The sequence below is a fragment of the Neodiprion lecontei genome, chromosome 4, assembly GCF_021901455.1.
Source record: "Neodiprion lecontei isolate iyNeoLeco1 chromosome 4, iyNeoLeco1.1, whole genome shotgun sequence".
NCBI classification, from domain to species: Eukaryota; Metazoa; Arthropoda; class Insecta; order Hymenoptera; family Diprionidae; genus Neodiprion; species Neodiprion lecontei.
The window spans coordinates 8,362,147-8,650,504 of record NC_060263.1 but is presented as its reverse complement, the minus strand read 5'-3'; the positions used below and the strand labels follow the sequence as shown (position 1 = coordinate 8,650,504).

The following is a 288,358-nucleotide window of genomic DNA, read 5'->3' as shown; positions in this document are numbered from 1 at the left end:
CATGGAGGATCGAGCACGTTTAAACACGGCGTTAGTCAACGGAATGGAAAGTGCGAAACTTGGAGAAAAGCGAATTTTTATGGGTATTAAATTCGTCTTTGTCCTTTCTCTGATCTCTGAACAATTGGCACATATGCTCTTGGCTACGCAGCAGAGATTCAAATCTATTACTATATATATCATTCAAACCTCTCATTGTCAGACCCTGCCACTGCACAACCATTTCAATATGAACAGAAATAAGTGATCAGAACAACGTGTAGCAGATTGCCCTTGTTTTACTACAATTCTGAAAAAAAAACAACTTTTACCTGATTATTTAAAAGAATGAAAAACAAGAAATACAAATTTTCCACACTTGCTAAATCAAATTGATCAAACAGAAAAATTTGATTGCTTATGTTACTTTTTTTTTTTTTTTTAATAATAATTTTCGTCATGTTCTAATCGAAACTTCTGTGTAATAACTTTTTTCTGATACATTTCATATTCGTTAGTTGAGAATTAAACAATACGTTGATCCATTCGTATCTGCATTCATTCGGAGAATAACACGCGTAAAATATTTCTTTTAAAATAATCGGTATTCTCTTATTTGACTCCCCATCTATAGCCTCAACAATTTCCGACATCCTTTCTAAAGGTTTTATATTTTACCGGACTGGGCATTTGAAAAATATCGTATCTTGTGATATGATGACCAAGCAGGTTTCGCAAATAGAATAGAGCTGCGTTGATCCTATAACGGTTGTTGATAACGTGATCTCGTATTTGGGGTGTCCGTGAAAGTGGAAAAGGAAAAGACTTACCTCCGATACAATAATGAGGTAAATGGTTTTTGATACTAATCTGTTTTTCAATGATGGTTAAATTATCACTAATAGTTTCAACGTGACTTGATAGAAGATGCAGAGAATTCTATGAATAATGTTGCCGTTGTTCGTGCAGAAAAGCATATTGATCATCGATTCACCCTGTGAATCATAGTGCTAAGTATTCTTACCACCTATTTTATATCCAATCTTTGTAGACAGAGAGAACCTTTCAACATATTTCTACGCAGGTTTTCGCTATTTCTGACATCATTCGGACAGGTTTTCAATACTCGAGAGTAATTATTTCGATATAACGTAAATTACTATTGTCACAAGCAAATTGATTGAAAAAAGTCGTGAAAATTGACGGAATAATTCAATTACGGGAAAATTATCGCTCTACACGGTATATACATATTATACATATATTACAAGTTTTTGGGGTTGCTGATTACGAATCTGAAATCGGATTTCAAAAATTCGAAATGGCGGATCCAATATGACGGACGAAAATTTGACGTTTGATCGAATCAGGAGAAAAAACTTTATCCACGGATTTTTGGGATGCTGATTTTGAATCTGAAATCAGATTTCGAAAATTCAGCACGATGAATCTAATCAGCGACCCCGAAAACTCGTGTATAGAATTTTTTGTCCGTATTCGATCAAATTTGAGATTTTCTTCAACCATATTAGACTCGCCATCTTGAATTTTTTAAATCTGATTTCAACTTCGTAATCATCAGCCCTGAAGACCACTGTATTGAGTTTTTCAACCGGAATCGATAATATTTGAAATCTTTATCCGCCATATTGGATTCACCCCCTTGGATTTTTAAAATTCAATTCCAGACTTGTAATCAAGGATCCCGAAAACTATTGCATAGAGTTTTTTAACCGGATTTGATTGAATTTGATATATTTGTTCAGCATATTGGATCCGCCATTCTGAATTTTTCAAATCTGATTTAAGATTCGTAATCAAGGACCTCAAAAATCACAAACTATTATCATGTTATAAAAGTTAACTCGGCACAATAATGCGTGACTCAAAAGATTAACGAGTTTCGTTGCAATGAAGACTTGAATCCTTAAAATTCGGTCAACGTCAATTAAAGAAACTGTAAAAAATTTGCAAATTCGAAAAATGGAAAATAGTAAGCCGATAAGAAAAGAAAACGATGAGCGAAGAATGGAGTTCGTCCTGAATGATCCTCGACTACGAACGAATTGCAGTTATATTTGTAATTTCAGGGGTTTCATGCGGATTGACGTTCCTATTTTAAATCCTGCTTCCGGTGTCCTGGAGCGAAAAATCAGACACGATGGGAAAGTATATGAATAAAAATTCACCTCAAGCACGTTTTTTGGTCAATCTCGAAAAATTTTCCGGGAAAACAACCGCCGTCAAAATATATCTCTGACTTCGCGCTCTGGTGAAGCATTTGTTTGGAAATAACCGTAACGTCGGAGATATTCGCGACGCAAAACGAACGGAAAAGCAGTAGAAAAATAGATAAACTTTAAGACTGCGAGAATCTCGAGGAGTTGCTCAGTTTCAAAGACTTCGTATGACCGGATCTGAATTTTTACGATTCACTTCGTACCGCGAATTCACGTCACATCAACGTCAAGTGTTTCGATCATAAATTCAGGTGCGTTCAAGTTTTAAATAATTTCAAGCTATCCAATCTGACTTTGAATAACCTCGAGCTTAATAACTGCACTTGAATAAGACTTTTTACTTCTTCAAGAAATTTAAATTGCACACCCATTTTATCGGAATTTTTTTTCAACGTGTCGTAGTGGAAATACAAAAATTTAATAAACACTTTCTTTCAGATTGCAGAATGATCTTGTAAATGAAATATTATAATTCCTTATAAATAGAAAATCTGAATTTCGTTTTGATAAATCTAATAAAGTAATATTTGCTTCGTGACATTTCTAACTTCTACATTTCTATCGTCTTTTGTAGATTGCATTAAATCGCACCGTGCTGCAGCAGTTTACCATACCAAATCGGTAGATAAAGTGTAATCAAATTTACCAGATCGATAATACGTTAGATTTTGAATCTCTAAAATATCTCGTTCAAGCAGCAAAACATTCTTGCCAACTCTACGAAAATCCGTTTTCGCAAAAAGTAAGAAAGATGTATTTTATTCTGATCTAATCTTGATAAAATGATGTTATTGTTCAATCTCGATTTTGCAATCGCAACAGATTTTTTTAGTTTCTGATAAAAAAAATCCTTTGCTAAAAAGCATTCAAACATTTTCTATATACCGTTAAAAAAACCAGTTTGATCAATATTTTCGATTTGTCCGTCATAAAATTCGTTAAATTGCAAATCAATCCTAAGATTACTCGCAGTGAAACAATTTTTATCATCAAAATTAAAAATTTTTCCGCGTATCCCTGCGAGTCCCAATAAATCGAAACGATATCAAAGAACATCAACGTTTCGTAATGTCACGATACAGGTTCTCGATATACCTTTTACATATCCAAAGGTTTGTGAACGTTCAAATAAATGGCTACCTAATTCAAGCGAAGTGGTTTTTTGGTCGACAAGCACCGTGACGCGTATAACATCGGAGAGAAAAGGTTATCTCGTCTGGGTGAGCTCGGGAAAATGCGCTTCCTGAATTCGACCTGCAGTTCAATGGTTCAAAGGTCTAAGGAAGCCAGAGGGTTCAAAGTGGGCGGACGAATTGATCGTCGATCACCGCGCGGCTTTCATCGGAAACACACACACACGTGCACACGTACGTGTCACATATGTATAATATGCATAGCGTGATACATGGCACGTATAGTATAATACAGATGCAGTTGGGATAGAATCGAATGGTGGAAGTGTTAGAGTCGCGCGCGCGATGCAAGGAAATCTCTTTGACTTCCTCGACCAACGATCCAGCTCGGGTCCACGATTCAACCTTATTCAAGCTCTGGTTGGCTTGATTTATGCCGCTAGTTCCGTGCGACGCGGACGCTTCGTATGTACGGTCCGGTATGCCTTGTGGCAAAAAAGACCATTGTGCCTCGACTCCCGTGTTCTTCCTGGCCGGATCCCAAGCGAAGCCTAGTCGACGACGGGGTTGAAGAATGGAAAAGAGGAGGTGAAAAGAAAAAAGAAAAAAAAAAAAAATGGAAAAAAATAACAAGGAAAATGGAAAGTAAAATAAACTGATGACCAACGTACTTATTCCCTGGCACCGAGGAAGAACGGTGAAGAAAAATGGAACGGGATAACAGGAATACTGTGAAAAGGAATTGCTGGCGAATTACTTGCCGCATGCAACGCAATTTGAAGAATGTGAGGAGAGATTCGAAATTTTTAAGAAAAGTACTAATCACCCGCGTCTGAAACGATATGTCCGATTAGTTCTGCTTGGTCAGGAATTTATTGAGGGACGCAAAGTTTTGTCTAGAATACGGTAGAACAGAAACGTGATAAACAGAGATTCGAAAAGTGCTACTAAAGCAAATCAGTTTGAATAGGATTAAAAAACATCGGGAATCTAAATATAGATAATTTTAAAAACATGTGAAAATACTGAATTTAAAGTGCGAATATCTTGTTAGTGAAAATGGCAGAGGAATATAATTATTTCGTTAAATATTTTTCTCGTACCACAAATTTGTTCAGTCTGCTTGATTATAATTTAAAAAAAAAAAAATGGATCATTTTATTCGTAAATGAATACTCAACGGATTATCCAAGATTAATTATTTCTTAAACTTATTGGCAGTTTCTAATAAAAATCCGAAATGTACAATCGTCCCAATTGATGAATGACAAATTTATGGTTCAGTGAGAATGTTTACATCCAAAGCCTAAATGCGAATAAAATGAGCTAACTTTTGTTAGAATCGATATATCTTTGAATAAATGTTAAAATGATTCAATGCAACATGTGACGTTGTTAATGTAACGAGGTGTTTGAAGGTGAAATTCACTGGTTAGAAAGTTTTGCTTTTATCGTGGGAACTTTTTTAGTTAGACGTAACTAGATTATCTTTAATGACACTTTTTAAAGCTCTGTGTTACGAAGCTTCTGCTTCCACACTTTCGTGACACGTCTTTGAATGTGATACACATCTTTGAACCTTGCGTAAAATGTAACAATCTGATCCGACTCAAAGTGGTTCTTTAGTCAGTCAAAAGAACTTAACTATTACTAATAATAACAAAATCAAGATAACATGATACATTTTTCATTGAAAGAAATCTATCGGTAACTGAGATGTATAAAAATAATGAAACTGTTCATTCGCTCTTAATTGTATCGGATGACATCGGGAGTCAAAAAAAAAAGAAGAAAATTATCGACAGAACTATCGTACAAACTGTTTCTGAAATTCCAGAACTTTATTTTCATCCATCATTCCAACAATTTGAATTGGAGTCATACACTTCTCCAAAAGTATGTTCTATTGACTCCGTAGTCACTAAAGAACCATTTTAAACTGGATAACGCATTGTAAGTATCTTAATCAATGAATTGATTCCTATTCAACCGTACGACAAATATATTATGCAATAAAGTCTGTCGACGATAAGTGAATTTTTTTTTTTTTATGGAAATGGGAATATTTTCGGAATATGTGAAAAAACGTAAAAGAAATAGATACGAAATCTTGACAGGTGTACGAGAATATGAATTGGATTTCTTTCGAAAATTCTTGGAAATAAATGAGTCGACATTTTCGTAATTATGCACGGTTACATTATTTTACCAAATTCATAATTTCGAATTATTTCAAAAAAGTGTACAGACAAATTCTCTCAACTCGCAAAAACGATTCGTTATTAATGCATAAATTATTTCAGAACAATTTTATTATTCCACAAAGACCCTCCGATCGTTAGATTCTCAAAACGTATGAAACTTTTAACGAAAACTGTAGAATCCCGCATAACTTTGATCCAAAACTTTCTTGCCGGTGACGCTCAATCATTGTAAAACTTGACGGAACTCGACGTAACGATCAGCGATCAGTCTTTGTGCGATATTCATAATAACACAGTGAATTACACACGTGCGAGACGAAATCCTGGGGCGATAATGAACACGATACCGATACAAAGCAGGCGTAACAATTGGTTGTACAAGCAACGGCATTCAGCCACCAGCCTGTGAATTGCCGGGACGATATTAGGTGCGGCGTACCTATGTTAAAGTTCTAATTGTAACGTGATATCAAAGGTGATCGTTAATAAACGGTAAAGTTACACGTTTATCGAGCCCGCAGGGCGGCCCGGGAAAATGTCGGATGGCCGGAGGCTGCGAGCTTAACTCTTGCAGAGCGACTAATCGCCGGGAATTCACGTCGTTCCTGGGTGTACGAAAATTAGACGTTTTACGGTCTGACGTTCCACGGCCTGATTATGTCATAATTTCACACGGTTCGCTGATTAATTAAGCTCCTAATTAATTTAAGCTTTGTGGTGGTGTAATTTAGATTGGCTCGTTTTGGCGCCCCGCTGCCGCCGCCACTGCAGCTTTACACAACCTTTCGAGGACAACTTGGTGCGGGCGACACCTTTCGCCGGGTTGGTATACAGGTATTATACCTTCGCCACACTTCGGATGTCACGTTTTACCGAGGCACGTGGCATCGCGCCGCCTCTTCTTCATTAGAGACTAACGATGCTTCGTTGAAGACGCGACAAACTCACCTCTTTTCACGAATTCGTAAGATCATGGTTTCGAGGTTCGCATTGAGCGATGAAATTCTCATCCTGTACACCGTGGGAGAGGATTATTTGAGTCAAGTGATGTTCGTTTTATTCTACTAAATGCTACACTGACAATGAGAGAAATTTTTACCTACGGTTACCGCTCAGTCCTTAACTAGTTTCATTTTTTACCACATTCGAAAAATTTAGTTCTAGGTGCAAAATGAAAATTAGTTTTCCAACTGTTACCGGAAAGTCTAGTATCCGTTACTGTTCTTTCTCATTACGATCACTGTTACTATATTTTCTTGTAACTGTTGCGAAAATTTAATGCTTGTGCAACGATAAATTGACGTTAAAGCCTTGTTTAACTAAAAAAGTAGAGTGAACCGAATAAACTGATTTTGCGTTGCAATTACCAAAAAAGGATCGAAAATAGTGCAAAATAGTTACGTGAACCTCGTTTTTCGTAATTCCAACAATATTCGAACAGTTTCTTTTTAACGATACCTGTTTTACTGAATTTTTCTACTCGCTATAACAAATGAAATTTCGCTGAGTGTATAGACAAATGCGGTAAACACGATACTTACTTAATTTAAAATACTTTATTTCCGACGAAATACTTGGGTGATAACTTAATACAGAATTGGATCAAGCCTTCGAATGATCGTGCGGGCTATCAATTTATTCCAGACAACACGACGCGAATTCCTTGCGATAATGTGAATTTTGTATGAAGAAAATATGTGATTGAAATGACTGAAAATTTGATTCAACGCACCTCAATCGTTTTGTTTTAAAAATGTGATATTGTTGTATCGAAACAAATTCAGCTCGTTTCAATTCATGCTTCGTTGAGTCAAAATTTCAATGGTTGAAGCAGGTAATGAATTATTTTGTTAGAAAAATCTTCTGCATTAACTGAACATTAGAGTTATTCAAGCGCACAAAACGGATTTTTCGGATATCATTTATAATTCTGTTGACTCGAAATTTTGTGGGTTTTACCCGATATTTAACGGGTAAGACTTGCAAACTTATTGTTGCATATGTAGAAGTATAAATTGAACATGTGTCAATAGTTTTCGTTTATTTGACGTCTCAATCAATTTCGATGACTCGAAATTTGGTATTATGCTCTCTTCGTTTCTAATTGGTCTTGTGACAAAATTGTCTTACTTTAGCGGTGTCTGACTTCCTAGCCGACTACCCGGTTTTACAACTATCTCCATTTATTAGATGTTAGATTGAAGTGAATGAACTCCATCAAAATCTATTTTCTTCGTTCAAGAATTTTTTTTCCTCCGCTCAGAAGAAAAGAGAAAAAAATATGCGGATATTAACAGAAAAAGAAGATTCGTATAATTGGCTCCACAATTAAAAGTCAACATTTCTTTGCTTCCGGTTCGTTAGAGCAATTACAATTTTATACACAGAGTTAAAACACCCGGAGTTTAACTTTACGTGAATTTTTTTTTTTTTACCCACAACCTTTCTCGAGTAAGGATCAGATTTTGTTATCTAAACTGTGTCTTACGATATTTATTTACATCCGAAGGAACCGATTCTGATTCCAACATATTGACTCATCGGTCATCACACAATTACTCGAACGGATATTCATATTCTGATAGAAAGATTGAGCTCAGTTGATGCAGTGAACAAAACATGGCATCGGATTTTGATTTTAAACAGACGGAAATGACACCTCAAATACTCCACTAATGCAAAGAAAAAAATAATTCAAGAAAGATATTAAAGAATGCAACTTTTTCTCCACTTTATGAGAACATTTTTTCAAATAATTGTAAAAGAATGAACTTGAACAATTCATTTCGTTTATTTGTATAAATAAAATTATACTCAGCAGATTTGAGAAAAAATTTTAAATCTCTGTGAATTCATGCGACAAATTTTGCACCAAAGTTAAGAATTCATTCGAGTTTTTACGAAAATTGAAATATGCCCCGAAATTTTTGTGAATTTTGTTTCTGATGGTTAACTCACTGGTTAAACTGTTCAATATTTTCCCACGTTCTTCTATCATGAAGTCTTCGAATTCTAACAACAATCTTTTCTCGATTTTCAAATCTTCTCAACTGTTCCAGTCTCCTTGGGAACTAAGAAATTTGACAGTATTTCCAATGCTGATAGATTAATTTCGCTGAAAATAAGAATATGCGAACTGAGTTACCGTCAGCAACGTACGGAATACATGATTAATACCAAGATCTGTGAAATTCGAGTACCAAGAAATGTTTTTGAAATCGTCCGGACCGATCATTTTTCACTGAAGAGCGTATCTGGTTCTAAGGTATATGGGTAGGTATACTTGCGGGAAGAAACGGCTCCGTCTTGATAGGCAACTGCGTCTAACAAATCGTCGGGTTCGCATCATCCGAAGAAAACGACGAGCCTGAAAACGGAAGAGCAGGCGAATCAGAAGGCGACAAAAACACGGTTCACGAACCAGAGAATTCACCAAATCGAGCGATAGCCAAGACGTTTGTTTGATTGGCTGATAACATTGTCCGGCTCCCCTGAGGCAACTGCCTACAGAGCAAAAATACAATACACCCTGATAATATAACGAGGATTCGTTGTGTTCTGTGTAGATACACTTTCGTTTTTCTCTAGCGGTATTTTTTTTTTTTTTTTGTTTCTTTCAATTGTCCCCCATTTCTTCTCGTCGCAAAGCATTGCTTTCTTTTTTTTTTTTTTTTTTTTGCCAAAAGAAATCTCAAATTGTATGGAAATATAGGTCACAAACAGCGTGAATTCATTTCTGTTCCCCGTTTTTCATAGATCATTTTCATGTTCTTTCATTTGCCGTCTTAGATATGGATATGTCGTGCACTGAGAGAAATTTTTAGTTCCGGTTAACGCTCAGTCCTTAACTATTTTTATTTTTTTACCACAATCGAAAAAATATAGTTCTAGTTAGAAAATGAAAATTAGTTTTCTAGCTGTTACCGGAAAGTCTAGTATCCGTTACTATTCTTTGTCATTACGATCACTGTTACTATACATATTTTCTTGCAACTGTTGTGAAAATTTAATGCTTGTGCAACGACAAATTGATGTTAGAGCCTTGTTTAGCTAAAAAAGTAGAGTAAACCTCACAAACTGATTTTGCGTTGCAATTACCGAAAAAAGGATCGACGATAGCGCAAAATGGTTACGCGTAGCTCGTTTTTCGTAATTCCAACAATGTTCAAACAGTTTTTTCTAACGATACCTGTTTTACTGAATTTTTCTATTTATTATGACAAATGAAATTTTTCTCAGTGTGGAATATTGCGAGGAATTGCAACTGCTAATTGTAATTGGAGAAAGCTAAGAAAATGCTCAAAGGGTTTGCCACACTTGAAATTTGGCGTACACTAATCTTTAGGAGCTATTGGCGTTTTCTGTGAAACTTTTCAAAGCTTCGTAAAAAGATCTCTACTTCGTGAACTGTGTGAAGTGACAAGAAACAGTTCATATCACGTAATTTACCATCCATTGTTGTAAATAGCAGAATTCAGCCGAAAACTTTGAAAATTATTCAAAACCACGTCTGTCAAAATTTTTGATTATTAACTTCTAAAAAACTTCATTGTTTAATTTTTGTAACAGATACGTGTAAATATTTTGCAAGCTAGGATAAAATCTTTCAGAATACTTTTAGTCCAGCACCTTTAAAATCATTCGAAACCATGACGTGGAATTTTCAGAAATATCAAAAATCCTGGGAAATCTTCACGATTCTCTGGAAATAATCTCAATTCTATTTAAATATGACGAGGCACGAATTCAACGATTGAAGACCACCTTTTGCTCGCCTCATTCGAATGGCGCAGCTCTTGTTTATGTGTGTATTTAAGCTTCTGTGTAGGTACGTTGCTATAAACGCTGGCGCATATTCAGGAGGGAAGCATTGTACTCGCGGCTAAAAAAAAAAAGAAAAAAAAACCGCACACCCGAACGCGGAAGCAGTAAAAAGCCTTCGATCAATATTCAATGCTTGAAAAAATCAAAGCCGCAAGCTTTCATGGGGTGTTTATTGAAATTTTTTTTAATCAATCCTCCTACCATCAGACTCTCGACCGCGAAGTCTAGTTCGAATTAATAAATTGATGAGAGTTGGCATGGGAAGTTCCTGAACTCCATGAAAATTTAATTATTTGAAGAAAAATTGATATCACAGTAAGAATTTCGGGTTCTAACATGGTTTTAAATTTCTTTTTCCATTTTCGCTACTCCGCTTTTTTCATCGCGGTGGAAATAATTTTCCCCTGATAGAGAATAACCTTGTACGGTGTGGATGGTCTGGCGCATAGTAAACCGGCAAGGCGAATGGCGTTCAAAGGGAGATCGCTTTGAGCAAAATAACGTAAGTATAATGCCCCGATCTCTGTAAAAGAAGAGCAAATAAAAATGAGCCGAAAGCAGAAGACGCGAAAAAAGGACGAAGTGGAGGAAAATGAAAGAAAATGAGATTGATCTTCTTTGTAGCCGGGTACACTTCTCTGCTATCGGCGTACAGGCATACGGACAAAGTTAGCTGTCAAAGGGTTTGCTCGTTCATTTTTCGTCTCATTTTTCTCCTCATTATTTCATGTTCACTCAGCCGACTTTGAACACTCTGCTTCACCTAAGGATGGCAATTTTTACATGCGAGAATATTGTCAGTAAATCACTTTTCAGAAAAACTTGTCCTACAATCCTTGAGTGGAACGGTCACGTAGTAAAAGAAATTGCGTTCGAAACGTGCGACTACATTTCAAACGTAAACTTAGTTCCAGTTCCTGACACTGATACTTAACGCAGCCGATACAAGCCTTCTGGAGAATGTATACCCGTGCAATATCTACAGGGACATAATTTTCTTTAAGCTTCCTGGCGCAACGAAGGATATTCCAAAGGACTAAAGAATCTTTATAATCAAAAAAGGAAATGCAACGATGGAATAAAAAATTTTCGAGTCTCGAAAGGAATTCTTTGACCATTCCGTGACTTTGAGTCATAAACTCTCATCGTGATTTCGATATAAAAAAAACTACTCTCAAATTATCTTAAACTGCAATGAATTGTCGAATACTAGAAAATTGAAGTGCAACTTCACTCGAATTTACGTATAACTGAAAATACCTTCGGGGATGACGTTGAATCACTTTAAATCACTTTACAATGATGATTTTTGATTAGATCAGTTTGAATTTTTCAGCACTTATTAGTAATTAAATTTACAAAGCAGGTATTTTCCTGACTTGGTTGATTATATTCAATACGTTTCTTCTGCAATACATTCGCTAAAGTAACGTTAGAAATTGGTACTTTTCGACCAACTCCTCGTGTCATAGTTTTTTTACGAAAATTTTACACGATTTCACAGCTTTCTTGTTAGAATAAATAACAGAATATTCTATAGAATTTGCAGGCTGGTGATTGACTATTAAGCTATGCGGCTTATTTGAAATGGACAATATTCAAATAACACATGTTTAATTGGAAAAAATTTGACTCAGAGAAATTTTATTTCAGAAATCATTTTAATCTCAAATTTCATCATATATTTATGTTGTTTCACGTTTATTTCGCTTCTTTTTGCACGTAAATAGCATGATTTTGTAGTCAATAATCAGATAGCAACTCTAGTTTTTCATGCGACAGGACTAGCTGTGACTTTATTTAGAATTTCTAAGGAAGAAAGCGCGACGCAAGGAGGTTTTTAAAGGACACCAAAGTTCTAAGTTTTACGAACTATAGTATACTAGCGAAAATATTAAAAGCAGTTTTTTTCTGAGAAGCAAAAAAATAAATCTTTCATAAAATCTCATCGAAAGCCCAGAGATTCACTGCCTTGTTCCCCGAAGCAAATATTTTCCATCGAATGAGAAAATTGAGAAATTTACTTCTCTAATTTTTTTCAACCCTACGACACCGACGTTTGAGATGAAATCCTCGACACGACAGGTGCGAGGTGAAAATAAAAAATCACAATCTCGCTGAAGCTGGTGCCAGAAATGTTTAAAGATTCCAAGTCTGGTGGAGAATTGTCAATTTGTCAACCGCTCATTACGCTGCATCAAGAGTTTAATGAAGCTATTGATAATTGGTATTGAAGAGTTAAGCCGAGTTGATGGAATCGTACACTTGTACAGATTGCCTGCATATACACGCCGAGATCTGATAATGTGCGAAATTATCGTGCGCGCACTTCGCAAAAGCAATACTTGAGACATAATTGCTTTTCTTTGTACGCCCGTCGCGTCGCGAGGACCGAATAGGTGCCAAGTAAAGGTAAATGGCTCCGCATGGAACGGCGGACTTATTGCCGCGAATAAAACGCGTTCTACACGTTGAGCAAACTGCTGTGGAGGGAGAAGAAAACACTGACGTTGAGGCCACGAACCCAAATGAAACAAAAGTATGTTCCGGACAGAAACCCTGCATTGCACTGCATCTGAGCTCAGCGGTCTGACGGGTATACGTTATATACAGGGTGTTTCCGAGTAAGCGATGCGGTATTTTGGGTTGCCTTCCATTGAGGGGCACAAATACGATTATCTAGGGGGGAGTAAAGCTTTGTTTTTTATTAAGAAAATGAAAACACTTGGAGCAATTTCAGTTTGAGTGTTTCGTTATTTACAATTTCAAGAACATTTTAGAATTTTTTCACGGAAACTGATAACAAAATGGCGGAATGGGGCATACAAGTAGCGAACGATCACGTTTTCAATACGGTGGCGCAGATTTCTCGGTCAATTTTTATACAATTGATTTGAAATTTTTACGCAATCTGTGAAACTTGTTTATCGATTCGAGCTAAACTTTATAAAAAAAATTTTCAACGATTTTTCGTTTATAATCGTATATATCACTGACATATTTCTTTTGTTTTCAAGATTTGGGCTACGATTTCAGATCCGAAAAGGTGTTTTAACTGAAAAAATTGTTTCTATTTGTTATCAGTTGGACAGTGATGTCAGGAGATATGGCAGTGCGAAAGCTCTCGACTTCGAACTCGAGAGCTACTGACATGCGCAATGCCGCCGTTTTGTTGGAAACAAAATTTTGAATCTTATTTCTGAAAAGTACAGTGAATTTCCATTGAAAACCACCGTGTCTAATATTTTATTGCAAATTTGTTTAGTTGAAAGAACTACTTCCGAAAAATCCACATTTCGATTACGTCGATTCTTTAGAAGTCCATAACTTGACAACGGAACGTTAAAAGAAATCGGTGTTCATATTCATACCTTCTAGAATTACAATTGAGCCAAATATGAACGAATTGCAGAAGCTCATAAATATTTTCATCGTCTGCTTCGCGTGAAATACCCCAGTTGTCATAGGCGAAATTAAAATATTTTTTTTCGTGACTAAAATGCATTTTTCAATCTAAAACAGAGCGCGATTTCCTGGTATACTTATTGAGCTCGATAAATAATTTTTTTTTCGTCAAGATATATTTAAAAATTGCCGAGGTACAACAATTCTCTGGAAAAGTTTTTTTTTTTTTTTTTTTGTGGTGACCACGATAACTTCAGAACGCTTTGTCTGGATCACAAGAAAAAAATAATACTGTTAGAAGACGTAAACATCTGCCGATTTTTCGAAATTCCGTTTCTTATAAAAATGACAATGATTTCACAAAAACATCCCTTTTTTCGTCTTACGACAATATTGCTTTTCCTTTTATTAAAACAGCAGGTTTCCATAGAACAGAAAATCCATTCGTTGAGTGCATCTCACTCAAGAGGATTCTAAACGCTCTACCTACCGAGTTACTTGCCGACAACTCAGTAGATCTGTCTTACCGATATTTGTGCTCCTTAGTGGTAGGCAAACCAACATATTACAGCGTTTACTCGGAAACACGCTGTATATACGCCCTCTGTGTAACTGTTTTTACGAGTTTCGTCCAATGTCTAGCAAAATATGAGTTTCAGCACAATTCGAAATACCTGGAGCTTATGAACAAGCTGCGCGAAGCCAGGAAAGTTATCCAAGCTTTTACGGCGCTTGGTCAAGGAAAGCTGCACTGGCTGGTACGGATTTAGAGCTCGGAAATTAGAAGTCTTCTTTGTACATCGAGTACCTTCAACGTCGTTTTTAAACTAGTCGTTACTCGACAATTTTAATCCTTATCGATACTTTGCCATATGACGTCATAATTGATTAAATTTTGAGTGAAATCGTCTGACAATGAACTATTTCTAGGTTATTTTTGAAAATGTGTATTTTTTTTTTTTTTTGGCTGTTAAATAAATTGAAAACGGATCGACCGATTTCGATGTAATTTATAGTCCATTGATTTCGTTTCACTTAACTTGGAACTGGTTAGATTTTGGATAGATCAACCTGGCCATCGTTGAGTTACTTGCAAGAATAAAAAACTGCGCGTCAAAAATTCTTATTCACGGTGGTAAGCCGAAGGTGGGAAATTCTGGAACTTGTTCTTTTCGACTGCTTGAAATCATTTTCCTCAGCACTTTATCCAAGCTTTTTACCGAACAGTTCCGATACTTGTCAGTGATTCCCGGCAAGGTTTATCGCCGCCGTCTGTTCGTCTTTATCGGTAAATATATACGAGCATGGTAAACGGTAGTGAAACAGTGAAATAAAAGAAACGATCGACGGCTTACAAGGCGTAAAAACATCCCGACTGTCTAGACCGTTACGACGAACGGTTTGTCGAGACCGAATATATTATTGTGTTACAACCAAAACCGAATCTCCATATGCGAACAGGGCTGCAGATCCTTTCGTAAAATAACGTCAACCAGCCGCGGATAGTGAAGCGTGAAATTCAAGAATTGATATTCTGGATTTGAGAGTATTTTTCCAAGGTATTGCACTTCGTCGAACACGTAACGTGAATCTCATCGAGTTTTTCCACACCCTCGCTCCGACTTGTTAAGAATATTCTTTTTGATCAATTCGTCAAAGTTGAGGCGATCACAGAATTTGATCTAGCGATTTCTTTCAGCTTCCATCAACTTACGAGCAACTCGGAGACGTCAATTTTCCAACTCGCAGCCGTCGTCTACGATATGCGTATATTCTTATTTGTCGTTAAATTCTGAACCCGTAGTTCTCGTTCACTTTTTCTCAATTCGTATACCTAGTGTCAACTTGCATTTTATGGAATCACTGATTTTCAATTTTTTGGAAGTTCAGGCCTGACGGAAACGAGCATTTTTTCAAATACAAATTTGACCTCAAAATTCTGTCTATTATCAGGGCTTCGAGAATTCTTTAGAAGAGAAGTCTGTCATTTTAGACAATTTTGAAAATTATCAATGTGACCACATTTTTCAACCAGAATTGTAACTCCTTTCTCACGTTACACGCTATTATCCCAAACAGTTTGTGGCCGTAAAAATCGAAGTCGGACGATCTTTTCAACCTGAGACATTACGAAGACCGAATCATTCCACTGAATGGTTGTGATCTGTTTATGCGTATGTAATCAACTCAAATTCTCTGTTGAACTGATTCGAGACTGACGGGCTGAAGACTCTCGATATTTTAGGTCACAGAGTAGCTGGATAATACTTGTTGCTTTAATGCGGTCAAAGAAGTAATATATCAGTTTTGGAAAATGAATTTTCCCACAGCATTTCGTTTACACGTTAAACGCAACAGAAGCTGAAGATGTAATCGCAAATCAGAAACCAAATTATCGCAAGTTGATGATTGAAGAATAAGGATTCTGCAACGTAACATTTTGCTTTTTTGAGAAAATGAATTTGTATACGCATTGTGTAAAACATTTCCTCGTGTGGACGCAATATTTTGTTGTAAATACCAAAACTAATAAAATAATTGTTTCACATTCGTAAAAACAATTGAATTGAATAAAATATAATTATGAATACGATATCTCGATTTTAATTCAGTCAATTTAACGAAACAATACTTTTTTCATAGTATAATCAAAATATTGAATAATCTCCGGTAGATTCAACTAAATCGCTTCATACAGTCCACTAAATCAACTGTCTGTGTATAAAGATTAGTCGAATTTACGAAATCACAAGAGCTATTAATTCATCACCGCTGTTAAATAAGATTTCACGTCGTAAGTTTACAAAATTTTTTATTCAAGTGGCTAAATTTTTTCTGTGACGCGTCAGAAATCCTTTCTCGCAAGAGAAGTAAGACGAGCAGTTATTGAGAATGGCTTCAGGCATCAGTCCAGTATAATCATCGGAATTAAATCATTCGAGGTCTAATACCATTGTATTAGCATGTCAATTCTCAATGGCATATTTCTTTGTCGTTGTATGGACGTGGCACTTAAGTCATACAGCACAAATTACAATAGTCAAACAATCACTTGACAATCTTGACAAAATTATGTCAATATTTTTCAATTACAAGAGAATCCATTGTATTGTGATGTCAAACCTTTTCTCAGACATTTTGTTTTCTGTTTGCGTAAAAACAATATTTAGTCGAATGTATATCAAGCCTGAAATATCGTTTTCCAGGACCAAATTTTGGTCAATGCGACGAAACTTTTTAGCCGGATGTTCACATTCAAATGACGAATCTTGAAAATCCCGAAACACACTAAAAAGTGAACATGTAGCAACGTATAAAATCGACAAGTAGGACAAGCACGGTATAGTGGAAGAATAACACCTATAACGCTCGAGGTAAACTAAAAGCCTAGAAGAAACCCGTGGATAAAATTTGTTCGAGAGGATGTCATATTCTCCGGCAGCGTGCCGTCCCTCACAGAGTAGCGGATGTCAGAAGGTTTAGAGTTGAAAAGCCGGGTGAGAATGAGGTTTGAAGAGGTTGGAAGAGGTTGGAACCATACAAACCACGCGATGGAAGAAAGACGTGAGGAAAATGGTGCCAGGCTCGACATCCTTCTTGTTGGACGGACGCGGCCACGTAAGAAGTCGTGGAACCAGCGCTTTCTACTCCCACCTTCACGCCCTTTAACCTTCCGCGTACCCTGTTCCCGTGCTTGTACGGCGACTGGACTGCCCGCCGCATTCCCGAGGGATTATCACCGCAATATCCGTTAACGCCGGGGATGCTCAGATAGACCGTGTTGAAGGACCCCGATTCTCCCTCGCCGTTGAGCTTGCAAGCTTTTGCGTCGGGACTGTCGATGTGTTATTACGTGTGAGTAGAGTCGTTGCATAGGTATACGGTTTTATATCGCTGCTGAATTTTCGCGATTCTTCTCTCGGCATTTTCACCTTCTCGCAGCGTCCGTGATCAAGTAGCCTTGTCGTCGTTTGCCACCGCTGCTGCTGCTGCGGCTATATGCCATCTCCCAGAGGAATATGTAACCTTGCGACTGTAACGGCGAGCTCTGACTAGACGAAAATAGGAAAAACATCACGCCAGTTTCTATCACTTGCGTTTTTATTATACCACATTAACCTGGTGTGTTACTTCACGATTGCACTGAGAGAAATTTTTAGTTCCGGTTACCACTCAGTCCTATTTCTATTTCAATTTTTTACCACTATCGAAAAATATAGTTCCAGGTAGAAAATGAAAATTAGTTTTCTAGCTGGTAGCGGAAAGTCTAGTATCCGTTACTACTCTTTCTCATTGCGATCACTGTTACTATATTTTCTTGCAACCGTTGCGAAAATTTAATGCTTGTGCAACGATAAATTGATGTTAGAGCCTTGTTTAACTAATAAAGTAGAGTAAACCGAATAAACTGATTTTGCGTTGCGATTACCAAAAAAGGATCGACAATAGCGCAAAATAGTTGCGTGAACCTCGTTTTTCGTAATTTCAACAATATTCAAATAGTTTTTTTTAACGATACCTGTTTTACTGAATTTTTCTACTTACTATACCAAATGCAATTTTTCTCAGTGTGCTGTTATTTATTTCATACTTCATAGATTCTACTTTAACTGTTTCTAGTGTATAGTGGTTGAGTTTGCTCTAATGATGTTTTCTAGATGAGAGCAGTAGAAAAATTATCATTTTCTTTGATAGAACCTTGCTCTATCCTGACTTGAATTTTCGGAATCTTGCATTTTGGAACTTCGGCCCGTCGGGTTTTCGACCATTTAAGGTAGTCCCGTCGGTACATAGCTGGTATAGTTAATTCTGGCTCTCATTTGCGTCGGTTGGTATTTAGATGTGGCAACGTCGCATGATGTTTTCACTACATTCAACCAGCACGCAAAGCACAAACGGTTACTCGCTTCCCAAAATGCCGAAGGTAACGTCCACAAACAGTGACGATACACAAAAATTATTCTTTCCGAAACGCCGGAGAGCGAATGAAAAAGTGTTCAGAAAAAGACAGCAGCAGGTCCTAACCTACATTACGCATTACGGCGTTGTCACATACGATACATCATTGTCAGCTATTCGCAGTTTTCAATTAGCAGCGGCCTATCTTTCTTATCACACACTCCTAAACTGTAATTTCAGGCATCCAAAATGTTCAGCAGACATTGAACTATGATTCCGTACAAATCCATTGGAATCTGATACGGTAGCGATCACGTGATCCAAGTTTGAAACTGCGAAACCCGTGATTCTCAAAATCATCCAATACTTTGATGTTTCGGCAAAGTTTGATTTCTTTACTTCAACCTTCGCCACGAAAAAATTTGGAATTCGGCGCTTTCGGAACTTTTCAAATTCGGAATTTCAACCCCGCCAAGACAGTTTGATCCGACAATGAGCACAAGTTCCAGCAATAGGAGGTCCTCAAGGAGCGCGGCACTTTGCAAAAGCACATCCGAGCCCCGGGACAGCCAGCCCAAATCGCTGATCGTAATCGCCTCAATTTTTGATTTTCCACTCGATCGGGTCGGCGCTTCGCCCAGTTCGCGGCCAATTCCTCTGCAGATCGGCCAATTCGGAGAAGCTAACGTCCTCTTGTATTATACGAAAGTACGCAAAAGAGCGAGGAAGGTATGGAAGGTATAGGCACGAACCAGGAAGAGGAAATTTTGTCGATACCGCGAAAAACCCGATAAGGTATCTGCCGTCGTTTCCGCAAAGGGGATCGCGGCCAGACCCTCTTAGATTTGTATAAGATTCTTACGCAAAACCCACGCCAAAATCGGCATTTCGTGGTTCATTTTATGGTTTGTGGTTTTCCAATAAACTTCATGTGCCTCTTTAAGGTATACACACAGGTTAAAAAAATTGTTGAAACAAAAACGTTATGGAACTAAGCTTGAACAGTGTTACTGTAGCTAATCTACACGGATGGAAAAAATATTGTAGATTTTACATATCCTGTGGTGAATGTATGGACAGCACTTTTTTGGAGTTAAATCTACGTCAATTGTGACAAGATTTGCAAATCGGATGGTAAGAATTACAATATGCTCAGGTGGATCTACGACAATTGATGAAAATTTCATTCCAAAAAGTACTTGTTCGTACGTTCACCACAACAGATGTAAGTTCTACATTACATTTTTTTCCGAGTAGAAACATTCAAGTATAAAAGTTCCCACGATGGAGGAAAAAATGTCAAAACACCAAAATTCAACTGTGAATACCTCATCATTTTAAGTACATCATAGATATTAACACATTATTGCATTATTTTTAACTGAAAAATCCATACTGTCTGATTCTAATGAGCATTATTTGACTTCGTTCGTAAATAAATTCTCCACAGATTGTCCAAGTCAAATTTTGACTGGTAATAACGTATCTTTACTTGAATCATAAATTTATCATCTGTAAGCTGTTACGATTGTAAATATTGGATTTTTTTTGTCAATTGACGATACTTGAAAAAAATCTATCTCAATCAATTTGTTGAAAATTCTTTGAAGAATGGAATGAGCTAATTTTCAATGAAATTAAATAAACTAGACAGTTTTTTCGGTACAGAAAAAAATAATATTAATAATAATAGTGAAATAATCTGATTTTACCGAAGTCGTCGAAACCAAGTGTTTACAATTTGAATTCATCGATGAAACAGTTTATCTAGACGAAAAAGCTTTTTTAAATCAGGTGCAACTTAACTAGCTTCAGTTGCCCTGTTTAACTTTCGTTTTGTTTTGATTCGACACATTTCTGATCTGTTTATATATCCTGAAGCCACGAGTCTGATAAGGAAATCGTAAAATTTGAAACAGCGATCACTGTTGAAAACAATTGAAAAAAAAAAATAAAATAATAATCAAACCCACAATTAGTGAAAATTGATTTTCTATGATTTCTGAATTGTGGCATATATGTTAAAGCAGATCGAAATTTTCAACAAAAATCAAACTTTCTTTCATCAGCTGCATGTATCATCAGCAGTCGTTATAAATCTACAACAAGGAACCAAAATCCACATAATTTTCACTTCATATTTTCCCCTGTATATTCTTGCTGTATAATTCATCATTTTCAATCTCATTTTTTCACTGTCATTCAATTTTTAGGCAGTTTCACAGTTTTATTTTAACACGTCCCTGATCTGCATATTACACCAGTGATATCGAAATTCCATACCTCAAAAATAGATGCATAATAATCGTCTATTCAAAATCCCCATTAAAACGGTTTCATAATTTTTTATATGCTCACCTTCCAGCCCCTTTTCTCCACGCGTGTTGACAGGTGAAGTTTATCCTACAGTCAAAACCCAAATGGAGAACAAAAATGACAAACGAAATAAGAACTGGAATTAACCCTTTCAATCACAGAAGCCACTACAGTGACACCCTCTTTGATTCTTTTTTTATTTTCTCATTTTCTTAATATTCCATGCAAAATCCGGAATTTTTTTCTTGACTGCTGTACCAAAAAAAAAAAAGAAAACCGAAACGCGTAACCGGAAGACTTAAAACGAAAATCTCGCGTTCTGTGACCACGTAATGTCTTCCATTTATTCGAATCGTTTCTTCCAAACAACCCGAAATAACACACATTCAAAGTTTTGTGAAATTCGAGTTGGCGCTGATGCTTCATTCGAAAGTTTCTCCGAGGCTCATTCCGATAATCAAGTTTGAAAAAAAGCGGCCTCTCTTTTACTTCGACTCGCTTTTCCTCCTCGCTCGCGGTTCGGGTTTGGGGAAGGACTCGATGTCGCACCGAGCACCGGTTGCCCACCTTACTCTGTTACCTTTACGTTCCCATTAAGCCGTAACTTCGCCCGTTTTAAAGTTGGATCTACTCCGGGAATGAAATGGACTCCTGACGCGACTTGCTTCTCATTATTGTAACACGGTTTCCTCCCCAAACTCCCTCGCCAAACTTCATCCCCATGCTCCTCGATCTTTTCCGATTTTTGTTCATTGTTCACTTCTTTTTATCATCTCTGAGAGACGCGGCGCCTCGTTTTTTCATGTCATTTTTAACCTCGTTGCGGTTGGAACTTGGTCAATATAATATGTGTGACAAGGGGAAATTTTTTTAACTAGAATTCCCAGCAAAGTACCCTCGACATTGAAAATATAAGGAAAGTAAGTAAGATTTTTGGACAGTCGGAAGCATTTTGATCTTGTTGTAAACTTCATGTACACTGAGAAAAATTTCACTTGTTACAGTATCTAGAAAAAATTCAGTAATACAGGTATCGTTAAAAAACACTGTTTGAATATCGTTGGAATTACGAAAAACGAGGTACGCGTAACTATTTTACGCTATTGTCGATCATTTTTTGGCAATTACAAATTTTTTCGGTTTACTCTACTTTTTTAGCTAAACAAGGCTTTAACGTCAATTTATTGTTGCACAAGCATTACATTTTCGCAACAGTTACGAGAAAATATAGTAACAGTGATCGTAATGAGAAAGAATAGTGACGGATACTAGACTTTCTGGTGAAAGCTGCAGAACTAATTTCCATTTTGTACCTAGAACTATAGTTTTCGATTATGGTAAAAAATGAAAATAGTTAAGGACTGAGCGGTAATTGGAACGAAAAATTTCTTACAGTGTAGGTATAATCGCGAGGCGAAGGTTTCTTATATTTATTCCCAACTTTCGTTAACGTAGAGTGAAAGAAGCCGCTCAGCAAAGAAGCAATCAAGACAAATTCATTACCGAATGTTTTTATGGGTACACAGCAGAACTGTATAGATTGGACCGGTTAACATGAATTTTGAGTCAGGGTTCTGGATGTCAAATTTTGATTTTCTCCACGTAACTAATGAAAGAAAAAATAGTTTTATTAGATAAAGTTAGTTAACGATACTTCGGATTTTAAGGAAAATTGCCCATTTTCTCAAACATTTATTGTAGATAAGAATTAAACCAACTTTAGTTCCGCAAACGAATTTTTAAGTAGAAATGATTTAAACGCGAAAACGAAATTAGCAATTGTTATTTACAATATGTATTTGAGAAAATAGGTAATTTTTCTTAAAATCAAAAATATCGTTCTGCTTTCTACAAAAGCAAACTTTATCTATTTAACCCATTTTTTCTTTCATTAGTTACGCGAGAGAAATCAAAATTTGATATCTAGAACCCATACTCAAAATTCGTGTTGACTGATGATTATTTATCAATGTAAAAACGACAAAATCAAACTTGATAAGTAATAAACGAAGATTTTTTTTATCATTCGATGTTTAGAATCGAAGTTATTTATTTAAATACATTAACTTGAAACAAAAAAAAAAAATTTTTCTTGCCAAGTTTGAAATTTGATATTTTAACAATGTTGCGACTACTAATCACTTGCAAGATTGTGCAATCTCACCAATGTCTTGGGAAACATGTGAAAATGTATGAAACAATTTATTGCCAATAGACTGCATGCTGCTGCCTCGTATCGAAAGTTGAAAGTTATCGTCCTGAATCGCTATTATACCCATTATACAAAGAATAAGTATTGAAATTTATACTCTGCTATAATACTCGACACCACCCGTTGCCTTAAAGTTTCACAAAATATATTCCCTCCCGCCATCTGTTCTTTGGATAGAATTATCATCCGATACTGTAAAAAAAAGTGGGAAAATAAAAGGTGAACAAAAAATCAAAGGCGCTGAAGTAGTCAACCCTTTCTACCGATAACACTTCGCATTATCATCTTACTCGCGCCTTTCTACCACATATTTATTTTATTTTCCTTCCTCCGCTTCTTGTTCTTATTCTTCTTGTACTCAATCTTGCAGCAGTTAAAACTAACTCGCAAATCTCGACGAAGCTCTCCCAAGATCGCGAAATAAAAAAAGAAAAATGTAAAAAAAAAAGAAAAAATTTATCAAAGATAACACCGTCCTTTTTCCATTCCAAATCCTTTCCTTTTTCCGGAATAAATTCCTCCGGGTTTTACAAAAACGGACAGATGGACGGGCAGACGGATCGCTGAGGAGGGTGGATGGAAAAATATGGATCAGGAGAACGCGAACAGGTTGGGATTTGATGCATTTATTCAGACTTGTATTTACGGGACGTCGATCGATTCCGGTGTAGGTGATAACCCGTATATAGAATAGAATTTCGACGGCCGGGTAGATCCTTTATAGCGTTTAAATTCTACCCGAATAAATTTTACAAATATACTGAATATTTATTACGTCACTCGAAGCGGATTTTCCGCCTATTTTTCATCTTCATCTTTTATTTATTCATTGATTTCGCTTTCTCTCATCTCTTCTTGTATATTTATATATATATATATATATGTATATGTATATAACCGTATCAATTTCTGCGCCACCCCTTTGTCGTTCCAGTTTGTAAATTTAAATCAGCGTTCTGTATTTTTCATTTTTCTTTCTCAACCGTAGAAAATATCGTTAACGTTGTTGGTACGAATGAAAATATGGTTTATCGAACTCTAACGACGTTGATACCGTTACGTAGTTGGGAAATGGGCTGAGATACGACTGTTTCGTGAAATCTATCAATCGGTGGTCAAAGGTGTTCCACTGAGGCCACAAATTCTCAGGGGTACTTCTGGAGGCTATTCGAGAGGAATGGAACCCTTGGTATTCCCGGTACTAACGTATTACATTAGGACAATTTGAAATACCATGTTACAGCAATTTCGTAGCGACCAGAATCGGTGAAGGTAATTACGAAATTTGTTGAGGGATTGACTCGTAGTATAATTAACCGTGTCATGTGACCCTATTAAGCGGAAGTCATTGGTCAAGATTGAGAGATTATTGGACTCAGAATCTGAATCTCGCTGTATAAAAAGTTAAAACTAGCAAATCTGTTTCCTTTTCTCCACTGCATGTCAATCTGAAAGTGGAAGAAAAAATATTCCCTTTTTAGAACGACTGTTATTCATCAAAGTTTGAACGTTGTTGTGGAAACTTTAGTTTGTGTCATGTTTGAAAACTAGGGATAAAATTACTGAAAGAATATTTGATCAAAGTAGAATGAAAACTAAACAAGTATTAACTTACCGAAGGAAGAGTGACGAAGCTCGAGACTTTCATATTTTAATGTCAAGTGTATGATACGAACAGTTACTGACCAAAAATATGAAATTTTCCACAGCGAGGCGCAGATTCTGTCAGAATTACTAACGGCTTCATAGTTTTTTATTATAATTGCAAGGGTAATAATAGCTGTTATTGGTGAATTCTGTAATTTAAAATTTTGAATACCTGTTTCCATCAGTCTTGTTTCTATCTGAAAGCTTAAATATGAATAGCTTATTTGAATCGTTCAGATTCAATTGCGTATTTTTTTTTTTACTCTTCAATTTCTCGTTTCCGTGGTTTCAAATTTGAGGAAAAGTAATTATAATTAGGAGAAAAATTCAGAGGTGAGTTATTAGGTTAAATTCTGGTGATTTATATTAAATTCCTTTAGAATTAGAGAGTTTCATGAAAAATTATCCTAATAAAAAATTCATCCAACTATAACATCTGAATATTAAAAAAATATATCTTATAGGTGACAAAAAAAAAAAATGTGTAATTCAGAATTGCAGTGTAATTTTCTAGCATTACAACGATGATATTGTTACGTCATATTGCGATCAAAGATATGCACAAAATTTCATCAATATTATAAACATGATGCAAGATTTTAATATCTGTTCAATATTGCGGCAATATAAAATGCTGTGCGGGTTATTAAAAACGATTTGAATCGGTATTTCAGATGTTAAATCTTTTCAATTGTTATTGACACCAGTGATAAATAGATCCTGACGTCCATCATATTTTGTTACTTATCCCTATGTATCAAACATGCCGGTTAAGAGGTAGTTTGTAACTATATTTCAAAGATTTCAATCGATAACGTTAAACCAACGAGCTAGTTAAATTTTTCGCACTTACATTGGAATCCGTTTCAAATCAGTATCGAGCGTAAATAAATTTGAGAAATAAAATGTAGAAAATTTTGTCACATAAATAAACATCGAACAAGACATTTGATATTCCATCTTCACGTCATTGGGCATCAGTGAATATAATAAGACCTGTTGTTGGATATTTGGCTTTTCCAAAGCTCTTGGTTATCAGATATTGGAAACTCTTCAGTCTCCGTGTCTGTCAGAGTAACTCGCTCGGTGGAAATGGCTGAAGAAGAATGTCTGATGCGTTTTTGATTATCCGACGACGTACGGGATACCGTGGTGATCGAGGATTCTGACGATAATACGCAAATCAAGATGGCTGCGGTGATCGAGACTTGTCGACACTAGAAACGAGGTACACCTTAGCAAAATACGATACATTCAAAATATTCTTCATTCTTTGATCCAGGCGAGACAGTTTTGATATTCATTCCAAATGTCGCGTCGAGAACAACTTATGCAATATGTTAGGACGTGAAAATTGGGCCCCAGAAGTTGTACCTAACATTAGGGTGGGTCTTAATAGCGCTATTTTTGAATTTTTATGACCCCATTGGCTTAAATGCTTTTAAATCGATGAAAAAAATCCCCTGAGAATCTGAGCCCACTATGTCAACTTTGAGATAGTTCGCTTCGTGATCCAAGTATTTTATGTGAAAACGTGGGAAAAACTTTTTTTGCTCTTTAAAATCTTATAAGTCGTTGCCAAATATACCAAATAATGACGGAGAATACATATTTTTGTGGAGAATTGTGACCGGCTCACGACATCAACCGGGAGTAAGATTTTGAAAAAATTTTTCAGAGTCACCTACATCGATCTATGCTGGTCGAAAATAATTTTTACCATTATATAATGAGGTTTTAGAATAATGTAATTACACCATTCTGTCTTATATTTAGTAACCTGAAAGAAATATGCTATGTATTTTATAATGCGATTGTTCATTTTGTAGCTATACTTGAGAAAATGATGATTTTGTATAAATTAAACTTTGAACGTTAGTTAACATATGAAAGCTTTCATTTACGAATTTTATGCATCGAAGCTTTTTTGCAAAGCGTTCAATTTTCTACAAAAATATCTATCTTCCATTATTTTCGGTACATTCGTCAACGATTCGCAAAATTTCAGAAAACAAAAAAACTTTTAGAGGTGTCACATTTTCACGAAATTTTTTTTATCCAATAATTCGAAAGCGCTTAATCCCCTGGGATCATAAAAGTTCAAAAACAACCCTATTAAAAAACACCGTCACCCAACACATACATTAATTGCTTTTTGTAACATTGAAACCGGGATTCTTGCAGCCCGCTGCAGCGAATAAAAAGAGTGCGTACGGGCAGAACCTCGTTTAATGCCTATAAAAAGTGTGACTTCTGCGGTGATTCATATCGCTGAAGTTTTAAAACATACAACGCTTCTGGGATACATCCCATAAATAACACCGACAGACGCTAAACTAACATCATTCGGGGGAATTTTAATACCCACTGGCTCTTGGTTGAAACGGCTTTAAAACTGCATCGCACGTATGCAGGTGTGCGTAGGTGTCCACCAGGTAGATGCACCGTTGTGAACTCTTATCCCAGCTCGGACATTATAAACTTGAAAATACTGCGATTATGAAAATAATTCACCATTAACACGGTTGAGTTCACCCGCAAATTTCCGCTACGTTCTACGATTCGTACGTTTTCTCACCAAATTCTCACCACTAATCGGTGAGAAAAATTCACAGGAACTCGAACGATGGGATGAAAAAGAAAATTGAGCGCTTGAGATCATTTTTCACGCGGAATTATTATTATTATGATATGACACAATTTTTTTATATTTTTTCAAGATACGTTATCGTGGCGGAAAATTGAATTCTTTTCATTACAATTAGTCTAATTGTTCGTATGGAATTATTTTGTCACAAGTTATACGTCTCAAGATGTATGCAACACGAGGCAGAAAACGTGAAATATTTATCAATTTGATTTTATATGGATAATACAAAGGAAAAAAATTATTTTTACGGGTAGCGAATTATTTGACGGGTGGAAAATTGACTTTGTTACTTTTAATCACGTGCGTCATGTCGTCGTCAAATGGTTTTCAGAAACAATCATTCTGCTTGCGCAAAAAATTCTTAGTCTTCTTTACAATGAATTTTACAATAAATAATAAGGTATCTGATGTTGGACCACCTGATAAAATGAATTGGGCCGCTGTCTGCTTTGTGGACTGAATATTAATAATATTCGTAGTGAAGTGAAGGAAAATGAAGATGAAAATATGTATCGATGTATTGAATTTTTTTTTTTTTTTGTGACTGAATTAACAACCTTCGACTGAAGTATCAATTTTATATCTGCAGCGATTGGATAATAATTATCAGGCGATGATAATGACTGAATAAATTAGATTGCTTCAATAAATTCAATTTTGCTGTATGTTTTGCGTAAAAAATTAAAATATAATTGATTTACAAAGTAGGTTTAAAGCTGATTTGTCAAAAATGGACGAAAATTGAACCATCATGAAAAGTCGGAGTGAAAAAAATAACTCGGTGAAATACTTGAAGAATTATCATTATCATTTGTTTTTTTTCAATATCTTATCTTCATTGAACAAGTTGAAAGTCACAAGAACATTTCAATGTTTTAACCCTCACACTGCAAATCGGGGTCAAAATGACCCACAGTATCATTACCGTAAATTCCATATAAAAAACGACTAAAATAATCTGATTTGATCCAAGATAAATATTGAAATATCTTAAAAATCGTTAATTTATTCTTTTGCCAAAAATTCGACTTCACTCACTCAAATAAATACTTTTATTCATCGCGCAATATCTTCATACGTTTTTTCTTCAACATCTGTGTTTCGAGAGTTACTCATTAATTTTTCATCTCAAAATATAGAAAATTTATTGAGTTATCGTTTTTTGAGTAAAATCATCCATTTTTCGGTATTTTTTATTTATTTTTTTTTCTCATATTCAAACTTTTATCTTGCTAAGGATAACTAATTTGCTTTGGAATATAATATTCAAAAGGTGTCCCAGAATTTTGTCAAGTTATTCGAACCGATATCGCCGTTTCTACGCCGTGATTTTAAAAAAAACGATGTATAGAAAATTAGATTTATGAGCAGGCATCGGACGCTAACCTTACCAATAAGTTTTCAGAGTTGCAGCAGAGGAATGGTGATGTAGGTAGGTCAGCGTAAACATCAGGTGGATTTTGTTCTGCATAATTCCCCAACGCTCGTGTCGTTCGTCTTGTCCGAGAGTGAAGTAATAAAAGGGAGGAGAGGCAGGATTCGCAGGCGCGAGAGAAACCCGCGGAGACTCTCGAGTGGTTTTAAATTTATTCAGGGTGAGCATAGAATCGAACGCGGCGGGATTAACGTTCAACCGTTTCACTTCTACTCAGCCATGCACGCGGTTAAATGAGTTTCTTTCTAGTTTAGGCCTTCGGAATTTATTGCATGTAAGAGCCCAGGGATCATGCTGCGAGGGACGAGAGGTGAAAAAAGGAATTACGGGAATTAAAAAACGGACACATCACCGAGTCGTAAATCGGTAAATCTACTTCAATTTATTCGGAAATCGTTCGCTTAAGCAATTGCTGCTACATGACGAAAGAGGTATTTAGAGAGGGTTGGTTTATCGAATTTAGGTATTGGAATTCTGGTAATGTCAGATACAACGGAATTTAATCTCGAATCGCAAGCGTATCCTCTCGATTCGCTTCCAATCAGCGCATATTTCGAAATAAGTGGCCGTAACGAAGGCCCGCTGAGTAAAAATTTTTTTAATAATAAACAAAATTTCGTCCTGGCAATAAAATTTCAGGCTTGATATACATCCGATCAAACATTATTTTCACACACCAAAAATGTTTAGTAAATTTTATAACGCATAAGAATTTATTTACGGTTGCTAAATCAGATCTGGACAGTGGATTAATTTTGTTAGGATTAAAATATTATTGTTCAATTGTTGTAACTGAAAAGACTACCGTTCGTTTGTGATTTATGCTAGGTGAAACAAAGAGTCACATCAAACAATGGCAAAGAAATGTGCCACTGAGAATTGACAGGCTGATTCAATGGTATTAGACCACGAATGATTTAGTTCTGATGATTACACTAGACAGATAGATTTAGTGAATTGTATGAAGCGATTTAGTTGAATCTACCGGAGAGTATTATTAGTAATATATAGATAATACTATGAAGAAAGTAATGTTTTGTCAAATTGACTGAATTAAAATCAAGATTTCGTATTTAAAAATACGTTTTATTCAACAAAATTTTCTTGCGATGTTGAAACAATTGTTTCATTAATTTCGGTATTTACAGCAAAATATTCTTCTTACACCATAAAATGTTTTACAAAATACGTCCGTATACTAATTTTTACAAAAAAAAAAAGTTTTTTCTAAATTCAGAAGCTTGCAAACTGATTCGTAAATAGCTGGAGAAAATTTTTATTGCGAATGAAGTAATAAAATCGGAACAGGTAGACAGTACAACATGACCGACGAAGAAATGATTTATCGTACCTTCGGTCAAAGGAATTTTTATGTGAAACAATTTACATGCGAATTGATAAATACAATATGCAATGGATTTTCATTAGCTGTGATTTCATGCCATTACAAATTAGCGGAGTGATAAATTCCACGTTTGGCATGAAATTAACAGCTAATGGAAATCCTTTGTAGAACGTAATCTTCAATAATATAATCAACGAGTTTTCAGTTCAATTTTTATTCATTTCGTTAGGAGAAATACGCATTCTACGTCTGTGTTCGCTTATTTATCGACCTGAGAGGTTAGTAAAGAAAATGTTTCCGTTGAGGTTGAAAATGTGCGTTGAAATGAACAGACTCTGAACGTGATACGAATGGCACGCCTTTTCTCGAACCTTGAAGGGACGTTACGATCGCATTTCACACTATGGCTACTCACTCTTAATCAAGGATGGAGACTGGACCAGGGTTATAATGCCAATCTTTTACGTGAGCATATATATATTGTTCCATTTGGTCCTCCGCAGTTTCAAATCAAGGAAAAATAGTAACCAGTGAATAATTTGATAATACGAAACACGCCACGACTCAAGAATTGGAGTATCGGGGTGGGGTTGAAATGCCGAATTTGAAAAGTTCCGATAGCGCGAAATTCTATATTTTTTTCTGATGAAACTTGAAGTAAAGAAATCAAGCTTCTACGAACTATTAAAGTTTAGAATGGTCCGAAACGCGAAGTTCAAGGATCCGAAAGGTCGTAAATTCGTTGAAGTTGAAGTTTCGAAAGTGCAGAAATGAGAAAATTAAAAAATCTGAAACATCGAGATTCTGCATGATCCATCATTGTCAGTTCTGTGAATTCCTGGCTTGAAGAAATTTCGCCACTTTGACCTTTCTTTGTTTCAGATTTTCGATATTTTTAGGTTCGGAATCTCGATCATTCTGATTTTCGGTTTATCTAAATTTTACACCCGCTGGTTGGGAAATGAGTTAGAAAAATGTGACAGACGAAAAAGTCTACGGGCCGAAATCCGGAAAATCAAATAATCGACAATCGAAAACGTAAAAAAACTATAAACACGAAGAAAAGTTGTCTTGTGGAAAAATAAAAATTGATAATGCAAAATGTATGAATAAATTTATACCGAAATTTTTTATTTTCGATAAGGGCAAGATTACGAAGCGCGATATATTGAATTTCGAAAATACCGAAGAGTCCAAAAGTTGACTTTTCAAATGTCAGACCGATGCCGTTTTCGAAAACTTACAAATTTGAATTTGTCAACAACGACCGACCAAAGACTCGACAGGTCAGAATTCCAAATCCCGAATTATATGTTATTAAAAGTATGTTGTCCATTCTTTTGCGTCCTTTTTATCTTTGATGACACAGACGATTGTTTAGTGCAACGAGATAATCTCTATAAAACTAGCATCAAGTCAACGAATTTCACAAATTCCGAATCGTCAGGAGATTCGATACTTCTGGTCCTTCGAAGTAATCGTTCGAAATTTGGCTCCTTCTGAACTTTGATTTTAGACAAATACGTTTTTTGTTTCTTGACTATTCGAATTATTAGCCGCTCTCAATTTTTAATCTCGGAACTTTAATTTTTCTACATCTTCACATTCGGCGCTTTGTTCATTCGGAATGCAGACTATTCTGAAAATACTTTTTCTAATAAAAAAGCATTTGGCTGAATGAAATTTCGAAAAACAGTTACTCTATTGGATGATACACTGATCATTCATTCGTTATTTCGACATTCGTATCTCGAAAATTTCGACTTTTCGACCAGTCGACTTTTTGGTCTTTCGGGTTATCGACCCCCACCATTTCACGTTCTGGCGCATAAGCATCACCAATGAAGACTAGTGGGGTAATTCTTAATCAACTAAACAGGCAAGTTTCCCTCGAGTCAGTGCAGCGTGCAACAACGATTTGCTTGCACTTACTCCGGCAGGCTGTTTATGCACCTCTGCTTCGCGAGTTTCTCGGCAAAGTGGAATCTCCTTGTTATTCAAAGCCTGCTGGAAGTTTAGCCCTACTTCTCCGCTACTATACAGCAATAATTGCAATCATATATGGCACGCATCCGAACTGGAACTACAAGCGGAACTCAAGTGGGGAATGGAACTGTAGTCATCACCAGTGTCGAACTAGCGAGCTGTTAAATCGGTTAACTTCATATAATCCAGTCGCCACCGACCATTTCATTCAAAAGCTCCAACTTCTCCTTTCAAATACCGTTTGTAATTTGATTTTCACGTTCGCATACGAGGCGTTCACGACCAACTCAGCCACTTTTTTTTTTATATTCTCTCGAATCCGTTTCATAATTGGTTATATAGTAGTACTACTTAAAGATACTAGCTGTGAATTTCTTCAGATTTTTTAATTTACTCGTTTCGGAAATGTTTTTTTTTTTTCTTAATCCGTATATCATGGATGATTGAAGTCAGACAAGAAAAAATTTGAACGTAAAAAAGTTATGTTTTTCCATGAACTATTCAATGCAATTTTAAATGTAACATATATCGTATTAAATAGTTCATGGAAAAACACGACTTTTTTATGTTAAAATTTGTTTTGCCCGATTTAAATCTTTCATAATATACGGCGCTTAAAACAAAAACATTTCCGTAGTATCAAGTAATCTAAAAAATCTGAAAAAATTCACAGAAAGTACCTTTAAGTACCAATACAATACGCAAGATTAGAAAATTCTGATTATTTTTAAACACACCTCGTATATTTTTTATCGCAATTATGTAACTATTGAAGTCAATTTTTATCTATATTTGTGGCTTGCTGACCTTATCCACAATTTTTCCATCAACATTAAAAATTTACCGCGTATCTATAATTTTTCATCGCTTTCTCACCACAATAAAATAACGTACGAAGCTGGAACATGGCACTTCTCTATTCCCATGGTACATTTTTAGGAGGCATTTTAGAATGATGGGGTGTTGAAACTTTAGTGGAACGGTCGCGATTGAAATACGACGCCCTTTCGAAACTCTACATTACCCAAAACGGTGACAAGCATACACGATGAGGTTATTTTGAATCTTCATGGTACACGGTGATTTTTACAGATTGAGTGTCGACAAATTTTCAATCTCTCGATGACAAGTATCTGACCCTGAAAGGATTATTTCCAATTTTGTCTGGAATAATAAAATGCCAAAGTTATGTAGTGCAAATTTCATAAATGGAATGATCATTCGTTGTCAGTGAAATTCGGTGCGATGCAATTACTTGTGACTTGACAAGCAAAAAGCTTTTTGATTTTAAAGTGCGCTGAAAACAAAATGTTGGAGCAATATGTCCAAGACTAACGATGTTGAACCATCCATATTATTAGCTTGACAAGCGCGCCATGCAACATAATTAATCACAAATATACCAATAAACACCCCTGAAAGTATGAGCCGGTTATATCGTATTTATTTGTACCATTGTTGTAAAGAATCAATCACGCAAAGTTCCAAAACCTCTAACCTCTACAGTCCCCTTAACAGTGTTCACTTAGCCATCGTTATAGCTCAATAAATCCGGCGTTAATTTGCACCATTGCGTCCAAACGCATCAGGCGTTGCCCTTTAATCGAAGTTTGAAAAATCGTGTAAATATGTGCAACCGATTAGTCCGATGATGTCACATACACGTGATATTCTGCATCAGCTCATGGGATATCTTGCATGGGGAGAAAAACTTGCTCATAAAATCGAGTGACGAGACGAATTCCCGGCTTCTGAAAATACCGAGTTTACTTTGCACTGACTGCACGCATTACGAAGCGAGATCGCTGATGCAGCAGGAATTGCGTCAAGTTTTTAATCCTGATTTTTCGTCCAATTCAGAGTATACTCGTCCATCTCCTGTATCCATACGCAGTTTCCCATCGGCATGTAAAGTACATAAAAACATGGATATACCCACCATGGCGTGAAATGTTTTTTTGAAAAGTTTGGCATCCTCGTTATCACAGAAATTTTACTTTTATAATTCTTGGGAGAAGGTTTATGCGAACCATGTAAACCATATCGCGGACTATCGGGCAAAAGACAGCGTGGGTATCGCGGGTGTCCATGATTGCTACGTCGATGCTGAGCCCAACGGAGTTTCGAATAAGGCTTAACTTTCCCGTCAACGTGGGGGGGCTGCTCAACCCTTTTGAAGAACACTGATCAGAACGGAAAAGTTTCCCTACGCCTAACGATTAAAACCCGCTGTTGCAAATTAAAACCGGGTACACCACCCGACCCCTCTTTCACAGTACCGAGTACAGCAGGAAAATGCGAAGCCAGGGCTTACTGCTGGGAAGAAACTAATTACCCACAACGCTTTGGTCTTTCGACGAGGTATCGAACGCCGCGTTAATTATTTCCGATCGTTACAAGCTTGCATTGCAAGTTGTGTCACAACTACGATGTACCAATCGGGACTGCTAGTTACGACTTCCATGGTATTCATTCCTAGTTGGTCACTAATTGAATATGCAAAATGAATGGTCTAGGTTTCGACAAGGTTAGAGCTTCAGGTTGTCGTCAAGCTTTTTACGTGACATGACAACCTCCCCATGATAGAGGTATTTGTTAGTATAATTTTACTAACATTACGTGACAAAAATTTCATCTTACCGTACTGTCCGTACTTCAGAAAGGTACCGCGGTCTTCTTAAAACTGCATCTGTAGGTTTGCAGTCCAGTCCAAACAATATCAATAACGTTTCGAAGTGAAGACTGCAGACCAAGTGTAACTGATTTAATTTATCAAATTGAGTTACGTCAAAGCGAGTTCTTCACGATATGGAAGAGCATGACAAAGTTATGAACGAATTCGTAGGCACCGTACTATTCTGTATTTATCGGATAAAAAACCATGTCGTGTACCCAATTTCACTAAATCGCATCTCACACTATTTGACATGGAATTATCTAATCTGCAGCGATGACATCGTCACAGGACAATTAAGAGTAACTCAAATAACAAGCACCTTCGATGTAGTAGTGAATCTGAGGAACGCCTCGGTTCGACGTCAAGGTATATGTGCCTTGAACGCGAGTGACGGAAATGCCAAAGGCAGTCACGGACCCGCAGACTCTCCATTCTAAGCTGCAAATTGTCGGCCCCGCAATGTCCTCCTGGCCTTTGGGGCTTTGAGTGGCCGCAGCTGAGTCTTGAATGGTCCTGTACGTCGCGTGGGTGTGCTTTTTGCGGGCCATGACGGTGTTTGTGCACGTTTGCCCGCGGGGCTAAGCGTCTTAAGCGAAATGAAGTTTCTGTTACTGACAGAAACCTATTTCTGGTCTTCACTTTCGACGCGAGCAGCTGTGTATTCCGGTGTATGGGTGTTTCGCAACGCCGCAACGCAAACGGCAGCTGGATGTTTGACAGCGGAAAGCGTTTCAGAGACCCAGGAATAATTTACGACAAGCTTATCACTTTTCCTTTCAATGATATATAGGTTCAGTTTTACCTCCGAATGGGGCGCCTCTCTGAGTAGAGCCGCTTCTCCGAATCCTTGCTCGAGAGCTTCCCACGCAACATTCTGTTTACGGGTGCTTGGCCAATTACCTCTGTAAAGTGCCGCTGTTGGAAAACGCTTCGAATCACTTATCGATAGTCAATCGTGTCATTTTTTACACATTTTGCAAAATATTCTCGTACTCATGTTTATTTATTAGGAATGACATTAACTAACTTAAATTATTTCATTGGCAAATAACAATTGTGAAAACCCTGAGGTCGAATCTTGCACGCCAAGGAATGCAAGTAATTTAATATATTTTTCATTCAATACTTCATTCTTTGCCATTCGTGAATACACGGAAATAAAAGTAACATCGAATTGAATTAATACTTCTCATGAGTTCAATAAAAATAATATCATCTTTTATTTGGATTCATTGGAACTCTGACATTACATGAAAAGCATGAGCTCGATCATATTTTCTACTTTCCAACAATCATTCTTACTGCAAACTAGGCAGCTGTTATCCTGAATTAGAACGTCATCGAAAGTTGTTCAACAGATCACAAGTGTCGAAGTCGATGTTTCGTTATTGGGATTTCAGCGATAAAGAAAAAGATGCTGTCTGCTAATCCTAGATGAGCACACCTTGGACGTGTCAGTCTTTCTGCGAACTATTCCGTAATAACTTTCTGCCCAGGGCATGAGTCGGAGATTTCTGTGAGTCAAGCAGAAAAATTTTATAGAGATATTTTCAACAGGTTAGGTATAAGACGTCCTGCCGTCTTGAGAGAAGGGGAAAGTTCCTTTAAAAGAAGACGGGAGTTACTCAGTCGGTATAGTCAAGTCGATCAAGCTGGCGTTGCGGGCGAACTTGGGTGACCCGTTAGCATCCATTTCCAAAGGCCGCCACTCTGCTTTATCGGGTGAGAGACCATAGATTCGGCGTGCTCTGGACGCAGCGAGAGTCGTCCAACTGCATTAGCTGAGACGGAGTTTAGTTATCAACTAAAGTTGGCGGATTCTGTTGAACACATTGGCAGGGCGCGAGGATACTGACACTCAGCACTGAGCTAACCACAATCTGAATCCCTTTGCCCAGCTGAAATCTGCACTCGCCGGATTAACCCTTTGACGCATACATTTTTACTTGTGGTAAAATACTTGAAATTGGTCTTTTGAGGGTTCTCGATGTCACTGATTTGAAAAATGGAGTCAGAACCGAGAAATTCTCAAACTCCAAAATGGTGAATCTAATACGAGCGGACAGAATCAATTTTTATATTTTTAGTCCACCATGTTGGATCCGCCATCCGGAATTTCGAAATTCTGACGTTGGATTCGTTTTCAGCGACCCCGGAAACCCCTGAATAACAAATTTCAAGAAAATCGGATCAAGTTTCATATTTTCAGTCGACCATATCGGATCCGCTATTTTTGATTACAAAATTTTCACGTCTGATTCGTTTTTAGCGGTCCAAAAAAAAAAAAAAAAATAAAACAAAATAACAAGGACATCTCAAAAATTGAATATGAGTCTTTACCGATTATGATTCATAAAAAGTGTCTCATTTGTATGAAACACTGTTGCTAACAATAAGTCCAGAATTTTTCAACAAAACTACACGCGTATCAAACTACATATTTTCGGGCCTAAAAAACGACGAACAACTATCTCAAAACTGAAATTGTTTTGGTCTTCCATAGATTTCAGATTGCTCGCTCTTATTTCTTTTCGGCAAGATACCAGGCTTTCACATTTTTTTTTCTATAATTCTTAGCATCGATATGAAAAATGTCTAGAATTGCTATTAGTCTTTTCTGTTCTCGAATCTGGAAGAAAAAATCAGAACCTACATAATTTGCTCTTTTTCTTGCGATGCTTGAGGTACCCCCATCAAGCCAAGTATTCGTAATTTCATCCGATTTTTCATTGAGCATCGATGAATTTGTTCCGGATTTTACTTCTTGGGAAAAAAATTTGTAACGATTACTGTCAGACAGTTTTAAAGATATTGCGATACATATTCTTCCAAGTTTATAAATTATCGAAATTCGCGTTGCATCGCTACTGATTGGTGCATATTATCAACAAATATGTGTAAATTTTTTAGGGTTGCCAACCGTCAAAAATCTGAGTTTTATACACATGACAAATCGCCGCAATGCATGTATTCCCATATACCTTGACAGCTTGACTCAACTCGACTGTTTATCATTCGTCGTTACTAAATATTCTTAATAATCAATAATCACGATTAACAAACAGTATGAATCTACAGTCCAAGCCGAATTGTCAGAATATTTGCTTGATTCTAATCCACTAATTTCGTACTAAATTGCTTTCCAAGTCGCAAATAATTAAGAAAATAAACACTTACAGAACCCAATATGAGGACGTTTCGATGCTCCAAAAATAGAAATAATTCGATCTAGGAACATTGGGGAAAAAAAACTATTTCAAGTATCGTACCGGTCCTCAAATTCAACGGCTTTAACGGCATTGTGGAGATTTATTTTGGATTATTATCGAATCCTCCTATTCAAATGTCCGGATGATCAATTAGAGTTATTGTGAGAGACGGTCGCCAAAGTTTTCCAACTCGCATCTCTCGAAAGGGACGAACCGAGCAGAATACTACCAACAGCGAGTTCAGTTTTCGGTTTGGTTTTGGGTTCGGAGGGTGACGACTTCACTTTGATGCCTGCCGCCCGGCGAACACTCAAAGTCCTTCCACCATCGTCGAGTAGGCCTCGTTCGAGCTGGAGGATCGAGATAATTGAATAACTTCATTTTACTCCTCAGATGTTAGTTGTCAGTCCAAGAGTCCGTCCCTACCCACTTTCAGCACTGAGCCGAGCTAGATCGCTGCTTTAAGGATTATTCTCCTTTTATTTCATCCCTTCATCATTCCCCCTCTCGGCCCGAGCTCGGTCCGCTTTTTCGCTCGTCACTTCCGTCTTCTCTCCCTCTTGAATTTTCCATCTTTTTTTTTTTTCTCTCGTTTCTTTTTTACCTCCGCTTCTTCTTCTTTTTTAGTCTTGGTCCAATCCCTTTCTCTGTCCCGCTCTCACTCTCTCGCACGAAATCTCTGCCTTTCTCTCTCGCTCTCTCTCTCTCTCTCTCTCTTTCTTCCTCAACTCCGCGTTATCCTCGATTTACCTTCGTATTTTCTCTTCAAGCAAACCAAACCGGCACGCAATGGCGATCATTTGTCTCCGTCCAGCGAACGGCATCTGCAGGATAATTTCGCCCGGTTTAATCCTTTGAAATTTTCCTCCTCACCTTCCGTTCTACTACTACGACGGACGGATTACAGTGAAACTCTTGTTCCGACCAGCTCCGACGATATTAATTGGATTTCTTTCAAATTAAACAACTTAATTCTTCCTCGACGATATTGCCGTTCACTATTTCTAAATACTCGGTACTCTCTTGGAAGGAAACTGCGTTCGAATGTATAAAAAACTGGTAAAGACAAGTTACATTTCACACGCAACACACGAACAACATCTTTCCAGGAATTTCATTAACTCACGGTTATGAACTAATTTTCATCGATATCCGATAGTTATGAATTCAACGAAAAAAATGCTGTTCCTCACGATCTTCATTATCATTATAAATTTTTTTTCCTCGTCAAAATAAATATACATATATGTATATATATATAACCATGGCTATAATATCCTACGGCACGTGGACGCTGACGTAAAGTTATCCTCGCTTCGTAATTTCATGTTAGATTCATTCAGCAAGAGCATCCGTAAGGTGGAGACCAGAAATATATCAAATGCAAATCCTCTCTTGTCTCACAGCTTTTCTACAATGCTATCGCAAATGTCTGTCCCTTGAAGAAGCGTCGACATTTTGTCTCGCCCTGAAGAACAATGTCGCAATTAGATGATGCCTCGAGAATATCGCACAAAGTTTCGTTAGTAACGTTTCAGAATAAAACGACCCCCTCGCGTCCCCCCCCTTTGGCTTCGCTTATCCTTAGACCTGCCCCCACCCTCCTCCCCCCCTGCACCCAACCCCGTAAAATTCTAGAGAAATAATGATTTACGCGAAGTAAGGATCTCGCGAAAGCTGCAGGGGCTTTTTAACAAAATAATAAGAGGTGAAATAAATCTGAGAAAGAAGTCAAGGAAAATAAAGCAGATGAATTGTGAGCCTAATGAGATAGCTTTTCCCGCGAGACAGAGAGCGATAAAGGAACGAACGGCGGGGATGAAAGAGGGGAAAAAAGGAAGATAAAGAAGGGGATAAGGAACGGTTAGCGGCCAAGGATAGAGGGAGGGGGGGGGGGGGGGGGTAAGTTTCCAAAGCCACAAAATAAATCTCAAAAATGTTAGCTGTTTTACTTTGTGTTGGGGTTTATGTGCGGATTAACGATCGTCGCATTAACTCTCTTATTCAGAAACCCATAAACTATACGCACGCACCGCACCGCCACCCACAAACTCCAACAGAAATAGATTTTGTCTATTCCGATCCACGGCATTAGCGTTCATCTTTGGATATTTTTGATCTTGGAACATTCTTGTGCGGATTCCAATGCCTCGCATCCGGAGCCGGAAATATCGGTTGCTCAACTCACTGCCGTTCGTATCAATTTTTAACCGATACTATTTGATCAACGAATTTCCGGGACAAATAAATTAGGAATGCACAGTAGAAAAAGGTAAAGCATTTCGATGAGGCTGAATTTGATGAAAAACAATATCCAACTGGAACGAAAGATGAATGTTCGAAACTATAAAGATCAAATTGTGAAAGCTTATTGGTACTGACAAATGTACGAGAATTAGTGATTTTCGTTGTTTTTCAAAGCTTTTTAACGTATGCTCTGCTTTCGTGACAGCTTATAACTCTCGTTACTTTTACTGTAAATTTTGAAAAAATTTCTGTTGAGCTTTTTGGTTATCTACCCAGTGATTCTACGTTGAACTATTTCGGTTTTGAATCAAAATTTCATTGGGTGAGAATGTGTGAAACTGTGTAGAAGAATCTGATCTCGACACAATTGTTGAAACAGTGATTTTTCGGCCCGGTGTGAATGGTAACAAAAAATTTATACTCCATTCGTGCGACATTGCGATTCTCGTAATTGGCTTGAAAATAGTTCGAGTCTTTGAGGCTTGTGGGTTGAGTTTTCACGATCCTTTCACTCCGTTGGATATTCGCACGATCTATAAATATTCGAGAAAGTGGTAAGATTAAATTGAAATATGACTATGGAATTAAATTTGTCAACAGATAAATTCTGTGCGACTAATATAATTCGATTTGACTGATCGTGAAAGATATGCGTGTTAAAATGTGTAAGCGACGACTTTACATAGATCCTTGTGAAATAAATTACCTCTTTCTTCCTCTCAGCTAGGAACGAAAATTCCGTCTGCATACGTCTGCAGACTCTTCTACTCGGTTATTTATTACGAAACTTATTCTCTCCTTCGCTATTACCTCATGAATACGTCTCCCGCATGTGGAGAGAGTGAACGTTAAATTACATTCCGCACCATATACTCGAACTACAAAATTGTATTCTTAAACTGCCCCTCCAGCTGGCCTGATTAACTAACGGAGCCTACTTTCCTGATATTTCTTTCGTAGAAGGATGAACTGGAAGGCAATTCTTCCTTTGAAAAAACACAGAGCTGTGCGAGAATTATAACGTACAATTCTTGCAATCGGCATTATTAATTGCTATTGATTAAATGCTGGTTGCTTTTTTTTTGATAGAGGTCTATAATCGGCTTGAATGCAATTGACCACATTTTGGACAAATTTTTTTCTTTCGATTCTAAATATTTTTAAGGATTTTACACACGACCCAATGTTTGCTTCGAAACTTTTTTGCATTTTTATTTCTAATCTTCTCATCTCTGAATTGTTTGGAAAGTTCTAATCATCAAACCCGTTTTGAACTTGCTGATATTTTGGCTCGTGTTATTCGAATTTGATCGAATTCATTTCTATTAGATTATTGCAGGAATGTTATTTCAATCGAGTTCACCATTATAGGCATAAACTAATCACTCTAGGCTTCAGACGGTTTTTTTTGTGACCTTTTAATCCAGTCGGTAGAGTCGGTTCGTCCTCATTAGTCTTGAAAAGCATTTTAAATTGCGAATAACTTGAGTTTTTAATTTTTTTATCGAAAATCCGTAAACCACGGCTGAGTCCATGCGAATGTGGAGAAAATTTCATCTTAAGAACCGTCGGAGTAGAAAAAAAAATTCCGTACTAGGTAATTTTGTTGGTTCAAAACCCTGGACGACAATTCCCCGAATAAGAATAAGAAATCTTCGAATTCATGCTCGTCCGAATATTACGAGCGCCAGTTTTTTCCCTCGCGAGAGAATTGGTCTTGTAGGGTCGGTCAGTGTTCGCGTATAAATTACAGCTCGCATTATTATTCAAACACGGTGACACAGGTGCGAGGGTGGTGAATTCCCTCCGAGGTAGACGGTGCGATTCGAAAAAAGATATGGAAAAAAATGAAAAAACCCGCATGAGAAAGGGCGGGTGGCTGGTGGTCGTACCCTAGAATTCGCGGGGTGAAAGGTGGAGGAGAGTGGCTGAATGCTGGATGTCTGGATGCCCGCCAATTCCATCAGGTATTAGCATGGAAATAGAGTATGATTTGCGGCACGAGGGGCTTGCGAATACACAGTGCATACTTTTGTGCGGACACACACCGGCGATTGTAATATAACGAAGTTAGAGGGGAGTTTCAACGGATTCCAACCGTCGCTGCATCCCATCGACAAGAGCTCGGGGATTTGTTAGGTAGAAATTTACTGCCTCCCTCTGGCAGTGCCTCGATTACAACGATTATGCGTCGTGTTAAAAGCCCTGAAATACACTGTAACACCGTCGAGTCGTCGGGTCACTGCCTCAATCTAGAGATGTTGCGAGGAATAGGGCGGCACTATCTTCTTTGCAGAATTCCTCTCACGTTTTTCCCGAAGTCAGACAATTCACGGGTTACCGCTATGCCTGAAGTATAGTATGAGCTGAAGGCGTGACCGTGTTTTTGCCATGTGGAACTGGCGAGCCAGAGATTTCTTTTTCACATTTGATCAACCCATCATTGCTCCCCGGATCGCTTGGTACTTCGCTTATGGGTCAAGTTGAGTAGACGACTTTTGAAATCATGTATATCAGTATATGTTACAGGACTACAAATATTACGTGCAAACGTTGATTACAATAATTTCAATTCAGGGAATTTCAGTTTGGAAGAATTTACATTATCGCTCAGCGCACAATAAGTAGGGAATAAAAGTACCTAACGATATTATAGGTCATTTACTGGAAATTTAATTACTGATTTAGTACTTACTTTTACGAAGTAGTAAATGAATAACAGCTGATATATACGTCATTCAAGTCATGTGAAGTAATGAAGAGCTGTTGCGATCCATATAAAGCCACTTATAATCGTATGACCATTAATCGAAGTCAAACCAAATCACGGAAATTTCTTCGACGTCATCGATGCGTCATTTTAGTTCTCTGGATCACTTGCATAGGTATTAAAAATTTCTTAGCGTGATAAGAAATTGTTTTCAGTAATTTACTTAGTTATGAATTTAGCTTTTTGAAGCTCATTTAACAATGGAAACACTCAAGATTCCGTGAGGTAATTTGATATCATTTGGAGTTACTCATTCCATTCAAAGTGACGAGAAAGCATTCAAACTTGGTTATAATAGGTTCTAAAGTGAGGTTAGGTCTTTTTAGGTCAAACAACTCAGTTGAAGTGACGTAATGTTGATCTCGAGTTACCTGAACTTCTTTGAAGTGACATTTATTTTCAGTTACCTGAACTTACTTGAAGTCAGGTAACGTAAGTGACGTTGATTTTGAGTTATCTGAACTTCGATGAAGTGACCTAAAGTCAGTGACGTTTATCTTGAGTTGGCTGAAGTTTTTTGAAGTTGGATGAATTCAGTGACGTTCATCTCCATTTATCTGAACTTCTTTGAAGTGACAAGTTAGTGACGTTAATTTGTGTTATCTGAACTCATTTGAGGTCAGGTGACGTAAGTGACGTTGATCGCGAGTTATTTCAACTTATTTGAAGTGACTCGAAGTAAATAACGTTCATCTTGAGTTATCTGCTTATTTGAAGTTGCTTAAGATTACATCAGTCATGTAAAGACACTCCAAGCATTGATGTTAAATGACACTTACGGTCTTCTGAACTTCTGAAATATCAGTCTAATGAAACTTTTTGAAACTTTTTGAAGTAACGTAGGATAATTCAAAGACACAAGAATTCGCTAAAAATGACTAGTAGACAATTGAAACCCCCTAAAGTCATGTGTATAAATTCTAAGTCGCATGTTGACCGGTGAAAATTTCTTAAACCATTATCCAACGCGCATTTACATTATCCACAAACCAGACTCCCAAAGTGCCAATTGAAGAAGGCGTGCAAAACATACGCGCGCTCAAATTCAAATATCTATTGAATTTTCCCACGTTGTTTAGACTAATTCGTCGATAAATATCGTGCTTTTTCCCGAGTGAAAAGATCTACGTCGTGAAATTTCATAACTACAATAACGATTTGAATTCAGGATTCCTCTGCGTAAAATTGAACCGGTGTAAACAATTGTCGGAATTCCCGAGAACCTGCACGAAGTGAAAATAGTGGTACAAAATGAAATACGAAGGGGATGGAAAAAATTCGAGCACAGTTAAACCAACCTTATACACGGATCCGGCCGACTTACCGCACTGCGGTCCATTTTGGCACGACGTGAACCCGCATTAAAATGCACGCAACTATTTCTTACAAATCGCGTATGGGTGGGTAGATGTAGCTTGTTATCCGGCGTGTCTCAACGCCCCTTGACGATGTGAAGACGTTTCCAGACGGGCTGATGGCGTCTGTGTATATATATATATATGTATACCATACACACATTTGTGAAACAAACCACGTACCGGAGTCTGCCAGCTGAATGAAGTGGCTTTTTCAAGTGGCTCTAGCGATTTGGAAAATTCTAGACACCGGCTTATGCCGTGTCGTAGGTGCCACCGTCTGCTGCCACGATTGATCCAAGGCTGTGTACCAGCTTGCCTTACAGATTTTTGGCTTTTTCTTTTTCGGACATTTTGCTTTTTTACAAACTTGTGTAATCTCGCTCAGGATTGTTTTACTTCTTGAATAAATCAAATAACTTTCACCACGGCAGTTTTAATCACGGATTTTTCCTCTGTCTCTGATTATTCAGAAGGCGTTATTCTAATCGGAGAATATGAGAAAAATTTCGCAAAACCTGTGCACACAGGTGATTCCTTGAACTTCGCAAACTACTCGAATGCTTTATTTCTTCGAACAGTCAGAATTGATGCGTTGATTCGCGTTCGTTCGTCGAAAGAAAAATGCACGTCGTCTCTTGAATGATTACAAGTAAGATCATCAAGGAACGAAACAATATTCCGCAGCCCTGATGTTTCAAAAAATCAAGCATATTCAACCAAAATACCAATCGTACAGTCGCAACGTATCTCGATGCATAATTAATCCTTCGCGTAAACATTCGTTTTTCACACCTTTTGTTTGTAAACCTTTTCAAAACGTTCTGGTCTTTCAAGAAATAAGAAAATAATTCATGGTTTCCTTCTCAAAGTGTTGACTATATCATTCATAAGTCGGCAGACTCGAAAATTTTTAAGTATCGTTCATTAAATTGATATTCATGTTTGAGAAATATTTTCAGAAAGACGGACAAGTTCCAAACAGTGTCAACAAGTTTGGTGAAAAATTAAAACAAACGTCGGATCAAAATTTTGAACTTGTTGAGACTGTTCCAATGGCAAATACTCCGTGGAAATCTTTGGCGTCAGCCACTGCTAGGTGATGCATAGCTGCACTGTAACGTGGTGCAAAGTGCAATAATGAACTCGCGACTTCGCAGCGGGACCTGCCAATGGATAGGTGTACTACAAATTGCAAAGGTACTGTAGGACACCCTGCGGTGCGAATATTGTAGACATTCCAGGTGTGACAGCTGGTGACAAAGCACGAAACTGCGGGAAGAAGAATTGCGAAATTTATCAATAGGAAGTGCAGTCGGAAAAGATAAGAATTGCCGAAGAAACATTATGTCCGAATCTAATGTAGTGTTTTCTGTTTTTCTGTCAAACGAATTTATTGCAGAACAGAAGCGCTTTAGATTTATTTTTAGTTGTACGTGAGAAATGAGAGTCTTTTATGTCCTGTTGACGATTTTGTATGTCTACCATTTTTTGTTAAAGGAACCGAAGAAGTTGTGACATCTCACTCAAATCTGACAGCTGCATAATTTGCATGCGGCTGCGAGAATGGGACGTGATAAATCGATGTTTATGGATAGTGAAAATATGTACTGCACTTGTATGTACCAATCGAGAAAACTTTGATGCAATGCATCAATTCGAAAAATATGGTGTAAGTTGCTATTTTGTCGACATCTTAAATTATGTACGCAAATCTACATGAAACTTGCATTATCTCGTCGAATAATCAGATGAAAATAAAGCTCATTTACAACCTGTTTTACAGAACATTGGATATATTGACTTGATACGTTCTCTTGGATTGCATAGATAAGTAATGTTAAAAATTTTACATGAAATCTCTGAGGTCACGAATCGCTACATTTAATCGGGCAGCTCTGATTGATCACACGCAATGGAAATCACTTCAAAAAGTTCAAAGAGAGTGCTTTTTGAAGTCGACGCACGCGATGAAAATGCTTTCACAGTTCCAATATCTAGAATATTCTATAAATAGAATAATTATTTGGACAGAATTATAAAACGTGCAGATTGCGAAACGAATTGTACGGCTTTTTCTGTTAATTTTTTTAATTCATTAGCAGAATTCAAAACGTAGGCATTGAAAGTATAGATTGAGTCTATCAGCTATTTTTTTAGATAGTGATTATTCGAAGTCACAATCGTGCTTTTAACTAATCCTTCAAAGCTGCCACGCCCATTTTATATGATCAACTGAAATCGTTTTTTAAATATATCGGTTATTACGTTAAATCCGATATATTCGTAATAATGAATCAGTACATCAATGCACACGCATGACGATGCATTTATTTTAAATGATACACATGTGCCCAAATCTCCTAGAATTCTATCACCGTGCGCTGCACAATTGTTAATCCGATTGAAAAATAGTTAGTATAATAATCATACCCCGATTCACCAGCGCGTCCAACCGTAAATTAAATCACCACACGCTCAAAAAGCCAGAAGATTAAATAATATTCTCTCCGTTGTACGTACAAGCCAATCCAAAATACTCAAAGAGTTTGAGAACAAAATCAGCGCCAACTGTTAAAGCGCAGTTTTTACACACCTCCCACATGTAACGAAATATCGTTACAATGTAAATAATAATTTCACCCGGCACGGATTTATTTATTGACAGAAGGGTCGCTATTCGCGGTTGAATCGAGGAGTTCGTTAGACGCACACATATACTGACGATTCGACTTTAATTTTAAATCAATACCGCTTAAACAATTTACACCGATAAAGCCAGCTTGGCCCGGCGGTAAAGGGATTGAAAGAGATTAATCGAACGGTTCGTTAAACATGTACGCCTTATACCCATGTCAACTTATTTATTAACTTTCGTTTTGCTCTCATTCGGATGTTCATCCTTGACCCGGAAATTAAAGGAATAATTAGTGCGATTGTGGGGTAATTTGACGCGAGTTTTCCAAACTCAATCCACTCTTGTTGTACCGAACGTACATGGAGGGAGAGGATTTCTTGAAGCAACAAAATAGATTCCGTTGGAGTCCGTTCACTTCAATCTAATATCCCATATTTATTTCAAAACACGATGACTTCAATTCAAGAATTTCGATTCAGTTAGTTTATCAAAATGATTTAGTCTAGTGAATTCCTTGATTCAACGAAAGCTTTTCCTGTCGCGATCCAGTGAAGTATTGATTTGATTGAACTCTTTGACGCGATTCCGAAATTGAGTCACCTAAATATCATTTCATTTCTAGTTTATGTGTTGTTCCTTGAAGTCGCATGTTTGTTGACAGAAACAATTGGGCACTTCAATTAGAATAAGTACGTGAATCCAGCCATCAAAATATCAACTTCGATTGAATGCCATACTTTGATGATTTATCCGGAGCTTGTTTGGCGTAACTGATTAAAGCAGTTGAACTCATTTGTTTACGAGGTGAAAGAAACACCGCATGCCTTGAAACAAGTGGATGATATATTCATCGTGAATATCAGTATACTAGTACTCTAAACGGCCACTAGGCGGTGAAAATTCTCGCTACGGAAGTCGCTTCAGGGATGGTTATAAAACCGAGTAGTCGGCTAGGAAGTCAGACACCGAAAACGAAAGATATCTTTGTCATTAGACCAACTAGAAACAAAGAAAGCATAATACCAAGTTTCGAAGCATCGAAATTAATATTGACGACAAATAAACAAAAACTATTGACACATGTTCAATTTATACTTCTGCATATGCAACAATAAGTTATCGAGTCTTACCCGTTAAATATCGGGCAAAACCCACAAAATTTTGAGTCAACAGAATTATAAATGACATCATCCGAAGAATTCGTTTTGTGCGCTGGAATAACTCTAATGTTCAGATAATGCAAAAAATTTTTGTAACAAGAAAATTTATTACCTGTTTCAACCATTGAAATTTTGACTCAACAAAACCATGAATTAAAACCAGCTGAATTTGTTTCGATACAGCAATATCGCAGTTTTAAAACAAAACGATTGAGGTACGTTCAATCAAATTTTCAATCATTTTAATCACACATTTTCTTGCCACGAAATTCACATTATCGCAAAGAACTCGCGTCGTGTTGTCGGGAATAAATTGATAGTCAGCATGATCATTCAAAGGCTTGATTCAATTCTATATATTAAGTTGTCACAAGTATTTTGTTGAATTAAGTAAGTATTATGTTCGTTGAATCAAACAAATATTACTTGACTCAAATAATCCTTTCCCTCCGTGTAGTGACACAGTTGCTATCTACTCTCAGATTTACAAACATATATGTAACAAATAAAGCTTACATCAACTTGTTCGCAGAACTCACGCTTCCCGCGAATCGTTCTTTGTTCAACGAATGCCGTTGGGTATAATACCAGCAACAGAATTGTCGTCGCGGAAATAATCAGTCCCGGAGTTTGATCTTCGATATTAGCACCAATCGCGTAGCGCTCGAAGAGCTGGAGGTGGTTAGCTGAACAAACACAAGAGCAACCCTCACGGCTGTCGGTACGTATTACACGTACATAGGATGGTGAGGCAATTTGTACAATATACCGTGGATAAGGTGAAATTCAAATGAAAATGCAAAGTGCGTAGGACACGTTTGATGTCACGCTGGGCCTGGTGGTCCACCACCTTGATTGGCCACCACTCGCATCTCTGATGTTCGCAAAAACCGAGCGGCGGAAATTACTCGACTTTCGTAACGCGACATTTCCATGCATAACTGCAGGTCACATCCATTACATCCAAATTTTAATTACTCGTGTCGTATATTGTAAGCATTGACGTCCGGCATTTGAGGACGTGAACCATCTACGATATTTTACAGGAAAAAATGTCGGCTTGCTTATACTTGATAGAAATGAATCTGATTGTGAGCAAAGTCGAATAACACAGGCAAGGTATCCATAATTTGAAACCAAGAACATGATCATCGTGTGAAAAACACGGAAGTTTGATCATCTTCATCGTTCTAATGATAAAAACTTTTCGCAACTTACTGATAGTGCAACTTTTGTTGTTTGAATTTCCTCGAGTTCGTTTCTATTGCGTAGTAGGCTTAGTGTTCTATTCCCGTTCAATATCATTAGCCCAAAAAACATTACTGAGTATTTTTTAAACATTTTTTATTCCTTTCCGAACTCTTTAATCAGACGATGGAACCCATTTTCCCCTAATTAGAAGTCTTGCATATAATGTTCGAAAATACAATCATCGTTCCATTGATTTAATGACCTAATCCAAATTAAATCGTAACCGAAAGCAATAGTACTTTTTTAACGACATCGATAACATAGATTTTTTCGTTTTTGAAATGACTAAATAAAATGTTCAGAAAAATTCCTTCCAGCGAAATTTATATTGTGGTAGTGTTTGTGTCCTGACGAGAAAATGTCAATCTTCTGCGATGAAATTTTTGATGAAATTAAAAATGCCCCCTCAATAATCAGACCCCAGCAAAATCACGCAAATGTGTAATTCTTCGCTTTGACTCCAGCGAAGCTAAGCCACGCTTTTCACTCATTACCCACGCCAAGCCAGTCTCAACACTCGACTCTTCGTACTCTTTGCTTTTCATTCCTTACCACTTTTCACTCTTCGCTCTTCACTCTCGACTCGCGTGCTCAGCCTCGACCCTCGTGCTCTTTACCTTTCGCATTTAACGCTCACGACATGCTGGTCGTTTTTTTTTCATCTTCTTTATTTTTGGTACCCGGGGTCGCTGCTCGCAGTCTCTTTGACGCGAGGTCTGTTAGTCTACCTCTGATTCGCTTTTCACCCTCGGTCAAATTGTTCCTGCAAATTCAGCTGTGTTACCGTGTAGAGTAAACTCTGCAATAAACCTGAAAAAATCCGGTTCATTCATCCTTCTCGTTCCGCACGTTCGGAAAAAAAAATTTCTCCCTTTCCAAACACGGTAAAAATTCCTCTTACAGTTCAAAAATCACGAGATTGGAATGAAAGTAAGTGATTGCTGTCATTGCTCGAACGCGTATCACGGAAAACTGTCCGAGTATAGGAAATTATTCATTTACTTTAAGTCATCGACGCTTTATTGTGTCTTGCTCAAGCTGTGCGAACAAGAAAAGGACCGGAACACCGACTTTATTCTCTTGCTGCAAGAATGCCGCGTTCGACCTAAAAATAACAACTCTACAAATGGCAAGGGATGCTTTTTTTGCGAAATGGGAAAAATATTTTTCCCGGCCACGCACAACTGGTCCAAAATTTACTATTGATATTTCGTAGAAACAGTGCCATTTCTTTATTTTTGCATGAAATAAAAGTTTAGTGGAATGTTTTTGTTCGTAATTGTGTATTTAATGAGGCTGTTAAGCCCTTTTTAGTGTTTGAGATACGTGGACTTTGATATTCGAAGATGAAATCGACGAGGGCAACCCCTTAAGTTAGGATACGAAAGACTTGTTTATAGTTTTCGCATTGTTGAAATAAGGAATTAAATCGAAATTGATTAATAATGAGAACTTGAATGTTTATTTAAAAAAATGTGATTTCTGCGAAACTAATGCATCGTTAACCATATTCCAAGACGATGATGATGATGATGATGGTGTAAGAGTACAAACTTCCAAACAACGAAGGTATCGCTTAATTCAGAGGATGAAATGCATATACGTTCAAAATCAGCTGTGCTTTGATTACAGAACAATGATTGAACGAAAGATCTTCCAAACTCACCGTGAACATTGGTTAGAACGATAAAAAGTCAATTTGTGATAAAAAGAGATGGAGCGAAAAAAATTCATCGAGTCCGATTTCGTCTCCGGGCGTCTTTCCCACCACTCGAATAAACAACCCATCCGTTCGTAGCCGTCTCGCGGAGCCAAGTTAATATTCATATTCAGCCGGCTTTCGAACAATAACCTGCTCCCCTAAACCGTCTTTCAAGCGAGGCGTTGCGTTCGTTCCTCGGGTGACTCTTACGAGGCAAGTTCTTCCCAAATATCGAAAGGACAATTCATGCTGGAGTAATTCTGTTGTTTATATTACGACTCAATCCCCTTGCAGAATTGGGCCGTAAAAAGTTCAGCAATATCTCTAAACTTGAAGGGGAAATATGCTTATCCCCGCAAAATACTGATTGAAAAATGCCTCCACCCTTTTTCCATCCCCCGTTCCAACCTCCGCCATTACGCTTTCTCGACTCCCTTCACATTGGGGGGGGGGAGGGAGGAGGAGGATGTCTTTGCCTGACCCGTCCGCCAATTCGCATGATCCTCGTCCACGGTACGTGGGTATATCTATTTCGACGAGCACGTCTCTCTAGCTTTCAACATCACCCGGAAAGATTATCGTAAACTTCAACCTCCCGATCAATTTGCTCACCCGTCAAAATATTGCCACCGTTACGCCTGACGGCGCGACGATCTTTTCCAGGATATATATATTCTTCGTTGTTTAATTTTTATTTTACTTCAATTTTTTAAATTGAACAAATACACGTTTCGTGTAAAAACACTTGGACACAAAAAAAAAAATAAAACAAACAAACTCAAATAATATCTTGATTTGGTTTGAAAAATATTGTTCGCCCAAAAATCGATACTATTCGTTAATTTTATTACGATATTTACGTTGAGCTTTCAGTACTTGTCAAATTAGTAATTCTCGGACTACGTGTTACACGAAGATCTTTTCGAAAATGGGAAAATAGAATATAATGTATTTATCAACGATATCGATTCTACATTTGGAATCACTTTGAAATGATCGAAATCCTAGTAGATTCGCTCAATTTCACTTTACGATGGATCGTTTTACTCAGAAGACTAATTTCTACAAATTCACTGTACAAATTCAACATTTATTTTTTTTTATCATATGTAATCACAAGCATCGATACATATTCAATTTTGAAACATTTTACCAATATTGATACTGACAATGATGTAATATAACAACTTTGACGAGATTTTTATCTCTTCATTTATAACTCTGGTATTTCATATTTTCGTAATTTTCAAAAGATTTTTGTACCTCGCAAATAAAATTTTGATCAATAAATACTCAACGCACGGCTATCCCGTGATAACGTCGATAAAAAGTATACATTTTTTGTCCAACCTGCACCCGCCTTAATCATAAATCCTAAGTTCTTCATTCGCATGACAAAAATTACAATGACTATGGGAAAGTCTTCGAAAATCGCTTTGCCATCATGTCGGATAGATCCGATCATGTTGGTTTTCACGCGTCGTCGAACGTCATCGTTTCTTATCGCAAAATTCAGCGATTGCTTTTACAAGCCTGTGCATTCTTGCGAAAACTTTTTCTTATTCGAACGCACCCCACACGATGGGTTACAGCAATCCTCCCCTGAGGTCATTGAGTAATCGAGGGTTAGATATAAGTTTCCGAGAGGATTTTTGACCCTCCCGATCTGAAGCACTGCTGCAGTTTTGCCTCAAACTCCGGTAGTATTCGTATCCGTACGCATGTGTTTATTTGAGTGTTAAGAAAGAAAAAAACAAGATCAATCTACCATTTTTCAAAGTGTCGCCGCCTAAAAAGTTTTTTTTACGTTGAAAGAAAAAATCCTGACAAAGTTTTACCTGCTTACTTAAATTTTGATTAAAGTATTTTTGGTTTTGGAATGATTTTTAGAGTGGAAGCAACAATACAAAAAATCGTCGATCAAATCCAAGAGGATGAGTGTCAGACCCTAGTCGTTTTTAATTTACGTGGAATGCCCCGTATGCACGATTCAATTATAGTCGGGTAGGTAAGGTGAGTAGATGAACGCAAAAATCTGAAACTTGCTTAATGTATTTGGAACAAGGCGTATCCAATTTCCTAGACACGAAGATTGTTTCAAAAGAGCCAAAGCACGGATGTAAAGCAAAACATCGCGTGTATGATCGAATGTTGCGTCACGGTCTTGATTAGAGAAAAATCCACTGTGGTTAGTCGGTCCATTTGCCGAGGAGATAGCACAGAGGAAGGTCGAAGACAATTCCGATTTACGAAATATGCCAGGAATCCTCGGGGCATATTTCAATAACTACGCGGGCTCTTGGTTATTGGTTACAGACCATAGCAGTGGAGGAACGTAAAATATCGAAGTCGAGGAGGCCAACAATCAATAGTCAGAATACTGCAGACAGCCCATTATTACCGGATATCATTAAATTCAGCGCTGAAGTTCGTTATTCTCCGGATTCGAGATCCTATACAGTCGGTAAATATCGGAAAAGTTTTTTTTTTTTTTTTTTCAAATAGAGTATCTTCTATCAATACGTGAATAACAAGTTCAATTTCCCTCATTTAGAATATATTATAAGTGTTGGGCTGAAATCATTACGGTTGAAAATATTTCGATCATGTATATCACCGATTACTTTTTACTTATTTTTTTTTTTTTTTTATCTCCAAGGAGTTTGAATAATTTTTCGCCACTCCAAAAGCTTTGTTATGAAATATTTTTGAAAAATCGTTATTACTTTATGCATTTTTACTGGCCTTCTACGGGAACGTGAGATTTTCTGGTGTTTTTTTGCGATTTGCACCAAAGATGAATTTCGGAGTCAAAATCTCTTTCACATTCTACGCATTTCTTCGAACATTTCTGGACATGTATAGCTGCAAAGTTTCTGAAGCATCAGAGATCAAAGATAACGTTACTGTCGAAGTGTTGCTCATTGAACCTGTCGAATGAAAAGTGTAGAATTCGTTTTTATCATTCAGTGTACGAGGCATATTCAAAAAATAACAGGAATTTTGTGATTTTGCGCGTTGTATTAGTCTGATTCACGCGATTTTTTCGTTGTTGCGTTGGTAAACTTGACTCAAAAGTTGCTGTACTGTGTTAGCCATACAGGGTATTTAGTTTATTGTCAGCCGTAAAAAGGGTTAAATATCTTTTGTTAAGATCATCGATTTTGAAAAATGGATCAAAGAATTCGTACTAAATTTTGCTACGAGAATTTCATTGCTTGTTCTGAATTTTTTGGCCAAAAAAAAACAGTGAACAGTGACAGATTCCCCAGCCTCCATGTATTCGCCAGATATGGTTCCGTGTGACTTTGTTCTGTTCCCAAAAATAAAGAGAACCTTAAACAGCCGTCGTTTTGCAGGCATATTTGAAATGTAAAACCCATTGCTAAGAGAGCTAAAAGCTATCCCAAAAACGACTTCCACAAGTGTTTCAAGGATCGGACAAAGCGCTGGCACAAGTGTGTAATATCTAATGGGGAATATTTTGAAGGGGATGACATCGTTGTAGACAAATGAATAAAAATTCTTTCCAAAAAACGAAAATTCCCGTTATTTTTCTAACACACCTCGTACAAAGCCGATGGACTTTTCCCTGCCGTACGTGCTGAATTTTTCGATTAAAAAAAAAAAAATGGGTGCGTGTACTTATGTACGCGCGTGAGAAGTTATACTTCTTTGCCATCATTAAAAAACAATAAAACAAATAACGAATGTCTTACATTATATTTAAATAATCTATTAAATTTTTGTCACGAACTTTTTATTAAATGTTCTATTAAATTTATTTCTCTATTTTGTAAATATTAAAAAACCAATAATAAATATTCAACATTGATAATTTAATAATATTTAGTATTAATTATATTAAATAATGATATTTTAATTTATATCAATAAATAATACATACGGATAACTAACCTCAATTATATTGGAGCACTTGAAAAAGTATTTTAGCACAATTTTTTCACTAATATTCACAAATTTTTCGAGACTTAATGAATTCGGTTGAGTGGGCAACTTCATCCTGTTAATTTTGTGTTACAGTGATGCGCGCGCATCTTGTTTCGAGACTTAATGAATTCGGTTGAGTGGGCAACTTCATCCTGTTAATTTTGTGTTACAATTTTGTGTTACAGTGATGCGCGCGCATCTTGAAATTTCACTCTCATCAGTTTTTCATAACGCGCCTAAAGAAGTGTAACTTCAAAAATTCACCGCAAAATCACACCGAGCACCTTACACGGTTCGGGTAAACGGATCTCACAGGTAATATCACAGCACCCGGTTACCCTCATAATCTTCTATAGATGATACGGGCCAATATTGCCTCGGCGTCGCTCCCTCACGTTAATACATACATACAACGGTACTCTGCCAGCGGCTGAACCGTTCACTGTTTCTGAGTACACAACGCTGATTAATGTCTCAGTTACTGATTGGAACTATTGTATCCACAGTATTATACATGCCTTGAGCTCGGCGGTATAAGCGAAGGCAAAATGCGCTTGCTGAGAGGAAAATCGGTACGGATAAGTACAGTAGAACCTCGACTATCCGAACCGTGACTTGATTTATCCGAACATCTGTTCAAAAAACACATTTTTTAGTCTATCAGAAGAATTGTAACATCTAAGCAGGCATCGGCATATCTGCAGGAGCGTACACTGTAAAAAATTACGGCTTGGACTTGTATGGAATATCTTTTGGTGTCAATCCAACACTGGTTTGCAAATTCCGAATCGGGCACGAAAATTTTTCTGTAATAATCCACACCGGCCACTTTTGGTGAATTTCAACACCGTGAGTTTTCTTACCGTGTAAATGCAATGAATTATATTAGGCCTGTCAGGAGTTAAATTAGCGTTTGGCAGTTCAATAATTGGGTAATTACGAACCGTGATAACGTTGCTGATTGTGAGTAGGAACCGCATGAATAATCGAGGGGATATTGAACTCCCCTTGTTTATCGAACTTTGTTGAATTCCCAGCTGCCTTACGAGGTGTCGGCTGATTGTGAGCGAGCGAGAGCGAGAGAATGAGAAAGGAATAGGAAGGGAAGAGGCTTCACAGCTCGCACGGAGCGCAATAATCGTTTCGTAGGATGATTCAACTCCCCCCAGAGTTTACGTTTCACTAACTCTGGCGACGAAAAACGTGACGAAAGTCAAGGAAACGGCGGAGGAAACGTGATAAATAAAATCGACAATCACTCCAATTTATCCGCGTTTTAAACACCGCCCAACGCCTCTCCCGCCTTCAGGGGTATAATAATCACGAGGATCACGGAAGATTTAAATATACTTTTCCATTAGGGTGTCCTTTTGTTTCCTTCTCTTTAGAATGGGGAAATTTTCACTCAAGTTTCGTTGGAAAACATCCGAAATTTATTACTTTTCTTAGTGAATTTACGAGATGAAAAAAGCTGGACTTTCCTGCAGTACACGTGATTATTTTGACAAAGTATCCTTTTTATAAGTCAAAGAGCGATGTGTTGTATTTACGTTTTTTCTTTTATTTTTTTCTCATTATCTTCCAAACGATTTCTGAACCAACATACATATGCGTCAACTTGAAGTTATCGAAGTTCCAAACACTGCAGTTCATGAAATATAATTATTAAGCACAGAAGCTCTTGCATTATATTCAACGAAGGATCGTTAAAAACTGTAAGAGTTAACCGTGTATCTGAGATTTTAATGACCAATTATTAGTAACCGGAAGTTACAAAATGTACCTCGCGTGTCTGATGGCAAAAGTCGTAAGCGCCATATTACGACCTTTTGTTTTTGAAAAAGGGAAACGGGCGTGTATTTTCTTTTATCGTATTTAGGCTTAAAACATGAAAATATTGTCGGAAATGTTGAAATTGACTAATAATTCAGTGTAGAACAAAAGGTCGTGTGTACTGGTAAATACGACCTTCTGCTACTGATTCAACCATAAAAACCTATTTCGATTAATTCTATAAGGTCGTATCTGCCTATAAATATTTTTTTCTTTTTTTGTTGCTTTTTTGAGTTTGAGTATAAATTCATCAACTGAAAGCAAAACATCGCATGTGATGGTAGATACGACCTTTCGGTCCTGATGCTAATTAACCAAAATTATCAACCACGGTAATTGCGTAAGCGCGTGGAAAATCCGCGTCATTGTAGAACTTTGTTAGTTTCAATTGTTTATACGTTTCTGTAGTCTCTAGAGCGTATGCAAAATAAAAATTGGTGGTTACGCTCTCTCTTCTGTCTTTAAAAATTTTTAACCACAATTTATTTATGCGGTCAACGGTTTCTAAAAGGTTTGCAGAAGCAAAATGGTTGTTACAACCTTCTGTTTTGATCTTTTTGTTCACATACTTATGTAATAATGAACAACGGTCGTACCTGCCTAACAAACGATCTTTCGCCTATATACTTTCAAACGCTTGATTTCGATTGGATTATACATTTTTATCATTTTCAGAGCGCATAGTAAAGAAAAAAACAGGAATAAAAAGTTCTTGGCCATTTTATCACTAAAACCGTAGTTTTGGCGGTTACGACCTTACGCCATTGGACACGTGAAATGTTAAAAGAAAAACATTTTTCTGATGAGAGGTAAATATCATCCTTTGAAATGTAAAACGCGAGTAAATAAAAAAAAAAAAAATATAGTGAAAAGAAAATCACGATACTTCGAAGCTGAAAAAGCTTCATTCTGTCGCCGGCTTGCACGAATTCGACAGCATGTGCATGATATGAAGTTGAATATTTCAGTATTGCACTCCGAAAACAGAGTACCAACACGGTGAGAAGTGTGAATATTTGTAAAAAGAAAGAAAAAAAAAAAAAATGTATCGCTCTTGCACGTTTCCTGTACACGCCCCGATTCCAATACTGCAGTGCACCATGGGCTCAACATGCGTTCGCATTCCGTTTGTGTCAAATGCAAGCTGCCTGTGTAGGCCAGTTTTGCAATGCTTTAAACCCGCAGTGGCGAAAGCTCTAAATTCGGTGAAAAAAGTACCGAACGTTATTACAGTGGGACGACTATTGTTATACAGCTGCGGTATCTATTGCGAAATTTCAACTGGCGTGGCGTTGCAGACTGAACAAATACAGCAGCCTGCAGCAACCGGGAGAGAGAAGGGTGATTATTTCGACAAACAATTCTAGCGTGCAATTTCACCTCAATTACGTTACCTCGGAGCGTTTCAGGTAACGCACCTCTGCAGACTCTACGCAGTTTAATACGGATAAATATCGGGCTGAATTGAAAGCGACGTAAACTGCTGCGGAAATTCTCTTGACCAGGCTTGTTTCTCGATTTATTAACAGTACAACCAACTTCACAGACTTCGTATCCCATATCTGAAACAATATCGTGGTGTCTGAGGAAAATCATTTGCCAGAAAATTTGATTCGAAGTGAAAATATCGCGAACCAGCTTTGATTGGGCAGATTTGATTTCACGAGATGTTGGGAGTCGAAGTGATAAACATACGGTGATCTTTTGACGATGAAAAACAACTATTCATGTATTTTATACGTATTCAAGGTACCTGACAGAAGGTTTTCCTTTGTGAATGTTGTTTCGTTATTTTTTGTTTTGTTCATTTCGTAGCCATTAGAGGCTGTGGCAACTTTAATATATCCAATAGTGTCACAAAAAAGTATATTATCAATTGTTTTAGATCAGACATCTGCTGGAATTTATCTGTGTACATACGGGTTTTAGAATGTTTCATTGAGAACCCAAGTTATACTAGCGATATTTGACACTTACCTGCGCTAAAGTCATCATAGTATTGAAGGCTACATTGTTAAGTCAATTCTCTGTGTCATAGAATTCTTTCATGATGAGAGATCAAAGCCTTTATCGCGAAAGAAATGTTTTCCGGTTTACGAAAGCTCGACCCAAAGCGGATTCTATAACTGAAAAGGTTAGACTTTTCTTCGTTGAAAACATATTTATTCATGGAATTCACGGATTCGTGGAAAATTTGAAAGTGAAAATACATCTATACAAAGTTTAAAAAAAAAAAAAAAATGATCATTCCGTTTCTTTGGAACGTTCAGAGTTAATGGTTTGAAATTATCAATATCTTTGCACCTCAGTACTTACTACAGGGTTCCAAAACTACAGAAAAATCAATATGTCGACCCTAAATCGTTTGCAGATAATTCTTAGATCAATGTTCATCCACTGTGGGAGTCACCCGAGTCAACCTTAATTGGTAAATATGACTTTTTAATTTTGTTAATCATAACATAGTTTAGACAAGGCATGTAACCACATTTTTCTCGGTTTCCAAATTTTAATACAATAAATCTGAAGGTCAGTTAATTTACGCAATTGTTCAAAAGGTAGCATATCTTTCCGTTTCTCCCTCAGTCTTGATACTCTCCATGAATTGGATGCAACGAATGTGCCAGTCGATGTGCGAAATCCTGCACCAAACGCGTACCACACCACGTGTCGCACATTAATGTTCCGATAATTTATGAGATAGGTTAGACGTGAAATATGCATGCAAACTTGCTTCACACCTGATACTCCGATCACGTGTTCATTTCCACGGGGTGAACCGTGGCGAAATCGATCTTACATTCGTAAGGGCCGTGACCCCGGGGGTCTGGACTACCCGAAGTGAGCCGAAAGAAACCGAGTATATCTCTGCCCCGTACCACTTCCAATTCGGCTAACTCGTTTGTCCCATTTTTTCCACCCAAATAGAAGAACTAAAGGAACACGATTACGTCGTATGATGGGAAGATTGGCTAATGGCGTTGTTGTGACAGAGTTTGGACAAATTCGAGGTTTGTTTTTTCAACTCCAACCAACCAGACTCTTGGGTTTAATTGTTGTTTTCGCAGGCTCCTTCCACTTCGTTCTTCTTGCTCAGTGGAGGTTCTCAACATTCGATGCAGAATGTTTCACATTACCTACTTCCCTGTCATACTTGTAATACTTGTGAAAAGTTACCGGTGATGATTTTCATCACGACCTTCATGATTTCCCGAATTAAGCCTTTTTTGAATCCTGGAACATCTAGTCTGAATCCAAAATCACGATGAAACAAAAAATGTGACGCTTTATTCCATGAAACCGAATGATTTCCATCGAATCAAGATAATCGCCTCCGGCAGCACAAAAAATGCAAACCATACAATTCACGAAGTCTGACGAACTCCGTTTTGGATGCCTAGAATATGTGTAAGCAATGTGAGCAATGATTTCAACACTGAATCATATTCCTTTTTTAAATAACTGGCAGTTCCTCTCACAAAAGCTTCATCCTCTTAAACTCGAATATTTTCTTGACATTGGATGACTAAGTTCCATCTGGTGACGAGTAACAACATAAGGTTTTCGAATTATACTTGACGTAAACAACATTCGTCACATATTGCTCAGAGTAAATTCATATAAACTTTACACAACCTCAGTATTAGCACAACTACTTCAATGTTCATTTAAGTGAGACGGAGAAGGCTGGATTTTTTTGGTGTTCATAATCACCTAATTTTCCTGCACTATAGATACCCGAATTTTCAATTCTCAGCAAATCCAAACCATATTGTGATTCAGAGTTTAATCAAATAGCATTCAAGCTCCGGCTCTATGCTCCTACCGATTGTATTCATGTCCAAATTCGTTTATAGTTACGAAATTAAAAGCGATCAATTTTCCATCAGGATCGTCAGCTAGGGGTGAATAGCAGATGAGACAGGCGCCTTTCAAGCCGGGCTGCACCTGCGCCAGACCGGTGAACACATCAATTCACACTGTCACCTGTCCGATTCAATGACCGTTCAATTATATCGAGTCCGGTCACCCCTCCCGGCCATCGCGACCCATACACCCATCGCCCTTCACCCTTCCCGCGTGCACCCGTGTTTCGGATCACGTCAAGTTCCATCGGGATCGACGGGAGGGATTAATGATGGGGAAAGTCACTTCAGTGAACCACATGATTTCTGACACACGCCGGTTTCACGGGTCGCTCCGTAATCCAAACGAGACCGACCTCAATAAATCGAACCCTGCGATCCACCTCAAAGCCACGATCGCGATCCGACGCTGATCAGTGTCAGGATGGAGAAATATCTTGTCACGACGTTTGTCGCAAGTTTCGGTGCATAATTCCAGGTAGAAATTTTCATCAGTCTCAGATAAGGTCATTATCAGGCTACCTTACCGCCTGATCAGATTCACATCAGGCTACCTGACCAGAAATGTAACGTGACGTTACGGCATGTCCTGATCAGGCTGAGCTTAGGTACGATGGTCAGACCCTGATCAAGCGTTGATCAGAACTGGATCAGAGCCTTATCAAGCATTTATCAGGGCAGGTAGGGGCAGTACCTGATCAGACTCCGATAACGATCTTCCAGATTTGATGATTTTTTAAATAAAGTAACAATCTACTCAATTTTATATAGATGCAAAGGAGAGGCTACCAACAGTGAGTAACTGATATCTATCCGTAGATAAGTATGTTACGATAATAATAAATTACGAAATGATATTTCGTACCATTTTACAGGTGGATGGCCACACTTTATTACAAGTCATCTGATACGTTGATTATGAGAACGCCAGGGACTTCCATGACGTCTGGCGGCTACTCACGGTACTTTCAATGTGTCAGGTATAGTCACGGTCAGATCAGGTGCACCCTAATGGACTTTGCCTGACCTGAGCCAGATCAGGCATGCCCTACCTAGATATGCCTGATATTAACCTGATCAGGGCCACATCACGCGCGTGTCAGTAAGGGATGTCTGATGACAACCTGACCAGGAGCCCAACAGGTACGCCTTGGCAAGGATTACCTGCGGCCTACCTGACCAGGGCCACGGCAGAAGTATCTTAACTTTCGAAATATTCTCATAAGTATAATAAAATTCACTTTGTTTAATCTTTGACCTTCATATCCAAGAATTATCCTCCGATCATCATCCTGAGGTCAAGAATCACCACTTAATATACTCATAAGTTTTCGATAATTGAGTATATTCCCGTAGCTCAAATGCCTCTTCAGAAATATATAGTCATTGAAAAAAATACCTAAAAAAACAAATTATTGTCAATGAAAAAAAGAAATTTCGTTAAAAAGTTTTTATCTTTCAAATTTCTCATATTTTGGGTAGAAACGTAAAAAAATTTGGGTAAAATCGTGGTAAAGTCGAAACTTGATGACAGGGTCTGACAAGCTTTGTGTTTTCTTCAAAGGTTAACAAGGCACATCTAATTTCAACCTGATCAGGGCCTGCTGAGGTATTTTTAATCCGAATTTTCCCCTCCCTCGGACCATGCGATCCAAGTAACTAAAAGCGCATTCAGCTGCGATCGTACGTTTCGTCGATAAGGGAATGCCGACGGCCGTTAGTCTTCGGCATGCGGAACGGGTCGCCATGCCGGGGTGCGATATCGCTTGGCGGAGAGATCGAATCGCCGATTCAATCGCAAAACAAAGGAGTATCTTTTGTCGGCACTTGCAAACCGCGACGGAACCCGCAGCCGCGTCGCCACGGCGAATTGGCATTCCATCTGTGTAACGGGAGCCCCTCTGCAGCCAACATGCATGCACTTTTGTTTCTTCGCTCCGCACCGTCTCCGCGAGCTTTTCTGAATGCGCATTCTATCTACCCAGTGGCCACCGGGTTGTTCGGATAGCCCGAAATTGCACCACATAAAGCTCACTGCGTTTTCCTTTGCGGGATATACCGACGCCCTTCGGATTGAAGAGGCCAACCGTGATATTACACGAACCGTTCGTCTCTCAGAAATGGTGCAGGTATAGTCGTGGCGGTACCGAGTCAATACCAAGTCTGGATTTTTCATTTGAATTTAGAAGTAATTCGAACAACTTTACCGAGTCGAGTGTTTGCTCGGAAAGATTTCCAATTCCTTGACTGATATAACATTCCGGTAGTAAATTGATCCCGGCGTTTCTTCATGGTCCAGCGGCTTTGCGCCATCAGCAAGTCAAACACCAATTGAGCACTACAATTTTCCTTATACATATACGTACGTGATTTTCGTTTCCGGGTACGTATAAGAAATTCAGGATGTCACCTGGTGTAGGAACGACTTCGTGCTTGTCTAACCACCACCTTTCCACACCCGCATGTTATATTCACGTTCGATGGTTCCATCGGCTCTCGGAAGTTTCGCCATCATACATCGTGGCATGTCTTCAAACTACGGCAAATATTCGATCTTCCCTGAGAGGGTGAACTCGATCTCGCTTCGGGAATTTTCCAACAAGATTAATCACTGTCATTCGCGCGAGGCAAATTGTTGCTAGTCTTCTTAACCGAGCACCGTGGGATCGAGCTATGCTTGTAATTTGAACACCGCGTAGCTGCCAAAGAGTGCAGCTAGTGTTCGGATATACGAGAACACTGCATTCCCTTCACGAACGGCGCATAAAGCAGAGCCGGCTATCTCTCATACTGTCGAATGGTCCCAGCGGCCGTCCATATCGACGGCCACATCCACATCTCCACATTCACCTCCGGCTTCGTCGCTTCTTTTCGTTGACTTTTGTCGGTGAACAGTGTGTGTGTGTGTGTGTGTGTGTGTATCTCGTACGGTAGGAACTCCGGCGCCTCAAACTCCGCGGATCGTAGCCGAGGGATCGCATCTCCGATGCGGTAAAGGAAAAACGAAATTTATTTAAATGAGCAGCCATGCGAATGATCGATTTCCGAGTCGACTCCGTTGACCGCTACAAAGGTGGAGGGCCGTCAAGGCGACGCTTCCGCTGGCGCAAGAGAATACAACGTCACGCTGCTTTCTCAAAAGACGAAAAAAGAAAAAGAAAAAGAAAACAAACGAGAGAATGAAAGGAGGCATTTTTTGCAATCTTCAAAAGGAACGCTTGTTCTTTGTCGAACAGATATTCGGTCATCGGTCAAAGCGATCTGAAGAAATTTCATTCCGTACCTGCAACAACAAATCCTCTACTTGCGATGTCACAGATGACACACCTTTCGACCGTCGTCCAGTAAGTCCGTCCAACGTCTTAAATATCCGGGTTCAAAACGGCTAAGGTTCAAAATTTCGATAATTCGTAACTACCACATTCTCCAAAAGTTCTTTGAACCTTGGAATACAAATTTCTGCTCTTTGAATACCATTTCAGTGTTTTTCATACATATTTTTCAATCATATCATAAGATACGCACCAGTTTTTTTAGACAAAATTCTAGCTGAGACATTGATCCAATTATTTGGATATAAATTCAAAGCCATATACTGCTCTCGTCCTTCCAATAAGCTTTCCAGCCCATTCCCATCTCTAATTATGGAACGATGAATGAATGGATCATTCAGTGTCATACAGTATCGATCCTAAATTTCTTCGTAGGTAGAATGACAGACAGATCGCTGAATCCACTTTGTTAAAATTCGTCTGGAAAGTAAATTACGCATAAGTGCAGAGCGCTTTAACTTTCAGAAAAGTGGTTTCATGGCACTTCCAAGGCTTCTGCGGCATATAACTTCTGAGCTCTTCCCACTGTGTAGCTCTCGTCATGGTGCACCGTTCACTCCGTGATTTCAGCAACTGAGTATCGGGGAGTTCAGAAACCCGTGCAAAGAGGTCCCATCCCAGCACGATCTACCCTGCAAAACTATAGCGGGACATAAACCAACAAACTAGAGTCTACGTGTACCAGGCTTATCCCATCTCACGCGGGTAGACGAACTATGTACCTACCCAAATATCTGTAACACACCACAGAAACAAGGGTGAACCCATTATTCCAGTGACCCTACTCCAGTAACCACAATCCTGCACAAGACGCCCGAAACAAATCCAAACGCACTTCGTCAGCTTTGTTATATTGTTCTTAAATTAGACCCAGTATACAATTTATGTCTCAAATTTGCTTCAAGACTTCTCTTCTTAAACGGTGCTCTCAGGTACACTTACTCGGTGCAGAGAATTCGCATGATCATTTCATCTCCGGCCGTTTTCAGCGATGACTCGTGATCGTTCGATCACTCGTGATATTTTGCGACCTCAATATACGGTTTGCCACGTTGAACAGTGACCATCGCAATAGGATGAAAAAGAAGTCGAGTAGGTGAGCCCGAGTTATTTTATCGTACGACCCCATTAGAATGCCTTTACTGTCGATTGCTTTTCGAATTCCCGAGTCCGGAGGAGGGTGGCAAGGAACCGAGGACGAGCCGGAGATAAAGAGAATAAGAAAGATGAAGAAGCGAGGAGCGAAACCAGATCTCGGGACTGGGGATCTATTCCGAAATTGCCGCTCGAAGTACTCTCTTCAAGTCTTCATTTTCATCTAACCTCTCTGATTAAGTGTTTCTTTATTTCCTCTTTTCCATTTCCCTAGCTCAGGGAACCCGCAAATGTTTCGTTTAACGTGAAATCGATACCCATATACCCCGTCACTCTTCTCGCTGTGCCCTTGTCACAGTTCGACAACGCGACGCAACCCAGGTCAGTACTTGGTTTGTATCTACTTCACAGCTAACCTCAGTCCATGCAATGTTAAAGCTTCGCTGTAACTACACGATGCCAATTGAATTGATTACGGGATGAACAAGGAATTGACTGGCGTGTCAAGATATTTGCAATCAGAGAAAATATTGAATTCTGTGACGAGAAGTTATAGTTCAAATAAAGCGGGTAAGTAAGACTAATTGTAAGACTAATTGGACTAGTAAGTGTACGCAGCCAAAGGTAGAATACAATTAGCGGAAACGATGACTTGAATACTCTTGAGAAGACGAGCATGAAGATAAAATTCGTCTAGATTATTCTACATTAAACACTTTAACCTAACCAAATTATATGCAATCTGTTGAAAAACCTGTGATATAACTTAACTGTTGTGAATTTCAAACCAAATTAACTTCAGTTGATCTGCACGCGACAGCAGATATTTAAACCTGTTCAAATTCTAAATTTCGAGAAAACAGTCCAAACCGAACGAAGTATTTATATCAACTCTTAAAAATTCCATCGTAACATCTGGTCCAGTTCAACAATAATAAACAATTAACTACGAAAATGAAATTGAAGAAGCTCGTTGACGTTTGATACTACACAGAAGATGTAAGACCAACGTTTAATTGACGAGCGTCAGTCACCACGAGGAAGGCATCGACAACCATCTTTGATCATCGTGAATAATTTTCATGTAACTTCGCATCGAATCAACAATATTAGATAGAAGTTAAATTGATCGCCTATTCTGTTCTCATATTTCTTTCATCATAACGAAAGCAAGAATAATCAAAACGTCACATTACACGGGCTCCAAGCATCTGTCTAGTATAATCAGCAGAACTATATCATTCGTGGTCTAATACCATTAAATCAACACGCCAAATTACGATGGCAAATTTCTTTGTCGTTGTTTAATCTGCCACCTAATTTATGTAGCATTGATTACAATAAAACAATGATTTTTTCAGTTACAACAACTAAACAATCATTTTTCAATATTTACAAAATGATTTTATTGTACAGATCTGATTTCGCAATCGCAACAGAATCTATGGAATTGTGGTGCCAGACCTTTTCTCAGACACTACTGAAACATTTTTTTTTATGCGCACTATAAAATTAACTAAACTTTGTATTTTTGTTAAAATAATGTTTGGTTGGATGTATATTAGCCCTGGAATTTCGTTGCCAGGATGAAATTTCGGTCATTGCGACGAAATTTGTTTCTGAGCGTAAGACGAAATGAAATCCCTCGTCGCAGGTGGTTTCCCTGCAGGCTTCTCTAATATTTCACATAAACTGACATGATGAACGCAAACCTAGATGAACAAATGTTTGTCAGCTGTGAATATTCTTTCTTTATTCAGAGCTGAATTAAAATGAGAATCAGCTGATAGAAAATAGAGGTAATTAAAATATTTACGCGGTTTTTCCGCGGCCAGCCGACTATCAGAAACGGCGATTGCTTTCGCGCTTTTACTTTATATTCTCCCTGAGTCATTTTTTCCTTATTATTCGTTTCGATGAATTATGATGCTAATCGATTATCGCTAACATATAAAGATATCTGATTCAAACTTCCTCTTTATAACCAGTCCATGCCGTAATTACACTTTCTTATCTAGTCTGCGTTGCATGCTGTATATTTATGATGTAAGGTATCGATCCAATATGAAATATGAAAAAGTACGAGCGTGTGTTTTTCCACTCTGTCTTCTATCAACGAAATTAATTCGCATCGATTAGAGAAAGAGGTATAAATGCAATTCTTACAAAACTTTCTACGAACTTTTTTTTTCTGCTTACATTTTTTATTCGATTTTCTACATCAGAAATTGATACGGGTACAGTCATGTTAATTAATGAGTTCTCAATGGCTCACTATTTTTTCGAAATCAAAACTAGAACGAGTTTCCTTTCTTAGTAAATTTTATGTGTCAATGACTAGAGTCGCAAGTGACAGGAGAAAGAAGCCATGCATTGATCACAGTCACATAAAATTTCCGTAGAAATAAGGCTTGTTTGAGATTCGATACCAAAAAAATAGTGATCCACTGGGAACCTATTAAATTTTATGTGTCAATGACTAGATTCGCAAGTGACAGGAGAAAGAAGCCATACATTGATCACAGCCACATAAAATTTCTGTAGAAATAAGGCTTGTTTCAGATTTGATGCCAAAAAAATAGTGATCCACTGGGAACCTATTAAAGAACATTGAACAACAATGTATGATAAAGCAGTCAGGAGTGGTTGATTTGATTCTCTGTAACAACAGATCGGAAAATTGATTCCGTCAACAATTCTGACACAAATCGGATTGAAATGCAATCATGCACCCAACCCATCAGACATTCCGGATAAAGTAGCCATCCGCTGTTGAAATTCTTGAGCCAATAGAGACCCTTTCGAAGGCAATACCAAGGTATGGGAATCTGCAGCCACATTCTCATCACGATCACCACTCGCCGTATTTCGGTTCATATTTTCGCAGGGGTGAGAAATGGGAGAACTTGGAACATCGACTGTGCATGAAGAACGTCAGCTTTTAAGATAGTTTCCAGTTACTTGATATCAGAGTTCAAAATGTAAGGAAGAGACGAGTTATGAAATGGATAGTAGATTGCCTCCGAAGTACGGATGCAGGAGGAACACGAGCGCAATGGTGGCCTGCTATCTTTGATCTCACCTTCCCAAGTCCCAACGGTCTAGCCCTGGCGGTATAAAAGTTCTTAAAAGCTTGGAAAGAAGCCGGGGGGTGCGGCTGAGCCCATCGTTGGTAATAGGGGCTCCGGGTTAGCCTGGCCAACGTGAGAAGGATGCGAGTCTGGTAATCCGAACGTCGAAGCTCGACGTTCCGTCACGTCGCGGCTCAATCCGTCACCGAATTGTATATTGATATACGCGTGTGACAGGGGGAGGAAACACGCCAACTTTTCCATATGCGATAGGCGCCGGTGGACACTTGAGCAACGTGATATGTGACACGCCCCCGGTTTTAGCTCACCTTTTTCATATGCCATCAACCCTCTCCTCGCACTTTATGCCCTTGTGCCGATACCCGCGAGCTGTTTAATATTTCAATAACATTCAAAGCCTCGAAAAGTTCAAGGTTTCAAAAAGTTTTCATCCACCATTTTCATCCGGAATCACCCCCTCAAGACGAGGCACGGCTCTCTCGAATCTCACGGCTAACTATTGATCCTATTGACCGACGCCTTCGTGCCCTTTCAACCGGGAAGTACAGTGCAGGCCCTCTATGTCGTTATATCGGTAGGTTTGGTGGGGGAAATTCAAGGCAATGATTCTTGTGACTCGAGTTGATTCAACGAAATGGTGAATGCTCGGAATATTTCTCTGGTTGAATGGTGCAGGTAATTGCTTTGACACCGACATCTCTTTTGAAAACACACTTTATGATTTACATGTAATTGGATGACCTGAAAATTCAATTTGCGTATATCGTCGAAAAAGTTCGTCTCATCGAATTTCACTCGCAACAATTGAACGAAAACCATGCTCCGCAATTTTACAACTCGTTATTATTTTTCTCTTCGTACGCAAAATATATTGGCTCACTGTGACGGAATCGAACGCAAATTAAAAGTATTACAGACAAAATGGAAATATTTTCTTACAAAAATTAAGCAATATAATTTTCAATGTTAGAAACTGACTGTTTCTTATGACCAGGCTAGTTGTTTCTTTGAGTAACTCGGCTGTAGCGACAACGAAAGACTGAAAATTGTAGTAATAATCTTCAGTAAAGATTCGATTCAAGCATTTACTTTTCTCATTTCTCAATCACCAATTTATGCGTGTGAAAAATCGAGCAGTCCAATTTCGAATCGGTATATTTATTCATTTCCATACGTTTCTCACGTATGCCGGCATTTCCCATTCCAATTAACTGAGCTTTTCAGCATGTACTTTTCAATTTGATCATCCAACGGTACGAAATTGGCACTTCAGGTTTCAAGAAGCCATTCTCGCAATATGAGAAAAATTTACTACAGCGTAAGAAATACTTGTTGCTCCTTGATGAAAAATTCATCGCAACTTAACGGCCGGTTACGTATTTATGAGATCTTGCCACGGAGAATCTTCAGCTGAAGTATTCAACATGTTTATTAGGCACGTTACAACCGAGGATCGATTCTGTAAATTCACTTTTCACACTTTTCCACCGTTCAAGCATTCTGATTGGTTTGCAAAGTTTAGTTAACTAATCAAAATGCTTGGATGGTGGAAATTGTGAAAAGTGAAAGTACAGAATCGATCCCCACATTCCATAAGTTTTTATTTGGTTTTCATATCATAAAATGGTTTTATATTACTTTCGAAATCGCGAGTATCAATACTTATACTCAGGTACTGACAGTGGCTTATTATTAGAGTAACTAAAGTCGTACCAAAGCTTATAAATTATCAACAGACACTTGTTCACTTCGTTGATGACCTAGAACATCAAGTACTCTTCACTGCTTTACAGGGAACGTCCATAACTGACGTCATTGAATTTTGACGGTTTTTAACCCCTTCCCCCTTTTGTCATTTTCTGTCAGGTTTACAGACAACCTCTTAAAACTGGCGACATAATTTATGGATGCTCCCTATAAAGGTAAGAATAATATGACGATCATCTTCGAGCATCTTTGATTCTATCATTGCGATTTATAATGCCTTGCGTTAGATCATACATGATTCTAGTCACTGAAGCAGTTTTTCTGTATGTACAGTATATGAAGAGTGACGGAAGAATTGGGTATGTGTGGATCTCTTGGTAGCGTTTCGTTCAACGCTTCCGGATAATGAGGTTAGAGGGTCATTATACTCGAACATGTCCTACACCGCCTCTGTGGGCCAGCCTTGTCTTGTAAACCCCGGATCCCACACTCGGCTGCTTTTCAGAGGCGCAAAAAGTACGCTACGTTGACGGAAAAAACTCAGAGTGTGATGTAGAAACTCCCGGATATGGAACCATAACCCACACAGCTTTCAGTAAGCACCTCGGAACACACGTGTGTGTGCACTTGACTGCGTGCGGTTCATTTGATCGTGGAGAGAAGAACGTGAAATGGATCCCAAAACGTTACCATATTTTTAAAAACCTTCCAACTTCGGGTAAGAGTGATCGTGGACTTTATGTTGAATATTATTAACCGTAATTTAAAAATACATTTTCGCATAAAAGAAACTTTGATGGTGAATCTGATTCTCTTTTTTCGCGGCTTCATTCTGGAAAGCGTTGTTAAAGTGGAAAAATGATTTGAGAAAAAAATGTATCGTATAAAATACGGAAATGTATAAATAATTTAGTCCAAGTACTGCAAGCGCTGCTGTCGGTGTTTTCAATTACTAAATTAAATGATTAAGAGTTTGAATCACTTTTTTTTTGTTTCAAGTTTGTAGAATTCTGTTTTGCCGAGTTACAATTTTCAACTGACGGATTTGGAGCTTATCTACTATCATTGCTCAATTTGTGATCTGAATTTTCCTAAGCTACCTTCGAATTGAATTTGATCCGAGTTATTACGTAATCTAACTCCAATCTGGATCAACGTCAATCATAGAGGATTATCAAGAGGAATACTTCCAAATTTCAACTTCAATCCTACTTGCCCAGCACTGTCAACAAATTTTCCGAATCACTTGAAATACTCGTCGACATTGTTAATTTTCTTCTAATTTTGCACGATCACACCTAGACATCGTACTTCTGCTTGTTTCTGACCAGGGAAACGGATAAACTAGAAATTGAAATGAAGGTTCGGAAAATTGTTTGTTGACCTGCAACTTTGCACAGTACAAATACACGTTACGTCTTTCATGAACTAATTTTTCAACGAAAAAGCGTGGCAATTAAGTTTAAATTGCATAAAATAAAAATATAGATCGCTATCCGGAGTTGAGCGGAAAAATTTCATTACCTGATGGCCTAAGTGAATACGGGGTACGATGTACACGAGCTCACAACTTGGCTCGATATAACTACATGCGCTGCGTAGCGTTAATTATATGAGGGAGCAACAATGTACAGGATGGTATTATATTCAGCCTCGAATTTCAAACTGAGCCGCTTCCAGCCCCAGGCATTAAAAAATTCATCCGTTCGGTTGAGGGGTTAAAAATGCTGGGATCCCGGCCGATATAAACACGCCGGAATTTCCGGAAACGTGTAACCCATGAGGCAGTAGCTAAAATATAACGGCGTCGAGCTGTACAGGTAACGCGATATTGCGGTACAGCTGGAGGACGCCATTAGTTGAAAAAAGAAACTATATCTGTCGGGTATGCTCGCTCACCAAAACATGCTTGATTAATACCTGCCTGCACATTGCGCTATACTCCGAATGACTCGCTGATTGATGAGGAATGGCACATTCCAATTTCTCTCTCGAAAATGTCGGACTAACGGCTACACGGAGGGGAAGGAATTCTCGAAGGAGGAAGACAGATTTTGTTGAAGTCGATTCACTTAGATCTAGTATCCCTTGTTTGTTCCAAATACGATGACTTCGATTGAAAAATTTCGATTAAGTGAGTTTTTCAAAACGGTTTGGTCAAGCGAATTTCTTGACTCAGCAAAAGTATGAAGAATGAAGTATTGATTCGAGTGAACCTTGTGATGTGTTTCCGAAATTGAGTTAACCAAATATCATTTCATTTGAAGTTTACGTATCGTTCCTCCAAGTTGCATGTTTTTCGAAAGAAACAATCGGGTACTTTAAATAAGATGTATCTAGCCAACAAAAAAATAACATCGATCGAATGCCATACTTCGTTGATCTAATCGGAGTTTGTTTGGTGTAACTGGTTGAAGCAATCGTACCAATTTGTTGACGAGATAAAAGAAACACCTCCTGTTTTAAAAGAAGTAGAAAATATATTCATCGTGAACATCGGTATACTAGTACTACAAACGGCCACTAGGTGGGGAACTTTCTCGCTATGAAAGTAGCTTCAAAGATAGTTATAAAGCCGGGCAGTCGGCTAGATATTGAAATACGGATACCGCGAGCTAAATTTGTCGTTTAGATCTCTAACAAACGTAGATACTACAATATCAAGTATCGAGTTGTCAAAATTGATATTGACTACAAATAAATAATAAGTATTGACACATTTCAATTTATACTGCTACACTTACAACAATAAGTTATCGCGTTATACACGGTAGATATCTGGTCGAATTGCGCAAATTATCAGTCAACAGAATTATAAATGAAATATCATTCGAAGAATACGTTTTGTGCGCCTGAATAACTCTAATGTTCAGTTAATGCAAACGATTCTTATAACAACAAAATTCATTACCTGTTTCAACGATTGAAGTTTTCACTCAACTAAACATGAATTGAAACAAGCTGGAATTTGTTTCAATACAACATCATCACATTTGTAAAACAAAACGATTGAGGTGCGTTCAATCAAATTTACAGTCATTTTAATCACGTATTTTCTTGATGCAAAATTCACATTATCGCAAGGAATTCGCATCGTGTTGTCTGGAATAAATTGATAGTCAGCATAATCGTACAAAGGCTCGATTTAATTCTATATTAAGCTGTCACAAGTATTTCATCCGACAAAAGTATTTTGTTAAAATAAGTAAGTATTATGTTCGTTGAATCAAACAATTATTACTTGACTAAAATAGTCCATTCCCTCCGTATAAATAACGTAATAGCGCATTTCAGCAAGTTGCAACATGTTGCTGTAAATTTAATCCTGGCCTTTCTCCAGTTGCTGAAAATTTTCAATCATTGTATGACACGAAGATTATTTCGGTAGATTAGATGCATATAAAAAACTCGCAGTCAACCAACCAGGACAAAAATAAATAATAATATTTACGACATTCGATTGGCAATATTAGGCGTTTTAAGACTAGTTATGTACCAGGCTTTTAATCCGTGTTCATTTTGCGTGACAACTTCTTGTTTAACTTTATTTCTACAGAAGTATTCAGCATAACATTTTCTTGGGGAATTTAGTGACGGATTAGGATTAGAATTTTCTGTAGGGATTCAGTGATGTTTTAGGATTATTTTACGCAGTTTTTCACGTGAATTTTCATATGATACTTCTATGCTTTACAAATACGAATCAGTTTTAAGTATTCGTCATGGAAAAAATCTAGTGTATAAGCACTGGTCACCGGTAAAATAATAGTGAAAAGTCACTGAATCGTCGGTTTATTATACGCACTGGTTTGTTCCAGAAGTATCCAGGTTGTAATTGCGAATCAGTGAATGTTCACTAATTTAAATTTATAGCGTGGAGTATCCACGGGGTTTTGGTAACTTCAATGAAAATTCAGCGGAGTTTTGGTATTTGTTTAGGATTCCATGTCTTTTCGTACCGGATATCTCTACGGGACATGCATGGTTTTTTTTTTTGACTTCTACGAAATTCCAAGAATGACTAGCCAGATTTTCCTTCGAGTTTAGTTATTTCCATTGGATTAAAAAAAAAATCCTGTAAATTTCCACGAAGCTCTATCAAATTTCTTCGGAATCGTTGGTGTTTTGGGTTTTCCCCACGGTTTCCATAACGACCCCTGAATTCTTTCACGCAGCGACGGTAACAGCGCCGATATATCTTTCTTACAGTAGTATTGTTCCATCATCCTGCTTCCCGCGTAATCCACGCAAGCGGAGCCGAACGTTGAAAACAAATCCGTGCAGCAAGGACAGGCCTTGAATCATTTGGATTGAAATGACCAGCTGGCAGGGGAACGGAGGGTCACGGGAGTCCAGCGAAAAGATTGATGGGTACGAAAGGGGTGATTCGGTGTAAATACGGTGTTTTTAGCGCACCCGTGCTTCTAGTAAATTATATTCTATTTACGGAGTGTTTGCATGCCGCTCCCCGCCCCTATGTCAATCCGTTTGTGCTCCCCCCAGTTCGAAGTCTCGTAACTACCCACGCCGGGACTTCCTGCATTAATTTGAATCGAAATTTTTGCCCTGCTCACCACGGTTACCAGCGCAAGCTCAGGCACAAATCACATTTCAAACAATCGGAGAGAAAGGGACACGCTAAATCAAGACTTTTTATTAAAAATTTATAATCCTGTGACATTCTATTATCTATTCTGTTATACCGATTATTTATTGCTTTTGTTTGCCAATGTGGAAAAGGGTAGTTTTAAATAACTTCCGCGGTATTCATTTGTATAAGAAAATTTTTCAATGATAATTTATTTTCAACTATCGTGAATTGTCAGTTATTGGACATGTTCATAGATATGAAAAATGTATAACATTAATTTTTTGTCAGTTTTGTACAATATTGGTGTTTTTTGTCTTTTTATATTAGATTACCTAAATATTCATTCGTACATTCACTCGTACAGATTAAAATCGATGCATCTTGGGAACCATCAAACGTTTCATTCACAAATTATGGTAATACTAGAACGTGAATCTTTGATTAATCTTGCTTTCGTGGTGAATAAATCAAATTAACTTTTATTTAATACCGTAGATTCAATACAGGGTAAAATGACGATGATACATGATGATCGAAGATGGTCCTCGATGTATCCCTCGTGGCGACTGATGTTTGTCGATTAAATTTGGTCATGAGATTGTCAGCGTAGAATCAAACATTAACGAATGTCTTCAATTTCGTCAAAATTTAAAATATACACAGGTTAATTGTCCATTGTTTGCATGGAAATTAATCGAAGTTAAGTCAACTTAAAATTCACAGCAGTCAAGTTATATTACTTTTTTTCAAGAAATTTTACATAATTCAGTCAAGTTAAACTGTTTATTGCAGAAGAGTAGATACACATGTTTTCTCCATGATCGTCTTTCCGAGAGTGATCGAGTCACCGTTTCTGCTATGTGTACTCTACTTTTGACCGAGTAGATTCACTAGTCAAATTAGTCTCTCATACCTTTGGAGTCAAAAGCTTACTTACGCACCTAAGTTGAACTATGAGCTTGCGTCACAATGCGTAACGTCAATATCGCGGATGCTGATTATAGTTTGGTACAAAAAGGCAGAGTCCACGTGCAGAAGAATTTCACTCTTGTTGGTTGTCCCTTACGGGAAAAAAACTCATATTGGGGGAGAATTCGTACCCCTAACTTATAGATAATCCTAAATTCCCATGAGAAAAAAAGTTGAGGGTACGAATTCACCCCCAAGTTGAGGGCTTTGAGGATTTTTTTCCGTAAGGGATGCGGTACACTTTAAAGAAACAGACGATGTGAGGCATGTCCGTTTTACAAATCACACTAAATTTGATCTCTTTGTCAAAGATCCGTACTTGAAAAAAAGTAATTAAGTTTTAAAAAATATATACTTCTTGGGCTTGTTCTCCTTTCGAGAACTATAATGCATGCAGTGTTTAAGTTGAATGCAGCTCCATAATTGAAAATTTCCTTGTCAAAAGCTCATTGCTGATATCAACGAAGAGAATATTTCTCGGAAAAATAATGAAACGAGTGAATGATGAAACAGAAACATGCAAATCATGAACATCATTTTAATGAGTCGAGAGAAACACGAATGAAGGGAAAGGTAGCTTACAGGTTCAAAGATAACCGGAAATTTATTTATTTATTCATTCAATTTCAGTATAAAAGGAAGCATTACGTCTGTATAATTTTACCAAATTTAAAGATCTCAAAAGTTGCCCGAATATCTCAGGGATGCTAATGTTTATTGAAAAAATTCAACACGAGTACAAAATATTTCGAAAAGTTTCATTTGATTTTATACAATTTTTATTTAACTCAACTGGGGTTCAAGAAAAAATTTTCTACGAGTTGTAGGATGGTTCAAAAAATTTGTAGATACTTTGTAATTTCTGGAAACCGTGGCGAATTTGAAAATGCTTTTACGAGTTTCCGAACATCCGAGCGTGCAATTATTTTGCGAGATATTTGATTGAAGTCTAAGCCTGTAAGGCAAGCCTTTAAATGCTTCGGTTTTCTCTTTCATCCGTATGATTTCAGAGACCTCAAAATATTTCAGTGTACGCGTTCAATAGCCTTCGAGATTAATTCAATTCGTCAAAACAAACCCGTAAGTCTCATCCAATCGCGCCTACTTTCAATCTCCGAAGAGAGTGTAAAACAATATTGAATTGGACGAAAACACTGGACTTGATTCACTGGAATTTTTTGTTCCTCAGAAGCCGCTGTTGACTCTTGAGCAGTTAAACCCGGGCGCAATTCCATGGCCAAAAGAGGTTCTTGGCACTTACGAATAGAGCGACGTATGCCTGGCTTAAACTAAATTTCAACCGGCCAAACTTTTTGCTTATCGGTTCAACACATGGGCTGCTATAGCTGCGTGAAGACAACACCAACAGCGCCTTGGCTCGCCATTCTTCGGAGTGGTTTCTTATCAATGCTCGTCGTCGCGTCTTCGAGATGGCACGCCAGATGTGTTGGTAAACATTTTTACACCTTGGCTTGCAACGTAAGTTATAAATTGTTTCTCCAGACTTGGATTCGGTTGATTATAAGTTCTGCTTCTTCTCCATGCGTTCAACTAGAAATGGAACGATTACTTAGCAGTGATGTCTTTCTGAGGCTATTTTTCAAGCGGTGATTGGTCGGATCACCAGTTTGGTCAGAAAAATTTGTAGGAATATAAACCGAGTAAATTGTCAAGTGATGAAATACAATTGAATCTCGAATCAACAAGTGAAATTGATAAAATATTGCCCTGCAAGCGGATAAATAAAAGCGAGACGAAATGATCTATGATTAACAATGATTGTAAAATTATTAAAATTTTTTGATTATTGTGAATCCTGGATTGACCTTCGTAGGTGACAAATTTTCCTCGTTATCAAACAAAGAGATTTAGTTTTGATTACATGAATTTAACTTCATTGATCTTGGCATCTGTCTTGACACCATTTTGCTTAGAAGGCACGTTAGAAATATCTTCAACTAGATGAAAACTAATAACTATCGATGTAATAGTTTTGACGGAGACTCATCAACCAAGTTAAGAGTACAAATTATAGCGAAATTAATTCCGGTGTGCTGATGACCTAATATTCTCTCGTTTATTTGTTCAAACGTATATACGTAGTATGAATTGCTAACGATAGAATGGTACGTCCTCTGTTATAGTTTAATGCGCATGCGCTAAAATCCGAGAACAGTTGTTTGCCAAGGTGACCAACCGTCATGAACGTAACCTCCAAGATTTTGACAGTCGTCGCTGGGATTTGTGATCAACACCGACAGCTGTCAAAACTTTTGAGGTTAGATACATCGCGCTTAACTGTCCCCTAAATTTATGACGGTTGGTCACCCTGCCGAACTACTGATTTCGGGTCGTAGCGCATGCGCATTAAACTATCGCAAACTACAGACTACTATGTCGTTAGCAATTCACACTGTATATATATACTGTATTATAGAAAAAATTTACTCGTTAAAGTCCTGGGCGTATTAAGCGGCGATTTCCTTCTACTTCTTTGATCTTGATGATTATTCAACGTGTGAATTTGTTAGTCAAGTAAAACTGCCTGAAACGGTTTTGTGAAAACCGAACTCCTTCAACTTTCGTAAGAAAATTGTTTATAAGAACGATCGATCCGTACATCGGAAAATATATTAATTTGCCAAAAGAATCAGAACAAAAGAAAAAAAAAAAAACCGAACAAGTGCGAGTAGAACTCGCGCCCTGAGGGTACTGTACAAATATTTTTTTTCTATATGATGTAATCACTAATGAACTATTTTCAAACCTTGTATCGGTCAATGGAAAGTACCCTATATAGGTTTTAACGAGTGAGTTTGCGATTACCGAAGTACGTGTCATAAATAGCCGTATCTTTTGATTGCGTTGACTTGGAAACTTCATTTCTTCACATCTCCAAGGGACCGTAGACCTTAATATTTGGTACTAATTTCAGCTCGATACCCGAGAAAAAGGGTCTCGACAGACGGACAGACAGACGAACAACGATGTGATCCTATAAGGGTTCAGTTTTTTCCTTTCAAGGTACGGAACCCTAAAAAGGAATTTAACTCGCCGTGTCACGAATTGCATTAATCGAAGGCAGGGAATTCTTATGGGCCCGATGTGAGGCAGAGAAGATTTAATGGTATAAGAAACCCCGGTAAGTATACCCATTCCAAGACTCGTACCCATTCCTGCACCAGCCAGTAAAGTGAAGTCTCCTGTGGGCAGATTTACGGTAGGGGCAGCAGCAAGAGCAGCACCAAGAGCAGCAGCAGCGTGAGGGTAGCTAGTACTTATGAAATTTACGGCATATCTATACCAGCGGGTAAGGATCTGGTGGAAAGTTTTGTATAGGCGAGTAAGGAACGACTACTTTTCACTTAACCGTTACTCGTTTTGCAGGCGCTAACTTTGCCTCTGCAGTATCGGGCAACTTGCAACCGTCGAGAAGAGATTTTCAAACATCGACAAAACACCTTATATTATTGACGTATAAGATATTCTCCACCTCGCTATCGGCGATAACTTTTCAATAAATTTATTGCCCATCGCAATATCGTATACATCCAAGATACATGAAAGGAACAACGAGTCTGTTTGTCTCAGCAACGCGAATTCATTGATCACATCAGAGGAGTCTCCTAGTTTCAGGATTTTTTTTTTTTTTTTTTCTTTTTAATCATGGAAAAAGATAAAGGGTGATTGAAATCATTACTGAAATCTCAATAACGGTGCAGTGGCTATTATACCTTGTCACGTGTTAGAAAATTATAGAAATTCGTTACTACAGCTTGGCTGTGTGAGATTGATTGTGAAAAAATTGTGAAACCTGAAATGAATTCCATGGAAAAAGCAGGAAGCTTGAAACAGGAAAGAAATTTTAACATCAGGATAGCAAAGGGCGGTTGCGTTACTTTACGAGGGTTGGATGTTCAGGTCTGTAGACATATATTATGATGCATATAACAACGCGAATATAGCATCCCGCAACCGAGCGAGTGTAGATGCGTATAAGGTGCAGTAAATTTTTATGTAGATTTACTAAGGTTCTCTTGAAACGCGGTTTGAAGTAACTCTTCAGAGCGCACTTAAACGCGGCATGTATACCCCTGTATAATGCTGTATAACATCGTGTGTGCCCATGCATAATACAGTACTGTGAATGATTCCTTTAATGGTTACAAGAGGCTTTTTACCTATGCATATAGACTGTGAATTCATCACGTTACAGAGGTTTTTTTCCTACCCTCTGAAACCTTTCTAGACTTTCGTCCGCGATTAGATATCACTGGTCTTGATATAACCCAAACATCACGTTCGATGATTGCGATATTACACTCTTTACATAAAAAAAAAAAAAGTACAAACAATGACCGAGACGCTAAATTGTTTGTACGACGAATAGCGCAAACATTTTTTTATCGAGTTTCTATTGAGATGTGTTGAATTTAAAAAAAAAATAATTGTAATAATGGAGAAAAATATTGAATTTCGATTCCATAGATCGAATAATAACCAAAAACTTTATTTATCACTCGTAAAATTTGTTTTTGTCTTTTTCAAAATACAACACGTGCGAAAAATATTGATTTTTTAACTTTGTTTATCAATTCTTTTACATTTAGTAGCTTATAATTAATTATTATTCTCTAATAAAAGCAATTTAAATGCAAAACTGAAGTTTGATTAGTTGTTATTTACAATTAATGTTTGAAAAAATGGACAATTTCCTTTAAATTCCGGAATATCGTTGTAGTTTGTATAAAAACAAACCATCTCTTAAAATTATTTCATTATTCAATAGTCACGTAGAAGAAATCAAAAATTTCAAATCTCGCGTTCACCGAAAGTATCGTTGATCATTGTCAACTGCAGTTTGAACAATATTTCTCGCAACTAATCAATGCATCGTGACGATATATTCTCGGTCCAGGTTCATTAAAAACTCATTGTGATCTTCCTGAAAAAAGAATGCGGAAAGATGTGTGTCGAGCTTAAAAAGCCGCGAATTACTTCAATTTTATTACGAACAAACGTCGGCTGGTCTTAAGAATAAGATAACGTAACTCGTGAATTACTCTCCGTAATGCTGAAGAATGGAGTTTGAATTAACAACCTCGAGCAGATGGTATGATTATGGTCGGACATTCCTCACGTGCTATCTATCCTGACGAAACTTACTGTACATTGCGTCTAGTTTCGGTTGCACTGCACGGTAATTCCCGTCTAGAATTTCCCCGCCATGAGGGCGAATTCCACGTTGTTCACTAATTGGTTGGATGCGGATAATTCTACTTGTTTACGAGCCACAAAAAGTTGTACATATAAAAACGAATTCTAACGGTCTGTGAGATTTGCGAAAGAAGATAAGCAAAATTTTAACCCAAGTTTTAACCACCGCGGTTACACGCCGAGTGATAAAATTCGCCAACCGTCAACTCTTTAATATGTATACTTTTTTTCGTTATCTTAAATTTATTTCAATTTTCTTTACTTCGGCTCACTTCCAGACAAGAACAACGGTTGAAACGGCACAATTATGCCGGAGGGTCACGCGTTTCGTTGAATGAAATTCTGAAAAAAAAAACGACAGGTGATTTAACACTCGCTCAACCATTACGGCGACTGTTTATTTTTTCTTTCTTTTTTCTCTTTTTTTCATTCGAAAATGCCATCATAAATTTTCAACACCCGAGAAACTGTAACTGGTCCGAATACTTCTTGCCCTGCAGTAATCAATGTCAAAGGGAAAGCAGTTATTACTTATAGAATATCGTGAACGTTTACTTCGTTCTTGGTTCTATTTCCCTTTCCCTCTTGCTATTTTTTAATGCAATCGTGTCAATAGTGGGTTGATTTTTTTAATTGTTTTGAAGAATTGCTTTCCGAAATACAATCCGATGTATCTGTATTCAGTACTCGATTATTCTTTTCAGTCACGCAAATGGGTGGTTTTATTTTTTTTTTTGTAGTTTTTTTCAACATGGATTTGCAATTATACGTTTCCTATCTATTTTTTCCCATGTTAAAAAAATTTAATAAAATTAAAGACAATCCCTAAACGAGGTGAAAACAGGGTGAATTACCAACATTGTTTTAGACACAGTCTTGAATGAGATTTGTAGGAGGATTTATTTCGAGACAGTACGATTTTATTTAGACCGAGAATACGTGCAACCTCCAATGCACCCCAAAGGTGGGTAAAAACTACCCTTAATATTAGATTTTGTAAATCAAATTGACATTCTGAGATCTCTATTCGTCAACCAATAAATTCCAAGCGTTTTTAATATTACTTTTATTATCAAATTTCTCGGCTGACGAATCACATTCACGAAAATACATTTTTTTTTATTTATTTATTTATTTTTTTTTTCCATACCTATATTTATAATTATTATAAACAATTACGGATTCACAAAAAATCCTAATCATTCCAAAGTTTGAGTATTTTTTACCTGTAAATGCAAGAAAAATTCAGGATCTCGCATGAAATGTATAAAAAAAAAAAAGAAAAGAAAGACATAAAGAAAAAAAGAGTGCTACTGCAGTGGCTTCTTCTCCGTTTGTATTTTAATCGTAAGAAAAGGAGAAAAAGCAGAACGAGCGATGCTTGGCTGAGAAGTGGCGGTGATTTCGAATAGCAGATAGATTACGAACCACCGTTGCTTTCTCATAACGAACCTAAGTGATTGTAATTCATATCCCTTCGTTATGCGAGCTCACGCGAGAAGCTGTGGAAACGGTGGCTGAGAGGATACGTAAGTAGCGCGTATAAAATATCCTGTCGGAGTACTCAACAGTTTTGTGGTAGAATCGTCCGAAGTATGATTCTCTCAATCTACGCTTTGCCCACTCCGACTCAGCGGCTGAGTGCTCCAATCTGAAAATATATTCCTGCTGAGCGGTTAAGCAGTAAACAATCGTGATTACCGCGTAAGAATCGTTCGGTATTTCAGTCGTTGACAGTATCAGGGATTTACACCAATTAGGCAATTACGCCCAGCCAACACCCGCTGAACGGGGCGTGTTTGGGCTCAGATTTGTTTAACAGTTTGCCAATTCCGTTAATTAGACACGGTGCCTGGCTCACGAGCAGCTACGTGATCAACGACCATCCAATTCAGTGCTCAAGCAAATAAGTCGTGGCTGATCCTGTCGTTCGGATCATTGCGTTGCAAAATAATCACTATTTCCTTGGATGAAATGGGAATTTGAAATATTTAGCTCTGCTTTTACTATAAATTCTTATTACGTTATTGATTTCGGATGAAAATGCATTTTTTTTTTGTTTATTGTCGGAGATGTAATTTTTTCAGTATTTTTCCTAGCCACGGATTGATTCTAACAAATAAACCAGATCAATCCATTTTCTAATTAAATATGTATATATACGTATATTATGTATCAAATGAAAAGTAGGAAGCTTATGAAAGACATCGAGAAAATGAAGAGCTCTTTAGAAGGGTGCATGGCACAATCGTAAATCACAAGAGTTATGGAAATTTCAAAATCGGAAGTAATAATAGAGGTTTGAAAATTTTATGATACTTTTGATTAATCCAATACATTATTTGATTCATTTTTGGACATCAAACCAAATCAGATTAAAGATTTTATCGTATCAAAATACTGCAGATGACAAATATTACACTTCGAATGGAAGAAAATTGAAAACAAAAAGCTGTGTACCAGATTTTATTGAAAATAACGTTGTTTGCAATAACAATGTTTAAACTAATACCATCCCGCTGGGAACGAAAAACGATATATCGTGTGACAAATACGGTATTTAATATTGCCTGCCAAATATTCTATGTTCAGCATAATTCATCACGTCAATAGATTTTTTTTATATTTATTCCCAAACAGCCAAGCTGGCTGATGGAAAATTTTTCGTACTGCAAGGGAAAGCAAACTTAATTATTTAGTTCTGCCATAAGGTCGCATATTGTCAGCGTTCGTAAAATAAGCGTACTTATGAAAAGTAGTGAAAAATAAAAAAGAACGGGTGTGGAAAGTAGAATATTTCGAATGTGCGCATGCGTCATCTATTCATTTCCACACTCATAAAAAAAATATGTCTGAATCACACGTAATGTGACTGACTCACGGCAACTTTTGGGTTCAAAGTAAACCTGGAATATGGAACTACTATCACTCAAAAACTTACAGTTGGATTAGAAATGAAATAAATCCATTTTGCGGACAAACCCTGTATTTTTTCATGAATCATCAGGATTTGTTCATAAAAATTATACAGTTAGGTATAACCAGATTTTCGCTTTTTCATTTCCCTTCATTTTCGAATTCCTGTGCGTATAACATAACTCGTCGAGCTAAATAAAAATCCGATCAAAACTCAGGTGCAATATTTTGGTACGTGAATTATCGTATCAAATAATTTTTTGTGATTCCATCATGCACGCTACGATTGTAAAAACATTTCTACCGTTGACCTTCGGTATTTTTGAAAAAAGGATATAGCTTGCGCCCGAAATTTGTGAATACCTTATTTTCATGTAAAGGAATACCAGACTCGAAACGGAAGTGAAATTACAGCAAAATCAGGCGAAATATGTCTAATTCATGAATCTTAGGCTTCAGGCATAAAAATGGCCCGACTTTAACAATACTTTTTATTCCCGACTCAGCGATAATGTTTGCTTTTTTGACCTGAAAAGCGGGAGAGAAGTAGCGTATGATTTCCAATTATATGATATATAATTTTTCCCTGATCTGCTAATACGTCTTTCAGTTTTTATAGTCTTCTCTCTTGTTTTTCGATTTTGGACTACTTCTCTCTCTCTGTTAGTATAAACTTTTTAATCGCTTATTTGAAATATTTGATGCCTTATACATAACGTTTAATATCTAATTTGTATGTAAAATAATTATAATTAGATTTGTAGCAAGTCTTTGTACTCGAATAATGATGACGTGAACGAATATAATTTAAACTCTTTGAAGTACTCAACAAATTCATAAAATTTTGATGAATGAAGTTTCAAAACAAAGTTTTCAATTTCAAATTTATTAGATTCTCTAAACTTGGATTGAACAAGAACTTACTCATAAAAAGGGATGAAGATGTCACACGAATACGTGCAATATTCATTGACACATTTTCTTTCACCACTCTTCATTTCCAAACACTACTTGTATGCATATCTTGCATTTTCTCTTATTTTTGTTCCGAGTCAATAATGTGACTAAAGTTGAGTCGGAAACAAAGTCCTATATGCAACACAGAAATAATCTTCAATTTTATTCCCTTGTAAAGTTTACTATTACCGCATCACATGCGGAAAATAGATACTTTACGCAAGCTCTACGGGCTCAAAAAATCAAAATCCCCAAGTAAGAGGTGCAACATAGTATATTATGTTACTAGTGCGAAAAGCAGTCCATTTCCGATAACTGTGAAGCATACGTTGTGAACCGAAGACAAATGCACCAATCGCACGAGTAGGATATTGTTTATCTGCACCTATAACACAAGCTATTTCTTCCAATAACTAACTGCAGGGGAAAGTTTTATTTCATAACCAGACGAATGGAACAACACGGTTTGTTGGAAGTCAAAGGCCTAATCGCGTTTAGTAACGTCAATGGCAATGTGGAAGGTTATCTGAAAAAACTCTTTAGCGCAGAAAGTTGTCCGAAAGGCTAATGTTCAAAACTGTTCGGAAATGGCGCACTTTACGCATCTTCGCCAGGATTAAAAAATCAATCCTTCGAAGCAGGTGTTGCAAACTATTTTTTTCGAATGCCTCTTCTTGTAATTTTCGAGGGCACGAAAGCTTACCTTTTTTACTCTAGCCTTGTAGTACAGCACTTTGACCTTTCACAACAAATTTTCGACCTGGAATCTCTGAATTGCTCCGAATGAATTGTGTGCCGCACGTGTAGCTGGAGGTTCAAAGATGGAAATCCCAAAGAGAGCTGGTGCGTTTCTGACATTATTCAGTTTCCTTTCAAGTTTCGGAATATTCCCTTTAAACCCTGAATTTTTTGTTTTGCCTCTCTGCCTGTTTTCTTTCGCCATCCTCACCGACGAGACGCTCCCGATACGCGTCCGGATTTCGGAATTCCTTTATGCCAAAGACAGGGCTGGTTCTTCACTTTCAAAATCGAAATACCAGAGTTAAGTAACGATATTCGTAAGGAGAAAAGGAATTACTCCATTCATTAGAAACTTCCTCTCGAAAATTGCCAAAGCAAGTATTTTGACTCCAATCCTATGACCCCCATCTAACCCAAGAACTTTATCGACGTGGCTGTACTCGTTTCGCCTGTTACTGACGGTAAATTATGAATGCTGCATAAACCAAAAAATGTATCAGGATAAAACTCAAAATCGTTACGAATTGTTCTTTGTAAATGGCCGGAATTAGCGCAATAGGTACTAATGTTCACTAATAAAAACTTATATTTACCGTGCTTTCCTGATAGTTAGAATTATCAGTGGATAATGAAAAAATGGCCTCCAAAACAAATCAAAATATTAACTACAAATTTTCACAGTATCACTAGTGAATTTACAGTCACTTCATCAGGATTGGAAATGAACTTCTAAAATATATGTTTCTTTGTAGAGAAAATCCATAGGTTGGGGTTTTACAAAAATTTTGTTTATCGCTCCGTAAAAAATCACTAAGTTATATGAAGTAATTGTAGAATGATAATGAAATAAGAGAAACCAATTAAGGTGTGGTGGATCATTTATTCAATTCAGCCCTTAAAAGTGTAACAAAGATAAACAAGGAAGGTGAATATTTTCAAATAATTGTTGAAAAAGACATCGTTGTTTTTATGACAGTTTAGCGGATTATTTGTGTACGCATTAATGAAAATCAAGCTATAATCTGTCTGTGCTGTATCCTTTCATAATCAAGTAAACCGTTCCACTTTCAAATTAAGCCGTCGATATAATAATATTACCTTCACAATCTCCTTCAATTTAGTCTATATTCTCATTACACTAAGCGTTATATTGAGATTTTAATAAAATACTTGAAGCAGCATTGATGACGAAGACAAAGTTATCTAAGTTCAAGAACGCCGGTATAAATACGCAAAAAATAGATTAAAAGTGAACGTTTGATATAATTTTGTTGGAATATTTCTATTTTCGAAATTGTATACTTTGCATCGATTCTTGCACCTCCGGTCAGAGGCTTGAATTTTGTCCAGAAATTGAAAAAGTAATCATCGTATCATCGCTCCTCTTGAAGTAAGCACTTCCCGCAGTCATGTCAGATGTATGGATCGTTGGTGAAAATAAACGATCAGTTAGTTTCCGAGGAGTTTCCTATTCCTGGTAGAGAAGAGGAAATCCCGGCCTTGACTTCTTGTTGGGTCTCCGCGACGATGAGCACGTCCCGGTGATGAAAGCATCTGGTGGACATCAAGCTGGACCATTCTGATCGACAATGACCAGCACCATGTGGTATGCAGCTGCAGGGCAGTACTTAACCCGGGAACCTCCGCAGGTCGGAGAAATTCGGGGTTGGTACCCGAGGCGAAGGGACGCAAAACTTTCCTCTAAAGTTCGAACGGTGATTGGAAAAGGAGTTAGTGAGAAAAAGTAATTCTTGGACACTCTAACGATGACCAGAGTAGCTCAGCATAATTCAATCAAAAAACAATGCTGAAATATGTACTCGACGAACTTGATACGATGACGGCAAAGAAGAAGAGTAACAAAGTAGTATGAAGATCGTAATCGTAACCCAAAATTATTATTAATTCCTTGAGGATGAGACGAGTTTTTCTAAATCACCCAAACGTAATTATAGTTTTATAGAGGAGGCATGAAACCACAACTACACAAACATCATCCTGTACTGAGTTTTAGAATTTTGGACTATGGGTTTGATTTTCACTGCTCCCAAAAACACGAGAACCCAGTCTTCGAATGAATAGCCCCAATAGAAGAAAAAGAAAATGTTGAGACCGGGATGAAAATGAATAAGCTGTTGGTTTAAAATCTGCAAGCGAAATAAGTATTAAAAAATTGAGATGAATCGCATTGAACAAAAATTTGAAGTATAATAATTTATATGTCATCCATTTTTCAATTACTTGCATCGCCTGTAGCTTCTTAACCAAAAGCTTGCCCACTTCCATCTTGGTCTCAACGTTTTCTTTTTCTCACAAGCAGAATTCATGAGACAAATATGAAGCTAATCGATCGGGTCTGTACATTCATTCGAGAATTGGGTTTTCTTGTTTTTGGAAACAATAAAAATCAAACCCGTGCTCGAAAGAGCCATAAACACAGTGAAAAAGGATTTTTTTTATACATCTACACCATACTTGAAAATAAATAAAATCGTCGATGGTGAAGTTCAAACGCAGGTCGGTTTCGAGTGGAATGCCTCCCAGACATCGCACCATGTCGTCACCAATGGTAATGGTTTAAAAAAGCAGTACAGAATGTATCCCGAATCAGGTGCACAATGCTTTGTCCACTCGATAGAGCCACGCAGCCTTGAGGTTTTGGCGAAAAGGACACCATCGACGTACATACTTAGGTACGTCTTAATTGCCGGAGAAGAGAGCTGCTCACGAAGCTGCAGTTTGCGAACCTGACTCAGACAGTAGGTAGTAGCCAGTAACAAGTGACGCTCTCAGAATAACGATGCATGAGGGTGTGAGTCAGCGGGTCCTGAGGGCACGTAAAATCTTAACACGTTTTCCCGTAATTATTTCCGTGTTATTTCTCGGGTCTTGGCAGAGCATAAGTCAGTTAGCGCTTAAGAAGAGGCCGGCACGTAGTTCCAACGGGCCGATGGCCGCGTGTGCGGATATCCTCGTCGCATGTGTGAGTCGGCTGCTCTTTACTCCCAGCTTCCGGCTCCTCTCTCGCACCCGGTTCCCCCCATCCTTTTCCATCCCTCCGTCGGTCCCGGGTATCTCTCAGTTCGGTGGAAGTGCAGCACTTTATGAAGCATTCGCCGACGTGATCGGCATACGGCATCCTTGACTCGACCCTAATTGTTGCTTGCTGTGGAATCACGATGAGACGAAGGCAAGTCTGATCGGCTTAACCCTCGCTTTGAGTCGCCCGATCGTTTCTCTCTCCTTTCCAAACTTTCCTAACGCGATTCCAAACGAACCTAACGACGCCCGCCTCAGGTCGGATCCCGCCAGCCACTTTCTCCGCAAATTAGTCATCAGCCCTTCAATTAGTTCAATCTCTGTTGTCCCTGGGTATTCAATATGCGTGGTGAGGAGCATGACCCTTTGAGTACGCGTCATAATCCCCTCCAGGGGATGGAGTTTCGGCCGTTCATTGATCGCCTGAAAGGGGTCTCTGAGCTCTGTGAAACCAGTCGAGACTTATGACCATCCCTTTCCTGCTGCTTCAATTACAATCACTGTAGCCAGACCCTGGAAGATTTACGTTCAAGTCAACATGAAGTTAAGTAAGCCAAAGTAAGCGTACCAGTTATTGACCCTGTCCCCATCGTTGACCTTCTTTGGTTGTATCCGTTCGATCGTTGGTTCTAAAATTACCAAGAAATAAATTTGTATCGTCTGACTCTCAAGCAATTGGTTTTAGTCATAGAAAAATTCATAATTTATTATGTCAATTTATAATTTTGGAAAATAAAACGGTCAATTACCTTACTAACGAAGTCAAACGGAGAACCTGAGCCTTGGTCCGATCGACACGAACCAATTGCGGTCTGAGTATCAGGTGCACGTGCAGGCAACACAAGTGGTTAATCTTCTTCCTCTTCGTATTCTTGCCTTTGACGGTAATTGCGATTACACAATACCAGACCACCGTGGTCTTCCTTGATTCTTGCTGCGTGACTGTTTGACTCCTTGAGGTGGCAGTAACGGGGGTTCGAGCTATTAGTGTTTGTGTACCCCGAATAGGAATCGGCGTATTTTTATTGTGAGTCTCGTCAAAGTCGGTCGGTGGGTTTTGAAATCGCAATTACGGCTGGCTAGTCCTTTGGGAGTTGTTTTACTCGGCTGGAAATAGAAGCACGAATAGTCCCTTGGTCTGGTACTGACGTAGTGACGCAGAAATCTCATTATCAATCCAATTACGCCGTGATTTTCGGTTCAATCAGATATACTCAAGGTTGACAACGCCTTATGGATTGCCCCGGAGTCGTCTGATTAATGCTACTTAAGGGGTAACACCAATGTAAAAACGAAAAAATTTGACGATTTTTTTCTTTTTTTCATCGATGGAAGAAAAGGTAATTAGATAATAATATTTAAGGAAATTATTGGGCATACGTTTAAGTATAATAAAAAAAACTTACGATCAACAAATATTCAAAAATGGCGACAATAATTTCTTCTGTTATACTTAAATATATGCCTAACCACTTCCTTGATTATTTTTTTTTGTCTCTACAGTGGTGTTACCCCATAACTACCGGTACTTGTACGTAATAGTTGATCATTAAAGGTGCGGGACTTACCTACTACAATGCTTCTGCGTATCCGTTAGAAATTTCCGTGGTATTTCAATTAACGCCAGTCAGTGCTTCGGAAGTTGTTTCGCTTTCCCGGACTCCGTAGAGAATGATTAATCCCTTGATGTGATGCCGATACAGCAGCGTGGAAATTTCGAGATCAATTTAATAATGAAAGATCGCCTTGTGGCTTGGATAATCGCATCGCGTAACACATCAGAACGAGCAACTGGTTTTGATTCCGACAATCCAGCGATCGGAGTAAGCCCGGGTATTTCCTACGCCGCAACAATGCCGCCGATACCGCAGTAAATACTACGGTATAATGGGGATGGTACTGTGGGAGCGGGTGAATTCATTCCGAATATTGTTCTCATCGTGCACCCATCGTCGGGAAAATATTCGCAAGCCCCCCCTCCGTAACAATAGAATTCTAGGATTGATGGAGAGTGAAAATTCATCTATATATTCCATGAATTATTACTCGATTATCAATTCCGTCCGGTGCAGGACTCATCCATCAAGTCCATCTCCCGTACGTACCTACGCGAATCTACGATTCGTTCGGATTTAGGCCTCCGAGATTTTTAGATACAGCACTGTTACCATCATGGTGGCTGGATAAATCACGACGTTTGAAGCCATAGAAGATACGCTCACCGAGTCTTGACTCTGCCCAACGCCAACGTGCCAGCCTTTCCCTTTCCTCGGCGACAATGACGAATTTCCTTTATCCTGAAAACACTCCGTCCACCCTATCTTAGTCACGGTTTAATTGCATTTTTCCGACTGACTGGAACCCGTCTCGCTAATATTATCATCACAGGCCTACGAAAATGTGACAATTTAAAAAAAATCCGTTATGAAACATTTACCGGCACAGTTCTATCGATTTTTTGTGTTCAGTGCATCTTGATGGTCACTCGGTGGGGAATATTTTTTCAACATTTCTTATGACGGTGGTGGTGGATTAAAGCCTGATTGCGAATAGAAGAGTCTCGGATTGTTCCAGTCACACTTGAATATGTAGCTTTCCGAAAGTGTCTCGTGAAACGACGAGGTTGAAAGAGTTTTTACCTGCTTCTATCTCGATGTGTTCATTATTGTCGCCCATGAGCTTTCAAGCTGCAAGGAAAAAGACGGTGCTTTTTTATAGCCGACTGTACCGTTTTTGTGAATAAGAGAACCAGGTCATATCGAAGAAAATATAGTGTTTACATGAATATACGATTACATGGTATCCATCTCGTTGTGCTCCTTTCTTCGAAATTCATATTTCCTCGCAATATACCACCAGGGAAAGGGGATTCCAGTTGGCGGCAAAGAATGCTTGATTCGATCCGTGTACATGCATCTCGATATTCGTGAAATCCCCGGTGCAATTGTTAAGGTGTGCAGCTGTGCCCGACTACCTGTTAAGCCGGGGTCACCGACCTTCCGTCATCTATTTTTACGAAGTTAATTTAAGAGGGCAGCTCGCGGGAAGGTGGGCACAAAATTCCGTACAAAGCATCGGCGGAAAAGCTGCGGTGCTGCAGACGGTCGACATCCACCGCCAACGCCACTGGCAGGAACGAAAGCGTCGACCCGACGAGCCGTGTAACCGAATTAACTCGGTGCCCACACCTGGTACCTGCCCTCTTACCCAGCATCCGCGTGAAATCGCTGGCTGTTTCTCTTGTTTTACGTATCGCGTGTGGAAGCTCGGTTCTCCCGACATCCGCCGCAGCCGCTTGGGTATTCCGATATTGGAAATCAGAAAAGGTCAATACGGATCAGGGTGTACACTGGATGAACAGTCTCTCGGCAGTTCCCAATTGCACTGTCTACAACCGTGTGACATCATCGCACTGCCGATTGAACAGCCAGACAAAGTCAACTAACAAGACATAACCTGGGGCGTATAGGTATGGATGGGTACGGTACAAGTCCAAAGCGAAGGAACTTGCCGGGTGAGGTGTACCTATCCGGTGTTTGACGCTGTATTGCACTCCGTCGAATGTAACCATCCGGCGGGAACACGATATATTGCACTGAAACTTCTGATAATCCAAGTATTGCTTTATCGATCCAGATTCTCCCGTCTTGGATTATACTCCACCTGCATGCCGAGGGGTTAACCACTCCCGAAGTTGGGTGTATATCTGGCAGGTGCAGTGTTCGAAAGACTCGATCACTTCGACTGACTTCAAGCGATCTCGAATTACTTTACGAAATCGGGTGACTTCCAAGTGATTTGAAGTGATTTCTAATGCCTTTGAGCAATTTCGTGACTTCGTGACTTCGAGTCACTCCACAGGATATTTTTTCAAGGTGAACACTTAACTTTGGGAGTAGTTACCCTTTCGATCTGGACCGTATGATGATCGAGATGGGGTGACGTCTTAAGCCTTGAAAACTACTACATGACGGGAAAATAAAGCGCAATTCCATTTCCGTTCACCCATGAGAATAAGGGTGGAACAACCCAGCAGTTGTTGATCATCCTTTTTTTTCAAACTCTGTTCGTGCACTTTGACTGTGTTATTTAACATAACGATATCTGCTAGTAAAACAGCTTATCTCAGCGATCATGATAGAAACATCATACCGCATTGGTTATGTTAGAGACATTATATCGTAGCGGTTCAGTTAGACTCTTAAGTAGCAATTTTCCGCATTTTGATGTAAGTAACTTAATATATTTATCGCACTTTCTGACACAGTCCGTGAAATTCTCAACATCCGGAAATGGATGTTGATTGAATGAAAGTTGAAAAACCAATTGCGGATCTCAGAACTGCGAGTTCGTTCTGTAATAAAAAACTCTATCTCAATGTTCCAGTGAAAGAAATCGTACCTTCAGCGCTTCGAAGCGTATTCTGCGTAAACAACTTAATGTTACTTTTTGTAGTGATTTACATTAATGTGCAAGTCCAAGCTTCGTATTATAATTTCCACATGAAGTAATCGGTTTGTGAATCTTCTACAATAAATATTCAAGTGTGTTCATTACGCATTTCTATTCTGGTAAGTTTACTTTCAACATCCTAAATTTGGAGTAATACTTCAGAAATTACTAACTTATTTACCAAATTTATAATTTTTTATGATCAAAATACATTATTGAATTCTTAATATGATGTAAAAATTGATACTTGTAGTCTCTCAAATATTAAATTCGCTATTATACGCCTCATAATCCTCCGAAAAAGAAAGTTTTGCATTTTTGCACTCCACGCAAGCAAGCGTCTCACATACAGAAAATGGTTTCACACAATCAGATGCATATGAATTATATTACATTACTTGATTTATAGTCATTGAAGAAATCTTATTTTGGACTCTGTGCAAAACTACCAGAAACACTGACGAGATAAGACGATTCTAACGTAACCGATGAGAGAAACTGTTTCTATTAACCGGAAGCGATAGTCAAATCTATTTAAACAAGGGGTACCTTAATTTTATTTGAACAATGTCCACAAGCAGAAAAAAAGTTTTTCGACTCAGAAAAATTCATCCCTTTATCGCAAGGTAGAAAGGCAATTTATATATTTGAAATTGAGATTACCTGACTCATTCGATTACCGAGAATGAGCCTGTCGGTTTTCTTTTAGTCTCTAGTTTGTATTTTCAAGCCTGCCTCGATTCCTGTAAATTACATTTCATTTATGATTTATCATTTATGATCAACCTCTTAAGTGGTACGGTGTAAGTAAAGTAAACTTGTTCAAATCTCCATCTATCTTTCTTACTTTACAGACCCCTGAATTTCCCCATGTATCGATAAGTTGTCTAAACGAGAAATATCATTCTTGATTAAGCGACGACGCTGATATGCACGTATTGGGTCTTACAAATTAACGAAGCAGCTTAATATCAGCTATTTGGATGATATAGCTATGTCGACAAGATTTCAAGCCAAAGTATTATTATCGAATGTATGCAACACGAAGTGAATCGAGCTGCGTATCTCTCGTGCAGTCACACAATACCGCGGTGGCAGGAAGAGGCCAATCATCGGTCGATTTCAAGCGTAATTCCATCGAGTCATAACCACAGCGGCTACTTCAAAACGCTTTAACCTTAATCTTTCTTAGAACTCAATTGGACATGAGATTCAGCCATACGTCATTGATGATAATTTTAAACCGTTGTATAAAAATAAATGATGAAAAAAAAAAATGGGACTGCAATCACCGTATTTTCATACAAGTCTCGTAACTATTCCCCGAATTCTTGGCAGTTCGTGTATATATTTTACTTAGATGATTATTTTCTACCCTTTCTTCGTTTTTTGGTATATACGATATAATGACAAGCAATTCGAGCTAATTTTCGAAATTATGGATAGATATGAAAAAAAAAAAAAAAAAAATTCGAAAGCGACTGTCGATGGGAAAGCATTTAGAGCAATAAAATATATGTAGACCCAAGCAAGCTTTTCAAAGCACAGTAAACATCATTACAACCGATAAAATGAAGCAGACAGGATGCAAATAGTTTTTTGATGAAACAGCAAGTGATCGAATCCAATGTTGAATTATTTGGACTAGGAATGTTTAATTTCCCTTGAGGCGGTTTTTTTAACATGTCTATACCAATCTGACCGTAAAAATGCTAAGAATCGATCATGATGTTTGAATACTTCTACATTGGTCAACGACTTAAAGTGAATTTCGGTGACATTTACTGACCAGAAGGCTCCAACGTCTAAAAATGACTGTAAAAGAGTTGACAAGGAACATGAAGTGACCTTGATTACCTTCATGTGATCATCAAAAGACTTTCAGTACTTTTATGCGATTATCAGATGGCTTTTTCGACTCACGGCAATCAACGTCAAAAGACATCTCGTTGAGGTATCCTTCGCGTTAAGTGTGTTAAATTCTCGACCTTAGGTGTTAAAAATCGTCCGATAACGTCTGGAGTGCGTTAGTGACAGTTTTCTGAAATTGGCAATTTACCTGATTACCTAGTTTGTCGAAAAGGGACTTTGCCGGATGCCCTCGTGTAATTTTAACGGCTGAACTTCAACCGAGCAATTAACATCCTCGGGAAATTTTGAGTGGTTGATGGATGGTATAAGGCAGCGCTGAGGGCGTAATTTTGTATCTCATTAAACCGTCGCGCATCGCAAGCCGGTTAAAAATGCGCTGCGTTATTTTCTGGTGGAATAACGAAATTTTACAATTTCACCGAGAATTCTCATCCTCAACTTCTGCAATTATACTATATGTATTTATATATATATATATATATATATATAAATATTTCGCAGCTTCTTCGTCAATTATTTAAAACAAATTTCGCACTCGCTTGCGGTGATCTAATCGACTTCCAACTCTAGCGGTTGAAATTTGAAGGGGACTCGCTATTGTTGTGAGTCAAAGGTTGGAATATTGAAAGGAATTCCACGCGACTCCGCGCCCTCGTCATTTCTTTGTACGATAATGGCTACCTCTTTTCACTGAAATAAGGCAATGATACACCATTGTCTCTGAGTACTTCATTCCAAGACAAAGAATTCGCTCGGATAGAAGAAACAAGACGGAAAAAAATGCGGAAGTAAATACGAAAGAGGAAGTTACTTCGCTCGAAAACTTTCAACTGAAAATTCGATATTATAGTAAAACCGAAACCTAATGACGATACTGTATAGATATTTCAGTAAGAGTAACAAATTTTAAACGTACCATGAGCAGCTTGTATCGACATTTGAGAAAACATTTCCTCAATTTTGCAATACAATTTGCATCACGAATTGCAAAAAAATAACGTAATGGATTCTAATCGTATTTTACGAGTCGAAAAGTCACGCGTTTATGAAAGTTCTGTCACATAAGATTGCTCAGATCTTATCTGAACTTTGAAATAGTCAATAACTCGATGTATAAACTGTGTTGAGATTCTACGATTAACTCACGATAACAGGAATTATTTTTTTTTTTTATCCTGCAAATAATCGGTGACTGTTGGAGAAAAAAAAAGTCAAAAACGGAATGAAATTGACAAACAATGGTATCAAAATGACGGAGGCTCCGTGGAAGTGAGCAAAGCTGATCCGTCTTCATCCCCACACGAAGTGCGAATTAATAAAGTAAAGGGAGATCTTCGAAAAGATTGAAATTAGCTCTGTCAAAATCCAATACTTTACCTGAACACAGTGCTACAAAATATGCATTAGAAGCAATGATATAGAAAATTATTGATAATGGTAATAATAAAGTAGCAATAGACAATGATTAGTGATAATAGTAATAACAAACCGACATACTAAATTATCACATTGCTATAACCTGAAACTTGTAAAAGTTCGAATAATTTTCGGATATAAAATTACTTGATTGAATAGACTTCGGATAGAAAAAATTAGAAAAAATGTTGTACTTTCACTTGAATTTTCTTTTCGCGGGTATTCAATCAAGTGTCTTTTACAAGGCAAAACAAGGTCGCGATAATAATTTTTAATTTTGAGGTGGTAAAAAACTTTTTAAAAGGCAGAAACTTTCATGTTACGAAAATCTCGATTGAAAACCCTCAGGTAACGAACGATCCCAAGGTGCCGGCTAAACGGCAAAGCACTATGCAAAATTGATTACAATAAGTTGTAACAAGTACAAGAGCACAGCTATTTCGTGATATCACTATCAAACGTAGTAGATAGTAACGAAAATCTTACTGCTAACCCGGATTTATTCAGCCGAAACTATTAAATAAAGAGATATATTGATATTGATTTATACACATATTCAACCCTTCATTATATCTTGAGGTAAACAAAATAATACAATTATACAGTAAAACTTAAACGATACTAGACATGACGTACCATGAACGTGTACAACCAGTGAACACAATTATGTCAAACTGATGTCAGAATGACGTCATGTCACGTCATGATTTACGTAAGATGTGAGTCACATATGAGTCACATATGACTCATAATTTCCCACTTCCTGGCGTAAGATTTTTACGCAAGATAAATGACGTAAATATGACCTACAATTGACATCATTATGACTTGACTGGCGTCAAAATGACATAACTCTGATGTCATAGAGAAGTAAAGTCGGCACCGGAAGCTTACAAAAATATGACATCCACCTGACGTACTTGTTATTTAGCTGACGTCAAGATGACTTAAATTTGAGGTAAAATAGTGATATAAAGTTGCGTCCAATGCTTACGAAATTGTGACGTCTGGCTGACATGATTATAACTTACCTGACGTCTCGACGACATAACTCTGATGTCATAGCGATAAAAATTATTTAAGAATGCTTATAATAATATAACTGTTACAACAGACCTTGTAAAGTCAAAATGTTTATATTTTTCATTTATAAATAGTGATTATTTTGTTACTGTACCTCTATTACAATATAATAATTGATTTTGAAATTGATTTATATATTTTATTTATGACAATATCCTAATATTTTCAATGTTGAAAATATATTTGATGTTTGCGTTTAAAGAGAATTTACGATAAGTTAAATTTGGACACTAAATATAAAAGTAAAAATTAAGAAATGTCATATGAAATTCCACTTATGAATTATTAAATCAATACATGATACAACATAGAACATAAATAGAAAAGTATCGTTGATCGTTTTTTTTTTATACCGTCGTGACATTAGTATTATGTCACTCGTATGTAAAAGAATGACCGGAAGCTGATGCTAAGTATGACGTTCATCGTACATCAATTTTACTTAAAAATATGAGTTGTTTCTTACGTAAGCATATGACGGTATTATGATATCCTTTTGACGTCAGAATATGACTTGTAATTTACGTAAATGTATGATTTATTTCTTACGTAAATAATATATAAATTTATGACTTTGATGTGACGTCACACATATGATAGGGATAAGACATAATATTTACGTAATATTTAAGTCACAATCATGGCGTCATATAAAAGTCAAATTTTAGGTCAGTACTTTGTCATAATGATGTCATACTACATGACATCATATCACAGTCATCAATAAAGTCATTTTTATGTCATATTTATGTAAAAATTCGATGATCTCTATGTGACCTATATATGACGTCATATGGAGGTCATGTGTTCCCCGGGCTATTAAATCTCACTTTGTAAATTTCTCAGGGACATTGTAATTTACATTAGACAGAATAAAATACACCGCTATGTGTAAGAATCTGGACGTCATATACATGTATTCACACATATACGTGTGACGTTGGTCAGTCGTTCAGTATCCGTCTAGCAAACAACACAATTTACAGTGAGTGCTGACTCAAAATTAGTAAGTAATCGAACCCTGTCGGGAAAATTAATTGCATATCCTTACACCAATTATAACATTGAACGATCGTACATGTACTGAATATGAGGACTCCAAGTTACCTGGATTAACATTTATTTTTAACACACGACGCCTCAAACGGATGAGAATTACTTATAATTATTGTAAATCCAACCCCCCGTTCAATTTTCCAAATAAAATTACTCTGCATAGAGCCCGGGCAGAATCGATTTAATAGTCGATTCTCCAATTCTGACTGTACACTTGGGGACAACGAATCTGAGACGGCCCATTTTTTACACCAGACAGTCATGTTGGCAACACAGAGAAACCTACAGCGCCATAGTCGACCGAGCGCGAAACTAACTCAATCTCAATAAACGTAACATAACCCATGACCGTCGAATCTAATCTTAGAATACCGCAGGGATAATGACTTGTTGGATTGACACGTCAATTCTAAGGTTAGGTTCGACGGTCATGGGTTATCTTACGTTTATCGAGATTGACTTAGTTTCGCGCTCGGCCAACTGTGGCGCTGCAGGTTTCTCTGTATTGCCAACACAACTGTCTAGTATGAAAAATTACCCGTCTCAGATTCATTGTCCCAAAGTGTACGTAACAGAGAGCGAGAGAGAGAGAGAGAGAGAGAAAGAGAGCGCGTACCATCAATCGAGGCTACGGACGATGAAAATTCAGCTATGACAGTTTCGTCCAAATAGATCTCTAGCTGGTGCGTGGGTGATTGCATATAGTTCGCCTATACAGAGGTAATAGAATATAAGCAGGCACACGGTAGGTACAACGGCAAGGCAGAACTTGTGCCCAGACCAAAATGTGAGAGGGATGCTGCGCTGAACCCCGCTCTGATCCACGCCGGCGAGCTACCGGTGCCTTTGCTCTCTCTCTCTCTCTCTCTCCCTCTCTCTCTCCCCCTCTCCCTTTGCTCTCTACCACCCCTTCCCCCCCCCAGCCCCTCTCATCCACGGACGGGATGCCGTCTCCCTCTTATTTTGCTCTCTCTGACGGCGCTCCCTCGGCTCTGCACAAGCTCTCTCTCGCAGTCTGCCGGCAACTCTTGCGTGGACGCCATCGCGCACTCTGCACCCCGTAGAAACGCACCCGGTGCGCGATTAGTCCGACGTGTTATCGCGCCTCGTTAACTCGCGGTCCGAGATGTAACCCGTTATCAATTAATACGTGATGCGTAACGATCGTGAACACGCCAACTGCCAGACGAATGTTCCGCGGTAATTACATCGCGACTTTTTTTTTTTATTTTTTTTAAATTTTTTATTACCTATCGTCATGACCGGTCGGACGTTCGATGAAGGATCGTCGTCCTGAAGCAATTAGAAATCTCGCTGCTTGTGGTGACGTAAAGTACGAGAATCGTGGATCGTTTAGTAGCTGTTACTCCGATGCTCGAACGAAAGCTTTGATGTAACCGGAAATCGTGAGAGAAGTTATTGTAATACTATAGAACGGGACGGTTTTGATATTAATTCCATTTTTGTGTTAGACTGCGGTTATTGACTGGTACATTGTCGGGTGATGAAAAGTGGAAAAACCGTGGAGAAAATTTGGAAAAGGAAGTTGGAAACTGTTTGATCTACTTCACGCTCTGGCATTTGGTGCTTCGGCTTGAGCTCAATTATGACCTTTTCAATTGTTGTGGTAAAAAGAACAACGGTTACTGGCACGAGATACGAGATCATATGTTAAATGGGACCCGATGAACCAGTTTCATAGAACTTGGGTATCCACGCGCACCAACACCATCGAGAAAGTGGAAAACTGACAATTACACGCGCACGTGGAGGATAATTGAGTTTGTTTTTAATCAATAGTGCTCGACTATACGCAACAAATTGATTGAATTACGGTAAATTGAGAGCGTTGATCACTGTTAAGCTCTCTAGTCTGTCCGTCTCCTTGTAACTCCGGACGACAAAACGTGACACGGGAACGTTTATACCCACATGAAAACAGTGATGGTTAAAACGTGAGCGCGATACATCCGTGTGCAGTGACGCCGTCCACCGGAATAAAGTGATCAGTTAGGATTAAGGTCACGAACACCAGAATGCTCGCCCTTTGTCGTCGACTTTAACCGCCGTAGGTGAGTGGATTGAAAAACGACTATCGTTAAGCGTGCTCGTGAGTGTGCCTCACTTTTTTGAGGCTGCTGTCGAGTTTTTAATAAAAAAAAGAGAGAGAGAGAGCAAGCAAAGTTCCAGGAGTAATTCATGTGGAAGAAGCTGGTAAAGAGCTTCGAATCTTCAGGTACTTCGATACTTGGAGGTCGAAAGAATTTGAAATTTTTGTAGATGAAAGGAAAACGGGAGATCGGACATTCGCATGCATCTTTTTTGGATTGATGAGTATCAAGATCGCATTTTTACTTACCGTTCATTGAGCATCGAAAGATGAATAATATAACTCTTCTAATGTCGCCAAGAGAGTAAAAAGCTGATCACCAAATCTCAAAGAGCGCTCTCTCCGTCCTTTCTTGATATGAAATTACTGTTTATGTTTATATTGCCTCTCCGACATTCTCCGCATCGATTTGTTTTTGTACCCATGATCTTGAAGAAACATAGTTCTGGGTATTCGATAATCCAATTGCGTTGTTGGTAAACTCGTGGTTAGGATAGACGCCCGGAAGTTTCTCAATGAAATAACTCTGTCATCGATGAAACATGAGGTTGAAGTTAGCAACGTTACTTTAACAATGAATGCTCAGAAAAAATCATTACTTAGGATTTCCGGATAGCTACTAAATAAAAACAAAGAAAACATGTTAATATTTTGAAAAGTCAACTTCTTGAAAGCCGTTCCGAAATTGTAAAACAACTGTTTTTTCCATGATGTTTCGTTACGTCAACGTTACTAACTTCAGACTTTTATAAAACAGCGTTCGCTTAATGGGAAATTAATGGTTCAGAGTTTACTTGCGAGTCGTTTTCTATCGCATGAACCTCACTTATGTAACGTCAAATTATTGCAACGGACAATTCTTCACATTTTCAAAGACAAAATTCAATACAGCGGATTGCGTTAAGCTCTTTTGGATCTATTTACTTATGTTGAATAAGATTTGAAGTACAATTAACGATGTTATCTCGCACGTCTTCCATTCTTTCATATCGAAACAAAGGTATCGCGTGATTTGGATTGTCAATTAGTTTCAGCTTCGGAGATGAGCTTCGAATTTGAAACGGGGTGAAAGTGACTTACGTTATTCCAACAATGCATGTTAGGCAAATTCTTTATTTTGCAGCTGAAGGATAATCTGAAATTCGTTAAACCGTGATAAAGCAGAATAGGCTAATATTTTACGAACATAAAATTATTGACGTTACAGTAACGATGCATTTTTATGAAAAATCGTTATTTCACACGTTTAGAATTGTCTAAGCCACGGTCAACCAAACATACTTATATATTTCGAAAAGTCAACTCCTTGAAAGTCGTTCAAAAATTGCATAATAATGATTTTTTTCCCTGCCACGTTTCGTTACGTTAACGTTGCTAACTTCAGCCGCGTAATATTTAAAAAACTCAACTTCTTCAAAGGTAACTCATAAGTAAAATCATATTGAATTTTTTCCCAATATTTCGGGTTCGGTTCACGTTAGCGTAGATTCAACTTCGTTGTTTTGAATTAAAAAAGAAGACGTTAATCTATATACGAACGATATTCCACAAAATCTTTAAATACAGTTACCGAATGCGAGTGATATATTCTGTCAGCTGATCGTAATTTCAAGCTTCCATGATTCATGGAGTGACAAGGATGACGAAAAATGCCGGAAACAGAAAAATCTACTACCAACAGTTTTCCTTCTGCTCTGGAATTTTTTTTTTTTTCGTTTTCTTTTTTACATCTTCAGAGATGAGAATAATAAAACGAACCCCGCATTAACAGGAGCCAGATAAGAAAGGGAAAGACAATTATTCAAATTCGCTTCGAGTTTTTCCGCGCGGGCTTGCGGCAATCCTTTTCGACCCTCCGAGATTTACAAACCCTTCAGAACCAAACGAGAATTGATATCAAAACAGTCAGTACCAGACAAGGATTGAGCGATCATTTATCGGGGAAGTGTATAGTGTCAACGTTAAAGTTACAATTTTTTGAATCTATTTGTAGCGTAGTGTATAAATCAAAAGCAATGTTTCAATTTTAATGCAATACGGACTACTGCCCCCTCCCCTAAGTCATAATATAATCTGCATTTGTTTAATTAGAAAAAAAAAAAAAAATATGTGAGCGTCCAATATAATAACTTAATTTTAGGTGTTACCTAAGATCACTTCTGATCGGATTATTTTATTTGTTTATTCGGTAAAAATAATAAATAAAAGTCTTGACTCGAGTATTTTTCCGCATAAAATAGATCTGGCTACAGCGCATGTAACAACTGTATATTGTTGTTCCCAGTGTTTCGTTGAATTTCGTTTATAAATTCATAAAATGAGTAATGAAGCAGCTCAATTTTGACCCGTTTTGCAAAGAAAAATAATTATAAAATGGAAAAAAAAACACGATTTTTTCACAAGTCAGATATGTCTTTCATTTTTGAGTATGGCTAACTGATATTTTTGTGATTTCTCATCATTTAAATTAATATATTTACAAAACTACGCCTCAGAATACATTTTTCATCATTTTTGTGCAATCTACGTGAATTTAAATTGATATGAATTACAGTGTTTCGAATTTTCATGTTTGGCAGTTGTGGTTAAATAGTATCAAAAATGTGCGTTTTACACAATATTTCCTATTGACTGCATGCTAAATATCCAATTTTTAATTATTAATTACGCAGAAACTACACGTCAGATTTTCCTCAAAAAATTATTTTTCACGTATTTATTAACGATTAATAACATATTAAGAATTTTGCTTTTTATGTTTACATTGCTCCAATGTCCGAATAATCTTAATTCAAAATTTGTTTTCAATTTTCCTGTTTCTTATAATAATTATTTATCATATTATCCTAAGTTTATTTCTTGACGTTATTCCCAGCGTTTCAACATTCCAAAGTTGGTGAAACACTCCTCGCGGTTTTATAAAGCAAGAATAATGAGAGCAAGCTTCACCTTCCTGATTTTCGCGAAGTTATTAAAACGATCGAAGATGTAACTTGGTTGGATAAATTTTAATTCACACAATTGTGGAAGGAAACAAGCTCATCTTTTATTTCCTCGGGCTTGTCTCTTTATTCTTTACATTATACCTACTTTATAAACGGGAAGAAACTTGCCAAAAGAGAAATATTAGCTAAAATATAAATTCTATAACTAAAACACCGGGCAGTACGCGATCTATTTGTTCGTTTCATAGTTGTTTGTTTATTCTTCTACCTTTGAAAACTGTTCCTCCGTCTTTGAGGGATATCCCTTGTCAAGAATAGCGATGAACTAAGAAAGCGACCGGTAATTGTTCGTTACAGCTGCAACGTATAATTCTGAAGATTTGTAAACAGTCTCAATCTAATTTGTCCAATGTTGGCTCTAACAACATCGAGCTAACGAGATCGAAAGTGAAATGGAAAAACGAAGAGATCGATGAAGAAATTTCTCACCAGCAGCAGCAACTCAAAAACGCGTTGAAAAAATAGTGATTTACTCCGGCATGCCTCCCTAATTGCCTCGGTTCTAAGTCTGTATTATTGTTAGCCTCTTCTTCATTATTTTTCTCTTCGCAACTGCATCGCTTTCTCACCTCTAACGAACGAAGCGATATCACTGGGCTTCAAAATTCCTGCATCCCTCGGTAGGAATTCATGTTTGCTTGGTCGACGGTCCGATTACATTCTTAGCTGGAGTTAATTGCTTCTAATCCTCTCCTAAGGCCGAATGTTAGTCGAAGCTCAGCGCCGCTCGTTGAGTCAATGAAGGTGCAAGTCACTTCACGGTTGATTATTCCTCGGCGCGAGTTCTTGAACGAAGGGCAAGGCGATAATTAGCGACCCCAAGGAAAACACCATTTCTACCCTCTTTTCACTGTCGTACCGTTTAAAAAGAGAACTGGAAATACACAAAACTTTCCCAAGCCTAATGACTCGTCTCGTTTATTACAGCATAGCGAAAGAAGTGCCAATCATATTCGTCGAGACGGTTATATCCTAAACGATTTCAAAAGTTTGGCAACAATCGAACATTTTTTCTTCACACTTTACTCACAACGTTCCAACATATTTACTGGAAAACTTATACCGATCCAACACAATCGCATTGTTTTGTATTTAGATATTGGCTCATGATTCAACTTTGAAACAAGTAATTGAAAGTATTAAAAATATTGATTGTCGTTTCAGTTATAAATAATCACGGATGAGATAACTTTTTTCTGTTTCTGGGATGAACGGTATTTGATTTGAAATTTTACGGGGGTATATTTCAAAGTGGTAAAAAAAAGAAAAAAACAGAAAACTACAATTTCCCGGCAATCGTGAAGATGACATTATTATAAAATTCATAAGTCATTCGTGGAGCTGAGATGAAAAAATGACGACAGCATCTTCGGATAATCGGAACGAAAATTGCGCATCCCGACGATTAAGAACAATAGGCACGTGAAAAAAGATTGACTTGAAAAGGCGTTAGGGTAGATTCTAGAGAGAGAGAGAGAGAGAGAGAGAGAGGTTATTTGGATTACGGAAGAAAAGGATCGGCGATCGTCGTTGGTGGAAGTGCGTTAAGCCCTTGGAGGTAAAATCGTCAAGAAGGAAACAAGGTGGATGTACGTGAAAGTCCCCGGGCGTGTATTTGCAGCTAGGAAGAAATTGATGTTCAATGTGGCCCTTTTCGCTCCCGGTTTTACCCTGCAGCCATAAGGGCGGGGACGAAGTTGAGCGAAGGGATTGCCCATTGGTTCATTCCTTTCCCACCGACGCGCGACGCGAAGTATCGAAGCCCTATTACACACGTAGGACTGCTACGAGTATTACCTCCTCTTATAACGACACGGTTGAATTTGATCGCAGGACGTGTGGCTCCCTCAGGCAACCGTTGGAATTGAGTCCTGGGACGTGACGTAGAATTTGGAGAAAATTTTTGACCCCCTGTTAAAGTTCGCTACAATGAATATCCGGACCTCTCGTATTCAGGTTTGCTCGTGTCCGGGAAATGCACGGCTTCCAAATAGAACTATGCTATAAACAATTCTAGATGCGAACGTGAAGCAAGCACCGTTAAATTGACTTTTTACTTCGTGAACGTTCTTGGAAATCAGGTATACGATCGATTTTTAAAGCCTATTTGAATTAAAGTCGAATTCTTTTACGATTAGGAAGCACAGCTGGACAAAAAAAAAAATTTCTTGTTGTCCTGATATTTTACGTGAATTTTACTGTTTGAGAACGTAGAATTTACGAATAAAATTATCGTTATACTGAATTGGCTCTAATTTTTATGTTATTGTAATGTCTTGAACATGAAAATTCACGGAAAAAATCAGGGTGACAAATAATTATTTTTCAAATTATACTTCTTTAGGCGGGTTGAGAGTGAAATTTTAAGATAGGCGCGAATCACTGTAACACAAAAGTAACAGGTTAAAGCTGCCCGCTAAACCGCTCATAGCTACCAACAAAATAGAAATAGAACCTCTATTAGTCGCGCATGTTGGCACGCTCGTCGGCTCTGATCACTGTTTTCATACTTGTAATATTTATCCACATGTTTCTAGTTTCTATATTTACAACACGTGTTTTAGTTTCATACAAGTGCGAATTATACATGTGCTAATAAATTATATTCAGTAGTGATTTAATTTGAATATTTTGATTAATATTGTTTATTATTCGTAAATATTGGTGAAAAAAATTGTGCTTATATACTTTTTCAAGTGCTCCAATATAATTGAGGTTAACTGTCCGCATGTATTATTATTTATAAATTATTTATTCAATTTCCATTCCAGTTTTCAAGATGGGTAAAACAAATGCGGAAATGTGTAAAAATTCGGCAAGGCTTGTTTAATGATGCCAAAGAAGTATAACTTCTCACGCGCCAACATAAGTACATGGACCTATTTTTTTTTTTTTTGTATTTTATATTATTGGTAAACTTTAGATATTAAAAAGAAATTGATTTTTTCATATAAGTATTTCTTTCTTGAGTCATATATGAAAATGTCGATAAAATAAATAACTAGAGCCAATTTCGAGAAACTACGCTTATTCCTAAGGTCATTGGTATCAAATTTTACTGAAACCACTCGAATGTCAAGAGCAACAAAACCACTGTTGATCGTTGTAGTATACTATTGATTAGTCCGATTCATTTAACAGAGTCTCATGAATTCAGTTTAATTTCAGTAAAATCAGTCAATATCCATCAATTCGTTCTTTATTTATTTCAATTTCGCAAAGTAATGTAGTTACTTGAATCACTCAGGCGACACTGCAGTAACGGGAAGTAATTTGAAGCTATTATCATCATTCTTAGAATCTTATTACCGATTGTATGTACAAAATTTGACGAACGTAGTCAAACGAAGTCTCGGGTTTCACCCTTTGACGAATGGAAAATAAACCTTGACTAATATTACAATTTTTTTCTTCAAATTCGTCATGATTCGTTATGTTTAAAACTTCGAAAGGTCGCATGGAAAGTGTGACAAGTGTACGGAAAGTCTAAAACACGTTGAATCTGAAGATTGAATTGACCTTCGGAAACCTTTCCGGCTCTGTCAAAAAGTTAAACGTTATAAAAGAGCCTCTTTCGATCCGTTTCGACCGTTTCCGAACCCATCCGAACCCGTCCGATTTTTTTTCCGTCCCGTTTCGATCGTTTTCGGACCCGACCGAACCTTTCCGAATTTTTTCCGACCCTTTCCGATGGTTTCCGGACCTGCCCGAAACCGTACGATTCTTTACCGACCCGTCAACTGTATTTTTATTTTTAAAATCACACTTGCAGCTGTGCGAACTGGAATCAGATCTCAAATCATCATAGATAATTCATTTTAACCGTTTCTCTGATTTCCCTGACAAAAAATGTGCGTCAGCAGGTCGAATAATTGGAAAAAATGGAGAATAATTAAATATCAAAATTCTTCAATCCCGTCATGGTCGAGCTTTTATTCGTTAATCCTTTCAAGCTCACTTTTTCCGTTCGCTCTACTCTGTATAAAACGTTTCACCTATAAACCGCACCGTACGAAGAGAGTATCCGTAATGCATTCAACCGCAATTTAATTACAAAAATTGATCGCAACTCAGGCACGAATAGTCACATATATGTACGATACATTGCGGTATTAACTGCGGAAACTGCCTATCCATTACTGTCCTGCCGTGAAAAAAGTTTCCTTCACAGAGGTGACACCGCAATCACGTGGTACAGATGCATCGTTAGAGTGAATGAGTATAAAAACTGAAATACGGATGGCGTTTTGATTTCTGCAACATTTTAAGCTACTCTTATAAAAACCACTGACTGCATGGCAGAATTTTTCTCTTTTAAGTCCTTGTCGATTTTCATACAGACAAGATATTCCAATTTTTAACTACGTTTCTCTATCTTCAGAGAAAAAAGGAAGTTATTGTAATCACTCCGAAAATTGAGGAGGTTGGAGAAGAAACTTGGAATGTAATCAAGCGTCTCATGTTATTCAAAAATCATTCACAAAAAATGTAGACAACACAATGAAAAACTATCTAAATGGGTTATGATATTCTTAAGATGTTCGTAAAATATAAAGATCTTTGTCTGTATTGTTTCTGAAAAATAGTGAAAAATTTTTGCACGAGGTTTTACGCATTATCCTTGAGCTAATGCTCGTAGAATACTTTTTCGGAATTGCGTAATAGCCAAATACAGTTCATTTGGAAAAAGTGATTAGAAGACAAACGATGCATATTACATTAGTAATTTGTCGAAAATCTTTACTTCGAAATTATTTTGTTAATTTTATTAATTTTATTAAAAGGCTGAGTTTTCACTAGATCTTGACGTTTCAAGATCTAGAGAATCATCTCCGACCATTTTCGGATCAACGTTTTCGTGGGTGCGATCAATTTTTTTGTTCAACGATATATCGAGAAAAAGTTACCGGATTTCAATGAATTTGGTCTCAATCGACGTGGCTTTTCCAAAATTAAAACTTTTTAGATTTTGACTTTGATCGGTTCAGTAGTTTTCGAATTATTTAAATACCAAAATTCTGGAAGATAAAATGAAAAGGATGATATCTTGATAATGGATGAATGTATTTAAATGAAAATTGGTACCGTAAGCTTTTTCAGGTCGCTTATCACAAATCTAAAGTCTGATTTGCACAACTTAAATTTGGCATATTCAATATGCTGAAAAATAAACTAAAAGCATATGGATTTTACTAAAAATTGATACTCGAAAGTTTTTTGGGTGGCTGATGACAAATCTGAGGAAAGACTTCTAGAATTTGCAATAGAGGATCTATTATAGTGGTTTAAAATAAAAAAAAATCTTCATCTCTTTATGCAATATTATACCTGAAGGCTTTCAAATCATTAATCACAAATCTGAATTTTTTGTTCGAAGTTCGATTCGATGTCGATATTTTTTTTTTTGCTGTGAACTTGGATCCTGCAGTGTAAAAACGGGAAGTTCGACGGCTGGCTCACGGCCAAGCTAAAGCCGCGTGTTTTCTGTGTTTTCTTTTTATTGTCATCCGTAAGAACTTTACCGTCTCTCTCATCGCCGAGAGATCAGTTTCCAACGCCTGCAGAAGGTAAATCAGATATATTCAATCATCCGTCTGTCCGACTCAAGCTCACGGCAGAGTGACGTTTGCAATAATTTGCCTGACACCTGTGGTCAGATATGATTAAAATATTCATATGCAAAACAATCCCTGATGCCAGGTTATCGGATTAAAGGATGAGTGAAAAAGAAAAAGTACTCATAATGCAAAAATTAATGTTCGAGCGGAGAGAGCGAGAAGCTTCGGTATAAGATGGAATGAAAAAATTTTACTAAAAACAAATGACCAAATGTTAATGTTTGACTTTTTTCATCGAATGTTAAGAATTTTTAGAAAGAAAAACAATCAAAGTCTTTATCTGCATTTTCCTGATTGTTTATCTAATTTAACGTCCTACAGATACTTTCAAGTTCATCACCCCATTTCACGTCTGCAGTCATATGAAATTATATTTTCAAACTAAATTGGTCACGGGATTGACGCGACGTGCTTTAACAACCGGAAACTCCGTCATTACGACCCGTGTGTCATATTTACCGAAATTCAAAGCAGGAAGCGTTTATATCTTCGCACGATTTTCATTATCCGGTGTCGTATTGCTTGATGGCCGTGCCGCTCCGTTGAGTATACACACACATATATATATACACACATATATATATATAAAATTCAGATGAAAGTTGACTCGCGAGGTGCGATTTCGGAAAATAAAAATACAGGATAAACAACAACCGAACAAGCAGAACCCGAAAGAGAAGAAACGGAACGGGGTGAAGGAAGGTAGGTAATTGCATTGAACTCCCGATTGGCACCGAGGGTCGAAGCTTAGCCGAAATGATATATTGCCATCCGTTCCCCACGGCGTGCCTCAGCTGATTCGTCGAAGTGCTCTTTCGAATGCTTGACTAATGAAGGGGGAAATGGTGTAATTGACGGTATTTCCGAAGCCGCGTCGTTCCTCTTTTCGGTAAAATCGATGTACGCACACGGACGCCTTTCGCTAAGTCGCAGCTGGACGAACTTTGTTGGATGTAATTTTTTTACTTGGTTTCTTCGATCAATTATTTTGGTTTGTTTTATTTATTTTCTTTTTTTTTTATCATTTACTTGATATTGGTTCGCTTCGTCTCTCGTCACGCTGGAAAACATCACCGAACTCTGCTTTTCGATACGGTTCTGCTGCACGAGTAGGAACATGAGTAATAAAAGCATGCAACGATTGTTTGCCATTTTTTATAGATATAATATTATATGCCGGAATCTCTCGAAGCTTGTAAAAATCAACCGCGCATGCGCCAAATAATTCAATATCATTGGTCGGCGAAATCTTCTCGCAGCTATGTTCTTGACTGCGATTCAGGCGAGCCAACGTACGCAAAATTTGTACGTTTGAATTTTCAATGAGCATAAGCATTAAATTCCGATCGTACTTTGAAGAATCGACTTGCCGACCCGATGACAAATGCTTCCCAAACCTTTCCGAGTCACTGCCTTGATTATTTGCGATTCTAACCTCGAAATTTCGTGTCAACTACATCGCCGCTAGAAATAGTTTGACAGCTGAAACTCGGGATGGCTAGCCTGCGATGAACAGCCGATAAAACTCGCTCATGCGCAGTTGATTTTCAAGTTTCAAGAGATTGTTCCGGTATACACTATGCTAACATCCTAGTTTCGCAGGCTATCTGAAATAATTGCGTCACGTGAAAAACCATAGCGTTCATTTCTCGAGCCTGAATTATATGTATACAACGATGCTTTTGCTCTGAAAAATTATACAACATCGGATTCATTTCGTTCTGCGGGGGACGTAAATTATACTTATTTCCACAATTAGAATATACCTAGTGTCGAGATAAACTATACTTTATTATTGTGCATGTACGACATACTGAAATAATGTGCATACTTAATTTCACAACGCGTTTCGTTGAAACTTGATTTATTGTACATGGAGTCGCGGTTATTAGATAAAAGACAGAAACTCGAGATATTCCTACGAAATTTTAACCAGAATTTTTTGGTATAAGCGTGAGTTAGCAAGCTCCAGGATTTTTGGTATCGTTTATAAATTTACGACAGTAGTTATACTGTGTCTCGGTATTGCGTATATGAGGCATTCCTCAAGGGATCGATCAAGATCGGAAGTTCAGATTTTAGATTTGCCACGGAATATTTTGCATAAAAGTACTAATCAAAAAATACAGGGCGATTTATTTCTCAATCTTTTTCGGCATTCTCTATCTCAGATATTTATCATTTAATTTGCTATTTTCAAAGCAGTTGTTTGTTGAAATCTGAAAAAAATGTCGAATAAGGTAGCGAAATCCAGGAATATTGTTTAGCCCTTGTTGAAAATGGAGTTTTCATAACGACAAAGAATTGAGGTGGGATACAAAAGTGTGAAAAAACAAAAAAGTCGACGGGAAAAAATCCCGACGGTTAAACTACCGACAGTTGAAAACGTAGAAATAACATAAATACGGCGAGATGAATATAGAAAAAAAAAATTGAGAAGGCAAAAATATACAAATAATTTTATACGGACATTTTTTTTTTTTTTCATCGTGAGATTGGCCTAGATTACGAGGGGCAAAATATTGAATTGTGAAAATACCGAATAGTCAAAACTTCGTGCCTTTGTCGAAAATACTGTAACGGAAACTGAATTTTCTATAAGAGCTCAAAAATGTTGTTATGTATTTCGTTATGTTTTTCTGCACTATTGCAGATTTGGAAAAACGGACGCTCCGGAAATGCTAGAATCCCATGTGCAGTTTATGCCGATGATATTCTTGTACCTCGATCCTTTGATCGTACATAAATTTCATCGGTCGAAAAAAGAAAATGATCATGTTCATATGAACCAATCCAACCAAATAACTGGGCAATTTGAGAAATAAAACTTTCAACTCTACCGAACTTTTAATGTACGTAACTTAAAGATATTGTGCTCACAAACTCGAATCTTAGGGTGATGTGTTTTTTCTGCTCTCGGGCACTCCGTAAAAGACCCATGCATTAGTAAAGTGTAAAAAAAAAAATATGAACCAGTTTTGCGTTCTGAGATATGTATCTTCAAAATCACGAGAGTTCAGGCTAAGATCTCCCAAATTCAAATCGTGACATTCAAAGGTAGTCGTTTTAAATTACTCCCAGTGAGATCAAATTCCTTTGGCAACTCGAGGGCGAATTTCGAATTCTCTTTGTAGAAATTAGTCGGACTTTAGCAGGTTTCGAAATCCGATGAAGAAGAGTCGAGTGCTTTTTTGGCCACTTCTTTCTGACTATGACGTAACACGTGTACACAAAACTCCGTTTTACTTTTCTTTCGCGTGTCAGGTACAATATAGTTTATTTGTAACAAGTAATAAGGAGGAAAAAGTATAACACGCTTATCGGTAAAACATTGAAAATCGATTTATTTCCGGTAGAATCGGAAGTTCAAATTAAAGCGGACACAATCACAGTATTTCATGCCCATCATTTCGTTGCTAAATCTTGCATGTTTCAAATTTTGTTTTCATCCAGTCATTTCCTAGATCATTGCGGTAGTTTATCGCACAAACCGACAGACCAACATTCAAAAAAAAAAAGAAAAATGTTCTTCGAAAACACAAAGATTCATCGAAATAAGAAAAAGTGAATTCCGACCGAAAACAATACTCGTCTTATATCACCAAAGGTGAAGAAGAGTAATTTATTACAAAGGTGTAACGCAGTAGATACACTTGACAACAATTATTCCATGTTTGCACTGAATCAAGAGCCTTTTATTCGCGGGTATAAAGAGAAGATCTAGTTATTTGACCCGGTAGAATTGTTAAACCGATGGTATGACTGACTGTTCAATTTGACTCGACTGTTCCATTTGCGTCAGCCTCCGAATGAAATATGGCCAGGATGTTGGATAAACGAAACTTGTTCTGACATGGAAAAATTTTATTACACGCCGTTATTATATTTTGTATTTACTTCTGTCGCCAGCTTTGAGATAAAGTGCTTCATTTCAACTTCCTCTGTTGAGTCGAGAATTTTTGAGGTAATTGAATTTTTATCTCCGTGTCAAGATTACATAAGAGTAAAACATCTGTCTGACAACGAATTGACCGTTCCGTTTCTCTCTCTCTCTCTCTCTCTTTCTCTGTCGAACTCTTTTTCTTTTCAGTTTGTTTGTTTTTTTCCTACGAATTATTCTCCCTCCGTCAACTTGCCCGCAATAAAAGTTTTCAATTCGGGAGTCAGAGTAATGCGGACAAGGTAAAAATGACACTTAACACTGATACTTTAAGCCGAGGCGCAAAGAGTGTTTCACAATCTGACAGACATAATTCATGTACAGGTTTGAGTACGATTCGTCGTCACGCGCCGGTATATTTAAACTTACTCGGTGTACGGTAAAAAGCGTGCACAGTTTCACGGGGTTGTTTTATTTCCGATTTTTCCTTTTTCCTACCGACTAACGCGTACGGTTTTAGCACATCGTAGAATCAGGTGTGATATTACGTATATACGTTTACTCGGTAAACTTTCAACGGCGAGAGATGAAAAGCTCGACGTTATTCAATATTCCTAATAATTAGCACCCTCGTGTCGCTGCGGGTACTTTGCATCTCGTCGACGTTTAATTCGGTGGAAAATGCCTGGATTTTACACGTCCTCAATTTCCAAGTATCAACATCACGTATATTCACATCGCCGAAATCGATCGTTTTCCGATTCACCTGTTTGGCTATTCCTGCAGCTTGGTCGCACTGAAAATTACGTTTTTTTAATTTAAGTTATCGTGACAATTGCGTTTGTCATTTTTGACACCAACGTTTTTTCTTGCCTGCGGTATTTTCAGCGGAGCTTGGACTTTTCGCGATTGAAGAGAAAGCAGCACGAATTGGACAGGATTGAAAGTTCGGAATTCTATACGAACGAATGCGGTGAAACTTACATGTCAGAAAGTTGAACCAACTGCAACTGTACGGAAGACAACAAGTTTTTTTTTTTGAAATACCAGTATCGGGTAAAAAAAATTACACGTTTCATGAAACGAAACATCTCTTGATGTGACTGATTTATCGTTGGGTGTCAAGTTTCGGAGGACACGTTTTCTAAACGTAATCAACGATGTCGTTTGAATAAAAACTCCGCATGGGCTGAATAATTAATCGCATTCAACGCTCGGAGTCTTTTACCTCGTTTTACGTTTCGTCATTCTTTATTCATTTTGTGTTCTGGTATTATTGTTGGGAGATTTTGTTTGGATTGAAGATGAAACCAGAAATAAGCAAGCAATTTAACGTGGATCAAGGGATCGGGGAATTTCACCCTCTCCTCCGGCACTTTAATTATCGCACGATGTGTACAAGTTAATAGAAAGTAATATCAAAGCCGGCGTTCGTTATATTAGAAGTGCCTTGGTTCTGATTTATTAACGTTCAGCTGCATCTGGGATTCTTCTTAACCTTTGCCGTTTCAAATTTGGATAACTTGAAAAAATTGGACCCCTTACGAGGAGGTGAAACACGATAAACGCTGTCGAAATCGGACCAATAAGTGTCGCTTGATCCAAAGTGAATGCTTGAAACGTCTGAGATTCTGGCAGGATTGAAAATTTCCTTTGTTCAATCGATGGAGGACTGAAGAGAAAAAAGCTAAGTGATAGCTTTATTGGTCCAATGACGTTCTGACCACCCTCTCAATCCCGTAGACTGACAATCCATTCAAAGGAGGTGCGATATTATTAAAAAATTACAAGGTTCGGTTGTGTTAGGTTGGGTAATCAGCATTTTTCCAGATTTCCTTCCAAATGTTGGGTTAGGTTAGGTTAGGTTACCGAACCGGGTTGTCGGGTGCGAGATTGTTGCAAATATCAAGGTTCGGTTGGGTTACGTTAGGTTGCAAGCATTTTTCCTGATATCGTGTCAAATGTTGGGTTACGTTAGGTTAGGTTTCGAGCATTTTTTCTGATTTCCTTTCAAATTTTGGGTTCGGTTAGGTTGGGTTTCAAGAATTTTTTCTGATTTCCTTCCAAATGTTGGGTTAGGTAGGGTTAGGTTAGCGAACCGGGTTGTCGGGTACGAGATTATTGCAAATATCAAGTTTCGGTTGGGTTACGTTAGGTTTCGAGCATTTTTCCTGATTTCCTTTCAAATTTTGGATTGGGTTAGGTTAGGTTTCGAGCATTTTTCCTGATTTCCTTCCAAATTTTGGGTTAGGTTAGGTTAGTTTTCGAGAATTTTTTCTGATTTCCTTCCAAATGTTAGGTTAGGTTAGGTAAGCGAACAGGTTTTCCGGCTGAGATATTATTGAAAATTTCAAGGTTGGGTTTGACTTATGTTAGATTTGGTTAGGTTATGATAGGTTTGGTTGTGTTAGGTTAGTTCGGCAAACCGGGTTGACGGATGAGATATTGTTGAAAATTTTTAAGGTTAGGTTGGGTTACGTTAGGTTTGGTTAGGTTAGCGAATCGGGTTGCCGGGTGAGATGTTATTGAAAATTTCAAGACTGCAGAGTGCTCCTCACGGCTCTATCGCTAATCGCGAGAGTGACGTGAATATGCAGGTATGTACCGGGGGTCGTGCGCATGTGATATTGAAGCCCTGGGTCGAGGGTCGGGGGGTTGCATCAGGAATGTCGGATGTTCGATCACAGGATCCGATGGCGTATGACAATGATTTCAGACAGCTTCCTACTCCTCGCCATACATTACCATAGGGTATATGCCCCCTGCGAGGTCTCGGATGCGTCCTGAACTCCGCCATCATGCGTGTATCTGCGTATGGTATGTGAGGTAGACTTGGGGCACGTAAACCGTTTGATTAACAGGTTCAGTGCGGACGCGGTGCGCGTGACGGTATGAGCCTATCATCAATTACCCTCCTCTCCACACTCCTGGCTTATTTCTCTCCCCCCCCCCCCCCCCCCCACTCCTACCCTACTGTAATTTTGAATATAGACGAGACGCGTGGGCGTAGTCTCTATGCGTCTGTCTGCCTGCCTACTTTAGTGTACGTAAACATCGACCGTTCACCACTCAGGAACATCGGGCACATTGATCCGCTGCCTTTATTCGAATTCGTTGAGATCTTCGGCCCAGCTCTAGAGCTTAGGTAGACCCTCTAACCTTTGGTATTTCCCATTTTTTTTTCACACACATTCATAACGTCCGATATGCTCGGTGATGAATATTTTCAAACTCCCAGCCAGCCGGTCATAAATCCTGATCAACTGGAACGTTTGACTGGTACCAGCTTTTCCAGTTCGTATCAAAATTGGTAGTCACATACAACCAATTAAATTAAACCAAAATTAGTATACGGTATCTTTGGTACCTGATTTCACCTCAGAACTTATTTTTTGAATGCGCTACTCCGTGAGGGTACAAGCAGGGGTGAGTCGGGGTAGATTTTCGGTTTTGTTATGAATTTTCTTGTTATTTTCAAATTCGAAATTTGGTGTAGATATATATAGGGGTTCCAAGTATTGTCGTCACCATTTTGGATCCCCCGTTTTTCAAGTTTTCCAAAAACCCCCGAGCAAAGATTATTGAAAGACTTGTTGCACTTCTTGACTTTTTGATGCAATGGTGCTGAGGCCTAGTCTTAATTACCAGCATTTGAAGCCACCATTTTGAATCCCTGATATTGAATTTTTTAATTCTGCTTTCAAATTTAGATACAGTGACTCCCAAAACGGCAGTGTACCAATTTTCGTCCAAATTCAACGAGAAATATGAGAGTTATTAAAAAATGTACGTGTATCATCCATTACCAATTGGCACTTTTTCTTTCTGTACATTATACCTACGTGATTCATCGCCAGTCAACCGGTTAATCAAAAAAGTGACCCGATCATAGGGTATACCTCATACTTTATAGCCATTCTTTGTATACAGCGGACGTGAATCAAGACGCACGAATGAAGCATAACTAAAAAATTGCACCTTGCACGTCAACATTTGGTAAGAGAGTCTTGGAAAATATTGAAATCCTGATCAAGAAACCATGGTGGCTTTTTACGATAAAGCATCTCTGTCACTTCTCGATGAGATTCACGTGAGATTCAGGTGATAACGTTTTCCTAAAAAGATCTTGTCACGATCGTTTAACGAATGTGGAAATATAATTGAAAATCAAGAGAAACAAATATAAGATACATTTTTAAGAGGATGCAATTTTACAAAAAGTTGCACTATCTCATTTTTGAGGATATTTTGCTCTGGCCGGAGCGAATCGCGGATAAAATATCAAACTGTAGTCAAGTCAAAAAGGCGACCCGAATGCCAAGTACAATACAGAATTTTTACACAAACTCGCCGTACAGGGTCTGAAGAAAAAACAAAAAAAAAATCTGCAAAAAAGGAATGAACACGAAAGTATGAATAAAGGAATTCTTGATAATGGTGGGATGTAATTTCCAACGATACTCTTTGCAGATTAGATTTCAACCGAACACAGAGGGTAAAAACTTGATGAAAAATTATGCTTTCGTTACGTTTTCTTATCACGGTTTATGAAAGTGTTGAAATGTATGCAAATTATATACATTGTCAATTTGGTCCTGAATTCATCGGCACTAATATGGAATTCCGAAAACATGTTCGATGTGCAATTTCGATTTAAGCGATGGGTGCAGCTATTGATTAAAGACATCTTCCAATGTCCAAGTCTTATTAATTCGGATGATTGCACGCCTTTTGAGGTATAATTACATGAAAGGGACCTGTGAGAAGTTATCTCGCACAGTTATAGATACGTTCAAAGTGCAAATGTGACGGCTGGTATCAAGGATCCTCAGATTCCTAATAACTTAGCCGAGAACTTCTTGACGTTGAAATATTCGATCCGCCACCCCGTACAAATCTCGCCTATCTCTATGGGTTAAAAAAATAGGTGTAACATCTTGAAACGTAATTTAAACATCGACGTCTATGCGTTTGAATTAGCCAGGTAGGGATCCAAATTTCCTCAACCCTCCAACAGGGACGTTAAGTGTTTCCTGGATTTGACTGGTTCAGGTCTTTCCAGTTAGTGTTTCTTGAAAGGACAACCTGTTAACCGAAGATCCCTATGGGGAATGGGGTAAAAAATAGAGTGGGTAACGACACACCGGCAGAAGGGAGGAAAAATATAGCATACGCGATATGGAGATCGGTGAGAGCACGTTATGAATATTCATCGGTGTCGATGGAAAACGGTACCACGTCCTTTGTTCTCGTACTCTACTCCAGCTTATAATGCCCCCCCCTTTTCATCCTCTGTCTCTATTCTTCGGCCAGCTTCATTTACCACGTTTGCGAATTATCTCGTGTACCTACACCCACCTACATCATTCCTTGGCTGTGATTGACATCGAGTAGATTAAGTGTGTATCGCGTGTACAGTCTGTCGAAAAATTTTCGAAGATCAAAGACTCGTAATGTAATAATGGATTCGAAGTAGCTACTAAAGTTTGACGATTTAATTTAAATTTTTACAATTTTAGATGATTTATTTTCATTCCATTTTCATTAAACGCTGCTCATTTCGATTGAAAACTAATGTTACAAAAATTTCAAACGTCACTTAGTTCAGTATAATGAAACTGCAGGTTATTGTCAAATGAAATTGGATGATATTTTTCAAAATCAGTCTTTACTGTGACATATTCAGTTCCTTTTCTTTTGAATGTAGCTAAAGTTAGTGACGTTTTGCGTTTCGGAAAAATCCTTATTCTGCAGTTTTCGGAATATCTGAAATCTGGTAAATTATAACAAGGCGAAAGAAAACAAAAAAATGATATTTCAAAAACTTAGCGACTTCAGAGTTACAACAAAATTGCAAAATAGTGATTATTTCCGTCAATACTTTGTTAATCCAACGTTACAAACTTGATCCTCATTTTTTCTACAACATTCGTGCGAGCGTGTTAAAGATTCAATGAATCTTTGATCCGACTGTACACTCGATACACGTTATTGCCCCAATAGTATAATTAGCATACACGTATAGTTGCCTCCTGACAAGGCGACAGCAGCTGGCGTATCTCGAGGGTTCTTGCAGATTTTGATTCGAGGAATCTAATATAGAGTATCCGAAAGCACGATTAGGGGTTGGGCGAAGGGTGGAACCTCGATGTTCCTGGGGTAGGTAAAGGACACGGTGCAATTTACATACTACCGAGTAATTACCATGATTGCTCGACGATTCTGTCGTAATTGCGAGTCTAATTGCTGCGTTTTGCAGCCTTGTGTCTTTTTCCCGGAGTCCTATATTACCAAGAGCGGCAGTGACTGCAGGCAGTTGTCTCCTACAATAGACCAAATTTGCGGTTAACTTTGCCGGTTCACGCTCGAGGTACAAAAACTCAATTATCCCTACCAGCCTCCAGTGCTGGGGTAAATTTTGCAACTACGATATACGTATACTCTGGGCAAGCCAAAAGACTCGGTTCTGCCTCTTGCGTTCAGAGATGCCCATGAATGTCATGTACAATGTACAAAGACATTCGAGCTAGGCGATGATCAGCTAGAAAATTTTGGAGCATCTTCAAATGACTCTGTTTACGATCATTTTTTTTTTTTATGAAAAACCGTTCAACGATTGGAATTTCGTAAATTGAAATGGCATGTTTCTCAAACTTCAAACTTATTTGATTGAAATAAAATTTTGACTGGCGATAAAATACACGGAAGAAACATTTGTCTTTACCTGTTTCAATTATTCCATTCGGAATCCTTTGTCTGTCATAGAGATGGATTCAATTAACCTCAAAAATGATGTACAAGGGTATTTTCTTACCATTCCAATATCCGATATCTTAGAAGCATGGCGAATACAAAAGAAGCCTTGACTACAAAACTCGAGTCTCTATTGGTCAGGGAATTTCGTCTATCGCGAAAAATTAGGGAATTATAACGGACCATAGAAAAAAACGTCCTTTTTTTCATAAATCGTAGTCAAACTTCAGCTATGCTTCATAAATTTAGTTAAACTAACTTTCGGAAATGGTATTATTCAATTTCTGATTATTTGTGTGCAACGAATCAATAGTACGTGCTTTTTAGATTAAATTTACATATTCAAGGTTCACAACAACTGGAGCTTTTTGTCATAAAAGCTTGCCAATATTACCTAAGTTTCGTGGAAAAACGTCAGCGAATTCTGAATTTTTTTACGGTATAAGTCATGGAATTTTATTTGAACAAAATTGTTGCCACCCTGTCGAAATTTCAAGGGGAATGCACTTTTACTCACTTTCATATCCGATTCGTAATCAACGATCTTGAAAACCTGAGTACATAAAATGTGGTTTCAGTCCAATGAAAACTGTCTTCAAACCCGATTTTCTTCTTAAGATATAGTATTTTTACCGCATTGATTGTTTATTAACAAATTACTGTGAGACTCTGAAGTCGAAACACATATTACATTACAAAAGTGAGGATACTAAAACGTACTCGTGTGCTGGAAAAATTAAAAATAATCTGCTGTTAAATATATGCAACGGCGCCTCTGAAAGGATTAATAAAAATACAATTCGTGATATCGTATATTGGCAAAAACATTCACACAGTTCGTTTAGAACTTTGTTTTATCTCAAAAAATCTGGCTCCCAAATTCCGGTAAAATGAATCGGTCGAAATTGCGGTACTTGCAAATTTGTAAACTGATGGAAGAAGTAATCTCTGAAAATTGACAGTCATATTACGCGATACAATGAACAGAATATAACTTGTGAAATTCAACAGACCGATAAAACGGAGACTCGTCTCAATGAAACTCTAATCGGCGATTTGTCCGCCGAATTCAAAGTCGCCTACCGCGGAGTTTATGAGGATAATTGAACAATCGATTTAACTCGTGTACTCGTTTCAGTCAGTGATCACTGGTCCGCACCGTCATGCTAGACGGAATTATTGCGCTTCGGTCAAAAACACTTGAGAAGTTAAATTTACACGCGTACCTTGCCGGGTTTGAACCGTTGATTCGCATCACTGACCGCGCGATTTTTGCAATAAGCGAATTTAAGAATGTTAGAAAATAATCGATTTTCGATTAAATCAATTACTCTCCCAGAGAATCTGCTCTTGTTTTTTTTTTTTTACGCTGAGAGAAATTTTTAGTTACGGTTACCGCTCAGTCCTTAACTAGTTTCATTTTTCGAAAGTAACAGCAATCGAAAAACATAATTCTAGCTACAAAATGAAAATTAGTTTTCTAGCTGTTACCAGAAAGTCTGGTATCCGTTACTATCCTTTCTCATTACGATCACCGTTGCTATATTTTCTTATAACTGATGCGAAAATTTAATGCTCGTGCAACAATAAATTGATGTTAGCGCCTTGTTTAACTAAAAAAGTAGAGTAAACCGAACAAACTGATTTTGCGTTGCAATTGCCAAAAAACGATCGACAATAGCGTAAAATGGTTACGCGTACCTCGTTTTTCATAATTCCAACAATATTCGAACAGTTTTTTCAACGATACTTGTTTTACTGAATTTTTCCAGTTACTATAACAAATAAAATTTTTCCCAGTGTAACGATGCAATATAATATCAGTGTATGTGTAAAATATCAATTATTATTATTGTCTCACTTACTAAGTAACTATTTGATACAGTAAGTGAAAGATAAATGAATATTTTCAACTGAAATTGAAAAACGTTTTGAATGAAACAACAAATCGTCAAAAAACTTTTCTGTTATTGAGACTACATGTTGTAATTTAGGAAATTTCGGTTTCATATGCACGGTTTCAAAAAAAATACGTAATATTCGATCGATCGATTAATTTTCACCGATTCAATCGAGTTGTATCCGATTATATTTTCGGACTCGGTTAATCGATGCCACGATCATTTTTACCCCAGTGACCATTGCTTAAAGCGACGATTTATCGATTGATCGAGATATTCGGCTCGTAAAAATCACAATGATGAGCTTTTTGATCGCCATTGTCAATTCACGGTTACATCGAGTCTGCAATTTTTCTGTCCAATTAAAATGAAAATTCGCATCACGAGTTCGTTGATAAGTATCTAAAAACCGCATAACTTATTATTAGTCAGATACGGACTGTAAAATTGAGGGAAGTGAAAATTTATGAAAACGTATAGACTTCGCGTGATTCCAGCCTGCGGATGTTTACTTAGACATTTTTCACACCGACACTGATTTCCATTTAAATCGAAAGTAAACGAGAATGAGGTCATAATTTCGCTGGAGGATATCGGTTAGGGGCCTGAAATTTAGGAGCCGAGATTTTAGAATGCGGGGGTGGTTATAAGGTATTTTCGTACATATACGTACACAGCACATACGTATGCGTTTGTGTTCGTGTAACCGACACGCTCTCGTAGCAGCTCATTCATCAGCACAAAATTACTCGTCAGCCGATCTAAATCAGGGATTTGCCATCCCGAAATCACTCTGTTCGTCTTATCCATGTTGCATTACATTGTATATAATTTTAATATAATTTGATTAGGCAAATTACTCTGACCAATTATACTCTGTTGCCTGTTGAGGAAAGTTTATCTTACCTCCAGAAAGTTGCATTTGTTGATTAATTAAGAGGCTGAAGTTAGTTATGTTAACGTAACGAAACATCAGGGCAGAAATTATGTATTAAAAATCCTCAATGTGCAAAGTAACGATTTTTTCTAAACATACATCGATACGGTTACTTTACTAACTTCATTCTCACGATTAATTATCCAATTCACATTCAATCGCAAGCTACGACAGTTTTTCAAAAAAATGCATAAACAAGCCTTCCGGGATTTGTGAGTGATCGTACTAAAAAGTAGAATTATCTAAGAACAATTCACCCAATGCGGTAGATCTAACTTTTATGTTCGCGGGAAAAGAAGAAGGATAAAGAAAAGAACCGTGAGATCGAAATCGTGCAATACAAATTTTATTTGTTGTACCCAATGTTTGAGAATTGTAAAACCGTTCGACATTCAAATTTTTAAGTAATCAAGATCTGAATGATTTCCTAGAGATTTAATAGAAAAAAAAAGGATCCGTTTTTTTCCCGTGACCGTCTATTTCATTCTCGGAATTTTCACCCAGGTTGAAAAAGGCGGTAAATTTTCCCCTCGACATCGTTGAACGCCGAATATATCGAATATCCGATATGCAGGCCATCCGCATATGCCAAGGCGTAATAAAAAATAAACGCGGAAGGAAATATCGCCGAAAGTCAGGGGGGGGAGGAGGAGGACAGGTGAAATCTTGAGATAGTCTGCGGGTTACACCATTACTTCAAAAACGGCTGTGACACGGGTTTTATTAGGGAGTAAAAAACTACATCCCACGCTGCAGGACGGTCGCACGTATCCTCGTAAAAACCATGTTCGGCTTTTGCCGAGGGTTCCTGATCTCCTTCTCACCCTTTGACATATCCGCCATTTTCAAGGCTCGAGGTGTTGCATCCGGTTGATTTATACAAGACTCTACAAAACGTCGCGAAGATAAAATGGGTAAAAAGATTTCTTACTTCAACGAGAGAATCCTTTTGCCGCGTCACAATGCCTTTCGCAAGTTCAGCAAAACCGTTCGTTCCTCTTACGTTGTCTAGAATCTAGGAAACAAGACTGTTAAATTACGTCAGCAAAACCGTAAGCGAATAATTCACGATTCTTTTGCAGTACTGTGCGAACGAATATGTTTTATTGGTGGATAATGCACGATATGGTAGTCCTTGAATCCTCCCGATAGTTTTATTTAGGATAAGTGAAGTCGCACAGGCCGAGTCAAAAAATCGGAAAAAAGAAATTACTGTGGTTATGTTGTTTTTGCAAATGACAGTGCAGAATGAAGCAGCGTGTATGCTGTGCTATTGAAATGTTTCTGAGAAAACTCGATTAACACAAATTCAAATGTCAACAATTCAAAGGTTTCATAGTTTGAACGTTAAATTTAATTAAATGTCTGAAAAACAATTGAAAACCTTAAATTATAGAACAGTTATATAACGCGTGAATACAATTGTCAACAAACATTTGTTCCACCGTTGTAACGGATTTTATTCTTAAGGACTAAGATTTTATTTCAAATATAGACAAGTAAGTCAATAAAATTCGTTGGATGATTTACAAACTAGATTTCTAGCCCATTTTTTATCACAATCACTCTAATCCGTCATCAATCATTCAACAATAAAATAAGTATCGAAGGTATAAATTTTTATGATTAAAAACCAAAGCCTAAATATTCTTGGCTAGAAGTGTATCTAAATATAAGTTTAATAGCGGCAACTCAGCTCGCATCAATATATAGAATTGTCTCTCGTTCAGTTCGTCCACGGGAAATTTTTTTAATTATTTTGAATAACTGCAGGGTTTGTAAATTTTTGTTTAACAATTTGATTTTCATCACAGACTACGTAGCTTAAATCTTTTATTGATACTGAATATTGCATTTATGGAAGAAAACTGTCGATTTACAAAACTTCAGCGAGTACGGAAGGAGAGATCAATGAATTTTTGTATTCATCGATCAGAAGCTGTTTGCCGAGTGTTTGGCACTGTTTTCACTTGTTTGCTTCTCAATCTCACCTAGCGGATGAGCGTTGCACAATTTTGGATTAATAGCGCCAAGTTTAAATTTCCTTGTCTCTAGTCTATTGCCTGTTACGCTGTTCGTAAAGAAATCCATTTTTATCCACTCTGGATATAACAATTAGTGGAGAAACAAAATTCAGGCAGTCTCTGGAAATCTCTATGGTACAAAGAATAAATAAGCCTAAAAACATTAAAATCGAATAAGAAACATCAGATTTCAATAATTCTTAATTGTGATCCAATTTTAAAACGGTTTATCAAATTATTATTGTCTTACGATTAGCTTATATTAATCGGATTTGCTCTGGAACAGTTTTATTATAAAACACAAGTTTCACTGATGTTCACTATCATTGGCGCAAATTAGGTTACCAGAGTTTTAATCGAACGGTTTCATTTATCTCTTCCCATCTTTACATTAGATTCAGGCTGTAGGTTCCATTCATTGAGCAAGGTTTCGTCATTGAGTAAGGTCCTGTTCATCTTTGTCGGAAATGCCGTTACCGACAGAGTAATCTTCCAAACAGATAGCCACAATAGTTAGACATAGAGATACTACTGTAACCCATGCCTTGTATGTTGCACGTTGTATAGTCCATGGTTTTCTTGGTGTGCAATAATCTACGTTAAAAGTATAAGTGTGATTCTTTTTTCTGCTCCGAACCTCTCTATCAGTCCTTAAGTTATGTTGTATCACATTGGAGACTTAAGCATTCGACGACTGGGAGCCACACGGAGAAAAATTTCATTTGTTATAGTAACTAGAAAAATTCAGTAAAACAAGTATCGATAAAAAAAAACTGTTTGAATATCGTTGGAATTACGAAAAACGAGCTTCACGTAACCATTTTGCGCTATTGTCTATCCTTTTTTGGCAATTGCAACGCAAAATCAGTTTATGAGGTTTACTCTACTTTTTTATCTAAACAAGGCTTTAACGTCAATTTATCGTTGCACGAGCGTTAAATTTTCTCAACACTTACAAGAAAATATAGCAACAGTGATTGTGATGAGAAAGAATAGTAACGGATACTAGACTTTTCGGCAACAGCTAGAAAACTAATTTTCATTTTCTACCTGGAACTATATTTTTCGATTGTGATAAAAAATGAAAATGGTTAAGGACCGAGCGGTACCCTGAACTGAAAATTTCTCTCAGTGCAAAATCATTTCTTCGAGGAAGACGAGAGACGAAATTTTTTTCCTCCTTATCCGAACCGCGTGATAAATACACGTCGACGATCGGGATTAAGGGGTTTTAATTTGAAATAGGGGAAACCGAGAGACAAAGATGAACGCTCGGATCGGACTCGTTGAGCACAGCTAGCTCTGGTTTAGCTTCGAACGCTATAGTCAGCAGGCACCCGAGTCGCTCTATAAATAAGGAAAACTTTTTGCGACTTCATGGGGTTAAAAATAAACATTGCTTCCTACCTTCACGTCCATGGCGCAGGAGGTGCACACGCGTGCATTCTGGGATGCTAGAATCTCTCTCTTCCGCTCCGTTTTTCTCCCTCCTTTTCTCGCTACAGTCGGCAGTCGGCGTTATGGGAAACCACGAATAGATCGTACGTGTTGGTTCTCCGAAACCCTCCGTTTCTATGAATATCTTCTCCTTCTCCCGAGACATCGGACCCTCTACCTTTGGAAACCAACGCGAGAATTAAACCTGTCTGACAACCAGCCCAACGTTTCTGCTTCGGTGTCTGCGCCTAATTGTCAGGTCTGGTGCACTGGCATTGGTACATATTTTTTTTTTTTTTTCTTTTCTCCTTTTTTTCCCCAAGGAATTATATCCGAGTGTCAAACGAAATCCGAAACAATTTCTGCAAATTGCAATCATTGTAATTCGGAGATTTTTTACTTGCTGCACTGAAAGAAATTTTTAGTTCCGGTTACCGCTCAGTACTTAATTATTTTCATTTTTTACCACAATCGAAAAATATAGTTCCAGATACAAAATGAAAATTAGTTTCGTATGACAGTAATCGTAAAAACAAAAATTCATTGCGTTTTAAGATGATTAATTCAGAAATGAAAAGTATAAATTTTGTAGCCCGTTAAACATTATGCAACAATAAAAAATTCACCAATATCTCGAATAGTTATTCGCTTTAGGTATACCTGGTGAACAAGAGAAAATGAATTTACATTTATATATCACGCCTCAAAATGTGCACAAAACATAGAAAAGTAAGATTTTACTTTGTTCATTCTTCGCAACGATTTGTTTCTTTTTAGGGCAGTCATAAAAATATAACTCTGCTGTGCGTAAAAGTCATCAAAACATTTAGATTACTCATAAATGTACGAAATGCCACGCGTTTGTGTTAATTCGCCTAACATGTTTTGTTATGTTTATGGTCAATTTACTCTTAAAAGTGGAAAAAGCTAATTTCTTCGTTGCTTGCGAAGTGTTATTCAGCTTATTTTAAGATTGTAATTTGAAATCAAGACAAATCGTTCGATAGAATATAAGATTTTTTTTAACGAATAATAAATTTTTGCGTCACTTATTTATGTAATTTGAAAAAGATCAATAAACGCTTACGCTTTTCACCATGAATCCTGACGTGATCTGACAATTTTATTTATAAACGTCAATTGACTTCGAGGTTAGGAATCATTGCTTACTGTAAACCCAGTGGAAAAAAAAGTATTTAATTTGTTGCACAGTGTAATTAGTTACAAATTTTAAAAAAAAAATGTTTGTTCATATTAATTGTCGCAGATATGATCCACTTCTATGATTGCAGATATTGCTTGCTGTGTATTGTGACGGGATTAATGTTTTCAGTTAGAGCGAAGGACGATATTCTTAGTAAATTATTGGGATGAAAAATAAAACAGCGGATCAATGTTGCCTATCCGATACGTGAGACTGACGGAAATAAAAATTTCCGTTTCATAAGAAACGATCTTTGTTTTTTTTTTTTTTCCAACACGTCACAAGAAATTATTTAACACTGTTTAAAAAATGTAAAAAGTTTCACAAACTTTTTAAAGTCGCGATGCCACACGGGGGAAAAGAGGAAAAAAGTTTTACTCAAGCTTGTCGGTTAAATGAGTTGTCGGATTTATCAAAAAGTTAAAAATTTTCCATACCTCTTCAACCACTCGCCGGTTATTTAACCACCCTCCTTCTCTCTCTCGATCTATTTCTCTACCCCTTATTTTTCGCCAGGTTTAGCTTGGAATATTTGGAATTTTTTTGTGTAACGAAGAGCGGAATTTCGGTAAGAGGTAGAATCAAAAACGTCAGATAAAACTTAACGAATCACCAATTATCGGTGATTAGATTATCAGGGATTTCTCGATCGCGAGTAACTCGATTATATACTTTATCCGGAGCTTTTGTGCCGAAGCGTTTTCAGTTTCTGCTCTGTATTTCTGTATAAATATACGTATTGCCAGAGATTGATAAATAACTGCGTATCCATCTCGATGCTGACATCAAAGTGGGAATGCGATTTAATTTAGCTAATGGAATCAAAGGCGAGAAAGATAAATAAGCGAAAGAGAAGGATACGTTTCGTTTACAGATCGGCCACCGCAGGGTTCAGAATTGCACACTTTAACCGAGCGAATTGCTCCGCGGTTTACCAAATTAATATAACCCCTTAGTTTATTCTTTTTACTCGCTTTTCAAGTGTTTTCAAAGTACGCCACACACACATACACGCGCACACACACACACACACACACACACACACACACACACACACACACGCACGCACGTCGATACCGAACGGCGTTATTAATTAATTAATTAAGCAATTAATTAACTAATTAATTAAGAGAAACGTTCGCTTCTTCTTTCCAGAGCTGCTATTTGCTCTGAACCTCTTTATTTCGCACACGGTTGAGGAATCATTTTCATGCGGAAAAAAGTCGCGATAGGCGGATCTTCGGCACACGGAACGCAATGCGGGATGAAATTAATCTCTTTTCAACATAAACGTCCAGGTACTCTGCAAGCCGGTGCTGCAGCTGGTGCAGAATTTGTCAGAGTGGATGGGGACGAATAAAGGGGGACTCTTAAAAAGTTTGTACTTTATGATATTAATGTATTAATATTTGGGTTATTATACTGCGACCCTCGAGACAAAGCGAAAAGTATTTTAATTCGTTGTAGAATCTTAAGGTGGATGAGACGAATTGGTGGCATAAAATTATATATAGAAATAGGTTTCTTCGCGTTAGAATTATTTTCGCTCAAAAGTATTTTGACAAAGATAGTAATTGAGTTAATTGCATGCTAGTGTAAACTACAAAAATCAATAATTTGTTGGAGGAAATTCGATGTTCTACATAATTGTTAAAAATGAACTATCGACTGCTCGAAAATAAAGTGAATGTAAAGAAAAGTAAGAAAAACGGTTGATCAAAGTAATTGCGAATTTCATATTATCAAAATATAATACTTTTGAGCGCTACTGTATATCTCACCAGGTTCCATGAAAATCAGAACAATGAAGCAAGAATGAACAAATAATGAGGGGTTGTACGATGTTTTTAAAAGAAATTCCACTGTTCGAAATATTTTAAAATTTAGCGTTTTCGTTCAGATTTCCAAGAGTTTACATTATTCCATTTAAGTACAGAGGTAGCAAAAAGTTAATCCTGATTTTTATAGGTGTGAATACACAACAAGGGCAGTAGGAAAAAAATTTCAAGGATGCCAATAGTACGAATTCTGATAATTCATTTCGAATGATGTCTAAAGAAATAAAATCATTACGTGAGTCTTGATACTTCTAGCAAACGAATAGCGTAAACGTTATTTTTATTTGTTCAAAATTATTCATTTCACAGATTCAACTGAATAATCAAATAAACGAAGTAAAACAAGATAACGTGAATGAATATAATTTGCATAAAAATCTGTAAATAACGAGTTTTGAAGTTCGCAAGCTGTTTCATCATCATAAACCATGCTCTCGGTTTGGGGTTTTTAAAAATTTTTATAACGTGATCTAGTTTTAAAAACTCCGCTCAGGAACATTTTTTTCAAGTATCTAAGCGTGAAAGGAATTTCAAATAAAAAGAAAATATTGATTCTCCCAATGCCTCGAGCATCGAAACTTAGACCAAGCTGTCGTCTTGAAAAGATCAGAACTCCGTTTCGCCCGAACCGTTTTACCCCAAAAGAAAAATATCAAGTTGCGGAATATTGCGGTAAGAAAAATAATACTGCATACAAATCGTTGATCTCAGCCACCAAATACCACGCTTTTTTATATTGTTGAAAATAAAAATGCAGATCGAACGAATCGCCGGTTCGCGTGACTCGTCGAATCGCGATTGCTGCACTCCAGCGGTGATGAGGTTAGATTCAATTCTCAAGTGGGGAAAAATATTCGCCGATACGGAGAACTTGAAGCGGAAAAAGTACTTCTCAAGTGCTTGCAGTAAAGATCGGCGCAGATTAATTAAAGAAGCCCGTTGCTGCTGTTGCGCGTTACGTTCTTTCGAGAGATATTTTCCCACAAGGAAATAATTGCGGGAGGCCCAGATAGAGGTTCTAATTGCCCGAAAGGGAGAGAGCGGACTGCGAGTGGTGGTTAGAGTTGAAGATTACGCAAAGTTGACGGTATCACGAGTCGGCGGGATGCTTAAGCAGCGGTAATGAACAAGTCGCACGCTTGCAATCACGCCTCTTTATCACCTCTCATTGACGCAAGCTTTACGCATCATTCCCCGACAAAGCTCTGCGGGAGTGGGCGTAAGAAATGAGAAAAACCGAAAATCAGAACGGCCAGAATTCCGAATTTAATGAACTCGAATAACGAATATGCGAGAACAGATACTATCAGAAATTTTAAGTCCCGAATAGTGCCCAAGAAAAAGCTGCAGTTTACCTGAAATATATTCAGGAGAGGGCTCTATTATCCGAATCCACTTACTTCGGAAAACGTTAATCCAAGAATTCAGAGATGCAGAATTTAATAATGTATAGAGTCAATATTCCGGAGAATGAATTTGTAGAAAGTTTCAGATTCTCAAATTTCCAAATATTATAAAAATAAAAGTTAGAAACTCATCGTCTAGTAACGGCGGAAAACAGATATCCAGAATGTAGAAGGGTCATTATTCGGAAAGATCAGTATTCCGAAAGTAACCGTATAGATGGCTTACCGCCAGAATTTCACATTCCGAGTCCATCCAACTAATCTATTTTGACTTGTAACATGATTCATATACGGAATCAAACAAATTCTTTACTCGGTACTTAATGAAGAAGAAAGAACGCAATGCAAATAGACAACTTTGAGTTGTTAAAGCTGTTGGGTTAGGCCTTCAGAGTGTGGCCAACGATGTGCCTGACTATTCAGATATATTGCGATTCTTCATTCCGACGATTCTGATATACTGCAATTCTATATTCCGAGCCTTCTACGAGACAACTACTCGGAGTTCTAACCGTTTTGATTCTTGATCCTTGGCATTTATGAATTAGAATAGACGAAAATTCTACTTTGCGATCCATCCGAAGGTTATTCATTTGTGTTTGCGAAAAATTGTATTTTCCTCGTTCTGCTAATCGCCTTTCGGAATTTTCACCAGCTGTGTACTCTAATTTCTATAACGTCAAATTTCGATAGTTTTATATTCTATTTCCATTATTTCTGTCTTAATGAAGATTCGCCACTTTGTTCTTTCGTGATTGTGAGTTTTCGATATATTTATATTCGGAATTCTGACCATTCTGATTTTTGGTTTTTTTCATTTTTTACCCACACCCGCTCCACGGCAAAACCGAGAAGCCTCAGACCAGGTGTCACGTTTAATTCCTCGATCAGAACGAAGAGAAGCGAATAGAACGGTAATTCTTGACTATCGTCTCGGGAAATTGTAATCGGAATATTGGACCTTTGCGAAGAGATTGTTAAGAAAAAAAATATGCATCTGACAAAAAGAACTTACGATGTAGTTTTGTTTTTCTTTGTTCGTAAATTATACTTTTGATAAATTAAAATGAACGTTCTAATTTTATTGTAAATCAAATATTCGATGAAACTTTACGTTTTTTGTCCTCGCTACACAATTAATATTTCTTTCCTTTCCTTTTTTTCAAATCAATTATTAGACACGCTATGTAAACTGTTGCATTATAAATATAAGTTTGTCCTGCAGGTGTTAAAAAATATTTCGTAACGTTACAATTCGACACGGACTATGGAACTTCTGAACCGCTCCTTCTTGTAAATCCTAATTCATCTAATTACAAGGAGACTTTACGATCCGTCACTCACCGATTTCAGGGAAATTTGTGTCGCGTGTAAGCCGTGATTCGAACTACAATTGCCCAAAAGTAGAAACTTCAAATGACAAGCCGTTTCCGAGAAAATCAAGCTTAAGTGCTCGCCGGAACTACGTTTTATTTATTTTTTTTAATCCATCCTAAATTCCTTCATTACTAGCATTACATATTTATGAAAATTATACGAATGAGTAAGTATTTAATTAACATTTTCTTCTCACAAACACGCTTTTTATCATTTTTTTGTTTTTTCCGATCTATCGTTTGAAATACGTGCTTTTCATCGAGCATAGAGTTATTTTAGTTAATTGTTGTTATTGTTTTCGATGTTTTTAGGATGCGTCATCACCCTGAATTTTTCTGGACTGCTTCTGACAGGGATGCTTCTGATGATTAAATTTTACTCTGTACTCTACTATAAATCAAATGAACGATATTGAGGATAATTCTAGTTCAATTTCATACAAACGAACAAAAAAATTATTGTAAAAAGCGTGTTTTTGCGAAGTAAATACCTACTAATCGAACGCTTGATTATTTATATAATTTTCATAAATCTATAATGTACCTAAACAATACAGGAATTTGGAATGGATTGAAAAATTGAAAGAAAAAAAAATAGTAGCCTTAGCGAGACTTGAACTCGATTTTCTTGGAAACGGCTCTCCATTTGGAGTTTCCGTTTTGGGCAATTTAAGTTCGAGTCATGGCCTAAACGCGACGTAAGTTTCATTGAAATGGGTGAGTGACGGATCGCAAAGTCTCCTTGTAAGTACATGAATTAGGATTTACAAGGAGAGACGTTTCATAAGTTCCATCGTGTGTGTCGAATTGTAAGGTTCAGAATGTTTTTGAACACCTGCAGGACAAACTTATATTCATAATGTAACAGTTTACATAGCGTGTCTAATACTCGAATTAAAAAAAAGGAGGTTACCGTTTGAACAAGCCCGCCTAGCTCTAAACGTAATTTAACTAGTTCAATATAAGTTTATCACTAACTTCTACGATAACGACGAAACTACCAAGACGTGTCTGAGAATATTAATTGTTTAGTGAGGACATGAAAAGTAAAGCTTCATCAGATATTTGATTTATAATGAAATTTGAAACGTTCATTTTAATGTATTAAAAGTTACTTTACGAACAAAGAAACACGAAAAATCTAATTTGGTGAAATAACGAAAAGCGAGAAATCAAAAATTCAGACGAAAGAAAGGCAAAGTTCTTCACTGGGTTTTAATGACAAGTTTTTGTACATTTTTATTTATACCCGAAAATCACTATTTTATTTTGTACTGTGAATGAAAAATAAATTACGTGATTAAATCGTATTTATTTGTCTTGTCTTCCTTTTATTGTTAATCTGTTACAATAATTATTCGTAAATTAATGAGGGAAGTGTAACACATTGACGCATTTCAGTTCGAAATTGGAATTTCATTACATATACTCAGCAGATTGATTGAAATTTATTAACGGAAATGCAGTTCATTTATGCAGAAGAGTTTGATGAGAATAAAATAACTTTCAATGACAGATTTGAACGTTACAATTATTAACGTTAATTGGACGTAAAATTTTCTCTTTGATGGAAAAATTGAAACAAATACGAGAATGAATGGTGAATTAGAATTGAAGTACTTTCAAGAGTTTGAAAAATGTTTCTGAGAGGATATTTTTGCGAGACTTTATCATCAAACATAAAATAAAATCAATATCTGCGTTCAATTTTTACCCCGCATTAAGGCGTTTCATTCATAAGATTGTCTGTAATTCGCGTTGTCCGATATCAGCATCACAAATTAATTTTTAATTTAAAAGGTCTATTAAGAATGAAAACAATTGAAGCGCATTAATTTTTTTTTAACAACCCATTGGTACATCAAGTATACTTTAACTTTTTCAAATAAGTAACTACGTGTTTCTTTCACTTTAATGTATTTTCATATTTTCAACAGATCTTTTTATTTGACTCGGGATGTTCAGCCAATGAGTCAAATATTGCATCACACATTCAATCAATAAGAACAGCTTAATAAAGATTGACGCGAGGGAAATATCCTGAAGCTGTAAACCTTTAATTAAAAACGCGTTATCGTTAAAACGGCAAAAATTTATGTTTCGAGGTAGACTAAAATTTTTCCGTAAACAAAATTGCATATTTTCGTACCCAGAATTAGAGAAAATTGAGATTGCTAACTGTTTTTCATTTTACGATAATAACAAAGAAGGTGAGGGTAATATCACGATATAACCGCGGATGCATAGTATCGCCATTACGAAGTAAAACGTGTAGAGCAAGACTGGTTATAATAACAATGAAAATAACAGTAAGAAAATAAGATAGAGAAACGCGAAAAGTGAAAAAAAAATAAAAAAAAAAAACAACAAAGCCTGGTAAGGGGTCATAACCGAACAGCAACCCCTTGTGCACCCCTGAGAGCATGAGCTTTCCGGTAGTACAGAGAAGGAGAGAAGTAAAAAGAAAAAGGAAGAAAGAAGAAGTAAAGAGGAGATGGAAAAAGAGAGGGAGAGAGAGAGAAAAAAAAACTCGGAAAGAAAATGTCGAAAGCGAGTTAAAGAAAAAGAGGAAAAAGCGAAGCTTCTTGTTTCTTCAATTTTATTACCATTTCCCCCTATCTCTTCACCTCTGCAGTATTCCACATCATTCCGCGTTGTTTTTCCCGTTTCTTTCTCTCTCTCTCTTATTTCACCCGTTATTTTCATTTCCCCAGCTGCGGGTGCTTGCAGCATGTATGTATATTCTTGTTAAACCTGAAAACATTGAATCGGCTCGTATCTCGGCCGTTTTGTGCAGCGCCGTTCGCATCCGTGCGTTGCGTCCATACCCCTCTCGAAAAAAAAAAGGGTCAATAAATTGGACGATATTGTCGGCGGTATTTGCTCGGCTCTTCGTACCGAACCCCTTATAGCCGAATAAAGCCGACGTTTAAACGCACGTGCTGCTAAGATATTGCGGGAAGATAGTGGGCGGGATGTGATACTCGCGATACTTGGACCTTGCGGGTTTTGGTTCTGGTGAACGGCTGAACCGGATGGTCTCGCTTCGGTTTATCGCTCGTTTTAAACGCCCTCCCCCCACCCTGATACCGCCGACAGTAATTGAAGATTAGCTATTTATACGAGGGCGTTTAATTTTTTAATTTCACTCAAATTGGCTCCTTTTTACATTCGCTACCCTTTCTAGGTGGGGAATTTTTGTTTGTTTATTACTTTTGTTTTTTTTTTTTTTTCACACACACCGACACGGCAACGATAAAGGGGAGGAGATTGAACGCGATTCCTTCGATTTGGACAGTGCGATTTTTGTCGTGTTTTTTTTTTTATTTGTCCCACATTTTTGTTCCTTTTCATTCGCTCGCGTGATAGCATATACCGTTCAATACTACCTTGAATCGATTCTTGCACTTATTGGATGTCTGCGATATTTTATCAAACGTGAGGAGAGCTTCATGCTTCGAGAATGTCTTTGCGCTTGTGAAAATAACATTTTCCGGCCAATCGTCATTCCAGTATTGTCAACGTAATTGGGTAATTATTATTGCAATGACTAGCGCTTTTTGATTCTATGTGATAAATATATTCAGAGAAGCGACAAGCAGTCGAGTAGCTCATTTAAAGCTCCAAGCAATTCGAGAGATAATTGAAATCTGATGTCGACTCCCCGAACCGCGACATTCCATCAATTAACCATCAATGGAATCAATCCGATTTGGTGAAAGTAAAACTACGTGTTTGGGAAACTTTTCTTTTTCCCTCAATTGGTTTATCTTGTGCCTTTTTTTTCCGCACAGTTTAGGTTTTGGGAAGAGCAAACGCAAAATACAAATAAGGTGTAGTTATAACAAAGACTTTATTTCTTCAATGTTTTTTATACAATAACGTTCCTTGTTTTTATATGCACAGAGATAAAATTGTTTTTAAAGTGATAAACCTTTAGCATGAGGTATCAAATAAACCAACGTAGTCCAAACAACTTTTTACTTATTAGCTATAGCTGTGATCAGAAAAATCACTTATGTATGGTAAATGAAATGTAAATCCAACTTCATGTTGTTCGAATTGAAACGAATTGCTGATTATGTATCGGAATTCATGTTTATAATTACACTTTGTTAATTAAAATACGGCAATTTGACTCAACTGGACAGCAGTTTGTACGAATCGCAAAGTCACTATAAATAAGCGTAACACTTCAATATGGAATGCAAAACAAGTTTCCAGGCGAAGACTGAAAAAATATTTAAGCTAAAAAAGATGGTAAGCAAAGCATTTTCTGAGCGACTTTCATTCCTAATATAAATGTTTCTTTCGTCATTTTTAGAATCTGTAGTCAGACTTCAACTCCGGAATCAAAGAGGCAAGCTGAAGAGTATTCAAAATAACCCTTTAAAATACGTCCAAATTTTATTGTAAGTAAAATAATACATCCGTACGGTGCACACTGTGCTGGGGAGAAAAATTTAAGTGCGTGAGCGGTTGTAGAAATTGTCAAGAATATTAAAGCTTACAAAAGATAGACATTAAAATTATGGCGGTTATGGGTTATGCACCATAGATAAGAGACTCAACAGCCAATTTGTTTACGAGCATTCAAATATGAGACATCTTCTAGCATTTAGCGTCAGAATTAGAGTTAGGATGAAAAACGCGATTAAAGGATGAGAGAAGACCAAACTGAGAGAAAGTTTTAGTTCCGGTTACCGCTCAGTCCTCAACTATTTTCATTTTTTACCACAATCGAAAAATATATTTCCAGGTACAAAGTGAAAATTAGTTTTGTAGCTGTTACCAGAAAGTCTAGTATTCGTTACTATTCTTTCTCATTACGATCGCTGTTATTATATTTTCTTGTAACTGTTGCGAAAATTTAACGCTTGTGCAACGACAAATTGATATTAAAGCTTTATTTAACTAAACAAGTAGAGTAAACCTCACAAACTGATTTTGCGTTCCAATTACCAAAAAAGGATCGACAATAGCGCAAAATGGTTACGTATACCACGTTTTTCGTAACTCCAACAATATACGAACAGTTTTTTTTTTTTTAACGATATCCGTTTTACCGAATTTTTCTAGTTACTATAAAAAATGAAATTTTTCTCAGTGTAACGTAACATAAGTCTAATAGTAAAATACTCCATACTCAATAATTCCAATCCTCATACTGCTGCGACAAATCCATCCGTTACCGTAGGTACTGTTACGTTCTGGAAAGAACATCACGAGAAATCCTTTACAATTTCTCGTGCAGCCTGTCTTGGTTTGGAATTTTGTTGTGGGTCGTGCCAACTATCACTATGCGTGATTGAAATAACTCGCTCTACACACACTTTAATTCAAAATACACGTTTATTAAATATAATATGTTCGTTAACTGGTTTTCGAGATATGGGTTATTAGTATCATTCACTTGGTTAGATGTTCTAAAGTTCGAAGCTTCTGAAGATGAGTGCTCTATGACTGAATGATAATTGACGTTTTTGATTTCGAGGTGTGCAATGGTCTGACGTCTAAATTGGTTCTGTTACTTTCGATGTCTGAAGTGATTCTAATTTGCAACTGTCCAGTTCGAAAAGAATTTTGAATAGTGGGAAGTCTCGAGGAGACTCCTGATTCGTTTTTGGCTACGCCAGTGCAAGACGATTTGTATTGAAGAGGCCAATCGGTGCAATGCCGACAGCATAGTTAGTTGCAAGAATGCAAATTTGAATTCTAAGAACGATACTTTGTGAAAATGATACATGAACAATTGTCGGTGCGAGACCATTCCACACCAAGATGATAACTAAATCTATATCTATATGGTTCTTAAGGGCTATGGTATGAGCATGTGTGCTCTCTTATGATAATTGCACGTGTCGGCAGGTTGCGATACAGAGAGGGTGTGGCCATAATTATCGGCTGGAACGTAACAGTACCATACGCAGGAATATTTGTCTGCGTAAAGTTCTCTGCATGCGACGTAGGACGACTCGAATTGATGAAACAAAGTCGAACCCGATGAAGACAATCAGTTTTCCTGGTCGTATCTTTTCGCAGAGATAAGCGGATGCCAGTAGGCCCTTTGCTTTGACCCTCCACGGTCATGGTATCGGTGATACAAGCGGCAGTGCTTGGTCAGCCGAGGAAGGACGCGGCGAGATAATGGTACCAGCCTAATGGGGACACTGGGGACGCTTATGAAACAAAGTGGCGGCGCATTAGCCGCCCCTAATTCCGCGTAGCCCTTCGACAGCCCTGCCAGTCGGGCGGCCATCCGACTCCATGATTTTCGTCGAGACCAACAGAGACCGACAGCCACGATCACGGTGTTGTAGTCGCACAAATGCGAGGGTTAACAAGAGTAATAAGTAACCTTACGGAGTGTTTCGCTATGGCCAAGATTTGATGGACTCGGAAGGGTGGCACGTGGCTAACAAACTGGCTGGCTGCGTTGGGGCGCAGTAAATTTCCTGAAGGGACTCTCTCCTCCAGGGGCGCACGGTGAACCTCGACTGCTTCTCCATAACGGCCACTCCGCCCCATTAATGAGCTCTGCTTCGTCTACGAAGCAGTGTATTGAGACGAATGTCGTCTCGTTAACGTTAGATTTGAAGCCCAAGTTTACTTGTTGGTAATAATTCATTGAGGGGTTACATGTACACTTGGAGACAATCAATCTGAGACGGCTAATTTTTTACACTAGACAGTTATGTTGGCAACACAGAGAAACCTGCAGCGCCACAGTCGGCCGAGCGCGAAACAAACCCAATCTCAATAAACGTAACATAACCCACGACCGTCGAATCTAACCTTAGAATACGTGTCAATCCAATACACCGGCTGTCAGATCAAGTCCCACAATTATGCACAAATTTGTGCGTTGGAGCGCCAATCTTGTCAGCCTGCACATGCGTACGCAGTTGGTAAAAAAGAATCTTTCTCAAACGAAACTCGTCTCCGAACCAGCGGAGACTGTTTGTGTCATGTGTGTAACGAAGCAAAGCAGATTGATTGGTTCTTTGTCGTTCCGCGATGTCTCTTCGAGCCTTTCTCTCGCATTTGTGATTTTGTGTATACGGAATCGGGGTACACTTGCACCGTCGAGTCCAATGATCCGGACCGAATGTGAAACTTGGAGTGGTAATTTTCGCCCACCCTGTATCGTGAGAGGTGGCTTGTTGCGGGAAAGGAACACGTTGAAATCGAAGTAGACGAGTGCCTGAAGCGGTGAGAGACATCCGTCTGCGTCATTGGGCCACTGGCCGTTTACAAATACGCCGATGGAAGCTTAACTCAAAGACAAGCTTCGGGTCGACGGCATTCGAATAGTGAATAGTGAATCGCGGATGGATGAAGATTTGTTTTATGAAATCTCACTGCAGCGTCAGAGAGTATGGAAAGAAATGTAGCCAACGTTTCGGAATACCCTGACTTTGGGTGTTTTTATCGATATTCGAGAGTGTTTGTGGAATACAATGTGTGCAGGATACAATACTTCAGAATTTGAGGGGTAAAAAGTCTACTCGATGAAATGGTTTTAGTTTTTAACTTCTTGATTGACGGCCGCGTGTGTATGAAGGTATCTTGGCTGGGCGAGAAGATTAGAAACTCGTTTCAACTTTTTTAATCTGAAGTAGAAAAAGTCAAAGACCCTTCACTGGATTTATCGTATCTATATCTAGCAACGGTCGATACTGGAGTAACACGCTCACGTTTGGTATAGTTATTTGGAGGATTTTATGTGACCTGATAAACCTACGTTAGTTAAAAAATGTTATCGACAACCTGGAAAAATCAGGAAATAGGCCGGGAATCTTTTGAACGATATGAAAAAGTCTGGGCAATGACAAAGATCATCCAGATGACCAGGAAGAATCTGACAACTTTGTGGACGGTCTGAAAAAAAAAAAGATACGAAATGTAAAACATTTGTAAAGATAACGCGAAAAAATCAAGAGATTTTACACATTACCTGGATAGTTCTAGGAAAAGATAGATAATTTGAGTTCAGAAATGACCTGGTGAATGCAGGTGAATTAGCAAGAAAATCCTAAAGATGATTTGGAAGCGTCCAATGATTGGGGCAGCCCTGAGATTTCGAATTTGAAAAGTTCCGCGAAATTGTGAAAGGACAAAATGTCGAAAGGGCATAAATCCGACAGGTCAAAGTTATAAGAGTGCGAAAATATGAAAATTTAAAAATCTGAAACATCGAAATTTCGAATAATCCAAGATTTTTAGTTAAGTGAATTTTTGAATTTAAGAAGTGAAATTTCACCACTTTAATCCTTTTTTGTTTTGGATTTTTGATATTTTTACGTTTGGAACCCAATCGTTGAGTAAACTACGCTGTGTGAGCCTATATTTCGACTTTCGTCATTTTACTCTAGCAAAAATTTATTTTTCGGAATTTTGACATACCGGAACATTTCTTTTTGGAACTTTGCTCTATCGTGTTTTAAATTTTCGGAATCTTGCATTTCGGAACTTTGAAACGTCAGATTTTTTACTTCAAGTTTCGCCACTCAAGAATTCGGAATTAGGCGCTTTTGGATCATTCCAAATTCGGAACTTCAGCCCCACCCCAAATAATTTTACGTCGCAGGTTAAGTACACCTCAAATTACCCAGAAAAATCGCAACAAGAATTCATTTAAATCACTCACAAAACCCCGTTTGCACAGATTTCGGAAACACACTTTTCTAAAATCTTTTATTTACATTTTTATCGACTTTCGGGAAATTCCAATTTTATGCAGGCTGCTCTAAAATTGTAGAAATTATTCAACGCAATGTAAAATGAGGTTAACAATAAGATTGCTTGTGTATCTTTTGTTTTAAACCTGTCTGTTTAAAAAGCCCTAAGTTTTGGTGCAAGTTTCATTGGCGGTTAACGTCTTTCAAAGTAGTTATGGATTTTCTAATATCACGAATTTTCGACATCATCCAGCTGCAGCTCTTCATAATTTCTACTATAAATTATTCTCTTTGTGCAGTTATGTTCTTACATGCCGTGCAATAAGACACTATATTGAACTCAACAATTTAATACCATAACAATAAGTATGACGGTATAAAATACATCCAAGAGTTTATTGTTAGGCTACTCTTATCGCACAAGCTTATATCGTGGATTTCAATTTCAATCAAACCTCACGTCAAATTTAATTAAAGATGAAAGAAAATTAGTTTTCCGCTTCATTCAACAACTACACGGAGTAAAGTCCACGAATCGAATCTTTTTCAACCCACGGGTGTTGGCTTGTTCTTGCATTGAAGTTACGGTTCATTGGTTAATGCATTGCTCAATGAGCCGCACCTTCACCGTGGGAACAAGTCTATACCCTTGGGCTAAAGAAGGATCGATTTAAACAGATTCCAATCCGTGCTTTGTTCAATATACGTGATAACTAATTGCCCACAACTTTTAAATTTGATATGACCTTTGACAGAAGTTCTGATTATCAATGAAATCATTTCGTATGTACGAGTATTTAGTTGAATCGTATTCATCATTACAATTTCTAACTATTGAGATCAGTGTAAAATCTCATATTCGAATGTATTTTTTCCACTCTCCATACTCAATTATATGTTTAATTTACGTATTGCAAATTACGAAAGACCGTGGCAACACGAAAAGAGCAATTTATCAGTTGGAAAAAATAGTTCCTGAACAATAATGAAAATTCAGAACTATCCTTGCAAGGAGCTTGAACTTGATAGAAATGATAACCATGCAAATATTTGATCTGTTCATTCATGAAGTCTATTCGACCATTTTGGAATTAATTTAATCAAATTGGTTATATTCTACAGTAGAGGTCTTGTGTTATGCGCACATAATTAGAGTTATTATCGACGAATAGTTGATTCGACTATTGTGATACCGGTTAGTAAATAACACAAGACATGTAAAAAACAATCTTCTCTTCTTACGTAAACCGTAACGGTGCGAGAAATTTTTTGTTTATTTAAGATTCAACAAGACATAAACAAAATTTGGCATACTAAAATGAGATATGTGATCAGAATCATTACTTTGTCCATTCGGTAATTACCACTTATTCAATGTACAGATCATTTATCAAAGAGGTGTAAAACTTTAAGACTGTCAATTTAAATTGGCATTTTTTGGTTGAAATTGTAGCACTTTTTCATTTGTTCACTGAAGGTTTCTTAATATTTTGACTTAGATTTTATGTGTTTGTGGCGAATATCGTCTGTGGACGGTTTTGAAATGGTGTCGACATATTCGTCGCAAAATGATGAACTACTTTAGCAGGTTTCGAAGATCATGGATCGATTTTCGTTGTTCAGGGATGTTTCCGGATTCTACTGCTTATGAACAGCGAAGGTCTTTGTTACTTTCGACGGTTTTGATCTTATATCAGACCGTTTAGCTCATTACCGAGAATATTAACTCCATGAGTCAACTCTTATTTCGTCCTAATTATGATTTTGTTGTGAAAAAAATTCAACACAATGTTAGATAGTGGAAAGTGGAGTTATTTGAACCCGACATTTTTTCCAGGCTTGCTGTACCATCACCTGGGCTAAATGGCAGTGTGAAACAGCATCGGCGAAGCTTCCCGCATCCAACATCAGAGAGAATATACCGAGGTAAATAATAATGACGAGAAAATTGTTTTCAGCATCGATAGACCGAACGGCACATTAGTCAACGTCAAACTAACAACCAGCCTCCCCATCTGCATCACGTATAGCCAACATCGATGGGCGCAGCCAGCACATAGGCACGATTATGATGAATGGATTAGCAGGATAAGCTCCGCGAAAAGGGTGTTTTATCGGGACCACGGCACGTAGCGATTTAATAACTGGCCAAAGTCCGTCCAGGCTGATCATCCGTTCATTCACTGCCCCGTGGTGTCCAGTATAAAATCCGCAATAAATTAAACGACGTTTCCAGGACATTGAAAATAGAATATTCACAGGACAGAAAAGGAATTGAAGGACAGTTTCCAGGACTTTTTAAGGACAATCGAAAGTCAAGGGCATTTCTAGGACATTGAAAACAGAATATTTCTAGGATAAAAGAAAAATAGAAAGACGGTTTCCAAAACTTTAAGGACAATCAAAATTCCAGGACATTTCCAGGTCCATTGTACTCGGTAAATAATTATAACCAGCACGTAATTTGTGTCGAGTCGAGGTTACGCTTCGGAGAGAGTCCGCACGCACGTACCTACATCCAGATCGTTTTTACGACGCGTTCCTGAGCGATTTACGAGCCGTTTTGCGCTCGTTGACCTCGCTCATCTCGCAAAGCTGCTGCTGGGAAACGGATATACCTACTCCATTCACCGTTCTCGTTCATGCCGGACTCGGCTCGTCGAAGGCGGCGCTAAAAACGGATCGGCAATCGTAAAGGGCGAACCGGAAGCCCGGTGCGTTAACTTCTTATTGCTCCACCAGATCCTCCTTCGGCAGAAATCTCAACAGCGGTTTTCTCTCGGCTGTATTGCCTTCCGTTACTTCTGCTGCTGCTGCCACTTGTGAATACTGAGGCAAGCTCTGTGCCTTGATTATCCGATGGATATCTCGTTCCGAGGCTCTTGAGTCGACCGGTTGAACCTTTTTTCATCCCGACAGCCATGATTGCGAGTGAGTGATTAGGTGCATTGCGTCTCTGATGCGTCCACGCCGTAGATATTTTCACAAACTTTCTTTCGCGGCACGGATAGAGTTCATTTTTTACCTTTGAATTTCCGTTTCACAGTTGCGATCGATTGTACAATGGATTCTCTTGTAACTTCTCGCGTGATCATTTCACGCGCCCTCTCGATTCACGATATGCTGTGTGTATCCAATTAACTTTGCGATTCTTTGGACAACTCAGCCCACAAAACCCCCAGAGCAGGAAGTTACGAGGAGTCTGTATGATTTGTGTATTCAGAACAGGGGTTGTGATTTCAGGCACGTAGAGAATAGTCATGGATATCCTGAATGTTTGTCCTAATTTACCCGGCTTCAAATATTGTAACTTAAGAATATAATAGTCAGCTAGTCTTTCTGAATTCAATAATGCAGATAACCGTGAACCGTGTTGACAAGAATTGCATATTGTGGTTCAAATTCAACAATATTTTAGACTACAAACACTGATAACGATGTTATCTTTCAGTTTCCTTCTTGTTTTTCCACTTATCCAGATTCTCTCAGTTGCACAAATTTCATCTGAAATGACGTAGCCAGATATTTTTAAACTCGTTTGTATGATTGAAGAATGCCATAAATTGTCTTACTCTACTGTGTTCTAAATTAAACGCAAGTGTTTGAAACTGCTGTAATGTTATTCGAGAACGTACGTACAATGCTTTCGCTGTATGAGGTTTTATATATACGCGTATATAATTTTCTGTCACAACAGGGCCAAAACGATATCAAATATCGCTTGTGGATTAATTAAAATTGAATTTGACGATTGAACAAACGAGGACGAGGACATTTTGAACGCAAATTGACCTGGCTGGTAACTCGTCCGATTCGCTCATTATACCATTAATTTTCAAATACATAATCACGTGCATGATACGACTCATACGTATATTGGAGCGTAATGATGCGGAATAATGAATGCAAATTGGTTGCACGTGTACAAATAACAGTGATCGCCGTTTGGTGATCATAACTGTAACGCTCTGCATATATATTTACTTAGCATAGACTGTATATTTATTATATATATACATATATCGACAAAGGAACTGCAGCTCAAGTTATTTCCAACTTATGGTGCAAATTTTTTTCTCGTTACCTTTTCAAACTGGTGTCCAGATTTTAATTGCAGAAAATATTTGAACGGCAGTAAAATAAAATTAATGACGACTCGAGCGAAGGCTGGGTAAAAATTAATGAGTAAATATTATGCACTATTCCCGTTGCAACCAATTTTAGAATACCTTATCGTTATGTTTAAAAAAATCTAATGAAATGCCAAATACAAATGCGACATTGAGAGATGAATTGAAAGTTACTGTTGTGAGAAATTAAGAACTGTGAAAAAAGATAACAATTAGATTTCTGCCAGTCTATTATAGAAATTGATGAAAAAGTAAAAATGGAAGCAGCTGATCAGTCTGCAAAATTTTATTGTACATAGATACCGATTGGAAAGATAGGAATTTACTTGATACTCGAAGAAAACGTGAATCTTGACGGTAAAATGGAAAAGAGCTTCGCTGTTTTACCGTCAGAAAAACCACTGTTGAAAACGATCCGCATTTGAAAAGTATGAGGTTTCAATTTCCAAACCGGAATCTACGAAGTATCGGATACTTTCAACCAATGCACAAATATTAACTTTTCAATTTTTGCCATACCCGGGGAAAATTATTTTTAACGAATCGATTTGAACTCATGAAAGTTCAGTCCTCGATTTCAAATTTTCATTTTCTACCCAACACTGAGTAACGATGCTGCCATTATTTCCCCCTAAAATTTGACGGATGTAAATCGGCGGTTTTGCACGGTACCAATTTAACGCGCCTAACCCTTAATTGAGTTGATAAGTTCAATTTTTTTAAACATCCACGAGGATCAGTTGACCCGCAATCAACGCAGCAGGAACTCGGATCAATTAAGTTCTCGTTTATGGTTGACCTTTCACTGCAGAGCCGACGGTCAAAATTACTTGCACGATATTTACACCTATCATGATCTTCGACACCCTCCTACGTGAAAGTCTATTTACGGCTTTGAGGTCCTCATCTATTGCAAAGTATTTAATCAACAAGTTTTATTAACCAACAAGGTGAATGATGTTAACCCTGGCGAAATGTTCGTTCGTATGCTAAATTTCTCTTTTTTTCATTATCGAAAATCAATCACTGAAAGACTAGAACTTTCGCACGTTGTATTTGCAATAAAGCTGTTGGTAGAGAGAGAGCAGCTTCTTACGACGATAGGTGAAACTGGCGAGGAAATACGTAACGTGCCCTTGTATTGATTATTTAGCGAAAAATTAGTTTGTCTACACGCTGGTTACAGTATGATAACCCCTTAAGCTCAAAATGGATTCCATAGTTCAAAACAAAAATTATAAACCAGGAGTATGAATTTAATTACAAAGAGGAAAAAAAAAATAAACAGACTTATAATATCATAACGTGATGCTAATTATTGCAAGTACTGTCCTCTGATGCTTCGTGTAACATCGATATTAACTGCAAGCAATAATTTTGTACCGAATAATCCTACATTCCACCAACGGACGTCCTACTTTGAACCGAACCACGGAAGGAATAGAAAATCCTGCCAAGTTTAGGGCCTAGAATAGGATTCTCTCTTCTTGATACAAAATAGTCCTTGGTAGGTTCTATTCATCCCCTACCGAACAGAGGACCTTGCAGGATTGATTGTATTAGGGCCGAAATTTCTACTCGGGACGTGTGTTATTGATCGAACTTGCAGCCGGCGATGAAAAGCTTTTCGGCCGCGTAGGTGTGTCCTGCAAGCTTAGCCGATTTGATTTCCGACCCACGCGCGTTTCTTCACTGCAGGCGTGAATGTTGGTCGACACGTGCGAGAGACTCGTTCAAAGTGATTTAATTCCGTGTGCGTCGGCGAGCAATTCCTCCTCCTCCTCCTCCTCCTCCTCCACGGCATGATAAAGGAAGCGACTTACTTCTCGTCGTTATAACTTCGTCAATCTAAAGCCGATGTCAAATCTCTTTATCATTATTCAACGTTGCACCAAATTTGCATAGAAATATAACTTTGTTCAGGGGGGAGAAGCCCTGTTCCCTTACCAGGGACAAATTATTCCAAGGGCGAGGTGCTTTCGTCACGCCAGAGTAATTCTGAATGAAAAAGAGTAGCCCGATATTGTTGATGCGCATCTATTTTCAACAATGTTTTTCTCTTTCCTCAAGGTAAAGAAGAGCGAGTCGCGCTTTTCGCGGCAAAAAGTCCAGGTCAAAAGTGGTCGAAAAACTGCCGCTACGCAAACGGCGTTCAACCTTTTTATACACGGGTATTATTTGAATGCGGAAGACGTTTCTTTTTTTTTTCTTTTTATTTTCTTTTAGGTGATACAGAGCCCCGTTAACCCCGATCTACAAGATAGTTGACAAAATCCAGGCCACTTTGAAACATAACAGTAAAAATTTACAAGGGGAAAAGAAAAATTCTCGTTCCGGTTTCGCTTTTAAACCTGCCGTATCACCCATGGTATATAATATCCGTTCACCTACGACGTGCAGGCTTCACGTGAAAGGATTCTATTCCCAACACCCCGCGCCAAAGTAGCCATGACGCCGGTCATTTTTATCGTCTCGTTTCCCAAGCCTCGGAGAAAATGGAAAAGCCACCCTACAAGCGGCGCTTTTCATTCGTGGTAGAAGCAGTGCTGGTGATTTGGACAGGTCTTTGATTATAACGTTTCCTATAAAATGATTGGATACTTTTTTCGAAAAAAATCTCGAGCCGGTGAAAAAAGGAAAAAACTACCTTAATAGCGTGTTATTGAAAAACGAACCAACGTTTTCTTAAATCCGTCTGGTCGTTCTGAAGAAAATGTTACAATAGAAGACCTTTCTAAATTTCAAATCTTGTACTGAATGTGCGTAAAGATTGTCCTGCCAATACCCGCGTAAAAAAATATTGAAAATCGATATGTTTTTTTGAACCAAGTCCTTATGCTGCAGTTGAATTGCCTGCCTTGGCAATTTCATCGAAAACATCATTATCTACTTCACCGATGACGGTATTTTTTTTTTGTATTAATGTAATCGTCATATAGACACTATACATTTATCAAAAAACTTTACAAAGAAAAAAATTAATTGACCACGATTTTTTAATATTTCGGATTAATTCAGTTTTATTATAAGTTTCTAAAAGAAATTGGTTGTTACATTTACTAGTTATTACATAGTTCCATAATAAATCAGAATTTTACCGATGTTTTACCAATATCTCATACAATAGTCATACATTCAGGAACTTTTTTTTTCTGGTGTTGAAAAAACTGGAATTTTTCCGGTGTAAATTCGCAGAATCCGATTTCTATGTTGCAGAAACAAAAGTTGTTTTGATCAAGGTACACTCAATTATGTTTCGTAATTACGTTTTTGCAGAATTCCACGCCCTTGGCATTTAAGAATGTATGGTACGTTCTGCAGTTAACTAGAAAAGATGCTGAATAGGTTGAAAAGGTTTAAAACGTGCAACTAAAACTTTATCAAGTTAGATACGATTGAAAACGTACCTCTAAATTGGAAAAAAAACCTTCAATCACTGCGTTTCAAATGAAAAAACCCTATTGTTAACAGTATTAGGTTATCACATTATTCTACTATGATATCAGTCAAAAATTCGTACAGCTCATCCAATTTTTATAGACAGTAGCTTATTTTGTCCTTAACCGAACACAATACAAATTGTTTGAGACAGAATTTGTTCATCAACTCGTCAGCTGCCAAATAAAAATAATCAATGTGAAAAATTATGAAAATGTACATAGACAAGCTTGTGATTCAGAAATAACCACGTTACAGTTATTGAAAATACCAATCAGACGGTCTGCGGAGAATTCATTCGTGAATCAAATGAGCTATCAGTAATCAGAATCCATCAAGTAATGTATAGATCTTACGGTAAAAAATAATGGAACAGGACTGCTTCTCTGAAATGGTTAACATGATAAGGTCTTGTCATGTAAAATTTAACGATTCAAAACTAAATCCCGTATCTTGCGGGCTTCTTAGTAGTATGTGAGTGCAGACCAGCTGAAGCGAGACTCTCCAAGCTTTTGTTTTATCACATTTTTGTTTCAACAAATTTTTCAATCCGATTGTGCGGGACCCATGCATCTTCAAAAGTCTGTAACATCTTGTTCTAAGCTCTTAGAAAAAATATAATTGGTTGCTGTGATCATAGATCGTGATGAAGTGAATAATAACTTCAATATAACAATACCACAAGTAACTATTTTGATACTTAAATCCCTCCTCCATGAAATTCCATTTCATTTTAGGTCAGCATCATATATATATATATATATATCTAATACCTCGAATAGACTGTAAGTTTTTCGCGAGGTTGCCGAGCGGTCGAGGATCTTGCCGTTCGCTAGATGAAAACGATTTTCTCGTAGTAAATCTTGGCCAAGCTTAAACGCCTGGGCCGTGGAACCTGGAGGGTTTCATCCGCTTTCTGACCTCAAAAATTACGGTTTCGTCGTCCTTCAGGGGAGAGTAGAGGCGTCGACGTTACGCCGCCGCGAGCAATAAAAATCGATTTCGAAACTCGGGGCTACACCGAACCGGCAATAACTGGGCCTCCTCTATCACTCTAACACCGGACGATATCTTGACCTCCTTGACCACAGCCCGGGGTCTAAGTGTGCACCACGCAATCACTGTTAACAACGGTGAACTCTGCCCTGGGAGTTCCTCCTTGAGTTCGCCTAGATTGGCTCTCCCTTATAGGTATAACCCCGTCACTGCGGTACACGACGTGCTCGCACCTATCCTACCGGTTTCCCGAATTTCAGGAGTAAAGGTACTAATTGACCGGGCCAATCTCCTTTCCGGAAATCCTTAGACTCCCACAAAGAATGATGTTTTTATTGAAGAAACTAGAGGAAGGTTTATGTACCACGGAACGGAACGAAAGGATCTTTCACTACGTACTGTTTAACTCCTCGGAGTCCCAACTTGGACCCTGGTGGGACGAATAACTGAGATCTCTTCACAAATTCTAAGGTACTACTCTAAAGATTTGATTGGATGAGGGGTTGACCATGGTTGAGTTCATTCTGAGCTAGCTGAATTCACTTGAAATCACACCAAGCCACCTGCGGTCAATCAGTTTTTTGGAGCCGTATAAATTCACTAGCAGTCAGTTACAAGATCTTTTTGAATTATTTCATTTTCAAAACAAGTATACATTAGGCACACTTTAGTTCATTCCATGAACGCCTATCGGAATACTAGCGTGGCAACTTAACGAGGTTTTATAAATTTTGCTTATTCCACACCTACTACTCGAATTCAACTATTGCGCTCAATAAATGCCCTCTAGTTATCTGCTAATTATGATTAAACTATGTTGAACATAATGTGAAGAATCGTGGGTCGCTATCAAGCTGAGCACATGTTACGTGCTCAGTCCCTCTTCGCAATCACAACTCATTCTTCATCGCTCTTATTTAGAAGCCGCTTGGTTCCATGAAGAACTAAACCATTTCTCGTCCATCCTGTGCACATCAGACTATCTTATCTCATCCTCAGAACCCTGATCGTGCACTCTGCTTTCTGCACTCACTAACGCTTCGTTTTGCTCATCCTTTGTCACATCATCTTTACTACTCGACCCAAGCACTTCTCATCTACCTTTTAAACTTCAGACTGCGTCTCCACTTTCTAAAACCAATCAATAAATATTATTCAACCCTAATACTCAACTTCGCGTTGCTCTTAAACGCAAAAGCGACGTTGAACCCAGTCTCACTCCATTACTTACCGCTCGGGAAAAAACGACCCTTAATTCGTTACGCACACCACTTCGTTTCGACAGTGTCGATACGCTGATGATCCTTTTTCATTCATCCGCTTCATATACTATTCCATGAAAGAGTATTCATTGATTTGGTAGGTAATGCAGTAAATATCTGAATATCGAAGCTCTATACTAAGCCCTATCCCGCAAGAGTCTGGGGGAACAGTATAAAGGTAAAGCTTTGAAAATCCCGTGGCAAATCGAGGGGCTAAGCGATATATTTTGACGGGAGGAGAGGTTTCAGGGCGATAACTTATTGTCGTATACCGTTCTGTCAGTAAAACGTGAGAGTTAAAATATTACGAGGGCCACTGCAGCCGGGAATTTATACATATATATGATACATATATATGTTTATATATAATATATATATACATATATATATAGGTGTATGTAGTCGAAGGTGGCGCGGCACTGTACATATAAGCGTACACCCGTTAGAGTTGCCAAAGTTTCTATAAGAGTTTTGGAGATCTTTCAACCACAGGCTTCGCTTTTAAAGTGTTCCCAGAGGTGCCGTTTAACAAGAAGCTGAGATCCCCCCCCCCCCCCTCCCCCTTCGCGCACGCCATATTGCACCCATAACTCAGTTAAACCAAGTTTACAAGTATACTTTATTGTGCTGCAACCTGGGCTGGCCTAGTGATGCGTGAGCAGCGTGAGCAGCAACGACACTTTAGGACTAATTTTATCAGCCAAACTTTCGCGGTCCGATTGTCGGACTGAGTGTCACGTAACACGTTCCGCTCATTTCCTAAAGTTTTGGAATTCTCTAACCTGAAATAATCCCCTCCACACCTCATCCTCCCTTTCGCAGCAAGCACCATTACACTTCCATTCGGCCGAATCCCACCCTATCCGAATGACAAAAAAAGTACCTGCCCAAACTGCAGGTGAACCCGTTAATGCTTATAAAAAAGTCTTAACTTTCTTCTTACCGCGTTGCCTCCTTGATTCAAAAAGTTTAGCAACCCAACGATAGTAAGCTCAGACCGAAATTAGTTATTCCGCTCGGTTATCTCTCCGCGCTGTTTTTAGCTTCGAGTTTTTGCTTCTTATCCATCTCTCTTTGTTCACGCAGCTTTAATGCGTTTATGGTGTATCTCAGGTCATGATTACGGGAAGCCGACGATTTGGCTCGAGTTTTTTTTTCGCTTTCATTGTTGAAATAAGAATTTTACATCCTTTCGCTGTTTGTAAGAAAGTCCGTATATACTCTTCGGTGCAAAATCTAACACCGTCTTTGGTCAATTTAGCTTCTAAGGGTTCTCGGCTTGTCTGGTATCGGACTTTGGGCTTTGCTTTACCGCAAGATCCTGCCTTCGGCAAAATTTTAAGATTGAGACTGCATTTTTAACAGTATGCGTGTACAAAGGTAAACTGTGTTTGAAAGAATTAATCTTCATTGAAAAATAGTAACAAAGCCGCGTGTCGAAGATGCCAAGTCTGTAGGTGCGATAATTTCAAGCACGCATGAGGTAACAATTTTCTTACTCGATGAAAGGCTGTTTCCCAACAGGTACAATCAAAGAGGAATTTTCACGGTTTAAATCTAACTACCATCCAACCCAGAGTCTTATACAAATACATTGACGGGTCATTTTCCGGAAAAAATTTACGCACCTACGTTTATTTTTCTAGGATAATCTGGCCTATGATCGATTTATTAAACCAACATCGTAAACAACATTTGGCATTGAAATTACGTGTAACTTGTCTGAGAATAGATGTATTTCATCGAAATTAATATATGTAACGCAGGATATAAATTATGACTTACATTTAATGTAATTTACTAAAACTGCACACATTCAAGAAAAAGTCTTCCATATGTCTACTTCAATAATTTCATTGATCACCAAATTGAGAGAATTTGAAATCGAAATCATACGATTTTTGATTGGCCGTAGAAGACAGTTTCAGTGAACGTCAAATGACGATAATTCAGGTCGCGAGTGTGGAAAATAAAATTCTTTAAATATTTTTAAACGATTCGGAGGCAATTATCTCCGTTTTACAATTATGGGCTGTAAGTAGAACCAATAATATCTGGTCGATGATTATCAGTGAAGCAGTAAAGACGCCGTATCATAATACAGTCTGATTCCCACCTAAACTATTCCAACACATGAACGTTTAAAAATAAAAATTCAATTTTTCGCCAACGACGTAATCTAGTAACGACCACGTATATTTGTCCTGCATTTTGAAAAAGAGAAAATAAAATGAACGTCAAGAGATAAAGAGAACCGCAAGTATTTTTGGAGTGAAAATGAAATCAGTAGGTAGGGCGATCAGTGTCTAGAAACATCTCGCAAGGGGCAGGCTAATAATTCATCTCTCCAGCTGCACGTTTCAAGCGGCAGATATCTGTCTGGAGGTAAACTTCAGGAGGAGGGGATAAAACTCCCCAAGAGGCAATTCGCGGTAGTAATTCCATCGGGACTCGGCTCAGTCCGCAGAGCACGGTGGGGACTAGAACTTTTTCGGGAAACGTGGCATAACGGTGAAGGTCTCAATTGGTGATTTCGTGCCGGTTGAATACTAACGAACTAGAAAGCCGTGGAATTGTGCGGGTTTCCACGTATCTTTGCCGTGGAATTAAAATCTGCTTTGTGCGCGAGCCGAGGCGGCTTCTGCCGGAGTCCAAGTGGCGCCTCTTCGCCGAGAGCGGGACGTCGCGACGCCACCGTTGGTCACCCCCCCCCCCCCCCCCTCCCTTACACGCAGGAAGGGTGAATAGCAATTTACATTAATTTAAATAATGAGATTCACGGGGGGTTCCGGGACACCCGATTATTATTAAACAAATTAAACCTAAGCACTGTGCAGTGCTCGGATTAAGAGATGAGAACGCATCTGATGAGCGGGGTTCGAGAGACCGTTCAACAAAACATCCATTCAGATCATCAGATTACCTTTTTGACCCTTATGAAATTTTGATCTGCATATTCATGTCTTTGAAATTTTGCTGAATTTTGCTCATTCTCACCGGACTGCATGTGTGTTCGATTTCTTATGCGCAGTATTTTTATACTTCAGCATTCTTTTTGTTTTTCCGAGAAAATATTGGCTCTTTAAAAATTCTTCGAGTTTGTAACACTTCTGCAAAGTTTGTCGAATTTTCTGTGTTTGTGTCATTATTTCATACGAAGAATCCCACAACAGCAGTTCACACAAGAATTATTGAGAAAAAGGCTTTGAAAGAAAATTCATTTATGTCTTTGATTCAAAAAAGTGCACAAACTTATTAAATAACTCAATAAATTAACATGTGAATCAATGAGTGAATTTTATGACAAAAAATAAAATTTCTCAAATAAATGACCATAATGCATTAAAAGAACTTTTCTTTGGTCTGAAAAATCATCCGAAGATTTAGGAAAAAACTTCTACTCCAAGCATATCCTGTTGTTATTTCTGACCTATCACCCACACGCTCTCATAACTTTCTGATCACGTATTACCTACTGCCTGCTAATACTCAGGCAAGGCCCATTAAACTACACCATAGTTCGTGACCCACCCTACGACTCAATATTGCGCACTGTCCTCCGCCAGAAAGCCAGTGCGGGATCGAGAGGTAAGATCCTTAGGTCCATAGGCTCCAAGAACGATGAGCCTAATGTCACCTGCCTTGTTTTTTCCCAAGTATGACAATTGCTGAGAACATGCAAAGATTCGAGGTTTTGTTATCCTCTCCGCTCCTACAGCACAGTTGGGAGTCAATAAGACCGTGATCGTGCCTTTCGTGACAATGCCTGTTCGGCATCTGCACAGCCACTCGGACATCCCCCTTGCTCTTAAAAACTAGCATTTCAGCCCTATCCACTTTAAGCTCAAGGCCCCGCCATATGAGCTCCGATTTCATGAGGCGGGGTGACATCCCCACCACTGGCTCATGGCCCACAAACTGGGCGTGAGCGTCTTACAGGGACGGGGTGTCGGCTTTTTCGTTAGCTCATTGACAGATACCGGAATGTTCCGCCACCCACAAGAGTGCAGCATCGTTGCTTTCCGCCACTTCCTATAGAGCAGTTCTACAGGTCCAGACTGGGTAAAATGTATAGTTCTTGGAGTTGAGCGAGCCTGGGCTGTCCAGCTGTCCGAGCGGATCCTGATGTGCAAACTTGCACTCGCCATGATTACGTACACCTCCATCGGGAAAACCTCGGCACACTTGATCAGAGAGTTTGAGATCTTCCTGCCACTTCTGCATCCGTAGCCCCCAGCGTACGACCTGCCTCCAACCGTGGAGCCATCCGTGTACCAGATGCCCCCATTCGCTGGAAGCAGATCTGGTGCGTCCGGCCAGTCACTCCATTTGGATAACAATACCTTGTAGTGGTTGTCGGGGGTGTACTGTACTGACATTTTGTCCTACAATATCTTCTTTAGAGGCATCTCCAAGATTGCCCTTGGTAATCGAATTTTCTCCGGTCCCCGTTTCTAGAGCTTAGAAAACCTGATCCTGAAGGGTGCCAGAGCTGCCATGTACATTAGTGTTATGTTTAGAGGCTTGCGGTTGACCATAACCCTCATCGTCGCCACTGGCGCATGGCGTGGTCCTCATCAGCCCTGCAGGACCTAGTAGCTCCCTTGCCTACTGTTATATGTTAGTGTAGCTGCCTCTAAGCGGTTATTAACCTCATCCTCGGCTAGACCATCGTGGTGTAGACCAGCTTGGGCATCAAAATAGCCATAGAGATCCACGAAACCGTTTTCAACTCACTCCCCTCGTTGGTTCAAAGGCCCTCTTGTACGTCCATGAATCCGTGTAGTCCCCCCTATATCGTCTCTCTAGGTGCCTCTGCCGGCTGCGTTGGCTGTCCAGGATAACTGCCAAATACGCAACTGATTTCGAATACCCAAGATGTTCCCCAAACACTATCGGGCCGTGCCTGGCCTCTACTTTGTACTTCCTGATCGAAACCATGACCTACGTATTCTCCAGATTTTGTGTTGGGGTGACAAGGTGACCAGGCTCATCTGGCCACACCAGGCAACCGTTTGACCCCTCTGACAGCCTGTTCAGTGAGCTTGATCAGGGGTTTCACGTAGGATCCTCGCACCAGAGTCAGGATGTCATCAAGATCAATTAGCATGCACTTGATCCACCTCACCAGCAACTCTGGAACTCCATACCTCTTTGCCTCTCAGCAGGCCACCTAGTAGGGGGTGCAGTTGAATTAATGCCCCTTTGATGCTGATGAGGGTGCCCATCGCGAATACTTGGTAAAAACCACTTTGGCTGTTCTCCATACCCTTGGTGTATGGCCAAGAGCAATACTTGCCGTGTATATCTATGTAAGAAGCCTGCAGATAAGCTCAAGCCTTTCAATCAGGAGCGTCGCGAAAATTTCGACGGTCACTATAGATTTTTACAGATCAAAGGTTCTGGTCGATTATTTAAGTCGTGGCTTCGTGACAATTCAGAAGGCCAGCCTCCAAACGTCCCGCAGCGCCGGATCTGATCCCGACACCTGATGGTTCTTCCCTGGTCCTTCGAAGCCAGGAAAGTCCACTTCCACTGGATATGAAATGCTTTCCTCCTCCGACGAAGAAGCATATTCCGTAGATGGTGGATGGCTGATGTCCAGCTTAGTACCAGTTAGTTGGGGTTCTTGCAAGTATCCTGTGGAGTCCTGCTGCATCCGCCACAGTTTTTGTCCTAGCGCAGAAGCTCTTTAACTTTCCCTTTTTCTGGATTTGGTCTTATAAGCTCCGTTGCAGAGCCTCCAAGTCCTATAGCGGAGCTCCTGTAGGGTGTTTTCTTTCCACTACGGAGCTCCTCCTCCAACCCGTGAAGCGCTCTCTGGAAAAATATTTTTGTAGAAACGAGGTAGAGTGAATCCACCGCAAATTCTGTCTCCTCCCCGTTGCCATACCTAGTCGAGGAGTTCTGAATTTTTCTCTTAAGATCGCTCCGAAACGAGTCTCACGAGGTTTTGCTCGGGTTCCTGCTCATTCTACGAACGACGGTGAACCAACCCACCCGGAGCCGAAAACAATCTGTTTGTGCTCTGAAAGTGAGGGTTCATGGGAAATCTTCACGCTCACCAGTCGTCCAGCAGCTTTCTTGAGCACAGTGTAACAGTCAACACCCCCATTTGTTTCACCATCTGGAAGGTAGGGTATATCTTCCAAATTTAATTTTTCCGAATCGGTGGTCTCCAGATATTCCAGCAATGCTCACCTCGGTGGTTGCTGTCTGTGTTGCTGCACACTGTATAATGCTATTTGGCATCCCACTCCAGGACCAGAATTCTGTCAGGTATTTAATGCAGAACTCCACCGTTCTCCCGGATCGTGAGGGAACTAGGCTGATGCAACCACTACCTCCAACTCTTACCGTAGCTCTTAATCCTGTCCTGAAGCTTCAGCCGAATGGCGATAAGTGAATAGAAAGTTTTCGTCTCTTAAGCACCCGATGTAACAATGTATGTAAGGAATGTTTACATGTTGGAATCTTACGCTTCTGATGAGAAGCACGTAAGAGGTCAAAGACCGTTTAATAATTGAGATGCGGATATGCATTATCATTCGTTACGAGACAATTCATTGTTGAAGATATAAATTTGATAAACTGGTGAATTCGAAAAATTAACGAAAAATTAGCATCTCTAGATACCAGGTTCGATTCCTGGCTCCGTCGTTAATTTTTCGAATTCACCAGTTTATCAAATTTATATCTTCAACAATGAATTGTCTCGTAACTAATGATAATGCATATCCGCATTTCAATTATTAGACGGTCTTTGACTGTCTTACGTGCTTCCCATCAGAAGCGTAAGATTCCAACATGTAAACATTCCTTACATACATTCTTACATCGGGTGCTTAAGAGACGAAAACTTTCTATTCACACATACAAAGTACAAGAAAACAAATTTGAACTAAACTGGTGATGAGAGGAATTAACGACAACAGAGTCAGGGCGGCTAGGTGGTCTAGTGGAGTAAGGCTCCGGTCAAGCATCTCTAGATACCAGGTTCGATTCCTGGCTCCGTCGTTAATTTTTCGAATTCACCAGTTTATCGAATGGCGATAAGGTTCCTGGAACATAAAATCTTATCCCAGCGATGCTTTCGCAGGCTCTTCGTAAGAATGGCTTGATGCACACTCTTCCTGGCACACATACAGAGTGCCACTCGCTCTGAGTACCCTATGTGCATTTCATCCACGTACCTAACTAACACAACCAAAACACACTTGCAGCGATGCAGATTAATTTGGTAAGAGATATCCCTGGTATCGCAATTACGATAGCCCTGGGCATCGATACCCTAGTTTCCCTACCGCGAGCCAGTCACTTTGAAGGTGAGCTCGCTGAGCCCCAAATAGGGTTAAGGTCCAGATTCCTGAGAGCTCGGACTTGCTCCTCCTTCATCCCGACGGTCAGAGTCCTCTCCGCAGCTATCTGCTCAGAGTCCCCCTTCGGTCCAGAATAAACTCGCTACCGCCCCGTCTTGAGGATCAGATTGTGACGATTTTTGAATATATGCCTGAAAACATAACTTACCCTAAACATGGCGTGAACAAATAAATTATACGGAAGGATTTGATTCAAGTATTTTCTGCTAAATCGAGAAATCGTTTTATCCAACATTCATCCAAAAATGTGTCGTTTGATTCATTATAAGATCCAAGATGGGCATAACAATTTATTACAAACCGGGTTTATATAAATCTACGTTCATTCAATAATTCATTCATACAGATTTGAAATTCTTGTAACACATTAAAATACGCCTCTTTCGATTAACCTCTCCGTGACCATAGTGTAATGATTTAAATATAACCGCGCAATGAACACGGCACGAGCGGATTAGGTTAGACCCAGGGAGTGGGGCACCTGGTCACAAATTTGAGAAGGAAGGTTGCTTGGTCTACGTTTCTCCAGGAGGAAGGAGGTGCGGAGGTTCCCCTCTCTGAAACGAAATCGTAACTGATCGAAAATCGACGAACTGAGAATAATAGAGTAAATCTAAACTACGAGGACAAACATTTAAATAATAATTAAATTAATAATTAAACACTCGAAAAGCCAAGCCAAATTTTAAAGAGAGACGATATAAAACGAAGAAACAATAAAAGTGAAATCAAAAAATAAAGTGCCTCGACGAAAGACAGTTATTGACAATTATTTATAATTTCAACAATATCCACCAGTTTTAACAATATACACATGGAATGAATGAATTGTGGAATGGATGAATGAATGAATTTTAAACCTAATGACGGCTCATGTTTTGATATACTTCTAAATGAATTAAAATTTCACTCAACTATTCATACTTTATAAAAGATTTTTAATATTGATTTCACCTAATTTTTAATTTACAAAATAATCTTACAATAGATTTCTTTATTTAATCTATTTTTTTTTTTTTTTTTGACTTATCTTGTATTAAATTTGACCCAACAGGTTCCGCTAATTTATGGTATAATCGTGTCGGATAGTTTTCCAATTCTCACGGTGATGTGCAGATCTTATAAGACCGTAGCCATTATTCAATGTTCATGTGTGAGGATTTTTCACTCGTTAATTTATGAGAAGGTGCATAGTGATTAATCCAACTTTCCCACTTCAACAACAATGCTTGTATGATTAAACCGGCGAGTTTGCATACGTGAAATAACCATTTAAATTCAGAAATAAAATACAACAAAAAGGTCAAACTTTGGACCACTACGATGGTTATTGATATTAACAGTCGGGCATCTTTTCGTGCAGTGTCACTCCGTTGAAGCAGATTTCTTCTTCTACCTCACACAATTGTCTCAAACGCCAAGTCCGCCTTGCCGCGGTATTCCGAAGATTCTGCAGCCGCAGGCGAGTCAGCGTCCTTAACGAATGGCCCAGGTACTGACGCAATAACTCGATGTAGCCTCTGTATTAGCTCCAGACCCCTGGCCCATATGCAAACCTCCTCCGAGGGGTTGAGCTGGGAACCCGACTCACAAGCCATTTCTCCCTATTCTTGATAAAGGAAACCATGAACTCCCCCTTCTACACACCATCGATCTACTGGGACGTTTAGGCCTAAAGGGCCTCCAGCCTCGCAGCAGTCAGCTGGGCGACGGGGTAGTCCCCCTCCATGATGTCCGGCATCAGGATGAGAAACACCATCTGCGCAAGGTAAAAACTCCAGGTGTCTTTGGTCTCTTTGCAGCCCTTTCCTCTATCGTTGGAGTGATGTTGAAGCCCTTGGTCGTTTGCCGTCTTCAGATCCCCTCGCTACCACCGGCTGAAATCCCTGCGCGCTCGTACTTGAGAAGGCCAAAGGAGTCGGTGGATGTGCCCTATCCGGAGCGGTTTCACCCGCCGCTCTGGCTCCCCTCACGCATCGCTTTTGAGCAATGCTGCGGTTGGCCCTCTTCACCGCGAGCCCCGGGAGCTGATGCGTTGTCTCCACCATGGTCAGAGAGCCGATCCCTGCACAGGCCTGTCCTTCAAACAGGGAATTACGGTTCCTCAGTGCGGAGCCCCCTGCTGTCCTCGTAATCGTGTAATTGTTGTGATCGATGCATCTTCCATACTGTTGAAATATGCGGTCCACCGTTATAGAGCCCGGCGTGAGGTATCTACAAATCTGGACCGACCACATCATTTTTTTCGAAATGAAACCAAAACTGTGATTTGGTGACATTGGTAAACCTAGGTTGACCACACACATCTCGGAAAGGGTTGGAGCACCAAAATTGGGGTTTTGGTCTCATTTAGAAAAGATGATCTGGTCAGTCCAGGCTTAGAGACATCCGTATGAGAGAATAGGGGTAAATAATGCATGCACAGTCCTCCAGAAAACATAAAATTTCAAAGTAAATGTAACGAATAAAAGAGAATATGCCTCACGCAAATTTTAGTGACACATCTGTGACTTGAAACGACCAAAATGTTTCACTGTCCGTAACTTCAGAAATTGGTCGGAACTTGTTTTTCGAACCTTTATAACCATTCTGTAAACAAGATTTTTGATTTCAGCTCGTTCTCTCTGTGAGATTGACTTTTCCGGTTCAGCGCGTGAAGAGTGTTATTTGCTACGCGGGCCGAACCTACAGGGCAAACAAATAGGCGTCCCTTAGACATCGATCCCATTGAATTGAGGACCCTGGAATAGCATCGCCGCTTTCGCATTCACCCTGCGAGCCAAACTGTTTTTTCTTGTCTTCCGCTGGCCACCGATCATGCAGGAACGGCTGGAATTCAACGTCCACAGTCCCACCGTCATCCGTCACAATCACATAATTTCTCACTCTGTTTCAACCGGGCCTACACTTTGGTCAGTGTTATTAAACCCTGGCCCATACACTAGGTTGCGCATCAATCATACCCTCGGCACACATTTCAAAAGAGGAAAACAACTATTTTCCCTTCTTGGACTCACGGATATACCAACAGGATATTTCATTTTATTCAAGCCGTTGCGATGTCGTCGCAAAAAATTGTACAAAGATGAATTTTTGAACGTAATTTTGCTTCGTTTTTAGCTGGGTTCTGTTTGGAATTCGTTGAACTCTTGGTTAATATTTATCAGAAGTTGCAACGTCTATTTGTTCGGTTTTTCACCTACGAAACTGAATAGAAAGAGAAAAATGTTCCGATAACGCTGCAATGAAATGCAATTTGAAATTTTGAAGACATGGAAAAGTTAAGCGTTTGAAATCGGTTTGGAATTCGTTACAAAACGTACTAACTAGAGACTCCATTTCAAATAAAAAATAACAAACAGTACTCAGCGTGATTGAAATTGTCAAGTTACGTCACGTAAAAAACGTAACTCCGCGAATATTGGATAACCCTTTCCTGAAATATTTTTCAATATCCTCAATGCTTTTCGAAATATTGCAGTAGATTGATAACCGAAATTGAGAAAGTCAAAAATTATGTTTTTCATCAATTTTGTTACGATCCGAGACAGTCATATTATATTGATTATTTATCAAATTATTTTATTCATGGGGCGCAAACATTTCTGTAGCGATACAAAAATATGACATAATGGAATCATGAAACGAGCTTTATTTATCGATGCTTCATTTCAAACCGATTTACAGTAGTTAAGAATCCAGTAAATTGGTGCATTTCCATTCTGAAATGCTCCATTTATTGGAAAAGATTCATTTCTACAAAGTCAGTAGAACACTTTTCTTTCATTATGTTAGCATCGTTAAATATTTTTTTTTACAACACTGCATCAATTTACTGACTGTAATCAACAAATAGCTATATGACAAAAAAAAAATCTGTTCCCATGACCTTGTAATAAAATGAGCCGTCGCGAAGGGAGAAGTCAAGGAAAAAACCCTTTACTTGGATATAAATTCTTAACCTCAACTTTTTGTACAGTAATTTAACATTACATATGAGTTGGGGGTACGGAGTTAAAACCAAGTGAAATGTTTTTTTCGACAAAGTTGGTCGAACGAATCTACGAGATTTTGCCTACCAAACAATTTTTTAGTGTTTCGAAACGAAGCATCCATACATTATAAAATTCCATTCGTGATTCTAATATTTTCTATTTCTGCATTCGCAAATATTCAATAAATACTACGACTGTCTCGCTCTACAGTGTGTAACAGTTTTAATACGCCCGCCCTACTCAAAGTACAACTTGACTAGTTTAGTAGGTAAGCCCGTAGGTGAAGCCATGAGCTTTGTTGTTACTTTGACGATTTCCGACTTCACAATTTCTCACTCTCACTCCTTTTGACGGGGAACGAACCATAAACACGTATCTGACGAGAGCAAATATGGAGCGTGCTTTTCGAAAAACTATAAACGTCAATCAAATCCACGTTTGTCATTAAATTTCAGTATTCATCGTGATAAAACAAAGATACATAGTTCACAAAGAAACACGGTGGAAGTAAAGAAAACGTGTAACTTATAGTTTTTATTTAAACTGCAAAGGGGATCTATGGAAATCAAATGAGTAAACGAGGCGAAATCCTAAACGGGATGTTCATGATAAGCTTTTATACCTTTCCGTTTTTATTCATAAATCTAATATATACATTTACACCCAGGTAATTTTAAGGATTTTACAGCATTGTTCTACCTTATTTTCTGTGAAGGGGAAAGGGTTATAAAAGAAACTTTTTCATCGATGAAATTATTCAATATTCAATTTTAATCCTTGTAATAAGAATATGAATTCCGTTAGAAGTGAAAATAAAGTGTTGGTTTTCGGTAAGCGAATCACTTCTAAACGGGGCGCTTCACACACAAGAAAACATACCTAACGCGTGTATCAATTCCATTTCGATAAGCCAGTATCTCGAGACACAATGGCAGCAGGTTTATTTACGGTTCATACCAGTATGTACAACGATCTATGATTCGCCACGAGATATCACCACCCTTGCACGGACCGTGAGGATCGTAAAGTAAATGCCTCGCGATAGCAAACGTTAGGTGGAACACCTAGCTATAGATCATCACGCGTATTTCTGACAATACCTTGTACCAAATAATGGCAACCCTAAATGTCCGACAAAATAGTCGATCGTCAACCCGATTATTGCACACATGTTTTTCTCGGCTGGGTTCAGTTTATTATTTTTCATTTATCGTGCATCGAGACAATGGAAAAATATCTACATCCCCGTCAAAGTTTGCTTTTAAGTCTTGCTAGAAATAATGACGATTTTACAGTTTTTACAGCATAAATCTGCGCAGATTTAACACCTCGCGAATCATTTTATTTCACTTGTCATTTCCAATAACCCCCACTTTTATCCATAGGAGGGGTAGGCGAAGAACCCATAAAAATGTTCCAACACATCAGCCTCACTAGGGATTGATGAATTATACACGATATACTGATGTGCGTTTATAGGTGTTTTCTATGACAAGCTTGAGTCAAAGGCGAATGGATATCGCATCAGGCTTTGAAAATACCGAGATATCTGCGGAGACACGTTTCACCGATTATTATCCTTTTAGTAATCAAATTCGAAAAAGTTTTTAGATATTTAAATGAGTAACGGTCATAAGAAGAAACCAAATCGATATCTCACGAGGCTAGAGAGGTATCGGAAAATCCGCGTAAAACACATTTCACTCCTTTTTATCCCCTTGGAAGTGGAATATCAAAAAATACCTTCTTAGCGGCTGCTCAGATAACGAAAGATCTCTGCTCAGGATGTCTTTTTTTATGCATTTACATTATTATAGGTTGAGTGATACTGAACAGAGGAAAATTATTACTTGTCGGAAAAAGTTTTATTTTGCAGCCAAGAGAATGATGTTTCAAAATTTGAGAAAATCTATAATATCAATTATTCAGCCGATGAAAATCATAAATTCATCAGGAAACCAGTAATAATCACGTACGCAAATCCCACGTACAAGATTCGCATAAACTAGTGTTAGTTAAAAATTTCAGAAATTCCAACAGATCTTATAAAATTCAACACTCTGAATGGATTCCAAAAGATCTCGCAGAAGTTTACAAAATCCAATCCATTTAGAAGAATATCGTAAAATTTCAAATCATTTCACTAGGTTTATAACTCGCAATTTTAATATCAATTTGGCAAACGATTGCAACATTTTTTCACTATCATTTCTGACCCGCGTTCTGTTTTTTCTGTACCGTTAACTACGTCTAAAGTCGTTTTCTCATTTCCCATTATTTCGAAAATAACTTTTTACGTCAGCTAAAATTTATATAGTATAGATATAAATATTTTAAGAATAAAGCTTCGGTTTATCGAATAGAATATTCCTACATCCTCAATGCATTATCTATGCGCCGAGTTATTCCTGAAATAAACGTTGAATAACGAATAGCGTGGCAGGTCGTTATCCGATCTCGGGCTTTCATCATGCAAATAACTTGGGGGACTTTTGATTAGTCAGGTCTTGCAATTAATCATGAAACACAAAGCGAAGCATCTCTATGTGTGCGGTCGTAACGCAGGTGCGTCTGAAACGCGTAACTACCGCGAATTAAAATCTGTAAACTCAATAAACGCTGAATGTATAAACACCTATTCAACCGGACGAATTAATATTGTTATCTTCGAGGCCGCAAGCCACGTAATTCTTCCAATTTCGCAATATCGAATCGAACGAATATCAGATAGGAATGGTAATGATTTATCGCTGATACTGCGAATATGATTTATGCACATTGTATCGCTGTAACTGATACATGTTAATATTAAATGCTCAAATTCTTAGACTTATGATAAAACGTTTTACGTATTTTCAAATCTGCTCAAAATGTATTTTATAAAAACAGTTAACATGCTAGAATCTTCTATATTGAGGTTGTTGTAGAATGGAATTACAAGTTGGCGTCTTTCTTCAGAAAATTTCTGACACTCTGGTATCACATGGAGGAAATCGTTTTCCTTTTCGTAGTAGTGGCAGTATGAGATAATCTTATTCAAATTATACATTGTTGCGTCGAATACTATTCTAAAACTATTAGTGTGCAAGAGTTTGGTTTGTGCTAAGATTTGTATTTTTTGTTTTTTTTTCTTATCAGGTATTTAATTGTCAAATATTGCTGTATTCTCGGTCGTATTTTTAGTTCTGGGTACATAATTAGGCTACTGAAGTTTTCAAATCTCTCTAAATCTAACTGCAACTAATATTTCCGATTATCAACTCGCGAAACCAGGATCAGCAGGAGAGAAGACGTAGAAGACAAAAATGAACGTCCTCTCCGATTTTTTTTTTTTTTTTTTCACGCAAATCCGGGTTATTCCTCGCGCCGCAACGCGGCGTGCCTTTGATAAATATAAAATGAAAGCGAGCCCCGAAAAGCTTCTTCCCTGCAGCCTGCTTATATATTCCCTAATTAACACCGAAGTAAAGTAAGCAATCTAGAGACGAATATCCGTCGTCATTTCGTGAGGATATCTCGCTCAAAAAACCCTCTCGTCTTCAGCCCCGCCTAGTATGCGGGTTCTTTTCTCGTGTCCTCAAGGGAACGAGTATATGTGCGTCAATTTTGAAAATGAAAGACACAAAATGTGCCAATCAGCAAGTCTTGAAAATTAGTTGAAAAGAGTTGTTTTCTTTTTTAGCGAAATAGAAAGCATTTGTTGATTAAACTGCAGAAATAATTTCACAATTAGTCAATCTTATTTTCACACAGTTTTATTCTGGAACAGCATCAGTTATTTCGGTCTCGAAATTTTGCGAAGTTCCGATTAAAATAAATTTTTTATCCTGATGAAAATTGATTGTAATGAACTGTGTTGAAAATTTGCTGCACACTGTTACCCACAAATTTTTTTCCCGCTCCATCATCAGTTCGAAATTTGTAGTCACGTTTTTCCAAGAGATCTTTGTAGATATTGTCTGCCACGAAGTAGAGGAAAGGTATCGGAAGTAGAAGGAAAAAAAGAGAATTAAACAAAAATGCATTCAGACGTTTTGCGGAGAATACAACTTTTTGGCGTTAAGAAGATATTCAATACAAATGTATTAATTTGATTACGAGATAGCCACGCATTTTTGCATTGTTTTTTTATCAAATTAACACATCCATAAGCTTTAGTAAACTTTCCAGATTGTGTAAAGAGGAATACACTAAGCTCATAAACAAGAACTTAGATATTGAGTACTTACATTTGAAATTGATTGAAGGAGATTTTTAAAAAAATCTAGCAGGTTCGGTTCTTTTACTCCACAATTGCATTTTTTTTTTCTAAATTCTTGTCAATTTTCCGTAACAGATTTATTCTTCGAAGCTCAATTCAAACTTAAAAATTAGTCAAATGTAAAACCTGTACAATGTGAAAATGAGTATTTCGGTACGATTGTGAAGAATTGTTTTTTATTAGAAAGCTTGATGGAAAAGTAAGAGCGATCGTGCATGCTAAACTTTTAACTGGGTCGAAAGAAATTCGAGGTTAAAAATCGATATCTAGGCTCTTGTTCATCGATATGAAATTTTTTGTCTTTTTCCCACCTTATGATAAATATAATAAAAAACTCATTATAAGTTGCGAATGTTGAAAGATGATGATATACGAGCAAGACGCAACCATCTCTGATTGAAATTAACAAAAAAGTTTTGATTTTCTACCTATGATATTACATATTTTCTAACCCTAACGCGAATTTAAATTTTCCGCGGCAATAAAACAGCTGACATTTTCAACTGTAGACATCGACCATAATTTTATCTCACTATCGGACGGTAAAAAAAAGTTTTTTTCACCGACGTGATTCTTTATTGACCCATTCGATTTTTTGCACGCTGTAGGGTAAAATCTTCCTTTTCGTTTTTTACAATTTTCTCGAGATGAACTGCACATCGAATAATTGTCAAGTATATGAAATAGGGGTTCATTTTTCTGGCCAATCAATTGCCGGTAATTATTTTGTAGAATTATTAGCACATAGCGAAAAGAATACGAAATTCGAAAAACAACTCAATTTGTGAAACGCCTGTAAAACATCTCAAAATCGTTTAAAAAGCGTTTCTTTACACAAATAAAGGCATTCCGAGTCAATATTTTCATTTTGAAGTGAAAGGGTTAAAAAATGAAGGTAACGAGACCCTGCGGAACCCTTAACGATATGATGTACCTGAGGGATGGAGTTTACAAGATTGGGGCATTTTTTTAACCCCCCTTGCCGGAATAGGTAAAAAAAAGTGACGTTAAACGTTCTAGGGTTAATTATTCAATTACCAAACTATCTGAAAATTAGTTAAGGTAAGTATACCACTTATTAACACGTTTAGACCCAATCATGACCCGTTTATTTTCCAAAATTATAAATTGACGGCACAAATTGTAAATCCCTCGATGACTAAAATCAATTGCTTCACTGATTGTGAGAGAAATTTTTAGTTCCAGTTACCGCTCAGTCCTCAACTATTTTCATTTTTCACCACAATTGAAAAATATAGTTCTAGGTAGAAAATGAAAATTAGTTTTCTACCTGTTGCCGGAAAGTCTAGTATCCGTTACTATTCTTTCTCATTACGATCACTGTTGCCATATTTTCTTGCAACTGTTGCGAAAATTTAACGCTTGTGCAAAAATAAATTGACGTTAAGGCCTTATTTAACCAAAAACTTAGAGTAAACCTCAGAAACTGATTTTGCGTTGCAATTACCAAAAAAGGATCGACTATAACGCAAATGGTTACGTGTACCTCGTAATTCTAACAATATTCAAAAAGTTTTTCTAACGATACATGTTTCACTGAATTTTCACTAGTTACTATGACAAATGAAATTTTTCTCAGTGTTGAGGATGAGACACTAAAACTTTATAACCAAAAAAGTTCAATAACCGTTGCACTTACTTTACTCCTAAAAATCCTTCGGCAATGCAATGGAAAAAAATATGGTCAATGTAATTATTCGGCTGTCGGGTAATTAGCTCGTTTTTACTTAATTAAAAGGGCAGCCGCGCGCCGTCGTCAGCTTGACGCTGGATACTCGTCGGTTTGAGACGCAAACAAATTCCGAGACACGTATAGACGGTGTACCTGCTCGTTGAGTCGACGGTCGGTGGCAACCCTTCCAGTTTCGCCGTGCAAACCCGTTGACTACAAAGTAGTTTGTAAGCAGGCTTCGAAGGGTCGCCATATTTCAACGCTAACTTCACTCCACTCCGACATGCAGCCGTGCGTAAGAAAGAGCCTCGGCTATGCAGTCGTCGTCATCGTTGCTCTGCACTTTCTCCCGCAATACACGAATATACGTACGCTGTACTTCGGAACGTCTGTCGAAGGTGCGCAAATGCACAATTTTCACCCCCTTGGAAAACAGAGCGTGTTTACACCACCGTTATAAAAATATTCCTCTTCGTTGCAGACGAGAGAGAGAGAGAGAGAGACAGAGAGGGAGCCTAGCTTGAAACCGTAACTACGAAAATTTGTTTTTTCATTAACGAACATGTCTTAACCCATCCGTAACAAGAGTTCAACTTTTTTCGAGAACGTAGTTCGTTGACACTTTTATACACTGAATTAAAATCCTTACCTCTGTAAATCCTTTTCAACTGTGATTTTTACTCAAGAGAATAATTACGCGTGTTTTCGAACACTTCGATAAAACTTGTACTTGCAGTTTTTCTTGACAGTAAACGCAGAGAACACTTTGCTTCTTTAGGAAAATCAATTTCTAGACACGCTTTGTACAAAATTTTCTTACCGGAACATAATATTTTGTTGTAGATACCGAAATTAATGAAATGGTTGTCTCAAAGTTGTAAAAAAACATTTAATTTCATAAAATATACTTGTAAACAGAAAATCTCGATTTTAATTTAGTCAAATTGGTAAAATAATACTTTTTTCAACTAAACTTTTCAATTGTGTGGAAATAATTTTTCGTTAGGCTTATATTCACCCTGAAATGTTGTTGCCAGGAGCAAATTTTTTTCTGAATGTAGATGCCTAATTCATTTACCATTATACTCTGCAAGTGATACGTTAATTTTACGGCAAATAATCTGAGAAGTAAAAAATAAAAAACCCTAATGACGTCTCTTTGATTTTCTATAACTTGGAACGTTACCTTATGTTGTCAGGAATTGAACACATTACTATGCAAGCAATTTTTCACAGCTGATGAACCGTTAATCGGTCTTAAAGTGATCCTTATAAAATTTTTCAAAATATCTTGTCGAGTTCCGTAAAGTTTTATGCAATTATATGAAGCATTACAAGATTTCCAAGGAATTCAATGACCATTCCATAAGACACCATGAAGTTTTATGAATACTGATTCAGAGAAATGTGTAAAATATTAGCAAGTTTTCATGAAAGTTCGCGCCTCATAGAATATCTTATGATACGTATATACAGTCAGTTGCATCACAACGTACGGGCTATAACTTCAGAATTAGGGCTCGGGGGTAGCGGGGGGTGGTGTTTTGATATCAGGAGACACAACTCTATCGTGCATCGATGTCAACTCCTAAGCCGTCACGGTCGACCCATCAGAGTGCAGTAGCTGCTGCACGAGTTGCAGCGTAACGCCTATATCTGCACGTCGGTCCGGTGCACATTCAATGCACATGTAGCCTGCTAGTGGACCGATCGAGACCTAAGATCATACAGGTATATACGTGAGTTGGGATGCCTACTGGACGCAGTGTCGCGTCAGCTTATTCCATGTATCCAGAACAAATAGCAATACACAATAAGGCCAAACAAACAAATACTAATAATGGTAATAATCATCATCTTTAACTTGCGTGCAAGCCCTCCCGCGCGTGTAATATCGCTTCCCCATGCATTCAGTCTTTGTGAGCACTCGACACGAATGTTAGAGCTGTCCATCGAAGCGGTAGCCATGGCATTCCACTGGAGACTGCTCTGAATATTAACACATCGTTCTGCCGAAAACAGCTTACGATGATGACGCTTGTCGATTCATTAATAGCTGATAGCGACAGTTTAAGAGTTCAAAGTGGATAACGTGATGGCGGGAAAGTACTGAGGTGGAGTTGTTATCACAAGCGTAATAATAACATATTTATACATACGTGATATGAATTTATACCGGGAATACCCAAGGTCGCGATGGGTTGGGTTAGCAACTTACCGATTGTCCTTGTTTCATGTCATGTCGTAGAAATTTTCTTGTTGTTTCCATTAGCCGATGATAAAATGTCAAACGCTCGGGCGTCATATCTGTACGAGGAACATATATGGAATACGTATCATGAAAAGTATTATCCTCATGGTTCTCAAACTTTTTCTGCGCATTGTATTTTCTAATAAAGAGTTTGAAATATTTTGATTATTTTGAACCTGCTCACCAGAATTCACGGCACCCAGTTTGCCTGCCGTTGCTTGGCAGCCGTGCTCGGGTAATGGTAGCGTGCATTTTTGTAAAACAGCATGATGAGATGCTCCAGTTCGCTATGACAACCAACGGTCATGAACTCGTTGACAATGCGCCGTCCTTGGTATCGTGTGAAGTACGTAAGGGTCATTAACGTTTGCAAGTTTGGTAGCAATAAAATGCCTCTTTTAATAGGAAAATGTAATTGTTAGGGTCGTTCATGTTCCCATATTCGGATCGTTTAGTAACGTGTGTTCATATCGTGGAGTATACTTCGCCTTTTGATCAGTTGCACAGTGGATGTGGTTGAGGAATAATAATAGCACACAACCCAGAAAATCAGTTTACAAAACTGAGCGCCCGATACGACGTAATGTAACTACGTCATTTGCTTGCGTCAGCATCGCGCTGGTTATGAAGTATATAAGCGCGTCTCCCGTCTTCCCGGTCTTCAGAGTAAAAGCAACAGCCGATAGCAGAGATTCTCACTCCTGAGACTAAAATCGCAGTGAATCCAGAAGAACACGTAAAATCAGCGGGCCCACGGGAGCTGCCGTATTTTGTGAAAAAGGAGGTGTTACCTGTCGACCTAATAATCTACCTCGTTAACTTCATGGAGTCCGAAGATTCCGCAAGCTCCAAACGAGGCTTGGGGCCTAACCATGACGAAGACGCATCGACTCCGCATAAATTGCGGAAGAAGTCTACCCACCGGTTGCGCATTGAATTTATAAATAGCAAGCATCTGGAAGTAGAGTACATTTTCGAATGCACCGGGATAGATGAAGAACGGATTCGCATCAACGTAAACACTTTGTTGCCGGTGTTTGGTGGATTGTTACCTCCAGGCACGGAAACCTTCGTGGACGTGGAGAAGCTTGTCACTTTCGTGGAGACGCACGTTCATTTGAACAAGTGTAACGACCAACGATACGCCTCCTGTCCCTGCCATTTGGATGTCGACCCTGAGACCGCTGCAAAGTTTGAACCGTCTCCAGACAACGCATGTGCAGCCGGCCACTTCCATCACTTCTGCTTCCAGCATGTGAATTACTGGTTGTCGGACGTCTTGGAGCCTTCGATCAAGCTTTTGGGTAAAGGCGGGTCACACATTGGAAGTCGCATCTCCAGCTTGAATGTTATTTTGGGAGCTGCAATTTACTTCCGAGATGTGGAACAGATGTTCCGGGCGGGCCGCTTACACCTACGCCTCCGAGAAGTGTCAGTGATTTACAGCACTGATGGTGAATATGTTTGTGCGAGTGGTCGTCATGACATTGTTCACGGTAGAAATATCTTTAAGTTTAGTGTTAAAGCAATTTATATAATTATATACTGTTACACCTGGCCTCGCAAGCTGAACAAATGGCAAATTAATTCGAATAAATGCATACATTAATACTTTTACTTTATTCACTTTGCGCAATAAAGCAATTCTGAACCATTATGTTTCCTATTATACTATAAGTTAGGCTGTCACGAAGTCGTCAATTACAACACAGCGGATGTATAAGCTTTTCAGTAAAATAAATTACAGGCTAATCTAAATAAATGAATGTCTGAAGATTTCAGTCGTTTTGCACACTTGCAGCAGTCCAGTCCGAGATTTGTTATCACAAGGTAAGCGCATGTTATGATCAGATTACAGTGAGATCTCTAAGAGTTTTACTAAGTCCGCAAAGTTATAAGAGCGAGAGCAAGAAGAACGAGGCGCTTTGCTGTCTTCAGATCTTGAGCCACAACTAGTCATTGGTAAATCATACACAGCCGCTACAGTTCCTATAGTTCTTACCTGATTCCTCCCCCTGCACCTCCCCCTGCACTCTTTATGATCGCTTCCCATCGTTTTGAAGTCATGAGGTCCCAGGTATAAACGAAAGAGCACATGTTTGATAGATCAATTTATTTTTAAATACGAGTAGATGGGCGGTACCACTAAGATTGATACGGAGCGATACGGTCACCGTTATCCTCATTTCGCAACAGAACTATATTTTTACATTTTCCTTATCGTCCGGCTAGAAGGTAAATTCCACCGGGATTTACAAAATCACATAGCAACTTAGCAACTACCCCGTGTAGTTATTGTAATATCCCGAGATAAGGTATTTGGAATAGTTTGGTTGCTATGGTCGCAGAATAAGAGAAGTGACTACAGTTTTCACGTTGACACTAGCCTTAGGATCGACGTTACGTTACTAAAAGTCAAAGTTTTGCGCCAAGATGTTCGTTAGTTCTGCAGTGCTTATCTTTCTGCAACACCTGAGCGTCTTATTTTGCAGAGATTCATGCCTAGACCTTTTCCAGAAGCGTGCCAGGAGGCTGGCGACCATCGTTTGTGGTGAAAACATTTAACTGCATTCTGAGCCAAATGCATCTCATTGCATCAGGTTGAGATTGCAATGTCGAAATTCCTATTCTCACCTGATGCTGCATCTAGGAATTATGCACCGTACGTTATTGTGTTCCTGACTGTAGGTCTGCATAGTTCATTGAGAATCAAAACTGATTACAGGAAATATGCAAGTGATTTGCATACATGCAACTGATTTGCATACATGCAAGTGGATTTCATCAGCTACCATGAACCGCCTTTCATTCGTCAAACACAAGCCGCACATTCGTATAGCTTTACAGAATCTACCTAAGACATCAAAAACGCTCTGGGAATAGCGCAACCATGGAATAGCACCCACTGTCCGCGTAAACTGTAACAGCGGAAACCTAATACCCACGTGAGTAGCATTAAGATTTTTCTGATGCATGCGAGAAAATAAGGTGCGCATGTATGTAGAAGTATAAAATGGTGTCAATGGCTCATTATGCTCGTGCGGCGCGCAGATACACCCACGTTTTTGGCACTAAAGCGATATGACGCCCACACTAATTTACATATATTTAGCATCAGAGCACTGCTACATTGGCAGGTGTTCCAAGCACGAGCTCCGATCGTGGAGCAATGACGTAACTGTTTATCACATGTACGGCCAACTCAACAAAGCCTCAATACAACTAACATTTGTAACGTTTAGGATTCTACTCGCTTATCGGTTGAAGGATGAGTGGTTCACTTTCCGTGCTCTCAGAGTCTGTAATCTGGAGACGGTCTACCAGATCGTGCCGATTACACTCGGTCGTTAAGGTTTGGAAGACTCCCTGAATATTAATAGGAGATAAGAAAGCTGGAGGACGGATACCAGTTGACCGAACAGCTCGTGGGTGATTACCAACTAGTCAAGAATACGACGACTGCGAAAGGAACACCGCATCACATTGCAACAGTTTCATAATCTTTACGTCTTAAGATTGATCAAAACTGCGCCGACTTGGCTTACGTCATACATGTCCTACTTCTTTGCATCAAGACTCCGCTCTACAGTGAAGAAACTTACCGAACTAATGAAATGAAACACGATGGATATGAACTGGAAGCTTTTATTTCGTCGATAAACTACCGTGAACCCATTTTTACAATATGGAAACGTGTTGTCTGTGCAGGAACAATATAACATTAATACAAAGATATTCTACCTCCAGCGTTTAGGACAAGTGTATCACCACACCCAAATTTGATACAAGATTCAAATGAAAAATGCACCTAAAACACATACATATGAATTCTTAACGCTTCCCTTATATACTGTGATGCTGTCGCCAAGTTGACAATGGCAAGATTGAGGATTCAGTCGGAAGCCTTATTCTGTACAGCGATGGAAAAACAGGCAGCAGTGGTGATTGCAAGTATACAACTCTTCCAAAGAAAGCGTCTGCGGCGTGAACTGTTTTATGTGATCGATGAGCTGCGCGTGGAATGCTATTTCATCACTGCTGTTTATACCGCTCCACTTTGTCAAAGTGCAGTTAGAGTTTTTACCGTGCGGATGTTCAATCATTACCATCTTGTCGCACACGTCACAACGCAGGCTCGCGATGATACGTTCCAAGCTTCTAGTATTCACCGTCTCGGACCGCGATGGTCTGCTAGTGTGAGCATGGAAGAAAGCAAACTGACAGATGCATATAGTCGTTGTGTGAGGCGCGACGACAGTTGGGGTCATCGGATCACCGTTTGCCTAGCCTACGTGTAAAAAATTAAGAGACACACACTGATGACATATCGAGAATTCACAGTCCCGACATTTGTGCATTTTCATAACACGATCGCTGTTTATATATGTGTTATACATTTGTCGAGATGTTTGATAAAATAAATTTTGTAATGATTCGGCCTGTGCTTCAGTAAAAGTGGATTCCCTCAGTAGGTTCTTTAAAGCGCTGCATCGAAACTTACTGTTCACAACATCAAGCCAGAAATGGCTATCGGTGCTGCTGCTGCTAGACGCTACGGACGTGCTAGCCGATGGTTTCTTTGAAGACGATAAGTTTGAGTTAGCCTCTTTTTGGACTTCAAAAATATTTGGGATCGAACTGGCTTTGCTCGTTGCTTCCGATGTCGATTCTTGCGATTTGAATCTTTTCGACGTTGACGCTTGTGATTTGGATGCTTTCGATGTTGATGCTTTTGATTTGGATGCTTGCGATGTTGATGTTTTTGATGTCGACGGTTGCGACGTTGATGCTTGCGATGTCGATGGTTGCGACGTTGATGCTCGCGATTTCGACGCTTGTGATTTGGAAGCTTTCAATGTTGATGCTTTTGATTTGGATGCTTGTGATGTTGATGTTTTTGATGTCGACGGTTGCGACACGGTTGCACACATTGTAATTATAAAAACAATCAATTGACAGGGCCGTACAACGTGTAAATAGAGTCCTACGCTGACGATTTGCATTGAACGTGCCGATAACCACAATGACTCACTTTGTTTACATTTTGTTAGCCGTCCATGAATATATCACGCACGAGTGTTTTAGTCCGACCGTTATGGTAATCACTTCGACACGTTTCACGTCTTTGAGTCACTGATTTAATGCTTCCATGTAACACCACCATAAAATGACATTTCCACCATCAGTGTAACCGTCGCAAAAAGAGTTAACAAAAACTATAGTTACTCAGCGTGCGATGGAGTCGAACGAAACTGCGATTAAACGAACAACACGTCTATCGTCAGTAACCGTTCATAGAGAATTGATTGGCAACGGCGGTTGCGTCACTCATTAGAAGGGCGTTGGTCCGCCAGTGATGTTATCGCTAACCGCATCCATCAAACTTGTTATTGCTAATGTTCATTCAACCAATTATTATTTTGTTATCGCTACACGTGTTTTTATATAAGCTAATAAGGATTATGGAATGCGTGATCGCGTGCTCTTTCTGGCCCTGGCGGGCTCAAATTACGTATTGATATATGTTCAGGAAGTTAGCCTGAGATTGCTTGATCGGAAAAGGAAAAAGGATTCGGGGTAGAATAAGTTTGCACACGTGTTTTAATGTTAGTGAAAAAAGTCCTGTGTTGTTTATTGAATATCTCTTTGCGTGCCTCCTACTCGGGTCACAACAAAGCAAAGACTGAGCACCGCCGCTCAAGCACCGTTTTCACGGGCGCGCGTGGCAGCGACGAGAAAGTTTCATGGCGCGGTTGCGCGCGCATGCGAGTACGAGTACGAGTACAATTTGCGAGAATTTATTTTACAGATAAAAATTTCCGAGCGCTACTTTTAAAAGCATGAGTTACGTGACTGTGGATGTGGCAATGTATTTTATAGAAAATGTATTACATAATTTTATTACGTAAATCTGACGAGGCACGGTCCAGCAACAATGTGCGAATAAAAAGGTGATCCCAGTGGGACTCGGTCCCGGGACCCGCGGAGTCGGAGTCCGGAGCGCTAACCACTGCGCTAGGGCCACCTCTATTCCTTCCATTATTGCCAGTCCGTCACATACTTTTATAGTAAATATTTATTTATGACATTCATCATGCTTGCTATACGTTTGGGCAGATTACAGATCTGTCATCGTTTGTAGAACCGAAGTAACAGTTGGCTCACAAGTGACCGTACCACTATACCTTCTGAACAGATTACGTGTCAAACGTGCAAACTATTCGTCTGCTTCAATACTGTATGTTAATAAAGCTCTTTGTTAAAAAGAAAGTAAAAAAAAATAAGTGTGTGCATCATTCCAAAACATAATTGGCGCCCAACAGCTAGCGAACTCATGTGGGGTAAAGTGATTGTTATCAATCGACTGAGCGTCGCGTGAATAAAGCAAAACTTGCAAAGTATTCGAGGCGTACAAGGCGGCAGCCATGACAGGCATTGTCGACCAGCATCGACCGGCCACGCGAAGGTCGAGCCACGAAAACGTCGCGAAAACGTCATGTCTCTTAATCGCGGAAGTGAACAGTTCTTAATCAGCATCGAGTCAATAAAACAATGAAGAAACATTGCGGGTGCGAATTTTCGCACAATAGATAAAGACAGTACCAATGAAATTGGGACGAAAAACGAATTATTTCGGTTGAGACGAAATACAAGCAAGTGTGTAAAAAACAAACGAACGTCGACGACGTACGAAAAAAATACTGTACCTTCACAAGGCCTGCTCAAAGCGATAAGTGAAGTTTCAAGAATGTGTTTTTATTTTAAAATAAGTAGCAAATTATGTAATTATTATCATTTATGTGCACTCTCATGGTGTGTAACCGTTATTTTGAATCTCTGTAATAAAAAAACGGTGAAAAACACATTCCTGAAACTTCACTTATCGCTTTGAGCAGGCCTTGTGAAGGTACAGTATTTTTTTCAGATTCTTCAATCATGTCCTACATCGTGAAAATGACTCTAAAATAACGCTGCGACGCCACCGCGGGGTAGCGGTGGACGGCAACCGGCCGCCCGCCATTACGTAGAGACTCGGCGCACCGCAATTTCATGCGCATCGACACCTTTAATGATTTTTTACTCAAAAACGAAGAAAAACACCTCTCTGGAATTAATTCACAGGTTGTAGTACAGTTCAAGAAACATGTCAAAATTTAAAAAAAATTTTTTATTGCGTCAGTCACTGTTTTAAAAATCTTTGAAAAATTAATTGTTAAATAAACAATTGATAACAACTTGTTTTTACCATTTCGTATTTTTTTCTAAATTCTATGGAGCTTTCCGCGTAATTTGAAAAAAAAAATATATTGTATCTAATTTTTTGCCAAAGTTATGAATTTTTGAAAAAAATGGGAGTCTAATTTGTTATTGTTAATAAAAAATCGAATTTTACATTATGAGATTCGCGCTTTGGCACAAAAATCTAACTCCCGCTATACAATCCACATGCCAAATTAAAAAAATATTTGAGAGACGACTGATCCGGTTGACGCGGAATAACCCATACTCAAGCAGGGATTGTAACAACGACCATCGGACAACGAGTCGTAAATATTGACAACGAGACGCAGCCGTGCGTCACTCAGCGACATCGAAGGTTCGCGCGAAGAAGATCGAGCACAACAACAACAGCCCAGCAATCCAGGAATTCGAGCAGAGAAACGTCAAGCAACACGGTACAAGGTTAGTGAGTTCTCTATTTTCCTTTTCCCTTTCCTTGATTCGATTTTCAAAAACGGGGAAGAAAGATGTCAAAATTGAAAAAGTTGACGATGGCCAGAGCCACAATAAAAGGCCATCTGACTCGCTTAGGCAACGCTGTTACTGAGGACATAACAGTAGCAGAGGCGCGTTTCAGACAGCAGCGACTTGAGGAAATTTGGCGCAAATTTGGGGAAATTCAAGAAGAAATAATCGAGCAAAAGTTATTGAACATTAATTCCGGTGAAGAGGAGGAAAGAGAGGGAAAAGTGGAGCAGATTCAAAAAGATTCTGATTCAGAGTGCATGATTTTCGAGACAGATTATTATGCGATAGCGACAAGACTTCAGAGTGTAACAAACGCCCAACAACAATACGAGCAGCAGCTCGTTCAGCAAGTAATCGCACAACAACCGCCGCAAAATCCAGACGGTGCCGGTATTCAACGAGCTGAACAGCAACGGATTGATATAAAACTTCCGGTTTTAGCCTTACCAGAGTTTAAAGGCGATTTTAACGAATGGCTTCTTTTCAAAGACGCCTTTCAGTCCATGATTCATGACAATGTTAGTCTCTCAGCAATACAAAAATTTCAGTATTTGAGAAGCGCGCTGAAAGAGGAAGCGTTACAGGTTATCGGCGGATTAGATACATCAGCAGAAAACTATGTAAACGCATGGGAATTATTAAAAAATAACTATGAAAATACAAAGCTACTCGTGAATACGCATTTAAATAAATTGCTCGATTTTCCCGCGGTCGCGAAAGATAAGCCGGCGACGATGAGGCAACTAATAGTTCATATTCGCACACACTTAAAGGCTCTGAGGACACAACGACTTCCGGTGGAGCATTGGGACGATTTGCTAATACACATGGTCAAATCCAAGCTCGCCTACAATGCTCAAAGGGACTGGGAAGAGGAAGCCAATAGAAATAGACAGGGAAAAAAAGTTTAGAAGAATTCCTAATGTTTTTGACCGATAGAAGTCGCACTATCGAAATGATTGACCGAGGAAAGAACAAAACCGAGACAACAAGACCGCCGGCACCAAGAAAGCCAGCGAACTCGGTATCGGTAGCAACTGCAACACAACAATCTTGTCCAGTATGCAGTAACGCGCATGGAGTATTCAAGTGTTCTGACTTTTTGCAAATGTCGATCTCGGATAGAATACAAGGAGCAGAAAAGAAGAAAATCTGTCTGAATTGTTTGAGTAAAGGGCATTTTTCTGCAAATTGCAGATCTTCGGGTTGTGAAAGGTGCCAGAAAAAACACAACACACTTTTACATATTGAGCAGCATGAAATCACGACGACGAGTCAGAAAGGTAACGAAGCTCCTAATAATTCAGTCGTAACGCTGTGCGCAAAAGAAGAACAACCAAATTTACCGACATCAGCAGTCGTGAATGTCGTTCGAAAGCCAAGCAAGCAGATTATCTTATCAACAGCTCAAGTTCATATAGACGACGAAGACGGTATTCCACAGAGTTGTCGTCTCTTGCTGGATCCAGGCTCGAAATCGAACATCATCACCGATGATCTCGTGCGTAGGCTCAAACTTCGATGCCGGAAACAGAACGAATTCGTTACAGGAATAAATCAGGTACAAACACACATTGCAAAGATCGTCGATGTAAAAATTACGTCGATGCACACCGATTATACAGCAAACATCGTATGTCTGGTTTTGCCAAATATCACAGAGAGATTGCCGCAGCTAAAACTAGACAAAGGGTTAATATCCTTACCGGAAGGACTGAAACTTGCCGATCCTTCGTTTCACGAGCCAGGGACAATCGATCTCCTCGTGGGAGCAGGGTTATTTTGGCAACTACTGTGTGCAGATTCAATCAAACAACAGAAAGGGGTACCGAGGCTTCAAAACACTCTTCTGGGTTGGATTGTTGGAGGAGAGCTCATCGACGCGGCTTCAAAGAAACCTTCGCGATTCTGTGGATTAATAACTAACACGGCCCTTCAAGCACAGTTGGAAAGATTCTGGAATCAGGAAGAATCTCGAGAAACAAGAAATTACACAAGAGAAGAAGCAGAGTGCGAACGACAATTCATGAATACATTAAAACGGGATAGCGATGGAAAGTTTATAGCAGCGTTGCCGCAGAAATCTGATGTCAAACTCGGTGAATCTGTGAGCCAAGCAAAACGTCGACTGGCCACTCTTGAAAGACGGCTCAAGTCTAATCCACAAATCAAAGCAGAATACGCTCAATTCCTGCAAGATTACGAACAACAAGGTCACATGTCACTCGCACCAGATGTAACATCGGCAAGGACGGAAGACACATTTGTCTTGCCGCATCAGCCAGTGATACGCCCGGAAAGTATCACGACGAAACTACGTGTCGTTTTTGATGCGTCAGCGAAAATCTCCCTCGGAACATCGCTGAATGACAAGCTCTTAATAGGACCGAATCTTCAAAAGGATTTGTTCGAAATTATTCTGCGGTTTAGATCGCATAAAGTCGTGCTAACAGCAGACATAACAGCCATGTTTCGACAGATTCGCGTTCGAGAGGAAGATCGCGGATTACAAACAATCTTGTGAAGATCGGACGTATCACAACCAATTCAAACGTATCAGTTGAACACCGTAACGTACGGCACAGCTCCAGCACCCTTTCTAGCGATGCGATGCTTACGGCAGCTCGCAGCGGAGGACTCTAAATATCCTCAAGCAGCAAAAACGATTGAGGAAGACTTTTACATGGATGACGTGTTGACCGGTGCGGAAACAATCGAAAAAGCGGTCTCTTTGCAGCAACAAGTCTCCAAAATCCTTCAACGAGGACAGTTCCAGCTCCGAAAATGGCGCTCGAACGACGATCGAGCGTTAGTAAATTTATCACACGATTCTGAGGCAGACAGTCTGTTCAAACTCGACAAGGAAGGAGCTCTAAAAACTTGGGGCCTTCTGTGGGACGCGAAAACTGACATCATGCAATATAGCGTGACAATTGATGAATCGACAAAAATATCAAAGAGACTCGTGCTGTCCAAGATTGCTCAAATATTTGACCCTTTGGGTTTATTGGGTTCTATACTAATTAACGCAAAGTGTATAATGCAGCAGATCTGGCAATTGCAAACCGGTTGGGATGAGAATTTACCGCCGCAGCTTCAAAACACCCGGGATGAATACTACAACTCGTTACCTAAAATAAACAAGATACGCATACCGAGAAATATAAATCCGGGAAACGACAGCGGAAAATTCGATCTGATTGGATTCGGAGACGCTTCTGCAAAGGCGTATGGAGCTTGCCTCTATGCAGTGTCAAGGAATTCAAAGGGTAAAACGAATTCACATTTGATATGCTCAAAAGGTAGAGTAGCCCCGTTGAAAATAATTTCGCTACCGAAACTCGAACTTAACGCAGCGCTCGTACTTGCAAAACTGTGTCATGCAGCGACGCAAGCATTCTCACAAAAAATACAAGGCATTTATCTGTGGAGCGACTCGACGGTCACACTAAGTTGGATAGCTTCATCACCGAATCTTCGGAAAATATACGTGGCTAACAGAGTGACAAAAATTCAAAATTTAACACGCAATGCGGTATGGCTTCATGTCCCGTCGGAGCATAATCCCGCAGACTTAATATCGAGAGGCATGACGGTCGAAGATTGGGAGACAAGAGACTTGTGGTGGCACGGGTCTCCTTGGCTAAAAACCGGAGAGTGGCCCGAACAAAAAACCATCAACATCGATACATCCGAGATGAAACCATCGGTTGTACTCATCTCATCAAAAAGCACGAGTGACGTGCTGAGGATATTTTCAACATACGGAAAGCTTGAGAGAGTGTTAGCTTACTGCATTAGATTCAGATTCAACGCCTTGGGCCCAAAACAGAGTGGATCTTTGACAGTGGAGGAGCTCGAGCACGCCGAAAAGGCGATAGTGAAAATGACTCAGAGAGAATCATTCTTTCCGGAATACAATGCATTGAAGCAGGGTGAACAAGTCCCAAAGGGCAGTAAGCTTGCCGCTCTCAGCCCTTTCTTAGACAAAGAGGGAATTATTCGAGTGAGAGGTAGACTGTCAAGCGCTAACATTCCCGAAACACAAAAATATCGGATTATTTTACCAGATCGTCATCACGTAACGAAGGTAATCATGAGAAAGGAGCATCTACGTTTACACCATTGCGGACCGGAGCAACTATTACATTCTATTCGACAAAGATACTGGGCTCTATCTGGATGGCGAGAAGCTCGAAAGGTCACAAGCAATTGTATCCAGTGTTATCGAAGTAGACCGAAGGTACCGGATGTTATGATGGGCGATCTGCCGACTGAACGTGTTCGAGGTTCTCTGAAGCCATTCACTAATGCAGGCGTGGATTACGCGGGACCATTGCAAGTTCGAGAAAGTCGGAGACGAGGTAGAGTCCCTACAACAAAAGCTTGGATCGCGGTTTTCACATGTCTCGCAACAAGGGCTGTGCACTTAGAACTCGTGACGGAGATGACAACAGAAGCATTCCTATCAACACTACGTAGATTCGTGGCCCGAAGAGGAATTTGTTCGACTATGATATCCGATAATGGAACAAACTTCGTGGGAGCAGCAAGGGAGTTGAAATAATTATACGCATTCTTGGAGAGCGAAAAGCAAACTATATCGGATCACCTAGCTCAGCAACGTATCGACTGGAAATTCATTCCAGTCCGATCTCCACACTTCGGCGGATTATGGGAGGCGGCCGTGAAGTGCACCAAAAAACACTTAAATACGGTCACGAAAGGTCTAGTCTTTACGTTTGAGCAGTATTACACACTTCTTGTTGAAATCGAATCAATCCTCAATTCCCGTCCACTCACACCTCTTTCGAGCAATCCTAACGACATAACAGCATTGACCCCTTCCCATTTCCTAGTAGGGGACTCACTCTTGTTACCAACAGAACACAACTACTTGAAAGTTCCCGATAATAGATTGTCTCGTTGGCAACACTTGCAAAAAGTGAAGCAGCACTTTTGGAACCGATGGTACCAGGAGTATCTTTCGGAATTGCAAAAACGCCAGAAATGGCATTTCAACCACAGCAACTTAAAGGTGGGAACTCTGGTTCTGCTCAAAGAAGAGAACCTTCCACCACTCCAATGGCTTCTTGGTCGAGTCGTTGAAGTACATGCGGGAGCAGACAATATCGTCCGAGTAGCTACGGTTCGAACGTCAACCGGTCTGTTCAAGAGAGCAGTAAAAAAGCTCTGCCCCTTGCCAGTGGAAGAAGAGGACAAATTCTAATCATTAGCGTAAAAGTAACTTTAAACAAAGAAAAGTTGAATTTCCAAATTTTTATTTTTTTTTATTCTTTTATTTTATTGCTAATTTTAATCTTTCGAAACAAAATGACATTCGAAAGCATCGTTGAATCATTTACTTGATATTAATTATCTAATTTCTTTCTTTTCACATTTTCTAATAATTACTTTCACAACAATTATATCTATTTAAAAGACCTTTTTTCAAGGGAGGCGGGATGTTCCTGACTACAGCGGCGCCGTGGCCAATAAGATAAATATAAAACGAAACGAGAGGGAGTCAGTCGCAATATGGCGAAAGGACGAGATGTACGTTAATAAAGCTCTTTGTTAAAAAGAAAGTAAAAAAAAATAACTGTGTGCATCATTCCAAAACACATACTTACGGATTATTACCTTTGGACATGTTGCATTTCCTGTGCAGGTTTTGCATCAGGTTGACATTGCAATGTCGAAATTCCTATTCTCACCTGATGCTGCATCTAGGAATTATGCACCGTACGTTATTGTGTTCCTGACTGTATATACTGTAAATTCTCGCGTATCCTATTGGAATCCTTGAACGTCCAGGATGTTTTATCAATTTCGGTCAAGTCCTGACTTCTTTCTACATCCAAATAGGTGTACTAACAAATTTCAACTTTTGTAACCATATGATACCCGATAAGATCCCATGAGTTAATTGAATTATCGAGTGAAATAGAATATTACTACATATGAAATTCAGTAAATTATCACGAAGTCTCTGTGAAATTTAATCAAGTCGTTGAGTCGTATCGAAGTACGACAGATTAACACGATGAAATTGTTACTGAAATTTTTCAAAGGCAATGGAGTAAAAATGTATTCAAACTTATAGTCGGTCATGCGACCGTGTGTATCACGGTTCAGAAATTCACTTGCGCAAACTTTTACGGCTGTATTATATACAACGTTATGGAATTAGGTTGGACATCGGCCGGGGAAATTAACTCGATAGGAAATTTTACGGTCGGCAGGAGAATATAAGCCAGGATATTGCGAGGGTCTATTAATCTGTTGAAATTTCATACCTGTATAAATATATGTATAATCCTGTGCAGAAAATAAGTGCATTCCGTGAAGTAGGTACAAAACGAGATACCGCATGGCAATTTTTCACCTTGTATCGTAGCGTTTTTCTCCATGTACTTTACGATACTCGCAGCCTTTATGGCAGCTGCAGGACGAGCTGATACCCACACAACCTCGCAGGTCCTAACTATAAAAAATCGCAGCACCATCCAATGAAGCTTGCTCGTAAATAAAAATATTTTGAAATTACTTGCAGTTCGTTCAATGACTTATACAGGTATATATACATATATGTATACGTGTGTAGATAGGTGCGTATCAAAAAACGCGAACACCGAGCTGCCGGATTATTTTTTCATATCAATTCCCTTCGCCTCTGGAACGAGGGAGCTGGAACTTTCCTCTCAGCTTATACACAGTCGTTCGCTTTATACCCAACAAGTACATCGATCGGCATAGAAAACCTCTCCGCTATACAATATTCGTCTCCCAATATTTGTTGGACCATTTTTTATTTTTTATTTCGATTTTTTTTTTTTTTTTATTTACTGTTGTTTCTTCCCTCTTTTTCTTTTTATTTGTTTATGTTCTTTACCTCCCGGTAGAGCTTGAGCACCATCCCAGAATACACAAACCCGCACGTTGGACACGCTTCTCCGGCTTTTGGGTTCAAATTGAACAGTTCACTTAGCCGATCCTATACATCGATGTATGAGCTTATCTTCAAGGTTTACCGCGTATAAAAGCTATCGGTGCAACGTGCCGCTTCACGAGGTCTCATCATTTTTATCTACGTCGCAGGTGGCCAAGGTTGGGGAGTTACCAAAGCTTCCAGACAGTTGAACATTTTTTTGTTAATATCGACAAAACCCACAGTCCGTGTATTTCACGGACGCAAGCTTCTGAGCTCGTCAAAATTTACATGCAAACAAATTTTCATTGGAATGAGAAAATTTCTGTTAACTCTATGCGAAGATTCGTGTAAGTCTTTTAGGGGGACTAGAACGTCGGAAAATCTTTCATTTTTTTTTTTTTTTTTTTCGAAAGTGACATCCTTTCAGAGTAGTTTGGCTTTTCAATTTTTGAAAAAATTGGAAAATTGTAGATTCGCCAACTGAAAACGTGAATCATTGCATTGATATGGAAAAACAATAAAAAGAAAGCCGAATTGGTCAAAAAAAAAAATAAAAAATCATAGAGCAACAGAGGATTGAAGAGGATGCTGCAATAAAAACTTCGTTTTACAAAGCAGGGAACCTTTGATCGTCGTCAGCGCTGTTAATCGTTACGAAAAGGTACCAAAAGTTTAAGAGCGTTTTTCTCCCATTTAATTTTTTTTTTTTTTAGTATTTTTGCACGATTTATCGAGAACGGAGCTTCTGATCGATTTGAAATTTAAACAGAAGGTTCATCACGTGCGTCATTTTCAGGCTATGCTCGGAAGTTGTCGAGAAAACTTGAGTTTCTTAATTATTAATTAACGAAGCTTCGAACTCTAGTAGAGAATCGATATTTTCAGGAAAATGGTCGAATTTTATTTATTTTTTTATCCTAGTATGGGCCGAAAACTATAAATCTTCGGAGCACTCTCGTAATACTTGACCGAAATCGTTCCAGTAGAACTCGAAACATCGCTGCAAAATTAAGCGTATGTAAAAAAAATTATCCTACTTTTGACCCCACATCCCGTCGATATTATTAATTTTATGTGATTGAAACAACTTATTTCATACCATTCAAACCATTAATAAACATTGCGCAGAATAAATTTTTTTTAGTGGTATCCGTTTGTTCTTAATTAATTCCCTTAGTGCATTTTCGGCATGTACATAAAATAGTCGAAAATCTTCAACTTTGCAGTAAATCTGAAACTTTAGTATAGAATTATATTTTCTACAGTCTTCCACGATAACTTGAGATATGGTGCTTTTTTTCGAAAAGCCACTCGGGTATGGGTGGAGCGCTAAGCGACGAGAAGGTCTTTTGATCAAAAATGACGAAGCTAGTAGAAGCGGTTCATGTTATTTCGCGAGAAGGAATCCGAGGATTTGCATCAAAAGAAGCCAGGGATTGCTTGTACACTTCGATGCGGAATAATTCTGGATTCGGGATGTTTTCTTTTCGCATTTCATATTTATCCAAGGGCTGAGCGTCTCTGAGGGAGGGAATAATATCGGGATAGAGCCAAGAAAATACGTAGGTGTTCTTGCCAGGGGTGCTGCTGGGAAACATCGCCCCGCTTCTTGCAACACGTGCTTTTCCCGCGACAACTTTATCGCCTAGCTCCTCTCTTCCGATGGGTGATTGAATATTGGGAGACTGAAGACGTGTGGGACCTATTTTCCTTGCGCCCCTAGAAATCCGACAGACTCCTCACGCTTCTTGAATACACAAGATATTCAGGAAATATTTTCACCCTGCAAGAAATATGCACGGATGACTGGATATTCATGATTATAAAGGGATGGAAACTTTTCAAGCGACCTACTTGTATTTCCACTCTCTCTCTCTCTCTCTCTCTCTCTCTCTCTCTCTCTCTATATATATATATATATATATCTCTACTGCACTCAAGGTAGTAATGAACTTGAGAATTAATTGAACGGTTTAAGTACAACACCGAGATAATATTACAGAATATTTCAATTACTGTAGGATTTTTCATCTACAGTTATAATCACATGCAAAAGTTAGGTGTCTAACGTTTCACGTTCAAGCAATAACGCATAAAAGAATACAATTTCAACAATCAAGTTGAACGTTTTGGAATTACTTGAATCCAAATAAGTAACAGCGAGTTGTAATACATTTTAAACAAAAGGTCACGTACAAAATTCAAAAAAATTTCAATCCAATCGATCCAGCTGTTTTTTTCTTTTTTTTTTTGGGTGGGGGGGGGGGGGAATTCGAAATATACATAACCGGAAGTAGTGTAAGATCTGTGAAGCTGTAGAGTTTAAAAGCTTCGTAACACGACGTCTCTACCGAACACTTGATGCGTAACTACAGTTTATCGCATTACATCATTCGCGATAAGTTGTACATTTTTTTTTCATCGCCTGATCTCGGAAATGTACGGTAAGAAGCTCAAACTGCAGCGTACCGAGTAAGTAGGTAATGCGGTGAAGAAATATCGTGCCGCGTTACCAAATCCTCTCTAACCATCCGTTAAGATCGATACACTCTGCAGGGAGGATTGCAATTTCGAAGCGCGCAGGAAAGGTTGGATCATATAAAAACATACCGAGTAAGATGGGTGCCTGTGTATGCGATATTTTCACTCTCAGAACCCAAAGAGAGAGAGAGAGAGAGAGTGAGAGAGAGAAATTTGGAGGAAGAAAAGAAAGGAGAGAGAAGCACGGAGACAGATCCGCGGTATCCGCAAGCTCAGCGGCAGTTGGCTGGTGGATTTTCCGGTGAGTTTCTCCTCCCTCGATCCGTTCTCGGTGAGTGGAAGGACGGGCGAATGGAGAGAAACCTAATCGAAAAACTAATACGATGGTAATCGAGCCAAGCCTAGAACGTAGTCTGTGGGATTTCGTAAACTGTATGGGAAAGCCTTGGGAGTTGGACTTGCAGCTAGGCTATACCCACCTATCCCACTTGCAGCCGATCGAAATTTATCCCACATCCAAACCGAACAGTAACTTCGAGCGAAGCTCAGGGACCCCGGCGAAATCTAGTCGAAGCTATTCCTTCAATAAGCGCACTTCAATATCGCACTTATCTAGGGATTTCTCGACCCGCCAATGTCGTTCGGTTCTATCACCTATGGCATCATCTATGGCAAAAATTACAAACACCTATCCGGAAAGTTTGGTGATATTTCGTGAAAATTTTCCAACAGAAAAAAACTAATATTTTATAACTACAATGAAGCTTTTTTGTACACTGAATTTTTTTTCAACCACGCTTAATCAAAACCTTCAAAACTTTTCGTACGAGAATCTCCAAAGGTATTTCAATTTCCTGAAGAATTCAGTAAATAATCAGACTAACTTTTTCCTTTGTGTTCCTCAGTCTTCTGGTAGAGCGATATGAAACTTGACACAAAACTTCAAAAAACAGTGAAACGGCGTTGTGTAAGCGACTGCAAAACGTTAATACTTACGGGGTGGTCGATATCATTACTTATACGATATGGGATACAGGTCACAATAATGGAAATTTCTTTGCACACTCTTCCGAAAACTGAAGGTAAAGCTGGGTAAATAATTTTTTTCTGCTCTGTGGGCTTTCTGACAATCAAAAAAAAAAGTTGAATCGAATTTGTTAAACGAAGTTGAGTCGAGCTTGAGGTATACAAAAAAATTTTATTTACAAAGTGCAAATTTTTTGCACACAAGGAACATTACACAGAAAGCGAAACGAAAGTAGACGGCGAAAGAGAACGTGAACCTGAAAACTACTTAAAGTGGCTAGTCGTGAATATTGAACTAGACTCTCTTCGATAAGCGTTATGCAGCCGACAACTAATAGCGGTCTCTGATGGCTAAACAATGCTAACCAATCGCCATAAGCTTGAACGTACAACCTGAAATATGCTTGCATGTTCAACTTGGTCCGTTATTAGGAGTGCGATAATCTCTTAATTCTAATACTCGTAACGTATATGAAAATAGTACGAGTTATTCAATATTTCAATCCAAAGTGACGGTAATTTCAGTTCGCGTTCATGTGAAGCATGGATCTTCGTATTATATATTCATTAGTAATATATAAAGAACAGTTTCATTCAATACAATACCGGCATATTTCATGCGGTGGGTTTTACATTAAATCATCTTAAAAGATGATTCAAAGAGCGCGCCTAACGAGCGCCACCTATAACGCCCTGTCGATAAGACAGATTACGATTCAACGAGATTGCCTTACTTGAACAGAACTCGTTCCTGTTTTTTTTTTCTCATCCTTTTCCTTATTTCCTTTATCTTCTACGATATCATAGCCGACGAATGCGTTCCGATACATTAGAGAGTAGTAAACAATCCTGAATTATCCCCGAGAGTACGTTGAATCGGCCACAAAATACCGCCAGGACTGTTTCTGTTAAGGTACCTCGGTACGCTTGTATACAGCTAGCAACTGTCGCGTTGTTTGTGCATTAAACTGCAGCCGGAAGACGTAAGGTACTTCTATATAATATAACGCGGGCAGGAATACCTGTATCCGGAAATTCGACCCATGGGTACAATTTCTATCGTTAGATACAACGACGCTGCAACATCAGCGTCGTAAACCGCGACACGCGGTTGCGGAGTTGCAGTGAGTTACGGCGATTAGTTATCACCACCGTAGAGTCTTCCTCTCTAGCTGTGTATCTTACTGCTGGTTATCTTCCGTTCCACCCCGAATGCATACTTTTCGTTTTTTCTTCCGGCTTGTTCTCCCTCCCTTCCTTTCTTCCTTCGCACATCTGCCACGGAGCTTCAACGTTGTCCCATAACAGGAATTTACGGTTGAGCTGGGTGTACGTATACGTGCATCTGTCTGTCCGCCTGCCCTCCCTCAGACTACAGGCCTCAAAATTATCCCGACGGGTTGGCGTAATTATCGTTTCCTCCACCGCTTTGTTGTATACCAGTTACCAAGTCTCTGGGCTCGACTCCAACATCCAGAAGGGCTGCTACTTCGTCAGCTTGACAATTCCAGCTGGCTTCAAGGCACCTGAACAAAAAATAAAGGAAGATTTCCCGACCCGGAAAATAACAGGCCGGAATTTGGACGATGTGTTTTGTTTAAATAATCGAATTTATAATGTTTTCAATTCGATAAAGATATTTTTTCACGAAGAATAAAGTACACTGATGATTTCCGTTAGTTACTTGATCGACAATCCTGCAAATAGGCAATTATAGAGTAGGTACAGCGCGTACATATACACGTTACCTTTGATTCACCGAACACCCGTTCGATGCATGCATGATGGTAATGCTACGCGAGTTCAAAAAGGTATTTGAAAAAATTTTGCTCGCCGTTGCACGTGAGGATCGAGCCGAAGGGGTTCAAGCATCCTGAAACTGACTTCGACGGCCTCGTTTGTTTCGTCCGTTTTATTTCTAGAGAGAAAGAAATGAATAAAAACTGATGTGGTATAGCGATTTCGAGAGCTTCTCTTTATACCTAGATTTTATGTCTCATCATTAACGATCAGCGTGCACCGGGTAATTACTCGCAATATCATTTCAGTTGGGAGAACTGCACGTTAAAAAGTTTAGACCGTATGACGATTCGAGCGTTACGGGGATAACGACTAAATTGTTTATGAACGAATTTTAATACCCATAGTTATAGGCATTTCAGCTGTGTGCAGAAAACTCTGATCTAGGTGGTTTCGAACTGTTTATACGTTCGTATACGCGAGGAAAGTTGAGCTCATTTATGGGAAATTAATCCTGACGTTTAGTTTATGCTAACAAGCTTTTTAGAGTCTATATTTATTTGTTCATTTTTATTGCGGCACTTTGGTCAAACGGTTTGAATGGTCGTGCAGGAAAAATAAACGATCAACGAGTGAAATATTCTCTCTCTATTCGCTCTTCTTACTCTGGGGAGATCTCGTGAATCGATCGTTTTCACAGTCGTGCAAATTTTACTGACTATTTAATACGAGTAATTTCGCTATGCAAAAAGGCATACACTGATTACAATTACAAAGATCATAAATTGATTACAACGATTACAAGGATTACAGAAATATTGCAAGGATTGCAGCGGTATTACAAAGGTTATAACAGGATTAAAAAAGATTACAAATGATTACGAGAAATTACAAAAATTGTGACGATTACAAAAGATTGCAGGAATTGCAGGGAGATTAAAAATATTACAGCAAGATTACAAGTGATACTAAAATTTCAAAAATGACGGGATGACGAGAAGCATACAGAAATTAAAAAGATCACAAAGATTACAGCAGATTACATAGAGATAACACAATAATAACACGGAATACACAAGATTACAAAGAATACATTAACCTGTGTACACCAGAGGCTCAATACATTGCAAAATTAAGGAAATTTGGGGATTGTTTTCATTTCTATTCATTCGCGAGTGTTTAAAATATAGACTCTTAGAGCTTATTCTAAATTTGGGTTTTTTTAAACTTGTTTTCCATAACTAACGCTTCCTATGTAGTTCCATATTTTTATACGATGACAACTGACTGACAAAATTTAATTTTCTACATTCACTACAAAATTGTAGTAGAATGAATGTCGCTACAAAACGGTTTGCACGCAGTTGTTTTTGGAATTATAAGAGAATGTACGGTACAATTACTAACTATTTCGTACAATATCTTACTGTGTTATTAATACTACACTTTCTGGTTATTACAAGATTAAATCCATCCGCTCACTTTTCTACATTTGTCGGTTGAATAAGGTCTTAATATCAATCATTTTTTGGCACCAACGTCAAACTCTTGCGACAGTTACAAGAAAATATAGCATCAATGACAATAATCGATCAAAATAGTATTAAACGCTAACTAAACGTTATCGTTATGGTCAGAAAACTCATTTTTATTTTATACCCAGAACTACATTTTTCGATTATAGTAGGAACTAAAAATACTTAAGGACTGTCAAATGTCTATCAATGTAATTTTTTGTTCTCTCTACGTTTCGTTATCGTGCAGATCACCTCATCTGTCAATTAAGTCTAACTAGATTAGCTTCATCGTCAGTCTGACATTTTAACGTTTTGAATCTATGTTTCATCACGTTTTCGTTTCAACACTTCAATCATCTCACTTCACGTCCCGTAAATTGATTCTTGAGTTGGCGAGTCGTTGTAACAGCCTCTGAAACATTTCGCGAAAGGCAGGGAGGTCAAGTTACGTGTTCGGAGTAGACATTCGGGGTATGTTTCCTCCGTTTTTTCTTCTCCTCCGATTGATAAATAAAATAGCGTCGTGGGGGCGAGATTCGATCGGCGTATCACTCAGGTTTTCGAAACTGGCATGCCACCCAGATCCTAGGCGTAAACAGGTTCTGCTTGCTCGCGGAAGGGACGAGAATCAGCGGCACGTTGGGGTCGACCTATATCACTTCTGCCCTCGCCCGAAGGTGTTTACTAGACTTAATCCAGCGCGTCGAGTGTTTTGTTGACTCTGGATAACCTCAGCGAAGGCACTTATCCACCCTGTCCGACCACCCCGTGTGTATTCGAAAATAGACCGCCTCTGACAGAGCTCGAATGGGATCCTCGAGATCAAATTAATAATAAACAATGCCCTTCCGAGAGAATCAACATCCACTTTACCCCGACGCTTCAAATTATTTTCAAGAAATACCGGAGGGTTGTAACTTATGCGCATGCGTTGATCACTCCACGTGTCGATACGAGAAAAAAAAAAGTGAAAATAACGTTTTTCTTGCTAAGAAAATTCGCTATTGAGTGAATTAGATACCCCAATACAATCTTGAATGTAATTGAAAATTTTTACTCTGTCATTCCGAATGGACAAAAAAAAATGTTCAATTTCTACATGGGATTCATTTCGAATGATTGAAAAAAATTACGAACAAGTATGATTGTGAGTCGATACGTAAAAAATTGAACGATTTCAGTTCGACTAAACGCAAGAGAAATTTAATTATATTTTCCAATTTCACTTGACGCATAATAATGTAAAATAATCTTGATAATTGGAGGTTAATTACTCATAAACTTTAATCAATGCATGAAAATAAAGTAAACACGAAACACGGAGTTCAATTTCTTTGGATTTAATTGTAACTACGAAGCAGAAAGTCGGGAATTGCGATCAAGTACTTTGCTTAATATATTATATGGAAATGAAGAAACTGAAAACAATGAAACAACATTAAATATAATATTTCTTCTAAATATTATCATTGAATATGTGTAACTTTCACCTCTTTACCATTAGTTCTGATACCAATTATATTTATACCACTTGTTTAGTATCTGGTACTTTTCAAAAATTTCCACAAGTCGATTATATGAAGGATTTCTTTCATAACTAGGTATACAGAGTCGAGATACGTTTGGCCTTAGGAAGAATATTGAAATCTGCAAATAAGTTTTGGATAAGATTGTATGTACTCGATAAATTTGAAACGAAACAATTCCACTTCTAATCGCTTTGTGAATTACAATTTAGAATGCGCAAGCTTGTAAAATCGTCGCCATTATTTTCCCGGAAAGGGGAAATTTACATTTGGCAGGACAAAACAAAGTTTACATTCACTTTGCTGCGATACGTTTGTGATGGGAATTGTCAAGCCTGGTTCGGAGAGTTTATCTTATATTGATTTGAAGTAGTTAGTTGTTGACTTATAATCCATCAGAAGCTGCGGCTACGCTGTAAGTGGAGGACTGATGTAAGTGGAGTCACGACACCCAACCACTTCAGATACCCAAAGTGGCCTTAGAGCCTGGCACTCGTAAATGGCGCGAACCATAACTCTCGTCGATTAACCTCTTGGGACATAATAAGAAGTCATTAAAAAACGCCAACTTGAAGTTGCCGCGACGCGCCTCCGAACTATTATTAAACACTCGCCTCGAGTGTCTGAAGTTACGCACAGAAATCTTTTTACTGCATGATTCTGACACTCGGCTTATACAAATAAAACAATTAAATTGCTCCGTTGTCTTGTACGTTGAATCTTGAATACGAAGTACAAAAACGGATTGCAGAAATTTTTTTGACAGAGCATAATTCGGGGCATGCACAGGAGACTCGATTTATTGAACTTCAAATTTGGTTCCGAACTCTATGCCCGAATTGTAGTCTCTCAAAAACTGCTACAAGTGAACGGAATATGTTTGTTAATTATTTTCAAACGTAATAACGAAAACGCAATTTTTTTTAGCATCCTGAATTAATAGACCACAAATTGAGAAATGAAGATGCTGTGAACTCCATAGAAAGCTCAAAATGTATTAACCAACAGACACATTTGATTTTCAACTCTGTGCACAGGTCGTGTAGACAGTTTCTAGACTGGATCAAACAAAAATTCCTGGAAATGAATTCTGTGTCTCCAAATTTATTAAAAAATAGAGAAAGAAGAATGCAAAGTGGAACGCATTTTTGCTAATGGAAGTTTGATGGTGAAAAAAAATCAAAAATAATTGTTTCACGGTGAATTTGCTTGCTTGGGATAAAACGTTGATTATATTTTATTCGTTATACGAAGAAAATATTGCAGACGAAATTAATTAACCCTCGTTGTTTTAAGCTGGATTAATTATCGATTAGTTATTTCAACCTGTAACGGAAATTTAATTCCAATATCAGGTCTCTAAGGTAAAATTATTTTTCCTAAGATTACTAAATGATTGATTAATTATGGTAATTCAAAAATTTATCATTTCGGCATAATTAATGCGTGCCACACAAATCAGTTGCGGCATCAGACAACAAAAAAGAAAGATACCGTTGTTGACGATCGGCTCATTTGATGGTGTTTCATCGCGATTGATTGAGTTGTGCTAATTCTTCTAGATAAATGTATAGAAACTCATCCTAATTCTCTTGCAAGAAAGGATTCTTGGCGCCTCGCAGAAAATATCTTGCCACTTCAAAATGGTATTCTATTCGCAACTCGACCATAATCTTAACTTTTTTGATTTAAAAAGCGGGACGACAGTAGCATATTATTCCCTCTTAACGCATTTGCGGGAAATATGAGGTCATCGACTTTATTCCCTTGTTACATAATGTGGCATTGCAGATTCAAGATATTATTTGTTTACGGTAACCAATTAGTAGTACCTGACTCTCATGATTTAGTAAATTTCACTATATTTTATCCACCAAAGAGATTCAGCAAACTGTATGAAACAATTTTCTTGAATCCACTAGAATCTGTTTCATTTCAATAATACGATGAAGAAATCAGTGTAATGTCACAAAAATTATCAAACGACAATCACTACTTCATATTAAAAAGTTTATTTTATTGTAACCACTAGCAAGGTGCATGTTTGTGTTCGTTGGGTGAAGGGAGTCGCGGTTGTAGGTTCGTGCGAATGAATAGACGCCTTTCGTTCACTCTCCGCGCTAATTGTAAGCGCACGTAATTCCTCGGTTCTCTTGCGATTTCAAACGAAGAGGCGAGAGGCTCTCCAGGAGGCGTAGCTGCTCCGCGGGTAATGAGGTTATTGCGACTTTTCTAATTATTCAAAGTTAAGCTCGTTAACTCGGCGACTTTACTTCTGCCCAGCGATACACCTCCGAGGGTACATAGTAGTCGCCTCGTTTCAAATACAAAACTAACATTTCAAACAAGTTTTCCTCCGGAGGGACGGAAATATACACAGGCGCGCACACCAGTCGGCATTCCAACCAAACACGACCCACCTTTGGCGCTTAAACCCATTTTATTTCATTTATTATGCTATAATTTTTTACACCCGGTAATGTAATGGCAAATATTTATTTAAAATACGAGCAGATGAAAACTATCCTAATACTTTCAAAAAAAGAACACTTCAATTTAAGGAGAGGTTTTCTCGCACAGAAATAACATCAAGAAACAGTTTTCTTTTATCAGTATTAAATAAAGAACTAGTGACTATATTTTATTTTTGTTTCGTAGATTCTCCCTTTTTCTTTTCGTTGTAAACATAAAAATGGTACTTAAAATTGTATACTTGAAAAAAGAAATCATTCATTCGTCCATTCGATTATTCATACCTATAATTTATTAACTGTTTTTAAAAGTATACAACGTTTAAATTGTAAAGCGTGAATTGCCTTTCTTATCATTTTTTTTTTTTTACCACTTTACATTATCGCTCTGTGTTTCTTTTATATTACATTAATTGCAAAACTGCCCTTCTTGATTTTCCTTTTGAACTAAAGTTTTCTTCATAATACCGTAACTTCCAACAAATTACGTTGTGAAGATCTTTGGCTCATGGCGTTAAAATGATAGCGACTTGTTCACTTCGAAGTGAGGATACACGTTGCTTCAGTCTCGTAGATAGATCAATGGATTTTCGCAGTAATTTGATGTTCTTTCTTTACACTAATCAATTTACTCATAGAATCTTGGTGAAGATGTATTATTTTCGAGTTTACATGAGATCAATACAATTATTATTAAATTTCTTAGAAATGCATTATTGATAAAAGAAAATTGGCCCGTCGTGCTCCGTAGATAGTTTGGTCGAGAGAGAGAAACTGGTCGAATTATGCTAAGACGGACTGAAACACGCCAGAAGATTGACACTGAGAGTTAAATTTCATCTCAGTATTGTTTTAATTTCAGGCGAGCATGGTTGAATCGTTACAGTATATTTGAGCTGCTGTGGTAGAATTTCTAAATCGAAAAGCGATGAGTCAAAGGAAATGTAAGACAGGGTGGCCACACATCTGGACAAACTCAAATTATCGGGGAATTTTGAATTTCATCATGAAAAAGACTGAAAATATCAATTTTCTATCATAAAAGTTAGAAATAATTTTTTGAAGTAACATGTTTATGGTTTAAATTGACATTTTTGTACATTTTGTTTTTCTGAAATTCGAATTGAATTTGAACCGAATATAGAGTTAATAAGCTGAACGATTTGGGTTTTTGTAATTCACCAGAAGTGGGAAATCGTCAAGGAAAACTAGGATTCAGGTCCTAGAAGACCTAGAAATGTCATGGAATTTTTTTCCCAGAAATTTGTGACCACCCTGGTCAGAAAAATCATACTTCGTGAAGAAATAGACAAAATTACATAAATGCTTCAGTGATTGGCTTAAAATAAATCGTTTCCACGCGGAGAATTTTTCAAACATTTTTCCAATAACTCAACCCTTCAACGTTAATTAGCCAAATTCCGTTGAAGACATTTCTTTTTATTTTTCACTGTGTTGCAGTACATTTTTTCGAAAAGCTTCGTATTTGAATTTTATGAAGCCATGCAAACAAACCTTTTTTTTATTTCCGTAAGTACACTCTGGGTTACCAATTTGAGTATTCATTTTATAGTTGGATTCGGTGATCGGAGATTAAAACCAATTGAAACTAGACTCGAAAAAATGATGTCACGAAAATTATTTACAATAAAAATATGAAGAGAATAGTGACGGTTATAAATTCGATCCCTGCAAATAGAACCGTATCGACGTGTCAGCGAAAAAATTACGGGTGGCTAAGGTCAGAAGTTTATTACATATTTATTACGCAGCGTATTACATCAAAAGTGAATTATTTTTTTACGGTAATCATTCTCTCTGAGAATTTTTTTTCGTTGGAATCTCATGAAAATACGAACCCCCAAAATTTCTTGCGGCTATTATCGTCATAACAACACTATCCAAGTAATTTGTGTAATACATTAGCATCTGTAAATATAATGTGACGTGATAAAGAAGAATTTACCAAGCGAAAAGGAAAAGCGAATGAATCTTTCCGCCGATTATCGAACCTCCCAGTAGCTCCATGAATTATATTTCACGGTGGAAGACGTTAGTAAATTGGCTTTTTAGGATCAGCGGGAGCCAAATTTGTCATATGAAAATTATGCGTATTATTTGTGGCTATCGCCAGACGCCAAGTAGGCTCAATGGCTGCGTAAGAATTGGATTCGACGTTACAATTTCCTGGCCTTGATCGTATTACGCATGATTGATTGTTCGTTGAAAATTGTGCTATATGTTTACTTTAACAATGCTCGAACAATGCTTTCACTGTTTCGTTGCTTCGATCAGCAAAGTCGTTTCGGTAAAAGAAAAGCAAGGTCTCTGTCACTTTTCAATTATACGACTTATGTTCAATAAGTGCTTTTGACTTTGTAATAATAAATGTTTTTTTTCTCGAAAAAAATGGCGAAATTCCGATACGCAAATATCAGCACTTTTCGAGAGACTGAAATTCAGGATCCAGTTACACTGGACGTTTCATACAAAACTAAACATATGAATCTAAATTAAATGAGTTGTAATTGAAATTGGCGAAACAGTAATTACGGCCTGACATTAAGAATATGATAAGGTATCGAAATATTTTTAAATCGAAAACTGCGGATCGGTGAACAAATTCTGAAATCCTGACATTTCATTGAGCAATTTCCTAGCGTGTAACACGAACGTATGTATATGTATTTACATTTGGAAATAAACGTCGTAGCTTCCGCTTCACATTTTCAACATCGATCGATTCCGTGTTCAAACATTGAATTTGCAGTAGATATAGATTCAATATTTTGTCGGAGAGATTGATTCTCGAACGTGAAAAATGGGCCGAAGCTCCGTTTAGAGTATACGGATATTCATCCCTTATTTACCTAATTTTGAAATGCGTGGCGGTAGGTGGGGGATGAAAATGCGTGAGCATGATGCTCAACCAGGTCGGAATGACTGCAGGGGGTCCTGAAATTCGGCAGCAGTGAAGCATGAATTTAGTAAAACGCGAAGCTTAACGCCGCTCCAATTTCCTCCGTACATCGAGCTTGAATGCATATGGGGTATTCCACGTCAAATCAGCAGGCCATGTATCTGACCCTGTTCGATTTTAATAATTTTTGAGTATAATGTTTATACTGACCCAAAAGGGTCTCGAAATTTTTTTCAGATTATTTTAGCCACCAGTGAAATTTGAAAAAAAAACGGAAAAACAATTCTGCAAATGCCATTTTTCAAAATCTGACAAAATTCACACATATTCTATGATTTCAAATGTGATTTATGAGCGAGACATGATAATGGGATCTCTGCATTTACTATTTTTTTCGTAAGTTTTTAGTTCATCTATGTCGGGGTTCAGACTTTTTCGTTTCTTTCTCTATTCTTTGATGTAAATGGATGACGGAATTATGAAAATTGTGTGATTCTACAACCTATTTACATCAAGGCATATAAAAAATTAAATAGCGAAAACAATTCCGTGATGAAGAAATTAAAACCTTGCGAAACAAATAGTAAATATTGAAATCCCATTATCACGTGTTGTTCAGAAATTAAATTTAGAATTATAAAATAAGGGTAAATTTTTTAAGATTTTTAAAAATAGAGCTCTCGTAATTGGTTTAAATCTGAACAGTGTGCTGAAAAAAATCTGAAATAATTTCCGAGATCCTTTTGAGTCGGTAAGATCATAATACTAATAAATGATCAGAAACGAAGAAGGTGAGGTACATGGGCTGCTAATTTGGCATAGAATGACCCATATACGAGTACGCGATGGGAACACGCGGAGCGATCCAAGATCCGCTTAAAAATGCTAAATTGAGCCAATGCGGAGAAATATCGTTCGGTTCATTGTGCGAGTCGGGACTCCTCGCGGGATCCTCGGAGATTTTGAATACTTCAAGATCAGGAGGTTCGGAGTGCGCTCGAAGCCAAGGAGAGTGGAGCGGTTAAAATTGATCGCGTCATATTTCTGGATAAATGAGAGACGTTCACCGTAAACGAGCCAGTAACTCGCGATTGATGTATTTTAAACCACACTATTTCGCAGGGGGGAGGAGGAGGAACGGAGTCGATAAGACTCTCGGCAGAAGTATGAGGTACATTACTCAATGACATTGTCCGCGAAGTCTTAAGTCCTTCGAAATATCGAACGATGACTGAACTTCACGCCTTCCTAAAATTCTGCAAAAACCGACAAAGCTCTTGACGATTAGAAAACCCACAGTCCTAAGATAATTAGAATACTCCTTTAAAGATCCCGAAAAAAAATCTCAAATTTATAAGTAATAGTTTAGATATGCAATTTTGATTTGAAAGTGTCTTAAAATTGAGAAAAATCATATTGTGCAGTCAATTATTTTACACAACTTCTCCGGGACACAATTTTCTTTTTATAATGTTTTACTGTATAATATTCAATTTTTTAAGATTACACCGACATTAGCTTGCATCAGAAAGTAACTGTATTCAATTGGCGTTGGAAAAAAAAATTAATTGTTACGTTGAAATTGTATAAAGTAGTTAGCTAAACAAAATAGACCAAGGTTGAGTGGAATCGATCGAATCTGATCGATTTTTCTTAATTGTAAAACACTTTGGAATGAAAAACTCATATCGAAGCTAATGCGTATACTTTTAAGATTTTTTTTCGAGAGATTCGTAAGAAGTTCACTCACGAGAGAAGTTTTTTGTTGCATGGTTGGCGTTATTGTCTTTCAATATTTTCAATTTTTATCACAATGGAAAAATATTGTTCTGGGTACAAAATGAAAATTCGTTTCGCATATGTGACCAAGAAATTTACGTTAAATTTGTATTTATTTACTCATGGATACGTGTAATTTAAGAGCGTTAAAAAGTGATCTAAAACATGCATTTAGTAGAAATTTTCATATTCAAATGCATCCGTGATCGTGATTTTCAAGCAAAATAGACTTTTTGGAGATCATTTCTAACCGCATGAATTACAAGTAAATTATGCATCAATATGGTCCAGTTTTAAACATCGCACAACGTCAGTTTTTTTCAAGTCAAATTCTTTTCGTATTCTCATGAAACTTTTTAGATCTTTCGATTTTCTTCGCGAATTTTCGCAGCGGAATTTGTTGAATTATGTATCATCGTAATCTATCCAATTGTGGATAGCGCTGTTCTTTCGAAATGGAAATCTTTCCTTTACTCTAGTTTTCACACGGAATTCTCCATTTTAATCCGGAATTATAAGCAAAAGTTTAATTCTGAGAACGATCCAAGCTTATTCAGATATAGTTGAGTTTGATTTTTAAAATTCCATTAATTGCATTGCATCTTTTTGCATGGTATGCGTTTATTAAATGCATATACGTACAAAATTTGCTTGCACAATTTGCCGATAAAACTTCTAAGTAATGGTAATTATAATTCATTTCAGAGGACTTACACAGTTTTTACAATTTTTCAATTAATGTCTATAGAATGTCTTTCTTTATATAATAACATATTATGGAGCTATTGATAAATTGTTAATTCCCGGTAAACGAAAAGAGGAAAAATGCATCATCACCGCTGAAAATGCGAAGAGCGACGTGATTGAAACGGAAAAACAATTCCCATTGCGATGTCTACATAGTTGCATCGAGGAAACAACACCGTCTAGATTTTACGGTAGAAAGGATCTTTTGCAAACAAGGTTTGTTGTCGCGCTGATTGAGTGCGTTCTTTGTCCACCGTAACTAATTGAACTCGGTTAATTGAATCCTGGGTCTAATCCAAGAGACTAACTGTAGATCCTTAACCGGATTTCATTCCCCGACGGCGAGAACTTGCCGTGAATTTTTCGAATTCCAAGCTTGTTCCGCAAAGCTATTCAATCACAGAATATAAGAAACTCGATGCAAATTGGATGATCGTGATCCAGCCGCCCGAGGCGCCAGTGGTGATGACAGTGGTTCTGAAGAGGACGCATTCTTTTTGGATTAGTCACAAGAATTTTCGTCAGTGGATGAGTCCTGAACGAATGAGATTCGCGACTCTCCAAAGTAACTTTACAGGTGCCAAACACTCGTAATAATATTCACATCCATTGCGGCCTTTGAGGCCGGATGAGAATCCAGGATTGGGATTCAATATTGTCAAGAGAAGTAATATGCGCCGGCAGGTATACCAGATCCATGGTAACAGCTGTGTGTCGTGCCAATCTCGCCAGAATCTATTCGTCGAGGAATTGGATTACTGAATTATGTATGTCGATGTCTAAATGCGATGTTGACGAAATCCTGCAGACAGGCCTTGCCCTGCGCCAGCTGAACTCCATCCCCGATGTTTATCTTGGATCAGGTTTCTCCCCGAGATCCGAGTGATTCTCCATTTTCACGGGGCTTCGAACTCGGGCAGCAACACCCGCTGCTTCCAGTCTCGGTGCCAATATTCGAGAAACCCGCCCGGTCATTTCCTGGTTGGCAGTGGAAATGAAACTCCTAGATCCAGCCAGTCCTTACGGTGATTGAAAACCTCCATATACTCCTCGATTCCGATGCACCGGCATTTATCTCTCGAAACGGCCAATTGGCTTCGAGACGTGATCGCAGAGGCGCATCTTCACCTTGGCATCGGACGTTTGTCCTCGGCCGATTCAAGATCTAATCAAACGTCCACTTCGAAACGCTCCAGACACTTGAAAAACAATTTGTCTTACTTATCGTTTCTGAGTGAAGTTGAATTGCGAGGAGTGGCTTCTGCCCGAATCCTGATTGCGACAAGTAGTGGATGCAACTAAGATGTCGTTGAAACTTTTAAGACGCGTTTTCAGGTTTACGCAAAGCCAGCAAACGCTGGACTTGACGATAAAAACCAAAACGTATTTTGTTCAGATCGCACTCCTGTCAGCGTTCAAATTATCACGTGACGATTCAACATACGGCTGAGGGACGTTAAGTTTGTTGGAGGCAAGTGGGGTACCATTAGTGTTAATTAATGAAATTTCCTAGAGACAGGCAGACCTTTTCCGAGTAACGAACACTTGGAAGGCTGCTGCGTCCTAAGTTTGAGTTGAAATACTAATCCCTACACCGCCCGAGATACATCCGAGCAAGGCGAAACGAGAGAAAATTCACCTAAAAAAGTCTCAAGTCGAGATACCACCGCATAAGCCTCGCCTTACGCCTCGTATTTAATTCCAGAGACTAACAACTCAAGACCTGAATATCTTACTGCGCAAGTACTTGCCATCATTAGACATTTCAATGTCTTAATCTTAAGTTACGATTTCGTACGTGCAACCGTATATTTATTAGTTAGAATTTCAATTAGTAGATTGACATATAACAACCTTTACAACAATTGCCATAAGGAACTTCAGTCTTGGTAGTAGTTCAAGTATTTCATGCTGATATTCAGTGTGTGCAACGTCGTCGAAACAGTCATATAATTTTCAAGTATTGTCGATTGATATTTGTAATAATCGTGATTACACATGAAAGTAGGAATTTTCATAATTGATTGTAATTTATTTAATTTGTGAATTTTGGTGATTTAAAACTGGCAGATATTGTCCATGAAATATAAATTACCTCAGAATTTATACCATTAAATTCTTGCCTTGACGGTTCAAATTAAATTGTTTATTCTATTTGACTGATCAATCACTGGTACCCTGTTTTCGAGCCAATTTAAAGATTGAAAAATGGGGTTTAACGTCATTCCATAACGATTTTAAACGGACGCAGGAGGTTGTTCAGTTTAATACCGACATTCAATTATTATTAAGACATCAATTTTGTAAGGAGTGATTAAGCACTCAATCCCAATTGAGACTCAGCTTAAATCGAAGCTTACGGACGCTTTTTAACGAATCAATGGAAATGAACGTGACTACCTACGCATACCTTTCCGCCGAGCACCCCATTGATAAAAATTCTGTGAAAGTACGGTCTGCATCTGCCATGGGTAAGACGTCGAGCCGAAATGTCTCGGAAAAGTATTCTGTTATCCAGGGTGAAAATTATGTGAAGCTCAGTGGCACGTCACGTCACGTTTCGTGGAGGGAACTTCTTGAGCTCAATAAAGCGATACAAAATGCCGTGAGGATCGGTAATCCTCCCTACGGCGTCTTCCTACCGCCCACCAAGAATTCCTCGGGTTATTCCATCGGGTATTTCGGTCACGCGCGGTTCATCCAAACACATAGGATTTGTCCGCGTTGTCCTGAATTAGGACCAGCATAGGGAAAATTTATACCGAAGGTGGGGTCGCCTGACTATGACCGACACATGGAGCCCAGTTATCGCAGCGTCGAAACTTGTCTCTACGAGTTCAGTTCGGCCTCCACCTGCCGCTCGCACATATTCCGATCCCCTAATAATCCCGCATAGATTTCGAAAAGGTAATCATTTTTCGTTTCCGGGCCTCGTGCTAGAGAACCGTAAAGATGCACGGTCTTTTTTTTCTTTGCTCTTCTCTCTTCGCGCGTGCTTGCTCCCCATTCCTTCCAGTCCCCTGGGAGTCGCCCAGTCGTTGAAAGATTCAAAAACTCCTCGTCAGCGAAATGCGAAATTCATGCAGCGTGCGACACACATGTATGTATACATCAGTCGTTATTGGGAGTAGAAAAGAGAAGTATGGACGGAGAGAGAAGGCGAGAAGAACGGCGAAAGTGGCGGAGAGAAAGAGAGAAAGTCTGCAGTGCGTTCGACGCAAAGTGGCAATATATTTTCTACGCGTATGAAATCCTCACCGGTACCCTTCTCGGAATATTCAACGCGTTATGAACTCCAAGGGGAGGATGCAAGGACCAGAAGCCCTTCTAACCCTCCAGATGTATCCACCGATCGCTTTTTCCACTGTTACGTAAGCAGTCGAACGGACGCGCCGAAACGGCCTCTTGCAAAACACTGGAAACAAAGTTTCGGATCGGATTATAAAGGTTCACCGGGTCAGGTTGCGCACGTACACCGAGCGGAATAACTTCGTACTGTCAGAACTCCCATATTTCAACTATAAAATGTAGCAGCTAAAAGGATTAACTACTTTATACAAGTACTGCATAACCGTTCATGACGCAGCTACAGTGACCTTTTACAGTCTAGACCGCAGCTCCGAAAGGCATTTCAAAAAGTTTGCACCGCAATGGGTACGTATGGAACCGGAGGATTGAACATAAAAAGTTTCCTGATATTCGATTCCGAGTTCAACGTCCTTTAACCAAAAACTCCACTCTCTCAAACAAGAAACTCGATAGCTTTTAATTGAGATTCGTAATTAGGAGGCGATTGCGAATCTTTCAGATCCCTCATCAGTGTCATTTTTCGTAAGGAATTGGACCAATTTCCAATATTGGAAAAAATTCAGAACTAGAAATACGATCTTCTTGTTTAACGTCATGTTACTGCAACGAGGTAAGAGTAATCTTATAAGATTATAAGCGCTATAGCGGCGGGTGAAAGCTTTACGACGCTCGTGACTTGCTTGCCGATTTTCCTCGAAACGGAATCAAGAAGTTCTAGAGGAAACTTGAGGGGAAAATTCTAAGGGAGTCTGCGGTGACCTGCGGATCGCGATCACGCGTTACTTGCAATAACTGATTTGTCGCTTTCTCACTTTGCAGAGTAGACAAGTCGAAATTTTAGTCTAGACCGAACATTACTCCCGGTTATTGAATGCTCATATTTATATGCCAAGAGTGGCGCTATAACTTTCTCGCTAAAAGAGGTCAGGAGAGAGAAATTGGGCTTTTGATTTTATAACGGATCGAAAAGTCGATGAGAAGTTCTTATCACATTTGAGTGTGGGTGTCAGTGTAGGTTGCAAAAGAACTCTTGGTATTGATTTTGTACATCCATTGTAGTCTGAGGTTTTGAAATACTTCCAACCATTATAAGAAACTTGTAAAAATTTTTTTTTATTCATTCTTAATCTATGTAACAAGCAAAGAAATACCTCTCAATGGTTCTTAATGTTTTGCTTTATGACAGGAGAACATTGGACGTGCAGAGTAATTCTCTTTTAACTAGAGATTCAAGCCATTAAAACGAGAAATTTGTCCGTTCCGAGCAAAAGATGGAATTTTCTTTGATCTTCTCGTCATTTTTCATCAGACCCCGGGCAAAATTCTGAAGTAAATGGAACTCATGAATAAATCCAGGCCAAAGGTGACTTTGTTTCATCCCGAGGATTTGAATCATCCCAGAGAGGTATAACTAAACAAGTAGGTGAAAGAACTTTGCAGTAGCATACGACATGAATAAACAAATGAATCATCTTTTTCATGTCATCTTACAGAGTATGTCAGCTAGTCCGAAGTAAATCTGTCAATTTTTTCTCTTCGAATCTTTAGTTTTTTGAATAAAAATATTTTTTTCATAGCTGATCCCACCGCTGTCACTATTTTTTTATATTACGTCAAGGCGCAACTCACTTAATTGAAACGTGCAATAAAATACTAAAACGATAATTATTTACGCTTATTGTTACCATTCTCGTTCGATATACAATTGGACATCAATTTTTAATTCCATTCATACCTACACGATATCAAACTGTTCCTTCAAAATTCATGCAACGTACAATCAAATGGATATTCAGTCGGAAGTGAATAGATGGATGAAGTTTGACATACGATCGCAACGATTACTAGATTAAGAACATTGCCATTCTTATTCGCGACAGCGATGGTAGGTTTCGTAGCCAATGTAGACATCTTACCGTCTTCCGTTGGTGTATCTTCTTCCTTACCTGTCCTCGGAAATTCTGGGTCTCTGTGCTTCCTTAATTGGTCCGGGCGGTGTCTTGTATAACGACTAGAATTACTATCCGCAACGGGTCGGAAGAGCCGAAGATACCCTTGTCAGTGATCGCAGTGCGCACACTTAGCTCCCGTCTGGTGAGATTTCAAGTCTCCTCGCGTCGCTTCGAATTCGATACAGTTTAGCGAATCGGCTCAAGAAAAGGATCGCCTTGAGCCGAAGCCAATCGTTCGATTTCTGCCCGATACTTGTAGGGAATTTCTGATAGTTAGCAAATCGAGTTTCGGTAGGACAAATGTTCGGGCAACCTATCAATTTTGATACTTAGATGACGCGATTCTCGGAAGGAGAATAAATTACAAGACGATTCGCCTATTACGCTCCGTACCTCCAAGTTCTCGTTTTTTCTTGTTACAGGAAATTAATGTAACCGCAATTTTGGGGGTCAAGAAACGAGGCAAACGTGGGCAGAATTTTTAATATCCGTAGATGAATTGTACGGGACTTAATTTGACTCGGAAAGAGAATTTATGCCGAAGATGGACGTTAAAGAGGTTGAATTCTCGTTTCTTCATCCAAGAACAAAAGGAGCGCTGAGGAAATTACGAATACCATCATAACGACAATAATTTTACCATTGACAAGATAGCTGAACATATTCATCTCTCACCAGCATTCGTATTGCTGTCGAAATACTCATATTTTTAATTCAGGTACAGTGCACAGGTAAAACAAGCTAATCAATGAGGATGAGGGCCTGAAAAATACCACGCGTAATTAATCTGTGTAATTAGCTTGGGTATTGAAATTTACTGTAGGTACGTTATTAGGGGACTTGTTTTACCCTCGAAAATGCCCTGTATTTAAATATATTCAACGGTCCTGTCACGTAAAGTCACCCTAAATAGAAAAAAGGACGCTTTTGTATGAAACAGTTCACTTTTTAATAAAATCACGATCATTTTCATAGAAATAAGAGTCAAAACATAGAGAAAAAATCTTTATCATTTGAAAAATGGTATGAATAATAATATCTTTCCGAAGGCTCTCAACGGGATTATAGTGTGCGCTTCATTTCCGACACACGAGGAACGCATTCAAATGACTGGGCAGTAAAAAGTGAGCAACAATGAAAATTGCAATGCAGAAAAAGACTGCGAGCCAAAGTAAAAGCCCCAAGCGAACGTACCTTAATAATACTGTTATGCAAATTTAATTTCAGAATTTGAAGATAACAAAGGAGGGTAAAAAAATAAGAAAAGTCACACTGACAATTTAACAATATTACCGAGCTAAAAAAAAAAAAATAAAAAACAAGAGACCTCAAGTACGCGGAATACACGACTGACCTGATTAAAAATTTTTTCCCCGAAACTGAACGATGTGCAGCGTCACTTGAAAGAGGGGGATCTCATCTAGAAGGGTTGGATGCTGAGGATGTCGAGGGGACGGTAGCGATCAGCCCGTTCCTAGATAAAAAGGACAAGCCGACGTAAACGGGAATTTTACCGATGCAAATCCCCAACAAATATACCATTCAAGGATAAGCCGCATGTTGCATTCTCGAAAGCAGCCAGGAGGGGTGGGCAGGATACATATCGTTACACTTGCATAACATCCCAATGTAGGTTTTGCCGATAGAGTTGGAGAGGAGGAGAACGGAGGCCGTGAAAGGACCCGAAGCCGGGAAGATGGATGCGCGCTTTGGGGACACATTCATCTTTATACATGAGGAGCTGAGGGAGGCGAACCGCGTTATCTGCTGGGAGCACCCCAGGTGTGAACGCATGCAGTACTTGCACTACTGCAGGTTGCATTTGGCTACACTACAGCAGTACGATGCGTGAATGACCCTCGACAAGACGAAGAGACGTCCCTATCGGTAGTCGAAGGACGGAGTGCGGAGTCGGAAATGGGGTTATTAATGACGAGCGTAACGCATTTATGACGGTCGTGCTACGGATTTCGTTCGAAGACCCTTTCGCTGAGAGAGAAAGACGACACGGCAAGAGATGAAGAGGGAAAGCCAGTCTTCGGTAGATAACTGGAGTTTAGGACCTACGAACAAGACGCGTATGCATCGTTCAGGAATTGAAATTTGGAATAAAAATGTCCACGGAATGCAGATGGATCGTTGACCAGTGAAATGGAGGAAAATATGTGCCCATAAAATGCCGGAAAGGATCTGTGAAACAGCACCTCATATGTCTCTTTGGGTACGCCCTGAAGGTTCTTATATTCCGATTTTATGAGGACAATGTTACTAGTAGAAAATCAATAATTACCACTATTCTTATAATTATGTCATATGTATACAGTAAGTGGTACCAGTTAATGCAGTTTGCCATGATTGTAGCACCGTCAAAACCGGAATATCATGACTTTTACTTGTCAGGTATAATATTTGTTACCGATATTAAATTCTCTAAGCTATGGTATGATAATGACGTATTACGCAAATATACAGAAGTTAGGAAAAGCTGGCACACGTGAGAAGAAAAAACTTTGTTCTGATCAAATTATTCACATTCGCGCGATCTTGTCTCGCCACGATATCCTCGAGGTTAAGAGGAAAGAAAGTGGCAAAGTAGCCGAAAAAATGGATTGAGACACTTTTTACACGAGGAATTCTGGTTTTTCCTTCGTCTTTTTCTCCGGCCAATAATCTATTTAACACCAAGGTCACTATCTCTAATGGTACCTAAGATAGCGGAGTCGACGGTTGTTCAATGACCGGACGGTAAAAACGGAAGGACCTCAGCCACGCCCTTTCCAGATTACGAGCCTCTCTGATCCGCTTTAAAACTCACGACTATGACATCTTAAGACATTTTTTTTTTCGATTTGTATTTCTTATTCGTTACGCTTCTACCTCAAGGAATGGACATCCTCGTTTCCGCCTTCAGACAAATTGACATTTTCCATGCACTTATGATTAAAAACTATGAAGTGAACCCCAACCAATGCATAAGATTCATTTCTCCCGTATGCAAATGTTTGATGCGAGCTTTGCAGTCCAAATCTTCGCTGCAGATAATATTATTCGCAACCCCCTTCGTGTATATAGGGTGTTTTCGAGTAAACACCACAGTATGTTGGATTGCCTACCATTGAAGGGAACAAATATCGGCAATACAGACCTACCGAGTCATCGGTAGTTAGCGCGTTTAAAGTCTTCGCAAGTAAGCTGGAACTGCTCCGATTTCCATGTTGTGTTCATTTGTCCAAAAATTTATTCCGTTTTTTGTCACCTATGCCGAAACGTTCACTGGTCGCATTCCGGAGACACGTTGAAGTGATCATATGACTTGACTTGACCAAAGTGATTAGGTCTGTTTTACCGATATTTGTTCCCCTCGGTAGTAGGCAACTAACATACTGCACCGCTCACTGGGAGACACCCTGTATAGGGGATAAATGGCGAAGCGTGAATCGATTGGAACTTACGAACCAGACTGACGGCTGTATCGCGTACATTTTACGCGTGCATTCGTTAGACGGTTTGATGTATTCCGAGATGGGATACGTTACGATCAAGTCTAGGAATGGAGGAAATTGGAGGTAATAGTCGTGCGACATGTATCAACGAATGTCGGCAGAGATTGAAATTGACGATGAAATAAAGCCGGCGGACGGGAATCCTCAGATGCGAGATCGGGATTATCGGATAAGAGAGAGATGCAAATGTCTCGGCCCCAGATTGCTACCTTGCCTACTAACCCTTCTCCGCATTCATGTAACATGCCTTCGCAAACGACTCTGATCGCTCGAAACTGATCGAAAGACTGCAGGGAGTCTCGCATCTGCCGGAGAATGCGAGCCTTGATAATAAAATGACGAGAACGAAATGATATTGTCATCATTTTTCATGGTGGTTTGGAAAATTTTTTATCAATATCGATTTTATCAACTTCGTTATTGTAAGATGCATATCATGAAGTGGAAAACTGTTCTGGACTTATTCAAACTTCTTGAAACGATCAAATATTAACTTTTGTAATTGAAAACGTTCAAAGTGCTGTAAAAAATGGAAAAATTAGGATGGAACCGATCTTATAACGGTCGGATAAAAAACAGAGATTTGCGCTAATTTTTACAGAACTTTGAAGCAGGTGGAACTATAAAATTGTTCGAATAACAGAATTTCAAACCTGTGGCGAGTGAAAAAAAAAGCAATTCAAAATAAGTAAATAGGTTCCAACATATCCCTGCACATGGTCATAATTGTAGATGAAAGTCCGAAACTTGTGTGATGATACGAAGTTAATTTTATTTCTCAATTTTTTGTGATTCTCAGAAATAAATAACTGTTCGCGAGGTGCTTAAAACGTGCAAATGGATGCGATTCACGTTATCTTCCAATTTCCTGTCTTTTGGCGAAGAGAAGAAAAAAACTTATACACGCTCACGGTGTTTATACATACCATCACAGGTCTGTACCCACACTTATAAATGGGAGCCACACTCCCCGGGTGATCCAGGATTGCGAATAACGTGCACACATATTTCCCACACCGGAATTGTAGTGATCGATTCGCTTCCGTTTTAGAGTGGGTGGAGCTTTCTCGAGTTTCCTGGGATCGCGATAGGAAGACAAAAACCCGGGACTGTTACGAGGTAGTGGATAAAAAAAAAAAATGGTTAAAGCCGAAAAAGAAGAAAAATATTGGACTTTACCCTCCTCACCCCTTTCGACGAATACAAAAAAAAAAAAAAAACTCAAAGTGAACGGTATGTGGTTTAGAGGTTTTAGCGGTCAGGGAGATTAATCTTCTCCATTATACTCACTCCGCGGAATGCAGAGGCGACACGAGAGGGGAAGAATATCACCCCTTTTCGACTTACGTGGTGCCTACCGACCGTTTTATCACGTTCGAACGAGGGCAGGCCGGCGGAGTCTCTTATCGTTAAACACGAACGATCGGAGTGTTACTATCGCCACGTTGTCACGTCTTCGGGAGGGAATAACCCCGTGACTCTAGGCGGCAAACGAAATGTAGGATTTAACGCGACCCAAACCATTTTAAAAAGCGTCATGGAGGATATAAATCGTCGGCCCCTTTCCGTCGCCTGCAAAGAAGAAGAAGTCGCTGCGATGTTGGGGGTAGAGAAAGCTGGAGGAGGATATCCATCAAAACTTTCCCAAAACATCGCTCATAAATTTATCCGAAAGATTTTCGATTCGTCACGATAATTTACGAGCGGGAACAGTAGGCATCCTTACACGACGAAATTCCCGATCATCCCCTCGCTTCCCGGATGTTCCAGGACCACTTGAGGCCACGTGTAGGTAGATAACTTATACGAGGTAATTTATAGGCGGCTTCGGCAGGTGAAAGCGTGGAAATTATTTTCCCTTGGCGAAGGGGAAGTTACATGGGCGGGAAAAATCTGCCACGATTCGCCCGTTTCCTGCGTTATCGGAACCGGACGTTGAACAGACGGCAGCGGGGAACCTGTTAACGGCAACAATTGGCCTCGTACGATGCGCAACGGGTGATGGTCGGTTCAATATTGAGTTACCGTTTTGCCCGCCGGCGATATCACCGTCAGATTAATCAATGGATTCCGCTCGTGGTGCAGCTGCGGCATTGCTGCAATCGAAGTACTCGACAGCCCGGTGAAACGGGGATTTCGCCTCTAATAGTCGGATATTAAATCTCTTTATTGTTTCGTACGATTTTTCACCACGCTCTTAAAAGCCCGGTTATTTGTGCATATTTTAATCGACAAACAAGCGTTGCTGAAGACTTAACCGAGCTTTCAGGGAACATCGTGTAGCTATGATCCAGTCAATAACCTTCTGCACAGTCGACACCTGTGGCTGATAACACAAAAAATTGACGCGGAAAAGTAATGCGGAAGTTTGACATCGTTCTACTTCTTGATAGTAATTAATTACTCGTTGACAACGAATGAGCAACAGAGAAGGGTCGTTCGATCATGTCCCGTTCCACCTTACACGATGCCCGAGCGATCTATTTAGATAAACGAAAATTGATTGGATGTGGTAAAGTTGGACGTTCCGAATTCACCACGATCCTCATGATCGCGGACTTTTCTCTTTCGACGTCAGTGAAGTCAGTACGGAGAATTCAAGCTGGAATTTAATCGGCGATAATACGAACCTGGATTCCAACCATTTGACGTCTGAATCATAATTTCATTGCGCCGACGGGAAGTGCTGAATTTTAAAACAGTCGCACAACTATTTCATCTCCCATTCCGTATTCCATACACTCGGTGAGAAACAATTTCGAACAATTATTTCCACATCTGCGTGTTAAACATTGTTTCGTTTCACGTTCATCCTCGGTGTTACAGTAATACGCCATACGCATCACGGTTGGAATTTAAACGCGGTTAATACCATATGTCGAGCGGAAGAGAGTAAAATTTGTAGCTGATAATATAAATATCAAAATATATATTGAAAATAATAAATGACAGTAAATATTACTTACAATACGAGACTCGCTCGCAAAAGAGATTTCATTTCTGTTTAACCTTTTCACTAACCCACTCCATGAAGTTTAACATTTCTTAGAAGCTTATAGGCTCAACAAGAACTTTTCAAAAAGCTAAATTTTTTCAGTTACAGATTTTTCGAATTCGAGAAACACGTGTAATTTCTCACAGAAAATGAATCGGATTAATTTAAATAATGAGATATCTAAATTCAAGACCTATAATAATTTAAAATACATCTCTCGGAAGTCATCGTAGGAAAGTGATTAGAGGAAAAAGCAATTATGCTGTTAATTGGAAAATAGAGCTGAATGGACCGAATTTAAATGGTCAATCTTGAATTCTGAAAATCAAAAGAGTACTTTCAAATCTAATGCTTCTAAATCTACTAATACAGTCTTGAAGGTTTCGAATATAATTCCATGTAGTTTAACTTTCCCACAATCTGTCGCAAATTTCAAAAATTTTTAGATTAACCTCAGTCCAACTTGAACCCATATATAAAAATGATAGAATTTGGAGTTCTCAGGATGAACCTGATAAGTTTTCAGAAGTAAGCACACAATCTTAAGGGAATTTTGATATTGATGATCCAGACAATGAAACTCCGGTGTACCGAAAAATAATCTCGACGTATTTAATTACATTTCAGATCACCATCAACTGACATATCGGTCCTCATTGAGAACCAGAAGTGATGTTACGATGATGCAAAGCTTTCATCCGTGGATGTGCAGTTGGTTGAACTCGGCTAGGCGTGGTCATTGCTTGGCGCTGGTCGCCCTGGCAATAGTCCTACAGGTTCAGGCTCAAGCCGTAGAATGTCCGCCAACGGAAACGATCCCCGGATGCCCGTGCTACAATTTCGAGGATGGTTTGTTCCTAGAGTGCGCTGGCGCTACAGAAGAGATGCTGAGTTCCACGCTACAAGGTGTTCTCAACGCTGGAGGTAAGCTGTACAACATATTCACCGATATCAGTCACTTCAGAAGCACTGCGAGTATCTTGAAAACCTACCTAGTTCTTTTCCCTACATGCTAGAACACGTGTCCTCGCAACAATCCAAAGTCAATATTTGTCAGTCTCTTCACTGAATGGATTCTTGATATAGTTACGGTAATCCTAAAAATACGGATGCTACCCCATTTTCATCACACTTTACTACAAAAACGCAACTCTGCATTGAAAGAGAAATTTCACTACATGCGGACAGCCACTGTATCATCATACTCTCACTTACAATGTACTCACTTCCAATAGGAAAGAACGTTGTTCTAAAAGCATTACAGATTTCATATTGGCACTTGCACTTGCATTATTTAGTGTTTATATAGAAGTGTAAAAAGATTTAATTGCTAAGAGCGAGTGAAAACTGAGAAAATTTACAATGATTAGAAAAGCGAACGTAATGATCAAGTTCGAAAACTTGTGAATTTATCATTCACTGTTTCTCATAATCACAAGTACTCGAAAGCTGGTAATGGTGAGTGCCGTTGTCACTGGCGTAAGAGATGCAGAATGTGCCTCGATTTTCATTAAAATTTTTCCAGTTTGTTAATTTCCAAAATAACATTTATACTTACAAATCGCTAGCCACGTATAACAACGATCCTCTGCTCATGAAATTCCATTTCCATATATCTTTTAAAGTTCAAAGTTATCATGGCAGCCTGGAAAACAAACGCCGATTTTTGCGCAATTCAAGTGATTATCAACCATTGACAAGATGTATTTTTAACTTGATCCACTGTGTAATGGCAGGGGTGAACTCTTTCTAGGAACGGATACGCTGGTGCAGTCGCTGAGCGTCTATGAGCTTGACAGGACGGTCGAGGAGCTGAAGGAAATCGCGTTTCCGCCAGGTTCACAAATCCGGTATTTACAGATATCCCACTCAGCAATACGGGAAGTGAGTGAAACAGCTTTCAAAAATCTGAGACAGAGCCTGGAATCTCTGGCTTTGGTGTCCGGACGACTGCCGCAAGTCCCCCAAAAAGCTTTGACTGATCTCCATAAGCTAGCGGCACTGGATCTCGAGGCAAACCTGATACACGACCTGCCCTCCTTTTGCTTCTACGGTCTAAAGTTGATGAAGCTCAGCGTGAAGGGTAACCAAATATCAAAGATATCCGAGTACGCGTTTGCCGGTTTGGAGGAAAACCTGAGCAACCTTGACTTGGCGGAAAACAAACTTAAGATTTTTCCCATGGCACCACTAAGGAGACTTGAGAATCTTGCCTCCCTCAGATTGGCATGGAACGAAATATCCGAGCTGCCTAACGATGGGTATTCGACCCTCAGTTCGCTGCTCATGCTGGATCTGAGCAGTAATAATTTTGATAAGCTTTCCGAGGACTGCTTTCGGCCGTGCCCGATACTCCACACGCTTTCCCTCTACTATAATTCCATCGAGACGATACACAAGGATGCCTTTGTCTCCCTGAAGGACTTGGAGTCCATCGACCTTAGCCACAATAAAATCGTCTTCCTTGACGTAGCGACCTTCAAAGCAAACGACCGCCTCCGCACTATAGAGCTGAGCCACAACCATGTTCATTACATCGGTGGAGTATTTGCCAACCTCCCAGAACTCCGGGAGTTGTATCTGGCAGAAAATAACATTCTGGATATACCAAGCGATGCATTTGCAGGAAGTATCAGTTTGGCTGTTGTTTACTTGCAGCAGAATGCAATTCGGAGGATAGACCCTAGAGGGTTAGTGACTTTGAGCCAGCTGGCCCAACTACATCTGAGTAATAATTACATCGAGAAAGTTCCCAAAGAATTTTTAGAACACTCGGAAAATTTGTCCTCGTTGTCGTTGGACGGTAATAAAATCCGCGAGCTGGACGTTGGCACCTTTTCAAAGCTGCGACAACTGCGTGAACTCCGACTTCAGGATAACCAAATAAAAGAGGTTAAGAGGGGGGTATTTTCACCACTTCCGGTCCTTCTCGAACTACACTTGCAAAGCAATGCCATAACGGATATAGAAACTGGTGCTCTTCGAACCTTGCACAGTCTTCAACACGTCAATTTGCAAGGAAATCTTCTTACCGTTCTGGGTGATGTCTTCCAGCTTTCCTCCGGAGATTCCACCACCAACGGAGCCGGTGGAAGTTCCTTGGTATCTATCCAGCTGGACAGTAATGGTCTCGGTGTTTTGCATAACGACTCACTGCGCGGACAAGCTTCGGTCCGCATAATGTGGCTTGGGCATAATAAATTAACCCACCTTCAGGCACCTCTTTTTCGAGATCTCCTCCTCGTCGAACGTCTGTACCTGACCAACAATTCCATATCTCGTATCGAAGACGCAGCCTTTCAGCCAATGCAAGCTCTCAAATTTCTAGAACTGAGCATGAACCGCCTAAGCCACGTGACAGCAAGAACGTTTTCGGAACTTCACGAGCTCGAAGAGTTGTACCTACGAGACAACGGGCTCAGACGACTGGATCCGTACGCGTTGACGGCTCTGAAGAAGCTTAGCATTCTCGATCTGTCCGACAACCACTTGTCGATCCTTCACGACGCAATTTTTCAGGAAGGGCTTCCAATCAAGATTCTGAATCTGAAAAATTGCTCGATTATTAACGTGGAACACGGCGCATTTCGGGGCTTGGGCAACCTGACCGATCTCAACATGGAGAACAACGCCTTGACGGCAACTGCGCTTCGTCGACTCGATATTCCTGGCCTTCGCATACTCGCCATCTCTGGGAATAATTTCACCGAGCTCACAGAGCACAGTTTCAACGGCCTGCCCGCTCTTCAAAATCTATTTATGGACGACGCGCAGCTGGTCCAATTGCCGGAGAACATTTTTGCAATAAATCGAAACCTGGCGAGGCTACACGCTTGCAAAAATTTGCTGAGATTACTACCGCCGGGAATATTCGACGGACTTTTGTCGCTCAGGGAGATAAGGCTCGACGATAATCGATTCCTTGAAATCCCGTACTCCGCACTCTCCAGCGCTCTGAACCTCGAGATACTTTCACTTTCACAGAACCTCCTGGTAACTGTTGATGTGGCAAGTTTCGCCGGGCTGAAATATCTGAGAGAATTGGACCTGAGCAAAAATCGTATCGTAACGATGTCCGGATTCGCGACTGCAAATCTATCCCGACTTTTGTCAGTAGACCTGAGCCACAACCACCTGAATGCTCTTCCGGCAAACTTTTTCGTTCACTCGTTGATGCTGCGACGGGTCGATCTCGCTGAGAACAAGTTCCGACAAATTCCAGCGGTCGCGCTGTCTGGTCAGAATCTGCCCAGTCTGGTTTGGCTAAATCTGACCAGGAATCCACTGAACAGAATTCACGATTTACCCTCGGAGGCGATGTATCCGCTTCTTCAAGAGATCCACATATCTGGGACTAACTTAAGCATTGTCACGTCCCAGGACTTTGAAGCCTTTCCCGCTCTACAGCACCTCTATCTAAGTCAGAATTGCATATCGAGAATTTCGCCCGGAGCCTTTCGAAGCCTACCAAATCTGCTCACACTGCACATGGGAATGAATAGCATGGAAATCGTACCCCAAGAAAGACTGCAGGGTCTCGAGCATCTCCGGATACTCAATCTAACGCACAACAGATTAAAAGAACTAGAGGAATTTCCATCCGATCTTAAGTCGCTCCAAGTGCTCGATCTCTCTTACAATCAGATTGGAAACGTCGGAAAAGTGACATTCAAGAATTTAATCAGCCTTGTAGAGTTACACTTGTACGGAAACTGGATAAACGCAATCGCCAGTGAGGCGTTCAGACCTTTGAAGAAGCTTCGGTTGCTGGACTTGAGTAGAAATTACTTGGAAAATTTGCCGTTGAACGCCTTCAGGCCCCTAGAGACGCAGATACGAAGCCTAAGAGCCGAAGGCAAGTAGATTTTCTACCCCATAATATTTGCTCTCTCCCTGTCAAACTCGCAAACCCAGATGCCCTGCCTCGCTCACTAGAATTGGGTTCAATCTCCGCTCTCCTTAGCCCCAAGATCCATTTGACCCTTCCTTTTCCATCCCAAGCCAGTTCAAGCTTGACCGCGCACAAACTTCCTCAACAATTTCCCACACTATCGACATGCATCAACGTTTTGATTCTTTGCAGTTTTTATGACTTATTTTCTTTCTCTCTAAGCGATTTTGTACTTTGGTTAATTTACGAAGCATTTAAGATCCGTACGGACCTTCAAAAAACCTGCGACCTTTCCTAAATAAGGTATCGTTGGAATCTGACGCCATGTAACGAGCGTGCCGAAAGAGGTGTTTGTAAAAAATTTCTCCGCTCGAACGACTTCTGGTTTTGCAGAAAACCCTCTTCACTGTGGCTGCGAGTCCCAGGAGTTGTGGGAGTGGTTGCGGGATCATCAGAAGCTGGTTGGTGGTGTGGGTCGAGGGAGAGGTCGAGGCAGGGGTGGAGTAGGAGTCGGTGACGTCGAAGGAGGATTACTGCGATGCGAGCAGCCCCCGGAGCTCCGTGGTTTGGTCTTCCTCGACCTTGACCCGCACGCTTTCTGCTCCGCGCCTTTGGTGCTCAAGCTGGCGATCCAGGACATCCAGCCTTTCTCGGTCCTCGTCTCCTGGCAGAGCCGCAACCACTCGGGTCTCCACGGATACCAAGTGGCTTATCACGCCCTGGACAACGTCGACGAGGTAACACAGCCAGCGATCGCTCTGTTAAATCGGAGACGAACTAACCAAGGTGACCTCTTCATCCACAGGTTCGGGGCAAGCTACTCGATCCGAAGGCGCGCTCGGTGAAACTATCGAAACTCGCTTCGGACACCAGGTACCTCATTTGCGTCCTTGGTCTTGGAAGCTGGGGGAACCCGATACCGGAAGGAATGTCATCCTGGCAGTTGAACGCCTCTCACGACGACGTCATCGAGGGTTCTGCGCTTCCGGTTATGGTCGACTCTCCTATGAGCCGTTGCACCGAGGTACGGACCCTGGATGCTCCGGACTCGATCGTCGGAGATGGGGCAGTCGGGGACCGTGGGGGACTGGCCAGTATTCTGACCCGGAGACTGGGCTTGATAGTCGGCAGCTGCATGGGCTTCGTCGTATTTGTCGTACTGGTATCAGTGCTGGGTTACATGAAAATGAAAAAGCAAAGGGCCGCCATAAAGCGGGAGCAGCCTCTCCCGACCAATCCACCAGAGTATATGTCCTATCGGCACTTCTCTCTCCAAGGTGCTGATCGCAGTGAAAACTCCTGCCCAAGTTTCATCAGCAACATTGGTACCACGCCCCTGAACTCGTAGCCAAAGGCCTCCAAGTCTCACCGAAGCCCAAGTGAGCACGAGATAGAGATGAGCAACATCTCTAACTGCAGTCAGATATTCCGTTGACTGATGTCTGGAAAGGAATTAGTAGATAATCGTGCTCGCGTAGGTGATATAACCTTGGTAATTGCTCTGTGAGATTGGAGGCTCCTTTTCAAAATACTTATCGATAATCGTCATACTGTAACGTGAACTGTGATGATATTGCAAGAACGTTTCCATGCTTTAATTACCCCACCATGGGTCACAAAGTCGTGACTCAGTTCGGTGAAAACCTAAAAGTTCTGAGACTGTTTAAATATACGTCGATATTACGACGCTTATCACGTGAAGTGACAATTTTGTGTTAAATTGAGTAACATTAAAAACAATAAATGTAAAGTAGGTTAAATTACGTATTTAACTACAGGAATCGTCAGATATAAACATTTTCTAAAATATAAGTGCAAATTGTTTTCAAAAAAGCGTAATCATCGAGGACTTTAAAAATCCAAAATTGATTTGCAAAAGTCAAATTCAACGTAAAAAAAAGTGCATCAAACTTTCAATTTAATATATTATGAATAGTAATAAATTGTGAGTAAAGAAGGAAACAAATTTAAAATTACCATCAATTTGAACAAGTGTTACGAGTATGCCAAAAAGGCAAAAAATGAATTTAGTAAATTCCATGTTCATATTGATTCGGAGTGTATTTATGACGTTGAAATTATGCATGTGTAATGATGATATATAATGAAACACTTTAATTTTTGACTTTCATACGAAGACTGATTTTTCAAATTTTTTTTGGACGTAATCGAATTTGACATGTCGGTGTGTAATAGGGAATGTTTGTACATAAATTATAGTGTAAAGACAAGCAACAAGTTGTCAGATTTCACGAAGAATACCTAGTTCAAACATACCAAACGCATCTAAAGTGCTGTAGCCAGAGGATGAAAAAGAAACTCAATAATCGTACATACGTATTATGTTATACACACACATAGAAGAAATAAATATAAATATAGGTATATGAATATGAATATATGTATATTTAAATATATATGTATTATACATACGTAACATTTAGCAGTCCAGTAACAAAGTATACCGACATCTAGTTTTGTCCTCCGTTTGCGACGCTCAAGGTTCAACCATTGAACTACAACTCAACGGAAACTCAAAAACGCGAAAGCCATCTTGTCACCAAACTAACATGGCCGCCAACGTCTCACCTGAAGTTTTATTTTGGTCACAGAATCGTTTCCAATATTCACTTGTTATTTATCTGTGCTTCAGGCGATGTGAAATTGTGGCAAGAATACAGCTTGCTAGTGATTTAAGGTTCAGCTGGAGCTTGAAAACTAAGATCTCAGCCGGCGAAATCTTCCCTTGAAACATGCGTGGCTAACCCTTTAAACAAGACTATCAGATTACCCCGGATTCTCAAGGCTTACAGAAATCGGGATTCGGGTAGTTGGGAGACTTGCTTACATTTCCGACATTCAGCTAGTTACGGTTAATAGAGTCCAGCAAAGACGCTCGGCCAAGAAGGAGGTCGTGATCGGCCATCACCGGCTCCCTAGGCCGACTAATTCCATCCCGAACTTATAACAGTCCCGGAACGAGACCAATCCGAAGCGATTCCTCCCCTCGGCGGTAAATTACTGTAGGTACAACGACAATGGTTTCGGTAAACGCACCCCTCAACGACCCCTAATCCCAAGATAATTACCGGCAGCCCAGAAGCCTGGGGTGTCCTTGATCTGATGAGAGCTCACGGACGGAGGACATGGCAAAACAAATCGCTGATTCGTGATTTGTTAAATTAAGGACTTACGAATAATAAAACAATTAAATTAAAAAAAACCACGTGTGATTCCTGCCAAAATGTAAAACTTCGAATTGCCAAGCGTAATATTGTAACAGATATTATCAATTATTTTAAAAATAGATTTGAAGCGAAGAAAATTTGAACGAACGAAAAACAAGAATCAAATTATTAATTATGTATATAGATAGGTGATACTTAATAGCGTTCTATATCACAGTATAGGTTTTCGGATAATAAAATCTATGGTGAAATGACAGTGCTTTTCTCATTTCGTACCATTTTCATTCACTTTTTCCACCCCGTAAAATTATTCCTGATCTGACGGTACAACAATTGACGATATAACGATTTCATTGCATAATTTGAGCCTTATGCTGGAAAAGAGTTTACTTTGGAATCAAGTAAAGCTGATTTAGTCAACTTAGTGATAGATTTATGATGCAGGTCAATTTGACACAAGTCAAATGACTCATTGGATATTGGACCATTTGCATACGTTACATTGTTCAGCAAAGACAAGATCTTATCCATGTAACAATAAGTGGAGATAAACGAGTGCCAGAGAAATGGAGTTATCAAAATTATTAATCATGAAAATAAAAATCTAACCATTTACAGAATCTCATTGAAGCAAATCCCTGACATTAGCTGGACTTTTTGGAAATCACGTAAAAATATTTGCTATCACGTGGAACGTACGAATTCATCAAAAATCTACTATATTTCATTGAAATCTACAAACCTATCTTTAATAAATCGTGTGAAATCCTCGAAAGTTTTCTAAATCGTAACAATTTCTTTTTCAATCTTTTGAACTATTGAATATCCAAACCGACAGGGAAACCTGAATTGAGCAAGAATCTACATCGTGGATTTTTTTGGACGACGCAAAGGTAAGAGCTCTTTTTCGAGTGTCAATTTATACTGCAAGATACAATGTTTTCCTAGTTAAATATAACAAGTGTTGCAAATCTTTGACAAGACGGTGCTCGTGATGACGATGCTTGTGAAAACAGTAATTATAATGAGATTTGTTCATCATTCGATCAAATCTCGGAACCTTCTTCGGGTTCGATTAAAACGGATATTCCACAGCTGTGAATCGCGCCCTGCCAATATATGGGTATTACCGAAGTTTTCGCTGCACTATATCCATAGTGATTGACGTCCTTAGCTCGACTTTAGCGACCCTTGACTAATTACGTAACCACCGTCAGCCGCGAAGCCCGCTTTAAGCTGGCAAATCCGTCCGCCCTTCGTGGCTCCCGTTATAATTAATTAATTAGTTAAACCTGCCCCCTGAACGGATGTGGCATGCATGCGCTCCGTCGCGTTGTTGAACTTTCAAAAACACTTACCCTTGTTGCATGTGTGTATCGTTAATTCTTACACGGAAAAATTATTTTCATCTTTATACGTGCGAATTTGTTCGAATATTCACCAGCACTCGAGAAAATTTTCACCTTATAATTAGTCGCAAGCATCACTTCGTACTTCTGTAAAAAGACAATCAATTCTAAACAGGCCGGAGGTGAATTCCGTGTACCGTCTAATTTTTTTTCATTCATCGCGTGACTGTAGAATTTTAGAATTTTTTTAACAAAATTTTTCACGACTTATCCTCACATTTTTTTCGCAATACTTTCACTATGAATAACAATTTTTGATAAAAACTCAGTTTTTCCACATCAGGTGATTTCCAAAGACACGCGTCTGTGTCGGTAGGCATTTTTAAAATCGCAGTCAACAATTCGAAAGTCAAAACCGAATTGTATCACTAAAAATTTATGTCTCGTGTTGTGGTGAGGATGCAAAACAATTGACTAATCTCTACTTTGAATCAATTGGAAATTTGTTCGATTTACTACAAAAAATTCGAACAACAAATGAATTAAAAAAATGTTTTTCAATACGCTATAGAAAACACTAGCCTTGTATTTTCATTTGAATTAACCAAATTGTTAGAAATTTTTTGAAAATAATTCAGAGTGAAATCCGGCATCCGGAAACCATAATTGTATAAAGCTTGGAAGTGTCAGGGGACATTTCGTGTGAGTAGTTAGGGAAATGTAAGGAAAGTTAGTTCGAGTTTATGCCTGGCGCAAATTAGCAGAACATAAATAAAGGTACAGCCATCTACATGATAACTCTGCAGAGGGTATGTAAAATTAACATTATTTTCATAGAGCACGTTGAGAGTTATGGAAAAAAGAGACTGATCAGTAATTTCGAAAATTGAATTTCTCAATTCGAATCTCACATTAACATGTTGATAATTTTTTTTTTTTCTCAAATACTGAGTAAAAGAATTTGTGTTCCATGTATAAAAAGTGTATAAAAAAAAGTCCGTGAGTTCCAGATATCATTAACTGCTAACGTCGCGAACGCCGAATAACTCGCTTGAACCAAAAAAAAAAAAAAAAAAAAAACGCGTTCAGCAACATTTCCGGAAGTATTTTTCTTCAGTTTAATCCGCATACAGCAACATTGTTAACTTTTCATCAACGAACAAAACTTGGATGTAAAATGTATAGTAAACAACGTTTCACGGTGACGTTCTTGTTCACTCTGCCCCGGCCTGAGTTGATGGTCGCGAGACATTCAATTCGGTTCTTAACCGCTAACTTTAATTAACAAAGTCAACTGTTTAATTACTAAATAACAGGGTACTCCAAGGCCTCGGTGTTGCTCCGCGGAAACTGCACCAAAGGCAAGGGAGGGGAAGGGTGAGGTGGGGGGGGGGGGGGGGGGGGGGGAGACGCGAGACGCTGTGCAGAGGTCTCGATTCTGGTATCACTCCCCCCCTCCCCCCTCACTCCTTGGAAATTCTCTAATTAGTAACACGAATTCCACGAATTAATTACGACTTATAATTGTTTTAAAATTACGCTCCAAGTTTTCTTGTCCGTAGGCAGGGTTTAATTACTTCGCAAATTGTCGCGCGCGGTTGTTCCTATGTCTTACGCTAAGGTACCCCCCCCCACACACACACACACGCACACACATACAAGTTCGCGTGTGTCGGCACGACCCAACTTCAATGTCATGTCCCATGTATATGCAAGTTAAAAAATAAACAGCCAGCAACACACATTCCATGTTGTAAATTGAAACCATCAACTCGCTCGAGGTGTTTACCTGTTTTACCCTTTTATTGCGAGCCTGAATTGCTGCGGGGTTCACGCTTTTAATATTTTATGGACTGTCCGTTAGGAACTCGTTAAACTTCTACCCTTCGCTTTAATTTTCATCGTTTTCTTTTTTCTTTCTTGTCGGGTTTTTTTTTCTTTTTGTGTTTTTGTATTATTTTTTTTTTTTTATCTGGTACCACGTTTAGGAATTATTATTCAGCAGGAAAAGCCTCGCCACAGAACGGGCCTCGAATTACATTTCAGGCATTACTTACTGTCTGTATTTTTAAGGTTCTCTGCAAAGTTCTCGTCTAACGACTTCAATATTGCGTTAGAACGGGCTTACGATGGCTCATTTTACTCCTCGTACTTTCCGGAATTGCGCAAAGTATCTCAATTATGCACGTTTTTGGCTCCTGAAATGCGGAAAATGTAGGAATAGTAAGATGTGTCAAAAAACCACACATTTTTTTGACGATTCTCGTGTGCCTTAGTAAAAAGCGATCCGCCCTCGGAATTTCAACCGTTTCGGTTCGTTTGTTCATTTAATGTAAGAATAAAAAGAGTGAGTTTACTCGGTCGATAAGAGTAGGCGTACCACATACCTTTAAAGCATAATAAGGGCCCAGTTACAATTCCCCGATTTTGCACGTTCTCTCAATTTTTCAGCGGCTCATATTAGCGTAATATTTGCACAATCTTGGACTAAAAAACTAGAATCAGCGAAAAAGGTATTTCAGTCCCATGCAAATTTGTTCAAGTTTTTATCGATCGGAAAGCTCAAGTGTGAACTTGAAACAAATCTCTGAGAAGCTTTTGGCACCTTTAATAGCTCGATGCGCATTTTTTAGATAAATAACGTGCCGTGAATTACGGGATTTAAAAGGAGAAAATTTTTGAGATTTTCAAAAACCAGATTCTCTTTGTCTTAAAACTTATTCCTCAGAATCGTTTTACAGTACACAAGACCCAAGGTCTCAAGTAACACAACCAAATCACAGATAGGACTAACCGATAAACAGAATGCGATTAAATTTTTCGGTTGTTTGTCTAAATCATTTGATACGCTGATGACACTTGTTCGTCTAAAATTTCCTGTAACTCTTTTCAGATTTTCAGAGTATGCCGAAAAATCAGAAATAACAAATGGAGTTATAACGGTAGGAAACAATTCACAACATCGAAATGAATAATGACGTCGCTCTCTGGAAGATCTTAAAATTTTCGTAATTCCGCAGAGCAGATTTTCGCAGTTTCGTTCAGATCCTTGATATTGGCCGGAATATTCGAAATTTGATGATTTCTAGAAACTTCGGAACGGCGAGTGCATTGCTGAGAAAGAGAGAAATAGAGGCCGTTGTATTTGAGAGCACTATCGCATACCGAGGCTACAATAAAATTATAAACGATGACCGTCAGACTCTGGCTGGAACCCCATGGAACCCCCCATGTACACTTGAATACGTTTTCGTGCATTATACGGTCTGTCGACAACAATTATATTTCCTGCGGTCCAACTGTAGGTATCTGTGGGATTTCGACACGGTCTGATTACAGTCCCTCAGGGTCAGTATCATAAGTCTACATTGTCTGTGGTATCGCAAGCTTCCTATATTATAAGCTTGTCGCGGTTATACCGACCAATGCTATTTCTAAAACCGAAAGCTACACGTTCTCTGAAATCTCGTGCAAATATACATCTGTTACACTCCCATAGTAACCACACCCCCTCCCCCCTGTTAAGCACATATACTAACTACACTATGGTGATTTGGAATTTTGCATTTTCCAAATACCATAACTCTTGTATAACCAACCAAAAAGTATTTATGGCCAATGTTTCTTGGGATAAAGTTTTACAAGAATCGATCAGTAATAATCTCGATTGCAAAAAATGATACTGTAATGGTCAAAATACGTTGAAATCAGAACGAAGATTTTCAAAAATCGCCATTTTTTCAATTCAAGGGAAATGCATTTTATATAAATATTAATCAAAGTTAAAATGTTTTGCTCTCGGGAAAAATATCAGTGCATGGTTGATTTATGATGACAAAACAAATTCGTTTTTAAAAAAATATTAAAAGCCTGATTTTTTTTAACATTACGTAGATCGTAATCTAGGGTGATGACATATTTCTCGTGATGGGAGAAGACGATTACATAAAGCCGTTAAAAAGAACCACAAACTGAAAATTTTAGGTGATGCAAATTTGGACTGGTGTGTAGATTACGTTTAATACGGGTTAATTCTGTTCAATTGATTGTGAGTCAAATCCGCGAAGCTCGTTATATTTATAGCTATACTTGTGTTATCGTCTGCTTACTTTAAAGTGTGAAAATTGGACTGGAATTAGAAACAGATTTTCATGAATATGAGATGATGTCAAATGATTCACACGTATCGATACCCTTGTTCCTAGTTAACAAAGATTTTGCACTTTGTATGAGCAGAATTAGATACGCGACATTTTTAATAAATATCATTTTTATTGCAATCTTATTTTATATCATCTTTTGACTTTGTTAAGACTTTTCAATGGACAATCACTCATCACAACGATTTGAAGTGTATAAATCCATGCGAAGCTACACGACAATCCAAGTTCACATCGGAAAAATCAATCCAAATATAATCATAACTTGATTTTATGATCGCAATATATTGGAAGTAGAATATATTGGCACATTCGTTTTAATATCTCAGCTTCGCTGTTCAAATTTAATGTAAAATGAATGAACAGCGTAGTTAAATCTGTAAGTATGACTTGACCGAAAAGTATCATGTACAGACTGTATAATTTTCTGCAGGTCGTTTATAATTTTTCCTCCATTTTCGAAACCGTGAGAAGGGTGGCCCTAGAAAAGAGTTTCAGATAACCTTGTCAGGGTTTTCCATTCATCATCGGAGCTCGTCCGGGTGATGAGGCAATTTTTTCGTACCATAGTTCGATTTTGTCTTCTTCTGAATACTGTCTATATATATATAGATGAATCTTTGATGTTTCCAAATTTTGTTTAACAGTTTCCAAGAAAATTTGCGAGCAAGTTTTCGACAAGAAAACAACAGGAGATGAAGAATCCCCCGTCAATTTATACGATTAGTGAAATCATCGAACCATTTCCGGTTAAAATTTTCACCCCATATTTTGCTGGCCACAAATTTTTTTTCATACCTCCAAATTACTCGTCAAATCATATTTTTCGCGAGACTTGATAATAGGAGAGGAATCTTGGAAAAAGAGCTCTGAACTTTTGAATAAAAATTGATCATTTGGGGCAAGTAAGTAAGCTGGAAAATTTGTTTTCGAAGATACATTATTTGTCAATAAATCGTAATGTTTTCTGTATCAAGAGTATAGAATTAGAGAGAGTGGATTTATCTCTTGGTTCTCAAACTATCGTTACTTAGCTGCGTAGATGAATAATGTGTTTTTTTCACCGTTTTAGTAGATTAAATTCTGAATCGAGCATTGAACTTATTAAACACGAACTAATAATCAGATAACTAATACCATCAATATTGGCTTTGATTTCTCTCATCTTGGGTGAAGACACAAATCTGTACCTATGCATATACTACCGCAACAATTAAAGTCCGTTCAGTTATTTTTAACTGCAGGGATAATTCAAAATCTGATCTCATTCTCTGAATAATGATGTTCGGTAAAAAAATCTTACTACGGAACATCGAAAAGGTGAATGTTTACTTAACTCATATCCCAGGATTTTCATTTATCTGAAATAAAAAAGTTGAATTCTCACCGGGTAGAGTGAAACTTTTATTATGACAGAATGTTTTATTTCTGAAAACCTTCCGCTAATAAAAACGTTGCAAAAAATTCAACTAGAGAAATCAATTCGAAGAACTAGAGGAGAACTAGACGAGTTGATGTCTTCAAAATCATTGGCTGCACAGTCTAGTAAACTCACATGTTTTAACAACTTACGGTGATCAGTGAATGCTTGGTCTATTCATCAAGTTTTCAAGCTCTTCGATTTCAGAAATTCCAACAATGATTTATGACTCTGCGGTGACTGATATTTTGAGGAATCTTTTTAGAGTTTGTTAAATATTAATCGAAGCGTTTGGGGGAACAGTAAGTGGTGGGGGTTTGGACCACGAGGACCGGATCGATCGGAGCCACGAGAACAAAACTATCTACTTGCGTTTGCTCGAAATTTCTAACTACGCAGTCCAGTTCCGGAACGCTGCCTTGCCATATAAAAGCCAGATATCTACGCTAGAGTTCAATTCAAAATTGTCTCCCGACGAGACCACATCTGACGAGCGATCAAGTGCGATTATTAGTAGCGTTGCGTCGAGTTGTCATTGATCGAGGTTTGCAAACAAATCGAGTCACACTCATCGGAGTTATCAAATAATTCAAAATCTGTATTTCTATCAAATAAAGTGCTGCATTTTTGTTGACGTTATCGTTGGAAGTAAATTCTCTGAATTTTCGAAGTGAGTGCATCTGCTTTGAGAAAATTAACTTCCACAAGGCTCGTTTTATCCATCACCTTGTCCGGGTCACCCGGCAAGCTTCCTTGTGGATTTTCTGGAACTTTATCACCTTGAGAAAATCAACTTTTACACGTTTTACATGAGAGGCAATCAACATCCCAAGGCTGGCATTGTTTATCACCTTGTCCGGGTTCCCCGACAAGCTTCCTTGTGGATTTATCAGAATCTATCACCTTGTCAAGTTTCATTGACAAGATAAATTTTTGACTTTCGAGAAGCATGTCTATACGATCGATCGTATCTGTCTTAGCTATCTAAATTTCACGTTAGCATTCATCCCTCCTGTATAAATGATCAAACACTCTAAATACGAGTAAAGGTACGATCAACAAATGTTTCTGCGTTTATCCTTCTTACACTTATTGTAGTTCTTTCAAACCAGTTAATCGAACGGAGTTTTTAGAGTGAATTTGTTTATACCAACCATAAAAATGGCAAAATGAATTTGTTTATGACCAAAATTCGTGCTAATAATCACGGGAATATACCATGTAATGCAATGTTCATTCTCGCCCTCTGTTACCGGCATCGTGGACTATGATTTTGATTACAGAACCCGTGTAATACACTTAGCAACTCTAAGCCTAAGAAAGATATAGGGCTTGAAACTGATCTAGGTGGAAGGTACAGCTAGTATACGGATCGTCTACGCAGCAAATTAATTATTCAATCATGTAGAACAATTGCAGAGAATTATAGAAACGAAAATCATTGACGAAATTCGTTTCATTTGCAAAGGTATACGGTGATTTGTAAGTTTGGAGAAAAAGAAACCTAGAAATAGAAATAAATAATAATTTACGATACCGATCTACTATTTCTGATTTTTATTTTTTTTTTTGCCTTTTTCTTCAAGTAAATTGTACGACTTTACCGTGTTGAAAATAATATCTAAGATTTTCTACTAATTTTTAGAGAAATTGGAACATATCGTACAATTTTGTACAAAAAAAAAAAATTGTTTTCGTACAAACGTGTAGATTTTAATAAAAATTTATATTCTTTTAGTAAAAATTATACAAGACGCAACGATTTAAAAACAATAAATAAACAAATGTTCATGAAAAGCGATATATATTTACAATTTTGTACGATATAACACGAAGCGGTCAAATTTCTGTAAAAAATTCGTAGTAGTAGAAATTTTGACCACATTTCTTAACTTCATTGACTTGTTTCTTTCTTTCATTCCGTTTTCCGTTGCCTCACTTTTCAAATTTCCAAGTTCACGTAACGCGAAATGTAATGTGCAAACATGGCGCTTGGTTCATGATCGCTTGAGGCTCGGAGGTTATTTAACAAACAAACATGTAAGTTGGCAGGCGTTGTGCGTCCCACGAAGCTTAGATACCGACTCGCATTACTTATGGAATTTAACGACGACGCGAGGTTACGATCCACTCTCCTCGTGTTTTCGCACAACACATTTTACCGAACGTTTTGAAATCCGACAACGAGAGCTGTGGAATAATTACATAAACCTGCTAACGACGGAACCATCAGCAGTTACCTGTTCATACATTTTTCCAAATTTAGTCTACTCTTAAAAGCACTGTGTCCAATTATACGAAATTCACTTTAACCTACTTAAAAAGACCAAATAGAAAGGGTCGTGCAATTTTCGTTGAAGAGATAAATGACGTCAAAAAATTGAAGAAAAAAAAAACACATCGAAAAAGAGACAAATCTGTCGTTTCTGGTCTGTAATAACGCTATTATGTTACCGAAATGTGAATACTTTTATCACACGGTGTGTCAGCTACAAAGTGGAAGTGAAATTAGAAGGAAAAAAAAAAGCTAACGTGTCATCTGTAGACCATTTCAAATTTTATTTGCGAATCAAAATAAAACTGATATATATATATGCTAGGAAGGCGTAACATGCACCAAGATTCTCATTTCACGCAGTATTTTAACATACTTTTATTCTTGCTAACGATACAAAAAAAAAAAAACGAAGGCATTGTTCGTTGTTTACCGGCTTCTACAGTAAGATGCAAATTATTTCAATACCTTCTCGACGACGAGAAGTCGTAAAAAATCAACTCTATCACACGGTGTACTCAAGTAACACTGAGAGTAAGGTTTTCGTTTCAAACTAATTAACAACAACATTCTTCAGCCGTTATAAAACAACTTTGGGTGAAACAACCAAAATTGAACAATTCAGCTTGATGAAACAATCGCGAAGCATCCTGATAAATATTTGATCGGACGATTCATCGGTTTCGTCAACATAAGTTTTCTGTCAATTGAAGTTGAATAAAAGAAGATGTAACAAAACCAATCGTTTTTCTTACTTTTCTTTATTTTTACTTTATTTTCGAATGATCGAGAGTTAATTTTTAACAATTATGTAGAACATCGAATTTGTTTCAACAAATAATATTATTGATTTTTGTAGTTTATTCTTGCATATAATTAACTCAATTACTATCTTTGTCAAAATACTTTTTTTCGACGTTCGACGTTTTTTTTTTTTTTTTTTCCGATCACTTTAGTGCAAAGAAAAAGTATAAATGGGTTCGGTCGAGAAATAACTTCTACTAATTTTAACGAAATCATGTTGTTTGTAACCTCCGGAAACAAGAAAATCGGGTTTCCATAAAATGTCCGTCTGTCGGTTTGACGCACTGTTTTTTAAATCGGACTTGATTATCTGTGGAACGATCGTATATGACAGGTATAGACTTCAAATTCACAAGGCATATTCGGTTACTAGGCAAGGTTGAAGCCTAAGAATTTGTACACGACGGAAGCAATTCTTTGACTGCGACAAATAATTCCCGGTTGGCTAAACGATGAGAAGTCCAGGGAAATTTTACTTTGCATTAGTTATTCACGCTTTGGAAGCGTTGCAACAATGGGAATATTTTCCAGAATAACAAAGCTGCAGCTTATTTTCAAACAAGCAAACATTCGAAGCCCCCTTAACAGCTAATGAACAAAAAGCAATATGTATAGATATATACTTTCTGGGACACCAGAAACCCTGAAAGAACAAAACCGCGACCACGACGAGAGTCGAAACGGAGAAAGAAATAACGGGGTGGTTCTACTCTCGTGCTATATTCTACCGAGTCCGATAAAATGGTTCGAAGAAGTCTGGGAACCCGTAAGAGGCGAGACACTGCATCCTGGAGACCATTTCCTGGCTACTCCCCGGTCACCGTCTCTTACATCCTCCTCAGGGACCGACGTGTGAGATGGCTCGGGCAAATATCTTCTATATACGGATAATTTTCTGCTTTGGCGAAGCAATAAACGAAAGGCAGAGAGAGAGAGAGAGAGAGAGAGAGAGAAAGGAGAAGAGAAATCGAGGAGGGAATAAACGCTGTTGCGGCGGATGCGATTTTTAGTGCAGTTTGTCTAATGGACGGACAACTTGGAGGGCGAAAGAAAGGTTAGTTCTGGCCTTCGGTTCGAGGAGAACAATCAGTCAAAAACTTTTCACCTAGTCGTCAGTGCTGACAGGCCTTGGAGGCGATGATACCCAGATGCCGGAGGACGTTTTCTCCTTCGTGTGTATTTCCGCGCAGGATAAGGATCCTCGCTTTTATGCCCAGAGTGTATTTTGTCTGGCTTATATTTCCGGCGGATCTTCTTCGCATCCTCCTTCTTTATGATGTCAATTTTTCTTCTACATGCTGAGCTTGACTTACTCGAATCGAATCTGCCCAGTCTCCGATTCTCTCGTAGGTATATACAGAGTGAATTTCTAACGACTGCATAATCCGTCGTCTGATAAATTTTAATGCGCATGCGCTAGAATCCGAGAGCAGCTCTTTGCCAGGGTGACAAGTCGTCGTAAAGATAACCTCAAGAAAATTTTGACATTTTTCGTTAGCAGTTGTGCTCGATTATCAACTGGCAAAATGTTTGAGGTTAGAGACAGTTGGTCACCCTGGCAAATAGCTATCTTTAATTGTACCGCGTGCGCATCGAATTTTAGCAGACGACGAAGCAGGCAATCGTTGGGAATTCACTCTCTGCATAACATATATGTTGATAAATAACTATCAGACACCATTAATAAAGAAACGGAGCTATCTTTGATGTTCAGAATTTCTTGCACATAGCCGTCCCTTTTTTTCAGAAAAGGACTATCGTTGCTGGGAATCATTTTAAGAAGATCTATGTATCAGGGATGGCCAATCGGTCGATCACGATTATTATATAGGCCTATATAAAAAAAAAAAAAAAATAAATGATTGTGTCAAAAAATATTTCATTCATTTCTACGGTAAATGTTTGAAATTGGTAGATCGCAGAGACTCTGGACAGTAAACAGTAGATCTCAGCTCTGATCAAACTACTCATCCCTGCGTTATACGATGCATGATATTGTATTATCAATATTTCATGTAACTTGGATTAAAATGAATTAAAAATTAATTTTCTCTGTATTTTTATTTTTTTTTATATTTCTTCAGCTGTCGGTCCTTTGCCGCGATGGATGTCTTCTTCATATTCCTGAGGGTTCAATTGATTTAGAAAGGTTCGTACAAATCGATTCGGAGACTGAAGATTTGTTGTCAAAGAACCAACGAAGCTAGCCCCGTTCGATTTTTGGCGAAGGCTTCGACCGTGTTAGAAAATCCTAATCGACCGAATTTTGCAAGAGTTATCGATTGCGTGCAACGGATCAAGAGTTACGGCCAAAAAACGAAAGACTTCTTTTTATCATTTCTGCGCAGTCGGTCCCACGTTTTTTTCATACCTTTCCTGCGTTTTTCTGGGTATAATTTGTCAATAATGGGCAAGTGCCTATTGAATTTAAAATTGATAATTTTTATGCTTTCAGACCCTTAATTGGCTAATTGGCGATCAGACGAATTAGAACGATATCTCTTCTTGTATTCCTCTACACGCCTGGATATGTGTGTGTATATATATAAATTCTACATGTATTATGGATCGGTATATCTCATATATCTACTACATGCAAATATAAGACGTATCCAAGAGGGTGTATTTATGTATGTATGTATGTATGTACGTTAGGCACGTGCTAATTCGAGTTACAAGAAAAAAAAAAGTCGATGGAAAAACCGACGACCGGATATAAAGGTGCGATAAGCAAAGAAAGAGAGTGAGGGTGAGAGAGAAAGAGAGAGAGAGAAAGAAAGATATTGTAGCGCCAACAATGTGCACGGGCTGGAAAAAATATATTTAAAAAGGAGAGGAACCAGAGGAAATAAATTGAGAGAGAGGGGAAGTATAAAGAAAACGCGGAAAATGTAAAATGGTTTGAAAGAGGAAAAAGTAATTTGGCCATTCGCGTTATCCAATTTGGTAAAGGAAATTATGAGAGTACAAACATTTTCTTTTTCATTCGACTTATCGACTTGCTTAAAACTCAGAAGTACAATACTTTTATTTGCTTTATAATCGTAGTAAGTATTCATTGAAATTCTTGATCGAGAAGTTTTTTATTTCTCAATGGATTATCTGCAGGTAAAAATGTGTAAAGTACTCTTATTCAGCCTACTTTTAGCAAATTCGACTTTATTTTTTTTATGCGAAAATGTGCAGCACACTCGAGTTATTTTAGCTGACTCCACACATTTTATCAAAGTTATACGAGGCAAGCTTTATACAGCAGTGAATTCTACAACATGATTAAGCATATTTTCCCTGGAACCTGCATATTGACACGATTTCAATTATGAATAGAGACACCTTGGTCTTTCTTGTGTGTATAGCCTATTTGTTGCACACTCTTTATGACTTCAATTTTCATCGTTTGTGCAGACAGATTTTCCCGGCAACGATACCTTCAAATTTTGTTTCGAATTTACTCTGAATGATTCTACATAAAATTGATAAGATACTCTTCTTTCGGCGCAATTTTCAATTTTTTACCATTGCATAATCATCCGGATAAATTTAATTTACAAAGCGGAATATCTGAAGACTTTCTATTGTCAACTTTACTTTATGCGGTGAAAGACCGTTCGGCGTTAATAAATTCATAGATTCGATTAAAAGTTTCTGAATCTGACTTTACCAGAACGAACATCCAAATAGTCTACAGGATTATTTTCAAATTTTTCGATAATGTCGGCATTTGTCGAAAGTACTTAAGATTTCGGCCAGTATTTGGTGGATCTTGTAGATCAATATCATACCCAAATATATCTTGCCCGTTATTCCCATCGCAGAGAATATACTACGAAGCAACAGCGACTATTTCATATCGCAATCAGAACCGAATTTGTGATGAAAGTACCGATAGCAATTATAATAATAATAACATTGCTGGATTGATGTCCTGGACTTCGTAAACTCCGAAATAGTCTGATCCCCAAAAAGTCTGGTCGTTATGCTCGGAAAATTTCGAGAAATTTCTCGGTGAAAGGGATCAAACTTTTCAGATAATCCGAACAAACACTCGCGAGCTTTACTGTTACAATACCCACGCAAACCAAAAGTTTAATTGATTTTTGTAGTGAATGATTTAATTTTGGTGGTTACACTAGAATGATACCTCGAGCTCGTTCTAATAACTGCTCATTTTACTTCTCTTACGAGAGAGGATTTTTGACGCGTCACAGACAGTTTTTACCACTTCAACAAACAATTTTGTAGACTTACGATGTAACGTATCACTTGACAGCGGTAATCAATTAGTGGCTTTTATGATTTCGTAAATTCCACCAATCTTTATTCACCAATAGATTTGGCTAACAATACGAAGCGATTTAGTTGAATATATCAGCGGGTTTTCAATATTCCAATAATACCATGAAAGAAGTATTGTTTTGTTAAATTGACTAAATTAAAATGAAGATTTCATATTTTTGAATATATTTTATTCAACTGTATTTGTACGCGATTTTGAATAATTATTTCATCAATTTTTATACATAAAACAAAATATTATGTTCACACGATAAAATGTTTCACAAAATGCATCGACTAATTGTTTTTTTTATTTCTAAAGCAAAAATTTTTCCGCGAGTCTATAGTAATATTCTCGAACTGCTCAAGACTTGTGGTCATATTTTCATCAGTTCTGGGAAGTCAAATTTATAAACAATTTTTTAACATTCAGATTTCCAGGCTGTATCATTCAAAATTTTTGCTATTCATAATAAGCGTGCAGCGTTCCGATTGAAATAATCTTGTTCTTTATGTCTTTTACGTTAATTCATCTTTTTCATTACCGGATTCTTTTTACTATTGCTCATTTATACCAATGTAAAAAAATGAAGTTAACGAATGTAGTTTGTGCCTAAGATTTTCGAGTATCTACGGTTTCCCAAAACTTCACGTTTTACAATTGTTGCCTGAGTCACCATCGCAAACACACATTTGTCGATTTTATAATTTTTCATCGACGTAGGTAATTATTATTTCTGATTTTCAGTCTTATATCGCGATCTGTTGAGACACCGTTTATCTCGTTCCGTTGATAACGAAATGACCAACTGTTCGGCATTCGTCATGCCTGTAAAATTCGTCTAGTCGTTAATTTATTCATGGAAAAAAAAAAAAGAAACCATTTCAATTTTCCGTCCACAACGCCTAGTTATCCAGACGTTAATTGTCGTAACTCGTCAATTAGTCAAAAATCGGAGAGATTTGACTGAATTACGAGAAACAATTATACAAGTTGTTATCGTCTCGTCAAAGCGAGAATATTTGAAGCAATTTTCGCCTCGCTACACCGGGTGCGAAGTATAATAAAAGCTCTTCTAATTATACTGCGGGAAAACGGTTTTAGGACAGAGATCTTTCATCCGTTGATATATGCAAATAAAATCGGTAGGTATAGGTGTTTATTCGGATCGTTGAAATTATCGTAGCTGCAAATGTTGTTTCCCACCCTTACCTTCGTACATAGCTGATTGTTTAACGTTTACGGCTTCATTATTTATAAAAACAACGAATCCGAGTCGACCGTATCGCCGCTTGCACATTGACACAACCTTCCGAAAACAAACGACCGTTACTTCGATCACGATGCTTATCCGCGGGTGTTAAAAAAATTCCACCACGTTAACTCTAACGCCTGGAATAACTGGATTTGAAATTAATAGTGATTAATTCATGAATCTCGGACAAAAGCAGCTGAGACAGCAGCTTAGGTTTAATTAATAAGTGAAAAGCGAGATGCTGCAGAATATTATGTACATATCGCATGAGACGGTCTGGAATACTTAGAGGTCACTTGAATGCCCTTCATGAATTTCCCAAGATTCTATATGAATAAAAATTTATACACCTATATACGCGCAGACAGTATATTATGAGTGTGTATGGGTAGGTGGAGAGAATCCGGGGCCGCACTAATAAAGCATTCGCCCGAGGATAGGTATATGCTTGACAATTAAACTTACTTCGAAATTTGACTTGGAAATTTAATCTTTGCATAATCGTGTTTCTCGCGGCTCTGCGCATTGCCGGATTCGTTAGCGACCGAGGGTAAAAAAAAGTTTCGTTTTGTTTCGTTTCCCTTTTTTTCTTTCTTTCTTTTTTTTCTTTTTTTTTTTGGAATTCACTCCTACGAAGAGTCTCACAGGAACATAGACTCCGCTAGGTTTGAAATTTGATTTCTTGTTTTTTTACAATTCGTTTCGCACGCAGAACGCGACGTGTGACCTGATTCGAACCCAAATATGTCTGTTGGGAAATTTGACCGATTAACGAATTTCGTGCCAATTCGTACCTCGAACGTAAATGTCGTACAGGCGCGATAGCGATAGAAATTTTCGTATTACAATATATGGAATTTAGAACGTTAAATTTAACCGGTTTACAGCATACAATCAACGATCGGCTCTGCATCCCCCGAGGGTCTTGTTTGCACGTGCGGAACACTTTATGCTGCATCGACAAACCTGCACAACACGGTACATCGTTCGTCATGTGTGCACACGTTCAACGTGATTCCGCAAGCGGCGTGTGAACAAATGCACGGGGCTGGATTGAAGTTCCAAATTCTAAACTTTACGAAAGCGCCTGTTTCCGAATTATTTGGTGGTGAAACTTGAGGTAAAGATATCGAAATTTGAAGAAACAACAAAGTTTCGAATGGTTGGACAGCCGACGGTTCAAAGTTCCGAAATGCTGGATTCCGGAAATTGAAGTTTCTGTAGAGCAATGTTCCGAAAAGTAAAGTTCCCGTGGAGAAAAACATCGGAAAATAAAGTTTCGATAGAGTGAAATTCCGAAAATTAAAATATACTCGCACAGCGTAGTTTACTCAACGAGTGGGTGTAAAGAATCAGAAAGACGGAAAATCATTGTGACCAGGATTCCGAACGTAAGAATATCGAAAATCCAAAACAAAGAAAGTTCAAAGTGATGAAATCTTATCCAGCAAGAAATTCACGGAACTGAAAATCTTAAATCATTCCGAATTTCGTTGTTGCAGATTTTTAAATTTTCTCATTTTTGCACTTTCGGAATTTCGGAAACTAATTTCATCGAGGAAGATACGGAACTTGCATCAGCTGGCCACATAGGAACCCAGAGGGATTTATTGATTTTCAATGGTTAGTAAAGATCTGCGAATTTTTTACCTTCGATGTCACCGAAAGATTTTTAGTGAATACGCCCGATTTCACGTCATGGAGGATAAATGGGCCTCACCGTCTGTAACAGAAGTTTGTAAAACTGCAAGTTTTTATTTACACCAACGATGTACCGAAAATGAATGAAACAATATCTCTACTGTGTGATAGAAATGAATCTGAGTAAATTCGGCTAACATAAGCTAAAATATGAAAAATCTAAAAGAAGGTTTTATAATCAAAATGTGCAAAATGATTAAACTCTGGTGTTTTTGATCTGATTTTATTGGTGACATAAAACTGTAGCCCTCTTCTGCGCAACAAAAAAAAAAAATTCAAAAAACGAAGAACTTCATCTGGATTACTTTCAGATTACCGCGAGCGTGAAGAAGCTGCAACACGAAACAATTTCATCCTGTAAAACAGTCAGGATAAAATATCTCTGGTCCCATTTATCCCCTTGCTCGGATCCTCGAACTCGGTTCTCCTCCTGCTCATCCTGACAGAAACTCGGAAACGTGAACGATATAAGCCTGCAGGATTATTCCCAGCACGGTTCTGGCGATCACATCACGGTTCGCGGTAGGTATTTAGGTATAGATATAACATTCGATTCATTTCTAACCTGGGATAAATTAATTTTAATCTCCGATGTATGAATATATTTATACATAGCTCGTTAAATTCGTGCAACAAAATTACCAAAATTAATATAAAATCGTTGATTGCTCTCCCAGAGTTTTCCAAGGAAAGTAAACTCGGAAAACTTCTGAGTGGTGTGATGTGCTATATATATATATATTTATTTTGATATTCAATTAACTCGCTCGTCGCCAAGCGATGTATATATATATATATATATATATATATATATCGACAAGCGAGTTAATTGAATATCAAAATAAATTCGTTCCTCTGAACTCGTTTTTATTACTAATTTCACTTAGAGTTTAAGATTCGTAAATGAACGGACGAAGAAGCGTATACTTGAAAACTTAATATCGAAAATAGAAATTTGAGAAACATCTCAAGTCGAATTACCTCGGTACAATCTAAAGTGTCTTTGATCAATTGACGAAGATGCGATAATTAGTTTCGCGTATTCAAATGACGTAATTCGGTCGAGTATTTTCCAATTTCAAAACGCAAACGGGCTCGCCAAGATTATAAAAAGAAGGCGAATGGTATTTGGAAAGTACAGTGGTGCTTCCAGGCATGCCCGAGGGTTAGATAATCCCTTGATTTTCATTCGCCCGAAGTGGTGGGGTTTCAATTAATTCTCTGAGCTATACGCGAAACTCCGCTCTACAAAGACACACAAAGGTCCTCTTCACCGCCGACAGCAACCAACTCGGTCTAATTATCCCTCGGCGGAAACAGAATCTCTTCTATGGCGTGGCTGTGTGGCTGCAACATTACCGCAGAATGATGAGTAGACGCTAGGATACTAGCCAGGTTGTGACGATACTATCAGTGTTACGAAAAATGAAATTTTGAAAAGTGGAATTCTGCTCGAGGCTCCGAATGTCACGTAACGAGTCCTCGTCGTTTCAAGTATCGGAATTATTCGTGTCAATGGTACAATCAACCACCTCTTAACATTTTCTAAGTTAATCTTGAACAGCATATTTGTGCACCAGTACTTTCAGTACATTGTACCGTGCATGCGAGTTGTTTGACCTAGCCAACGAGCAAAGTCTTCACATAACGCCACGTAGAGCTTTTTCCGAGTTACGATCCATTGAACGAGGCAGGTTCTTGCAGGTTTTTCCCCAAACTTGACTGGATGTCGCAGCTCATTGGATGTCAGTGTCCATGTAACGGTCAATTTTTCAGTCACATCATTTTCACCAAGAGTCGGACCCCTTCGTACTTCGACGTTGGAACAACTGGCGTAACGTTACAAGTGTTAGATTCTTTTACCGCGGTATGATTTTCACCGGACGTGACGATGTAGCGACACGTTGGAGGTGAGGCGGAAATAAGAGAAAGCGAAAAAAAAAAAAAAAAACAGAAGCCGTAAACCGCAGGCTTCCGATCGATGCTGGAAACACGTCACAACCAACGCAGTCGACGAACAATGGACCATGATTACCGAATGTGAACCTTGCGGGTGATCAGCGGTCGCCATTCTGCGACTGAAACCACCTCCCAACCATGTTCGAGACCTTCCGAAATTACTTTTTATTTACCAATCCTGTCTCTCGCATTTTCAGATGATTAATATTTCGAGGCAAGCGAGTTCTCACAAGGATGAACGTTTACCGATAAGAGACAAAACCGAAAGTCTTAGAAAACACGTTTCAAAGATTTCTTGTGTTGTGAGCCAATTTTCGACCTCAACATCTTCCACGGAGAAACGCTTGTGGCCTGTTCGGCAGATGTCTTTGAGAATCCTGGAGGGTCTCCGTACGATCCCTTAAAATTAGATTGATTCTGATACGTTTAGCATCACCCGCGTCGTCTGCTAACAGGTTGGTCGACTGGTAGCAGACTACACCAGTGCCCTTGAATGTGTCAGAATCAATCCAAGGGTGAGCTCGTAGCTAGCTACCACCTTCAATGGACAATGTGCCTTGATGATTAGCAGACTTAGGTAAATTCAGGTAATTGGACCCTAGTTAACTGCCAATTTCTGTAAAGACGGATTATCTTATCGAATTTGAAGTCGTAAGTACCACTTTGGAAAATCAGTGTATGACGTATTCAAAACTAGATCGACTTGGCTACCATGAGCAAGACACGCGCCTTGCAGATTTTAGTATTTTTTATAATTGATCCGGTGTCTAGAAGGTAAAATTGACAAAATGAATGAAAAAAATTACACAGGACTGCGAAATGTAATTTTTAATTTCCCCTTAAAATAATAATGATTCTATTAGGTATTTAGGTATGTTGAATTAAAATGTAACACTAGTGTTTTTTACAGCACATCAAGATTTATTTTTATTCGAGATATGCATATTTACAGGTTTTGGAACAATTTTTACGAAAAAACAAAATATAAAGAATATAAAAGTAAACGTTTAGTTCTAAAAAAAAAGACTTACGATGTCTTTTTCTACTTTTTTTAAAACTCCTGTTCAATTTAGTTTCTGTTTTACTTACGTACCTCTACATATGCTTCAAATCACCATAAACAACGACTAGTGAGGATAGATGAATATTTAAATATCAACACTACCATTAATACACGTAATTAAGTAGGGTAGCTAATTTTAAATCACAAACATGAATTCCTCAATGAAAAGTAGCAGATTTATTACAGCCAAACGAAATATAAGAAAACACCGTATTTTTACGCATCATTCTTCAAGATTTTCGGGACGATTACTTCAAATCAAGTTGACTTATTGAAATTTTAAATTCGTGAAATAAGATGTAGGAATAGTTGTCAGATATTTGTATGAAGATATTGCTTTCCGGGTTTATTTTTCAGAAATTCTTGAAGTCCAAAGGAAAAATGTAGTTTGCGGTAAAAAAACTACAAAAAAGATTTAAATCTTGCACAAAAATTGGTCAACATTTGATTGATCATTTTTATTTTCAAGAATTTCCAAAAAACTCCGACAAACAAATATTAACTCATATCGCATATGAATACAAAGTGTTATACATGCTTAAAAAGATTGATGCTAGAAATACCCGAAACCCTTTTCGTAAATCTGAAGAGTGCGTCGTTTCCCTTATCGAAATTGAAAAAGACAGGATAAAAATTGAGACTAATTCCTTCTGCGATTTCCTTCAACATTTTCTTTGTTACTTTCTGTTTCCACAACATCAGCGAGCCCCGGAAAGTATTTGGTCAGCATGGATCCAATCAATTCTTCTGCACACTCCGTTGGTCAGGTGATTTTCCCGAGTCCTAAGATGATGTTATAGTCAGTCTTTACCGACCGAGTGAAATATCGCCTATTTCGACTATTACCTACACTTACGCATCACCATACATAAAAGCTACCGATAGCGCCATTCTACATGCAGTTCCGAACAGGAACATCCGAAAACATTTTTGTTTCAAGTGAGAATAACGCCACGAAATGCATACCTGCAACAAGTGGTAATTGAGTTATACATTTTTTGGCATTATTCCTGCGTAAAGCAAAACTTTCCTCAGATATTCGTTTTCGGTATTGTATGTAGAATGGTGCTAAAAGTAACTTTTTTGCATTAGTGATGCGCAAGCGTAGGTAACGCTAAAAATAAGTGATGTTTCACTCCGTCGGTAAAGACAGACCATAGTTCATAGTAGTAAATTGTATAGTATACTATACAATATTATACGAGACTATACCGGACTATACAATACTAGACTATAGTCTACATTAGTCGACTATATAGACCACTACTACTGTCTATAGTATAAACTATAGTAGTAGACCGACTAGCACGATTAGTGATTAGATAATAGTGAAAATAGGTGATATTTCACTTCGTCGGTAAAGACTGACTGTAGTATATAGTAGTAAACTATATAATCTACTATACCATACTATACTAGACTATAGTCTATAGTATTGGACTATATATACTTCTACCATAATCTATAGTATAGACTGACTAGTGCGATTAGGCGATTAGGTAATAGTGAAAATAAGTGATGTTTTACTCCATCGGTAAAGACTGACTATAGTACGATTAGTGATTAGGTAATAGTGAAAATAAGTGATATTTCACTCCGTCGGTAAAGACTGACTGCAGTCTATAGTAGTAAACTATATAACCTACTATACCATACTATACTACACTATAGTCTATAGTATTGGACTATATAGGCTTCTACTATAATCTATAGTATAGACTATATTATGTAGTAGACTGACACTGCAATTACGCGATTAGGTAATAGCGAAAATAAGTGATGTTTTACTCCGTCGGTAAAGGCTGACTATGGTGCGATTAGGCGTTATGCCTGCCAACGAAATATTGAGGGGCGTCTACGCACGATCAAATCAAACACGAGTTGAACCCCGCTGGTCGATACAATACGACGGTGTGTCGTTGAATTGAATGAAATTCATCCGCAACGCGGTACGCCATGACGGCACAAAGCCTTCCAGCTAATATCCTTGCATCCTTGCAGCATCAAAGGATTGCAGCGTCAATTTGCTTACCTGAAATCGCGCACGCCTGCGTTTATACATCGCTATTGTCGGCCCTCGGGCATCCACCTATCGGCGATTAGTCAACCGTAAGTGAAGAGCCAACCACGTACACGTTACGCGGTCTGCATCAAACTGATTAGAACATTTCAATTGCAGACTGGCTTCCGTGTCTATTTACCTGGCGTATAGGTACCGGGCGAAAAAGCATTGAAATTAGAAATTGTGGTCAAATTGTATCGGATTCAAAAAAATTATATCAGACGAGTCAACTGCTCTGAATATAACTCATTTAGCTTGAATTCGAATGAAATTATTTATACACCTCCTACCGGGAAATGTATTTAAGTTTATGAATTACAAATAGAAAAGCCCGATCGTTTTAGATACCGTATAAGCTCTTCTTTGATTCATAAAACGTCTAAGGACGTTGAATCTTAATAAAGTTTCCTTTATTTTCTTTTTCGTTATTCACGGTCAATTAACCAGACAACATTTGTGACGACAAGTTATTACAGATAGTGTGGATTGTAAATTATTTATGTACTTTATTAGAGACCGTGTCAAAATTACGAAACAAATTCCTTGATGAGAATCCATTTAGAAACAAAATTAGCTCGGATACATTGAAATCTGACAAGTAAAATGTTTCTGATCCTACCAGCGTGCAACAATGAAACGATTATTACGAACTTTTGTCGTATCAGGAACTCTGCTCGCTCGGTAATAATGGAAGAGTATAATTCCGTTTATTGGTAGTACACGAAGGAATGTGTGAACAAAATAGGATGACAATAGGTGGAAGGATGAAGTCAGTCGAACGCAATTTGTCGCAGAAACAACAATAAATCGTATGACTCGAATTCGTGCTTTGCATCACTATTTTCCAATAACATTATCTACAGTTATTAAAAACGGAACTTTCCTCCTATTACTTACATGTGTGATTTCTGACTTGTTTTCCATATCAGAATCGAGAGATAGTTTCAATTAAATCGAACTCAATTAACTTTGAATTGCCGTTTCCAATCTGGACTCTATCAATTAACAACAACAACAATGAACAAATGTAATCCGAATCCTGATGGAATCAATTTACAAAAAATAGTTCAGAAACCAAAAAGACCGTTTCCGCGTTTAACTTTTAAATCTGCCCAAAGAAATGACAAGAACGACAGGTTCAACTCCAACTGATAAATGGAATCGTTGAAAATTCATGATGGTTTGTTAATTCTTGACTGACAATAAGTCTACAATATCTGCAATTGCCAATGTCTAGATTAAAATTCATGGTAAAAAGTAAGATTTAAAGAACCGGTCAAGCAGAAAAAAAATTACTCTGTAATTCTGGCTCAAAATAGCTGTAGAAATGTACAAGCAACAAATCAATAACCGGGATATAAAAATTCTTTAGCAATGAAAGAAACTGCTAGACAAAGTCCTAAAAAAATGTAATCAGTTCTAAGCTTATAGGAGGGATTGCATGTATTAAAATGAAAATCACAAAAATTTGTCCCACAAAAATTGGTCACACACCCATACGTCAATGTGAAAATAGTCAAAGGTGATTTTCTAGACCTCGAAATGTTTCTTCTTGATTATGGCCACTGTTATCCTTTTCCCGCATAAAGGCATATTTGTAACCACATGACAAAACAATGATTGCGCCAGTAAAAAAATACCGATAACACCTGTAATGGCCAAAGACAAAAAAATGGCGTTGTCGAAATTGGCCTAACGTTATTCTTCCGTCAAGGAGCCCATTTTGCCCCACAAGGGTTCAATTACTCGATAAATCTTTTCAAATCTTCATAATATCTTGAAATCTTCGAAATCTGAAATTTGAAAAATGGCTCGAATCCTCATAAATATTTTGAAATTTTTCAAAAAACATTCTAAAAACTCTAGAAATTGTTTCAAATCTTTTAAAATCCTTAGAAATCCATTGAAAACTTTCGAAAAGTTTGAAATCTCTCGAATTTTTGCGAGACTTTGAAATCTTGGCAATTTTGTGATCAAGTGTACGATCAAATTATGAGAAAAAGTTGACGGACCTGGATCAGACTTTTTCCTCTTATTTTAGGAGCAAGAGTAAACGGTTTTGACCACAATTTGTTTTCTTGCCATACGCGAAGTAAATTCATGCGGGAAGATGTTATACTTCCTATATTTACTTGAAATTGTTACGGTAATTAGAAGTTCAAGTCTAACACAACTTCGAAAATGTAGTAAAATCTGAAGCAACATATTTAACGTTGCAATGTCCGGAAAATGTGTACCCTGGCCCATTATAATTTTTTGTGAATCTATCGGTATGTAAGCCGTTGTTGTAACGATACCCATTTTATAAAAATTTTCTAACAACTATTGGAAAGGAATTTTTTTTTTACAGTACCAAGTAAAAAGCTCACCTTTTCCTTTTTGGAAATTATTACAACAACTTCTATTTTCACCGAATCATACAGAGTGTCGGTAAGGGGGAAGCTAGCAATAAGAAATGACGAAGTAAGTATCTCTTGATTGAACCACGCAACGAAATCTGAGGAATGGATAAAAAGAAAATCAGTAAGGCCTGCAGCAGTCCAATTAACTCACGAATCCAAAGGTACGTGGCCTCCCCGTCTATAGGTGCAGGTACGCGCAATTCAGGTTTGTATATAAGTAGTTCTTGGGGACAGTTAGTTAACGGCTGAGAAGTTGGTTAGTTAGCGAGTTGGTTCTAAGGCCAACTATCTCCACCGAAGCACAGTTGTTTTCCCATCCAGGATAGGTGCAGGTATATGTATATTGTACAAAGTATATCTGCGACGTTGGAGGGATCAGCACTTCCTACTTCCACCCGATTACGACTACTTGTATATACCTATATAAATGCACACGTATGTCGTAGGTGCGCGCGTGTATTCACGCATACTTTGGAGAATGCAGCGCACGGTGATCCCAAACATCGTAGGACATATTCAATTTGCATGCTATGCGAGGTGTCGCTTCGCAACGCGGCTTAACTTGGTTTAACGCTTCGCTTATTACGGGCAGACATCGTTTACCTGCTCGGGTCCAACAAGGAAGACATTATCCCAGCACCTACGTGCTGTTGGATGGCAAACCAAGACAGAAATAAAGAGAGAGTGAGAGAGAGAGAGAGAGAGAGAGAGAGAGAGAGAGAGCGAATGTACTTCGGCAAGAAAACTTCCAAGCTTTGCATCTAGGCACGCGATAATTGTCCAAGTTTTAGTTTTAATCATATACCCTGGATGGAATTACGAACGTAATTTACCATCGTTTTTTTTTTTACGATTTTTACAGCTGCAGTAAAGGACTGTGAAAAGCCTGTTTAAAGTCCCAAGACACTGATTATATCCCAGCCTGTTCTAAAACATTATCGAAATTCAAATGATTTGTGTAAACTTTTTATATGAAATTGCAAAGAACAATTCTATTCACTGTTTAAGAGTTTTGTTTGAAAATTTTATGGCTATTTTTTCAAACGACTCACCGCCAGGAATTTATTGTTGGATACATTGGAACAATTTTGATCAAAATTTGTTCCATAATTTTCATTATTCTTCTCTACAAAATTGCCAAACTTCTAAGAATCTGAAAATAAACGTTTTCTTCTGAATCTCAGTATAAAGCTTTCGAAACAGGTGAACATTTTTCAAACAATTTCTAAATAACGATGCTCATAATTCGTTCGAATTTCAAGAATCATTTCAGAACAGTTTCACTTATAATCGAAGTTTATGAAACTTTTTATAGTTTTTAGACTATTCAACTGTTTTACAGTCGTTAGAATAGTTGAGAAACTTTTTATGTGCGTAATCAAAAATACCTATATTTCAAGGACGAGCTTGGGAAAATGGAAACTTCGTTTCAAGTGCAGATGAAGAATTACAGTGACGATAGAATGAAGTTCCAAAGGTGCGTTTAGGGAGCTCAAATTTTTTTCTGAACCCCGTTAATCCTTCTGTAATTTCGAAAATCTCATAAATACTTAATAACCGACCACCTGATAATGACAGTGATCTAATTCTGTTACTACGAATATTTTAAAATATTATAAAAATGGGGCCAAAGCTCCAATGATTCACGACTGGATTTATGTCACGTTATTTTTCAATGACGGTCAATATTGATTATTAATCGTGATCCGTTATATTTTTTTATTACTGTACAGTGGAATTTCGTGTTTTTACAGAGAGTGTTCATCGATTAATTATTTTTTCATGTCAAGGTTAATTATACATTCAATTACCGCTAAAAATTGTGCACAAAACAGGACGGCTGTTATTATTCTTTAGAGAGAGCTGCTTTACTGGTTCGTTGTTGTAACTTTTAACAGGCTTAATGTACCTACACCAAACACCGGGGACAAAGCAAAATTTTCAAGTTTTCCCATGCTGCTTAACCACGCCTGACCGATATCAAATTTCCAGCATTAAGCAATATTTCTCAATATTCTACCATGCAAATATTTCCCCAAAAAAGTTACGGGATGACAAGGATTTCTGTGTTTTCATTTTTCCCGCAGTTATGATATCGCAAAATGGTTTAATTGAGGTGGAAAATAGCAAAAAAATTGTTGCTGTCGTACTTTTTGCGACCCTCGTCAGAGACAAAAAATAGTTCCCTAATCAGTTTGTCGTGCCTGTCGTGAAAATGACATTAAAATTAATTATTTTTTGCTAACGTCTGCGATTTATTCATTCAACACAATTTCAGCGCTCTCACTTTAAAACTTTACCATTCTAGGAGGCTAAAATTCGTTATTATAACGTAAAGACAAACATATTACTATTATTTAAACTTGACGCCATTTCAAAGTTATGAAATCGATGTTTTTTAAATATTTTAAAAGTTTGATCATTATCAACCTTCCACGATTCTGCCCACCAACAAATCAAGGAACTCAATCTACAAATACAGTAAATTCTTTAAAATAATTTAGTGTCGATCTAGTGAATTTAACAGACACCGCATCATTTGATCATCGATGTATTGCAAGTTTTTCCGTCAGGGAAAATCTCGGATTTGTATAGAAAGTTGTAGATGATTTGCAAGAATGTAATAATAATGCAAATTGAAAAATCCGCGTGAATAATTTCTCTTAAAGGGTATTGTAGCCGCATTCCGGGATCAGAATTAAAAATATCGAGGCAGAAATCGACTCTGAACCCATGGAAGAAGCCCCGCATTTGTGAGATCTGGAGAACGGATTTAAAAAGAGCTGAAACATTCCGTCATTGTTACGACCAAGCTTATATATATACATATATATATGTATATATATATATAATGCTCGCACAACTCGAGGCTGCATTGTTCTCTTTGATCGATAACACGGAAGCCATGATTGTATTTCTACAAAAAAAAAAAAAAGAATCGAAAACAAATGCAAACAAGACTCGTAACAAGTTTCAAAAATAACGAAAAGAAAACTCATCGATGAGGCGATAAGCACTGTGACCTAAAAAATATAAGTCTAAACAAAAAAAAGTTTCAACGTGAAAAAATGGATAACAAAGACTCGAAGATGCAGTCAAAATTAATTGGGGTGAATTTTGTCCGAACAAAGTCCTCGGCTGAGAGTTGAAAAATATTTAATCAATCAATGAAAACTGTATGTTATTGGTAAAAAACAAAAAACATTGTTCGTATCAGAATCCTGATTGATGAAGCACATAATCACGAATATAATTAGCTATTATTGTACTCATAAAAACTGGACGAACTTAAAACTGTCGTGAGTTTAAAATATTTTCAGAAGATTAAATTGATTGTGCAAGAAAAGAGAACGATTTTCTCAAAAATTTTTGTAGTTACAAACACCCTTAAAATCCGCAAGCATTTTGCAGAAGCATCAAATTGTCCCAAAAGTCAGCCATATTTTATTTTCATTTGAACAGACAAACACTCTCCGAGAAAATTGAAAGGTATGGATTATATTTCGTGACTGAAATGCCAGAATGATATCGTTAAGAGACGATGGGCGGCGTAATTGGAAGTAATTTCCAGATTGAAAATAAAAGGTTGACGGCGTATCGGCCTCGCTTCGAACCCTTGAATTTGTTTTAGTTGGGCTTAAGCCGTAAAATGTAACACGGGGGATTAGTTCGGTTCTGAACCGAAGCCGTCCAACAATTTTGGGGGATTCGAGTTTGCGTGCTAAACCGCTTTAAAGCACTTCCACGCGATATTTCGGGCTTTGTTAATTCTAAAAGGACTTGCAGGCCTAAATTGGATGCGGGGAGCGTCAAGGCCTGATTGGTAAAAGTTTTCGGTCCTGCGGGATCAGCGAGATTATCTTAGATGTTCGAACAAACTCGGATCGTTCGTCAGGTGCAGAAAACGGCAAAGGCGTAAGTACTCTGAAAAAATTTGCAAAGGCCAGTATCATTTTCAGTAAGATGCGAAATTATGTGAATTTGCATTCTTCCGTCGGCATTTTGAATTTGTTTGAACTGAACTGAAGGGAATAGCATAATTGTTATCTGATTTTGAAGAGAAATAACGTGTTTTTCGTAGCAGTTGATATTGCCTTACAGAAAATCAATGCTTTTTCATAAATTTAAACAAATACACTTTTCTTCACTTACAACAGCTAGAAACTCAAAATAATGAAATACGGGACTGGTAGATTTGCACTGAAAACTTTGGCGCATTCATACCTGCATAGCAAGATAAAGTAAAACTTTCCATAAATAACGTCAGCAGCGAGTTCTTGAGCCGCATTAAAAAAAATTTCAATTATAACCGGGGACAATGAATAGAATTTGATATCACATTCATTCAGCAGAGTTCCGCATTCAAAGTATAATGAAATGCCTAGAAACAAAGGGCGGAAAAATAATAATAAACAAATTGGATTAAAAAGAGTGACGGCCAGTACAACGATTGTGTAGATTTATCCATATTATAATACCAATGGAATATTCCACACGAGGAGAAATTACCTAAATCCGTTCGCCTCGGCAAATTCGATTTTTCTGTAAAACGATATTTTCCATTATCAGCATTTTTTCGAGCTACCACGTGGTACGCAAATTTGGGACTATCATATAATTGATTTTGATACACTCGAGTATTCTTCGCTTTCATCCCCAAATGACTCATCAAATTTCTGGGAATTAGATAAACCGTTCAATGAAAGGAAATATCTGTGACCCGATTAATATTTCGATAATGATTGCGTGCGGGAATCACCCATACATAAAGCAGTATATCTATAATAATATTGAATATTGAATAATATTTTTGAAACTTTCCGGCAATTTTGAGGGTACTCTCGACGATTGACGGAATAACAATCGTCTACAGTGTGCAGTCGTTATTATCGTGAAACAGCCCCGTTGAACGAGACAAAATATCTAGTGATATTTTGCAATTAAGCTAACACCTGTAACCGGGTCGCTGCAGGGAGCTCGGGTTATTATTGACGGCAATGCGAAAACGAAATTTCATTACGAAACTCGATGGGCCAAAATTTAGAGCCAAGATTGCACTATAACGCCGTTTAATAATTCATACAAATCGATAACGACTGCATGGTACGTAGACCAGAATTGTCGAGAACGGAGCGGAGTGCAATATTATTCATATGCAATATTCGCGTGTTTGCTCGGTTTGCATTCGCTCTCTTTATTCACCTGCGAAACATTTTTTCAGCGATAAATAAGCACGGGATATTTGACGCGTGAATGCCTGTTTGATAAAAATCTGAAAAGTGATGTATATAAAAGTGGTATAATACACTTTGCGCGTCTTATTACGTATACAAATTCGCGAAAAAAGCTTTGGCAACAAAACGAATATTTGATATTCGCAGAGAACGTCGGAACGGATTTGTCGCCGCAGAGAGGCTCCGGAATATCTTTTAAAACCGCGGATGGAGTTTTCTCGGTTGCCATGCGGATCTATAAAAATTGGCGAGGTATCTGCGGAATGGAAAAACGTCTAATAAACGGAAGTTTGCGATATCGCCGCGCGTCCTCGTTGGCTTAATCTGCACCCGCGCATCTAACGCTTTTTCCCAAGAAACTCGGAGTCTCGGGCTTCGAGCCAGAATTTAAGAAACATTGGAAGACCCGGAAATCTTATTTACACACTGCATCTTTCCTCGACCATCGAGCTTTTTCTCACCGCCTAAACGCATCGCGAGTTTAACCAAGTTCGTGCACATCGGGACGTAATTTGTAATGACTCGTTACGATTGCGGTTCGCTTTGTAAAAAGCTCTAGCGGAATTTCCAACGGTCAAAGGCTGATCGATTCTCCTCGTGAATCAGTATCAAGTGCTGTTCAAGTTCTCGAGGACTTCTTAGCCGCGTTAGTTGATTCGTCTTAAGACACAACTTTCAGTTTAACGAATCTAGAAATAAGCAGCTTGTTACCTTCAAAATTTCAACGGAAAGTTATAATTTTCTCGGAAAAATAGAGTCGGTGGTTCGACTTATTACCGGAAGTGATTTTACTTGGAGCGGCTTTTCTCGATTGTGAAAATTCACTGCGGCATGCTTAGCGGTAGAATAACGCCAGTGAAGGTCCATTTCGTGGTGCACAAGCATCAGCACAATAAACGATCCATGCGAACGTGTGTACAGGAATATCGTTGTGGTCACGGTCGAGGGATCCATTGTGTATACAGAATCCCTAAATGGAGCATCGTGTTTATAACCCCTTCGGTCATCTCTGTATGGGATGCCTCATACAAGGTTGAGAATCCTGGCGAGTGTCTTGAGCTGATTACGCGCCGAAGGGACGCCCAGTGTAAACGTTTACAAGCGAGCCTTGAATTTGAAAACGTTCAAGTTGAGATAACGGATAACGGAACGGGTGGCAAACAATTTAGGCTGATTCGGAAACCGACTTAGGAATGGCAAAGAACACGAGGCTGCTGGTTGAACGATAATATCGTGAAGGATTCTCAAATTTGGTTTAGCAGCAGTCGCTTAGAATCTCCCAAAAGTACCTCTGATGCAAGAACCTTGCAACAAGTAGATTAAAGTGGAAACTACCGACAAAAATTCACTTTCCAACTTGGAAACCACCAAAATAACAATGCACGTTCAAATGAGTATCAGCAACAATACTCTTCCTACAAAAAAAAAAAAAAAAAAAATGGAATGTATTGAAATCAAAATTCTTACAACCAAATACGCAACTTCTTCGCAAAAATAATAAATTAACACCAAAGGCAATAGAATCAGGAACCAAATGAAGATAATCAACGTGTTTAATGTGGGTGAAGTGTGGATGGAATTTTGTTCAAAATTTACCGACATTTTTTACTACACTTAACACTATTTACAGTGTTTTCGATCATTCATTTATCCTGTAGCTAAAACTTTCCAACTATTGCAATCACATTAACCAAAATTACCATCCATCTTTGTGGGTTCGAAAGACTAGACTGGCGCATAGATAGGAAATGGAGCATATATGTATTAAACAGAAAGAAACAATGTAGCGACATAAAGAAATTGATTTACAATACAAAATACAAGCTACCTGAAAACATCAAAAATTCGTGATATTGAAAAATTCATAACTCTTTTTACGGAACTAACCCGTTAACAAAACTTATGCGAAGAGTTAGTACCTTCAAAGAACTATTCGAGAAAAAATTTGTGAGAGAAAAAAAAAAAATATGTAATTCCCGAAAATCGGGGTTGAATTTTTTCGAATTATTTTACATTACGTTGAATAACTCCGGCGATTTTGTGTTGATCTTCCTGAACTTAGAATTTTCTGAAGGAAGATAAAAATACGCACATTTTGGAAAAAAAGTCACTCAGATCCGTTAATTTTTTCAAAAGTTATAGCACTTAAAAAAAAACAGTAAATTTACGGAATCTGTAAAAACGAGTTTTTGACAAATAATGGTATAAGCCGTGCAGAGAGATGAAATTTTTTGAGAGCAAGATGACCAAATATGAGTCCCCTTAAATTACCCAAAGAATCATATAACTTATTTACAGGTCGTTTGAATTTTTCGTCCTTACCTTGCTGGGCGGTTTGAAATGGAACCAGCCAACTGTTATCGTGGCCATGTAATTTCCTTCCGCGTGGAATGTACCATACGCGTTTATTATCAGTTTATCAAACATCGGCCTGTTACTCATTTTCTCTCGACGTAGATTAACGAGATAGGTGAGATTCGTTCATATTGAACATAAAGGCGGTTTCCTTCGTTATGATAGGCGGTGGAAGACGGTATCATACCAAAGCCTCTCATTATCTCTGTGCTACATAAGAAAATGGTAAAGTGGTCTTCTTTGTTATGGTACATATTGAATCCCAGTGCTAGAACTAGACGTATTGAATCAACCACCGATAAGATCTCCAAAACCTCACGTTCCAAATCAAAACACACTTCGTACGAGAAGACAACGGCCATGCTAATATCAAGCTTGAGCTGACTTAACCAATGCGAAGCGTCGTCTCTAGCGATAAGTGGATCTTAATAAGTACTCCTTTCAGTCGAATGTTCACTGAATTTTATATTATTCTTAGGATGATGAGAAGCCAGCGACGGTTTTTTCTGTTTCAATTCTTAAAGAGACTTGACGTTAGGCGGTATTGACTAGTGTCGCAATTAGTGTCCGATCCAGGGTCAGTTTTTGGCCGAAGCCGAAGGTTGAATCAGAATACTTAAAGATTACGTAACAATTCAAATCCTGTAATATTGTTTTGTTTCAAGCGTTATAGCACTGACAGTAATTGTAAATATATACTTTAAATAAATTAATTTATCCCTTTCAATGATGATCATGATTAACTCAATTTTATTCATATACGAAGTCATTCGTAATAGTTCGTTTGTTTTCGGCGGTAGGATACAAAAATTCGGTATGCAATTCATCCAACTGTGTTAATCTATTTCGCAGTTTTTTATCAGAACTATCAGTTTTTCCCAAATCCAGATTATCCGAACAGCTCGGATCCAATGCTTCAAATTCGGGTATCTGGACTATTGGAATAGTTCGAGTACTCGATTACCTGGGTATCCAAACTATCCGAACTATTCGAAAAGGTGGAGCACTTGATTTATTCGGCTATTCAAATTATGCGAATAATCCGATTAATCCGGTTTTCTGTGGGGGGTTTGAGTTAAAAAATTTGCGTTACAAGTATTACAGGTCAGCGTTAGTTATAACTACTACTACACGTATATTTTTCAAAATGTTTGTCAATACCCTAGAAATTTTTTACACAAAAGTGAAGCAAGAGTTGAATTCTGTACAGCAAAGTGGAAATAATTTTGGGCGAATTTGATAACTAAATCAGAATGTTACGAAACTTTTTCCGCAGAAAACAAAACTGTTCATTGAATTTCTTAAACATATTCTCTGAACGTAATTTATTTGCAAATTTCGAAAAAATTGTTCTGGATTTGCTGTCCATTTATAGATATTTATCAATCGTACGCATGAGAAACTGGAGGAAAGAATAAAGCTATTCCATAACTACGAATTAATGACGGAATCAAGTTTAACTCTATTTGAATTTCTGATCTTTCGTTGAATATTCCTTAATCCAGTCGAACAATCGCTTGGCCAGTTCTTAATTTTACTAATCATGTTGATTCAAACTATTATTTCACAGCCAACAATTCAAGAATTGTAATCTTCTGGAATGATAAAATCCACATAAGAGACTAAATAGGTTAAACAATTTGTGAAAGAAGCAAATTCATTGTAATAAGAAAAATGTTCAGAAGATTTGAGTCTGATCCTTATAATTGGTTTCATTGAATTACCTTTACAATCGTGTCTTCAATGCTAAATGATATCATCGTACATCATACATAGTATTAAAGTTCCAAACCAAAGTTTGGATGTTCGGATGTTCGGAAAGTGACGTCACACAAATTTTTTTTTCTCTTGACGTCATCGATCTATAGTAATCAGCTAGCCGAATTCCTCAGTCTGGAAACAACCGCGCAGTAGAGCGGACGTAAGAGAATCGCGCTCCGCGAATTTCGAGTGCCAGGTTCTCCTACCTTCTGGATCTTGCGCTCCAGGTCCACTACCTGGTGAAACTCGACCTCCAGGACAAGCGCTCCGTAGTTTCTGCGCTCCAGGTCGTCCACCTGGTGGATCTCGACCTCCAGGACAAGTGCTCCGTAGTTTTGGCTGTTCAGATCCTTGATTGTAACGTGTAAACGAGAACAAAAGGAAACCTAATTTTCCGCATAAAGGTGATAATGCATTAAACATTTTAGTACACAGGAGGATCGAGAAAAAGAATTGCAAAAAAACTTTGTGGATTTATAAATTGCGCAGTGGACACGATTCAATAGAATTCGCAACTAACGAAAAGCGAGTTTAAAGATAATGTATGTCTAACAACTAGGTTTCTTTTTTTTCAAGGAACGGATGTCACTCTGTTGTAACATTCGAAGTATAAAACAATGGAGATATCATGATTAATATTTATTGATACATTATCCAACGCTATAATATTTAATTCTCGGTACGAGGAATGGCGCCCATTTATGATATTGTAGATAAAATTCAAAGTAACAATTATTTTTTGAAATTATTTTAATTATTTGCCAACTCTCGCTATCCAGGGATCAAAATATTAGTCACAATACTCCAAAATCTACCGGTCTCACAGTAACTTAAAATATTTAAATGAAATGAAACTTAACGACTCTGCGACTCCGTTTCTTTCCTACTTTGACAATCAGCAGACGATGAATCTTACTCAACGTTGCGTTCTTCGGTAAGAAATATCTGCGTTGTGTTTTCCGCATTGCGTCGGTAAAACAGCACGCAGCGGAGATAATTTTGAGTAGATTAATTGCAGCACTTAATAATACGGGAAAATGAATTGTTTGTATTCATTCTGGTGCATTATCGACGAACGTTTGCACTTACAATTTCAGATTCGTTAAGAGAATATAATAGAAGTTGAAGTTGTTAACGTTATCGTATCAAAATTACCGACTATTTTTCATTCTTTTAATGACTTTGAAGGAGTTTTTGTTGCGGTTCACTGAATTTCAGACGTTTCTAAACTTGCGAGATAACCATTTTTTCCGAACATGCATCGTTACTGCAAAAATTTCGACACGTCGAAGAGTAAACAGAGCGCCAGAATTCCGCTGCACTGATATTTTTTTAATCAACGATTTGAAAGATGTTGCTCATCAAAGTCTAAGACCCGTATGCAAAATCAAAATATTTTATCAAGCTAGATGAATTTTAATTTTGGATGGATATCTACTTTTCAATATTCATTATTATGATATTGTACATGAGTAGAAACTTACCGTTTTTATCTTATGTAAAGATATCTGATTCTCAAAAGAATCCATCGAAAAAGAAGAAAATCTGTCCACCTTCAAAGTACACGAAAGTCATGGCACTTCGAAATTTTTTAAATATTGCAAGTACACCATCCCCTTTTTTTATGGCAAGAGCACGCAAGCTCAAAATACTTAGCTTCAAATCTACCGTTTAATACCGTTGTATTATTTAAGGAATATTAACTGTGAATAAATTAACAAAAGATTCACATATTTTTCTTTTTAACATATGGTATTATCAACGTGGGTTAGTTTACTGAGACACATAGTGTAACAACTTGAATACGCCCGCCTAACTCAAAGTATAACTTGACTAATTTAGTAGGTAAGCCCGTAGGTGAAACCTTGGCCTTTGTGGTTACTTTGACGATTTCCGACTTCACAATTTCTCACTTTCACTCCTTTGACGGGGAACGAACCGTAAACACGTATCTGACCAGAGCAAATATGGAGTGTGCTTTTCGAAAAACTATAAACTATTAAACGTCAATCAAATAATGAAGGGGAAAGGGTTATAAAAGAAACTTTTTCATCGATGAAATTATTCAATATTCAATTTTAATCCTTGTAATAAGAATAGGAATTCCGTTACAGCAGATTCCTTTATAAATGAAATTGAATCACTGATACGTCAAAACGTCTTCTCACTAACAGTAAGCGTGTTTAGTCTCGTCCGATTTCCCGCATCTCTGCTTGTGAGTAACACCGCTGATCAGTCTCAATCCTCTTTTTCCAGCCTCAACAGATTCGCGCGCATACTCTAAATGCTCGTCACGTTATAATATGCATAACAGCGCTGTTCTTGGCTGCGTTAAATTCCACTCAAAATCAGCTATCTTTGTACGAGGTAAAAGCGGTACGTTTGTATTCAAACTATCACAAGTTATTCGTACGAAATCTCGCCAGAGCAATTGGTAGAAAAATTTCGTAGCATTACCGTGAAGTATCCCCCTTCAATACTATGAAACTTTTACAGCAATCATTTTTGTGTATAGTCTCATTTTCCCGAAATATTTGTTTATTTCAATTAAAATGGCACACCATCTAATATCTGGGTTATTTCTTCGTTTATTTATTCTGACGATTTGGCTTTTTATATTTCTCGTTTTAGAAAGAACCAACTCGCTACACAATTTAATGCTAGTTCTCAGACAAAATACGTGGAAACTAATATTTTAAGTAGAATGAGCTTCTTTTCTCAAATTTTCGTTATTCAATATCATCTTTGAATTGTATGCGTGATTTACTTTTGAATAAATTAAATTTATACTATTATTTTCAACATTTGACAGTCCAACATTGATTCGCTTTCGAGAAAAACTGTCTCTGTTAACACCATTATGATGTATACCATCATTCACGTTATTATAATTATTTCGTATGAATGAGAACCCCGAGAACTCATGACTCGAAAGGTACAGTCTAATGTCCCATATTTCTTGTCGGATCTATTATAACCGGGCAAAAGGAAATTAATTGCCATACAAGGCACTGACCTTGTGGTAACCTTTGTTACCTGGCCTAGAGTATTTCTTGGAATGAGTCTGAGGGATTCTAAAAGAGATCAGATAAGAGAGAAGCCACGACTTTTTGACCAAATCTCAAAAATTTACACCAACATGATGTACTAAAATGTATAAATGATATAAAACATTGCTCGCCTGGTCGCTTTCACTTCGTGTGTTACGGATACGGTGAAATTGTCGTTTTTATTGACAAAATTTGCCGCGCGATCAAGACGATTTCGACTATGTTGGAAATATTACAGCTGGTATATTTCTGCTCTCCGTGCATCGATCGTATCGATATAGAGCTTGAATAAAAGCTCTTAAAATCTAGAAAGGCACGAAATTTGATAAACGTCAAAATTCATCGCCTTCTTTCACTGTTTTAAAGAGGTACAAAGCGAGTTTTTGCATCGCTACATCTTCAAAGAATTTGCATCGCGAAACCGTCTTTAAACTGTGCAAGTATTATGCAGCGTTGAAAGATTCATGATGTGTCTGTGATGGAGCGTCGAATATCTCGGAGAATTGCTGCACTTTGCGGTGTTCATGAATTCAGTTAGAGTGTTCGAAGTAAGAATGTCGCGGCTTTTTGTTGAGCATAAAAGTGTGAAAAAGCGGTGCAGGACAAGTCGTGAAATTATTCGACCGTAAAGCTCTCCGAAGGTTTGAACCGACAAATTAGTCCTGGACGGGATTCTCGGAGTTCCCAACGCAACGATATTCTGTGGAATTATTGAAATTGGATTTTTGAGGAGATCTAGTTCCGTTGTTTTACGAGACGCACTAGCATAATTTCAGCGGACATTAGTGTTTACAAGCGATTTCAAATAATTTTGAGCGATTTCAACTAATTTATAGTGATTTATAGTAATTACAAGCGATTTTAAAGTGACTGCATTTCAAAGTGGTTTGCAGTTTCACGGGATTTCAAGTAATTTTTAGTGATTTCAACTGATTTCTATTGATTACAAGTGATTTTAAAGTGACTGCATTTCAAAGTGGTTTGCGATTTCACGGGATTTCAAGTAATTTTTAGTGATTTCAACTGATTTCTAGTGATTACAAGCGACTTTAAAATGACTGCATTTTAAAATGATTTGCGACCTCAACAAGTGAATACACGTGCGGTTTTTAAGAGTTTTCAAGTAATTTTGAGTTATCTTTACTGATTTCTAGTGATTAAAAGCGATATGAAAGTGACTGCATTTCAATGTCGTTTGTGATTTCAACAAGTGAATCCACGTGCGATTTCAAGGGATCTCGTTGGATTTCGTGCGATTATAAGGGATTTCAACTGATTTTCAGCGATTTCAAAGTGACTGCTTTCCGAAGTGGTTTGTGACTCCACCAAATGAATATATGTGCGATTTCACGCGATTTTAAGGGATTTCAGGCGATTTCTAGTGCTTTCAAGCGATTTTAAAATGACAGCTTTCTGTGATGGTTCGATATTTCAACAATTGAATACCTTCTTACGGATGCCTAATTATTTATATTTTTCGTTAGCCATAATATATTCGCGTGTTTTCAAGAAACAAGTGTTCGTCTTACTAGATTGCAATTCACTGAATTACAAGAGCAAACATAATCATGAGAGGTTGAGTTCCGGTAAAGTAGAATGGTAGTAATTATGAGATTTCTTGGTAAAACCAATTAAGGTGTATACTGCATAGTTATAGAGGGAGCTGCAAGCAGCGAACGCGATAATCTAACGAAGCGTATCATTCAAATATCTGGGATTTAACAGAGCGATAAATAGCGCCGCCCGCACGATTGTAATTGCGATAAATGGAATGATGTACAGCTGAATGCATCAAATCGCTACAAGTATCGGTTTCATTGGATACGGCATGTCGATCAATTTCAGAGCGCAAACGCTTCCTCCTACACAATGTAGTAATTGAGCCCCTTTCTTCCGGGAATCGACTTGTTACACAGTAGTTAAACAACACGTATTTTTCGACATGTGAATAAAACGCTTGCAGGGAACATTGACCTGTTTTGAATTTCGAAGAGAATCTCTATAATTAGAAATAAAAAGAATGAAACTTTTCGTTGGAAGTAAATGTAGATCAAATTCTTCACCGAATACTTACACAAAAGTTTCTGGTACGTACTTTCACACTTTTCAAACCTTCCCTCTAAATGAAAATATTACAACTTAACGAGGTAATGTTATCAGAGATTTATTTTCGTGGACGTAAAACTACAGTTAATTGGATCGTAGACAAGAATATTGACTTGAGATAATTTTCATAAATAATCAAAGATCGTGTTTTCACGTTTACAAAAATTTTTACAGCATCAATATGCTTCTGAAATTATTTTAAAAACTGATATCTGACCATTTGTGAGTAAGCCTAATGTGTAGATATACAAAGAAAACATTTCGAATGTCTAAGAGCAAAAATTAAAAAATAAATGTCATAAATCTACTTCAAGTTATACCTATTCACCAATTGATTATCTTTACGAACTTGGAAAAACAAGAAAATTATAATGCAGTATAAAAATTTGAACGAATATCGTTCCACTGATCCGTAATTCGGAGAAGAATTCTTATTTCTTGTAGAAAAAATGTGGCATACCGTTAACAGGAAATGTACGACGATTGCCGAAATAAATGTAAAAAAAAAAAACAAAAATTATACCCCCCATCCCATCGAATCCCATACGACGGAGACGGAAACGTTCCGAATACTAATCCGCTACAGCGCAACGATTTTCCGTGAGTGAAAATTCTCCGGCGAATTCTTCTTTCTGTTTTTTTTTTTTTTTTTTCATCTTTTTCTTTATTTCTTACCCTGCGTAGTTTTTTACGTCTCTGATAACACGCGTACGCCTCGATTTTCGTAAAATAAAAGAAAGGAGAGGGAAGAAAGAGGAAGAAATCTGCTACTCCCTAGCTTATACGTTCGGAAGCACCGGACTACCCCATTTTCTAGACCCATACTACAAATGTTGCCAAATATTTTCCTTTTTCTATTAGCCATTGACGGTTATTACCTTCGTTCTCCCGCCTCACTTTTCTACCAGCACCCCTCACCCCTCGCGACTCTCTCGCCAAGGCTTCTCTCTCTTTATCTTTCTCTCTCTTTCTCTTTTTTTCTTATTTCTCAACCGCTCTCCTCCCTTCCCTCGCTCCCTTACCTTATCTTGGCCGATTCGTTCTTTTTATCAACGACTTCCCACGAACAAGGAATTTCTTCCTTGTTCTCAGAACTGAGGATAATTAATTGAACTAACCAAAAGAAATCACATAAACGACCATCGCTCTTTTGTATACATACAACTGCAATGCAGGCTTTTCATCATCGATTATACGGCTTCCAAGTTGTCATCGTCTCTTTCTCCGGAAGCAAATTAGTCTTCTATCATCCAAGCTTTGCTGTAACCATTGCGATTAGTATGTTTCAAATCTTTGTATGGTCAAATATATTTCAAAATTTTATTTAGATTCCCATCCACGATTTTAATTTCACATCAATTGCTGCGACATCGAATAAACCTCAGCAACTTTCCGTTTGTCAGGAAAATTCAGACGATTTCAATAACGTGACCGGAATAGGATCCCTCTGTTTTTTAACTCGAAAATTGAGCTCAAGTAACGCGTTTAAAGACAATAACAAGAAATAACAAAAAAAACTTTCACCATTCCACACGGCGTGCGTACCAAAAAATGTAAGTATAGAATACCCTGGGGGATGAGAATGGGTCGAAATTCATCCCGTTGTTGGGGTGAAATCGGTATGCGTTGAAGGTAGGCGCCATTATCCGCGGGGGGATGATTTCACGTCTTAACGAAACGACCAAGGGACAGCGGCTTGGTGTATACACCTACGTATATCCGTGTATGTGCATAGCTATACAGGTTATACGGGTCGTTAAACGACAGAACCAGATTACTTTTCTTCTCCGCACGGTATAGTGGAAAATATTGTCTTTGGCTGACATGAGGGCTGGCTCAATATTAGAAACGAGGAGACAGGAGCCACTGCGAATGGCATAACTCTCGAGTGAATCGGCGATAAAACGCAGGAGTGGTAAGGACAGAGTCCTTCAAATCCTGTGTGTCCCTACATCCCTTTCCTAGAAGTTCCCTTGTATCGCGGCGACGCGACGGATGGAAGGATAGAAGGATGGATATCGGTCAGTTGACTGTCTAAAGGACTACGTCAGATTTTCCGGAGGCTACAAATTTTCATTCGTCCGCGACGTAATAACATGTTGCAGGGTGTGGAAGACTGGGAATTATATATTACCAAATATAAAAACTCTGCGTGGCATAGTTCTCGAGAACGGAGTTATTCAGTTTTGTATTTTTGCGAAGCCTCAATTTCACAGTGAATTTTTGCACTACTAAATTTTGGAAATGCCATAAAAGAAGCCTTCGTGAAAATATAACAGTAATGATGAATAATAGTAGTATTTTGAACCTCACTGTCGAAACTATTTTTCAAGCCATGTTTGTAAACGAATATGTGTCGTATTCGGCGATATAATTAATGGTCAAACTTCAAATTGCTGCTCTTTGTGCTTCAAAGGGAGCTACAGAATCATTTAAAAGTTTTGATGAGAAAAATTGCGACCTAAGGGGGTTTCTGAAGAATACCGTCGTTCAACATTATTTGAACCTATAGCTTGTATTCTTAGAAACTTGTGAAACGTAATTATCAATTCGATCTGAGTTAAATCGATCGGACTCTCTGAATGAAAAATTTGGAAAAATGACAGAAGTGTTTGAACAATCTCTACTAATAGTGAACATAAATAAAACAGCATTTCTGATGTATAGTAGAAATGAATCTGAATAAATTTGCCTAACATAAGTCAAAATATCAACGATCTGAGAAACGATTTTATAATTATAACGTTCAAGATGCGAAAAATCTGTTATATTTTTAATCGATTCTAATGCTTTGGACGCATTTGATCCAAAATATGATTGATACCAAACATCTGTTCGACCATACTTACACAAATCTATGTTCATATACTCTGGTGCTAATTGTTTGCATAAATTTGAAGATTCATCAACATGTCCCCGTAAAGTGTATAAGTGTGCGACTTCGACTGTATCATTTGATGTGAGTAGACTTTAAACCAGCTGCTTTAGGCTGGCCGTGAAAAAGTCCTAGAACTTCCCATTTTCACACTACAGATTCCAAGTTCACAGGAAAAAATATCAATATCCAATTCGATTTTCAAATTATAAACTCAGATTAGCGATTGACGATTTAAAAACCCTCAAGAAGCATAATGCATTAAATATTTCCATATTTTATTTTTTTTATTTTGAACCACTATAATGGATCCATAATTACAAATTTTGGAAGTCAGACATTGGATTCGTTATCAGTGACGCAAAAAACTGAACGGTACCAATTTTCATTCAAATCCATCCATCCATTCTTAAGATATCATTTGTATTTTATTTTCTTGACGTTGTCATTCACATAATTCAAAAAGTACTGAAATGATTAAAGACAAAATCTAATCGATTCTAAGCTTGGAAAACCCGCGTTGATTGAGACCAAAATCATTAAAATCCGGTAAGTCGTTCTCGAGATATCTTCGGACGAAAAATTGGTCAAATACATACACACAGGGGTACCCACATCTGAAAATGTTTGGAGGTGATTCTCTAAACTTTAAAACGTGAAGTTCTACGGAAAACTCAACTTCTCATTATCGGGGTGATTACAAAAACTACCTTTACTCTCTGAAAACAGAGAAACGAGAAGTTAAAGGTCTTGGTGTCAAAATTGACTAAAATTGAACAGTGCGAACTATCGTAGAACAATTTTGGATTAGATAAAAGTGTTAGATTGACACCAAATTATAGTCTGTAAAAGTGGGCATAGCATACTTCATACTATATATACCTGTTTCCAACGCCTGTCTAATTACCCCCTCAATTTCTGAGCCCTATCTAACCTCCAACTTTTAACACCGCCTCCGATTCTACAAAAATTCGTTACAATTTATAAGTTCCTTCGGCAATCACCGCGAGCTGCACAACTCGTGGAAGGATCGTTATAGCCCAGGTGATGGTGCCTCGAGGGCTTGAGGATTAACAATATAAACCCCCCTAAAATGAAGTTTTAAAAGTTGTGGAAGTGGGCTGGGGGCGCGGACGGCGCCAACGAACGACAGAAAACCGGACGCGACTGGTCAGAGCAAGCTACTCCCTTATCTGAAGGATCCTCGGGAAAATTGAGTAGTCTGCGGGTCGTCGAGCGAATCGAATGAACCTCGAGCCACGCGTTTGTTTCCGATTTCTGTTTACCGAGATTGCCAAAGCCAGACTAGAAGAGACACTTCCGCTATCGCCGATCGGAAACTTCGGGAGCTGTTTTCGTTTGCACTAAAGTTACATCCAATTCGGGCCGATTTGGATCCACAGCTCGTTCGCGGCGGTATAAACCCGCCCACATCCGCCTATCTGGCAGTAATTTTATTAGCTTTCGGTGAGTGCTAAGCGAGATCAAAACTGTCGAGTTATGTAAATAAAACAACTCGGAAACTGGTGGAAGATTCAATGAAAGTCGTTTATTTTAGTCGTTACAGAGACTGGGGCATATATCCCATGGAGACTAGAGTTCAGGAGTACAATTTTGGTACTTTTGATCCAACATAAAAAATCCGTTACAATAAGACTTGCCCTGGTTGACGCTGAACGGCGCTGATATCGCAAAGATCCAACGAGTGGTGGGGAAACTAGAGAGAGACGGATATGCGCATTCTTATCAGGATTCGTGGAAAATTTATAACAGGCTTGTGAGGTTATGTTGATTTTCAACTTCAATATATTTTTTTAATAAGGATCCACAATTGAAAAGAGTTATATTTTTCGCTTTCTTTGCTAAGTGATATACAATCAATTTAATTTCCTACCTCAATACAATGACGATAATTAGCACTTTTATCTAAAACAATTGACACGGATAGGCGTGCTTCGAACGCCTTATCCGAACGATATTCACTTCCATGTGAGGAGAAATTTCATTTCGGTCGCGATCGATGTTTATGTATATACTAGCTGGCCCTCTCGGCTTCATCCACATTCAAATTTAACGACCTAACCTAGAAACGAACCTAATCTAACCTTGGATTAAAAAAATTAATAATCGTGAACCATCATCTCGACAATACAAATATATTGTATGAACACAACCTCAATCGGCTAAGTCCCGCAACTTTTACAACAAGTTACTCGGTAATTAACAGATGCACAAAAGAATTATACCATTCTTACCAACTTTACTTTGGAACTTTACGATCACAGCGCTGCTTTGGATGAAATCCAAAACTCACGAATGATAAATTTTCGAGGACGAATTTTCCGTCAGCTCCCTGACAGAGGTTGGACTCTTTTACTCAAGTCTCCATGATATATCCCTTGGCGTCACACAGCAGCCATATTAATTTGGTAGATCGATACGGAGATCCAGCCGAGCAAAGTTGCATATCGAATATATCGGTATGCGATCAGTGCGCCATCTACCAGCAGCAGGGAAACGGCGTGTTGCGAGCTCGCGGAGTTTGAAAGCAAGTTCTCAGGCAGTTTGTAATTCTACTTCTTGAGATTTAACAAAAGCACAGTGCAGGTTTTTTTTAATTCATTTTCATCTATGAATCAGTACGACTGCTCGGGGTTTGTGGACGGCTCCAAGGATTGTGGCTTCTCTGCTACCGGGACAATAAAGCAAGCCCCGAATATTCAAGAATAATTATTACCCATTTGCTTTACGGGTAACCGCGTGTAATTAAGGTACATGTGGCACGTAGTTTGTAGTGTCACATTCTCCCTGAGCGACTCCAGTTTACTGTACATATGTATACCAGTTAGAGTCCTACTTTAGTACGGAGTAAGCCATTTAAGGATTGTTGTGTCTTCTGCACCGACTAATTGTCAGAAGCCAAACTTAACATCTCAGGTTTTGTTTGCAGCAACGTACATAGTGAGGATTCTAATTGTCAGTTAGATCTTCGGCGGTTGAAGATCCATTCCCACTGGCAGTTTCTTCTATACAATCGAAAATGGGCACAGAGATAGCATTTTTACAATCGATGACTCTTGCTTGTATCAAAAAGTTAGCTATTAAACTGGACATTTAGTAAATTGTAATCATATCGAAATACCACAATTGGAACTTGCAAGGAAACGGTCAGACTTCCGGAGTAAGGATCCTACTGAAAGTTCTAGGAGTGTGGAGCTTCTGATGTTGAGGTCCTTCAATTTGACCTTTTAACAATCAATTTAAAATACAATCAGATTGTAGAAAATTTGCAGTTTACACTTTACTATGAGTCTGAAATAATAATATATTTGTTGACAGTCTTTTTAAGACAGAGAGTTTCATTACTAAATAGACAACAAAGAAAATTAATAACTCAGGCAAAAATACACAACAGGTTTTGTTTAGTAGGACATTTCACTCAATAAACTACAATACAATTGATTTCAATTACGATGAAAACTGGCTTGAAGCATGAAACTACACAGTAAAATCTTTATATTTTGGGGCAATGAAACACTCCTAAAATTTTCAGCAGAATCCTTGATCCGGAAGTCTGATACTCTCATTCTGAGTGAAGTTTACTCCTCTAAAAGTATGGATTCTCGAGTTTTCCTCCAAAATTCGAGGTCTTCATAAGACTTCGAAAAATTTCTAAATATTTCAAGCTCCTCGAACAATAATTTTGTCACATTTCAAAGCTTTCGTGAAATTTTATGCGATCTGCAAGGTTTTCTCTGGAGATTTAAAGATTATTTTGAACTATTCATCAATCAAAATTTAACTTTTTAGTAAATGACATATTATATAAACACATCTGTGATGCAAATCAAAATCGAAGGATACCATTTTTTTTAAAACCAAGCCTAATTTGACATTGTAGTCGAGGTGTAGAAAAATTATTTTCTCTTTCATTATGTCAGTTTATAGAAGCAAGGTCTTGTCCAATCGATTGTCGACAGAGTGCGCACGAATCCAAAAAATTTTGGGTTACTTCAAGTCATCTCGTCTCCCTTGAAATCAATTCATACGACCTCAACTGACCTTGCGTGTGCTTCAAGTGGCCTCCGGGAAATCAACATGACTTTAGCTCGCTTTAGCTAGTCTGACAATGAAGTGACTTTGAGTCATTTTGACTTTGAGACCTCTAGTGACTTAAAGCTACTTAAATTAAGGCGGAACCATCACGAAAGGGCGAATTCTGCGAGCATCACAGTGGAACTGAAGTATCATTTGAACCGATTTAAACGTCGAAGAAAGTTGAATAGTAGGTACTTAATAATTTAGTTACTCGCTTTTTCTATAAAGAAAACTCGTTTGAAACTCAAACCATACGATTTTTACACAAATCACGCAACTTGATCTCACTTTTTAGCGTGGAAATTAAATATCTTTTTGTACCAACCACGCTCTGATGGTTTTCTAAAAAATTTGGAATCCTTGTAAAACACACAATGTGAACCTTGTTTTTGGCGATACCTATTGTCAAAAATCTTTCCCGTTATTCGACATAATTCAACCAAGACTTGTTCGTCTATTCACTGCATTGGATCCTGCGTTGAAATTTCAATTTCAAAATTCTTTTTTCGTATTGTAACGATCTTGCATTACGAAATGAAATATGGGATATAAAACGTTTTATTATTAATACGCGTTGCTATATTGCAGTTAAAAATTGGACTGTTATCACAACAATGTTGGTCGACGCAGATGCCTCGCTCTTCTTTTAACACATAAAAGCTTTTACGCCGTGTTTTATCTATGACGAATACTAGATCGGAAAGACGGTCCAAACCGGTGATTTTGCTCTTCATTATTATTCAGTCAACGAATCGGTCTGAAATATTTGCACAGATGTAAAAATACAATCATCCAGTTCCACTTTCTTCAAACATCACAAATGATTCACAAGAACGTCAAGTAAATTAAAGGCTTCGTCATCAAGTATCAACCGTAGGACTAATTCATCAGTTAGCAACGAACAAGCCGCCGTAAAGCAACTCAGCTCCTTCGGTTCACCCGGGATTATACAATGACTCCCGCTGTGCAGACATGCCATTAAACGATACTTACACATGACACACGCGAATTACTACAGTCTACAGAGCGAAAAGTCGGCAGAATTCGCTTGTTCGAAATTCAAGACACGGTTGCCATAAACGCGGCTCGTTTCAGTCATTAATAAGGTCTCCGCAGGTCAGCTCTTATGTACCAACCCACGCCGGGCGCAGACTAACACAGACCGTGTGTCTAGAGTGGTATAAGGACTCGTACACGCCGATATACGATCTTCCAGCACGTACAAGGAATTATGAAAGGTCGAACAAATTTTCGTCCTTCTTTATCCGTGAAATGTATGAAATTACGTTCGAAAAAGTTGAAATTGAGAAGCGGACTGCGCGTTGTCGTGTGACCGATTCAAGAGTGCTTGAAATAATCGGGATAACTTTTTATTCCAACCTTGAATCGATTTGAAACTTTTCGTAAAAGAATCGTGCTATTGTCAGGCAATGCGTTCTGGACAGTTAGGACCTAATAAATATCGTACAGATCTTACATCAATTTATTTCGCTGGGAGATGAGCTTGGAGGTTATGTTCTGCAAATTATTCTGTTATTAATTCGTGTAATAATTCATCGGTTCTGACTGACCAAACCTTACTTTCTAACATCGGAACGATAATACTAGAAAAAAAAATTCAAGTTAAATCGATCTCTTACAATAAAACTAAATAAAAAATCGTTTTAATTATCTTACGAAAACTTTCAAATCGATCACACAATCCCGTAGAGAAATGCTCATCATCCTCATACATGGAATGAAAAAAAAAATTACTTTCACCAATGGTACAGGTATGCTACTTCGGCAGGTGTGAAAAATAAAAGTTAGTACATTTTGTTTTAATTTTAGTATTTATTTTTTTCTCTCAGTTTTTGCATTTACGCTAGAAACATGAAGTGTCTTGTTGTCAAGTACATTTCAAACTTCCCGTGATAACTCGGCGTTCAATGACGGCGATTGATCGGACTTGATATTTTCCAGGATCGGATATTTTCTGGGATACGGTGTGACGGCTGTACTGCTGATCGTTCCGTCTCCTTCTGCTTCTCCTTCTCTTTCTTCTTCTCCTGATCCGCCTTCGCATTTCCTCCGGAGGTCCGTGCGGCGCCTGCAGCCCCTTTCATCCGCAGTGCAGTTTCTCCTGCGGCCGCGTCACAGATTACAAAGACAAATCGTTCCCAGGCGATGTCCGCTGGGCAAAACATGCAGGACCTTATCCTCGAGGACCACCTCTTCACGTTCACCCCACCACGCCCCTCCCCCGCCTCCTCCTCCTCCTTCTCCTACAGGCTGCACCTAGATACGCAGCTGAGAATTCCTGACTCGCCGGTGCTCGCCGACCCTTTTTAACGCGAGAAGAAGCTTCCGCAAACTGAAGGAAAGTTCGTTCCTTCCGGTCATGGTTGGACGACCCTTCGTTGAACCTGCAGGATTCCTATAATAATTTTCGTATTAAATAAAATTTGACTCCGTTATTCGTTTAACGATGAATGTTAGACGTGCGCATGCGTTTACTAAGTTTTTAACAACTTCCGTGTCGAACCGTTTTCTTATTTCAGCCTAACCGCAACTGCGGAAATGACGAAGCTGTGAAAATAAACTTTGTTTGGATTTGAAAAAAGTTTGAAAAAGCAATTAATTACTTTGCCGTCTTTCCGTTTTCTTTTCTTTCTTTTTTTAACTTTTCTCTGTAAACGCCTACAAAAATAAAGGTGAAAAATTGTATCTAATGGTTTGAAGTCTTCGTAATATATTTTCGACCAACATAAGTAATGTTTAATAACAACACTGTACGAGTAATACTGATTAAATTATGTTTTTTCGATTTTCCGTATTACTAGTCAAGACATTTAAATCGATTGTTAGAGGACACATTTGCGGCAAAAGGATCAATAGCCACAATTTTCAAGCTGCGATCGATGTGTCGACTGATTACTATTATAACTTTCTGAAAATTTCACTAGACTTCAACATAAAGTGTGCAATGAAAATAACGTAATTCTTTATCCCCATGTTTTATCGAACGAAGAGTAAAACTGACTTGAAATTTCGCGAGTTGCTAAAATACAGCTTACGCGTATTCGCGAGTTTTCCAAAAAAAAAATTCACATCTTTCGCGCACGTTCAAGCCCCTGAAGTACAAATGAGATGTCGGAAAAAATTTCGAAATCATCCAGAATTACCGTCAGTATGAGTGAGAAACACGTTCTCTATTTCCCTGAATTTTGCACGTCGTCGAAAGAGAAGGAAAAAAAATGAAGTAAAAAAGTAAAAAAAAAAAAAAAAAAAAAAAAAACAATGTTCACTTTACTCTATCTCACGCGTTTCACTGATGCAATAAATCCTCGATCGAATTCCGTGTATAGGTATTACTGCGGATAGAAAGCATACTTAGGGGGGGAAAAAAAAGGGGGATGAAGAAAAGGCGAGAGAAAAGGGCACCTTTTTAAAATTTCTTTTTCCCTCTTTCTAAAATTATCAGCCACTACGAATCCTCCCGCTTTTCACTTGGATCCGTCGACCCGTCGGTCCCTCCACGCACACATGCACACGCATGTGCTTTACTGACGTGATACACACATGCGCGTACCTACACTCGTCACCGCGTGAAGAAACTGGCTATAAAAGTGAACAGTTTTTATTGAATTCTCTGCAGGTTTTTTATGGGCACCCACCGGTTTAGCCTTGTATTCATTCACGCAGCTACCTTCGGACAGCTTTTCACTCGTAAAGCGCCGTGGAAGACCTCGAAAAAGTGTAAAAGCACAGCTTTCACGGTATCTAAAACCGAATACGATTCCGCTTCTCGCTGACACCTTTTGTGATATACAAATTCGTATTTACGACACGTTAAAACCCGGCCAGTCAAGTTACGAGTGTATTATCATTAACAACGGTATGACAATCTTTGACAAAATATTACCGATTGCACAAATCAAGCACGTGATGTTCACATCCTGAGTACTGTTTTTAAAGACGTTTGTTAAATGTGTTCAGAGTTCTATCCAGCAGGTTGAATCGCGTTTCATTTATCACTGTGAGAAAAACACGGTGCGGATTTCTTAAAGGGACCAACGACCTTCAAAAAATTAACGTATTCAAAGATCGATTCATTTCTTAATCAAAGTTCAATTGAAATGAAAAAATTATTGGACAAAAATTTCTTTAGCTATCAAAAACTTTACACAGAGTTAGTCCTGGTCCTATTCGTCCTTTCGACGTCACATATCTTTCGGTGAACCTTTTCTCACCTTTCACAGATAAAATAATAAAAATTTTGCGAGTAGTTATGATCGTGTTTCCAAATTTTCAATCTAAAAAAAATCACCCATTTGGAAATAATTTTGGACGATTCTTTTTGCGAATACCTCGTATCGACATGATAAGGATTACTATTCTGAAGGAAATTATCCATAAGTAAAGTTAAATCAGACAATTTGTGTTTATGGCAACATTTTTTTTTTTTTCCAAAAATTTGTAACTAATGAAATATCGAAAAATTTACCAATTGACAATTATCTCCTTTTACAATGGAGTGACAAAATGCGAATGGCCCAGGGTGAAAGAACTAACTAATCCATTTCTGATTTTACAAGAAATATAAATAGTCTCGGAACTATAATCTTGTATTCTTGCTTCTGCCTTCCTTCACACTCCGAATTGCACATCTAGCTCGACATTTCTCCTTTAACTTAAGAACAGCATATCTTTTTTCAATAAAGTAATACGGAAAATTTTCATGGAAACAGTAAGGTTTCGTATTTTTTCCGTAACAATTTTCACCACAATGCTAGTAGAAATTATTAATCTATTTTTTTAATCGTATATTTCCATAATTATTGCAATTTTCGGAGCAATATGACCGTATGTAAAATGTTGTTGTTAAAAACAGTATTTTTAATAACTGTTTCTTGTTGCATATTTCATGTCGAAAAGAGAATAAATTTCGTTTCAAACGCGTATAAGGACTGCACTGATAAAGAGGCAATCAAATTATTGTTTGACGAGGTTGAAGTTTGTAACGCGAATGTAACAAACTCTACTCCTTCAAAGCGCGCCTAAAATTGCAAGCTAATGGTTTTAATAGTCACCGTATTTCGTTACATGAACGCTACTCGCTTCCACTTCATAAATTTTGTACCTACTAATTGTTTGAACTGCTGCAGCGTCGGTGCCGTAACAAGCTTTAAATATCTACTTACAATTAGTTGATCTGAAGGAAGAGACGTGAAACACAATTAAATAACTAAACAAATGTACACATAGAAGTTTTCGTTCAAAGAGAAAAGAATGTACTACAATTAATTGAAAACGTGTTACAGAGAAAATCGACAAAAAACCAAACGAGCATCAAGTTTATTATTTTCATATAATAGTAATGATTCGTTTCCTTTCCCTCCAACATCCGCAGTAGGTACTTGAAACTAAATTTCATATTCATATTTTGTGAAAAATGACCGGTTATCCACATTTACAAAAGAATTCCACTTTCGGTGTGGGGTCGAAATTCCGAATTTGAAAAGTTCCGAAGGTTCCAAATTCAGAAAAACTAAAAGTTTATGAAGTATACGCTTTATAATAAAATCTAAATATTCGTTTTAATTGTTAAAAAAGCAAGTAGTGTACAATCAAACAAGATCAAAGTTATGAAAACGTGTAAACTAATTTGTCAAAATTGCGAAAGGTTATACATGAAAACCGAATGAAGAAACGAAGCGAAATTCTAATCGTAAGTTGTATGCTCATGATCAATTTTTTATCCATATGTATATTTTATTTATACACATAACGCGCATATTTATACACAAAATAATTTAAAAGATTTGATAATATTCTTATACCTTGTCGTCTGTCATATTAAAATGGTGACGAAGAAAATTTGATCGACGAAATTATTCAATATTTAATAGAAATCATTGTAACAGAAAACGGGGATTCCGTTACAGAATTTCGAGCCGTCGGGTTTTCGATCATTCGAAACTTTATGATTTCTTCACTTCAAGTTTCGCCACGAAATAATTCGGAAATAAATTTTTTCGGAACTTTTCAAATGCGGAACTTGTGACGATTCGTAGTGGAAATAGGAGAAGTGACAGAGAGAGAAAGAGAGAGAGAATTAATAGATCTACGTAGTTCAAGAATACAAGACGTGTCATAAGAGTGAGTTGAAGCGTTAATTCTGGCCAGGTAAAAATTTTAACTGACTACGGGACCGAGGATTACAAAGACTTCAATTTCAATATTTGTTATCAATTTTTAACATCGTCGCCGTCTTTTATACACGTATCTACATCTGACTCGAAAAACCTCTCTCGTCTCAATTTTATTTTACGGACAATTTTCTCCTCGCCCATCGTTTTATCTTTTTATTTATACATATGTGTGTTATTTGTTATTGATTACGTGTGTGTGTTTTTTTTTAAACTATGAAGCTAAGTTTGTTAGACCAGCGACGAGTAGTGTCCCTTTTATACTGTGACCATAAAATAACGAAAGTAAGAGAGGGTGTAGAAATAAAAGAAAAAAATCAAAGTTCCAAAAATCATCCCAAAAACTCAATTTCTCTTGGTGTCTGATTTCACGTGTTTGAATCTTTTTCTGCATTTCTATTGCGTAAATTTTAGAAGAAATTAAAATCGTTACAAACCTCAACCCCGCCCACTTTCGAAATCAGAGCGGAGAATAGCCGATGTATACCTCTAATGGAGGATTTATACATAAGTATAAATAAAGCACTCTAAGGGATACGCAGGTGATAGGTAAAAGGCCCTCGTCCATGGGCGAGAAGATAGGCGCCAAGCTCTCTCCTATAGGTGAGATTGGCTCGAGGAGTTCGGCCCTCGAATCGCACCAGCTTCAGGCCTCCTGCGTTATTGATGCTGTGTGACCCTCAGTGGAACGTGACCCTCCTCCCTTTTCCTTTTCCTTTTCCTTTTCCTTTTCCTCTTCCTTTTCCTCTCCTCGTCGATCCGCCGCCCCATCCCACTGACCACTCTCCTGGTTTCCATCCACTTCCACAGCCCTTCCCTTCTCTTCCCTTCGCTCACCTACTCTTCTCGTCCCTTCGCGCCTGGCTCACCTTCAAATTGGACTCGCGCCAGATGGTTCACTTGCATATTTATTCCAACTCCTGGAGGATATCTAACCGCCTCCACGAGCGGTCCCTGAAATGTATTCGCGAGGGCGGAATCAGTATTCGATAACGAGGTTCAACGACTGGATCTGATTTTTCGACCGTGAGATAAGTTCGAACCGATGGCGGGGGTTTTTAACAATTTCACTCTCACTTTCCGCAGCTTCTTCCATCTTTTTCTTTTCCACACATTTTACGATGCACACCCTGCAGTAGACAACTCGGACCTACGTTCGACAAGCGTAATCAACCGATTGGCAATTCGATTTCGATTCGGAGCTCAACGCGTATTATTACAATATCTGCTGAACAAACTCTGTTCAATGAATCAATGAAAGTTTATATTCGAGTAAATATTCGATCTCATTGAATATTACACTTCTCTGTGTACTTATCAGCAATCCGATTCTGTACATAACAATATCGCTTGAACTGTTTCGCGTGCTTTTGTAAAGTGGAAAAACATTAAGCTCATTGTATATTGATTACTGGTGAGAGACAAAACGGTCGTGAGAGTTTGTAAAGTGTCGCGTAAAATTTTAGCAATTTACAGAATTGTTGAAAACACTTTAGTGGAAAGTTCTTTTCGTTCAAATAAAAGGTGTGTGCATTTTAACTTATGCGTGATCTTTCCATCATTCTTCAAAATTTTCCGACTGAATATTCCTTCCCCCAGAAGGTTCGCCGTCCATTATTCGTATTGGACAAAAACACGAGGAATTCTGGTTTTAAATCTGACACCTCGTTGAGCAAACGTTGCTTCTTTCCTAGGAAAGTATCTTACCTTTCAGGCGGATCTTTATTTCCTTTTCGCTGTCTGACTCTTTCGGTCTCTCTGCTTTTCTTTTATTCCTTATGGGAGTTGAGACAATTACCCACGCTGAGCTCGGAAATTCTTGGTGTTTATATGACTCCTGGAAGACGGAGTGACGTCGTTAGTTCACTAAGTACGACGTCGGCACTTACGTAAATTTATCGAAGCATAAAAATTGGTGAGAAGAACTATGAATACGTCTACGAAAGCTTGTAAACTGATTGTGTTTGTATTTATAGTATTTTATAGTATTGTATTTATAAAAAGATCTTAGTAATATACGATTATAACAATTTGATAAATAACCGATGTCACACTCTGAAAATTCGAATTCCCCGTTGAAAAAATCTCAGCTTTCTCTCAGCAACAGAAGAAAAGTAAAATATTTAATGAACGCCCATCTTAGACGTAACATACAACGATCGTTTTTTCAGTGAATTTTTATTTATTTGTTTATTTTTTTTTTTTTGAACTTTAACAAACTTTTCAGATGCTACCACGGTGGAAATCCGCAAATTATTTTTTCCTGCAACACCCCGATATACGAATCGCGTTGTATATAGTAGACATATGTAAAACGTAAAGAATGAGCGCAATATTTACTCGAAGATACGTTACACATGCTACAGCCTAAGCCCACGACCTATTCGCTGCGGTTTACATTTCCACCGTAAGTATAAGATTTATTTATCGATATTCACAATATGGGACGTCGCTTTATTTTATGCGGAAACAACCCGCGAGTCTCTTCTTGAACACATTTTTTTCTCCAAATTCACCCGGATTTAGTGGTCATTTTTTCACTTGTAATCCATTATAGCACAGAAATAGGTAGAAAGGCTCTGCGATTTCATCTTGTCATCAAAACTTGTAATAACTTCGAATGCTTACACGCTTCATAATTTATTAATTCATTGCATTTATTATTAGTAGATTCTTCGAAGTTCATAAAAAAAATTATAAATTATAGAACCCAGTAATGCTGAGTCGAAGTTTCAGCTGAAATATAGACTTCGGAATGAAAAAAAGGAATCATACTAAGCAAGGACACTGAAAGTTTTGCCAGCAAATAAATATTTTTCAGAAAATCTGGGAAATTGATTTTACTCTGCATTTTATCTGATCCGATAACCTCGCCAAGAGTCCAGAAATTGAGACATTTTCCGGCAGAGCGTGTTGATTCGCCTTCCGAAAACTCGAATCGAAATTCGTACAGTTCACTATATAGTTGATTATATGATTATTGATCTAATATATGTGATGATTTGTGCTCTTGTAATTTTTTATATATTTTATCGAATTTCCAAAATAAATAATGCAATAAGTTACACGTGAATTTCGTTCATAACGTTTTATAATTTGACACATGATTATTTTTGGCAGGGATATCGCCTGTAGTGATTTCGTGTATCATTGGTTATCAAAATTCGCGCGTTACGCCTGACGCAGTTAACTTTTGTTGCATAAAACATGCCGTTGACTGGTTATGCGGGAGTCAGCTCGTTTGAAATTTCTCTCAAAATTTCTCCCAAGTTCCTCAAAGATTCACGCCGATGCAATTTAGCCAAGGCTTATGGGGGAACGGGAAATGGGAATGGGGAAATACGCAAGGAAACCCATTAACTCGTTAGCGTTTGCGTTCGAGGAGCGGACGCCTCCCCCTCAGAATGCTTCGTCTCCTCCACCGTCGATGTATTCGTTTGATCCTCGTGCCTTCAAAGGAAATGTTTGATGGGACCGATTCTGGCTGGGCATGGGGGACGAGGACAATTGTCCACCGAAATAGTGATTGTAGAAAAAAAAAATGCCCTCGGCTGCATTTTTGCACCTAATTTTTTTCATATCTCGCCTCAATTTTTGTCATGGCGTGAAAGCCAAGCGAAAAAACACACTGAGAGAAATTTTTAGTTCCGGTTACCGCTCAGTGCTTGACTATTTCAATTTTTTACCACAATCGAAAAACATAGTTCTAGGTACAAAGTGAAAATCAGTTTTGTAGCCGTTACCAGAAAGTCTAGTATCCGTATGCTATTCTTTCTCATTACGATCACTGTTACTATATTTTCTTGTAACTGTTGCGAAAATTTAATGCTTGTGCAAGAATAAATTGACGTTAAAGCCTTATTTAACTAAAAAAGTAGAGTAAACCGAACAAACTGATTTTGCGTTGCAATTACCAAAAAAGGATCAACATTAGAGCAAAATGGTTACTCGTAGGTACCTCGTTCTCTGTAATTCCAACAATATTCAAACAGTTTCTTCAACGATACCTGTTTTACTGAATTTTTCTAGTTACTGTAACAAATAAAAATTTTCTCAGTGCAGGTCGATTCATCCGACAATGATTTCTAATTGTTCTTGACCAGTGACTAAGAATTTTTGGTTCATCTAATTCCACCGCCTAACGGGTGATGAGTTTCACTATGATTCGGATAATTTGTCGTTCGTATGGAACTGCGTGAACTGATCTCCCATAATTACCGAGCTTTACGATCCCTAGTTTCGGAAGTATCCGGTCGTAAAGCTCCAATCCATCTTGGAACTGTCTTTCCTATAAGTTTGTAGCCATTTAGCAGCGGTCAAAAGCCTGAGAAGATCATATCCCCTTAAATCAGATTAATCCTCTTGCCTGTCCTAACTTTTGGAGATGTGATGGGACGGGAATGAATTTCGAGGGTCGCTTCGAGACTTTCGTCCGTTAATCCATTCGGAAAGAATAATTGCAAAAAATTGAGGAACGTTCTCACGGCAAAAAATTCATCCGTACTGACGGGAGTTTGAAGTTTTCAATCATGCCATGTAAAGTTTGACGGAAAAACAATTATTTACGTCACTGTCGGTTTCATTCTTATACACGGATTAGTGCAGATAATCTTCAAGTCAACTCGGCGTCTATCATTACTGAACAAGAAGTTGGCAACCCGATTTAATACAACCCACAGATAAATATACACGCTAGAAAAATTTCATTCTTTATACGTTATTTTGTCATCACGTTTGATTTTGAAAGTAGGTAGAGTTTGATTGAACATTTGTATAATTCGATTAACCAGGAAGATTGCATCTATTCAAAATCTGCACCTCATTTACAGAGACACCAGAAGTCAGAATATTCGACCAATCTCATCTGGAGACGGGCAGATCTGTGAAACGTTAATCGTAAGCACCTTTTCTTGAAGTGAGTTTCAACTTATGATATGAAAAAATAAAAATAAAACAATATAATATTTATCTTTTATTTGAATCAGTCTTGACAGAGATGTTACACGCCTATATAGTAATATAATGAATAGTAATTAATATTGAGTGTAAAATGTGTTACGATTCATGAAGCAAAAACATGAAAAATTTCATCTTGCTCTCAACCTACGGGAAAAATGAAATGTATAAGATAACCTTACATTTTACAATTGGCAGGTAAGAAACAACTATCTTCTGTATCATTACACAGCTCATGTACCCAATGACAACACAATTTACCCAGTCTGTATCCAGCCTGTAAGTGGTTCCACATACCGGGACAATCTCTTGAAAATCAACTGCGCATGCGCAAGTTTTATCGGCTATTCGCGCAGGCTGGCCATCCCAAGTTTCAGCTGTCAAACTATTTCTGGTGGCGATGTAGTTGACAAGAGGTGCTTGAAGGTAGTTGGGGGTGTTGGCGGTGGACGCGGTTACGCTTTCTCTCACGGGATTGATCGAGTAGATCGACATTTCTAAGTCGCAGTCGACAAGTAGTCTTATGTATTCACTTTGTGGCGACTCAATCTCAAGATTTCATACCGACACTACTTTGGCCGCTACGAATGTCGGTGCGAGCTCGTTAGATCGAGTCGATAGAGCAGAACCCTTCTACGCTCCTAGGCCCAGCTGGGCCCACTTGCCCGCCGAAAACTGGTCAAAAAAATTTACCCACGGGTATCCGTCTTCATGTTCTTCATTCAACGGCATAAGCATCAAATTCCCACCGTTCTTTGAAGAATTAACTTTCCGACTCAATAACAAATGATTTCCAAACCTTTCTGAGTCACTATCTCAATTATTCGAAATCTCATAACATTAACATTTATGACTATTCCAAAAACTTTTCATTTGCTCTCGCGATCTTGAATTTTTCTGGGCATAGAATTTAAACGCTGTTTAAGCTAGTCGCAAGTAAAATATCTACGTTGGAAGGATAAGCAGAATTCTTTTTCAGAAAGTGTTCGTATGGAATGAAATTCAGAGTAATTATAATACGTCACGGATGCGCTAATTTTGATCGGGATGAAATGGATGCTCCGTATGTGAGACAGTATTTAACGCAGTATCCTGATTTAAAGACCTCAAAAGGTCATTGACGGCGATTTTTTTTTTTTTGAAAGGGAGAGATAGAACGAAGCTTCTCATAACTTCAGGTGTATTTTGACACACATTTAAAGGTACGAGTGAAGATTTGTATCATCCAACTGTCGCAGAACGGCAGCTTTATTAGCTGACCCGTTAACTGGAAAATATATCTTTAGTCAACGGCTAACCATCGAAGGGCCTAGCTGCTTAAGACTGGATCCGACAGGAAAGATAAAGCGCGTATTTCTTGTCCCCAATGTGAAAACTGAAATCATTATTAATCATATATCATCATACATCATACATCATACATCATACATCATACATCATACATAGTATTGAAGTTAGGAACCAAAGTTTGAATGTTCGGATGTTTGGATCTTCAGAAAGTGACGTGTCGAAAATTTTTTTTCTCTTGACGTCATCGATCCACAGTAATCATCGACTATGATAATCAGCGAGCCGAATTACTCAGTCTGGAAACAACCGCGTGGTAGAGAAGACGTGTGAGAACGGCGCTCCGCAGATTTCGAGGACCGAGTTCTCTACCACCTGGATCCTGCGCTCCAGGTCCATTTCCTGGTGAAACTCGACTTCCAGAACAAGCGCTCCGTGGTTCCTGCGCTTCAGGTCCACTATTTGGTGAAACTTGACTTCCAGGACAAGCGCTCCATAGTTCCTACGCTCCATATCCGCTACCTGGTGAAACTCGACTTCCAAAACAAGGCCTCCGTGGTTCTTGCGCTCCAGGTCTGCTACCTGGTGAAACTCAACTTCAGGAATGAGCGCTCCGTAGGTTTTGCGCTCAAGGTCCACTACCTGGTGAAACTCGACTTCCAGGAGTAGCGTTCCATGGTTCCTGCGCTTCAGTTCCACTACCTGGTGAAACTCGACTTCCACGACAAGCGCTCCGTGGTATCTGCGCTCCAGGTCCGCTACCTGGTGAAACTCAACATCAGGGACCAGCGTTACGTAGGTTCCTGCGCTCCAAGATCACTAACTGGTGAAACTCAACTTCAGGGACCAGCGCTACGTAGGTTCTGCGCTCGAGGTCCACTACCTGGTGAAACTCGACTTCCAGGAGTAGCACTCCATAGTTTCTGCGCTCAAGGTCCACTACCTGGTGAAACTCGACTTCCACGACAAGCGCTCCGTGGTATCTGCGCTCCAGGTCCGCTACCTGGTGAAACTCAACGTCAGGGACCAGCGCTACGTAGGTTCCTGCGCTCCAAGATCACTAACTGGTGAAACTCAACTCCAGGGACTAGCGCTACGTAGGTTCTGCGCTCGAGGTCCACTACCTGGTGAAACTCGACTTCCAGGAGTAGCACTCCATAGTTTCTGCGCTCAAGGTCCACTGCTTGGTAAAACTTCACTTCCAGGACCAGCGCTCCGTTATGCTGGCTGCCCAGATCCTTGACCTGGTGACTTTGGACCTTCAGGACTAATTTTCCGTAGATTTATCTGTCGAGATCCTCCGCCAGGTGGATCTCGACCTCGAGGACAAGCGCTCCGTGGGTTTGGCTGTCCAGTTCCTTGACCTGGTGACGTTTGACTTTCAGGACTAATTTTCAAGTTTACGAGTTTGATTCACATCATGTTTCGTACTATCAAACCAATATGCATGATTCAGATAACACTTTGAATCCGAACAAAAAACCAAACTACCAGGATCAACAAATTGCAATTGGTAAGTAGTTCGCATAGTATACTTAGGAATCCAAGACAATAATCTCGTTCAGTTAGAATTTTACACATGCATGTAAGTATAACGTATTGTGATTCAATGACAACAAATTTCGTCAAAAAATACCACAGTACAATCAGATAAGTGCTTACAGATTTGAAACACGACGCACAGCAATTTTAGTTCTAACTATCCCTGGAAGTGAAGTTTTACCAGGCAATGGACCTTGAGCGCAGACACTATGGAGCGCTACTCCTGGAAGTCGAGTTTCACCAGTTAGTGGACCTCGAGCGCAGGAACCATGGAGCGCTACTCCTGGAAGTCGAGTTTCACTAGATAGCGAACCTGAAGCGCAGATACCACGGAGCGCTTGTCCTGGATGTCGAGTTTCACCAGGTAGCGGACCCGGAGCACAGGATCCAGGAGGTAGAGAACCCAGTACTCGAAATCTGCAGATCGCGATTCTCTTACGTCCTCTCTACTACGCAGTTGTTTCCAAACTGAGGAATTCGGCTAACCGATTTTCGACGATCACTGTAGATCGATGACGTCAAGAGAAAAAAAATTTTGGGTGACGTCACTTTCTGAACATCCGATCATATGACCATCCAAACTTTGGTTTTCAACTGAAATACCATGTATGATCTATGATCTATGATGTATGATCATAAGATGAATAATAATTTCAGTTTTTTCATTTCAGACAAGAAATACGCACATCATCTTTCCTGCCAATTCCAGACTCAAGCGGTTAGGCCCTTCGATGGTTAGCCGTTGACTAAAGATATATTTCCAGTTAACGGGTCAGCTAATAAAGCTGCCGTTCTGCGACAGTTGGATGATACAAATCTTCACTCGTACCTTTAAATGTATGTAACTTTGGTTCTTAACTTTAATACTATGTATGATGTATGATGTATGATGATATATGATTTACAATGATTTCAGTTTTCACATTGGGGACAAGAAATAGGCACTTTATCTTTCCTGTCGGATCCAATCTTAAGCAGCTCGGCCCTTCGATGGTTAGCCGTTGACTAAATATATGTTATTCAGTTAACGGGTCAGCTACTAACGCTGCCGTTCAGCGACTGTTGGATGATATAAATCTTTACTCGTACCTTTGAATGTGTGTTAAAATACAATCGAAGTCATAAGAAGCTTCGTTCTATCTCTCCCTTTCAAAAAAAAAAAAAAAAAGGTCTTTAAATCAGAACACTGCGTTAAATACTGTCTTACATACGGAACATTCATTTCATCTCGATCAAAATTAGCGCATCCGTGATGTATTACAATTACTCTGAATTTTTCTCCATACGAACACTTTTCGAAGAACAATTATGCTTCCCTACCCATCGTAGGTACTCCACTTGCGACTAGCTAAAACAACAAGCCTTCTGCATCGTATCTTCAGTTCAAGATCTTGTATTACTATTTCACCTTGTCCTCAAATCAAATTTTTTATCTTGTCTCACGACTCAACCGCTATGTCACGTGGTTTCTTCCCCTTATCAGCAAAGATACTGGCGAGCTGCATTAATAGTATTGGTTCACTCAAACCAGGCTTGAAGTTGACCTTGAACAGATTTCTAATACCGTGGCTATAATAGTCATATAGAATTGAACCATTGAGAGTTTCCACTTCCATGTTACACTCGTATAACTTAGAAGCTCTTCTAATCCTCAGAGCTCTTGAAATACTTTGTTTCGACTGACCCACCTTAGTGTAAAGAGGAATGAACAAGTAGACAGAGTTTGTATTACGAATGACTTCTGACTACTTGCCTAATGACGGTTGGTGTAACCAATGTTATATTCCATTGATATGATTGTGAACGAGGATAAGATAGCGCAAAGTGTGTTGTATGTCTACGTACGTAAATATTCATGTATATGCGTAGATTTGTACAGCCATACGACTTCATCGGTGATGATTTAGAAATCGATTGCCACAAGTCGTCATCTCCGAGACTTGTATAGTCGGTAACCATGACTCGCGGTGCAGAATTTCTCAAACTAATAGCGGAATATATAAGTAAGACGAAAAAATTCGATCGCAATCTCAAAATGGTGAGTTATATATTATAAACTGGTATTATGAAACAAAGATGATTCATCGACAATAAGATCTGCTTTTTCGTCCAGCTGAATTATCTTTCTTTGGAAAACGGACAGGCCAAAGTAAAATTCACCGTAACCGAAGATCACATCAATACTGAAGGACACTTACATCCAGGGCTGACGACAACGTTAATCGACGTTTTATCCAGCCACGCACTGTTGGTTCATGGAGACGGATTTTCGGGAGTATCGACGAATATTCATGTCTCGTAAATTATGTTACATTCAAATGCAATTTTGCCTCCCGAACAGTAAATGGGTTATGATATTTTCAAATTAATTATAATTTGCAGACTAAGTCAACGAGCTTCCGTCGGCGATTTGATACTGATCGAGGCTAAGGTCTCCAAACTCTTGGAACCATTGGCATTCGTTGAAGTCGAATTATTGAGGAAGAATGGAATGGTTGAAGAAGTCGTTGCACGTGGTCAACATACTTTATTCGTAAGACCTGGAGTACATTACAGCAGAAGTTGAGGATAATAAAATTTATGCATGCTAAAATTGCAGTAAGTAATTCGTGAATTGGAAATTAAGTTCTTGGTGAGAAATTTCTAAGAAAAACAAAATATAAATACGTCAGATGTCGATTATCGAAAAAAATTGTTAATATTTTGATTGCGGTTTTTGGCTTATTATCCACAGTTATCTTCAAAATGTAACGATAATAGAAGAAGTAGACATTTTTCAGGTTGTTGAGCGAGAAAATTTTCATTTGTCTGGTTCTTTAGGTGCCATTTTATTCAAGCGTAATTAATCAAACATTGGAATAATCAAGTGGAAAAAAACGATTGGCGACCTGTTGTAAATCAAAGTGGCGAAAAAAAATATTGATTATTTTTCTTTTATCGCCATTTTGATTTGCAACAGGTCACCAACGGATTTTTCCGTCTTGATTATTAATATTTTTGACTAATTACACTCAAATAAAATGGTACCTAAAGAACGGAACAAATAAAATTGACGCGCTTATTTTGACCTTTCTCTGTTCTTTGATGTAATTTTTCTTAATTTTCACCACCGATGCCGGTTTTACATATCTGAATTTCTGAGGAGGTCAATTCACATTTAGTTTATCTTCTTTTTGACCTGATGACACCGATGAAAATTTCTAAATACACCCTACAAGGTCGAGAAAAATACCCTTAAGAAAAAAAATAATAGAAGAAGGAATCCGTCGCCTCATTATCGCTCGCATGGAACAGAAATGAGGCTGCGGAAGATCGATTTCTCATTTGCAGACTTAATTATCTGGGAAACTCGGTAGCGTAAATCCGAATGAAAGTCGTTCGCTCGTTATTTTAATTCGGATTATTCGGTAACCACCTACCAACCTTATTATACACGTCCTCAAAAGATTCGCAACCTGACGACCCTTAGAGAACGAGCTGAGCTGGTTCTCCTCGATGATGAGGTGCGAAATGACGGCTAACGAAAATTTCTCATGGGAGATGGTGCTCCCTCGGATTCTACGCTGCAGGTAACTCTTCGTAGAATCAGCAATGGTGTTAATTAATCCCAAATATAACGTAGACTCCGTGATAACGAGTAAAAATAAGTTTGCATTCGATTTTCCTCTATAGTCGGGTCTCCCAGTTATTTCAAACTTGTGTAATTCCATTTGTACCATGAAATTGTACTAATAAATTCGACGTACGGAATCCCTTGAGTCACGCGATGTTGTATCCGAGTTGACTTTTACAAGTATTAGGTAGTATTCTGTGATTTTGGAGATTACGAATCTGAAACCAGATTTTGAAAATACAAGATGCTGGATGCAATATGGTGGATGAAAATCGAATTTGCTGGACTGAATTGTCAAAATTTAATATCAGATTCATAATCGGTGACCCCTAAAACCCCTGGACAGAGTTTTTCGTCCTCGTTCGATCGAATTTGAAATTTTTGTCGGCCATATTGGATCCGCCATCTTGAGTTATTTTAATCCGATTTCAAATTTGTACAAAGTGACTCCAAAAGCTTATGATTCATGTGAAAGATGAATACGTATAAAGGGATAAGTTTCTCGGATATGAATTATTCCTTCAACTTATTTCCAACAATAATAACTTACATTATATCGCAATAATTACTCTCGAGTATTAAAAACCTATCAGTACACTATCATCAATAGCAAGAAACCGAAATGAAATATGTCGAAAAGTTTTTTATGTATACAAAAGAAAATGGTTATAATAATAGGTGGTTAAAATACTTACCACTATGACTCAAAGGGTTAATAATTCCAATCATTTTGAATAATGACACTTCCTCAAGCGTTCATCGGGCACACACTGAAGCACATAACGAGATTATCTACACCAGGCGAGTAATTGGCAGGTTATGTTTTTACCACCCCGTATATGCGTATATGTGGGCACGTGTGGACCTGCAGCAGTGATGCCAAAACGAAACAAAAAAAAAAAAGCAGCGAAGAGTGACTGAAAATCCGGATTCGATTTGGGTCGAGTTTAATTGCGCGAAACGTTGTTGCGTCATTTGCACCGCTGCCAGAGCGTAACGTATATACGTTTAATGTAATTCACAGATTATTCACCTGGAGTAGTTAATAGTTGTACGGCAGTACACGTAGGATTGTACATGTGTAGTGACAGTTCTGATTCGTTTTCAGAATAGATTCCTACCGCAGGTTTTTTTTACCTAGGAAGCCTTACTCGTTGAGGTATTGAAACGTTGAACTCTTTTTTTTTTTAACTAGGTTTTTCACATATCCATGATAATCCTGAGTCTCGTGAGGATTGTATTCCACTTCCATCTCGTTTGTTTCCCATCAATTTTTTCATATTATTCATCTTCTTGAAAGGTACAATGAAATTCAAAAGCTGAAGCAGAGTAAGCGAGTTTTCATGCCTTGTACATCTTGCGATTCCCTCTTCATTCCAAGGGTTTTTAAATTTCAATTGTGGCAACTGCTTTCTCCTCAAAGCACGTTTTTGCCATTTCGTGTAATTCGGTTAAATATCATCTGCACAGTGTATACACCAAGCCACGAGTTGGAAATTACGGTTATTTGAAAATTACGGTTTTTTTTTACGGGGAAGCAGAGTGACGAGTGCGTTTTTACAAGCTTCGCAACCCCGCACAATACGACTCAAATTGGATAAAAACTGATCGAAGTACACGGCAACTTAAAAATAGATCTACCCAAAAGTGCAGATAAGATGATCTAGAGCCCTCTTTTTCTTACAACCCCTCAATTAGTCCGTCGAGTACCAACGGATAATCAAACTTTACCGAAAACAACCGGTAACAACCTTCTCTTCTTCCTCTTCAGGGGTGCGACTAAGCGACCCACCGAAAGAAATATTCCCAACAATTTTCAAGGGTGCAGATAATCCCCCCATCCACCGGTACGCCTATAAACTTTGAGGGTAAAAGTGAGCTTGTAAAATCGATTCTTTAGCACGGTACGTAAAATAATTCGGGCGATTCTCAGGGGTGAAAGTATCCAGTGTATGGATATCTTTGGAAGTGACGATGAGCCGAAGCGGTTGAGATACCGTAGACAAAAAGGATCAAAGAACTTTGACGGTTATTGTTGATTTGAAGAAATATGTTTCGTTAATGAAAGAAAACAAACACACCAAAAAAAAAAGGCAAAATATTTATTAATTAAGACACAAGATGTGAACTAAAAAGAAAATCGTTCGAACCAGTATTTGTAGATGTAAAATTAATCAATATTGTTTTATTATAGAAATTTCAAGTGAATTATCCTATTTTTATGAAAACTGTATAGGGTTGCCTTTTTTTTTTTTTTCTTTCTTTTTGTTCAACATATTATAATATGGTATAGGTAAAATTGTAAATACTAATCATTTTTAATCATTCATTCGTCCATCCATTCAGTCGCAAGATTAAAATACGCCTTTTATAATATATATGATGCTCATTGCATTGTCAAATGATTTTGTGTTATAATTCTTCCGTGTCTAGTCTTTTCTTCAAACAATAAGTATTTTTGTATTTCTTATTTACTCAGCCTTTACTTTTCCCTATTGTTGTCGAAGACGATTCCGCAATTTTCCTCACACAGATCTCGTTCCCGTAGATGGCCTTCCACTTTTCATTATTATAAACTTGCCAAACATGTTAAATTTTGATTCATAGTTGTAAAAAAAAAATGTGACCAGACTTTGTTTAGTAAAAAGAAAATGCATGTCGTAAAATTCGATGCATCGACAGATCGTGATAGAATAATTTTAAATGTGGGCTACGCGGTGTTAACTCGAAACTGTTACGGGACCCTTCAAAATAGTCGATACGTCGACTAAGAAAGCGAACTTTGACAGCCGGATGCACACCGCTGTCTTCCAATTACCTCGACAATAAAATTCCGCCCCGAACCTTCAAAGCGTTAACGCGAAGCCCTTCGTTTCCTCTCGAGAGCTTGCGCGTCTGTGTATGAAGGGTGCACGGTTGTAATACGCCTGCGTGTATACACGCCTACAACGTGGTAGTTTTTTTTTTTTTATTTTTTTTTTTCTTTTTTTGCACTGCTTTTCTTCTTCCACCCCTTCTTCTTCACCCTCTACGCTCATAACTCTACACCAATTCTTTCGGTCTACTTTGCACGCTTTCAGCTACTGCTTCTGGTAGACAAAGGCATTCGAGAGAAGCGCGCGGTTCGCGGCACTCGCTAAGAGCTGCTGCTTCTAGGAACGAATAGAAACGAGTATCGAAACCGAGCAAATATATCCCTTTGCATATCCTGTGGGAGAATGTTTTGAGTGAAGTTTGTCGAGCTTAGCTCGGTTAAAATCGTCGTAAGTCCGAAAACGCTGATTTCAATTTATTCAATTTATTTAAAGCCGACAACAGTGGTTTCTCTTTGAAATAATTCGATAAGAACGTGTGAGTAATTTGCACAGGCTAATACAATCTCGACTATTAGGATATTTAGTTAACGTGAAACAACATTTTATATGTAACGAATTTACTAAAGTCAATGAAAAACCGAAATAAAATCACAAGTGCGGCTAACATCGGCCTTGTTGATTTTCTACAAAAGTTCGAATTCGTTTTAGGTACGAATATCGCGAAGAATATTGTTTTCTCCCTCGTTATCAACAATGTGTGAATTAACGATGGTTATTTAATGCGATAATTTTTTTTTTTTTTTTTGAAGAAATAATTTTATTTTTGTATTAATTATTTGCTTAATTGTACCTTTTCGTCGCCCCAAATTTAGTCCCAGAAAATTAAAATCAAGCTTGCGCGCGTGTACTGCAAAAAAGAAAAGAGTACGTTTGGCTGTTAACCGCAATTTTCAAACATTTTTGAATATATTAAATT

At 38.3% G+C, this 288,358-nt stretch overlaps 5 protein-coding genes and 1 long non-coding RNA gene across 10 annotated transcripts; 5 read left to right on the top strand and 1 right to left on the bottom strand.

The window, feature by feature from the left end:
- The first annotated feature begins 99,471 nt into the window (after window positions 1–99,471).
- On the top strand, window positions 99,472–221,325 carry LOC107227881 (protein artichoke). Of its 4 annotated transcripts, XM_046736688.1 has the most exons (7): window positions 99,472–99,875; window positions 99,942–100,541; window positions 142,477–142,565; window positions 213,321–213,617; window positions 214,447–217,548; window positions 217,978–218,321; window positions 218,390–221,324. In XM_046736688.1, the coding sequence occupies exons 4-7, from the start codon at window positions 213,374–213,376 to the stop codon at window positions 218,930–218,932; spliced, it is 4,233 nt and encodes a 1,410-aa protein (XP_046592644.1). In that variant the 5' UTR covers window positions 99,472–99,875; window positions 99,942–100,541; window positions 142,477–142,565; window positions 213,321–213,373; the 3' UTR covers window positions 218,933–221,324. The 4 variants fall into 4 exon arrangements, with proteins under 4 accessions (XP_046592644.1, XP_046592645.1, XP_046592643.1 ...); XM_046736689.1 differs by having other exon boundaries at window positions 99,472–100,537; XM_046736687.1 differs by having other exon boundaries at window positions 99,472–100,541.
- On the top strand, window positions 177,873–178,740 carry LOC107217179. The gene has a single exon (XM_015654584.2). It carries the CDS (start codon window positions 178,051–178,053, stop codon window positions 178,702–178,704), a length of 654 nt encoding a protein of 217 aa, XP_015510070.2. The 5' UTR covers window positions 177,873–178,050; the 3' UTR covers window positions 178,705–178,740.
- Window positions 178,749–180,317, top strand: LOC124293902. The gene has a single exon (XM_046736814.1). It carries the CDS (start codon window positions 178,749–178,751, stop codon window positions 180,315–180,317), a length of 1,569 nt encoding a protein of 522 aa, XP_046592770.1.
- On the top strand, window positions 180,399–183,023 carry LOC107217180. Its single transcript, XM_046736812.1, has 2 exons — window positions 180,399–182,271; window positions 182,443–183,023. Exons 1-2 carry the CDS (start codon window positions 180,399–180,401, stop codon window positions 183,021–183,023), a joined length of 2,454 nt encoding a protein of 817 aa, XP_046592768.1.
- A 33,749-nt stretch (window positions 221,326–255,074) lies between the features above and the next one.
- On the bottom strand, window positions 255,075–280,558 carry LOC124293956. The gene is made up of 3 exons (XR_006903816.1): window positions 280,536–280,558; window positions 280,355–280,414; window positions 255,075–255,144 (listed from the first exon to the last, which is right to left on the bottom strand). It is a non-coding gene; the product is annotated as an uncharacterized LOC124293956 (long non-coding RNA).
- A 2,127-nt stretch (window positions 280,559–282,685) lies between these two features.
- LOC107226262 (putative esterase C31F10.02) lies at window positions 282,686–284,711 on the top strand. Of its 2 annotated transcripts, XM_015667022.2 has the most exons (5): window positions 282,686–282,715; window positions 282,823–282,991; window positions 283,067–283,251; window positions 283,336–283,551; window positions 284,284–284,711. In XM_015667022.2, exons 2-4 carry the CDS (start codon window positions 282,911–282,913, stop codon window positions 283,517–283,519), a joined length of 450 nt encoding a protein of 149 aa, XP_015522508.1. In that variant the 5' UTR covers window positions 282,686–282,715; window positions 282,823–282,910; the 3' UTR covers window positions 283,520–283,551; window positions 284,284–284,711. The 2 variants fall into 2 exon arrangements, with proteins under 2 accessions (XP_015522508.1, XP_046592344.1); XM_046736388.1 differs by having other exon boundaries at window positions 283,336–284,711.
- The last annotated feature ends 3,647 nt before the right edge of the window (window positions 284,712–288,358 follow it).

Bases quoted from the DNA above. Each gene is read 5' to 3' on its own strand.
- LOC107226262 (XM_015667022.2), top strand. From the start codon at position 282,911: ATGACTCGCGGTGCAGAATTTCTCAAACTAATAGCGGAATATATAAGT. The intron at 282,992-283,066 runs GTGAGTTATATA...TTTTTCGTCCAG, and splicing joins TCGATCGCAATCTCAAAATG to CTGAATTATCTTTCTTTGGA. The intron at 283,252-283,335 runs GTAAATTATGTT...TATAATTTGCAG, and splicing joins TCGACGAATATTCATGTCTC to ACTAAGTCAACGAGCTTCCG.
- LOC107227881 (XM_046736690.1), top strand. From the start codon at position 213,374: ATGATGCAAAGCTTTCATCCGTGGATGTGCAGTTGGTTGAACTCGGCT. The intron at 213,618-214,446 runs GTAAGCTGTACA...AACTCTTTCTAG, and splicing joins AGGTGTTCTCAACGCTGGAG to GAACGGATACGCTGGTGCAG. The intron at 217,549-217,977 runs GCAAGTAGATTT...CTGGTTTTGCAG, and splicing joins ACGAAGCCTAAGAGCCGAAG to AAAACCCTCTTCACTGTGGC.
- LOC107217180 (XM_046736812.1), top strand. From the start codon at position 180,399: ATGCGATGCTTACGGCAGCTCGCAGCGGAGGACTCTAAATATCCTCAA. The intron at 182,272-182,442 runs GTAGATTCGTGG...AATTCATTCCAG, and splicing joins AGCATTCCTATCAACACTAC to TCCGATCTCCACACTTCGGC.
- LOC107217179 (XM_015654584.2), top strand. From the start codon at position 178,051: ATGATTTTCGAGACAGATTATTATGCGATAGCGACAAGACTTCAGAGT.
- LOC124293902 (XM_046736814.1), top strand. From the start codon at position 178,749: ATGATTGACCGAGGAAAGAACAAAACCGAGACAACAAGACCGCCGGCA.